Source organism: Hemitrygon akajei, chromosome 12, assembly GCF_048418815.1.
Source record: "Hemitrygon akajei chromosome 12, sHemAka1.3, whole genome shotgun sequence".
Lineage (NCBI taxonomy): Eukaryota > Metazoa > Chordata > Chondrichthyes > Myliobatiformes > Dasyatidae > Hemitrygon > Hemitrygon akajei.
The window spans coordinates 11,865,414-12,153,771 of record NC_133135.1 but is presented as its reverse complement, the minus strand read 5'-3'; the positions used below and the strand labels follow the sequence as shown (position 1 = coordinate 12,153,771).

The following is a 288,358-nucleotide window of genomic DNA, read 5'->3' as shown; positions in this document are numbered from 1 at the left end:
TAAATGATGCACCTCACAGCACGTATGCCATGTGCTAATGCTTGGCCAATGAAAAATGAAAAGTTCATGTAGCTGCTATATCATTTTTATGCCAGTAGGCGGAGACAAACACCACTTATTGTGAAAACTACAACTTCAAAATACAAATTCTGTGTTAGTAAAAACTAGACTTTCAATCTCGTATTAATTCAACTAATACCTTATTAAAAGCATTTAAAAAAAAGCGATTCCAACAGTATGAAGGGACCAGGAAAGGTAGCTGGTGATTTAGATGCTGTTAAGTGACCCTATGTTGATGAAGACAGCGTTGTATTTACTAATACCTCCCCACCAATCGCCCACCAATGTTCCCTTTCAATTTTTTTACAGCTGCGTGGACCAACAATGACTCTGAGCTGGAAACTTCTGCAAGGCCTGAAAACTACATGGCACCTTAACTGTTTCATTTTTGTAATATGCATACTATGAATAATTGGAATGAAAATTAAAAAGTCAACACTTTTGATTTTATTTATTTTGAAGGGTATAAGGAAATGCAGTATAACAAAGAGTCACAATGAGAAATCAATGCCCCCAACCCCATCTTCCTTAGGCCAACAACCACCTCTTTTGTTGATGACAGTATTAGAATAAAGGGTCAGTCATCGTTGTATAAAAATGTGGAAGAGACTTGAATGGCAGAATGATGTTTTATTTTCCTGGTTCTTGAGAGCTCTCAGGTACAAATGAGGGGCACCTTGATTTAGTCATTGAAATTGTGTTGATTAAGGAGAACAGAGAGAGAGGCAGCACCAGGAAGCAAGATTGTTCCATCAGCTAACACAATGAAGATGTTTTCTTATTAATATTACAGCACAGTACAAACCCTTTGATCCACTCTAACCCTTCCCTCCCACATAACCCTTCATTTTCCTTTCATTCATATGTCTTGAATGAACCTAATGTATCTGCCTCCATCACCACCCCTGGTAGGGTGTTCCAAACATCCACCACTCTCTGTGTAAAGTACTTACCTCTGGCTTTCTCTGTATACTTTCCACCAATCACCTTAGAATTTTGCCCCTGATATTAACCATCTTCACCCTGTGACCAAGTCTCTGGCTGCCCACATGATCTATGCCTCTAATCATCTCGTACAGCTCTATCAAGTCATTTCTCATTCTCCTTCACTCCTAAGAGGAAAGCCCTAGCTTTCACATTGCTTCTCATAAGACATGCTCTTTCATTCACGTAGCAGTCTGGTAAATCTCCTCTGCACCCTCTCTAATTGCCTCCACATCCTTCCTATAATGAGATGACCAGAACTGAACATAGTACTCCAAGTGTGGTCCAGATCTTTATAGATCTGCAACATTACCTTGCGCCTCTTGAACTCCATCTCCTGAATAATGAAGGCCAACTCATAACAATCCTATCATTATTGCTCTGCCCATTGCCAGCGTCCATTTGCTTGCACGCAAATCTTTCGGTCTACCAAAAACGTTTCAGAACCCAAACAGAAGCCTGCTGCTTTGAAGGTTGAACCTCAGCTGTTACACAAGAGGCAGTAGATGGCGACAGTGCAATTGACATGAGAAAAAGGAATGCATGCTAAAGAATAAAGAAATGTTCCCAGAGACGTTAATGACACGTTTCACAAACCCAGCTTTGTTTGAGAACAGGCTAATAGGACATTAACAATGTAAGTGACAATTTGAAATATTTCATAAATAGGAGGAATAACAAAACGTGTAATTTGCCTGCACAAACATTGGCAGCTTCAGAGTAATCTTAACTTGGAGAGATGCACAGGCTAATATAGTGCGAGCTATTCAGCACACACTCTTACCTGGAACTGAACTGTGACTATCTAGTTAACATTAGACAACTTCGGAAATCAGGAGACTCTCCAGGAAGGCCAATAGCATCGTCAAGGGTGCCTGCCACCCTGGCCATTTCCCTTTTTGCTTCTTCTGAGATGGCACAAGAGCCTGAATGCCAAGATGGCTAGATTCCGAAACAATTTCTTCCCGTGTGATGCTTGTTCACTTTCAGGACCTCAGAGGCTTAGTGCTCAGCTTTCTAGCACAGCATGACTTTTCCAAAGGGTCACAGTTGCTTGTGGTGAAGTTAAACTTCTAACCAATATTCCTTGTTCAGCTTGCAGTAAACAAGAACCAGTCTTCAGTTCATAAAGTAAATTGCAAGCAATCACTTTGAAGTTAGAAGCACAGCTTTGCAAGCAGCACACACAAAATGCAGAAGTAACTCAGCAGGTCAGGCAGCGTCAATGGAAAAGAGTATAGATGACGCTTCAGGCCAAGACCCTTCATCAGACCCTCCACTGAGTCCTGATGAAGGGCCTTGGTCCGAAACGTCAACTATTTCCCACAGATGCTGCCTGTCCTGCTGAGTTCCTCCAGCACTTTGTGTGCTTTGATTTCCAGCATCTGCAGATTTTCTCTTGCTTGGATTTGCAAACAGCATTAATACAGAGCACAGGGTGCTGGCCCACGTCGGGAGGCTGGCTGCTAACAGATGTGGTTTTGCAAAGTGAAGTGACCATGAGTCACCTTGTTTATATTAGCCAAGCACAAGACGATGGGGTTAGTATCGGGGACATCTTCAAGGAACAATGCCTCAAAAATGTGGCATCCATCATCAAGGACACCAAAACCTTTTTCTCATTGTTACCATCAGGAAGAAGGCGCAGAAACCTAAAAGCACACACTTAATGTTTCTTCCCCTCTGCCATCCGATTTCTGAATGGACATTGAACCCATGAACGCAACCTCACTACTCTTTTTATTTTTAGTTTTGCACTACTTATTTAATTCAACACGTATACTGACTGTAATTCGGACTTTTTTCTCTATTGTTATGTATTGCATTGTACTGCTACCACAAAGACAACAGATTTCACAACACATGCCGGTGATATTAAACCTGATTCTGATTCTGATACTCATGTACTCCGTGAGTCAACCCTCACGGCGTTAATTGTGGGTGTGCAGCATCCTCATCCTCCGAAGCTTTCAGACCATCTGTGTGTAACGCCCTGGGAAAGGTTTCACTGCTAGCGTAATGGTCTTTCTGTAGAAGCCGTGCTTGGGTTCATGGTTAGAGATAACCGGTGCTTTGGAATGTGAGTCAAGTCTGTTGTTCAGCGGGAGATGAAGAGGGAAGATGCTGGAGAGAACCATTCGGAGAATTCAACCCGGTGGGGACCGTGATTCGATGGAGGAGGTGCTGCAGTCGACTGAGGATCGGCGAATATGACTTTTGAAAGAGCTGAGCTCCAACTTCTGCACATTTGATTGTTTAATTATACTGGGCCCTTTTTGTTTTTTTCATTTTTTTTACTAGCCCTTTAGTTAAGTTATGATTCATAAATATAATTCGTTTAATCGTGTGAGGTGTGCTGCCTATTATTTCTTGGCGCTGAGTTGCAACGGGGTAGCAAATTACACAGCATCCACACAAACGGGGGTTTGGGACGGTAGGGCCATCTCAGTCTCAGGAGTTTGGAGGGAACAGAGTGTGTATTCCCTAGACTTGAGCAGACAAGGAAACCAGTGGTGTTTCATGTGCAAATTACTTTGTCCCAACGTGGGTATCTACGAAACATCATATTCAGTTAATATCAACCGGTAGCAAAAGTATAAGTGTCAGAAAGCATTGAAGATTGTTAGGATTGACATGGAGAGTGACAGGAGGAAGGACTAGAGTTCATTCCTCAACCTTTAGTTCAGCAACGGGCAATGCGTTGGTACTTTCTTTTCATTCGTAAGAATTGTATCTGTGTTTGGAAATCCTTTGTAGTTTATGAATCATTTGTAATTCGGAAATCTTTTGTAAATCAGAAATCCTCTGTGAGTGTTAAATGTGTGTTAAGAGCTATTTGCCAAAATTTAAATGTGTATCATTAAAAATAAATAAACAGTGATTAAACTACTTTGTTAGCTGGAAGTGTCTCCTCCTTGGTAGGGAGGGGGGAATGCACCACTCAAGCAGGGGGTATTGGCAGCCAAACCTTGCCACAGCGTCGAGACAGTGAAGTAAGCTGATCACTGGAGTAGGTGATGCAGTATAACCTCCCTGTAGCAAGATATCTGCAGATATCTAGGTGTATCAGATAGGGCTTAAAATTTTCCTTCCATTTGAGGGCTTTTCAAACAGGGAACTCAATGCCATCACATCCCACTCATATCAGACTTCTGGACCAGTCATCCCCCTTCTCAATTGTATTGCCACATTCTTGAACCCTGGATTCTATCTCTCGGACCACTTTGTCGAGCACCATCCGCCACAAGTGGGACTTCCCGGTGGCCAAGCATTTTAATTCTCTTCCCATTCCTGTTCTGACATGTCAGTTCCTAGTCTCCTCTTGTGCCATGTTAAGGGCCAACAACCTGGCCCTTAACACCCAGAAGACCAAGGAGATCATTGTGGACTTCAGGCATGGTAGGAGCCACACTCACGTCCCCATCTACATCAACAGAGCTGTAGTGGAGCATGTATCAAGCTTCAAATTCCTTGGTGTCCACATTTCTGAGGATCTCACCTGGTCCCTGAACTCCTCCATCCTGATCAAAAAGGCGCAACAATGCCTTTATTTCCTGCAGAGCATCAAGAAAGCTCACCTCTGTCCCAGGATACTGACGGACTTTTACCACTGTACCATTGAGAACATACTCACCAACTGCATCTCAGTGTGGTATGGCAATCGTCACGTATCAGACCACAAAATACTCCAGCGTGCGGTGAAAACAGCCAAGTGGATTATCGGCACCCAATTGCCTACATTGAGAACATCCTGCCTGTTTATTATTTACTGTAATGCCTGCACTGTTTTTGTGCAGTCCAGTGTAGGTCTGTAGTCTAGTGTAGCTTTCTCTGTGTTTTTTTTAAATTACGTAGTTCAGTCTAGTTTTTTGTACTGTGTCATGTAACACCATGGTCCTGAAAAACGTTGTCTCATTTTTACTATGCACTGTACCAGCAGTTATGGTTGAAATGACAATAAAAGTTGACTTGACTTGACTTGATCTACCATAAATGCTGCCTGGGCAGGGTGAAAAGCATTATCAAGGATGCATCTCACCCTAACCGTGGACTTTTTACTCTTCTCCCATCCGGTAGGCGCTACAGAAGCATCTACTCCTGTACCAGCAGGCACAGGAAGAGCTTCCTCCCTGAGGCTGTGACCCTGCTGAACCTCACATCACAGCGCTAAGCAGTATTGCACCCATATTGTACTGTCTCAGTACTTTTATATTTGTATGCTGTAGCACTTACTTTTTATTCACAGTTATTTTGTAAGTAACACTATTCTTTGTATTTCTGGTTAGATGCTAACTGCATTTCATTGGCTTTGTATCTGTACTCGGCACAACGACAACAAAGTTGAATCTAATCTAATGTTGAGGCCACCCTCAGACTGGAGGAGCAACATCTTGTATTCGTCTGGGTAGCCTCCAACTTGATGGAATGAATATCGATTTCTACTTTCTGGTAACAAATTTTCCACTCCCCCCTCCTCTATTCCCCATTTGAACCTTTTACCTCTTCTCATCCACCCGTCACTTTCCCCTGGGTCCCCTCTTCCTTCCCTCTCTTCTAATGTTCACTCTCCTTTCCTATCAGATTCCTTCTCCAGACCTTGATCTTTCCCACCCACCTGGCTTCACCTACCACCTTCCAGCTAGACTCTTACCCCTCCCCACATTTTTTAATTCTGACATCTTCCTCCTTCCTTCTCAGTCCTGAAGAAGAGTACTGGCTGTGTATTCCTCTTCATAGACGCTGCCTGACCTGCTGAGTTCCTCCAGCATTTTTGTGTGTGTTGCTCTGGATTTCCAGCATCTGCAGACTGACTGAAGAAGTTTAAATCTTCTCTTCGACAGGAGTTCAGTGAAACCCTCTCTCGCTGCTCCCCATCAAATCTCTTACTATCTTTGTTTTTGGTTAGTCCTGACAAAGGGTCTCGGCCTGAAACGTCAACAGCGCTTCTTCCTATAGATGCTGCCTGGCCTGCTGTGTTCTACCAGCATTTTGTGTGTGTTGTTGTTTGAATTTCCAGCACTGCAGATTTCCTCATGTTTGCTCTTTAAATTCACTACTGCGAAGCCTCTGCCAGTGATGCCTACACTGAAGAAGTTTAAATCTTCTCTTCGACGGGAGTTCAGTGAAACCCTCTCTCACTGCTCCCCATCAAATCTCTTACCATCTTTCCTTTCGGTTAGTCCTGACGAAGGGTCTCGGCCCGAAACGTCGACAGCGCTTCTCCCTATAGATGCTGCCTGGCCTGCTGTGTTCCACCAGCATTTTGTGTGTGTTGTTGTTTGTATTTATATTCTGTTATTATATCTTCAGCGCTTTTTTCATTACTTCTGTTTGCACTTCAGTCTTCACCATTCTGCTGCCTTGCAATCATCACCAACAAAGGTCGGTGGAGTTGTGGTTAGTGTAGGTTGGTTGTCAGAATCCAGAATATCACTAGCATATGTCACAAAATATGTTGTTTTGCAGCAACAGTGCGGTGCAATATATAATAAACTATATATTACAATAAGAAATATAAATTTATAAAAGAATTAAATTAAATAGTGCAAAAAGGGAGCAAAAAAAGTGAGGTAGTGTACGTGGTTTCATTGTCCATTCAGAAATCTGATGGCGGTGGGGAAGAAGCTGTTCTTAAAAGCATTGAGTGTCTCTCTTCAGGGTTCTGTACCTCATCCTTGATGGCAGCAATGAGAAGAGGGCATGCCCTGGATGATGAGATCCTTAATGACAGTTGGAGGCATGGCCTTTTGAAGATGTCCTCAGTGCTGAGGAGGCTAGTGTCCATGATGGAGCGGGTAGACTTTGGAACTTTCTGCAGCTTTTTCTGATCCTATGCAGTGGTCTCTCCAGACTAGATGGTGATCCAACCAGTTAGAAAGCTCTGCACTTTACATCTATAGAAATCTCTGAGTCTTTGGTGACATACAAACTCCTAATGAAATATAGCCGCTGTCATACCTTCTTTGTAACTGCGTCAATATGTTGAGCTCAAGATAGATCTTCAGATATGTTGACACCCAGAAACTTGATATTGCTCACACTTTCCACTGCTGATCCCTCGTTGAGGACTGGTGTGTGTTCGTTTGACTACCCCTTCCTGAAGTCCACAATCAATTCCTTGGTCTTACTGTCATTGATTGTTAGGCTGTTGTTGTGACATCAGTCCAGCAGCTGATCGATCTCGCTTCTGTACGCCTTCTCGCCACCATCTGAACTTCTGCCAACAATAAATCAGAAAATTTATAGATGACATTTGAGCTGCATCTAGTCACATAGTTGTGAGTGTAGCGAGTTGAGCAGTGGGACGAAGCATGTCCTCTTGCCATGAGTCAGTGATGCACCTTGTGATGTGAGGAGGAGGTGTTTCCTATCCGCACTGACTGCAGACTCCCAATGAGGAAGTCAAGGTCCACCTTGCTGAGGGATGTACAGAGGCCCAGATTTTAGAGCTTGTTGATTGGTACTGAGGGGATGGTGGTGTTGAACGCTGAGCTGTAATCAATAAACACCAGCCTGACGTAAGTATTGCTCTTGTCCAAGTGATCTGAGGCCAAGTGCACAGCCAGTGAGATTGCATCCACTGTAGGCCTGTTGTGGTGAAAGGCAAAATGTAGCAGGTCTAGGTCCTTGCTAGGCAAGAGTTAATTCTGGCTGTGACTAGTCTCTCTAAGAACTTCATCTGAGTAGATGTGAGTGCAGTTGGGTGATAGTTATTGAGGCAGCTCACCCTGCTCTTCTGGGGCACCGGTGATTGTTACCCTTCTGAGGCAGGTGGGAGCGTCTAACTGCAGCAGTGAGAGATTGAAGATGTCCTTGAACACTCCGACCAGTTGTTGGGACAGGTTTTCAGAGCCAAGCCTTGTGAGGGTTCACCCTCATGAAGGATGTTCTGATGTCAGCCCCCAGGACAGAGATCACAGGGTCACCAGATGCTGCAGGGATTTGCACAGGTGTAGTTTTAATCCCCCTTTCAAAGCGGGCATAAAAGGCATTGAGCACATGAGAGTGAATCAATCCAGCCATTCATGACGTTAGGCTTTGCCTTGTGGGAAGTAATGGCCTGCAAACCCTGCTAGAGCAGCCGTACATTCAACTCTATCTCTAACTTCAATTGGTAATGTGCTAAACTTCTTGTCTAGTTCTGGATCTGCAGTCTTGAATGCCATAGGTATAGCCCTCAGCTTCAAATCTCCTGGTTCATCAACGGCTTTTGGTTTGGGTGTGTTCAGTATGTTCCCAAAGGTCTTGATGAAGTCGGAGACGACTGTAGCGTATTCATTCAGATTTGAAGATGAGTCCCTGAATATTGTCCAGTCCACCGACTGAAAGCAGTCCTATAAACATACCTCTGCCTCCCATGACCATACCTTCTTGGTCCTCACCACTGGTGGTGTGGACTTTAGTCTCTGCCTATAGCTCGGGAGTAGAAGTACAGCCAGGTGACTGGATTTTCCAAAGTGTGGACGTGGATGGCAAGTTAAGCTTTTTTGATGGTGGCATACCAGTGGTCGAGTGTGTTGGCTCCTCTGGTTCCACAGGTGATATGTTGGTGGTAGTTGCTCAGAGACTTCTTCAAGCTGGCCTGGTTGAAATCCCCTGCATTGATAGGGAAGACATGAGGATGTGTTGTATCATGACTGCAGGTCACAGAGCTCAGTTCTTCCAGTGCTTGCCTGATGTTGACCTGAGGTGGAACGTACACCACCACCAGGATGACCAGATGGTCTGCTGTGCTGTGAAGTGGCAGATGGAGCTTAACCTGGAAATGTGTGAAATGATTCACATTGGAAAGCCGGATTTGAAGGAAAAATATTGGTCACACTTTGGTTCAGTTCTGGTCATTAGAGGAAGGATGTGAAAGCTACAGAGAGGATGCAGAGGAGATTTACCAGGATGTTGTCTGGATTGGAGAGCACTTTTCATAAGAATAGATTGAGTGAGTTATGTCTTTTTTTTTGGAGTGAAGGCAGATGAGAGATAACTTTGTAGAGGTGTACAAGATGTTAAGAGGCTTAGTTTGCGTGGACAGCCAGAGACATTTTCCCATGGCGGAAATAGCTAATCTGAGGCGACGTTATTTTAATGTGATTGCAGGAAAACACAAGGGTGAGGTCAGAGATAAAATTTATTAACAGAGGGTGGTGAGCATGTGGAACGCACAACTTGGGTTGGTGATAGAGGGTGATACCATTAGAGACATTTGAGAGGCTATTAGATATGGATGATAGAACAGTAGAGGGCTATGTAGCAAGGAAGGGTTAGAATGATCTTGGAGCAGATTCAAAGGTCAGTACAATGTTGTGAGCTGAATGGCTTGTACTGTGCTCTAACATTATATGTTCTATTTATTTTATTATTTATTATGACCATGTATACGGTTCATTCGGAGCTTCAAGTAATAAATGAACTTCATTGCACCTTGGTGTATGTAGCCATAAGATTTGGAAGGAGAGCTAGGCCATTCAGTCCATTGAGTCTGCTCTGCCATCCCATCATGGCTGATTTACTATCCTTCTCAACCACATTCTCCTGCCTTCTCCCTGTAACCTTCGATGCCCTGACCGATCAAGAACCTATCTACCTCCTTTTAAATTATACCCAATGTCTTGGCCTCCACAGCCAACTGCAGCAATGCATTCCACAGATTCACCACCCTCTGGCTAAAGAAATTCTTCCCATCTCTAAGAAGAGAAAATCTGCAGATGCTGGAAATCCGAACAACCGACAGCATGCCGGAGGAACTCAGCAGGCCGGGCAGCATCTATGGAAAAGAGTTCAGTAAGCATTTTGGGTCCTGCCAAAGTGTTTCGACCAGAAAAGTCAACGATACTCTTTTCCATAGAAGCTACCTGGCATGCTGAGTTCCTTCAGCATTTTGTGCAACTTCTTCATCTTTGTTCTAATGGGATGTTCTTCTCTTCTGAGGCTGTGTCCTCTGGTCCTGGACTCTCCCACTATAGGAGACATCCTCTTCATGTCCACTTGCTCTAGACCTTTCAATATTTGTTAGGTTTCAGTGAGATCCCCCCACCCCCCTCATTTGACCCTGACTAAAGTCATACAACAAGGAAACAGTTCCTTTGGCCCAATTGATCCATACTGGACAAGATTCTCATCTATGCCAGTCACCTTTCCTTTCCTGGTATCTATTCAAGTTCCTTTAGAAGTGTCATTGTTGTATTGGCCTCAACTACTTCCTCTGGCGGCTCATTCCATAAATGGGCCACCTGTTGGGTGGAAGAAGTTGACAATGAACTAAACCTGAGACCTTGTAGATGTTCTCTAAGGGGTTCCGAGGGTACCATGGTAGCATAGCATTTAACCCAATTTTATGTCTCAGGGTGTTGGTTCAATTCCAGGATCCTCTGTAAGAAAGTTAGTACATTCTTCTCATGTATACATAGGTTTCCTTTGGCTTCTGTCTGTAATGAGTTTGGACGTTCTCCCACATGGGTTTCCTCCAGGTGCTCCAGTTTCCTCCCAGAGTCTAAAGATGAATCAGTTAGTAGGTTAATTGGTCTTTGTAAATTGACCTGTTATTAGGCTAGGGTTAAATAGGTGGATGATTGGGCAATGCGGCTCAATGGCTGGAGGGGCTTTTCCATGCTGTATCTCAAAGTTTTAAAAAATGAACAAAATAATGATCTGAGGAACATAGGCACTGGCGGAAAAGATGAAGACATTCAACTCCTTTAGCTTGTTCCACCAGTCAACTAGACAATGCTTGGTCTGCATTTCATCTGGCCAACTTGGTTCCATTAATCTTAATTCAATTGCCCAATTCTACCCGAGACTTTTTCACTCTGTGTCATTTTCAATCCATGACAGGTTTATCTCTTGCCCCCTCCCTTCCCTACCTGGTTCTGATTTTGACTGCTATTCCCCTCTTACCTAATAGTCGCTGTTTTCGCCTCCTTTACTCATCAAAGTCATGCACTGGGAGTCTTTAGGATTCCTGTTTATCTCCCTCCAGCAGTTGCCTTCTACCTTCACCCTCTTTTCTCCTCACTTCGCTCCATCTGTCTCTCATGTTTTTTTTGTTGTCTGCCTCCAGCTATGATCTACCTGCCACTCCCTCTCAACCTCACCTTTGCACCCTTCCACTTCCTGCCCATCATCTTGCACCCCCCTCCTCAGTCCTCCAAACACCTTGGACTCCTGTATCACAGCTCCCCCTCACCTCTTTATACTGGCTATCTCTGCAACCCTGCTCCACTCCACTCGGGCCTTAGCCATGTTAGAGTCACAGAGTCACAGAACTCTGTAGCACAGAAACAAGCCTTTTGGAACATCTATTCCATGCCGAACTCCTAATTTGCCTCGACCCATTGAGCTGCACCTGGACTGTAGCCCTCCAGACCGCTTTCATCCATGTACCTACCCCAAATTTCTCTTAAATGTTGAAATTGAACATACACCCACCACTTGCGCTGGCAGCTCGTTCCACACTCTTGCCACCCTCTGAGTGAAGAAGATTCCCTCTTGTTTCCCTTAAGCATTTCACCTTTCACCCGTCTCCTGTGACCTAGCTCACTCAATGCCAGGGGAAAATGCTTGCTTGCATTTCCTCAATCAATACCCCTCAGAATAGATGCAGGGTTTCAATCTGAAAATTTGGCAATTCTTCCTCGCCCCACCAACGGATCCTCCTCAACCTTCTTTGCACCTTTGGCATATTGTTTGTTGCTTCTTGGGGTCTATTCCTGTCCCTGTTCCTTCTGAGCTCGAGATCAGGGAGTTGCTTTACTTCTGTGCAGAAACTTGCTGTAGCTGCCTTATTGCTTCAGTGGTCTGTTCCGTTTTGCTAGTCTGTGTTCTCTTTAGATGAAAAGTGGGGTCAAGGAAGTGAAGGGGAACCCAGGGTGGTGTCAGCCAAGGGACACTTGCTTGTACTCTTGCCCCTGTTCACCACATTGATTCCAAAGTCAAAGTCAAAGTCGGTTTATTATCAATCTACATATATGTCATCATATATATTCATTTTCTTGCAGGCATTTACAGTAAATATAAAGATTTATGAATGCATAACAAATACTAACAACATGGCAAGCACCCAATGTACAAAAGAAGATAAATTCTGCAAATAAATAAATAGATTAATGGACAGATAAGTAAATAAATAATACCCAGAACATGAGTTGTAGAATCCTTGAAAGTGAGCTGTTTGTTTTGGGATTTTAGAGTTGAGGTGAGTGCAGTTATCCACGCTGGTTCAGGAGCCTGATGGATGTAGGGTACCTGGTGGTGTGAGATCTAAGGCTTTTGTTCCTCCTGCGCGATGGTAGTAGCGAAAAGAGAGCAGGGCCTGGATAGTGGGACTCCCTGATGACTAATGCTGCTTTGTTGTCGCATTGCTTCTTGTGCATGTGCTCAATGGTGGGGAGTGCTGAGAATGTGATGGACTGGGCTGGATCCACCATTGTCTACAGAGTTTTTCATTCCTGCGCATTGCTGACGTAACCAGTCAGGACCTGATGTCCTGGCGACGGGTCTCGGCCCGAAACGTCGACAGTGCTTCTCCCTATAGATGCTGTCTGGCCTGCTGCGTTCCACCAGCATTTTGTGTGTGTTGCGTAAATTGTCCTGTAATTAGGCTAAAGTTAAATTGCTGGGTTGCTGGGTGGTGTGGATCGTTGGGCCAGATGGGTTTGTTCCACACCCTATCTCTAGATAGAAATAATTAAAACTGATGCATGCCAAACAAATTTTCATCTACTGTTTGTGAGTCACCTTTCCTTTCCACGTACCTGAGCGAGTAACCTTTCAAATGTTGTTGGTTTACCTGCCTGTCAGTCACCTCCTTTCTTCCTCTGACAGCTCATTCCATAAATGGACCACCCTCTGGGAGGAAGAAGTTGACAATGAGCTAGTCCTGAGTTCCTGGTACATGTTCCCAAGGGGTTGGAGATATAATGATATGATGCTGTCTGGACAGTAAATGACATTAAATAAAGAAATTCAAACAATTTGCAGAACCATACACAGAAATAACTGTCCTGAACTCATGTTCTCAGTAATATTTATTCTTTTATTTGCTCAGTCTGTATCTTACAAAATGGTTGTTTGTCAGTCTTTGTTTATGCATGTATTGTTCATAAATTCCATTGTATTTCTTTATTTTCCTGTAAATTCCTACAGGAAAATGAATCTTGAGATAGCATATGGTGATAGGTACACTCAGTGACCACTTTATTAGGTACCTCCTGTATCGAATCAAGTGGCTACTGAGTGTATGTTCATGGACTTCTGCTGCTGTAGCCCATCCACCTCAAGGTTTGACACACTGTGAGTTCAGAGATGTTCATCTGACCTGCACTGGTATAACACATGGTTGTTTGAATTACTGTTGCTTTCCTGACAGCTCGCACCAATCTGGCCATTATCTGCTGACCTCTCTCATGAACAAGGCAATTTCACCCACAGAACTGCCACTCACTGGATTTCTTTTTTTTTGCACCATTTTCTGTAAACTCTAGAGACTATTGTGTGCAAAAATCATCCTAGGAAATCAACAGTTCCTGAGGTACTCAAACCACCCTGTCTGGCACCAACAATCATTTCCATGATCAAAGAAACTTAGATCACATTTCTCTCTGGCTATCCATTCAATAGGATGATGATGGTTCCTTTCAGTCAGTTAGTGGGGTTTGATATGTGCGTCACATTTACACTTGGTCTGAACAACAACTGAACCTCTTGACCATGTCTGTATGCTTTTATGCATTGAGTTGCTGCCACATGATTGGCTGATTAGATATTTGCATTAATAAGCAAGTGCACCTAATAAAGTGGCTACTGATTTAGTTTGACTTTGACATACTAATGTAATACAGAATTGCTACTGAAGAGTCTGAATGCCATCATTCACTTGAGTCAGAGTTCATAGTTTTGCCTGTTCCTCAGCCTCATATTTGTGTTTTGGGGAAGAGACTGGAATTCTGGGCAATGGGAGGGAAAGCATTTCTCCTCAAAGAATGGGATAGAAAGAAAAGTGACAGGGCTTTGCAAGGGGAACTGAATGCATCCTTGAGTTAGACCAAAGCTTTGGGAAAGAGTGGTTTATGGTTCTGGGAGATGGCATGGTCTGAATGGGTGAGGGATACTCTCCTGACCTGTAACAACACCACGATTCCCGAGCTAAGATTGCCTGCATAAATGGTGAATGGCAGGGGTCACGGCATTGATTGTTGAGGAAAATTGTTTTCCACTTTCTACAGACTGGGACCAGTTAAGCAGAAATACTTTCACACAGCTTTGGACAGCATGATTTGACCTTGTGCGGGCAAGAGGGAGCATTTTGAAGTGATGTTTTACAAAATGGGAATGCTTAGAATATTGATAGGAATAGCAGAATGGTATTTTTATGCAGCTTCATATGCAGACTTTCTTATTTCTGGGATGGAAATGGCTAATACAAGGGGGCATTATTTTATAGGGGAGATGCTAGAGGTAAGATTTTTAGACAGAGTATTTGGTGAGTGGAATGCCCTGCCAGCGGTGGTGGTAGAGACAGAGACATTTGAGACATTTAAGAGACTCAGATAGGTACATGAAAGATAGAAAAAATGGAGGGCTATGTGGGAGGGAAGAGTCTGGTCAGCTGGCAAGCATGAACTTATGCTAATCCCTCATCAATCCCGCTTTCTATCTGCACTCCCCCCCCCCCCCCCAACCCAGATCACCCTCAGCCCTGTCCAGATTTTACTACTCACCCACCCACTAGAGACAATTAATCACGGGAGCGAAGTGGTTAGAATAATCGCTTTACAGCGTCAATGATCACTGATCAGGGTTTGATTCCCACCGCTGTCTGTAACGAGTTTATCCCTGACCGCGTGGGATTTTTCCCACATTCTCAAGACGTTGCTACTGTTAGGGTTAGGCTTATTGAGCTGTCGGCGCTGGAAGTGTGGTGAAGCTTGTAGGCTGCCCCTAGCACATTCCCACTGAATTCATTTGACTCAGAAAGATGCATTTCATTGTATGTTTCAATATACATGTGACAAATAAAACCAATCTCTTTAATTCTCTCTTCTACTGACCTGCATGTCTTCAGGATTTCGGAGGAAACTGGAGCACACTGAGGAAATGCGCATGGTCACGGAGGAAACGTGCAAACTCCACACGGTCAGCGCCGGAAGTCAGGATTGAACCTGGGCTGATGGAGCTGTGAGGCAGTGAATCTAGTAGCTGCAGTATTGTGCGGAACAATCTTCTTACATGAATGTTCTATTTATTTATAGAGAACAGTGAACTGTGAAGCCCTGAGCTCTAAAGGAGGCATCCATCATGAAGGATCACATCACCCTGGACATGGCCCCTTCTCATTACCGCCATCAGAGAGGAGGTACGGGAGCCTGAAGACACACACTCAACATTTCAAGAACAGCTTCTTCCCCTCCACCATCAGATGTCTGAATGGACAAAGAATCCATGAACACTACCTCAGTGTTTCTCCCTTTCTTGTTGCGCTACGGATTTAATTTAATTTTTTATATAGATAGTCCTTATTGTAATTCACAGTTTTTATTATGTTTTACAATGTTCTGCTGCTGCAAAACAACAAATGTCACGATATGTGCCAATGATATGAAAACTGATTTGGATTCTGATCAATAAGTCTCGGTGACAGAATTAGAAACTATCAACTGTTTCACAGATTGACGCCTTGAATTTCAGAGCAGCTGAAACTATGGATCTGAATCTGGAGGCTCACATTCCCCTTAGGCAACAAAATTATGCAACAACAGAGGACAGGAAGTGCTATCGGAGTCTGGAGGTTACATTACTGGCTGGCAATTCAGGATTAGAGACCAGAGGTTTGGAGACGAACGTGAAATCCACCATGGGAGATGAGCAATTTAATTCAGTTAATTAAATAAATCTGGAATAAAAATCTTTTATAGCTAATAATGGCCATTAAAACCCATCATAAAATCCCATCTGGTTTATCAATGTCCTTGAGGGAAAGAAACCTGCTTTTTTTTTAACCAGTCTGGTCTACTTGTAACTCCAAGCTGACCGCTGTGGCTGACTTGTGATCCATTGAACTTGGTAGAGTACAGTGCAGGAACAGGCCCTCTGGCCCACAGTGCTGTGTCAAATGAATTATCCCAATGATATTGAATTAAACTTATCGTTTCTATGTGCACGCGGTCCATCTGAAATGGATGACAAAGCAGTCCTGTTCAAGGGTTTTCGGTCTAAACTTGCTTCAAAAACCCACACTATGAGTGAATTGTAAAACAAAAGTGATGTCTGGGTTTCAAAAGGTGTGTTGGATTAGGATGATAGAATGATAGAACTCTACAGCACAAAAACAGGTCTTTTGGCGCATCTAGTCCATGCTCAACTATTATGCTTCATTTGACCATAGCTCTCCATACCCCTCCCATCCATGTACCTATCCAAACATCTCTAAAATGCTGAAATCAAACCCACATCGACCACTTCAACTATCAGCTCGTTCCACTTTTGCATTACCCTCTAAGTGAAGAGATTCCCTCTCCCGTTCCTTTTAAACAGTTCACCCTTCACCATGACCTCTAGTTCTAGACTCACCCAACATTAGTGGGAAAAAACCTGCTTACATTTAACCTATTTATTCCCCTCATAATTTTGTGTACTGCACCTCTAACAAATCTCCCTCATTCTCTTGCGCTCCAGGGAATAAAGTCCTAACCTATTAAACCTATTCCCCGTGACTTGGGTCTTAAAGACCCAGCACCATCCTTGTACATTTTCTCTGTACTCTTTCCATCTTATTGACCCCTTTCCTATAGGTAGGTGTCTGGAACTGTACAAAATACTCCAAATTAGGCTTCTCCAATGTCTTAAACAACTTCAACATAACATCCTAACTCCTGTGCTCAGTACTTTGATTTATGAAGGCCAACGTGTCAACAGCTCTCTTTATGACCCTATTTACCTGTGAAATCACGTTAAAGGAAAGTGTTTCAGAGGTGCTTTCAAGGGTATATTTTTCTTGAGGTTTAAATTTCTGATGCTTGTTTCTATTTTTACATAATCACCTATAAAAATATAATTATTCAGTGAATTTTCCAGCAATTATGTTGCAGATACTTTTGTGTTTTTCTATACGACACTTTGTCTTCTGTAGCAGATGTCATGCCAATTCAATCTGACTATTTGTTAGGCTAACTGTTATAAGTTATAGCTGTAATTTTGTTATTTCTAGTCTGAGTATGAGACGAATACAACTGCTTTTTCCTTTGTGATTTTTTTGTTCTCTTAGTTCTTTCTGTATTCTTATCACACTTACATAATAAAACAATCATAAGGACCATGTTTTATGCCTCATTCTTAAGTCTCAAAGAGCCTTTGGATTGTGAAAGCATCAGGGTCCAACAGTGCAACACTGTGGGAGGGTGGGAAGGCCAGTGTCCCAGGGTTTTGTAAGGAGAACAGTAAGGGGGATTTGGGTTCTGATTTTTCACATGTGCTAAGGAATCTTCTGTGTAAAAATATTTATTTAGTGATACAGTGTACAGAGTACGTCCTTCCTGCCCTTTGACATGCCACACCAACAAACTCCGACAAGTCCACTTAACCCTAACCTAATCACGGGACTATTTACAATGACCATTTAACCTACCCAGTGTGCCTTTGGACTGTGGGAGGAAACTGGTGGATTTGGAGAAATCCAATGCATTCCATGAGAAGGAAGTACAGAGACTTCTTACGGAATGGCACCGGAATTGAACTTCGAGTTCCAGAGTGCCCCAAGCTGTAATAGCATCACACTAACTGCTGTGCTACCAGGGCTGCCAAATAAAATAAAACAGTTAACAGTAATACTCCAATGATCTGACATCCATAATATGGAGTCTCCAACACCCAGGATCACAAAAGACTCAAGAGGGTTGTAGACCCAGCCAGCTCCATTGAGGCACACATTACCCACATTTGAGGACATCTTCAAGAGGAGGAACATCGAGTAGGTGGCACCACCACCAAGAACTGTCTATGTTCTATGAAACCCAAATCTTTTTGATTTGTTTTCAACCCTTCAAATTAAAAGATACGATTCTCCTGATAGGAAGTAGTGACCTGCATGGTATTTCATTTGCCACTTCAGAAAATAATCTACCAAAGTGAGCAACCATACACTTCCTTACACTGTATTCCATCTGCCACTTCTTTACCCATTTTACTAATTGGTCCAAGTCCTTCTGCAGACTTCCTTCTTCCTCAACACTACTGTCAAATATCATTGTATCATCTACAAACTTGGCCAGAAAGCCATCAATTCTGTCATCCAAGTAATTGACATATAGCATGTAAAGAAGCAGATTGAATAAATGACCATAGGACAATAAGATATCGGAGCAGAATTAGGCCATTTGGCACGTTGAGTCCACTCTGCCATTTCATCATGGCTGATCTTTTTTCCCTCAGCCCCAATCTTCTGCCTTCTCACCATATCCTTTTATGTCCTGACCAATCAAGAATCCATTAACCTCTGCCTTTAAGTATACATAAAGACTTGGCATCCACAACTGCCTGTGGCAATGAATTCCACAGATTCCCCCCTTCTCCATTCTAAAAGGATGCCCTCCTATTATGAGGGTGTGCCCTCTAGTCTTAGACACTCCCACCTTTGGAAACAGCCTTTCCACGTCCACACTATTGTCTTTCACCATTAGATTGGTCTCAATAAGGTCACCCCTCATTCTTCTGAATTTCAGTGAATACAGGCACAGAGCCATCAAATGGGCTTCATATGACAAGGCTTTTAATCATGGAATTATTTTATTGAACCTCCTTTGAACCACCTCCAGTTTCAGCACATCCTTTCTTAGATAAGGGGCCCAAAACTGCTCACATTACTCCAAGTGAGGCTTCACCCGTGCTTTATAAATTCTCAACATTATATCCACTCTTTTATTTTCTAGTCCTGTTGAAATGACTGCTAACATTTTATTTGCCTTCTCACCACAGACTCAACCTCCAAATTAACCTTTAGGGAATCCTGCACAAAGACTGCAAAATTCCTCTGCGCCTCGGATTTTTGCATTTTCTCTTCATTTAGAAAATAGAAAACACTTCCATTTCTTCTACCAAAGTGTGTGGCTACACACTTCCCAACATTGTATTCCATCTGCCACTTCGCATATTCTCCTGGTCTGCCTAAGTCCTTCTGTAGCCACTCTATTTCCTCAAAACTACCTGTCCCTCCACCTATTCTTGTATCGCCTGCAAACTTTGCAACAAAGCCATCAGTTCCATCATCCAAATCATTGACATATAATGTAAAAAGAATCTGTCCCAACACAGACCCCTGTGGAACACCACTAGTCATCAGAAGCCAACCAGAAAAGGCTCCCTTTATCCCCACTCTTTGCCTCCCGTCAAACAGCCACCGCTTTATCTATGCTCGATTATTTTCTCTAATACTTTGGGCTTATAGCTTGTTAAATAGCCACATGTGTGTCACCTTGTCAAAAATCTTCTGAAAATCCAAGTACACAACATCAACCGATTCTCCTTTCTCTATTCTGCTTGTTATTTCTTCAACAGATTTGTCAGGCAAGATTTTTCTTTGCAGAAACCATGCTATTTTATCATGTGCCTCCATGTAGCCTGAAATCACATCCTTATCAATTGACTCCAGCATCTTCCCAACCACTGAGGTCAGACTAACTGGCCTATAGATTCCTTTCTTCTGCCTCTCTCCCTTCTTGATGAGTGGAGTGACATTTGCAATTTTCCAGTCTTCCAGAACTATCCAGCAGCTTGTAAGATTATTACTAATACCTCCATAATCTTTTCAGCCATTTCTTTCAGAACACTGGGTATACACCAACTGGTCCAGACGATTTATCTACCTCAGACCTTTCATTTTCCCAAGACCTTTCTCTCTAGTAATGGTAACTTCACACACTTTGTGACCCCTGACAGCAGGAACTTCCACCATGCTGCTAGTGTCTCCCACAGTGAAGACTGATGCAAAATACTTATTCAGTTCATCTGCCACTTCCTTGTCCCCCGTTACTACACCTCCAGCATTGTTTTCCAGCAGTCCGACATCCACTCTCACTTCTCTTTTACACTTCATGTATCTGAAGAAACTATTGGTATCCTCTTTAATATTATTGGTTAACTTATTTGCATATTCCATCTTTAATTTAATGACATTTTAATTTAACCTGTTGGTTTTTAAAAGCTTCCCAATCTTCTAACTTCTAACTAATTTTTGCTCTATTATATGTCCTCTTTTTGGCTTTTATGTTGGTTTTGATTTCTCTTGTAAGCAATGGTTGTGTCATCTTGCCTCTAGAATACTTCCTTTTTAGGATGTATATATTGTGTGCCTTCCAAATTGCTTCCAGAAATTCCAGTCATTGCTGCTGTGCCTTCATCCCTGCCAGTGTACTTTTCCAATCAATTCTGGCCAACTCTTCTCTCATGCCTCTGGTACTCCCTTTAGTCCACTTTAATACTGGTACGTCTGACTTTATATTCTCCTTCTCAAATTCCAGGGTGAATGTGATCTTATTTTGATCACTTCCCCCAAGGGTTCTTTAACCTTAAGCTCTCTAATTTATTCCAGTTCAATGCAAAACTCCCAATCCAGAATAGCTGATCCACTGGTGGACTCTACCATGAGCTGCTCTAAAAAAGCCATCTTGTAGGCATTCTAGAAATACCCACTCTTGGAATCTCACAGCAACTGGATTTTCCCAATCTACTTGCATATTGAAGTCCCCATAACTATTGTATCATTGTCCCTTTGGCATGCATTTTCTATCTCCCATTGTAATTTGTTATTCACATCCCTACTACTGTTTAGGGGTCTGAATGTAACTCCCATAAGGGTCTTTTCACCCTTGCAGTTCCTTAGCTGTGTTCACAACAATTCAACACCTTCCAACCATATGCCACCTCTTTCTAATGATTTAAGTTCATTTTTTACTTACAGGGCCACGCCACCCCCTTTGCTTTCCTGCTTATCCTTTCGATACAATGTGATTCCTTGGACATTAAGCTCCCAGTTATAATCTTTTTTCAGACATGATTCAGTGATGTCTAAAACATTGCTGTGAAATGGGGACACCTCTTTTTTTCCTAATAAGGGAGAGAGAAAGAGAGAGAGAGCCTGTGGTATGTTGAATTACCGGGTGAATGGGTAGTCTTTGGGGTTCTGTGTCTTTATTGATGCTTTGTTGCACACTTGAGTGCTCGGTGGAGAGTGCAGATGCTTTTTTGCTGCTGGTGGTGGGGGGGGTGAGGGTCGTTGCTTTGCTGCTGCTTACATGTGGAAGGAGAGAGCTGGGGGGGTTTGGGGATCTAACATGTAATTGTCATCATTCTTTGGGACACTCCTCTGTTTTTGTGGACGTTAGTGAAGAAAAAGAATTTCAGGATGTATATTGTATATATTTCTCTGATGTTAAATATACCTATTGAAACCTATCAAAACATCATGCTTGCCAATCTTGTAATTGTGCTACAAAGTCATTTCCTTATTCTGAATACTATGTGCATTCAAATATAACACTTCCAGTCCTGTATTAATCCTTTTTAATTTTGTATGCCTGTTCTTTTGCAACTCATCCCATTGATGAAAATTTTGCCCTATCAGCAACCTCTCCTTGCTAGGAGTCTCACTTCATATTACCTCTGTTTGGAATGCAATTACCTAATCCTCAGGGCTCTCAGTCTGGTTCATATCCCCCTGCCAAATTAGTTTGAACTCAGCTCTAGCCTACCTGCCTGGAGGGGTATTGGACCTCCTTGGGTCCATGTGTAATGTGTCCCTTTTGTACAGGTCATACATTCCCCAGAAGAGATCCTAATGATCCATAAATCTGAACTCCTGTCCCCTGCATCAGTTCCTCAGAAAAGAATTCACCTGCCCAATCATCCTATTCTTACCCTCACTGACACATGGCACAGACAGCAATCCAGAGATTACAACCTTGGAGTTTCTGTTTCTCAGCTTTAAACCTAGCTCCCTAAAATCTCTCTGCAGGACCTCCTCACCTTGTCTACCTATGTCATTGGTGCCAATATGTAGCAAGACTTCTGGCTGCTCACCCTCGCCCTTGAGAATGCCATGGACCTGATCTGAGACCTCCCTGATCCTGGCACCAGGGAGGCAACATACTATCAGGGTGACTCTATCGCGTCTACAGAACCTCATCTCTGTTCCTCTGGCTAAGGAATCTCCTATCAACACTGCAGTCCTCTTCACCCCTCCGCTCTTCTGAGCCACAGCACCAGACTCAAAACCAGAGACCTGGTCACTGTGCCCCCCCCCATCCCTGGTGTATATATAAAGTTATATACTTATTATTGAGGGGAATGTCCACAGGTGTACTTCGCACTGGCTGTGCATTTACCCTTGTTCTCCTGACAATCACCATTTGCCTGTCCCCTGCAGCCTAGGGATTACCTCCCTGTAGCTCTTCTCTGTCACCTCCTCATTCTCCCGTGTGAGCTGAAGGTCATCAAGCTGCAGCTCCATTTCCTTAATCCATTCTCTCGGGGTTTGTAGCTTGGTACACCTGGTGCAGAAATGCTTATCTGGGAGACTGGAGGTCTCCCAGACTTCCCACATCCCACACACAGTACAAAACACTGCCCCTGGAGCCATGCTCTCTAAACTATGCACTAATAGATGAGGAATGAACAAATAAGAACACAGAGAGTAACTTACAAAACAATCTACCCCACTCAAGCCTGATCTCGCCTAAGCCTGAGGAACTAAAGCCACTCTGACGACCGGGGCACTCACAAGAATGATCACACCTCTTGCACCTGCGTTACTTGTATTCCCCCTTTCTAACAAATCCCTCTTGCTGACTGTTTGCTCTTCGAATCAGAAAAGCTGCTGTGAAACTCTGCCTTTGAAATCTCTATCACCACCCTGATTTAAAAAGTAGCTCTTTTCATGCACCCCTGATGCGGATTGTCCAACTCAGAGAAAACTGGCCGAAAGCTCTGCTTTTTAAATTTTGAACGCAGACCTGACTGAAAGGAAGCTCTTTTTAAGCAAACACGAGGAAATCTGCAGATGCTGGAAATTCAAGCAATGCCCACAAAATGCTGGTAGAACACAGAAGGCCAGGCAGCATCTATAAGGAGAAGCACTGTCGACGTTTCGGGCCAAGAACCTTCGTCAGGACTTTTTAATAATGCTGCTTACTGACTGGATGCTCCAAATGGAGGGATATGGATCATAAGCAAGCAGAAGGGATTAACTTAACTTGGAATCATGCTTCGCATAGTCAGCGATTACAGAAGGTCCTATTCCTGAGCAAAACACACAAAAATGTTGCAAGAACACAGGCAGCATCTGTAAGGGGAATAAACAGCTGATGTTTTGGGCTGAAGCACTTTGTCAGAACTGGAACAGCAGGGGACAGAAGCCAGAGCAAGAAAGAAATGGGAAAGGAAAATCTGGCAGTTGATAGGTGAGACCAGGTCAGGGGAAAGGTGGATGGGTGGGGGGAGAGCGATGAAGTAAGAAGCTGGGAGATGATAGGTGGAAAAGGTAAAGGGCTGAAGGAGAAGGAATCTGATAGAAGAAGACAGGAGAAAGGGAAGGAGGAGGGGATCAGAGTGAGGTGATGCACAAATGAGAAGGGAAGGAATGAAAGGGTAACCGGAATAGGGAATGGAAATAGAGAAAAGGTGGGAAGGGGAAGTAATTGCCAGGAGTTGGACAAATTGATGTTCAGGTTGGAGGCTACCCAGATGGAACTTGAGGTGTTGCCCCTCCACCTTGTGCTGTACTGTCCTATGGATGAACTAAAGACCCTTGTAGAATTTGTGTGGGGGCGTGTGTTTGCTCATTGCCCATTCCCAGCAGGGAGCTGTGCATGCATTGCATCCTAACAGCTAGGCTTCATTGCTACAGCCCACATCCTCAAGCTGCAGTAAATGCAGAGTCGGTGCATTGTTCCTTTATTGAATGACAGAGAATCAAGAAAATGTGCTGTAAATGATGCGCATCAATCTGTATCAAGCAGCAATACATATTACAATCCAAAATCATGTCTTGTAACATTATCAGTTGGAACTAATGGGTAACTGCTAGGTTAGACATGAATAAAATATTTTTAGTGTGAATGTAGCAAGGTTAAGAAAGGCATTAAAAATTATTAAAGAGTAGAGATAAAGTGAACCTAGAATATTACCTCGAGCCATAAATTCAAAATGATGAAAAGTAAATCCAAAATGGGATCTTAGAAAAATATTCTCTGCTTAAAGTATAATAACCATTCAGAATAATCTACCAGGTATAAAAGGGGAGTCAAGCAATGGAGAATGATCATTTTCACAGTTCTGAATAGCTGTCATGCCATTAGAGGGTATGGTACTTAAGTAACAGGACTAACATATAGAGAGCCAGGCTATTGATTCTCACCACAGCTGCCGAGGCACTTCAATTCAAATAATTAAATTAATCCAGCATAAAATACCATTATCAGTAATAGTAAACCTGTCGAATTCTTGTTATAAAACCCCATCTGGTTCACTGATAGCTTTCAGAGGAGGAAATCTACCAGTCCGACTTCAATGTGACTCTCTACCCACTAATCAAATTGATGCATAACAGGCATTTATAAGCCAACCACTCCATTTAGGAGCCATTGAAACACTGACAATAGTTGCTGACCTTGTCGGTGACAGCCACATTTCCATATATGAAGTAATATGTAGTCTGGTGATGAATCGTACACTGTTTGATCAACAGAGGTTTGAATCATAGAACATAGAACACTACAGGACAGTACAGGCCCTTCAGCCCATAATGTTGTGCCAACTTTTTAGCCTATTCTAAATCCAATCTTCCACACTCTTTCTCTAATGAGGTGACCAGAACTGAACCCAAGATTTCAGTCACCTTAAAATTATACCCTCTCATATAAGCCACTTCTGTCCTGGGAAGAAGTTTCTGGCTCTCCAGTCATTCGATACTCTCTTATCGTCTTGCACACCTCTATCAAATCACCAGTCATCCTTCTTTGCTCCAAAGAGAAAAGCTCTAGTTCATTTGACATATCCTTAGAAGACATGCTCTCTAATCCAGGCAGCATCCTGGTAAATCTCCTCTTGACCCTCTCTAAAGATTTGTGAGAAATTTTAGGGAGAAGTTGGCAGAATATGACCTGTAGGAGGCTGAGGGGTGACCTTATACAAGCATAAAAAGTCATGAGCTGTGTAGATAGTTAGAATGTACTGGATCTTTTACCTCAGGGAAAGGGAATCAAAACTAGAAGGCATTGGTTTAAGGTGAGAGGGGAAAGATTTAAAAGTATCTTGGCTAGAAACTTTGACTGTTTTCTCTTCCCCATAAAGGCTCCTGAGTTCCTCCAGCATCCTGTACACTTTGGTTTTGCTTATTTTTTAAAACTCTGCATAATTTGATCAAGGAGCTTCAGCACTGAAATAACTCTGCAGCTCTGGCCTGCAACATCAGTCTCCTGGAGCAGCTACACTCACCTCAGAGCTGAACTGGCTCTGTGGCTGTGCACTCATTTTCAGGGACTCTGCAGTTAATGTTCGAAATATTAAAAGTACATTTATTAATGGAGTATTTATGCAGTATACAACCCTGAGATTTGTCTTCCCACAGACAGCCACAAGACAAACAGAAGCATGGAATGTGTTCAAAGGGAAACATCTGTGTGTTTCTTGCTTATTTTTTTAACTAAAAAATGGTTTGTAAGATTTGTTCTTTTTCATACATTGGGTGTTTGATTGTTTGTTGTGTGTGTGTGTTTTTTTTTAAATTTTATTTAATTGAATTTTTAAATGATTACAAGTGTGGAAAAAAAAAGTATGTGACCCTTCCCCCCTCCCCTTAATCCCTCCCCCCTAACTTCCCTATATAAAAAAAATTAAGAAAGAAAGAAAGGAAAGAAAGAAAGAGTGCCTGGTTGTTGGAAGGTCTCCACATGCTCCATGGAGTTCTTAATAACTTTAGTATATGTATTTATTTCTTTCCCCAAGTAACCATTAATTTTCTCTTCAGAGCACCTATATATTTAATCCTGTCTTTTGTAAATAAGGGCCCCAGATTTTCAAAAATGTTTCATATTTATCTCTTAAGTTATAAGTAATTTTTTCTAATGGAATACAGCCATAGATTTCTTTTTTCCAACAATCTATACTTAAATATGTATCTGATTTCCAAGTAATTGCAATAGCCTTTTTGGCTACAGCCAGCGCAATTTTTATAAATTCTTTATAAAAGTTTATAAATTTTTAAAGTGTGTTTTTTAATGAGTTATATTGGGTTTCTTTGTTTTTTGGCTGCCTGTAAGGAGACAAATCTCAAGGTTGCATGTGGTATAGATACTTCAATAATAAATATACTTTGAACTTTGTGTTGTTCTGGACTTATGGCATCTACAGAATTGATTGCGGTTAAGATTTAAAAGGAACCTCAGTGTAGACTTCATGCAGAAGGTGATACATATACGGAACTGTTGTGTCTGTGCACAACTACATATCGATTAAATAAAAGCACACATGCGGGAGATGGCTTTAACTGGTGTATTCAGCTGTATTTAACTGGTGAATAATGGTGTATTCACAATGCAGCAAGCAAAAGAACAATGCACGTGTGCAGACAACAGATCATCATGCAGTACTTGGGGGGCCTCATTGCTCTAAAAGAAGTACAAGGGAGAAGCACTTTCTCCTTTTTTAGATTAATGCAACATAAAACTGTATACAGAATGTACAAAGCATTCAATGTCCCTTTCATAAATCCATATTCCAATTAAACATGATTTCACAATAATGGTCCATAATAACTTCACAGTTCTAAAGGTTCAGTATTTTGGGTGGCGCTCTGTTCCTTTCAGGAAAGTGCCTCTGGACCTGTGGAGAGGCATCAGCTTTGGTAGGCATCTTGTCGAAGACAACATTCTCAGTTTCTGATGTCACTTTGCTATCAGTGACATGATCATCACTGAGAGGTAAGTCCGGTGATTGTAATGTGCCCGTCTTGTTGGATGCAACTGACTCAGATGTGTTCTTCGGTTGAGCATCCAGTATCTGGTCCACATGACATCTCCATGTCTGATCTCCAACATTCACTATGTACATCAATGGTCCAGTTCTTGTAGCTGTAGCTATCCTACCTGGTGTCCACTTGTCTTCTTGGTAATCATGCGCTAGGACTTCCTGTCCAATTTCAAAGCTCCTTGCTGCTTCACTTGGCAACTGGCTGAACTGTTTATTCTGCACTTCCCTCCATGATTTGGTTTCAGGAGGTCTATGAGATCTCTCATAGACCTCCTGAAACCTATGAACAGCATTGCTGGTTTTTGATTTGTCGTCGCATGAACAGAGTTCCAATACACAAAGAAAATGTCCACCTTGTGCTGTGGAAAAATGTCCTCCTTGTTCATCACTTTAATGGACTTATTGAAGGTTTGGATAAATCTTTCAGCTAACACATTTGTTACTGGGTGGTGAGGAGATGACTTGAAATGTCTGATGCCATTTTTCTTCATGAACAGTTGGAACTCTTCTGATGCGTATTGTGGTCCATTGTCACTCACAATTTATTCTGGTAAACCTAAGGTAGTTCTCAGAGCAGAGCCAGTCCTTGCTGAGATGATTGACTTCATTGGTATAACCTCTGGCCACTTTGAATGAGCATCCACTGTAATCAGAAACATGGAGTCCTAGAATGGCCCAGCAAAGTCAATATGTACTCGTTGTCACGATGAAGATGGCCACTTACATGGGTGTAATGGGGCCTCTGGGGTGCATTTTGAACTTTTTGGGATCCCAAACAGCTTTTGGCCAAGTCTCTGATCAGTTTAACTATTCCCTTCTCAAACGTCTTCTGATTAGCATTAAGCAGCTGTGACAGTCTCGGGTAAGAGCTAACATTTGGGTTGTGGTTGCTTGTTGGTGTCACACTGAGAGCTTTGATTGAGTGCCAGTCTAGTTGGATTTTTCTCAACCATTCACATTTGAAAAGAGCGGGCCCTCCACTTTTTAATACATAAAGCTCTAACTACTGTGTTTGGCCTCTATATGTCACATTTATTTTCAGTTTGCTTTTGAGAGACACTTTTTTGCCTGTGTAAGTCCTTAGCATCACTGAGTTCTTCTCTAATAGCATTTTAGAAAACAGTCTGTTGTAGTCAGTCTCGGGAATTATGGACAAAGCTGACCCTCTATCCAGTTCCATTTTTAGTTTTACACCAGAACACATCCGTTGTGGTCCAGATGATTTTGCGATCTGCTTCAGTTATACTATGCAGATCTAGGCATGACAGTTCACCTTTGCCACACTCTATGTTGTCCGATTCTGTTTTACATTCGGTAACTTTATGCTTTCGTTTAGTTTTGTGTTTGAGACTTTGTGCTTTTTGTCTGCCTTGTACACTCTCTCTATGTGACCTTGTCTGTGACACTTTCTCCAACTTTCTCTTTAAACCAACAGTCAGTTACATCATGAGAGGATTTGCTACATTAATACCATTTTTGTCTTTTTGCACAATTCATGGACGTTTTGTGCATTCCCCATTCTAACCTCCTTTTCTGTAGTTCTGATGCATTCTTTGCTGCAGTCTCTAATAATATTGCGATGATCAATGCCTGTTCTAAGGTTAGATCTCCTTCTGCCAGTAGCCTCATGTGAGTGCTTTGACAATGCATGTCACACACAAGCCTGTCCCTTAAAGCATCAGAGAATCCATCTCTAAAGTTACAGTACTGGGTAAGTTTGCACCGTTCTGCAAAGTATTCAGAAAGGCTTTCACCTTTTGACTGGCTCATTTTGTAAAATCTAAATCTCTCAGCTATTACCAGTGGTTTAGGGCTCAAGTGATTCTGTAAAATTGCAACCATTCATTGATCATCTTGCTTGCTGGCTTTGCAGCATTATTAAATTGCATACGAGACTACTTTCTTACACCCATTGAGCTAACAAGTGTAGGGGCTTTCTTTTACTCCTGCATGTTTTGTTTACATTACAAGACAGTTCCACCCTCTCAATATATGACTCCCATCCTTCATTAACGATATTAGATTCATCATCTTTCCCAACTGAGGCCATCGGCATGTTAGTTTCACTTTAAATTCAGCACTTCTTTCACTGTTACTCACGCGTTCCTTTGTTAGTGTCTGTGATGGCTTTCTCGAACTGTTCAACTTTCACTGTTTTGTCCTGTAACCGTTGGGGCAGTTCATGATATTCTCTGACATTCAGGTTCATACTCGTCGCCAATTTAATGTGCCTGTGCACAACTATATATCAATTAAATAAAAGCATGCATGCGGGAGATGGCTTTAACTCCTGAAATAACATTGCAGTGAGAGAGAGAGAAAACAATGTAATCTGTAGTGCTCGGGGGGGGGGGGAGGGGGCACGGTCATTGCTCTAAAATAAATAGATCCATACATTACAGGAACAAGCTTCCAGAAGAAGTAGTTGAGGCAGGTACAGTAGCACTTAAAAGACACTTGGGTTGTTACGTGGATTGGAGGGATATGGGCCAAACACAGGCAAATGGTGCTTGTCTAAATTGGCATCTTGGTTCAGTATGGATAAGTTGGGCTGAAGGGCCTGTTTCTGTGCTACCTCTATGATCATCCCCCTGCTGTCAGCTATCCAAGTGTTTGACATGCTTGGTCCCCTAATTAAGGAATGTTCCCTCTCCCTCCCCCACTTTCATATGGCTAGGACACTCATTGTAGAATGGTCTTGACTCGGACTGCACTTCACCCTGGACTTTCTGCCTGCTCTGGGTGCGGAGGTCAGGCACAAGAGTTTGTTGCTGCGGCAGGACCTGGGTCCTTGTGCAGGGCACAATCTGGGGTTTGGACAATTTAAACGCCAGCCCAGGCAGACCGGAAAGGGAGGGTGTCAGGACCGGAGGCGAGGGTCGAGCTGATTCTGCTCACTCCTCTGCAATGTTCACTCCTCTCTCCATGGTGCTGAGGCCGCGAGACTGCCTTGCTATGCGTTTTGTGGTGATTTGCCCCGCTATATGATGAACGGAGACTTTGGGCCTACTCTGGCTGCTCCAGGGATCTGGGTCCAAGGACTCAATTTGGTTCAGAATGCTGTTGCTTGCTTCTATTGTCTGCATGATTTGTGCTCTTTTCCCTCTTTCTCTGTGCATTGGGTTTTGGTTCCTTTTTAAAAAATTGGGTTTCTTACTTTGTGACTGCCTGTGTGAAGACAAATCTCAAGGCTGTATAACTTCTACATAGTATGATCATAAACGTACTTTGATAACAAATCCTTTGAATCTAGTAAATGTAATGCTTTACATTATCGGTGATCGGAAGATCAGGGTTTGATTCCCGCCACCGTCTCTAAGGCGTTTATATGTTCTCCCCTTGACCAAGTTTGTTTCCTTCCACATTCCAAAGACATGCAGATCAGGGTTAGTACGTTATTAGTAGTTTAGTGATACAGAACGGAGTATGCCCTTCTGACCCTTCAAGCCATGCTACCCTGATAAACCCAATTAAACCTAACCTAATCATGGGACAATTTAAAATGACTAATTCACATACCCAGAACACCTTTGGATAGTAAGTTATGGGCATACTATGTTGACGCCAGAAACACGGCGATACTTGTGGTCTGCCTCCAACGCGAATTCAGACTGTCTTGGTCATTGACACAAAAGATGTTTTGATCTTACACTGTACAGGAGACTAATTTTTAATCTTTAATATTAACCCCCCTGACATCTCTTTCAGTAGCCAGACCATTGTCTCTGTAACCCCACTCCTCTGTCCACGATACTGCCTGTCCTGTCCAGCATTTTCTGATTCCAGTTGGTATTTTCCAACCTTCATGTTGTACAAATACTTCTATAAGTGGAGTCACTGTTGCATTGTGTGATGAGGGTCCTAGGTGAGGACGGTAAAGACCCAAGTGCTGGAGTATCTGAGATTAGGATCGAGACACAATACGAGACTGAGGTGAGACCTCAGTTCAGGTGCCCTATATATATATTAAAATCCTGGCACCAAAACATGGCCGCCAATTGGCGGGACGAGACTGAGTCTTTGAAGGGGCCGCATCGGTTATCCATAGTCTGGCGATTCAGAGCGTCTAAGTCCCAGACGCTGCCGCGGTTGGCTGAGTATCATCATAGCATTGATGCAAGCATTCTTTGTTCACAGTCAGCTAGCACAGAAAACAATAAAATAACTCACCACATCATCTGCTGGGTGAAAAGGGTACACTCTTCAAGAATACTTGGATATTATTTGTTGCTTCTGTAATCTCTTTGCTCTTCACATAATTGCATTGGCATTAATTTTTGTCTGAAGAAATGAATTGTGTAAAAATGTATATAAACTTGCCAACTGATCCATTAAAAAGCTTTTAGAACTATTTACAATATAAAATATTAGACTGCATGCACTCTCTTCCTGTGGTAATGATGGATGAGAACTGTAGGCATAATTATCTGAATCTGTTAGAAGTGCAGATCAGATAAATGAATCATTATAGTTGGAACTAATAACTCCCTAATCTCAAGTGACTGTTAAAATTGTCTATTCAAACACTTTTAGATGGAATATAACATGCCCTGTGTTGTAAGATGTGTCCCATTTTAATAATTTCTGACTTTATTAAAGATTTTATAAATTTTGGCACATTATTTGATTAATATCATAAAATACCACATTGTCAGGCTGGTGATGGTTTACCTGGAGCGTCAGTGACCCACTCAGCATCAGGTCAGATATCTTCCATCAGCCTGAATCAATTCAACATCACATCTAAACGCTTTCACAGAAGGAATAAAGGTATCTCTACTTTTCTAAATGGGGAGGAAAATTCAAAAATCAGAGATGCAAAGCGACTTCATGCAGGATTCCCTAAAGGTCAGCTTGCAGGTTGAGTTGGTGGTATTGATGGCAAATTCAAAGTTAGCATTCATTTAGAGAGCTCTATAATAATCAGCAAGGATGTAATGCTGAGGCTTTATAAGGCATTGGTCAGACCACACTTAGAGTATTGCAAGCAGATTTGGACCTCTTATTTAAGAAATGATGTACTGGCATTGGAGAGGGTCCAGAGGAGGTTCACAAGGATTATACCAGGAATGAAAGGGTTGACATACAAGGAGCATTTGATGGCTCTGGGCCTGTACTCACTGGAGCTTAGAAGGATGAGGATGGAAATAATTGAAATCTACTGAATATTGAAAAATCTAAATAGAGTGGATGTGGAGAGAATGTTTCCTTTAATGGGGGAGTCTAGGACAAGAGGGCACAGAGTTGAGGGACGTAGTTTAGAACAGAGATCAGGAAAAAAATTCTTTCACAGATGAGAAGATCTGCAGATGTTGGAAATACAAGCAACACACAAAATGCTGGAGAAACTCAGCAGGCCAGGCAGCATCTATGGAAAAAAGTACAGGCGACATCTCTGGCCGAGTCCCTTCAGCAAGACTGGAAAAAAAAAGATGAGGAGTAGAGTTTGAAGGTAGGGGAAGGGGTGGAGTAACACAAGGTGATAGGTGAAACTGGGAGGGGGAGGGATGAAGTAAAGAGCTGGGAAATTGATTGGTGAAAGAGACACAGGGCTGGAGATGGGGGAATCTGATAGAGGTCAGAAGGCCATGGAAGAAAGAAAAGAGGGTGGAGCACCAAAGGGAGGTGATGGGCAGGCAAAGAAATAAGGTGAGAAAGGGAAAAGTTCTTGGTCAGTCAGGGCATCAAAGGTTATGGGGAGAAGGCAAGAGAATGGGGTTTAGAAGGATAATATATCAGTCATGGTGGAATGTTTGAGTAGACTTGATGGACCGAATAGCTGAATGCTGCACCTATGGCTTACAGTCTTATGGTCTAAATGTCAACTGTTCATAGATGCTGCCTGACCAGCTGAGCTCCTCCAGCATATTGTATGTGATGCTGAAATATAGAACATACATTGCAACACCCTATCGGCCTTTCCACCCACGAATGTTGTGCCCATCTTTCAGCCCACTCTAAGACCAATATAAACCTTCTCTCCTACATACCGTCTGTATTTCTCTCATCCATGTGCACATTTAAGCATCTTTTAAATGCCCCTCATGTATCTGCCTCTACCACCACCCCTGGCAGGTTGTTCCATACACACCACTCTCTGTGATGATGATGACATTATCCTATTTCATACAGTCCTTACCTATTATATATCCATATATATTCTGAAAAAGATCAGCATTATGTCTAAAAACTAGGACAATATTGTACTCCACAGTTACAGCTGGAGGAAATCTGTTCAAGAGGGAGTTGTGCTACATGAGAACGACCTCTCCTGTGCCACGGAGAACAAGCAACAGCCACGAAAGGAGAGACTAAACAACCAAAGGACCCACCCACTAAGCACAGTCACCACTTACTCTTCCTCACACTGATCCTCTCCAGCCACCTGCAGACCCACCAGTGGACAACCCCTTTGGAGATCACAAAGCTGGTACTATTCTGGGACAGAGTTACAACTCATGGAAACACAGATATGTTGGCTGGTTTCTGACAATGACAGGAAACCCGCGCGGGAGGGCTTTTAAAGTGGAAAACCTGTTGCACTGGGACAGTTCCACTCTCTGGATCTTGGAAGTCTGGGCCCAGTGGTACAACTATATGAGTAGCTGTCACAAACTTGAGTCTTCCTTGGTTGTCGTGGTTGACCATGATGTCTTCTGTGCCTTGTCCTGCCCTTTGCTCAATGGAGGGTTGCAGAGCCACGTTCCTGGCCATCGTAGATCTCATCCGCCAGAGCTGACGTCACATGTTAGGGCAGGCATGTCCTTATCTCACTGGAGCACGAGGCCCGCTGGCTACCCTCATCTGGTTTAGCCTGCCTATTGAAGTGGTGTAATGCAGGGTGGCCACCGCCACATGCAAACAGGTACTTGGAGCCACGGATACGAGTTAAGTGTCTGGTGAGGCCCAAAGGTGAGAGAGCTGCCCCAGACTGGACATGAAAAGCCCCTACACCAGAGGAACTACCCCTCCCTGGACACCCCATTCAGTCCTGGTGTACAGAAGAGGTACCACAGAGGTACAATGTAGAAGTCGACCCTTTCGACTCATTAAGTCCACACTGACCTTTTTGTCCATCTATACTATCCTATTTGCCCATATTTGTACCGTATCTGTCTAATCCTTACCTATTTTCATTGTCTGTCCGAAAGCTACTCAATCACAGTGATTGTTTCACCCCTCTACATCATGTTGCATCTATTAGGAGCGATAAACAAAAATCTGACAGATCTCAGTCGGTCAGACAGCGTCTAGGGAGAGAAATGAACAGTTGATGCTTCAGGCCAAAACCCTTCATCAGGACTGGGAGGAAAGAGGGGAGATCGCCAGAATAAAAAGGGTGGGATGAAGAGGTGGAGTTGGCAGGTGATGGTGATGCAGGTGAGTAGGGAACTGCAGAGATCATAGACAGATAGATACATTCTTTAACATATGAGGAGTGTTTGATGGCTTTGGGCCTGTACTTGATGGAGTTTAGGAGAATGATGGAAGATCACAGTGGAACCTACTGAATATTGAAAGGCCTAGATGGAATGGACATGGAGGGGATGCCACCAATTGTTGGGGAGTCAGGACTAAAGGACAGAGACTCAGACTAGAAGGACTTTTCTTTGGAACAGAGATTAGGAGGAATTTCTTTAGCCAATGGGTGGTGAGTCGGTGGAATTAATTGCCACAGACGGCTGTGGAGGCCAAACCATTGGATGTATTTAAAGCAGAGCTTGATAGGTTCATCATTAGTAAGGATGTCAAAGTTTACAAGGAGCAGGGAGGAGGATGGTGTTGAGAGGGAAAATAAATCAAACATGATTGTATACAGGACCTATTTATATTCTCCTTCTGGGGCATGCCCTCTTCTCATTTCTACCACTGGGGAGAAGGTACAGGAGCCAAAGGACTCACAATCAATGCTTCTTCTTCTCTGATATCAGATTTCTGACACTACCTCACTTTTCCTCCTACATTCTATCTATCTGTCTGTACTAAGTATTTGTTTATTTGTCTGTCTGTTCACTTATTTGTCTATTATCTATCAATCCTGTTTTTTTGTTTATTTATTGCAGTGAACATTAGATTTTGTGTCTGGCACTGTACTGCTGCCACAGAACAAAAAACCTCATGACATATGTCAGAGATAATAAACCTGATTCTGACTCTGTCTATATCATATCACTCTAGTTACACTTGCCATGGTTTTATTTAATTGAATGTTCACCCTAACTCTACCTTAATTAAACTAATAGAGTATACACTATCCAGTCCTTAATGAAGGTTGTTATAGCTGAATGTGGTAATGGGGACAAGCTCACACTGCCTATTAAATGCTCCCAATGGTGTGCACCTCAAGCAGCCTCTGACGGTTCCTGGCCTTCACATGTGGCTTAGCTACTAAGCCCGGCAGAACTGTTTCTACTGACAGTAAAGGGGCAAAGGTGGGTTACTGGCACCTTAAAACCAGTCGCTTCTGGCAGATGGGGTTCATCAGCCACAGTTGGCAGCTCACCTAGAAAAGGAAAACTCTGATCTCAAACTTCTCCTTCCAACTCCTGCAACACTGCTGGTGCCACTAACTGTATCAGTCTCTGCTGTTCCGTGGGTTAATGAGATGTGTGGAGAGGTGGAGCTTGCTCTCTATATCAGACTGTCCTGGCTTGCATATCTAGACAGCATGATATGGTTGATCCTGAACAAAAGAGGCCTCTCAATGAATACCACAAAATATTTCATTTTTATCACTATCTTGAAAAGTACTTGATGCAACTTCTTCCGTACATGTAGAAAGTCAGATTTCTTTAAGAACTTGATATGGTGCTCTGGTGATGACTTGCCATCCCAACTCTTCATGTTCATTTATGCACATCCCATGAGGTAAAGTCGTGCTGTCGTGAGGGAAGACGCGACAGCCCATTTTGACAGAGCAAGATTCTACAAAAGTGATGTGACCTGAGGAGTCTATCTATTTTATTGGTGGGGTTGATTGACTATCATTCCTGGGACATGGAAAATGGGATTGAAATTGGTTTATTATTGGTACATGTGCTGAGATACAGTGAAAAGCTTGTCTTGTATACTGTTCACCCAGATCAGATCCTTACACAGTGCATTGAGATAGAATAAGGTAAAACAATAACAGAACACAGAATAAATTATAACAGCTACAGGGACAGTGCAGCACAAGATCCTAATGAGGTAGATTGTGAGGCCAAGAGTACATGTTCTCGTACAAGAGCTCCTCTCCACACCCACTCTATCAAGGGCTTTTGCCTTTGCAATCTGGATTCAATTCCCACCGCTGTCTGTGTGTTCCCCCTATGACTCTCCATCGGCTTCCTCTCAGTGCTCGTTTCTCCCCAGATTCCGATGATGCACGGTTCATGGTTAATGAGATGTGGTCATGCTATGTTGGCGCAGGAAGCATGCAGGCTGTCTCCAGCACAGTCCCCAGATGGCCGTTGATGCAAAATGATGCATGCCACTGTGCCATAAATAAATGCATCTGAATCTGATATTGCATCTTTACTGGTATTGGTAATAGTTTAATATCGTCACATGTACTGAGATACAGTGAAAAGTTTGTCTTGCATGTTGTTCATACAGATCAGATCATTATAGAGTGCATTAAGGTAGAACAGGGTAAAACAATACCAATGCAAAATAAAGTGTTAACAGCTACAGAGACAGTGCAGTGCAGGTAAACAATATGGTGCAAGATCATAACAAGGGAGATTATGTGATCAAAGGTCCATCTTATTGTACTAGGGAACTATTTAATTGTCTTATTACTTCAGGGTGGAGACTGTGTCTTCTGCCCAGTGGAAGAGGGAAGAAGAGAGAATGTCTGCATTGGGTTTGGTCTTCGATTGCTCGATGGCTTCCTGCCATTTGCTAATATACTGAGATATACTGTTCACCTGGTGGAGAATCTCACCTGGTCCCTCAACACCAGCTCCATTGCAAAGAAAGCCCAGCAGCATCTCTGCTTTCTGCAAAGGCTGAGGAAAGTCTATCTCCCACCCCCCATCCTCATCACATTCTACAGAGGTTGTATTGAGAGCATCCTGAGCAGCTGCATCACTGCCTAGTTCGGAAATTGCACCATCTCGGATCGCAAGACCCTGCAGCGGATAGTGAGGTCAGCTGAGAAGATCATTGGGGTCTCTTTTCCCACTATTACAGACATTTACACTACACGCTGCATCTGCAAAGCAAACAGCATTATGAAGGACCCCACGCACCCCTCATACAAACTCTTCTCCCTCCTGCCGTCTGGGAAAAGGCTCTGAAGCATTCAGGCTCTCACGACCAGACTATGTAACAGTTCTATGTGGTTCTAGACTCTCCACAATTAGAAACATCCTCTCCATGTCCACCCTATATAGGTTTTTCAATATTTGATATGTTAGTGACTATCTTCTAAACTGTAGCAACTACAGGCCCAGAAGCAACAAATGCTCGTCATATGTTAACCCTTTCATTCCTCTCTGCTTTGAGGTATTCCAACAGAATCTAATGCCTCCGTGTGAGAGAGAGAGAGAGAGAGAGGAGAGAGATATTCCACATCATGAAATCTCAGTTCCTACAAAAGCTCATCTTTGGTACCACTGTGTTAAAATTCAGTGTTTACCTGTGTGTGTAAAGTAAGCCTGAACTGAGAAAAACAATTGCACTGTTGCTGTCAAAGAAAATTGACGTGCCTTGTTATTAACAAAAACACACATCTGACTTAAGCAAATATTCAGATCTTAGCCACAGGCAATATGACAGCGTGTGCAAAAGAAAAGACACCTCTGCATAAATTGGCCAGGTAATATTTATAAAAATAATCAGTGGTCACTTGTTAGGAACCCCCTGTACCCGATAAAGTGGCCACTGAATGTATGTTCATGTTCTTCTGCTGCTGTAGCCCATCTACTTCAAGGTTCGACGTGTTGTGTGTTCAGATGTGCTCTTCTGCCCACCAGAATCAGTTTTAATATTACCAGCATATGTTGTGTTAACTTTGTGACAGCAGTACAATGCAATATCTGATAATAGAGAGAAAAAATGAATTAAATTAAATTAGTGCTAAAAATAGGAAATAGAAAAGTAGTGAGATAGTGTTCATGGGTTCATTGTCCATTCAGAAAATGGATGGCAGAGGGGAAGAAGCTGTTACTGAATTGTAGAGTGTGTGCCTTCATGTTTCTGTACCTCTTTATTGATGGTAGCAATGAGAAGAGGGCATGTCCTGGGTGGTGGAGGTCCTTAATGATGGACGCCAACTTTCTGAAGCACTGTTCCTTGAAGATGTCCTGGATACTGAGACCTTTCTGTCAGCTTGAACCAGTCTGGCCATTCTCCTCTGACCTCTCTCATTATCAAGGCATTTTCACCCACAGAACTACTGCACTCTACTGCTCACTGGATGTTTTTTTTTTCTGTTTCTCACACCATTCTCTGTAAACTCGAGAGACTGTCGTGTGTGAAAATCTCAGGAGATCAGCAGTTTCTGAGATCCTCAAACCACCCCGTCTGGCACCAACAATCATTCCACAGCCAAAGTCAGTTAGATCACATTTCTTCCCCGTTTTGATGATAGGGCTGAACAAAAACTGTTCCTTTTAACCGTGTCTCCATACCTTTCTGCATAGAGTTTCTGCCACATGATTGCCTGAGCAAATTAGGTACATTAACAAGCAAATGTACCTAATAATGTGGTCACTGAGTGTAAGAAGCAAACTCGATTGCAGACTCCGTCTTTCGCTGTGCTGGTAGACCTCCATTTACTTTATTTTGTTTTTTCTGGCTTTTGAGACCTTGGAGGATTTAACATCCACCCGTATTTTTCTGTTTTACTCGACTGACATTAGCTAACTCAGTGGGAGTGACAGCAACAGCGACTGAAGAATTTCTTGTTCCCTTCTCTCCGCTGACAGGTCTGAGTCTTTTTGCATCCCTTGCTGATCTGCCAAAGAATTTGCCTTGGCTGCAAACCTCGAAAGAACCCTTTTATTTTGTGGCAAGTTAAACATTTTTATTGCCGTGTGCTTGATTCCTTTGAATGTGGTTCGCCCAGTTAATGCTGGATTTTAAAGTTCAAAGTTCAAAGTTCAAATTTATTCTCAAAGGACCAGCTGGTTCTAAACTGCACACTACAGTTAACCAAAATAACTCAGGTATTGGGGATATGGTTGCAAGTCCAGGGGATTAAAGAGGCTGTTGTTGGCATGGATGGTGCTGAAAACAGAGATGGACACCAAATGCAGTTTTCTATAAGACCATAAGATATAGGAGCAGAATTAGGCCATTTGGTCCATCGAGTCTGCTCCACCATTTCATCATGCCTGATCCAATTATCCTCAGCCCCAATCTCCTGCCTCTCCCCATACCCCTTCATGCCCTGACCCATCAAACTCTGCCTTAGATATACATAAAGACCTGGCCTCCACAGCTGCCTGTGGCAAAGACTTCCAAATTCCAAAAGACCCTATCATTTCCATCTCCACCACTGCTGCCGGCAGCCCATTCCACGTACTCACCACTCTCTGCTTAAAAAACTTACCCCTGACATCTCCTCTGTACCTACTTCCAAGCACCTTAAAACTATGCCCTCTCGAGCTAGCCATTTCAGCCCAGGGAAAAAGCCTCTGACTATCCACATGATCAATGCATCTCATCATCTGATACACCTCTATCAGATCACTTCTCATCCTCCATGGCTCCAAGGAGAAAGGGCCGAGTTCACTCATCCTATTCTCATAAGGCATGCTCTCCAATCCAGGCAACAGCCTTGTAAATCTCCTCTGCACCCTTTCTATGGTTTCCACATCCTTCCTGTAGTGAGGTGACCAGAACTGAGCACAGTACTCCAAGTAGGGTCCAACCAGGGTCCTATATAGCTGTAACATTACCTCTCAGCTCTTAAACTCAACCCACGATTGATGAAGGCCAATACACCATGTGCCTTCTTAACCACAGAGTCAACCTGCACAGCAGCTTTGAGTGCCCCTATGCGACCCCAAGATCACTCTGATTCTCCACACTGCCAAGGTTCTTACCATTAATACTATATTCTGTCATCATATTTGACCTACCAAAATGAACCACTTCACATTTATCTGGTTTGAACTCCATCTGCCACTTCTCAGCCCAGTTTTGCATCCTATCAATGTCCCACTGTAACCTCTGACAGCCCTCCACACTATCCACAACACCCCCAACCTTTGTGTCATCAGCAAATTTACTAACCCATCCCTCCACTTCCTCATCCAGGTCATTTATAAAAATCACGAAGAGTATGCGTCCCAGAACAGATCCCTGAGGCACACCACTGGTCACCAACCTCCATGAAGAATATGATCCATCTACAACCACTCTTTGCCTTCTGTGGGCAAGCCAGTTCTGGATCCAAAAAGCAATGTTCTCTTGGATCCCCTGCCTCCTTACTTTCTCAATAAACTTTACATGGGGTACCTTATCAAATGCCTTGCTGAAATCCCTATACACTACATCCACTGCTCTACCTTCATCAATGCGTTTAGTCACATCCTCAAAAAATTCATTCAGTCTCATAAGGCACGTCCTGCCTTTGACAACGCCATACTGACTATTCCTAATCATATTATGCCTCTCCAAGTGTTCATAAACCCTGCCTCTCATGATCTTCTCCATCAACTTACCAATGAATGACTGAAGTAAGACTCATTAATTTCCTGGGCTCTCTTTACTCCCTTCCTTGAATAAGGGATCAACATCCACAACACTCCAATTCTCTGGAACCTCTCCAGTCCCCATTGATGATGTAAAGATCATCGCCAGAGGCTCAGCAATATCCTCCCTCACCTCCCAACAGTAGCCTGGGATACATCTCATCCAGTTCTGGTGACTTATCCAACTTGATGCTTTCTAAAAGTTCTTCTTCCTTAATATCTACATGCTCAAGCTTTTCAGTCTGTTCTAAGTCCTCCCCACAATCGCCAAGATCCTTTTCTGTAGTGATTACTGAAGCAAAGAATTCATTAAGTACCTCTGCTATCTCTTCCAATTCCATACACACTTATCCACTGTCACACTTGATTGGTCCTATTCTCTCACATCTTATCCTCTTGCTCTTCACATACTTGTAGAATACCTTGGGGTTTTCCTCAATCCTGTCCGCCAAGGCCTTCTCATGGCCCCTTCTGGCTCTCCTAACGTCATTCTTAAGCTCCTTCCTGCTAGCCTTATAATCTTCTAGATCTCTATCATTACCTAAGTTTTTGAACCTTTCATAAGCTCTTCTTTTCTCCTTGACTAGATTTACACCAGCCTTTGTACACCACGGTTCCTGTACCCTACCAGACTTTCCCTGTCTCATTGGAACATACCTATGCAGAACTCCACGCAAGTATCCCTGAACGTTTGCCACATTTCACCAGGAAAAGCAAAGGAGAGACAAAGGAGAGTCAGTGGTAATTGTTTACTTGGAATTGCAGAAGACCTTTCACAGGATGCTGCACATGAGGTTGTTTAACAAGATAAGAGCCCATGGTATTACATTAAAGATACTAGGATGGATAGAGCTTTGGCTTTCTGGTGGGAGGCAGAGTGGGAATAAAGGGGACCTATTCTGTTTGGCTGCCAGTGACTAATAGTGTTCCACTACTAGGGGTCGGTATTGAGATCATTTCTTTTTATGTTAAGTGTCAGCAATTTGGATGATGGAATTTACAGCTTTGTGACCAAGTTTTCAGACAGGAGGAGAGACAGGAAGTGATGAGGAAGCAGGGAGCTTACAGAAAGACTTGCAGATAGGGAGAATGGGCAAAGAAGGCTTATTCAGAAAGTCAGAAGGCATGGGATCCAGGAAAGTTTGGCCAGGTGGATTCAGAATTGGCTTGCCTGCAGAAGGCAGAGGGTCGTGGTGGAGGGAGTACATTCAGATTGGAGGGTTGTGACTAGTGGTGTCCCACAAGGATCTGTTCTGGGACCTCTACTTTTTGTGATTTTTATTAACGACCTGGATGTGGGGGTAGAAGGGTGGGTTGGCAAGTTTGCAGACGACACAAAGCTTGGTGGTGTTGTAGATAGTGTAGAGGATTGTCGAAGATTGCAGAGAGACATTGATAGGATGCAGAAGTGGGCTGAGAAGTGGCAGATGGAGTTCAACCCAGAGAAGTGTGAGGTGGTACACTTTGGAAGGACAAACTCCAAGGCAGAGTACAAAGTAAATGGCAGGATACTTGGTAATGTGGAGGAGCAGAGGGATCTGGGGGTACATGTCCACAGATCCCTGAAAGTTGCCTCACAGGTAGATAGGGTAGTTAAGAAAGCTTATGGGGTGTTAGCTTTCATAAGTCGAGGGATAGAGTTTAAGAAACGCGATGTAATGATGCAGCTTTATAAAACTCTAGTTAGGCCACACTTGGAGTACTGTGTCCAGTTCTGGTCACCTCACTATAGGATGGATGTGGAAGCATTGGAAAGGGTACAGAGGAGATTTACCAGGATGCTGCCTGGTTTAGAGAGTATGGATTATGATCAGAGATTAAGGGAGCTAGGGTTTTACTCTTTGGAGAGAAGGAGGATGAGAGGAGACATGATAGACCATGTGACTTTGGACAAGACACTACCTGCTTTCTCCCAGTACGTGGATTGTTACACCAGGGGTAACAGGACTATTGACCTGCTGTATGCAAACGTACAGGATGCATATAGTGCATCCCCGCTGCCTGCACTGGGGAAAGCTGATCACAACCTGGTTTTGTTACAGCCCAGATATAAATCAATTGTGATGAGGCATCCCACTACCACACGCTCTTTTAGGAAGTGGACTCCTGAAGCTGAACAGGCCCTGAGAGATTGCTTCGGTACTACTAACTGGGATGTACTGCAAGGGGGGCTCTGTGGGGGCGTTGAGGAGGTCACTGAATGCACAACGGACTATATTAATTTTTGTGTGGATGCGGTTGTTCCTGTTAGAACTGTTCGCTGCTATCCCAATAATAAGCCCTGGATCACTAGTCACATCAAAGGCCTCCTAAACCAGAAGAAGAGGGCCTTTAAAGATGGTGATCGGTTGGAGCTTAAAAGAGTTCAGAAGGAACTCAGAGTACAGATAAGGGGGGCAAAGGAGCAGTATAGGAGAAAGTTAGAACAAAAGCTGCAGGAAAAAAGCATGAAGGAGGTGTGGGATGGGATGAAGATCATCACCGGATGTGGTGCAAAGCGGGGGGCAAACATAAGTGGAGATGTGGAGAAAGCGAACCAGCTGAACAACTTCTTCAATAGGTTCGACAGCACAATCTCACCCTCACTGCAGAACTCCACACCAGGCTTACTTCCCTCACAGGAAAATATCCACTCACAGGAGACCTGGCCCACGCCCAGGTTTACGGCTGCACAGGTGGAAGGTCAACTGAGGAAGATCTGTACCAGCAAGGCGGCTGGACCGGATGGAGTTTCCCCACGATTACTGAGGGCCTGTGCGACTGAACTGGGAGAACCACTACAGCGCATCTTCAACATGAGTCTAGATCAGAGAAGAGTACCCAGACAGTGGAAAACATCTTGTATTGTCCCGGTACCGAAGAAACCACAACCAAAGGAGTTGAATGACTTCAGACCTGTTGCCTTGACGTCGCACGTGATGAAGACCATGGAGCGGCTGATAATACAGAATCTGAGGCCACAAACCAGGCACGCCCGGGATCCGCTTCAGTTTGCGTATAAGGAGAAGGTGGGAGTGGAGGATGCTATCACGTATTTGCTGCACAAATCACTCTCTCACCTAGATGGGGTCAGTTGTGCTGTGAGGATTACATTCCTTGACTTCTCTAGTGCCTTTAACACCATCCAGCCCAAGATCTTAAAGCACAAACTAACGGAGATGGGAGTAGACTCTCACATGGTGGATTGGATAGTGGACTACTTGACAGATAGACCTCAGTATGTGCGGTTGGGAGACTGTAGGTCTGACACAGTGGTCAGCAGCACAGGAGCGCCACAGGGAACCGTACTCTCTCCGGTCCTGTTCACCCTGTACACATCTGACTTCCAATATAACTCGGAGTCCTGCCATGTGCAGAAGTTCGCTGATGACACGGCCATAGTGGGGTGTGTCAGGAATGGACAGGAGGAGGAGTATAGGAAACTGATACAGGACTTTGTGATATGGTGCAACTCAAACTACCTGCGTCTCAATGTCACCAAGACCAAGGAGATGGTGGTGGACTTTAGGAGATCTAGGCCTCATATGGAGCCAGTGATCATTAATGGAGAATGTGTGGAGCAGGTTAAGACCTACAAGTATCTGGGAGTACAGTTAGACGAGAAGCTTGACTGGACTGCCAACACAGATGCCTTGTGCAGGAAGGCACAGAGTCGACTGTACTTCCTTAGAAGGTTGGCATCATTCAATGTCTGCAGTGAGATGCTGAAGATGTTCTATAGTTCAGTTGTTGAGAGCGCCCTCTTCTTTGTGGTGGCGTGTTGGGGAGGAAGCATTAAGAAGAAGGACGCCTCACGTCTTAATAAGCTGATAAGGAAGGCGGGCTCTGTCGTGGGCAAAGTACTGGAGAGTTTAACATCGGTAGCTGAGCGAAGGGCGCTGAGTAGGCTACGGTCAATTATGGAAAACCCTGAACATCCTCTACATAGCACCATCCAGAGACAGAGAAGCAGTTTCAGCGACAGGTTACTGTCGATGCAATGCTCCTCAGACAGGATGAAGAGGTCAATACTCCCCAATGCCATTAGGCTTTACAATTCAACTGCCAGGACTTAAGAACTTTTTTTAAAGCTATTATTAATGCTTTTTGAGTTAGTGATTTAGATGCATATCATATTATTACTGAGTTAAGTATTGTATGTAATGAGTTTTTGCTACAACAAGTGTATGGGACATTGGAAAAAATGTTGAATTTCCCCATGGGGATGAATAAAGTATCTATCTATCTATCTATCTATCTATCTACAAGATATTAAGAGGAATAGACAGAGTGGACAGCCAGCACCTCTTCCCCAGGGCACCACTGCTCCGTACAAGAGGACATGGCTTTAAGGTAAGGGGAGGGAAGTTCAAGGGGGATATTAGAGGAAGGTTTTTCACTCAGAGAGTGGTTGGTGCGTGGAATGCACTACCTGAGTCAGTGGTGGAGGCAGATACACTAGTGAAGTTTAAGAGACTACTAGACAGGTATACGGAGGAATTTAAGGTGGGGGGGGGGGGTTATATGGGAGGCAGGGTTGGCACAACATTGTGGGCTGAAGGGCCTGTAATGTGCTGTACTATTCTATGTTCTATAAGTGACAGATTGAATATGGTGCAGGGAAGGGTATGGTTACACACATTGGTACAACAAATAAATCTGTAAACTATTTTCTAAATGGGGAGAAAATTCAAAAATCCAAGGTGCAAAGAGACTTGTAAGCCCTTGTGCAGGATTCCCTAAAGGTTAACTTGCAGACTGAGTCAGTGGGTAAGGAAGACAAATGCAAAGTTAGTATTAATTTCAAAAGGACTAGAATGAAAAATCAAGGATGCAATGCTGAGGCTTTATAGGGCATTGGCCAGACCACACTTGGAGTATTGTGAGCAGTTTTGGACTCCTTATCTAAAAAAAGGCATGCTGGGATTGGAGAGGGTCCAGAGGAGGTTCATGGGAATGATTGCATGAATGGAGGGGTTAACATACGAAGAGTGTTTGATGGCTTTGGGTCTGTACCCGCTGGAGTTTAGAAGAATGGGGGGAGATGAGATCTCATTGTAACCTATCGAATATTGAAAGGCCTAGATAGAGTAAATGTGGAAAGGATGTTTCCTATAGCGGCGAGTCTAGAATCAGAGGGACAGAGCAGAGCCAACTCAGAATAGAGAGGCATCCATTTAGAATGGAGATGATGAGGATGGTGTATCTGTGGAATTCATTGCTACAGACAGCTGTAGAGGCAACATCATTGCATATATTTAAAGCTGAAGTTGATATTTTCTTGGTTGGTTAGGGTATCAATGTTTATGAGAGAATGGGATTGAGAGGGATAATAAATCAGCCATAATGGAATGGCAGAGCAAACTAGATCGTCCAAGTTGCCTAATTCTGCTCCTATGTTTTATGGTCTTATATAGTGCTACAGAGAAAGTGCAGTATTAGCAGACTTAGGGCCAAAATGAGGAAGGCTGTGGGATCGGGAGCCCATCTTATTTTACAAAAGGTCCATTGAATAGTTTTATAACAACTGACTGGAGCCTGGTGTTACGTGCTTTCAGGCTTTTGTATCTTCTGCCCAACAGGAGCAGGAAAGAAGAGAGAATGGAGGAGCATGGGACAGCTGCAGTGTATTGAGGCAAAGTGTTCAGTGATACAGTTTGGCAGGATGAGAAACATAAAGGGGTGATACAAATTCAATTATACAGCTTTAAAGAAAGTGCAAAAGCACATCAATACATTTAAATCTTTGAAGTTGACAGGACAGGTTGAAAAGATTTCTGAAAAATTATTTGTGCCCCTTGGGTTTATCAATAAAAAATAGTTGATGAAAGGAAGAAACTTTTGTTAAAGTTTTTAAAAGAAGTGTGTTGATTGGGATTTGGCTGTGATGTAACATTAAGCTTTGTAGTTTGGGGAAGGTGTATGAAATTATGAAAGGCATAGTTGGGATGAATGGCAGCATAGCAGTTAGCAAATCGCTTTATTTATTTATTTGTTTGTTTGTTTGTTTGTTTGTTTGTTGTATACAGTGTGGAATAGGCCTGTCCAGCCTTTTGTACCATGCTGCCCAGCAGTCCCAATTTAACTCTAGCCTAATCACAGGACAATTTACAATGACCAGTAAACCTACCAACTGGTATGTCTTTGGCTTGGGGAGGAAACCACAGCACCCGGAGGAAATCCTGCAGTCATGGGGAAATCATACAAACTCCTAACAGGCGGCAGTGGGAATCGAACCCAGGTTGCTGGTACTGTAAAGTGCTGTGCTAACCATTACACTATCATGCCACCCCTGTAAGATCAGGGTTCTGCTCTGTCCCTCTGGTCCGAGACTCCCCCACTATAGGAAACATCCTTTACTCATCCACTCCGTCTAGGCCTTTCAATATTTGATAGGTTTCAATGAGATTCTGCCCCCAACCCCTGTTCTTCTAAACTCCAGCGAGTACAGACCCAGAACCATCTAGCACTCTTCATATGTTAATGGTTTCATTCATGGAATTATTCTCATGAGCCTTCTGTTGTCCATCTCCAACGCCAGCATGTCTTTTCTTTGATAAGAGGCCCAAAACTGCTCGCTGTACTCCAGGTGTGGTCTGGCCAATGCCTGGAAGAAGGTTGTACATTCCCTATAGCTTCTCCAGTTCCCTCCCACATTCCAAAGATGTACAGGTTTGGGTTAGTGAGTTGTGGCCATGCTATGTTGGTGCCAGAAGTGTGGCAAAACTGAGGGCTGCCCCCAGCACAGGACTCACAAATTTCATTTGATGCCAACAATGCATATTTCGCCGTTCAGATGAACATGTGACAAATAAGGTTAACTTGTTGGGCCAAGATGAGGCCACCCTCAGGATGGAGGAGCAACACCTTATATTCTGTCTGGGTAGCCTCCAACGTGATCATATGGATATTGATTTCTCCTTCCAGTGAAAATATTATTCACTGCCCCACCCCTCTTCATCAATTTTCCACTCTGGCCTCCTACCTCTTCTCACCTGCCTATCACCTTCCCTCGGGTCCGCTGCTCCCTCACTTTCTCCTATGGTTCCCTCTCTTCTGCTATCAGATTCCTTCCTCTTCAGCACTTCACCTTTCCTACCCATCTGGTTTCACCTATCACCTCCCAGCTATCCTTCTTCCCCTCCCCCCACCTTTTCATTATGGCATTTTCCTCTTCCTTTCCAGTCCCGTAGAAGGGTCTCAGCTTAAAATGTCGACTGTTTATTCATTTCCATAGATGCTACCTGACCTGCTGTGTTCCTCCAGCGTTGTGTGAGTTGCTTCAGATTTCCAGCATCTGCGGAACTTCTCGTGTTGATAATCTTTTTACTTTTCACACACAGAGTCTTTTTCCCAGGTTTGGGGATTCAAGAATAAGTGGGCATAGGTTTAGGGTGAGAGGGGAAAGATTTAATAGGAACGTGAGGGGCAACATTTTCATCCAGAGAGTGGTTCTTGGCTGGAACAAGCTGCCAGAAGAAGGGTTGAGCAAGTACATTAATAATATTTAACAAGCATTTTGACAGGTTCAGTGGTGAGAAAGGTTTAGGTGGACATGAGCCAAACATGGGTAAATGTGAATAGATTAGATTTGATGCTCAGCATGGAACCATTTGAGCAAGGGCCTGTTTCTATGCTGTAGAATGTTTGGTATTTAATGTTTCCATAATACTTGAGTAATCTTTATATATATATATAAAATTTGATTTGATTAAGCATTCTTGTTTGTTTAAATAACACTGGGCAACAACTTTTTTAGTAAGTCTTGCTTCCTCAGTAATTTTTTTGTATTTATGATAGACAGCTTGGAGCTGAACACAAATACAATTTCAGACTACTTTCGTCACAGAGAAATTTGTAGAAGCAGGAATTTAATTTTTGTTGAATATAATGTGTTTAATTGCATAATGGTGCTGACACTTTGTAGTAGTTCAACTAAACTTAAAATGTTTTGTTGATGATGTTCATTTGTAGCCAGTGTCTGAGGCTTCTCGCTTAATTGTCCAACAATCGTCAGCCAGCATTGATGGATTCCAATTGTTCTGATGCTGTTTCTCCATGACCACGATGTCCTGGTGAAAACTTTCACCATCTTTGTCACTGACAGCACCGGAATTTGTAGGGAAGAAATCTAAATGGGAATGCAGTAAATGAACCTTCAGTGACATGTTGCACTTCATGGTTTTGTATGCTTAATGCATATTGTCAACCAGCTGTATGTGGTTTGGAGCTCAACAACATTCTTGAATGCCTTCCATGTCCTTTTCTCTGGTTCTGTTGGAAGTGCTCTGAATTGCCTGCCATTGATGACCTGTTTGATTTGTGGACCCAAAAAAATATTCCTTCCTTAATCTTGGTATCAGCTGTTTTGGTGAAAGCAAATTCCAACCTTACAGTCTTGAATCCAATAATTCTGTGTTGCCTTTGACAAACCCAGTTCTCTGGCCAGGTCATTTAACTCAGACTGAGTTATCAGATGATGCTCACTGGACATAAAGGGTTCAAAATCTGTATCAGTACCAGTGTCATTTTCCATTCCTGGCTCATGCATCATTGCATCTTCATCTGCCTCGTCCAGACTCCATGTCCTGTTTTTCTAAAACCTATTCAGCCACGTAGCATCTGCCCTATCTAAGCATGACTGGACAAGATAGAAAACTTTTCAGCTTATGTTGTGGGCAACATTTTAGTTGACTTGAATTATGAATGGAAATAACTGATAAAGGCGATTAAAAATGCATGATAGGGAAATTTCAAGTTGACTTTCATGATCATCAGCCCAAAATCCATAAGATACACACAAAAGTGTCCAGGAAGCAAAATCTTTATTGTCTGCTGTAATTCATTATGGGTTCTATGCTAAAAAAATGTGAATTGCATACGTTATCACACTACCACTTGATACAGATACATGCCTTGCTTAATGTAAACACAAAGCTAGACTCACATTGCAGACTCCTGTGTCTTCCTTGCAATTAGTTAATGTTTTGAAGTTACAAAATGTAACAGAACATGATCTTGGAGAGGCTAACAGGAGTGAGAGGCTTCGCTGAGATTTTGGAGAAAAGGGGCTGGTGGCCTCTAAACTTACCAGAGTTTGGAATCAGAATCAGAATGAGGTTTATTAGCACTGACATATGTCAAGAAATTTGTTGTTTTGTCACATCAGTGCAGTGTAATATGTAAAAAGTGACTATAAGTTACAATAAAAATACTGTATATAAAAAGAAATTGGTAGTGCAAAAAGCGAGCAGAATAGTGAGGTACTGTTCATGAACCATTCAGAAACCTGATGGCAGTGGGGAAGAAGTCATTCCTAAAAATGTTGAGTGTGTGTCTTCCGACTCGTGTTGTTCCTCCCTGATGGTAGTAATGAGAAGAGGCATGTCCTGGATTACATCTCTTTGAAGATGTTCTTGATGGTTGGGAGCTAGTGCCCAAGATACTTACAACCCTCTGCGCTTTTTCCAGTCCTGCACGTTGGCATCCCCAAGCTGGATGGTGATGAAGCCAGTCAGAATGCTCTCCACAGTACCTCTGTACAGATTTGTCTAGTCATGATTGTCAACATAGAACATTCCCCTTGAACTTCCCTCCCCTTACCTTAAAGCCATGTCCTCTTGTACTGAGCAGTGGTGCCCTGGGGAAGAGGTGCTGGCTGTCCACTCTGTCTATTCCTCTTAATATCTTTTACACCTCTATCATGTCTTCTCTCATCCTCCTTCTCTCCAAAGAGTAAAGCCCTAGCTCCCTTAATCTCTGATCGTAATCCATACTCTCTAAACCAGGCAGCATCCTGGTAAATCTCCTCTGTACCCTTTCCAATGCTTCCCCATCCTTCCTATAGTGAGGCAACCAGAACTGGACACAGTACTCCAAGTGTGGCCTAACCAGAGTTTTATAGAGCTGCATAATTACCTCGCGAATCTTAAACTCTATCCCTCGAATTATGAAAGCTAACAGTCTGTAAGCTTTCTCAACTACCCTATCTACCTTTGAGGAAACTTTCAGGGATCCATGGACATGTACCCCCAGATCCCTCTGCTCCTCCACACTACCAAGTATCCTGCCATTTACTTTGTACTCTGCCTTGGAGTTTGTCCTTCCAAAGTGTACCACCTCACACTTCTCCGGGTTGAACTCCATCTGCCACTTCTCAGCCCACTTCTGCATCCTATCAATATCTCTCTGCAATCTTCAACAATCCTCAACACTATCCACAACACCACCGACCTTTGTGTCGTCCGCAAACTTGTCAACCTAAAAAAATCAATGATTTTTTCATAATGAAAAATTATGATTTTTTCTGGTTTATGGTACAGCATGGCCCAATGCACCTGTCCCTCCTGATTACACCTGTGTGACCAATTAACCTACTAATCTGTATGTCTTTAGACTGTGGGAGGAAACTGCAGCACCTGGAGAAAACTCATGTGGTCACGGGGAGAACGTGCAAACTCCTTACAGATAGCAGCGGGAATTGAACCTGTGTTGCTGATGCTCTATTAACGTTATGCTAACTGCTACACTACTGTCCACCCCCAAGAGCTGTCACCAGTTTATCATATATAATTCGCAAGCTAAACATATGAAAATCATTTTATGGCTCTGTGCCTGAACTCACTGGAATTTAAAAGAATATTGGGGCATCTCATTGACACCTATCAAACTTTGAAAGATAGAGTGGATGTGGAGAGGATGTTTCCTATGGTGGGGGTGCCTAGGACCAGAGGACACAGCCTCAGTCCATTCGAAACGTCCCTTTAGAACAGATTTGTGATTAATCAGGGAATGAAAGGTTACAGGGAGAAGGCAGACAATCATGAGTGAAAGGGAAATGGATCAGCTGTGATGAAAGTGTGGAGCAGGCTCAATGGACCAAACGGCCCAATTCTGCTCCTATATCCGATGGGGAGAAGGAATAGGCAAAGTGCATATTGGGGATTTAGCCAATTAAGAAAACAAATTGAGAGGCTGCAAAAATACTGCTGGTATTTGTAGTTAAAAGAGTCGGGAAATTCTGTGCAGCAAGAAAGCTCCAGTCTTCTGCAGCATTTTATTCTTGGTGATACATCGCTGGGCTGAACCCTTGTCCAAACTCTGTAATGAGGCAGCAAGAATGCAGCATCTTCTGGGCTGAGACATTTTTATTAAATCTCTTTCTTCATTTCCTCTAATGGGATTTTCAGCTTGACAGATACCAGGAGTGACAAGACAAATGCGCCACTGAAAAACTGGGGGAGTGCTTCTTAAAAGCACAATTCCTGCTGCTTAACCAGGAATGGATCTAACTCCTGCTTAAACAAACAAAGAGAGCTGTAATTTTCCCTTGCATTAGGTTGCTTATCACAAGATGGTTTGATTAATAGCTGCTTTAAAACAGTTCTGCACTACAGCAACGAAACAGGCCATTTGACCCATTTAGTCCATGCCGAACGGCTGCCTCTGTGCTGTAATGCTCTAAGTCTTTATGTCTCTATGTCAAATTTCAAGGTTATTTTGCTAGTAAACATAGATGACAATTTGGAGGGATGTCTTCTTTTTTTTTTAGCACTGATTTAGTAGACGTCTAGCTATTACAGGAATCAGAAGGAAGTGATGTTGGAATGTAAGTCTAAATTTGATCTTGTGGAGACAGAACATGATGGAAACACTCAGTATCCCAATCAGCATCTGTGGTGATAGTGCTGGAATACAAGATTAATGCTGACCTTACTGAGACTGCAAATGCTGGAAACAATCAGCAGATCATTTGGCATCTGAGGAAGTGATGCACGAGTACATATTATATACTGTATACCGTGCTTATTAAAAGTATTTACCTACTCCTCTCTTGGAAGTTTTCATGTTTTGTTGTTTTATAACATGAATCACAGTGGATTTAATTTGGCTTTTTTGACACTGATCAACAGAAAAAGGCTCTTTCATGTCAAAGTGAGAACAGATCTCTACAAAGTGATCTAAATTAATTATAAATACTAAACACAAAAAAATTGATTGCATAATTACTCACCTCCTTCAATTCAGTATTTAGTAGATCCACCTTTGATAGCAATAACAGCCTTGAGACTGTGAGGTCAGTTTTGCACGTCTGGACACTGCAATTTTTCCCTTTTCTTCTTTACAAAACTGCTCAAGCTCCATCGGATTGTGTGAGGATTGTGAGTGAACAGCTCTTTTCAAGCCCAGCCACAAATTCTCAATTGGATTGAGGTCTAGACCTCGACTTGGCCTCTCCAGGACATTACATTTGTTGTTTTTAAGTCATTCCTGTGTAGCTTCAGCTTTAGGCTAGAGGTCTTTGGCTTGCTGGAAAACAATCTTTTCTCAAGTCACAGTTCTCTTACAGACTGCATCAGGTTTTCCTCCAGGATTTCCCTGTATTTTGCTCCATTCATTTTACCCTCTACCTTCACAAGCCTTCCAGGGCCTGCTGCAGTGAAGCATCGTCACAGTATGAAGCAGCCACCACCATGCTTCACAGTAGGGATGGTGTGTTTTTGATGATGTGTGGTGTTTTGCTTATGCCAAACATAACGTTTAGTCTGATGGCCAAAAAGCTCAATTTTGGTTTCATCAGATCATTGAACCTTCTTCCAGCTGACTTCAGAGACTCCCACAAGCCTTCTGGCAAACTCTAGCCAAGATTTCATGTGAGGTTTCTCAACAGTGGCTTTCTCTTAGCCACTCTCCCATAAAGCTGCGACTGGTGAAGCACCCGGGAAAAAGGTTGTTGTATGTGCAGTCTCTCCCATCTCAGCCGGTGAAGCTTGTTTCAGCTTTGTATTGGCTCAGTTGTAAGTGTTCATTAGTAACTGGTAAGACATAAACTAACTTTAAATTACTGGGTGCTACAATTTCAGAGGACCTGTCCTGTACTCAGTAAGTGCAATTGTAATGAAAGCATGGCAACACCACTACTTCCTCAGAGGTCTTCAGAGATTTGACATGATTCCCAAAACTTTGACAAACTTCTATAGATGTGTGGCGGAGAGTGTTTGACTGGCTGCATCTCAGCCTGGTATGGAAGCACAAATGAGAATCCTACAAAAGATAGTGGACTCAGACCAGTCCATCACAGGTAAAGCTCTCCCGACCACTGAGCACATCTACATGAAGCACTATCATTGGAAAGGGGCATCCATCATCAGAGAACCTCAGCACCCAGGGCAAACTCTTTTCTCGCTGGGGCAATCAGGGAGAAGGTACAAGAGCCTCAGAACCCGCACCACCAGGTTCAAGGACAGTTACTACAAGTTGATCTTTCATTGATCCTATTATAGTTATTGTTCTATAGATTTGCTGAGTATACCTGCAGGAAAATGAATCTCAGTGAAATATGGTGATATATATGTACTTTGATAATAAAATTTACTTTATACTTTGAGCTTTAATATGCAGTCCTGTGGAAAAGTCTTTGGAACCCTAGCTATATATATGTGCCTAAGACTTTTGCATAGTACTGTAAATATTCATTCATTTGTTCGTTATGTGCCGTGTTGTATGATGTAGGGCATTATAGTCTTGACCATTATAGGTCTTGCCAAATTTTTCTACAGAAGTGGTTTGCCATTGTCTTCGTTTGGGCAGTGTCTTTACAAGATGGGTAACCCCAGCCCTTATCAATACTCGTTAGAAATTGTCTGCTTGGTGTCAGTGGTCCTATAACTAGGACTTCTGATATGCACCCTCTGCTCATACGACCATCCATCACCTGCTCCCATGGCTTCACATGACCCTGATCAAGGAGACTAAACAGCTGCTACACCTTGTCCAAGGGTGACCTGCAAGCTAGCAGAGGACAGGAGCGCCTTACACCTCCCTTAGCAGAGATGTATCTTCACCCTGGCACCATACTGTAGATATAATATATCTATATAAATGTATCTTATTTTATATATTATATATGAGATACAACATTGGTGTACTGGCATCAGCACTGGACGTCGAGTTCGAATCCGGCCGGCTCCCTTGCATGCTCTCCATCCATGGCTGGGTTGAGTGTCGAGCTAGCAGCTCGACCTTGTAAAAAAAAACCTGGAGAGGGATGGGCTCTGTCAGGTTTCAGATGCCCAAGACAATGAGCAATCATCAAAAAAAAGATCGGTGCAAAAAGTTTGTCATGACAGCACCCCGACAACTCCACCAGGAGTTAAGGGCGCGTGCGCGCGCGCGCACACACACACACACACACACACACACACACACACACACACACGATATACAGTATAATTTGTAGCACATCTTAAGGATTGTAGAATCAGAAAATCAGAATCAGGTTTAATATTACCAACACGTGTTGTGAAATTTGTTAATTTGGCAGCAGCAGTACAATGCAATACATGATAATATAGAAACAAAAAATGTGTAAATCAATTACAGTAAGTATATATATATATATGCATATTAAATAGTTAGATTAAAAATTGTGCACAACAGAAATAATATATATAAAAAATATGAGGTGGTGTTCATGGGTTCAATGTCCATTTAGGAATTGTATGACAGAGGGGGAAGAAGCTGTTCCTGAACTACTGAGTGTGTGTCTTCAGGCTTCTGTACCTCCATCCCGATGAGGAGAGGGCATGCCCTAGATGATGGGAGTCCTTAATAATGGACACTGCCTTTCACATTCCTTGAAGATGTCTTGGGTGCCACTGTACTGTTGTGGCAAAACAAGAAATTTCATGACAAATGTCAGTGATAATAAACCAGAGTCTGACTCTGGTTCTTCTGAGGAATTCTCCTGGTGCCCTGGCTTGCATTTCTCCCTCAACCAACAGGACCAAATACAGAGAGAGGAGGAAAGAGCAATGGTGATTTATTGCTTGTAGATCTTGCTGTGCAGAAATTGGCTGTCACAATTCTTACAAGTGTTAGCACAAAGGGTGATCACTGTGGATGGTTGCTTTGAATTTTATTTTCTTAGGACAATAAAGAACATTTAAATAGTAATGTTTTACATTATTATTAATTTGTGCAAATGCAACACTGAAAAATGTTATTAATCTTTTTAACTGAATAGATTTTGCCAGCTTTTCTACAGGAATGTATTTGCAACTTTGAACATTACTGGGAAGTTGACTCTCAAAACACGTTGCCTCCCACTTCATATTAATGCATAATGAGAATGTCCCTGAACACTCAAACCCCCGTGACACATGAACGTAAATGAAGGCAAAGCAGCCTTGTTCTGATTCAGGCCTTTTAATGGAAATGAGCTTGGCATAATTTGCCCCTGATTTTGACAGGTTTGGTTTTGAAAGGCATGTTCGTGCCGTGCCTCTCAACATCCTGGGTTCTGAATAAAGCAAACTACTTGTGGTCTAAGCCTACAACTCAAATCCTGGTTGGCTGAAATCTTTGCATTGCAACAAAAGAAAATAACTGAATAATGAGACCGGGTTTGGGATGTCCCAAAGGGCTTTGCAGTTAATTTAAGATTTAGTTGCATTTGTAGAAACGGCAGTGAATGTTTGCAAAGCAAGCTCCCACAAGCGGATAATCTGTGTTCTTTGTTGAGTTAGAGGTTCTCTGAAATCATGGTGAACACCCCTGCTGATCAAGTGATGCATATCCTCCTGAGGGGGTAAATGGGGTCTCGATTTAAGGCACACCAGTGGCAATATTTCATTAGGTGTTTGAGGAAATTTGGCATATCACTGGACTCTAGCAAACTTCTGCAGATATATTGTACATAGAACTTAGAGCATAGAAATCTACAGCCCATTCCAGGCCCTTCAGCCCACAATGTTGTGCTGACCATGTAATCTACTCTAGAAACTACTTAGAATTTTCCTAGGGCATAGCCCCTCTCTTTTTCTAAGCTCCATGTACCTATTCAAGCGGCTCTTAAAAGACCCTATTATATCCACTTCCACCATTGTTGCCAGCAGTGCATTCCATGCACTCACCACTCTCTGTGTGAAACATTTATCCCGTCATCCCCTGGGTACCTATTTCCAGGCACCTTAAAACTATGCCTCCTTGTGTTAGCCACTTCAGCCCTGGGAAAAAGCCTCTGACTATCCGCATAATCAATGTCCATCATTTTATACACCTCTATCAGGTCACCTCTCATCTTCTGTCGCTCCAGGGGGAAAAGGCCAAGTACACTCAACCTATTCTCATAAGGTATGCCCTCCAATCCAGGCAACATCCTTGTAAATCTCCTCTGCACTCTCTCTATAGTATTCCCATCCTTCCTGTAGTGAGGTGACCAGAACTGAACACAGTACTGCAAGTGGGGTCTGACCAAGTTCTTATATAGCTGTAACATTACATTAGGAACATTCTAACTGATTGCATCACTCAGGGCATGCTTTCTTCCTATTGCTACCATCAGAGAGGAGGTACAGGAGCCTGAAAACACAATCTCAACACTTTCGGAACAGCATCTTCTCCTCTGCTGTCGTATTTCTGAATGGACGATGAAACTATGAACACTACCTTACTATTTTTGCTCTCTTTTATTAATTTCCTTACAGACAGCCACAAAATGAAGAAAAGCAATAGAAAAAAAATCTTATCATGCAAACAATAAAAGTTAGCAACTGAAGTCTAGGAAAGTGAGTTCACAACCGCAAAACCAGTCATCACCGCAGCCAATTCAGGAGCCCATTAGCTGCCACAGCTTTAGCACAGCAGAGAGGTGAGTAAACCTCTTGGACCCTCCTGCCCAGACACCCTGACGTTTTCAATAAGAGTTTAAATCGGCCAAACCTCAGGTTGTTCTTCACATCTGCACGCTGGCCCTGCCCCCTCAATTCAGCCCGTACACACCACGCCATAACAGTCCCGCACCTTTCAGATTTCAGTAGACATGGAATACAAGGGCATCCCTTTAGAATGGAGATGAGGAGAATTTCTTTAGCAAGTGTGTCTGTGGAATTCATTGCCACAGATGTTCGTGGAGACCAAGTCTTCGAGTATACTTAAAACAGAGGTTGATAAGTACTTGATTCGTATAGGTGTCAAAAGATACACGAGAAGGCAGAAGAATGGGGTTGAGACTGATAATAAATCCATGCTGGAGTGGCAGAGCAGACTCAATAGGCTGGCTGTCATGATTATGCTCCTATGTTTGATGGACTTATGGTTCATCTGCAGTTGCTATTGCCCTCTCTCAGCCTCGTGTGAGAGGGTTACAGTCAGTCACAGCTTTGAATCAGAGTTGACCCTGTGGTTAAGGTGCTCCCATGTTGCTCTTACGGAGGGGAAGCCATAACATTGAGCAAGCAACAAAGGAGGAACAAAATTCAAATGAGGCCTTACAGTTTCAATAGAAATTCTTCCCAGCCGTCAGTTTTGCTGAACACCATTGATTTAGACCTTGCTTCAACCTTACTCTTCAGCGATGGCAGAGAAAGGAATAAATTATGTTAAGCAGCTTCTTTGCTTCATCTCATTACAAGGAACTCTTTCTCACACACACGCACACACACACACACACACACACACACACACACACACACACACACACACACACACACACACACACACACACACACACACACACACACACACACACACACACACACACAAAAAAAACTATTTCACACCTTTATTTAAAAAGCATAAACGTAAATGAGTTTATTTTGCAGAGAATTCTTTTGTATCCATAGAAATCTATATACAGGATAAAACTCTTCACCAAATTACCAATCAGTTGAATTACTTTATAAGAAATTCCAGCATCCCATGTCCCTCATCCTGATTGACATTCTTATGCATTGAACACAGGAGTTCAAATTTTCATGAAACGAGTCCCTGATTGGAAGACTTACTTTGGGGATCCATAAGATTTCCCACTTGAAGAAGGCACAGCAGCATCTATGTTTGCTGAGGAGATTGAGGAGATCATGGAGTGCAGGGCTCCCTGCCTCCATTCTAACAACTTTCTACAGCAGCGCCATCAGGTGTGTCCTGTCTGGCTGCATCACTGCGTGGCACAGAAGCTACAAGGCATCAGAACACATGGCTCTACAGAGGATGGGAAAAAATGCCGGGTGGATCACCAGGGTCTCCCTCCCCTTATTTGTGACACTTACTGGAAGTGTTGCTTCTGAAGGGCCCATAGCATCGTTGAGGATCCTAAACCGCCCATCCCACACTCTTTGACCCACTACTGTTGGGAAGGAGGTACAGGAGCATCAGGACTAGAACTGCCAGACTGAGTAACAGCTTCTTCCCTCAGGTTGTGAGACTAATGAATACCGTGCCAACTCCGAGGTCTTGTCACGAGGACTGTTCACATATACCGGACACTACATGCATTTTGAAAATATATTTTATTAATTTATTTGTGGTAATATTTTGTTTTATGTGCTGTGTGTGATATATGTTGTGTGGGTGCCCTGTTTAAAGGAACTTTGTTTAGTTTGCATATATGTACAGTCAGATGACAATAAACTTGAACTTAAATGTATCAAATTAAGAATCTGCAGAATAAAACAGTCCACAAGGTAGAGGTGTTCCCATCACAGTCCTGTCTATAGAATTGGTTAATTCTAAAGAGATGACCCATACTTTTGCTAACTGTTTTTATCGGGCAGGACAGGCCCCTCCAGCCCAAATGTGCCACACTGCCCAGCAACTCACCAATTTAACCCTAGCCTAATCACAGGACAATTTACAATAAACAATTAACCTACTAAATGGTGCATCTTTGGGCCGTGGGAGGAAACTGATGCGTTCATGGGGGGAAGGTACAAAACTCTTACAAACGGCACAGGAATTGAACTCCGAACTCTGGAAAGCCCTGAGCTGTAATAGTGTTGTACTAATTGCTACACTGCCATGGAGCAGGGTCTCCCACTAGCTCTCCTTGTTGCATGCTGGAGGACCCCAAAGCCACAATTTAATCCGCAATGTAACAAACTTTCTTTCTCTGCTGTGCCCTTCTGTGGGACATTTCCGTGGGACTTTTGATTTGGGAAGGTAAAGTGGAGGCATGTCACTAGCTCACAGGAGGTAAGCCAATTAAATTAAATCAGCAAATTTCTTTGCCAGCAGAAATTGAAGAAAATTAATTCTCCAGAGCATGAGATTGGAATATTCAGTCACTGACTAGTTAACCTACAGAAAATGCTGAACTTTGTCCATGAATCACTGCATTCTACATTGTGAAAGCACTCTCATGGTATTGTCAAGACTAACCCAGCAGGTAAGGTTAACCTAATGACTAAGCTCACTCTGTAGAAAGTCTTCAAACACCATGCCTTGCATTTTATTACTCTTCGAAACAAGGTCCAGCAGGGATCAATTTGGGCTGAATGGCTTCTTTCTGTGCTATCTTTATGATAAAGCAAGCAAATAAAAAAAAACATATTTCAGTGTTTCACATTGAAGAGTGCAAAATGCAAACTGAGAAATTACAATTGAGTTTTTACTGGATGCAAGGCTGCACTTTCATTATACATTTACAAACTAGACAGGAATCCAAATGGAATCAGAAACCTGTTATAAGGATTTTAAGCGATTTGTGTACTCCATTTCACCCACTCTTTCCCAACACAGCCCACCCCATACAGCAAAACTTTAAATAAGTTATGTTCATGGCCCATCAATGTCACTTGTAGCTCAACTGAGAGGCATTTTTCTTCTTCTCCCATCTCAGTGCTGGTTGTCCATCATCTTCAGCCAGATCATCTCAGGTATTCAAAGCAACAGGGCACATTTTTAAATAACCGGTAGTACTCTTTCTGAATCTGTCAAATACAATAAATACAAGCAAGTTAATTTCACTATTTATTCAGATTTCAAAGTTTAACTTAGACATCGGTGGCTGGGTGGCATCACAGCTTTTCTCAGATTGCTGAGAGTATTTACCATTTACATACTAGGACTTCATGGAGGGGTGTAGAGGAGGTTTTTGAGAATTCTCTCTGGAATTAAACAATTAACAAATGAGGAGTGTTTAACTGCTCTGGACCTGTACTTGCGGGAGTTTAGAAGAATGATCGGGGGGGAGGGGGTGGAATCTCATTGAAACCCATCGAATATTGAAAGGCCTAGACAAAGTGGGTGTGGAGAGGATGTTTCCAATCATGGGAAAGGGCCAGAGGGCACAGACTTAGAATAGGAGGACATCACTTTAAAACAAAGATGAAGAGGAATTTCTTTAGCCCGTGGGTGGTGTATCTGTGAATAGATGTGGAGGTCAAGTCATTGAGTTTATTTAAAGCAGATGCTGAAAGGTTCTTGATTAGTCAAGGTGCCAAAGGTTACGGGGGAGTAGACAGGAGAATGAAATTACGAAGGAAAATGATCAAATATGATTGAATTGAGGAACATACCTCCTGGGCTGAATGGACTAATTCTGCTTCTTTGCTTTACGGTCCTATTCCTAGGGGACTGAGAGGTGACTTTACAACGGTGTATAAAATTGTGAACAGCAAAGTTAGGTTGAATGTACTTTACTCTTTGGTAACTGTGTGGAGCCATTCCTAATCAATATCCTTGTGCTGGCTCAATGTAAGAACTATTAGTGTAACACTCTTAGACAACAAATACACACTAAGTATTCCATTGTTTGTGAAATGCTCTGAGACGTTATGAGGTTGTGAAAGGTTTTGTGCAAATAGGGATCTTCTATCACTCCTTTAGACAGTCCATCGTAGATCAATGGAACTCCGTCTACCACAAGAGATGGGATTTCCGGGTGGCCTCTCGTTTTAATTCTAATTCCCATTCCTACGCCTTCCTTTACTGCCACACAATAAGGTCATCCTCAGGATGATTGAGCCACACCTCATATTCCACAAGAGAAGCAGAATTAGACCATTTGGCCCATCGAAACCTCGGCTATTTCATCACGGCTGATCCAATTTTCCTCTCAGCCGCAATCTCCTGCCTTCTCCCCATATCCTTTCATGCCCTGATCAATTAACTACTGCCTTAAATATACATAAAGACAGCCTCCACAGCTGCTTAGGGCAAAGAATTCCACAGATTTACCACTCTCTGGCTAAAGAAATTCCTCCTCATCTCTGTTCTCAAAGATGCCCCTCTATTAGGAGGCTTTGTTCTCTGGTGTTAGACTCTTCCAGCATAGGAAACTCTCCTATCTCCTCTCTCCTCTCTTATCAGATTCCTTCTTCTTTAGCCCTTTAACTCTTCCACCTATCACCTCCCAGCTTCTCACTTCATCTCTCCTGCCCCTCCCACCTTCCCTCTCACCTGGTCTCACCTATCCCTTGCCAGCTTATACTCCTTCCTCTCTCCCCACCTTCTTATTCTGGCTTCCTCCTCCTCCAGGAGGCAGAGTGTGGCAAAATTTAAAATGAGATTATTTGAAGAGCAAAGTGTGTGAGAGAGATTAGAGAGAACTTTATTCGTCACATGTACGTTGAAACATCGAAGGGCACCGTGGTTGTGTAGGACATGAGGTACCAAAGCGGTTAATACGACCCTATTGCAGCTCGGGGCCTTCCGGAGTTCAGAGCTCAATTCCGATGCCGTCCTTTAAGTTGCCTGTATATCCTCCCTGTGGAATGTGTGGGTTTTTCTCAAATGCTCTGGTTTCCTCCCACTCTCCAAAGACGTAGTGTGTAAGTTAGTTGGTTATTGCAAGTGTCCCGTGATCAAGTTAGGGTTAATTGGATTTGTCGTGTGTTGCTGGGGCAGTGAGGCTCGAAGGGCTGTGAGGGCCCATTTCGCACTGTATCGGTGAAATAAAAAAATAAAATTAACATGATAATACGTCGTTTGTGTCCAATCAAATCAGAGAGGAATACACTGGGGGCAGGCCACAAGTGTTGCCACACTTCCTCCACCAGCATAGCATGCCCACAACCCGCTATCCTTAACGTCTGTGGAATATGGGAGGAAACTGGAGCACCAGGAGCGAACCCACATGATCACAGGAAGAACAGACAAACTCTGTACAGACCGTGGTGGGAAATGCGTTACGCTAACTGTTACACTACCATGCCATTCAAAGATGGAATTACCTGGTGATGTCATGACAAATGGAACATACTATGGATAAAATATAAAATATCCATTTTTGAGAAATAAAGGAATTTTGTGAATGACAAGAGACTGTAATATCTTGGGATTTGGATGTCCTTGTACACGGATCACTGAATATTAACATAAAGGCACTGCATACAATTAGAAACTCAATTGGTCTGTTGACCTCTATGGTAATATGGGTTAATTGCACAGGCAAAGACATCATGGTTCAATGGTTTGTGGTGTGTGCAGGTCTGGTCTCCCCAGCTAATGGAAGATTTACTTGTGGTAGAGACAGAGTCAGAGAGTTATAGAAAAGTACAGTGCAGAAACATGCCTTTTGGCCTATCTAGTCTGTGCTGTACTATTTGAAATGCCTACTCCCATCGATCTGCACCAGGACCATAGCACTCAATATCCTTACTATCTATATACCTATCTAAACTTCTCTTAAGCATTGATATCAAGCTCAGATGCACCACTTTTGCTGGCAGCTCATTCCACACTCTCACAACCCTCTGAGTGAAGAAGTTTCCCCACATGTTCCCCTTAAACTTTTCACCTTTCACCCTTAACAAACATTCACTTGGCTTACTCTGAATGAGACAGGTTTGTTGTAAGATACGAAAATAAGTAATCCAGGCCTGTACTCCCTTGAGTTGAGGAAAATTCGAGGTGATTTCATTGGAATTTACTGAATCGGTGTGAAGTTAACAGAGACACAGGTGATTCTGCAGATGCTGGAAATCTTCAGCAACTCAGAATGCTGGAGGGACTCAACAAATAGTCGACGTTTCATGAAGAGGACAGATGAGGTGTCTCAGCTCAAAAAAATTGACTCCTCATTTCCCTCCATTGACGCTGCTTGTCCTGCTGAGAACTCCTGTCATGTTGTGTGAGCTGTAGAGTTAATGTTACTTCAAATGGGGTGTCCAGGACCAAGAGGTCACAGACTCAAAATAAAGAATTAGATATTCAGGATGAAGATGAAAAGAAATTCCTTTACTGAGAAGGTGGTGAACCTTTGGAATTCTCTAACTAAAAGAACGGGGAATCTTGCTCACTGAGTAGAATAAAGGTTCACTTTTGTTCTGGGCCCTCCAAGAAGACCACAATCTTGTCGAAAGAGTTTTGAGGCTTGCGTTCCTTAGTGACCCAGAGAGCCATGTTGGCTGGAGTCAGGGCTTTGTGCTTTGTCTTTTTGTAGGGTCACCTTTGCCATACAGGTCAAAGGGTAGAGACCAGACTAAGAGAGGTCCACTGGTCCTCCAATTTTGGGGGTTCAACTCAAGGCTACCAAACCCGACTGGTTAAAAAAATGTTATGGAAACAGCAATGAAAAATCCTATATCTGTGTGTGATGGTACAAACATAGACAGGACTGTGCGCTTAGACCATAACTATACTTTATACATCTCTGTAAGGTCAACGCTCAGTCTCCTAGGGATAAAGTCCTAGCCTGCCATTCTCTGGGACCCTCACCATCTAGCCATGCTCTCTTCCTGCTTCTACCATCGGGAAGGAGGTAGAGGAGCCTTAGCTCCCACATGACCAGGTTCAGACTCAGTTATTACCCTTCAACCATCAGGCTCCTGAACCAATGTGGATAACTTCATTCATTGCGACACTGAATTGATTGCTCAAACTACAGACCACTTTCAAGGACTTGTTCTCAATATTTATTTATTTATTATTAATTTTGGGGAGAAATTGCACATTGTGTCTTCTTATGCATATTGGTTGTTCGTTCTTCTACATAGCACTATATATTCCGTGAGGGTAGCTTCCAAGCTGATGGCATGAGTATCGACTTCTTCTTCCAGTAAAAAAAATGTTTCCCTTCCCACTTCCCTCTTCTTCTATTTCCCCACTCTGGCTTCATACTTCTTCTAGTCAGCCTATTTCTTCCCCCTGGGTTCCCTCCTCCTTCCCTTTTCATTCTCCTTTCTTATTAGGTCCCTTCTTCTCCAGCCATTTATCTTTCCCACCCACCTGGCTTCACCTATCACCTTCTAGGTAGCCTCCTTCCCATTCCCCCACCTTTTTATTCTAGCGTCTTCCCGCTTCCTTTTCAATCCTGAAGAGGGTCTTGGCCTGAAATGTTTACTATTTATTCATTTCCATAGATGCTGCCTGCCCTGCTAAGATCCTTCAACAGTTTGTGTGCATTGCTTTGGATTTCCAGCACCTGTGGACTCATCGGTGAGACCCGACGTAGATTGGGAGACTGCTCCGTCTACCAGTACAAGTAGGATCTCACGGTGACCTCCGATTTGAATTCTACTTCCCATTCCCATTCTGACATGTCAGTCCATGGCCTCCTCTACTACCCCCATGAGTGGAGGAACAACACCTTATACTCTGTCTTATACTCTGGACGTCCCATTTGAAGTAACATTAACTCTACAGCTCACACAACATGATGGGAGTTCTCAGCAGGACAAGCAGCGTCAATGGAGGGAAATGAGGAGTCAATTTTTTTGAGCTGAGATACCTCATCTGTCCTCTTCATGAAACGTCGACTATTTGTTGAGTCCCTCCAGCATTCTGAGTTGCTGAAGATTTCCAGCATCTGCAGAATCACCTGTGTCTCTGTTAATGCCTTCAATCTGATGGCATGAACATCGATTTCTTGAACTTCCAATAATTGCCCCCTTTCTCCTTCACCATTCCCTATTCCAATTTCCCTTTCTCACCTTATTTGCTTACCTACCCAGCACCTCCCTCTGGCCTTTTATCCTCTCCTATTAGATTCCCCCTACTCCAGCCCTTTATGTCTTTAATCAATTGACTTCTCAGCTCTTTATTTCACCCCTTCCCATCTCACAGCTTCAACTGTCACTTACTACCTTGTACCTCTTCCTCTCCTCACACCACCTTCTTACTCTGACTTCTAATCTCTTTTCTCCAGTCCTGAGGAAGGGTCTCAGCCCAAAACATTGACTATTTACTCTTTTCCATAGATGCTGCCTGGCCTGCTGAGCTCCTCCAGCACTTTCTATGTATTACTATTAATCTGCAGACTTTCTCGTGTTTATTGGTTATTTGTCTTTGTTTCTGTGTAGCTTTTCATTGATTCTACTGTATTACTTTTTATCTGCTGTGAATGCCTGCAAGAAAATGAATCTCAGGGCAGTATTTGATGACATATACATATTTTGATAATAAATTTACTTTAAACTTTGAACTTCTCCCTATAACTCAGGTCCTCAACCCCTGGTAACATTCCCTAAAATCTTCACACTCCTTCTAACTTGATGATGTCTGTCTCATAGAGCAGCGGAAACTGTCCATGATGCTCCAAGTGCAGTCTCACCAATAACAGCATAGTGTCTCAACTTCTATTTTACATGAAGGCCAGCACAGCAATGAACCTTCGTCACCACCCCATGGCTTCACTTTCAGGGATCTGTGTACTCTGAGACCTCTCTGCTCTACAACATTCCCTGGAAAAGTTAATGTAATTCTATGTCAAGATATGCAGCTAAAAAGCAAGGTCAGAGAAATGCAGTATATATGTATTTTTTTCTGTTCTGTGATCTCTGGAAATCCATGATCAGCACATCTACAGATGGCTTACAATGTTTAAAATTCCTTAGCAGGACTTTCAACTGGTATTGGGGTGACTTCTGCTAATGTGGAATAAACAGGACATAATCCAAAGGGAATATTGATAGCATTGATTAAAGGGATAACATCAAAAATGATCGACTGCAGAATTAGTGTGTCATGTACCAATGCATGCTGACCTTGTCTCACAGTGGCAGTGAACCCTAATTAGTTATCTCCACACTGCAGCATTGAACGATATGTTGACAAGCTTGGTTAACAGTGACACATTTGTCCCAATCAATGAAACCATAAACAGCAGCAGAATGTATATTAAGCGCCTAAGTCTATCAGGAAATCCTTGCTAAATAAGAACCATAATGAGGTTAGAGGGCTGCCAGAAAGATGATTTTTAATCTATTTACTGTTTAGTGGCATTCTGACCTTTTCTCCCTTAATAATCTTGCCATACACAATTAGCTCAGATTAACTGTCAGCAATTAAACTTCAGGGAGAATTAAATGAGGGCACTGCAGTACCGCAGTAAGTAGAGCATTTTGCTCTCAAATCCAGCAGCCCCAGGGTCAATCATGACCTTGTAAGGAGTTTGCACCTTCTGCCTGTGACTGTACATTTCCTCAGGTTTCCTCACACATCCCAGAGATGTGCAAGTTGGTGGGTTAATTGGTCACTGTGCACTCAAAGGCCTCTTAAAGGTTCAAAGATGCTCTTCTGCACATCGTTGTTGTAACGTGTGGTTATTTGAGTAACTGAAGCCTTCCTGTCAGTTTAAACCAGGTCATTCTCCTCTGATCTCTCTAATTATCAAGGCATTTTTCACCCACAGAACTGCTGCTCTTTGGATGTTTTTTGTTTCTTGCACCATTCTCTGTAAATTCTAGAGGCTGATATGCGTGAAAACCACAGGAGATCAACAGTTTCCGTGATACATGAACAACCCTGTCCGGCACCAGCAATCATTCCTTGGTTAAGTCACTTAGATCACATTTCTTCCCCATTCTGATGTTTGGTCTGAACAACAACTGAACCTCCTGACCATGCCTGCATACTTTATGCATTGAGTTTCTGCCACATGATTGGCTGATTAGATATTTACATTAACGAGCAGATGCATAGGTATATCTAACAAAGTGGCCACTGAGTGTATGTTACCACTAACGTGTCAATGAGTAGAGGAATCTTGGGTGGGGTGGGGTGGTGGGAGCTGATGTATAAACTGAAAGAATATAACAGGGATAGTGTAAATGAGTGCCTATTGCTCAGCAGAGTCTTGATTAACATTAAGATTAGATTAGCCTTATTGGTCATGTATACATCAAAACATACAGTGAAATGTGTTGTTTGGGTCAATGAACAACACAGTCCGAGCATGTGCTGAGAGCAGCCCACAAGTGCCGCCATGCTTCTAGTACCAACACAGAATACCCACAATTTTACTACCCATACGTCTTGGAAATTGGGAGGAATCCAGAGCATCTGGAGGATATCATGGGGACAACATACAAACTCCTTGCAGACAGCAGCAGGACTTTAATCGGCTCAAAGGCTCAGTTTCTGTGATGTGTGATCCACCAAGGGCCCAACCTCCCCGTCATCAAGAACATCTTCAAGAAGGCTGCATCAGTCGTGAAAGACCCTGATCATCCAGGGCATGCTCTCATCTCTACTACCTAAGTCTTTAAACTATTTAACGACAACTTCCACCATCATTTGAGAAAGAGACAAAGATTTGTGGCCCTCAAATAAGAAAACAAAATTCACCCCGCATTAACCCTGAATGGCTGACCACATATTTCTATCATTAAGGATCCCCACCAGTACTGCCTGGCTGATGGGGACCTCAGGTGGTGGGAGGTTGCAGGTGACAGTGATCTCCCACCATCCAGGGCAGGTTCCCTTCGCATTAATACTGTCAGGGAGGAGGTACAGGAGCTTAAAGACCCACACTCAGCATTTTAGGAACAGTTTCTTCCCCTTTGCCATCAGGTTTCTGAATGGACAATGAACCCATGAACACTATCTCACTGTTCATCTCCTGCACTTTAATTTTATTTTTATGCTGACATTCAGCGCAAGGTTATTGCTGCGACACCATTCAGCTAGCTGAAACCAATGGTAGTCATTTTGTAACTGTAATCATTATTGTGAATTAAATTTCTTGTTCTCTGTGAATTTAGTAAAGTTATTTTGTATTCATTGATGATTAGAACCAGAATCAGGTTCATTATCACTGACTAATGTGAAAATTGTTGCTAATTGTCAACAGTGCAGAACAGCACATACAATATTGTAAGTTACAATTAAGAATTATATATAAAAAATAAAGAGGTCACGTAAAAAGAGAGAAAAATTGAGAAAAAATTGAGGTTGTGTTCATGGGTTCATAAACTGTTCAGAAATCTGATGGCCGAGGATAAAAAGCTATTCCTTAAAAGTTGAGTCTGTGTCTTCAGGCTCCTGTATCTCCCCCCCCCCCCCCCCCAGGAGTAGCAATGAGAAGAGGGCATGCTCTGGATGGTGAGGACGCTTAATGATGGATGCCATCTTCTTGAGGCACTGCCTATTGAAGACATCCTCGATGGTGGCAAGGCTGGTGCCCACGTTTGCAATCCTCTGCAAGTTCTTCTGAATTTGCACACTGCTACCTCCATTCCAGATGGTGATGAAGCCAGTCAGTGTGCTGTCCACAGTAGAAACTTCTACAGAGGATTCTACTCTGAACTCCATTACTGCAGTAGATGATAGTAAAAAGAACATAAGAGCATAAGAAATAGGATCAGGAGTAGGCCGTCTGGCCCATCGAGCCTTTTCCACCATTCAATAAGATCATGGCTGATCTGGCCATGGACTCATCTCCACCTACCTACCTTTTCCCCATAACCTTTAATTCCCCTGCTAAGAGGGCTACGCGGTGGGGAAATTCTAAGCGGTTTCTAGAGCAGGTTACATGGCTGGCACAACATTGTGGTTCAAAGAATCTGTAATGTGCTGTAGATTTCTATATTTCTATGCAAAAATCTATCCAAATTTATCTTAAGTGTATTTACCGAAGTAGCCTCCACTGCTTCATTGGGCAGAGAATTCCACAGATTCACCACCCTCTGGAAAAAGTAGTTCCTCCTCATCTCCGTCCTAAATCTATTCCCTTGAATCTTGAGGCTATGTCCCCTAGTTCTTGTCTCACTTACCAGTGGAAACAATTTTCCTGCCTCTATCTTATCTATCCCTTTCATAATTTTATATGTTTCTATAGGATCTCCTCTCCTTCTTCTGAATTCCAGCGAATACAGTCCCAAGTGACTCAATCTGTCCACATAGTCTAACTCCCTCATCTCTGGAATCAAGCTGGTGAACCTCCTCTGACCCACCTCCAAAGCCAGTATGTCCTTCCTCAAGTAAGGAGACCAGAACTGCACGCAGTACTCCAGGAGTGGCCTCACCAGTACCCTGTATAGTTGCAGCATACCTCACTGCGCTTAAATTTAATCTCTCTAGCAATAAGGGTCAACATTCCGTTTGCCTACTTGATAGCCTGCTGTATCTGCAAACCAACCTTTTGTGATTCATGCACAAGCACTCCCAAGTCCCTCTGCACAGCAGCATGCTGCAATGTTTTACCATTTAAATAATAATCTGCTGTTTCATTTTTCCTTTTCCTTCCAAAGATCTTGCATTTACCAACATTGTACTCCATCTGCCAGACCCTTGCCCACTCACTTAACCTATCTATATCTCTCTGCAGACTCTCCATACCTTCTGCACAATTTGCTTTTCCACTCAATTTAGTATCATCAGCAAACTTAGATACACTACACTTGGTCTCCTCTTCCAGATTGTTAATGTATATCGTGAACAGCTGCGGGCCCAGCACCGACCCCTGTGGCACACAGTTCACCACTGATTGCCAACCAGAGTAACATCCATGTATCCCAACTCTCTGCTTTCTATTTGTTAACTAATCCTCTATCCATGCTAATACATCACCCCTAACGCTATGCATCCTTATCTTATGGTTAGGTCTTTTATGCGGCATCTTATCAAATGCCAAATAAGTGACATCTATCTGTTCCCGTCTATCCGCTGTGCTCATTATATCCTTAAAGATCTGCAGTAAGTTTGTCAAACAGGACCTGCCTTTGCTGAATCCATGCAGCATCTGCCTGATGGATCCATTTCTTTCCAGAAAACACCTCTCTATCCTATCTTGAAAGTCTGGAACAGCCTCAGCTACTCATTAAAATGGAGGAAGACTAGCTGGGAGGAAGTCAGAATGTCAGGAGTCCACGTAGTTGTTAATCGTGGACAGCAGGAGAAGTCCATAACACCACAAACCACTCACTCACCCTTCTCATCCAGTTGCAGACTCCATGGTTTCTACACAAGTCATCAGAACTGAAGTGGAAGTGACTGCCTCAAAGCCTGTGTTGGCAAAGTAGGGTGGTGCAGTAGCGTAACAGTTACTGTCATGGTTTACAGTGCCATCAGTCACCAAACGGGGTTCAATTCCCATCTGTAAGGACATTATATGTTCTCACCTGACCCTGTGGGTTTCTTCCGAGTGTTCTGGTTTTCTCCCACAATCCAATGACATGGTTGGTACATGTCACATGCTCACATGGGTGTAATTGGGTGGCACTGGCTCCAGTAAAGATTCTTTTACTTTTATTAACAGGGTGGCAGGGTGGAAATATGTCTTTAGCAAAGGAGATGTAAAGCGCTCCTTCCCTCCACTAGCCTGCAGGTTACCCTTAGCACCTGCTTAGCCTCCCCGATCAGGGTCACGCGAAGCCAAGGGAACAGGTGGTGGATGGTCGTATGAGGAGCTGGTGCATATCACAAGTCCTGCTTTGTGACCACTAATGCCAAGCAGAAGGCAAATGCAAACCACTCTGTAGAAAACTTTGTCAAGCACAATCATCGTCATGGAAATACCATGATTAATATGACATGGCCCATAATGAATGAATGAACTCTTATTAATAACTCCGCTGAACCTGTTTCTATACTAGAACTTTTGTCACCCTTATTCCTATTATCAAAAGTAAAGTCCTACACAATCAAAGACTTTCTCACCTCCCTGTTTCCTTGGTTGCAAGGCAGTTAGCGTAACACTTTACATCAGCAGTGATCGGAAGATCAGGAGTTCAATTCCCACAGCTGTCTGTATGGAGTTTGTACGTTCTCTCCGTAACTTTGTGGCTTTCCTCTGGGTGTTCCAGTTTCCTCCCAATTAACAATGCATGCGTTAAGGTTCGTGAGTTGCGGGTATGCTAAGTTGGTGCCACAAGCATGGTTACTCCTAGCACATCCTAGGTCTGTGTTGGTTGTTCACACATTTCAGTGTATGTTGCGATACATTGACATAGATGTAATCATTAAAGCTAATCTTAAAGATCTTTATTTTGAATGCATGGATTAATTAAGAGACACCTCTCTCCCTTTGTTCACATTTTGCTATTGTAGCAATTTAATCAATATTGTTATTGCATGGAGACATTAATGAGTTTGATGTCAGCGCTGCAAATTCACATTAGAGGAATGAGGAAGAGAACACAGCTTGCTTTTCCCCATGTGATATCAATGAATATCACAAATAAACAAGCAACTAAAACTTTGCTTGTTAGTTTGCGCTGTTGATATGAGAGCCCAAGCAATCCCACAGTCCCATGATTCCACGGGTAATAATGCTAATGCACTTATCTACTGTGAATAGCAGTATAATTAGGAAGCAATTTATTTCCAGTTATAAGTTGGTCATTGGAATATAAAGCAATATGGTAGCATATAATCAAGAAGGTGCTCTGATGCTCTTCACACTACTAATTATACATTATCATTATTGTTAACGATATTCCAGCTATTTAACAGAGGCAAGATCTGTAGTATATGGGGAAGATATATAAACTGGGAAAAGTCATATGACTGATTTTGTTCAGCACTGAAGTTATGAGCTCACTTTCAAGGACTCTACAGCTCATGTTCTCAATCTTACTTTCGGGGTGCAATAGTAGTGTAGCTGTTAGCGGAACGCTGTAACAGCCTGAGGTGTTCTGGAATTTGGAGTTCAGTTCCGGTCTGTAAGGAGCTTGTGTGTTCTCCTCATGAAGCACATAGATTTCCTCCGGGTGCTCCAGTTTCCTACCACAGTTCAAAGAAGTACCGGTTAGTAGGCTAATTGGTCATTGTAAATTGACCAGTGATTATGCAGGGGTTCAATAGGGGAGTTGCTGGGTGTTGTGGCTCATTGGGCCGGAGGGCCTGTCCTGTACTGTATCTCTAAAGAAGTAGATACGTAAGTAATTTATTTATTTGTTTTTTTTTGTAATTGCACAAGTTGTCTTCTTATGCATATTGGTTGTGGTCTGTCTTTGTGCACAATTTTGTATTGATTCGATTGTGTTTCTTTGCATCTACTGTGATTGCCTGAAAAATGGATCTCAGGATGACATTTACATATCTAGAGAATACAATTACTTTGAACTCTCTGAACTTTTGAAACATTGAAAATGGAGCAAGCCACTCAGTCCCTGGTTCTGTTGTTCTAGATGAATGTGCCTGATCACCAGGCCAATGTCATATTGAAAATTATGAGGGTTATAGACAGGGTAAGTGCAAGCAGGCTTTTTTCACAGAGCTTTGTGTGAATTTAGATCCAGAGGTCATAGGTTAAGAGTGAAAGGTGAGGTGTTGAAGGGGAACTTGAGGGGGAGCTTCTTCACGAAGAGAGTAGTGTGAGCGTGGAATGGGTTGCCTGCAGAAATGTTGGATATGGCTTCGATTGCAACATTGAAGAGAAGTTTGAATGTATATGGATGGGAGAGGTATGGAGGGTTCTGGTCCAGGTGAGGACCTCCTCCTCACATTAAACCATTGTCTGCTAGTTTTAGAATATTGTACGCAGTTGTCGTCACCTACCTGCAGGAAAGGTATCAACAAGCTTCAAAGAATACTGAGAAAATTGACAAGGATTATTGCCAGGACTTGAGGTCCTGAGTTATAGGGAAAGCTGAAATAGACTAGGACTTTATTCCCTGGATACAGAGGAATAGTGGACTTCAGAAAGGGGGAGCCAAGGGAACACACGCCAGACCTCATTGAGGGTTCAGTAGCGGAAGGGGTGAGCAGTTTAGTATTGCTGGCTGTTAGCATCTCTGAATATCCAACATATTGATGCAATTTTGAGGAAGGTATGTCAGTGGCTATATGTCTTTGGGAGTTTGAGATTTGGTATGACACTAAATCTCTACAGATGTGCACGGAGAGCATTCTAACTGGTTCTAAAACCATCTGGTACAGAGGGGCCACTGCACAGGATCAGAAGAAGATGCAGAGGGTTGCAAACAGAACTGGCTCCATCATGGGCACTAGCCACCACACCATCGAAGACAGCTTCAGAAGGTGGTTCATCAAGAGGGCTGCACCCATCATTAACAACCCCCATCACCTAAGACATGGCCTCTCTCATTTTAGGAACAGCTTCTTTCCCTCCACCATCAGATTTCTGAATGGACAATGAACCCGCCCATGAACAGTTCTTCACTGAGTTTGCATTACTTATTTAAGTTAATTTTTAATATATATTTTACTGTAATTTACAGCCACAAAATAACAAATTTCATAACATCCATCAGTAATATCAAACCTGATTCTGATTCTGAGAATGAATGGAGACTTTACAGAGGTGTACAAAATTATGAGAGTTGTAAATAGAGTGGATTCTTGCAGGCTTTTTTCCCTCAGCTTGGGTGAGACTAGAGCTAGAGCTCATAGAGTGGGTTTAAGTTGGAAGTTGAACTATTCAAGGGGAACCTGGGAAGTCACCATTGCATTCAGAGGGCAGTGTAAGAGTGAAATGAGTGGAAGTGGTGGATGCAGGTTCAATTGTAACATTTAAGGGAAATTTGGATAGGAGCATGGATGAGACCAGTTTGGAGGGATATGGTCCCTGGATGGGAAGAGGCAGAAGACTAGGTCGGAATGGACTAGATAGGCTGAAGGGCCTCTTTCTGTGCTGTTCTACTGTATGACTTTATAACTGCCCCCAGATTCTACTACACACTCACACACTGAAGACAGTTTACAGGGACCGATGATCCTATCAGGATATGGTAAAAGTATCAGAATCAGGTTTAATATTACCCGTAAATGTCGTGAAATTTTTTAAACTTTGCAGCAGCAGTACAATGCGATACATGATAATATAGAGGAAAAAAAAACTGAATTATAGTAAGTAGTGCAAAAATAGAAACATGAAAGTAGTGAGGTAGTGTTCATGGGATTATTATTCATTCAGAAGTTGGGTGGCAAGGGGGAAGAAGCTGAATCATTGAATGTGTGCCTTCAGGCTTCTGTTCTTCCTTCCTGATTGTAGCAATGAGATGAGGGCATGTCCTAGGTAGTGGAGGCCCTTAATAACGGACACTGCCTTTTCGAGGCACCACTCCTTGAAGATGTCCGTAAGATTATAAGAACATAAGATATAGGAGCAGAATTAGGCCATTTGGCCAAATCGAGTCTGTTCTGCTATTTCATCATGCGTCATCGAATTTTCCTCTTAGCCCCAACCTCCTGCCTTCTCCTCGTATCCCTTCATGCCCTGATTAATCAAGAATCTATCAATGTCTGCCTTAAATATACAGCTGCTTGTGGCAAAGAATTCCACAGATTTTCCACTCTAGCTATACAAATTCCTCCTCATCTACATTACAAAAGAAGAAGAAGAAGAAGAAAAAGAAGAAGAATGGCCCTTAACTCGGCAGTGAAGTTATCAGGGCACCGTCATGACAGTGTTTCCATAGCAAGCTATTCTTGTTTTTACACGACCGAGTTGCTAGCTCGACGCTCAACCCGACTTGGATTCGAACTCGGGAAACTTTGCTCTGGAGTCCGGCACTGATATTATTGCTCCACCAAGCGGGACACATTACAAAAGGATGCCCCTATATTCTGACGCTGTGTCTTCTGGTCTTAGACACCCCATCATAGGAAACATCCTCTCCACATTGACTCCATCAATGCCTTTCACCATTCAATAGGTTTCATGAGGTCACCCCTCATTCTTCTGAATTTCACTGAGTACAGGCCCACAGAAATCAAATGCTCTTCTTATAATAAGCCATCCAATCCTGGAGTCATTTTCGTGAACCTCCTTTAAAATCCTCTCCTGTTTCAACACATTCTTTCTAAGATAAGGGGCCCAAAACTGGTTATAATACTACAATTCTACCTTCACCTGTGCTTTATAAAGTTTCAAAATTACTTCCTTGCTTTTATATTCTAGTCCTTTAGAAAGTAATGCTAACATTGCATTTGCCTTTCTCAGCACAAAATCCACCTGCAAATTAACCTTTAGGAAATCCTGTACAATTCCCAAGTCCCTAGGCACTTCAGTTTTTTGTGTTTCCTTTCCACTTAGAAAATAGACAAACCTTCCATTTCTTCCACCAAAGTACATGACCATACATTTCCCGACACTGTATTCCATCTGCCATTTCTTTCCCCAATCTCCTAATTTGTCCAGCTCCTTTTGTACCCTGTCTACCTCCTCAAAACTACCTGCCCATCCACTAATCATCATATCATCTGCAAACTTTGCAACAAAGCCATCAATTTTATTCATACCAGAATCTTTCCTGTAATATCATGGGCTTGAGCTTGTTAAGAAGCCTCATGTGTGGCAATTTGTCAAAAGCCTTCCGAAAATCCAAGTACACAACATCACTGATTCTTCTTTGTCTATCCTGCTTGTTAGTTCTTCAAAGAATTCTAACAGATAGTTCAGGATAGATTTTCCCTTGTGGAAATCATGCTGATTATGGCCTGTTTTAACATGCGCCTCCATTTACCCTAAGACTTTATACTTAATAATCGACTCCAACATCTTTCCAACCACTGAGATCACGGTAACTGGCCTATAGTTTCCTTTCTGCTGCCTCTCTCCCTTCTTGAAAAGTGGAGTGACATTTGCAATTTTTCAGTCTTCTGGAACATTCCCAGAATCAAGTAATTCTTGAAAGATCATTACTAATGCCTCCATGATTTCTTCAGCCATCGCTTTCAGCCAGGTGACTTAGCTACCTTCAGACATTTCAGTTTCCCAAGAACCTTCTCTCTAGTAATGGTTCCTTCACACAATTCATGCTTCCAATGGTCTGATATCCACTCTCTCCTCTCTTTTACATTTTATATACCTGAAGAAACTTTTGGCATGCTCTTTAATATTACTGGCTAGTTTTCTTTCCTATTCCATCTCTACCTTGTTAATTCCTTTTTAGTTGCCTTCTGTTGGCTTTTAAAAGCTGCCCAATTCTCAAACTTCCCATTAATTTTTGTTCTATTATATGCCCTCTCTTTGGCTTTTACATTGTCTTTGCCTTATCTTATTAGCCACGGTTGTGTCAACTTGTCTTTAGAATACTTTATCTTCTTTGGGATGTACAGTATATATCCTATGCCTTCCGAATTGCTTCTAGAAACACCAGCCATTGCTGCTCTGCCATCATCCTTGCCAGTGTTCTTTTCAATCAATTCTGGCCAACTCCTCTCACGTGCCTCTGTAATTTTCTTTACTCCACTGTAATACTGACACATCTGACTTTAGCTTCTCCTTGTCAAATCTCAGGGGAATTCGATTATATTATGATCACTTTCCCCAAAGGGTTCTTTTACCTTAAGCTCTCTAATCAATTCAGTTTCATTGCACAACACCCAATCCAGAATAGCTGATCCCATCATGGCTCAACTATGAACTGCTCTAAAAATCTATCTCGTAGGCATTCTGAAAATTCCCCCTCTTGGAATCCAGCACCCCCCAATCTACCTGCATATTGAAATCCTCCATGACTACTATAGTATTGCCCTTTTGGCATGTACTTTCTATTTCCTGATGTAATATGTAGGCCACATCCTTACTACTATTTGGGGGTCTGTATATAACTCTCATCAGGGTCTTTTTACCCTTGTAGTTCCTTAGTTCTGTCCACAATAATTTCCTTCCTTCTGACTCTATGTCACCTGTTTTGTATGATTTGATTTAATTTTTTTACCAACAGATCAATGCTTTCCCCCACCCCCTGTTTCCTACCTGTTCTTTCAATCCAACGGGTATCCTTGGACGTTAAATTCCCAGCAATGTTCTTCTTTTAGCCATGATTCAGTGATGCCCACAACAGCATACACGCCAATCTGTAGCTGTGTTACAAGTTCCTCTACTTTACTCCCTATACTGTGCACATTCAAATATAACACCTTCAATCCTGTATCCGCTCTTTTTGATTTTGTATTCCCTTTACGTTGCAACTCATCCTGTTGACTGCCCTATCAACAGCCACTCCTCACTGCACATTGCCTGTTAGTAAACAAGCTACCTCATCTTCAGCACTATTATCGGTCTTTCCTACAATACTTCCTGCATTGAAATATACGCAGCTGATGACTCTGGTCGCAGCATGCTCAACCTTTTGATTCCTAACTTTGTCCGAGGATTTACTAACATCTACCTCCACAACCTCTCCATTAACTGTTCTGGCACTTTGGTTCCCACCCCCTTGCAAGTCTAGATTGAACCCCACTATGCAGTATCTTTTTGCTAAGGCATCAGTCATCTATTTCAGATGAAAACCGTCCCTTCAGTCCAAGTTGTACCTTCCCTGGAGGAGTGCCTAATGATACAGAAATCTTACACCAGCCCTCCTACACCAACTCCTTAGCCACATATTAAACTGTATAATCTTCTTAGATATAGCCTCACTAGCACGTGGCACAGGTAGCAATCCTGAGATCACAATTTAGCACCTTACTCCGTCTACTTCGTATGCAGAACCTCATCACTCATGTCATTGGTACCTACGTGGCCATGACTTTTGGCTGTTCACCCTCCCACTTAGGAATACTGAGGGCTCGATCCAAGATATCCCAGACACTGGTATCCGGGAGGCAATATACCATCTGGGAATTTTGTTCTTGTCCACAGAACCCCCTGTCCATTCTTCTAACTAATGAATCTGCTATCACCACAGTGTGCCTATTCTCCCCACTTCCCTTCGGAGTCACAATGCCAAACTCAGTGCCTGAGCCCCGACCACTGTGACTTTTCTCTGTTATGTCAATTCCCCTGACAGTATCCAAAGTGATATATCTGTTGTAGAGGGAGATGGTCACAGGGGTACTCTGCACTAGCTCCTTAACCCCTTTCTGCTTTCTGACTGTCACCCATTTTCCTTTGTCCTGCACCTTGGGTGTAATTACCTCTCTATATAACCTATCTATCACCCCTTCAGCCTCCCAAATGATCTGGAATTGATCCAGTTCAGCTCCTTAACGTGGATTGTTAGAATCTGCAGCTGGATGCATGTCTTGCAGTTGTAGTCATCAGGGACACTGGAGGTCTCCCTGTCTTCCCACATCCCACAAGAGGAGCATTCCACTATCCTGCCTGATATCTCTGCTGTCCTAACTGAGCAACATAAAGAAGAGAAGGAGAAAAAGAAATTCAATCTTAAGCTCTTCTTTTTTTGCTATGTCTGACTGAAGCCTTTCTTTGCAGAAGCCTAGAAGATCTAAAGCCTCAAGATCACCAATCTGACTTTGTCCACTCATGTGAGAGCCACTATGATGATGGCCTGGATATTAAGGCAGCTAGAGCCTGTGATGGAGCTGACTAAGTTTACAACCCTCTGATCCTGTTCAATAGCCTCCCCATTCCCCATGCCAGACAGTGATGCAGCCAGTTAGAAAGCTCTCTGTGGCATATCTGTGGAAATTTTCAAGTGCTTTTAGGTGACATTTGGCATCTTCTCAAACTCCTAAAGGAAAATAGCCACCGTCTTGTCTTCTTAAAGCTGTGTTGATGTGTTGGGTACAGGTTAGGTCCTCAGAGGTATTGACACCCAGGAACCTGAAATTGCTCACTCTCTATTTCTGATCTCTCTATGAGGACTGGTGTGTGTTCCCTCATCTTTCCTTTTCTGAGGTCCACAATCTGTTCTTTGAAGACTAAAACCCCTGGAAGAAACTCATGCACTATCTATATGGACAGCACTGAAATCAGGAAAGAACTTGAGCAGCTTGAGCTGTACCACTCCGGTGGTTCATGCTCTTGTTCTTAGGTGTCACTTACTTTCTTTGACAGGATGCAGAGAAATATGAAGATGAACATCCCTTGGAATGCATTGGAAATGGTGAATAGATACGCTGTCACCATGGTTCCCTTGACAATGTGCAACACCCCGAAGGTCCAGGTAGCACCAAGGAGGAAGAGAAGGGCCAGGGCACCACGAGCACAAGACCTGGAAAACAGGGTGAGAGTACATTAATTCACCATCCATGCAGAGCTTGGTCACCCAAACAGACCTACAACTGAGGACCAGACTCATCTCAAGAGAGCCGGGCCCAGCTGAAGAGGACCATACCAATCTGAGGAGGTCCAGTCCCATCTCAGGAGGTCCAGTCGCATCTTAGGAGGACCAATCCCGTCTCAGGTCCATCTGTCTCAGGAGGTCCATCTGGTCCTCCTGAGAAGGAGAATGCCTGAGTATAACTGTTTAACATGGGGAGGCTGATGTACAGGAGGCCATCACATAGTCCTTGACAGATTGGGGTCAGAGTCCAGTGGCATGGAATACAAGATAACTGGGAACTCTTCACCGCTGCAGCCTTCCTCCGCCTTCACTGGCATTGTGATATGTCATCATCTTCTGCCAGCTCTCTCATTGATCTCAGGAGGTCAGGCAGCATCCATGGAAATGAATAGATAGTCTATGTTTTGGGCCGACACTTTTCTTCAGGACTGAGAAGAAAGGGGTAAGATGCCAGAATAAAAAGGTGAGTTTCGTGGAATTTGTTATTTCGTGCAGCAGTACAGTGCAATACATAATAATAAAAAATATTCTGTAAGTTACAATAAGAAATATAAATAAACACACGAGTTGGGTAAGTGGAGAGCAGATTAGTGAGGTAGTGTTCGGAAATCTGACAGCAGAAGGGAAGAAACTGTCACTGAAGGCTTGAGTGTGAGTCTTCAGGTTCCTGTACCTCCTCCCTGATGGTAATAATCAGAAGAAGGCATGTCCTGGGTATAGGGAGAGCACTCTCACCTGTGACCTCCCACCACTTTAGATCCCCATAAAGCAGGCAGTACTGGTGGGGTCCTTAACGATGGAAATATGTGGTTAACCATTGAAGATAAACATGAGGTGAATTTTGCTTACTTATCTGAGCATAGTGAATCTCTGAGTCTTTCTCAAACCGTGATAGAAATAGTACTTTAAGTAGCTTTAAAACCATGGTAGTAATGAGAAGGGGGCATGTCCTGGGTGGTGAGGGTCCTTCATGATGGTCAATTCTTGATAAGGTTGAAGGTTACCACAAATGAAGACCATAATGAAATTAGGTTGGATCTCTTTGAATGGCAGAAGAGGCAAGAGGGACTGACTGTTGTATTCATACTGCTGATTTATACATACGTCTGTATGTGTTTTGCTCATCACTGCCTGTGGGAGCTAGCTTGAGGATCCATACGGCCTATTCCTGCTCCATTTTCTCCTGTCCTAGTTGCACATATCTTGCTGCTGCATTCCCTCCATTACAACTGAATATTTCATCAGCTGTAAAGTGCTCTGGGACACCCTTGCGCTCCTGAAGATGTTTGAGTGTGTGTGCTTTCTCTTCGCCACTGCTCCGAGTTAGCTTGCTGTCACATTTTCTTCACCGTCCCACTGGAGAACCTTCTGCTCATCTTGCCCCTTCCGGGTTTTCAGAGTCATAGCAAGAGTCACCGCACTGATGCAGTCCCTTCAGCCCATCGAGTCTAAGCTAACTGTCAGCCAGGGAGCCTTCCAGGTTTTACCCCTCACCTAAACACTAAAGACACTAAATTCGAGTTTGTTGCCATTTGTAAGAGTTGAAGTGTGTACGGGTGCAATGAAAATCCTACTTGCAGCAGCATCACATGAGCAGCATTCACAAGAAAAACACAAGTGAAAGAAACTTTACAAGAAAGAACACAGCGAGAACAGTAAAAGCATATCCGCTGTAGTGTAAAGTGATCGTATTGCTGTTGTACTGAGGTAATTGGGCTGTACAGGTTGCTTCGATGAACAAATGGTGGAAGGGAAGTAGCTGCTCCTGAACCTGGTGGCGTGGGACTTCAGGCTTCTGCAGTTTAAGTTTTAAAGTACATTTATTATCAAAGTATGTATGCAGTATACAACCCTGAGATTTGTCTTCCCACAGACAGCCACAGGACAAAGCAGCCAGTTATTTGACTGAACCGTACATTTCTGGAATTAAAAAACAATTCTTTCGAGATACAGCATGGATCAGATACTTTCAGGTGCACCACCCAGCAACCCACTTATTTAACCCTGGTCTAATCACAGGACAATTACAATGACCAATTAACCTACTACCCTGTATGCCTTTGGATTGTGGGAGGAAACCAGATCACCAGAGGAAACCCAAATGTTCCCGGAAAAGACATACAAACTCCTTACAAAGGACAGTGGAATTGAACTCTGAACTCTGAAGGCGCGAGCTGTAATAGCATCACACTAACTGCTTCACCACCATGGCGCCTCCATTTGTGAGAGATTGAATATGTGGGGAGGATGTTTCCTATTGTGGGGAGATTAGGACCAGAGGGTACAGCCTCAGAATATAAAGACGTCACTTTAGTACAGAGATGAGGAGGAATTTCTGGAGCTAGAGGGTGGTGGATCTATGGAATTTGTTGCCACAGATGGCTTTGGAGGCCAAGTCATTGGGTATATTTAAAGTGGAGTCTAATATGTTCTTTATTAGTAAGGATGTTAAAGTTTACAGGGAGAAGGCAGGAGAATGTGTTTGAGAACGAACAAGTGCAGTGGACTTGATAGGCCAAATGACTTAGTTCTGTTCCTATGCCTTAGTGTCTTATGAATCAAGAGTAGCAGGGGAAAAGCCTGCAGTCATAGGGGAGGTTGTAGTAAATCTGATAGTGTCATTGGTGAGAATTGAATCTGGGTCTCTGATGTTATGAGGCTGTCACTGAGCCATCAATTACTGAAAGTTCAAGAAATCAATATTCACGCCATCAGCATGGAGCCTACCCAGATGGAATATAAGGTGATGTACCTCCACTCTGAGTGTGGTCTCATTGCGGCAGTACAGGAGGCCATGGATTGGCATATCGGAATGGGAATGGGAAGTGGAATTAAAATGGGGCACGAATATCAATTTCTCAAACCTAGTAGTTACCCCTCCCCCTTCACCATTCCCCATTCCCATTGCCCTCTCTCACCTTATCTCCTTACCTGCCCATCACCTCCCTCTGGTGCTCCTCCCTCTTCCCTTTATTCCATGGTCTTTTATCAGATTCCCCCTTCTCCAGCCCTCTATCTCATTCACTTATCAGCTTTATACATCTCCCCTTCCTCTCTCCCAGTTTCACCCATCACCTGCCACCTTGTACTTATTCCTCCCCTCCCCCGCCTTCTTACTCCAACTTCTCCACTTCCTTTCCAGCTCTGATGAAGGGTCTCTGGCTGGAACATCGACTATTTGCTCTTTTCCATAGATGCTGCCGAGCCTGATAAATTCCTCCAGCATTTTGTGTGCGTTTCATATCTGCATTTGCATTTGCCTTTTGCACACTGATTGAACACGCAAGTTGGTGCAGTCTTTCATTGATTCTGTCATGATTATTATTCTACGGATTTATTGGGTATGCCTGCAAGAAAATGAATCTCAGGGTTGTATCTGGTGACATATACGTACTTTGATAATAAATTTACTTTGCACTTTGAAAAGTATGCAGACGTGGTCGAGTGGTTCAGTCGTTCAGACCAAACATCAGAACGTGGAAGAAATGTGATCTAAGTCACTTTAACTGTGGAGTAATTTCTGGTGTCAGACAGGGTGGTTTGAGAAGCTGCTATATTTCCTGGGATTTTCACACTCAACAGTCTCTTGAGTTTACAGAGAATAGCGCAAAAAGCAAAAAAAATCATCCAGTCAGCTGCAGTTTTGTTGCTGAAAATGCCTTGTCAATGAGAGAGGTCAGAGGAGAATGGCCAGACTGGTTCAAGCTGACAGGAAGATGACAGTAACTCAAATAACTAATCGTTACAACAGTGGTGTGCAGAAGAGCATCTCTGAATACACAACAGATCAAACCTCGAAGTGGATGAGCTACAGCAGCAGAAATCCCCAAACATACACTCAGTGGCCACTTTATTAGTTACTGAAGGTACCTAATACAGCGGCACTGATTGTACGTTCAATCCTTTTTTCAGCTGCCTGCATTCTTGTAAGGTAGGTTTAGTTGAATTACACAGTGTCACTTGGAGTGTAGAGGCAATTCATCACTGGGGAATAATTAGCTTTCAGTGTTAGCAGAGCTGTGTCATTGTTCCCTTTGGAAGCCAATGCTTATTACTAGGAGTGAGGGGAAAAGGCTGATTGTTGACTTTGCGTTTTCAGGGACAATCCCTTCCTGATCCTGACGTCGGAGGATATGCCTTTAGTGAGATTTAGAAACAGCTTGTGCAGCACGACAGGGTTGGGCAAACTGGAAAATTTCCATCTGTGGATGGTAACTAGGAGCCACAGTGGCGTAGCAGTTAGCATGACCCTATTACAGGGCATTCCAGAGTTTGGAGTTCATTTCCAGTGCCATCTACAAGGAGTTTGTATTTTCTCCCTGTGACTGCATGGGTTGTCTCCAGATGCACCAGTTTCCTCCCACGGTCCAAAGATATACTGGTTAGAAGGTTAATTGGCCACTCAAATTGTCCTATGCTCTTGGGCTGTATTCCTTGGAGTTCAGGAGAATGAGAGGGATCTCATAGAAACATTCCACATGTTAAGAGGCCTGAACAGATTAGATAGGGCAAAGTTATTTCCCATGGTAGAGGATTCTAGGACAAGAGGGCACGATTTCAGGATTGAAGGACATCCTCTTATAATTGAGATGTGGAGAAGTTACTTCAGTCAGAGGGTGGTAAATCTGTGAGATTTGTTGCCATGCACAGCTATGGAGTCACTGGGTGTACTTAAGGCAGAGGTAGATAGGTTCTTGATTAGCCAGCACATCAAAGGGCATGGAGAAAAGGGAGGGGAGTGGGGATGACTGGATGAAATGGATCAACCCATGATTGAATGGTGGAGCAGCAGAATGGCCTACTTCTGCTCTTAAATCTTATGGTCTTATGACTTCTGTTCTCCAAGATTCTGTATAGCATGCCCGAGTTCATTTTAGTTTTGCTGGTTAATTTCTGTAATAAATCTGTGGTTTTGTTTGAACTGCTGAAGTATCTGTGATACATGCACTCAAGTTCGCTAGTGACTCTGACAGATACATTAGGGACTTTTAAGAGATATTTAGATAGGCACACAAATGTGAGGAACGTGGAAGGATATGGACACTGTGTAGGCAGAAGGGATTAGTTTAGTTGTCCATTTGATTATTAATTTAATTGGTTTGGTACAACATTGTGGGTTGAAGGGTTGTACTGGTCTATGATCTATGATCTATGTACAAAACAGGAAAAAGAAGAAGCCAGATGCTTTTTCTAATGTTAAGACAAACTCTGAAGTTGGGTGCTTGTTATTCTGCTGAACATTATGGGCTTGCTATGTTGGTCCTGAAATGTGAACTGACACTTGTGGGCTGCCCCCAGCCCACTCTCAGCCGCTAATGCCAACGGTGCATTTCACTGTATGTTTCGATGCACATATGATAAATAATAAATAGGTCTAAATCAAAACTAATTTTCACCCACCAAATCTTAAGAGCTGTAGATAGAGTGGTCGTGGAGAGGATGTTTTCAGTAGTGGGTGAGTCAAGAACTAGAGAGCACAGCCTCAGAATACAAGGACATCCCTTTAACCATATAACCGTATAACAATTACAGCACGGAAACAGGCCATCTCAGCCCTTCTAGTCTGTGCCGAACGCTTACTCTCACCTAATCCCACCTACCTGCACTCAGCCTATAACCTTCCATTCCTTTCCTGTCCATATACCTATCCATTTTTTTTAAAATAACAAAATCGAACCTGCCTCTACCACTTCTACTGGAAGCTCATTCCACACAGCTACCACTCTCTGAGTAAAGAAGTTCCCCCTCGTGTTACCCCTAAACTTTTGCCCCTTAACTCTCAACTCATGTCCTCTTGTTTGAATCTCCCCTACTGTCAATGGAAAAAGCCTATCCACGTCAACTCTATCTATCCCCCTCATAATTTTAAATACCTCTAGCAAGTCCCCCCTCAACCTTCTACGCTCCAAACAATAAAGACCTAACTTGTTCAACCTTTCTCTGTAACTTAGGTGCTGAAACCCAGGTAACATTCTAGTAAATCTTCTCTGTACTCTCTCTATTTTGTTGACATCTTACACATAAATAGAACAGAGTTGTGGAGGAATTTCTTTAGCCAGAGGGTAGTGAATCTGTGGAATTCATTGCCATAGATGGCTGTGGAGGCCAAGTCATTGGGTATATTTAAAGTGGAGGCTGATAGGTTCATAATTAGTCAGGGCGTCAAAAGTTATGGGGAGATTGGGGTTGAGTGGGAAAATATATCAGCCATTGTGGAATGGCGGAGAAGACTCAATGGGCCAAATGGTCTAGTTCTGCACCTATTTCTTATGTTCAAAGTAAGCTTATTATCAAAGTATGTATACCATCTACAATCTTAAGGTTCATTTTCTTGCAGGCACCCACAGGAAAACAAAGAAATAAAATAGAATCCACAAAACCCCCCACATAAAATAGAATAATTGAAAACTGAATGTAAATGGAGATTTTTTGACTTTAAACTTACCTAATATTTTCATAGCAGCTCACTTCTGGTTTTAACATGGAAGTGTGCCGGAACACCTTGTAAATAATGACTCCGAACGCCAGGAGATTGACCTGGAAAATAAGCAAGGGTGGACATGGTAAGACAAACGACCGAGAGTGGGCTAAAGGTGTGAGAGACAAAGGCTTTGACAAGGAAAGGGGGGCTGGTGTTTGGAGCAGCACAGGTACATAGGAAGCAAGGTTGTGAAAGGCAGAGGAAAAACTTTACATCTATGATTGTGTGGCTAAGCACAGCTCCAATACCATTTTCAAGTTGCTGATAACAGTACTGTTGTGGGCCGTATCAATGGTGGTGATGAATCAGCATACAGGAGAGAGATTGAGAATTAGGCTGAGTGGTGTCATAACACCAACTTCTCACTCAGTGTCAGCAAGACAATGGAACTGATTGTAGACTTCAGGAGAGGGAAACCAGAGGTCCATGATTCAAGAAGATTCAAGATTCAAAAACTTTATTGTCATTCTAACCGTACATCAGCTCTGCAGGGCAGAATGAGACAACGTTTCCCAGGAGCAGTGCAATCATAACATAACAAATGCAACACTAAATAATAAACATAACAATAAATAGTAAAACACGACAGTCACTTGTCAGTTAAAAACAAGTTATAGTTGTCCAGTGCAAGTTAAAAGTGTCCAGAGCAGAGTCAGGTAGAGCAGCTATTTAGCAGTCTGACTGCCTGTGGGAGGAAGCTGTTTAGTAGCCTTGTAGTTTTAGTTTTGATGCTCCTGTAACATTTACCTGATGGCAGAAGAACAGTTCATGGAGAGGGTGTGAGGGGTCTTTAATGATGTACCGTGTCTTCTGGAGGCATCGACTCTGAAAGAGGTCTTGGACAGAAGGTAGGGAGACCCCAATAACCTTCTCTGCTCCCCTAACCACCCTCTGCAAGGCTTTTTTGTCAGCAGCACTGCAGCTGGAGTACCAGGTTGTGATGCAAAAGGTCAGCACACTCTCAACCACGCCTCTGTAGAATGTAGTTAAGATGTTAGTGGGGAGTGATGCTTGTTTAAGCTTCCTCAAAAAGTGCAATCTCTGCTGGGCTCGTTTCGCAATCCCAGTGGTGTTCCTGGACCAGGTGAGATTGTCTGAGATCTGCACCCCAAGGAACTTGATGTTTTCCACTCTCTCCACCGTGGAGCCGCTGATGCTGAGGGGTGTGTGCTCAGGCTGAGACCGTCTGAAATCGACGATCATCTCCTTGGTTTTGGTGACATTAAGCATCAAGTTGTTGTCACTGCACCAGCTCTCTAGGTGTTTAACCTCCTCCTTGTACATTGTTTTATCATTTTTGCTGATGCAGTCCTCATCGGAGAATCAGAGGTGGAGAAAGTTAGCAGCTTTACATTCCTGGGCTGTTCTAGTTCAGAGCCCCTTGTGAAGAAGGCACAGCAGCTCATCTACTTCTTGAGGAGCCTGCAGAGATTCAGCATGACATCTACAACTTTGGCAGACTTCTATAGATGTGTAATAAAGAGTGTATTGGCTGGCTGCATCATGGGCTGGTCTGGAAACACCAATGCCTTTGAATGGCAAATGCTACAAAAGGTATTGGATTCAGCCTGTACATCACAGGTAAAGAGTGTATCTACATGTCATAGGAAAGGAAGGTGGCATCCATCACCAGGAGCATCAGGACTCACACCACCAGGTTCAAGAACAGTTACTGCTCAACAACCATCAGGCTCTTGAACAAAGGGGATAACTATACTCACTTGTCCATACATTGAGATGTTCCCACAATGATCTCACCTTAAGGACTCTTTATCTTGTTATGTCATGTTCTTGTTATTCATTGCTATTTATTAATATTTGCATTTGCACAGTTTGTCATCTTCTGCTCTCTGGTTGATATTTCATTGATCCTGCTATAGTCACTTCTCCAAAGATTGCCCACAAGAAAATGAATCTCAGGGTTATATATATGTACTTTGATAATAAAGTTTACTTTGAACTTCAAAGACATGAAGAAGAGGAGAAGAAAACAGGAGGGTAGCACAGGGTGGGAAGTGAGGGCTAGGTGGTATTGAACCAGAGATATTGTGATGGATATCAGTTCTGGAAACAATGCAGAGCAGCATACTCGAAAAGAGAAAGAGACACAGAAAAGGAACGGAATAAGAAAATCTGAGAAATGTCTACAGAGGAAGCAAAGTAGTGGGGTCGAAGAGGAAAAGAGATAGAGGAAATTTCACAAGTGCTGGAAGAAGATAGGGTCCAAGGTCTTGACTCAGAATGAAGCAAGATGTTTAAAATTCAGACAAAGAGTGGAAGAGTTTTAGGCCTGCCTCGGAATTTCTCTTGATTTTTCTTCAAGATGCTGGAAAATTGATGCCATTTCAAAATATCAAAAATTATATTTTATTAATGAAATAATATAATAGTAGGATGGTGGGGTAGAGTTATGTCTCTACCAAAGGAGGTGTAAGGGGCTCCTTCTTTATGACAGCCTGTGGGTCACAGGTGTAGCACCTGCTTAGCCCCCTGATCAGGGTCATGTGAAGCCATGAAACCAGGTGGTGGATGGTTGTTTGAGCAGCTGGTGCATATCACAAGTCCTAGTTATGCCACCAGTGACACAAGGCAGACAGTATTGATAAAGTAAGAGTATTGATAAAGGCTGGGGCCACCCATCTTGTAAAGACACTGCCCAGAAGAAGGAAATGGCAAACCACTTCTGCAGAAAAGTTTGCTAAGAACTGGTATGGTCAGGACCATGACTGCCCATGTCGTACAACATGGCGCATGATGATTGTCAGACCACATCTCTAAGGGTTCCACACAAATTACTTCAGAAACTCTCTGCACACATTTGCAGCCTAGAGAATGGTTGGTGATAAGGTATAAACATCAATAGGTCAACAATGTTAAATCCCAGTGTTATACAGAAAGGTGCCAGAAAAAGGCCAGCAACATCATAAAGGATCACACTCACCCTGCTCGCTGCTCACGGTCTGTTTGTCCCATTCCTATCAGGGAGGAGGCTACGCAGCATTTACGCCAGGACCACCAGACTCAAAAGCAATTACTTTTCCCAAGCCGTAAGGCTGATCAACACCTCCACTCACCAATCAATCCCTGCACATCCCCTACCACCACTACCTTATCATTTCCTGTCAGTCACTTTATGTACAGACATAGCGTCACTTTATGGACATACAATCAATCTATGAATATAAACTATCTTATGTTTTTATATTTATTGTGTTTTTTTATTTTTGTGCTCTTTATCTTACTGTGTTTTTATTTTGTGTTCCATCGGATCCGGAGTAACAATTAGTTTGTTCTCTTTTACACTTGTGCTCTGGAAATAATATTAAACAATCTTATTCAAAAATCAGAATTACAGATTGTACATACTACAAAAGTTCAGTCAATATTTAGGAACAGCTGTAATAAATAGATTTTATACAGATGGAGCTCATCAGCCTGGGAAGGCAGTCCATCTAAGAGAGGGAAAACTCTGATTTCAAACCTCAGCTGCCTTGCGGCCATACCCACTCATGGGAAAGGCTTCGAGAGTAAACCCCGAGGACAAATCTGGAGCTGGAGTCCCTAAGGCAGTCCGACCTTGTCTTCAATCTCGTTCTAGCAACTCCTGCGACGTCACCAGTGCCAAGCTGTATCGGCCCTTGCCCTCCCCTTCGACAACATCGATGGCGTGGAGAGGGGAGACTTGCTGCTTGGGCAACTGCTGGTCTCCCATACAACCCTGCCCAGGCCTGCACCCTGAAGAGGACACTCCAGACTGAAGCAAGACTTTCCAGGCACAGATCCATGGTCTTGCGAGACTAACGGATGCCAACATCATCATCATCATCATCATTGTACAGAGTCTGAAGCATTGTTGAGAATCCCTACCACCCATCCCACAATCTCTTTGACTCACTACCTGCAGGAAGGAGGTACAAGAGCATCAAAACTAGGACTACCAGGCTGGGTAACAGCTGCGAGACGAATGAATACCCTGCCACCACTGAGGTCTCGTCGCTAGGACAGCGAGTTGTTAACTGTTTACTGTCTGTTAACTGTTTATCTATGCTACACACTACATGCATTTTGAATTATATTTTATTAACTTATTTGTGGTAATATTTTGTTTTGTGTGCAAACACGAGGCAATCTGCAGATGCTGGAAATTCAAACAACACTCACAAAATGCTGGTGGAACACAGCAGGTCAGGCAGCATCTCACTTCTTCAGTGTAGGCATCACTGGCAGAGGCTTCGCAGTAGTGAATTTAAAGAGCAAACACGAGGAAATCTGCAGATGCTGGAAATTCAAACATTTGTTTTGTGTGTTGTGTGTGATATACGTTTTGCAGGAGCACTGTGGTCAGAAGAACACTGTTTCATTTGGTTGTATATATGTACAATCAGATGACAATAAACTTGAACTTGAACTGTCATCAACCTGAAATATTAGATTGAGCAAACACGAGGAAATCTGCAGATGCTGGAAATTCAAGCAACGCACACAAAATGCTGATGGAACACAGCAGGCCAGGCAGCATCTATAGGGAGAAGCACTGTCGACGTTTCGGGCCAGACCCTTTGAAAGGACTAACTGAAAGGAAAGATAACAAGAGATTTGAAAGTAGGAGGGGGAGGGGAAAACATCCCCCTCTTACTTTCAAATCTCTTACTATCTTTCCTCTCAGTTAGTCCTGACGAAGGGTCTCGGCCCGAAACGTCAACAGTGCTTCTCCCTATAGATGCTGCCTGGCCTGCTGTGTTCCACCAGCATTTTGTGAATATTAGATTGAGATTTGTTTTCAGATTCAGATTTATTTATCACACATACAGTGATACATATGGTGAAATGCATCATTTACGTTAACAACCAACACATTCAAGAATGTGCTTGGGCCAGTCTGTAAGCGTCATGATGCATTCTGACAGAGAATGCCCACGGTGTTCAGCAGAATAACACAGGACACAACAAAACAGAGGAAACTAATCAACAAAGCAACAACAGTAAATCATTAATTGTGTTTATCTCTCTACAGATGCTGCCTGAGTTGCTGGAAGTTCCCTACATTTTCTGTTTTTATTTCCATTTATTTATTTATTGAGATGCTGCATGGAATAGGGTTAGCCCAGCTAACCCCCCGATTTGAACCTAGCCTGATCACAGAACAATCTACAAGAACCTACTAACCAGTACGTCTTTGGACTGTGGGAGGAAACCAGAGCACTCAGAGGAAACTTCTGTGGTCATGGGGAGCATGTACAATCTCCTTACAGGCAGCAGCAGGAAATGAACCCCAGTCGCCTGTACTGTAAAGCATTGTGCTAAGCACTATGCCACCATGCCACGCCAATCTGATATAAAGGTTGAGACATTAGAGTGGATGGTAGGGCAGCGTTTAGTGCTGTGCTTCACAGGGCAAATAATTAGGGTTCAATTCCCCCCCCCCCCCCCCATTGTCTGCAAGGAGTTTGTTCATTATCTCCACTGGCACATAGGTTTCCATCGAGTGCTCTGGTTTCCATGGTGACACTTGCTGGGCTGCCATACTGCATCCTCAGACAGTGTTGGTCATTGATGCAAATGACTCATTTCACTGTATGTTTCAATGTACATGTGACAAATAGAGATAATCTGAAATCTTAAATTATATTGCATCTGAGCAAAACATTTCTTAGACCACACTTGAGTATTGTGTACTGTTGCATTCACTGCACGATAACCATTATTGATCAACAATCATTGTCGTGCTGGAGAAACTTCAGAGGAGATTCATAAGATCATAAGGGCATAACATATAGGAGCAGAAATAGGCCATTTGATCCATTGAATCTGTTCTGCCATTTCATCATGGCTGTTACAATTTTCCTCTCAGCCCCAGTCTCCTGTCTTCTCCCCATATCTCTTCATGCCCTGACCAATCAAGAATCTTTCAACCTCTGCCTTAAATATACATAATGACTTGGCTTCACAGCTGCCTGTGGCAAAGAATTCCACAGATTCACCACTCTGTGGCTAAAGAAATTCCTCCTCATCTCCATTCTCAAAGGATGCCCCTCTATTCTGAGGCTGTGTCCTCTGGTCTTAGATTCTCCCACCATAGGAAACATCTTCTCCACATCACTCTATCAATGCCTTTCACTATTTGATAGGTTACAATGAGGTCACCCTCATTCTTCTGAATTCTAATGAATACAGGCCCAGAGCCATCAAACGCTTTTCATATAACAAGCCGTTCAATCCTGGAGACATTTTTGTGAACTTCCTTTAAAATCCTCTCCTGTTTCAGCACATCTTTTCTAAGATAAAGGGCCCAAAACTGCTCACAATACTCCGTGAGACCCCACCAGTGCTTTATAAAGTTTCGGCATTACAACCTTGCATATGTTCTAGTCCTCTTGAAATGAATGCTAACTTCGCATTTACCTTCTCACCACAAACTCAATTTACAAATTAACCTTCAGGAATCCTGTACAAGGACTCCAAAGTCTCTTTCCATTACAGTTTTTTGTATTTTCTCTCCATTTATAAACTTTTCATCTCTTTCATTTCTTCTACCAAAGTGCATGACAGTACATTTCCAGACACTGTATTCCATCTGCCATTTCTTTGCCCATTCTCTGATCTGTCTAAGTCCTTCTGTAGCCTCTGTACTTCTTCAAAACTACCTGCCCCTCCACCTTTCTTCATATCATCTGCAAACTTTGCAACAAAGCCATCAATTCTGTTATCCAAACCATTGACATACAACATAATAGAATCTGTCCCGACACGGACCCCTATGGAAAATCACTAGTGACTGGCAACTAGCCAGAAAAGACTCCATTTATTCCCACTCTTTTCCTCCTGCCAATCAGCTACTGATTTATCCATGCCATGGGCTTATCTTGTTAAGCAGCCTCCTGTGTGGCACCTTGTCAAAGGCCTTCTGAAGATCCAAGTACACAACATCCACCTATTCTCCTTTGTCTATCTTACTTGTTATTTCTTTAAACAAATTCCAACAGATTTGTCAGGCATGATTTTCCCTTAAGGGATCCATGGAATTTTATCAAATGCCTCCAAGTACCCTGAAAGGATATCCTTAACAATTGAATCTAACATCTTCCCAACCACTGTGGTCAGATGAACTGGCCTATATTTCCTTTCTACTGCCTCTCTCCCTTCTTGAAGAGTGGAGTGACATTTGCAATTTTCCAGTCTTCTGGAACCATTCCAGAATCTAGTGATTCTTGAAAGATCATTACTAATGACTCTACAATTTCTTTCAGAACTCTACAGTGTATATCATCTGGTCTAGGTCCTTTACTTACCTTCCGACCTTTCAGTTCCCAAATAACCTTCTGTCCAGTTATGGTAATTTCAAACACTTCATGTCCCCTGACACCGGGAACTTCCACCATACTGCTAGTTTTCATCCGCTGTTTTGTTGTCCCTCATTACTAACCCTCCAGCATAATTTTCCCGTGGTCTGATAGGCACTCTCGCCTCTCTATTACACTTTAAGTATTTGAAGAAATTTTTGGTATCCTCTTTAATATTATTGGCTAGCTTACATTTTTATTCCATCTTTATCTCCTTAATAAATTTTTTAGTTGCCTTCTATTGGTTTTTAAACGCTTCCCAAGCTTCAAATTTCCCACTAATTTTTTGGTGTAGAACATAGAACATAGAATAGTACAGCACATTACAGGCCCTTCGGTCCACAATGTTGTGCCAACCCTCAAACCCTGCCTCACATATAACCCTCTACCTTAAATTCCTCCATATACCTGTCTAGTAGTCTCTTAAACTTCACTAGTGTATCTACCTCCACCACTGACTCAGGCAGTGCATTCCATGCACCAACCGCTCTCTGAGTGAAAAACCTTCCTCTAATATACCCCTTGAACTTCCCTCCCCTTACCTTAAAGCCATGTCCTCTTGTACTGAGCAGTGGTGCCCTGGGGAAGAGGCGCTGGCTGTCCACGCTGTCTATTCCTCTTAATATCTTGTACACCTCTATCATGTCTCCTCTCATCCTCCTTCTCTCCAAAGAGTAAAGCCCTAGCTCCCTTAATCTATGATCATAATCCATACTCTCTAAACCAGGCAGCATCCTGGTAAATCTCCTCTGTACCCTTTCCAATGCTTCCACATCTTTCCTATAGTGAGGCGACCAGAACTGGACACAGTACTCCAAGTGTTCCCTAACCAGAGTTTTATAGAGCTGCATCATTACATCGCGTCTCTTAAACTCTATCCCTCGACTTATGAAAGCTAACACCCCATAAGCTTTCTTAACTACCCTATTTATCTGTGAGGCAACTTTCAGGGATCTATGGATGTGTACCCCTACTCTATTATATGCCCTCTCTTTGGCTTTTATGTTGGCTTTGACTCCCTTGTTAACCATGGTTGTGTCAAGTTGCCTTTAGAATACTTCTTCTTCTTCTTCTTCTTCTTCTTCTTCTTCTTCTTCTTCTTCTTCTTCTTCTTCTTCTTCTCCTTCTTCTTCTTCTTCTTCTTCTTCTTCTTCTTCTTCTTCTTCTTCTTCTTCTTCTTCTTCTTCTTCTTCTTCTTCTTCTTCTGTGGGATATGTATATCCTGTGCTTCCAAATTGCTTCTAGAAATTCCAGCCATTATTGCTCTGCCATCATCCCTGCCAGAGTTCTTTTCCAATCAATTCTGCCCAACTCTTGTCTTATGGCTCTGGAATTCCCTTTACTCTACTGTAATACTTGATACATCTGATTTTCGCTTCTCCTTCTCAAATTTCATGGTGAATTTGATTATATTATGATCACTTTCCCCTCAGGGTTCTTTTACCTTAAGGTCTTGCCTAATGTTCAATCAAGGAAAGATTAGATAGGCTGGTTTTCTCCCTGGACTAATGATGTCTGAGGGATGACCAGATAATGATATATAAAATAAATAAGAGGCTTAGATAGAATAGATCAAACCTCTTGGGTAGAGATAGCAAAAGAGTGCATTCAATATGTTTAAGGTGAAAAAGGAGTTTTAAAGGTGATTGAAGAGGTAAGTACACTATTTTTTTAACACAGATAGTGGCTGATATTGGGAACTCTCTGCCAGAAGAGATGGTAGAATCCGATGCATTCACCACATTTAAGAGACATTTAGACTGGCATGTAAATAGGAAAGGCTATGAAATTGGCACCGGCAAATGGGATTAGTGTAACTGGGCACAAAGTTCGGCATGGATGTGGTGGGCTGAAGAGGCTTTTTCTGTGCCGTACAAATCTATGACTCATACTTTCGGTCATTCCAAGTCATAGAGCCACAGAGGCAAATGGCGTGGAATCAAGCGCTTCGAACCAGCTCGTCCTGAGGTTTTGCTCTTGTCCAGTTTTATACACTTTTGTGCAAGCCAACATCTATGGCTTTTTGCTGACAACGTTATGAGTACATTTCAAGGGGCTGTTTTATTTATTGAGATACAGTGCAGAATGGGCTCTTCTGGCCCTTAGCGCTGTACCGCCCAGCAACTCCCAATGTTGCCTGATCTGGTGAAAGCTCCCAGCGTTTTCTGCCTTTATTTCTATTTCTATATTTTTTTAATCTACTGAGATACAATGCAGAATAGGCTCTTCCGACCCTTTGAGCTGCATTGGCCAGCAATCTCTGATTTAACCCGAGCTTAATCACAGGACAATTTACCATGACCAAACTAACCCAGCAACCAGAACATCTTCGGACTGTGGCAGGAAACTGGGGCACCCAGAGGAAACTCACGTGATCACCAGGAGAACGTACAAGCACTTTACAGACAGAGGCAGGAATTGAACCTGAGTCACTGGCACTGCAAAGTGTTGTGTCATCTAAACAAATACTGTTTTAGAGGCAGAAATAAGTCTGAAAGAGTAAAGAGAAAATTTACAGGGTGCTGCCAGAACTTAAGGAACTGAGTTACAGGGAAAGGTTGAATAGGTCAGGACTTTATTCCCTGGAGCATAGAAGAAAGAGGGGAGATGTATACAAAATTATGAGGGGTATAGACAGGATAAATGCAAGCAGGCTTTTTCACTCTGGTTGGGTGAGCTTAGAACAATAGATTATAGGTTAAGAGTGAAAGGTGAAATATTTAAGGGGAACATGAGCGGGAACTTCTCTCAGAATGTGAAATGAGCTGCCAGTGGAATTGGTGGATGTGGGGTCAATTTCAAAATTTAAGAGAAGTTTGGATAAGTACATGGGTGGGTGGGGTATGGAGGGCTATGGTCCAGGTGTGAAGCGATGGATCTAGGCAGAATAATAGTTCAGCATAGACTAAATGGGCCAAAGGGCTTGTTTCTGTGCATGACTCTATGACTCTAAAAATAATTTAAAGAAAATAATAAATGTCACAAAACATAGGAACAACAAGGCAGGCTTCATCTGAGGAGACAGGCCAAAACTAATGGGCTAATTGTCCAACTGAGCAGTGGCTACAAGGCTCAAATCAAATAAACTGTTCAACAATCCTTCTTATAAAGCCATTATTCAGAGTAATATGTCTCCTATCACGCAGAGATTCCACCTTGAATTCAGAATCTATTAAAGAATACGGGGAATAATATCAGATATTCATTAGTTGTTTGAACAAACTGCAGCAGAATCAGATGATGGACAATTGTTTGTGGCCACCTGGGTCCTCTGCCAGCACAGTGCAAATGTTCAACACATTCATGGGCAATTATTTTAACAGAGACATACAGGATACAGCTTCAGCTTAGCGTAATGAAAAAATTGAGAGTGTTACAGTGATTATAGCTCTTCATAGAATGCAAAGTACTTTTGATAGTGATTAAAGATCTTTCAGGGTTAAAACAGCCAATTCTTGCTTTTAATCATTGAAGGATCTTTAAAACAAAATTCTAATGATTTGTCACAAAATGAGTGACAGAGGAATAATCAACATCCTTCTGAGGAGCTGACGTATCTTTAGTGCCTTTTGACTCTAAATACAACCATCTGAAACATTAATCAGAATCAGATTTATTATCACCAGCATGTGTCATGAAGTTTGTTAACCTACCAACACCAGTACGATGCAATGTATTATAATATAGAAAGGATTATAATATAGAAAGATTTAAAATAGTGCAAACACAGAAATTATATATATTTTAAAAAAAGTGAGTTAGTGTTTATGGGTTCAATGTCCATTTAGGAATCATATGACAGAGGGGAAGAAGCTGTTCCTGAATCACTGAGTGTGTGCCTTCAGGCTTCTGTACTTCCTTCCCGATGGTAACAATAAGCAGAGAGCATGTTCTGGGTAATGGGGGTCCTTAATAATGGATGTTGCCTCTTTGAGTCACCGCTCCTTGAAGATGTCTTGGGTACTATGAAGGCTAGTACCCAAGATGGAGTTGACTACTTTTACAACTTTCGGTAGTTTTTTTTTGGTCCTGTGCAGTAGCAACACCACCCCCCCCACCCCTCCCCATACCAGATAGTGATGCAGCCTGTCAGAATGCTGCTCACAGTACATCTTCAGAAGTTTTCAAGTGTTTTAGTTGACAAACCAAATCTCTTCAAACTGATAATGAAATAGTTTGTTGCTGCGACACCAATCAACTAGCTGGTATATCTCGCTCCTGCATGCTCTCTCATCTCCACCTGAGATTCTACCAACAATGGATGTATCATCAGCAAATTTATAGATGGTGCTTGAGCAATACTTAGCCACACAGACATGGGTATAGAAAGAGTAGAGCAGTGGGCTAAGCACACATTCCTGAGGTGCACCAGTGTTGATCATCAGCAAGGAGGAGATATTATCACCAATCCACTCAGATTGTGGTCTTCTGGTTAGAAAGTTGAGGATCCATTTGCAGAGGGAGGTAGGTAGCTTATCAATCAGGACTGTGAGAATGATGGCGTTAAATGCTGAGATATAGTGAACAAACAGCATACTGACATAGGTGTTTGTATTGTCCAGGTGAAGAGCCATTGAGATTGCATCTGCTGTTGACTTACTGTGGCGATAGACAAATTGCTGTGGGTCCAGGCCCTTGATGAGTCAAGAGTTCAGTCTAGTCATGACCAACTTCTCAAAGTACTTCATCACCGTAGATTTAAATCTTTATGTGGCAGATAATTCTGGCTTTAATGTTCCACTATTTTAAATTTTATTTAGAGATACAGCACAGACCAGGCCCTTCTGGCCCAATGAGTCACGCTACCCAGCAACCCACTTATTAGCCTAGATGACCAAGAGGTCTCCAGTGAACCAAGGCATCATTCTGCAGGCTATGGAACTTACTTCGAACTTTGAACTTTGAATCACAGGAAAATTTACAACAACCAATTAACCTACCAACATGTATGTCTTTGACATCTTTGAATTGTGGGAGAAAACCCACACAGTAATGGGGAGAAAGTACAAACTCCTCACAGATGGTGCTGGAATTGAACTCTGACCTCCGGCGCTCCAAGTTGTAACCACGCCACGCTAACTGCTGCATTACTATGGCGCCGCATGGTGCACCACTTTAAACACGAACACAGAAGAGCCCAGGAACATGACCTTTGACCCCTTGACATCACAATGTTTTCACCGAACTCGGTACCTAATTAAACTAATTCCCTTCTACTTGCATATGGTCTATATCCCTCCAGTCCCTGCACATTCAAAAGGTGGAAAAACTAGCTTTATTTGTCAAATGGACATCAAAGCATTGAAACATGCTTGTATCAAGGACCAACACTGTCCGAGGACATACTGGGGACAGCTTGCAAGAGTTGCCATGGTAGCAGCATCATCAAAGCGTGCCTACAACTTCACGTTTATGGAACATGGGAAGAAACCAGAGCACCCAAAGGAAATACATGTAGTCATGGGGAGAATGTACAAACCTCTGACAGACAGGGTGGGGAGTGAACCCTGATCGCTGGCACTGTTGAACAGTATGCTAAGTGCTAGGCTACCATGCCACCGTATGTCTAGCTAAATGCCTCGTCAGTGCCGCTATTGTACCTGCTCCTTCTCCGACACCAGCATGCTCACCACTCCTTTTATGTATATAAAACTTGTCCCACACTGAAAGGTGAAAAGGTTAAGTGGAGCAGAAGCGGAAACGTCTTCACTCAGAGGGTTGTGAGAGTGTGGAGTGTGGAATGCATGTGAGCTCAATTTCAGCATTTAAGAGAAGTTTGGGTAGGTACATGGGTGGAAGGGGTATGGACGGCTATGGTTCTGGTGCAGATCAATGGGTGTAGGGAATTTAAATGGTTCAGCACAGACTAGATGGGCCAAAGGGCCTGTTTCTGTACTGTACTTTTCTAATACTCTATGACATCCCCCTCTCATCTTAAATGCACATCCTTTAGTACTTGACATTTGCACCCTGGATTAAGTGGGAAAAGGCCTCTTGCCCCCATCAGCTTGCTCTGACTTCTCGCCTTTTTTTCCAGTCCTGATGAAGGGTCTTAGCACAAAATGTTGACTGTTCATTCACTTGCATAGATGCTGCCTGACCTGCTGATTTCCTCCAGCATTTTGTATGTTCTGCAAAGGATTCTGACCATCTTTACTTCCATTTAATAAGACAAGGGTTAACATATGAGGAGTGTTTGATGGCTTTGGGCCTGTACTCACTGTAGTTTGGAAGAATGAGGGAGGAATCTCATTGAAACCTATTGAAAATTGAAAGGACTAGATAGAATGGATGTGGAGAGGATGTTTCCTATGATGGGTGACCAGAGGGCACAGCCTCAGAATGGAGAGTTGAAAATTTGATAGAAGTGTTGCAAATGAAAAGAGGGATTCTCCTGATGAAGGGGCTCAGTCAGAAGCAGCAACTGTTTAGATAAGACAAAACTCCTCTGTAGATTTCCACAGATGACACAGGGTCTTCAACCTTCAGAACTCTACCTCCCTCCAAAAGTGAACACAGGATTTTTGACCCTTAGGGTTCTACCTCCCTTCTTTCTTCACACGTCCTGACCTAGAACCCCCTTTGACTTTCCAGTTCTTGCCCCACTCCTACCTCTTTCTTTCATCTGTGTACATTGGCTTTCTGCCCTTGTCACTTTCATTCCAAATGAAGGGTCTCAGCTCAAAATGTTGACTGTCTATTTCCTTCCACAGATGCTGTCTGACCCACTGAGTTCATTTTGTTTTGCTTCAGATCGCAGCATCTTTTACAGAATGTGTCCCCAGTAAGTTTTATGCTTCTTGGTAGAACATTTGAACCAGTCTTGGCATGAAGACTTTACAGTTCATAGCTCTCTTTGGAGAAAACCCAATCTTGAGCAACACATACAAAATGCTGGAAGAATTCAGTGGCTTAGATTGCATCTACGGAGGGAAATGAACAGTTGACGTTTTGGGTCGAGACCCTTCATCAGGACTGGAAAGAAAGAAGGCAGGTCAGAATAAAATGGTGGAAGGAGGGGCATTAAAGATTAGCTTTATTTGTCAGATATGCATTGTGTCATTTTGCATCAATGATCGATGCAGTCCTAATATGTGCTGGGGCAGTTCGCATGTATCACCAAACTTTGGGTGGCAACCTAGCATGCCCGCAACACATTACCCTTAAGCTCTATGTTTTGGTAATGTGGGAGAAAACCCACATAGCCATGGAGCGGATGTAAAAACTCCTTACAGACTGGGGCTGTGAAGCATTACGCTAACCGTAACACTACTGTGCCGAGGAGCACACGTTGGTAATAGGCAAATCATTTGATCTTTAGTCTTGCTTGATTCTTGCATTGGGATGAAGTTATTTCTGATGCTTGGTCAAGTCATTTAAAGTTGATATTGAAAAGTTTGTGATTAATAAGGGTGTCAAAGGTTACAGGATCAATATAGAGGGGAAGGAAATAATAAATGCAAGAGATTCTGCAGGTGCTGGAAATTGAGAGGAACACACACAATTCTGGAAGAACGCAGCAGGTCAGGTAACATCTATGAAAAGGAATAAACAGTTGACATTCTGGGCCAAGATCCTTCATCAGGACTGGAAATGATGGGGAAAGAAGCTGGAATTAGAAGGTGGGGCAGGTAAAGCAGTACAAGCTAGAAGGTGATAGGTGAGACCAGGTGAAGGGGAAGTTAGGTGTGGGGGGGGGGGGGATGAAGTGAGAAGCTGGGAGGTCATGGATAGAAAAGGTAAAGGGTTGAAGAAGAGGGTATCTGATAGGAGAGAAGAATGGACCATGGGGAGAAAGGGAAAGAGGATGGGGCACCAGGGGTGGTGACAAGGTGTAGCACCTGCTTACCCCCTCCCCACCTGATTAGGGTCGCATGAAGCCACAGCAGCAGGTCGTGGATGGTCATAGGAGTAGCTGATGCAGATTGCAAGTCCTGGCTATTCAATCACTTATGGCAGGCAGACAATCTCTGGAGAGCGTTGATAATGGCTGGGGTCACCCGTCTTGTAAAGACACTGCCCAGAGGAAGGCAAGGGCAAAACACTTCTGTAGAAAACTTTGCCAAGAACATCATGGTCATGGAAAGACCATGACTACGCATGTCATACGACACAGCACATAATGAACGAGCAAACAAGTTTAAGGGCAGGGTGGAAGTTGGAGGCAAAGTTGCTGAAATTGATGCACTCAGCATGGGTGTATGAAGCAGCACCGATGCAGTATTCAATGCAGCGCTGAAAGAGTTGGGAGTGTTACCAGTGAAGGCTTGGAACATTGAACATGACTAATAAATAAACGGGAAAATCAGTTAGCCATGAAGGAATGGCAGAGAAGACTTGCTGGGCTGAGTGGCCTAATTCTGCTCCTATGCTTTGTGCTCTTATGGTCTGATATACAATGCTTCCTTGTGTATTATGGGCCATCCATTTGTATATTATGTACTAAATACTGATCTCCTGCATTGCTAAAAAGCGAACGAACTAACTTTGAGAATGCCATTCTCCCATCTGTTGAGGGATTAATTTAGCTGCGGCTATAATATTTATGAGCTGGAAAAGCAGCACTGTCTGCAACATCAACCCAGAAAAACGAGAGGCATACGTTCTCCAACATTAATATGGATGGCTGCAGCTGAAACATGTCAGGAGCTCACACTAATTGTGGCTCCACATGACAGAGACACAAGTGCCAAGGCTTTTTTTTTTCGCTGGGTGTACCATGGGAAGATGTCACTTATCTTTGTTGGAGAGAGCTAATTATCACAGCGAGATTATGCTAAAAATACTCCAGTTTCTTTTTAAGTGCTGTTAAAATGTGGTATCAAACCATTAAAACTTGCCCCACTCTCCCACTTCCTTGCTGTTAAGCTATACCACAGGTTGCTCCTGGTTGGAGTATCCCCACATGCATCATTTACCTGGATCCATCATTGTTCTCATTTCTCTGAGCGAAACTTCTCTCTCTTTAAGGTAAAGTGTTTTATAATCTTGCTGTGGCCTCATTCTCTCATTGGCTGCTCAGACATCTTTAGATTGATGAACTTCCAATATCTCTGCCCAGCTCCAATATATTCCTAGCCCAACAATATTGAACATATCTTCATATGTTCAGAGCAGGAGTAGACATCCTGTGTCTTCTCCACGTAGGAGTCTACATCCATAGATCCCTCAAAATTCCCATGCAAGTTAGAGTGGTTAAGAAGGTGAATAGTGTGTTGGTTGTATGGGGTGTTCAGCGAGGGGTAGCACTTCTGGTGAAGGGGCTTGTTGTGTCCATTCTGGGGCAGCTCACTCACCTCTGTTCCCCACCAGACGCTCAGCTCCTACCTATGGCTCCAAGTAGCTGTTTGCATGTGACAGTGGCCACACCCTGGTACTCCACTTCAGCAGGCAGCCTAAACCAGGTCAGGGCAGCCGGTGAGCCTCATACCCCGGTGAGACAGGGGCACGCCTGTCCAAGCATGCAAAGTTAGCTCTGGCAGACTGGGCGGGTGACATCAACAGTGAGATCCAACGGCAAGGAAGGTGGTTCTGAAACGCTCCGTGGAGAACGAAAGGCATGACAAGGCACAGAGGACTTCATGGTCGTGGTCCACTGCAGCCAAATTTCTGATGACTGCTCGTACCACTGGGTCAGGACTTGAGAGGATGGAGAGTGGAACTGCCCCAATGCAATGATTTTTCCATTTAAAAAACTCTCATGCACAGGTTTCCTATCATCGTTGGACATTCACCAGTGTGTTGGCCTTCATTAGTAGAAGGATTGAGTTCAAGAGCCGTGAGGTAATGTTGGAGCTCTATAAAACTTTGATTAGATCACATTTGGACTATTAAACACAAGAGACTCTGCAGTTGTTGGAAATCCAGAGTAACACACACAAAATGTTGGATAAACATAGCAGCTGAGGCAGCATCTTTGGAGAGGAATAAACAGTCAATGTTTTGGGCCGAGACCCTTCATCTGGTCTGGAAAGGAAGGGGGAAGCCAAAATAAAAAGCTGGAGGAAAAGGAGTTCAAACTGGAAGGTGATTTATGAAGCCAGGTGAAGGGGAAAGTGGAGGAGTATTGTGTTCAGTTCTCGTTGCTCCTATTGCAGGAAGGATGTGAAAGCTTTAGAGAGGGTGCAGAGGAGATTTACTAGGATGTTGCCGAGATTAGAGAGCATGTCTTATCAGGATAGGTTGAGAGAACTAAGACTGTTCTCTTTGGAGCAAAGGAGGATAATAAGTGACCTGATAGAGTTGGACAAGAAGCATATATAGACTGGACAGTCAGAGATCTTCTCCCAGTGTGGATATGGCTAATTGATGAGGCCTAATTTTAATGGGTTTGGAGGAAAGTATAGGGTGGATGTCAGAGGTAAGCTCTTTTACACAGGGAGTGATGAGTGTGTGGGACATGCTGCTAGAGGTAAATAGATTAGGAGCATTTAAGAGACTCTTAGATGGATGAAAGAAGAGTGGGTGACTATGTGGGCGGGAAGGTTAGATTGATCTTGGAAAAGGTAAAAAAAGGTCAACATAACATCATGGGCTGATGGTCCTGTTCTATGTTCTAGACCATCCATCCCCTCGATCTGATCTGACATTAAATAACACCATAGCTGAACCCTGCATTCTTGCTCAACTCCAGTAATATTTCATTCCCTTCCTATCAATTATTTATCTAGCTCATCAATTATTTATTTTTTAAGCATTTTTTTGACATATAACAAGGAACAGGCCCTTCCGGGCCTTCGAGCCTCGCCACCCAGCAATCTCTCAATTTAATCGTGCTCTAATCTCGGGACAATTTAAATGACCAATTAACCTACCAGTAGAATGTGGGAGGAATCTGGACATCCAGGGAGAACCCATGGGGTCATGGGGAGAACATACAGCTCCTTATAGACAGTGGCAAGAAATGAACCTGGGTCTCTGGTACTGTAAAGTATTGTGTTTGGTTACCGAGCAGTATTTTTATGCTCTGTCATAAATATCAAAGACTCTCCTTCCAGATTTCTTTAAGGGAAAGAGTTCCTAAGATTCACAACACTCAAAGAGAAAGAAATTTGTCTCAGGTTGTATCTAGCATAGGTAACTTTTTATGTTTTTTTAGAGTGATCCACAATGGAAACAGCTTCTTCACATTAACCCTCCCAAGGCCTCTCAGGCTCTGCTTGAGCCACAAGATTTGGAATTCTCTTCAGTACCCTAACATAGCATAAGGCATGCTTGCCTTAATTTTTCGAGGAATTAAGTTCAAGAATTGGGAAGTTAAAAACTCCAGTTCTGGAGTATTGTGTTCATTTCTGGTTGCCCCATTATGGGAAGGATGTCGAGGCTTCGGAGAGGGTGCAGAAGAGGTTTACCAGTAATCAGCCTGCATGAGGAGAGTTTGGACACACTTGGGTTGTTTTCTCTAGAGCAGCAGAGGCTGAGAGGAGACCCGATAGAAGTTCATAAGGTTATGAGAGGCACTGACAGAGTAGACCCCTGGTATCTTTCTCTGAGGGTTGAAATATCAAATGCTGTACGAGAGGACATGCATTTAAGGTGAGAGGGGGTAAGTTGAAAAGAGATGTGAGGGGCAGATTTGAGCAGATTGGTGGGTGCCTGGAGTGCACTGCCAGGGGTGATAGAGGAGGTAGATATACAGCATTTCAGAGGACCTTAGGGATGTGAGAATGCAGAAAATGGAGGGATATGGACATTATATAGGTTAATTTAGTTGGGTTTTAATTACTATTTTAATTTGACCAGCACAACATTGTGGGGTGAAGTCTGTGCTCTAATCTATTTCCTAAGTATTTGTATCACCAAATTAGACTCATAGAGTCAAAGAACAGTACAGAACAGAGACAGGCCCTTGGCCCATCTAGTCCATGGCTAACCATTTAAACTGCCTATTCCCATCAACGTGCACCAGGACCATAGCTCTCCATACCCCTGGCAACACACACAGAATGCTGGAGGAACTTAGCAGCTCCATAAGACCATAAGATCATAAGATATAGGAACAGAATTAGGCTATTTGGCCCATCAAGTCTGCTCCACCATTTCATCATGGCTGATTCAATTTTCCTGTCAGTTCTAATCTCCTGCCTCCTCCCCATATCCCTTCATGCCCTGAACAATAAAGAATCTATCAACCTCTACCTTAAAGACTAGGCTTCCACGGGTGCCTGTAGTGAAGAATTCCACAGATTCACCATTCTCTCACTAAAGAAATTTTTCCTCATCTCTGTCCTTAAAGTACACCCCTCTATCCTGAGGCTGTGTCCTCTGGTCTTAGGCTTTCCCACCATAGGAAACATCCTCTCCACATCCTTTCTATCAAGACTTTTCACCATTGAATGGGTTACAATGAGGTCACCCCTCACTCTTCTGGATTCTAATGAATGCAGGCCGAGAGCCATCAAATGCTCTTCATATGACAAGCCATTCGATTCTGGAATCATTTTTGTGAATCTTCTCCACTTTAAGCACAGCCTTACTAAGATAAGGGGCCCAAACCTACTCACAATACTCCAGGTGAGGCCTCACCAATGCTTTATGAAGTTTCAACATTACATCTTTGCTTTTATATTCCAGTCCTCTTGAAATGAATACTAACATTGTATTGGCTGTCCTCACCACAGATTCAACTTGCAAATTAACCTTTAAGAAATCCTGTTCAAGAACTCCCAAGTCCCTTTGCACCTCAGTTATTCTGAATTTTCTTTCTTTTAAAAAATAGTTAACCCTTCCATTTCTTCTACCAAAGTACATGACTGTATGCTTCCCAACACTGTATTCCATTTGCCATTTCTTTGCCCCTTCTCCTGATCTGTCTAAGTCCATCTGTAGTCCCTCTACTTCCTCAAAACTACTAGCTCCTCCACGTATCTTCATACCTTCTGCAAAACTTTCAACAAAGCCATCAATTCCATCATCCAAATCATTGACATATAACATAAAACAATTGGTCTCAGCACAAACCCCTGTGGACCAGTACTAGTCACCGGCAGCCGGCCAAAAAATGCTCTCTTTATTCCTACTCTTTGCCTCTTGCCAATCACCCACTGCTTTATACATGCTAGAATCTTCCCTGTCAAAGCATAGACTCTTAACATAAGCATCCTCATGTATATCACCTTGTCAAAGGCCTTCTGAAAATTTAGTTACACAACATCAACTAATTCTGCTTTGGCTATCCTGCTTGTTATTTCTTCAAAGCATTCCAACAGATTTATCAGGCAAGATTTTCCCTTGAGGAAACCATGCTGACTGTGGCCTATTTTATCATGTTCCTTCAAGTGTCCTGAGACCTCATCCTTCACAATCAACTCCATCATCTTCCCAGCCACTGAGTATCTTCACTACACATTGCCTCTGTTTGTAAACCGGTTATATGATCTTCAGCACACTCATCCACCTTTACTACAATATTTTTGCAATGAAATATACACAACTCTGGTCACTAGTCACACCATGCTCACCCTTTTGATTCTTAACTTTGTCTGAGGTTTTACCAACATCAGCCTCTACAACCTCTCCACTAACTGTTCTGGCACTCTGGTTCCCATCCACCTGAAACTCTAGATTAAACCCTACGGTGCCTTGTTAACAAACCTTCCCACTTGGATATTAGTACTCCTCAATTTCAGGTGCAAAACATTCCTTCCGTACAGGTCCCATATTCCCTGGATCCAAAAATCTTCCCAATGATTTAAAAACCTTATGCTCTCCCTTCTACACCAACTCCTTAGCCATGTCTTAAACTGTTTAATCTTCCTGGTTCTAGCCTCACTAGCATGTGGCACAGGTAGTAATCCTGAGGTCACATACCAGGAGATCCTGCCCTTTAACTTTGCACCTCCTAACTCCCTGAACTTCCTTTGCAGAAGCTCGACACTCATCCCGCTCATGTCATTGGTACCTACATGGACCGTGACTTCTGGCTTTCACCCTCCCACTTAGGAATGTTGAGGACTCAATTCAAGATATCAAGGACCCTGGCACCTGGGAGGCAACATACCATCTGGGATTCTTGCTCTTGCCCACAGAAACTTCCATCCATTCCCCTAACTAATGAATCCCTGGGCAGCATCTGTGGAAAAGAGTAAACTGCTGATGCTTCAGGCTGAGACCCTTCATCAGGACTGGAAAGGTAGGGGGAAAAGGTCAGAATAAGAACGTGGCCAGAGGAGAGGAAGAAGTAAAGGTGGCACATGACAGATGAAATCTGGAGAGGAGGAGAGGGTGAAGTAAAGAGCTGGGAAGTTGATTGGTGAAAGAGATAAAGTGTTGTAGAAGGGAGAATGATAGAACATAGAACATAGGACACAGGAGAGTATAACATAGTACAGGCTCTTCAGCATATGATATTGTCCCAAACCTTTAACCTACTTTAGGATTAATCAACCACTTCCCTCCCACACAGTTTGCAACTTTTACTTCACCCATATGTCTGCCTACTAGTCTCTTCAATGCTCCAATTATATCTCACCTCGACACCGTACCCAGCAGGGTGTTCCATACAGCTACCACTCTCTGTGTAAGGAATCTATCGCTGACATCCCCTTTTCCATTCCTTCAAACGCCTTAAAGTTATGCCCCTGGTATTAACCATTTCCTCCCTGGGAAAAAGTCTCTGGCTGTCCACTCTATCTATGCATCTTGTACACCGTTATCAAGTCACCTCTCATCCTCCTTTGCTCCAAAGAGAAATGCCCTATCTCACTCAAACTATCCTCATGACATGCTCTCTAATTTAGGCAGCCTCATGGTAAGTGTCCTCTGCACTCTCAACATCTTCAACTCTCAAGCTTCAACATCTTTCCTGGAATGATGGGACCAGAACACTGCGACGGTTGCTGAACTGGTAAACCATGGAGATGGAGCCTCCTCAATAACTTTACATGAAATCAGGAAGGGTTCACACTTATCACACTTATCCAGATGAGAGGTGCATGTTTATTGAAGACAAATTGAGCAAGCTAGGGCTTTTCTCTTTGGAGGGAAGGAGGATGAGATGTGACTTGATAGAGCTGCACCAGATAATAAAGAGGTATAGATAGATTATAGTGTCAAAGACACTTTCCCAGGGCGGAAGTGACGAGTACGAGGGAGCATAACTTTAAGGTGATTGGCAAAAAGTATTGGGAGGACGTCAAAGGTAAGTTCTTTACACAGAAAGTGGTGGGTGCAAGGAATGTGTTTCCAGGGGTGGTGGCAGAGGCAGATACATTAGGGGTAATTACAGACATGTGGATGAGAGAAAACGAGGGGGCTATGTGGGAAGGAAGGGTTAGATTGATCTTGGAGTAGGTTAAACATTGTGCGCAGAAGGGCCTATCCTGTGCTGTCATATTCTATGTTGTAAATTCTATTACCACATTTAAATGGGAAAAGTTTTATTGACTTGTAAGTGAAGCCGATATTTTAAGCAGTAAATTAATATCAGTTGGTAGGTCTGTAGTATTTTTGGTGGAATGCAACATATTGGTTTATTGCTTGACATAAACACATTCTGCATGAGTTATTTCTCACTGTTTCACATATTATTTAGACAGGCATTGAGATGATCATTCAATAGCAGATGTTTTGTCCAGAATGATGGTTCATCTAGACCAGCTCTGATTTAATTATAGTTTTGCTCAGGGGATTAGATTTTCCATAAATTTTCAGTAAACAAGAACAGGGCCGTTGAAACCAGCACTAGCAAAGTTTTCATAAGCAGTAACACACTGATTGGCCACTTTATTAGACACCTTGTGTACCTAATAAAGAGTATGTTCGTGGTTTTCTGCTGCTGTAGCCCACTCACTTCAAGGTTCGACATGTTGTGTGTTCAGAGATGCTCTTCTGCACACAAGTGTTGTAACATGTGATTTGAATTACTGTCAGCTTGAACCAGTCTGGCCATTCTCCTCTGACCTCCCTCATTAAAAAGGCATTTTGACCCACAGAACTGTTGCTCACTGGATTTTTAAAAAAAATTTTGCACCATTCTCTGTAAACTCTGGAGAATGAAGTGCATGGAAATCCCAGGAGATCATCAGTTTCTGAGATACTCAAACCACCATGTCTGGCACCAACAATCCTTCCATAGTCAAAGTCACATAAATCACATTTCTTCCCAATTCTGATGTTTGGTCTGAACACCAACTGAACCTCTTGACCATGTCTGCCTGCTTTTATTCATTGAGCTGTTGCTGCATGATTGGCTGATTGGATATTTGCATTAATGAGAAGGAGTACAGATGTATCTAATAAAATGGCCACTGAGTGTGTATATACTCTTTCTCCTTAAGATGAACACTTGAAGATGAATCAGAAAGGTACACAGAGAAGGGTGAGCGTGGGAACGAGGAGGTGTCGGAATCCTCTGGAAAGGTTGTTAGTTCAACATAAACAGGCCATGTTTTGTGATTGCAGCCTTGCAGAGAGCCAGCTGGTGAAGGTTCTCAACCCGAAACGTCAACCGTTTATTCTCCTCCATAGATGCTGCCTGATCCGCTGAGTTTCGCCAGCATTTTATGTGTGTTACTCTGGATTTCCAGCAACTGCAGAATCACTTGTGTTTTTTGACAGCCACCAAGGAGCTTGTTGTGACTTTATGAACAGGGACTGGCAAATAACAAGGGCCAAATAGATCCTAAAGAAATTTGGCCAAAAGCAATTAAAGAGCTAATCTTTAGATCTTTAGTCTTTATATTTAAATCAGTCCTAAAGGAATTGGGCCAATCAGATCATAAGAAATTCTGCTGCCTCGACAGTGAACTGACTTCCTTTGGGGTCCAAGCCTAGGGGCTGAATTTCTCCTCCAAGGAAATGAGTGCAAAATCCATCCTGAATCTGCTTCAGTCTTTAAAGAAACTATATTGCAAAGGCTCAGCTGGCATTGTGGTAATAAGATAATCGCAGAATCAATACAGTGCTGAGAAAACTGCATCTTCAGACCAGTTTCTGTCTGGGTAGCCTCCAACCTGACAACGTGAACATCGATTTCTCTAACTTCCAGTAATTCCCCCTCCCCCTTTTCTCTTTTTCCATTCCCATTCTGGCTCCCCTCTTACCCTTTGTCCTCTCTTCACTAACCTATCACCTCCTTCTAGTGCCCCTCTTCGTTCCCTTTCTCACATGGTCTACTGTCCTCCCTATCAGAATTCTTCTTCTTCAGCCCTTTACCTATCACCTCCCTGCTTCTTACTTCATCCTGCCCTTCCCCTATTCACCAACCTTCCTCGTTATCTTATCCCACCTATCACCTGACAAATTGTACTCATTCCCCTTCCTCCCATCTTCTTATTCTTCCTTCTTCCTTTCCAATCCTGATGAAGGGTCTTGGCCTGAAACATTGACTGTTCCCTCCTCGCCATAGATGCTGCCTGACCTGCTGAGCTCCTCCAACGTTTTGTGTGTTTTCATCAGAGAGGTTCAACGTTTAGGATGAAACTGCGACTCTTTCAACCTCACAGCTTGGAAATAAAAGGCATCATAATGCTATTTTTTATCATATTGAATCCAAGAGACCTACTCCAGCATCCCCTTATTCATTTGTTTGTATTTCAAGGAAGAAATATAGGTGGCAATGGTTAGCGTAGCATTTTTGCAGTACCAGCAATCCCGGTTCAATTCCCACCACTGTCTGTAAGGAGTTTGCATGTTCTCCCTGTTACTATGTGGGTTTCCTCCAGGTGCTCCTTTCCTCCCACATTCCAAAGATGTACATTTATGGTTAGGGAGTTGTGGGAACACTATGTTGGCACTGAAAGCACGGCAACACTTGTGGACTGCTCCCAGCACAATCCTTGCTGACCTGATCTGACACAAGTGATGCATTTCACTGTATGTTTCAATATTTCGATGTACAAAAAGCTAATCTTTTTCTAATCTTTAAGAAAGGGAAGTTCTCTCTCGTGTCTTGGCTGATACTTATCTAGCAACCAATCTAGATGATATGAATAACACACACTAAACTCTGGAGGAATTCAGTAGGTCAGACAGCATCTGTGCAGGGGAGAAACAGTCAACGTTTTGGGCTGAGACTTTTCATCAGGACACTGAATGTTCTGAATTATCTAACGAGGGCCAGGTCAGAGACAGTCAGATCTGGCAACCAGAAAAGTTACAAGAGGTCCAGGTACGATGTCCAGGAAGCTAACTCGAGAGCAAAGTGGCAATCCCAGACTAAACTTGAATCAATGAAGGATGCTGAAGAGTTGTGGCAGGGCTTGGATACCATCATCTTTGATAAATTTAAATCAAGTGACATTGGTGACAACAGAGCTTCACTTCCAGAGGAAATCAATCTGTTCTCTGTTCGCTTTGATCATCAAACATGGAGGGACCATTACTAACTCCCCCAGTCCCCGATGATCCTGTTACTGAGGCTTATGGCAGCCTTCGGGAGTGTGAACTGATGAAAGCATCCAGCCTAGACAGAGTACCTGGACAATACTAAAGGCCTATGCTGATCAGCTGACTGGAGTAACCTCTCGCTTCAGCAGTCTGAGGTACTCACCTGCTTCAAGCAGGCTACAAATATACAGGTGCCTAAGAAGAATGCGTAACCTGCCTCAGTGACTGTCGTCCAGTAGCGCTTACATCCATTTAAGTGTTTTGAGAGGTTGGTGATGACACCAGAGGTTCATGAGCCAGTTCTCATTGGAGGATCAGAGGTGGAGAGGGTCGGTAACTTTAAATTCCTTGGTGTTATTATTTCAGAGGACCTGTCCTGGGCCAAGCACATTAGTGCGATTATGAAGAAAGCATGGCAGTGCCTCTACTTCCTTAAGAGTTTGCAAAGATTCAGCTTGACATCTAAAACTTTGACAGCCTTCTATAGATGTGTAGTGGAGAGCATATTGACTCGTTGCATCACAGCTTGGTATGGAAACACCAGTGCCCTTGAACGGAAAAGCCTACAAAAGGTGGTGGATATGAGCCAGTCCATCACAGATAAACCCCTCCCCTCTATTGACCACATGGACATGAAATGGTGTTGCAGGAAAGCAGCATCCATCATGAAGGATCCCCATCACCCAGGACAAGCTCTCTTCTCACTGCTGCCATCAGGAAGAAGGTACAGGAGACTCAGAATTCATACCACCAGGTTCAGGAACAGTTACTACTCCCCAGCCATCAGGCTCTTGAACTAAAGGAGATAACTTTACTCAACTTCACTTGCCCCATCATTGAATGGTTCCTACAACTTATGGACTCACTTTCAAAGACTTTTCGTCTCATGCTCTTGATGTTTATTACTTCGTAGTTGCACATTTCATTGTTTTTTGCACACTGGTTGAACGTCCAGCTGGTGCGGTCTTTCATTGATTCTATTATGGTTATTACTCTATTATGGATTAATTGAGTATACCCCCAAGCAAATGGATCTCAGGGTTGTATATAGTGACAGATGCAGTATGTATTTGAATAATAAATTTACTTTGATAATTGCTTGTTAGTTGAGTGCATACAGGCTGCCTATAACAGACTCTATAAAACAACTCGAGGTCAGGAATTGTAGACTTATGTTATCAGTAGTGGGGTCAGTGAGTAATATAGCGTGGAAACAGCCCCTTTGGCCCAACTCATCCATACCTAGCAACACTAGTCAATTGGTTTATTGTTGTCACATGTACCAAAGTAATACTCATTTCTCACCTGCCTATTACTTCCCCCTAGGTCCTCTCCTCCTTCCCTTTCTCCCATGGTCCACTTTCTTCTCCCTTTAGATTCTGTCCTTGCCAGCCCTTGACTTTCCCACCCACGTGACTTCACCTATCACCTTCCTTCTCCTCCCCACCCCCACCTTTTTATTCTGACATCATCCTCCTTTCTTCTCAATCCTGAAGAAAGGTCTCGGCCCAAAATGTCGACTGTTTATTCTTTCCCAAAGATGCTGCCTGACCTGTTGAGTTCCTCCAGCATTTGTGTGTGTTATTCTGGATTACCAGCAAATGCAGACTTTCTCGTGTTTATGAATTGCTGAATGCATTTATTAGGTCATTTAAATTTACATGCAAAAGAGTCATTGCCATGTCATATGACATGGGCGATCATTGTCTCATGACAGTGCTTGTTCTTGGCAACTTTTTCTACAGAAGTGATCTTCTGAGCAGTGCCTTTACAGACGGGTGACCCCAGCCATTATCAATACTCTCAGAGATTGTCTGCCTGGCGTCAGTGGTCACATAAGCAGGACATTGTGATATGCACCAGCTGCTCATACGACTATCCACCATCTGCTCACGTGACCCTGATCGAGGGGCTAAGCTGGTGCTATCCCTTTCCTAGGCTAGTGAAGGGAAGGAGCACCTTGCACCTCCTTTGGTAGAGACGTATCTCCACCCCGACACCGAAATGTAAGACGGTAGAATGGTAATATGAGTAGGAGTAAAAATTAAGCCCATTGAGTCTGCTTCACCACTCAATCATGGCTGATTTATTATCTCTCTTAACCCCATTCTCCTGTGTTCTCCCCATATCCTTTAACACCTTTACTAATTAGGAACCTATCATCTTCCACTTTAGATATACCGATGATTTGGCTTCCACAGTTGTCTGTAGCAATGAATTCCACAGATGCACCACTCACATCTTAGCAGTTTGCATCAAGACACCACATTCTGACACGTTCTTATGCATTCTGGGATGGTCTCTCTTTATACCTACGCCCCTCTAAATCTTTTGTCTCCTGCAACTGTCCTAAGAGATTAGATTCCGATTCCGATTTTATAAAACTTCAGAATATGTTTTGAAAAGTTCAGACTTACTAAAATGATTAAACAGGCCGGACCAATGAAGCTCCATATAAAGTTGCTTTCTGTACTGAGCCAGCAGCTGTAGGGGAGAAAGATTGAGACAAGGTGGCTTGTGAGAAAATAACTCAAAGTATTTCCATCTTCATGTATAGCTTTCTCCTGAACCCCTCATCACCCACCGGCCCCCTCCCACCACCCACACTCACTGGCTCTGAAAGCAATGGAGATCATACCGCCAGTTTTCACATCACGTACTGCTTTAACCTCATCATGTTGACAGAATTATAGAATGTGACCATTCAGCCATCTGACACTGTGCCAACTCTTTATTGATTAATCCATTTTGATGCTTGCTACTGCTCTTTTGCCAGTGTCTTGTGAGTTATTTTCCCTCACGTGATTGTCCCTCCCTTTCAACAGTTCTGAGTATCTCCAGTACCCTAGCAGACCACCATTACAATGAGTTTGAATATTAACTTCTCAGCATCTTCCCCTAACTCTTTAGCCCATAACTTTGACATAATTCTCCTGATCTGTGATCCAAGTGGTAATGGGAATATTTTCTCTTGATGGCAGAAAAACGGAGGGCTATGTGGAAGGAAAGGTTTAAATTGATCTTCGAGTAGGTTAAAAGATTGGCAGAACAACGTAGGCCAGATGGCCTGTACTGTGCTGTACTGTTCTCTACTCTATGTTCTAATTTCTCCCTCTGCATTTCTTAAGATCTGATTCACCTATATCATATCTCTAAGGAGAACTACCTCCAGCTTTTACTAGCGTTGTGAGATTCCCGGGCCTGGACTGATCAGACACCCATCTATAATGGTAAAGACGGGAGCAATCCTCTATTTTCTTCACGTCTGCACATGATTTCAGAAGGCAAATGCTTAAGGTGATTATCTAAATCAAGCTCAGTGCTATAATCCACATATGCACATGTCCAGTCACACATGGGAGACTATTTGATGCATCTTAGTTCTAACCTTGTAGATCATAAAGCAATGAGCGCTATAGCTCAGAAACAGGCCCTTCAGACCATCTAGTCCATGCCAAACTGTTATTCTGCCTAGCCCCATTCCACCTGGACTGTATTCTTCCATGCTCCTCTTGTCTATGTACTTAAATGTTGCAATCAAGCCCGCATCTGTCATTTCTGCCAGCAGCTCGTTCCACCCTCATACCACCCTCTGACCGAAGGAGTTCCCAGAGGGGTTCCCACTTTTTAACTAACTCTTTGCAAATGATCCCAAGAGATTTAGCCCTTCTATCTCTGACTCTCCTTGGTTCTGCTCAGTCTTTCCATAAAACAAGCTTTCAAAAATGGGTTCATCAGCATTGATCTGCTACTCCTCATCCACATTGCCTTTTGGAGTTGAAATTCAGCTGGGCAAACATCACTGAAAAGTGGTAGAAAACCTGCCGCTTTGTTCTTGCCTCCTACCATTTTCCCTATGCTTAAAAACAGGAGCTGTCTCCTTCATGAGATTATCCTGGAGTCCTTTCCAATCCATGCAGATAAGTAAGATAAGTAGCAAATATTAAATGACCTACAATAGCACCCTAGCAGATTTTAAATGACTTACAATGTACATTGGGATCCTACCTCACCATACTATTGATTTTAAAATTCATATTCATTTACTTCATCCCTTACTATAGTTGCATTATCCCTGCTATCTCCTCTAGATCTAGAACTCCAAGAGTTCATCCTTAACTTCCTATTTTCCACCAATAATTGCCTGGGTTCCAAACTCTGTTTTACCCTCCCGAGACCTCTCCAATCGTTCTTTTCTCTATGAAGACCCTTCTGAAAGTCTATCTCACCTGAGTCACCTCCTCTGATAGTTACACAGAACAGAAACAGGCCCTTCCACCCGATGTGTTCATGCTTACCAAGTTGCCCCATCCAAGCTGGTCTCATTTGCCAGCTGCTGAACATTTCCATTCCAAGTACCTGTCCAACTGGTTTTTAAAAGTTGTTATTGTACGTGTCTCAGCCTCTTGCCCTGCAGCTCATTCCACATACTTACCACTCTTTGTGTTCAAAAGACGATCCTCAAGTGGTAGAATAACATCATTTGATTAAGAGAATTTAGATGGGTAGGTGGATGGACAGGTTTAGAAGGATATGGGTTGAAGGCATAAAATTAGGATTATGCTGTATTGCTCCATAACTGAAGTTCTTATTAATAAGCTTCCCTCTCACATTAAATCTATGATCTATGCCCTCTGGTTATGAATTCTCCCACCCTGGGAAAAAATACTTTGTGCATTCACCCTTTCTATGTCCCTCAAGATCTTGAGAAGATCACCTCTCAGTCTCCTCTGCTATAAGGATTAAGATCCTAGTTTCACCCCATAACTCAGTCCTGGCAACATTCTTGTAAATCTTTTCTGCATCTAGTCAATAAAAACCTGTATTTTAGCAAAAATATGAACAGAAACAGTGCTGCCACGCAGTATTTTTTTTTACCAAGGTCACAGTGCTAGAGGCAGCTCACACTTACATCTTATCAGTGCCGTAGTACTTGTAGCCCAACAGTGCCGAAATCCCCACGACAACCGAAGGGCTGCCGTAGCCGAAGATGTAGAAATTTCTGTGCAGGAAACCTTTGTTGTAGATGACCCCAACCACAATGAGGTAGAGATGAATACCCTCGACACACATCCAGGCGAAGGCAGCCAGGAAAAAGTAGTGGAGCAGTCCGGCTACGATGGAACAGAGTAGCTGAGGGGGTGGGGAGGGTGGTGTGACGGTGCAGAGATTAAACATTGCATCTCGATAAGGAACACCAAACTTCTTAAAAACAAACAAAAAATTCCAGGAGATACTGGAAATCTAAGGCACCTTGCAGAGCAGAGACTGGATATTGCATCTTGATAGTAATTATAGAGTCATGGATCACTAGAGCACAGAAGCAAGCCTTTTGGTACAGCAAGTCCAAACCGAACTATTATTCTGCCGAGTGTGTGGACCATTGCCCTCTAAACACCCCTCATTCATGCACATATCCAAACTTCTCTTATATTTTGAAATTGAACCCCCATTCACCCCTTCCATTAACAGTTTGTTCCACACTCTGACTACCCTCTGAGTGAAGAAGATACCCCTCAAGTTCCTCTGAAACATTTCAGCTTTCACCCTTAACCCATAACCTTTAGTTCTTATCTCACCCAACCTAGTAGATAAAGCCTGCTTGCCTTTAGACTATCTATTCCCCTCGAAATTTTGCACTTCAATCTCCCCTCATTCTCCTCAGCTCCAGAGAATAAAGTCCTAACCTTTTCCCCAAAACTGAGGTACTCAAATCCTGGCAACATCCTTGTAAATTTTCTCCACATTCTTTCAATCTTATTGATAACTCTCCTGTAGGTAGGTGACCGGAATGACACACAATACTCCAAATTAGGCTTCACCATCATCTTATGCAACTTCAAAATAACATCTCAACTTCTGTACTCAATACTTTGCCAATGTGCCAAAAACTTTATTTCAAGAAATTATGTATTTGTATTCCCTGATCCCTCTGAATACACCTATCAAATCTCCCCTCGCTCTTCTACACTCTTGGGAATGAAGTCCTAACCTATTCTACCTCTCATAGTTTGCTTAATGGTTTGGGCTCACCCCATGGGAGAAGGTTTAGGGGGGCTGTGGAGTTAATGTTAATGTTGATTGCTTACCTTATTGCTGTTCATGTTAATCCCAGTGAGGAACAAAAGCTCTGCAATAAAGAGACTGAAGCAGAGATTCTTGTGAATGGTTGTTCTGGTGCTCTGAATCTCACTGAAGAAACAGAAGGTAAAGATGCACATTGACAGGCAGATCAAGGACACGATAATTCCCAGCTGGGTGATCCGAGTCAGGATATTGTTATGTAGAACATCCTGCAAGGGAGTAAGTGTCAAGAGCCTTAAGGTTTGGCTTCTGTGCGTAAAATGCAGATGAGACAAACAGCAACAGCTCACGCTTGTACGAGGCCTCCAGTGAAGCAGGATTTGGCAAGGGGTGCCTTCACAGAAGCAATCACTACTAGAATGTGACACCAATTCAAAAATAATACGAATTGGCCAAAGGATTGGCAATGGGTTAGGGTTTAAGAAGTCCCTTCACAAAGAATAAAGTGAAAACAGAGTGGTTTGGGCAGGGAGTTTCAGTGGGATGGAGGAGGCCTGTGTCAGTGTCACAACCTTACAAATACTTCCCTGGTAGGGTGTTTGTGGGTGTCGTGTTAGTGATATGTTGACATTTTGTAAGTGAATACAATGATATGTTTGGTATGGTATTTTATCATGTATTGTTTAAGGGTAAGTTTATGAAACAAAACGTGCTTTTGAGTACAAAAGAAACCATGAGATGGAAGTGTGTAGATGTATTTTGTGTTATTAACAATAACTGCAGTGGAGAGGAGAACTCTACAATGGGTGGTTAAAACTGCCCAACGCATCACCAGCAGCGGCTTACCTGCTATCAAAGATACGTATATACAGAAAGTTGCTTGATAAAGCGCAACTTTACTGTTATTATTTTTCCCATATACTGTCTCAGTGCACTAATGTGATGGCGGCATGCAAAACAAAGTTTTTCACTTAACCTAGGTACGTGTATTGGGAGTATGGTATTGATGTGGATAGAGAATTGGTTGGCAGACAGGAAGCAAAGAGTGGGAGTAAACGGGACCTTTTCGGAATGGCAGGCAGTGACCAGTGGGGTACCGCAAGGCTCAGTGCTGGGACCCCAGTTGTTTACAATATATATTAATGAATTAGACGAGGAAATTAAATGCAGCATCTCCAAGTTTGCGGATGACACGAAGCTGGGCGGCAGTGTTAGGTGTGAGGTGGATGCTAAGAGGATGCAGGGTGACTTGGATAGGTTAGGTGAGTGGGCAAATTCATGGCAGATGCAATTTAATGTGGATAACTGTGAGGTTATTCACTTTGGTTGCAAGAACAGGAAAACAGATTATTATCTGAACGGTGGCCGATTAGGAAAAGGGGAGATGCAATGACACCTTGGTATCATTGTACACCAGTCATTGAAGGTGGGCATGCAGGTACAGCAGGCGGTGAAAAAGGCAAATGGTATGTTGGCATTCATAGCAAAAGGGTTTGAGTACAGGAGCAGGGAGGTTCTACTGCAGTTGTACAAGGCCTTGGTGAGACCACACCTAGAATATTGTGTGCAGTTTTGGTCCCCTAATCTGAGGAAAGGCATTCTTGCCATAGAGGGAGTACAGAGAAGGTTCACCAGATTGATTCCTGGGATGGCAGGACTTTCATATGAAGAAAGACTGGATTGACTAGGTTTATACTCACTGGAATTTAGAAGATTGAGGGGGGATCTTATTGAAACGTATAAAATTCTAAAGGGATTGGACAGGCTAGATACAGGAAGATTGTTTCCAATGTTGGGGAAGTCCAGAATGAGGGGTCACAGTTTAAGGATAAAGGGGAAGCCTTTTAGGACCGAGTTGAGGAAAAACTTCTTCACACAGAGAGTGGTGAATCTATGGAATTCTCTGCCACAGGAAACAGTTGAGTCCCGTTCATTGGCTATATTTAAGAGGAAGTTAGATATGGCCCTTGTGGTTAAAGGGATCGGGGGGTATGGAGAGAAAGCAGGTACAGGGTTCTGAGTTGGATGATCAGCCATGATCATACTGAATGGTGGTGCAGGCTCGAAGGGCCGAATGGCAGACTCCTGCACCTATTTTCTATGTTTCTATGTTTCTATGTAACAATAATGAAACAATTCAGCAATTTATTCCATAATCATCATATTTCTGAATGGTCTCTGAACACTCCATTTTTTGCACAATTTAGTTTTGAAAATGATCAATTTTTATGTCTTTCTGCTGTACTGCTACCGCAACATAACAAATTTCATGGCATATTTCAGTGATTCTGATTCTACGCGGGTTCGTGATTGTTGGTCATAAATACATAAGGTCTAGAGATGAATTAAAGAATTTATTAAAGATTAAAGATTAGCTTTATTTGTCACATGTACATTGAAACACATTGTTTACATCTAATCAAATCAGCAAGGATTTGCTGGTGGAGGCAGGCCACAAGTGTCACGATGTTTCTGGCATCAGCATAGCACGCCCACTGCTCGCCAACCCGAGCTGTGCGTCTTTGGACTGTGGGAGGAAACAGTGGCAAGAATTGAACTCTGATCAGTGATCGCTGGCACTGTAATGTGATTGCGCTGACCACTACTCTCCTGAAGAGGCTGAGTCCTAGTAAGCTAGTGTTTGCATGTGTGCATGAGAAGGTCTAATTTACAGCAATGTGGGGAAAGAACTGGGGAATAGGTAAGAAACTCAGAGATTCCTTCCCCTAGAACAGCAACACGTGTGCTTTAAACATTAATACTTGTAGAGCTTCTAAGACCAATGTAAGCCTCTACTTACCACAATGGGTGAAGATGACATCAGGACTGCAAAGCTGGTCAGGTGATTACATTGGCAGGTGGTATGCGTGGCATTGAAATGGAGGCTGTTGCACCCTCCGGTGTCCCACTCCCCCTCCATACTGGAAGTGGAGTAATTCCAAAACACACAGACAGATCTGTGCCCCTTCACAGGCTAAGGTTGAGACAGAATGAAAAGGCACTAAGTTACTTAGCTCTTTGTAAGAATGCTGGTAAGTGTCCCATCTTCTGTGAACAAGACACTATATTGCTTTAACCTGAACCCTATGTAATAAAGTCATAGACTAATGCAGCACACAAACAGGCTCTTCTACCCAATATGGTACTACTAAGCTCATCCCATTTTGCCCATTTGCCCCAAGGGATCCCATCTGTGGTCCACAGACACCTTGTTTAATGGTAGGGATCAACACCATAAAAAAGGTTGGGAACCCATGCTCCAAACCCTTCCTATCTATTTACTTAACCAAATATCTTTTAAATATTATTATTGTACCTGCCTCAACCACTTGCCACAGACGGCTTAGTCCTCACATGCACTATCCTCTGAGCAAAGAAGTTTCCTCTCCAGTCCCTTATAAATCTTTTTCCTCTCACCTTAAACTTCTGCTTTCTCGGTTTTAGTTTCTTTTTCCTGCGAGAAAGACTGTGCACATTCATCCTATCTGTGCCACTCACATACCTCTATAAAGTCACCCCTCAATCGCCTGTGTTCCAGGTAATGAAGTCCTAACCTGCATAACCTCTCCCTATAACTCAGGACCACGTATCCAGGCAGAATCTTGTAAATGGTCTCTGCAGAGAAGTCAATCTTCATGCCATCAGCTTCCTCCAACCTGATAGTATGAATATGACGCGTTGCTCCTCCAAACTGAGTGTGGCCTCATCGTGGCAGCAGAGAAGGCCATGGGCCGATATGTCAGAATGGGAATGGGAAGTCAAATTGAAATGGCTAGCCATTGGAAGATCCTGCATTTTGCGGCAGACAGAGCAAAGGTGCTCAACAAAGCAATTCCCAAACCTGTTGAAATCACTTTATAATAAAGAGAAAGGGCTGGACTTAGACTCAGTGTGAATTCTTTCCATCTACATTGCCCACTCATCCTAAGGTGTTGGCCACCTCCGAGGGAGTCAGTGAGCACAAGTATTTTACTTTTAATGCTTTTAATTATTAGCTCTAATTTAATTTATTAAGTTCAATTTTATTTTAATTATTAGATATATTTGAGGAGTTGATACACGTTTCTATAAGAGACGTTGGAGAAAATTGTCTTGACAGATGGCAAGGTGTGAATGGCCAACAGGGTGTTGCAGAGGCTCAAGATACATCTGCTCAGAAGCCAGTCCACCTTGCAGGACATCTCTCAGCTGGGGAGGGTCAATTCATCTGGGTCTCTGCAACCTGGAAGGCAATTCCAGGGCGGGCATCACTGATGGCAAGTCTACGAAGCAGGCCTGGTCCCCCTCCCCAGCCACAGCTCCAGCAGTACAAGATGGTCAAATCTATTAATCACTGACATGAATATTACCACCTGATTAAAAGCCTTGATTCCTGTCTGTCACTTAACAAATAAATTACTTTCAGTGATTAAAAATTCCATAATCAAACCAAAGCAAGCACATTTATCAAGTCGGTTTCCTCGTCTATCAAATATTTATTAGTTAAATTATTCATTTACTTTGTGTTCAATAACTCATGTAAAGTAATGATTAAGGAGGGTGGTGAAACTGGGTGCTGGGATAAAGAGTTGGGATGTAAATATGTTCTTGTGGTGATCAGAACGGGCTGGCTCATCTCCTTTCTATCTCAGAATGACTAAACTTATCTGGTCCACCCTGGAGCAAAGGTTGGCTTTATTTGCATGTACACTCAGTGACCACTTTATTAGATACTCCTCTACACTTGCTCGTTAATGCAAATCAGCCAATCATGTGGCAGCAACTCAATGCATAAAAGCACACAGACACGGGCAAAGCGACGTTCAGACCAAACATCAGAATGGGGAAGAAATGTGATCGACATGACTGACCGTGGAATGATTGTTGGTGCCCAACAGGGTGGTTTGAGTATCTCAGAAACTGCTGATCAGAGACTTTCACACACAACAGTCTCTAGAGTCTACAGAGAATGGTGTGAAAAACAAATAAAAATCCTGTGAACAGCAGTCCTGTGCACAAAAACACCTTGCTAATGAGTGAGATCAGAGGAGACTGGGCAGATTGGCTCAAGCTGATGTGAAAGTGTCAGGAGCTCAAATAAACCCACGTTACAACAGTGGCGTGCAGAAGAGTATCCCTGAATGTTGAACCTTGAAGTGGATGGGCTACAGTAGCAGCAGATCTTGAACGTACACTCCGTTGCCAGTCCATTAGATACAGGAGTTACCTAATAAAGTGGCTACTGAGTGTAAATCAGCCATGATTGAATGGTGGAGCAGACTCCATGGGTCAAATAATCTAATTCTACTCCAAAGTTTCATGGTTTTATGGTCTTGCTAGATCACTCTTAGTAAAGCCTCATTTCCAACCTTTGAACTCTGGGGAGTATGAGGAGAGTTTGATGGCTCTGGGCCTGTACTTATTGGAAAGATGAGAGGGGATCTCATTGAAATCTATTGAACATTGAAAGGCTTAGACACAATGGACATGCAGCAGATATTTCCTATCATGGGAGAGTCTTGGACCAGAGGGCCCAGACTCATACTGGATGGACGCCTATTTAAAACAGAGATGAGGAGGAATTTATTTAACTCAAGGGTGGTGAATCTGTGGAATTCATTGTCACAGATGGCTGTGGAGGCCAAGTCATTGGGTATATATAAAATGGAGGTTGACAGATTATTGATTAGTAATGGCATCAAAAGGTTCCAGGGAGAAGGAAGGAGAATGGGGTCGAGAGGGATAATAAATGAACGATGATGGAATGGCAGAGTAGACTCAATGGGCTGAATGGCCTAATTCTGCTCCTATGTTTGATGGTCTTATGTCTTGTTGTATTATGGTGTAATGCTCTGTAAGGTTTCACTGCTAGTGTAATGGTTTCTCTGTAGCAGCAGTGTCTGGGTTATGACTAGAGATAACGGAGGCTTTGGAATATGCGCCGTCCAATGAGAGGTGTGTTGTTTCTTTCTTGTGTGTTGGAGAGAAGGGATTCACGGGCTTTCGGTTCAGGAGATGATGGAGAGGGAAGATGCCAGAAAGGGGAAGTCATGGACTGCAGAACTGAGCGGTCTTGGAATGGGGTTGGGAGTTGATGGCTGAGGGAAATCGATGGAGAACAAACGGAAGAGAAAAATGTGAGCTCCAACATGCGCAATAGGCTATTTCATTAAAATGGGCCCTTTTTCTTTTTGTTTTCGTTACTGACCCTATAGTCAGATTAAGAATTATAAAGCTCAGTCGTTTGCATATTGTGTACTGTTTGTTATTTTGGGGTACTGATTTGTAACGGGGGAACACCGTGCAGCATCCACCCAAATGAGATTTCTCAAGTTTGACTGGGTTGGAGGCTGTCTCCCCCTAAATTACTGAAGCTGGATGAACCTGAGGGTTATAATGGTCTTATGTTTTATGGTCCTATAGTCTTTCCAGATCTGTCTTAGTAAATCCCCGCTTGCAACCTTTCAACTCTGGATAGAGCAGTTCTCTTTGTCCCCATTAGAGATACAGATACTGACCTTCAAATGCTTCAGTGTAAATGTTATATGGTTCATAAGGTACAGTGTCGGAGGATTGGCTTTGACAGCTGCTGCAATGATGGGTGAGTTCATGGTATATTCCTTCTGTGGCACCGTCCCATTGACTTCCGACTCCTGGGAGCTATTAGCGGCTTCCAGCAGCAAGCCAATACTATTAAACTGCAGGAAAATGACTGCCACAGTCCCTAAAGGCACACAGAAACATCTTCCGTGAGTATTACTGACAAACAAGACATGGAATCATACTTGATCCATCGCCTGGAGTTTGCTTACCGTTAGAGCTGGCCCCATCATCCTTTCGTCCAGAAATACTTATATGATTATCTTCCAAATTTGCTTGAGTTGGAGGTTGCTCATCTTGATTTAGATCAAAAGTGTACATTTTGAGAGCTGTGGAAGCAGGGAAACATGTTATTAATAAGTCATGAATCAGTAACTCTGCCTGCTCAGACTCTTCTAAATATAAACATATATCGTACACCCATCAGCAAAAATATAACAGCACCGGTAAATATTCACAGGCTGCATGAAGGAAACAATGCTGAATTTAAAGAAAAATATATTTTTTAGCCAACTCTAGCAGAAGCTGATGGAAGTTGTGCATGTTTCTGCATTTCCTGACAGTTCAGCATTTAACATCTCAAGGTGGTCTGTGGAATAATGTCTCTCCCTCATCATTGAGTCATAGAATAATACAACACAGAAACAGGTCCATCCTAAACTATTATTCCGCCTATTCCCATTGACCTGCACCCAGACCATCACCCTCCATACCCCCCTCCCAAACATGTACTTATCCATATTTCTCTTAATGGTGAAATCAAGCTTGTATCTACCCCTTCCACTGGCAGCTCATTCCACAATCTCATGACCCTCTGAAGAAGTTCCCACTCATCTTTCACCTTTAACCCAAGGTCTCTCATCCTAAAATTCCTACTGCTGGAGCCTCCATTTATGCTCTAATGATATCAAAGCTGAGTCAAGTATGATGTTCTCCTAAAAGACTGGCTGTTGGTGGGTCCTCGGCCGATGTGGGATCCATATATTCGGCTGCAGTGTGGGCAATAGTAAGTGGTGGTTGTTGTTAGCGGTTGGGTCTTTTGGTTGTTCTGTCTCTCCATTCACAGGTGTCGCTTGTTCTCTGTGGCACAGTGGAGGTCACTATCATGTAGCCTAGTTCCCTCTTGAACAGATTTCCTGCAGGTGATTCTATTGAGCGCCATGTCTGCCCGGTTTTTAGATGTAACGTTCAATTTCTTCAGGCTGATTTTGATGTTATCTTTGAAGCATTTCTTTTGCCCACCAGGGGCTCACTGACCTTCCTTCACCTGGGAGTAAAGGATTTGTTTGGAGAAACATCCAGATGACATGATCTATCCATCGGAGTTGCTGTTGCTTTATCATGCTGTTCTCCTCCAGTACACTGGTGTTAGTGCATCTGAGCTTCCAGCTGTTTCTCAAAATCTTTTGTAAGGAACTTCGGTGGCATTGTTCCAGGGCTTTCAGGTGCCTATTGTAGGTGGTTCATGATTTAACTCCATTCATAAGACCATAAGACCATAAAGCATAGGAGCAGAATAAGGCCACTCAGCCCATCGATCCTGTTCCACCATTCCTTCATAACTGACTTATTGTCCCACTCAACCTCACTATCCTGCCTTCCCCCCATAACATTTGACACCCTGACTAACCAAGAACCTAGTGACATCGGCTTTAAGTACACCCAATGACTTGGCCTCCATAGTCATCTGTGGCAACGAATTCCACAATTCCCAGCCCTCTGGCTAAATAAATTCCTTCTCATCTCTGTTCTAAATGGACATGTCTTTATTCTGAGGCTGTGCCCTCTGGTCCTAGACTCACCTACTAAAGAAAACATCCTCTCCACATCCACTTTGTCTAGGCTTTTCGATATTCAATATGTTTCAATGAGATACCCCTCATTCTTCTAACCTCCAGTGAGTACAGGCCCAGAGCCATCAAACGCTACTCAAATGGTAACCCTTTCATTCCAAGAATCATTCCATGAACCTCCTCTGGACTGTCTCCAATGCCAGAATATCTTTTCATTGATAAGGGGCCCAAAACTGCTCAAAATACTCCAAGTGCGGTCTGACCAATGCCTTATAAAGCCTCCGCATCATCATATCTTTGCTCTTATATTCAAGTCCTTTCAAAATGAATGCAAACATTGTATTTGTCTTCTATACCACCAAGTCAACCTGCAATTCAATCTTTAGAGAATCATGTATGAATACTCCCAAGTCCCTTTGCACTTCTGATATTTGAATTATCTCCCTGTTTAGAAACTAATCTATGTCTTTATTCCTTCTACCAAAGTGCTTGACCATACACATCATTATACTCCATCTGTGCCACTTCTTTGCCCATTCTCCCAATCTATCCAGGTCCTTCTTCAGACTCCCTGCCCCTCCACCCATCTTTGTATCCTCTGCAAACATGGCCACAAAGCCATCAATTCTCCAATTCGTTGACATATAATGTGAAAAGAACCCGTCCTAGTACTGGCACTATTGTTACTGGCAGCCAACCAGAATGGATCCACTGATTCTGACTCTGTCTCCTGCTAATCAGAAAATCATCTTTCCATGTTTGTATCTTTCGTGTAATACCATGAGCTCTTATTTTGGCACCTTTCAGAGGCCTTCTGAAAATTCAAGTAAATAACGTCCACTGACTCTCCTTTGTCTATCCTGCCCACTATTTCCTCAAAGGATTCCAAGAGATTTGTTAGGCAAGATTTCCTCTTAAGGAAACCATGCTGACTTTGGCCTACTTTATCATGTGCTTCCAAGAACTCCGAAATCTCATCCTTAATAAAGGACTCCAACATCTCCCCAACCACAGAAGTCAGGTTAAGTGGTCTCTGATTTCCTTTCTTCTGCCTCCCTCTCTTCTTAAAGAGTTGAGGGCCTTTTTCAATTTTCTAGTTCTCCGGAGCTATTACAGAATCTATTGATTCTTGAACGATCATTACTAATGCCTCCACAATCTCTTCAGCTATCCCTTTCAAAATCCCGGGGTCTAGTTCTTCTAGTCCAGGTAACTTATCTACCTCCAGACCTTTCAGCTTCCCAAGCATCTTCTCCTTAGTAATAGCAATTACATTCACTTCTGCCCTTTCTGGATTTCAGATATTCTGCTGGTGTCTTCCACAGTGGAGACTGACATAAAATACTTATTAAGTTTGTCTGGCATTTTATGATCCTCATTCCTACCACTCCGGAATCATTTTCTAGAAGTCCAACATCCACTGTTGCTTGTCTTTTGATCTTTATTTCTCTGAAAAGACTTCTGTTATTTGCTTTGATATTTTTGGCTAGCTTCATATTTAATCTTTTCTCTCCTTAGGCTTTCTTTTTCAGATGCCTCCGGGTGGGTTTAAAGAGCTTCCCAGTCCTCTAATTTTCCACTAATTTTTGCTGAATTATATGTCCTCTGTTTTGCTTTAATGCTTTCTTTTACTTCCCTTGCCCTTGTCACCAACAGTTGCCTCATCTTCCCTTTAGAATAGTTATTCAACTTTGGGATGTATCTATCCTGCGCCTTTGGAATTGCCTTCAGAAACTCCAGCCAATGTTAGTCTGCTGACATCCCTGTTAGTGACCCCTTCCAATCATCTCCAGCTCCTCTCTCATGCCTCTGTAATTCACTTTACTCCACTGTAAAATTAATACATCTGACTTTATCTTCTCCCTCACAAACTTCAGGGTAAATTCAGTAATGTAGGAATGCCATCTGCATTATAAACCGAAAGTTGTTTTTGGACCTGTGGGTCACAGTCACAGTGGTGAGCCTGTGGAATTCATAGCTGCGGACAGCTGCGGAGGCCGAGTGATTGGGTATATTTAAAGAGGAGGTTGATCGATTCTTGATTAGTGAGGGTGCCAAAAATCATGGTGAAAAGCAAAAGAATGGGGTTGAGAAAGAAAAGATTAAATATGAAGTTAAGCTAGTAGAATGGCAGAGCAAACTCAGTGGGTCAAATGGCCTAATTCTGCACCATATGGTCTTCTGGCCTTCAAAAACTCTTTTCCTTAACCTTGAATAGGCTCCGCTAGCACGACTCAGGCAGTGGTTCATCTCTGAGTAGGTGTCTGCTGTTGAGGAGAAAATGTTGCCAAGGTAGGGAAAGTGAGAATTTAATTTCAACCAATCCAACACAGAAAATGCTGAGGACTGCAGTGGGCCAAAATGCATCAGCATCAGGGAGCATGTCAGCTTTGAGTGGCATGGTAATGTAGCAGTTAGCACAAACCTTTAACATCAATCACCAATTGGGGTTTGATTTCCACTGCTGTCTATAAGGACTTTGTACATTATCCCCATGACCACGTGGTTTCCTCCAAATTCTCTGGTTTCCTCCCACATTCCAAAGACATACAAGTTAGGGTTAGTAAGTTGTGGGCATGCCATGTTAGCATGTGGACTGCCCCCAGCACAATTCTCACAAATGATGCTTTTCACTGAGTGTTTTCGATGTTTCAATACATATGTGACAATAAACTAATCTCTATCTATAGAAGCATCTGTGGAAGGAAACGGACAATTGGCTTTTTGGGTCAAAGACCCTTCATGTGGATAACATCATTAAGAAAGGAATGCTGGCATTGGAGAGGGTTCAGAGGCCGAGTCCCTTCATCGGGACTGGAGAGGAAAGGGGAAAAGTCAGAAGAAGGGGAAGTAGTGAGAGATTGGTAGAAGATGACAAATGAGACCAGGTATGGGTGAAAGTGGGTGGGTGGGAAGGGGAGGGGGAAATGAAATAAAAAGCTAGAAGAGGATAGGTGGAAGAGGTAAAAGGCTGAAGAAAAAAGGAATTTGCTTCTTTTCCCTTCCTTTCCAGCTCTGAAGAAGGGGCTCATTGCAAAATGTTAACTGTTTAACTCCATAGATGCTGCCTGACCTGCTGAGTTGCTCCAGCATTTTGTGTGTGCTGATCTGGATTTCCATCATCTCTCGTATTTCTAGGTCCAGGTTGCTTGACTTATTCTCTGTTTCCTCTGACTGTTTGCTTGGCGTCTGACTTCAGTTATTAGCTCTTTGCTTAGAGCTAGTTTGCAGTGCTTGGTGATTACATGATCCATTTCATTAATTGATTCAAACCATGAGCCAAGTATTTGCTTCTTAATGTATCTAAGCCTCCAACTACACAAAAGCATTTCCATTTGACTGTGTATAAATAACACTTTATTCCCCTTGGAATCTCTCTTGAAAATACTCCTATTAAAATCATTTTATAAACTAAAATGTCCTGAGGTGCTTTGCAGTAAAAATTATCAGTCAAAATTTGGTGGGAACTACACAAGTGCAGAGTTTGGTGAAAGCGAGGGGTTTGGGAAAATCGGGTCTATTGACACAGGACATAGATGTCCAGGAATGGAAAACTCAATAGAGTGGTGGGTACAGATTAGCCCCTTACAAGCTAAGCCCTCCACAGAACTGAGCACATCTCCAAGAAGCACTGCCACAAGAAAGCAGCATCCATCATCAAGGACCACCACTCAGGCCCTTCTCAATTCTTGCTAATACCATCAGGCAGGAGGTACAGAAGCCTCAGATCCCACAACACCAGATTCAGGAATAACCCTTTAACCATCAGATCCATGAACCAGCGTGGATAATTTCACTCACCTCAACACTGAACCAACCACACAACCTATGGGTTCAATTTCAAGAACTCTTTTACTGTATTTATTTATTTATATTTTTATTATTTTATTATTTGTTTACTGTATTTATTTATTTATATTTTTATTATTTTATTATTTGTTTACGGTATTTATTTATTTATATTTTTATTATTTGCACTATTCGTCTTCTTTTGCATAATGGTTGTCTGTTAGTCTTTATTATTTACAGTTTTAATAAATTCTCTTCTATATCTTTTATTTTCCTGAAGATGCTGGCAAAAAAAAACAAATCTCGAGGTAGTATATGATGACATATACGTACTTCATTGAGAAATTTACTTTGAACTTCATGATTTAGTCCAAGTTTCAGAGCTTGGGTTCAGACAGCTGAAGGGGGGGAATGGAGACCTGGTAATTAGACTGGAACATGGAATGAATATGGTATTTATGAGGAAAGACTGGACTGGCTAGACTTGCTTTAGAGCATCAGGGATCACTGATCAGGATTCAACCCCTACTGCTGCATTTGAGGAGTTTCCATGTTCTCCACGTGTGTTTCCTGTGGGTGTTCTGGGTTCCTTCTACAAGTCCACGAGGGAAGTCAAAGGCCCAATATCTGCGAGTCCACAGGCTCATGAGAGGCTAGTGGCCCAGAGACAGCCTGTCCTGGGGTTGGAGGATTCTGTGTGTATATGGGTGGGAGGGAGGAATGGGGCTTGTTTTGCTGTTGGGTTTTTATTGCTGTTGTTCTGTGAACACGGAGGGCTTGCTATGTTGGTGCCAGAATGTGTGGCAACGCTTAGGGATTAACAGAGTGGACAGACAATGCATTTTTCCTAGGGCAGCAATGACTAATACCCTCTGTTTAAAGTAAAGGTTCTGCTCCAGTCAAGATGGCACTGAACTGCGGTCTTGTTGAGGTTGTAGCTCAGATGTAATTGTTTGCTGGGAGGTGTCCCAGCGCACCCTTAGGTTATGTTGGTTGTCAATGCAAACGATGCATTTCACTGTGTGTTTCAAGATTCAAGATTCAAGTATGTTTATTATCAAGGAATGTATAAATTATACACCTTGAATTTGTTTGCTCACAGGTAGCCATAAAGCAAGATGTTTGGATGTCCGTGTGGTAAATAAATGAATCTGTACCATCTATTCCTCAACCGATGTCAGAGTAAAAATCAGACTTAGTCTAAATTGAAAAGATTAAAGATTAGCATTATCAGTCGAACATACATCGAGACATAGAGTGAAATACGTTGTTTTGTGTCCGAGAACTGCGGTCGTGGCAGCCCAATGCTTCCAGTGCCAACGTAGCATGCCCACAACTCACTAACCCTAACTCGTATGTCTTTAGAATGTGGGAGGAAACCAGAGCACTCAGAGGAAACTCGCACGGTCTTGGGGAGAACGCACAAACCTCTTCCAGACAGCAGTGTGAATCGTACCCTGATCTGTGATCGTTGGTGTTGTGAAGTGATAGCACTAGCTGCTACACCACTGTACCACTCCAGGTTATTAGGTCAATACAGCTCATCAACGGGCTGTCATTTCTCTCACCTCCTTCCCTGCAACAGTACCTCACTGTCAATAAATGGATCAGGAACATCTTAAAATGCTAAAACATGCTGAATAAATGAATTCTTTTCGTGCTTGTTACAAAAAGAAATTGCTGTGTCGGATCAAAGCCCACCATCGCTTCAAGATGCTGAGTCTGTCAGCATGAAAAATATTGTCCGCAAAACACAGTATTCAGCAGCCAACTTGAAGCATCTTTGAAGGTTAACTACTGCAAAGGCAGCAGTACTACTCTACTCGAACTTGAACAGAGCTGCAGTGACAGGTTTATAATACAATCTCACAGACTAAACATCAACAGTATGGGACACATTACTTACTGATGTCACTTTCCTTAATCTCCATCTCTGCTGTGCCCCTCAGGTGCTGTGAGACACTGACTGCCGACGTTTCCACGGTATGCATCAACTTGGTGGCACTTTTTCTCCTGTCCTCTACAAGGATCTTGTTCCACGCCATCATCTCACTTGGTTTTACAAGATTGTTCACTGTTTTCACAATGGCCTAGAGCGCATGTGCGGGCAAAAGTTAGTTAGGATTTTAACATAAGGCATCATTTCACTGAATACTTGAGCAAACCTCCGCTGACAATCTGTTGAAAGTACACTGACTGTCAGTACTCATGTCCTTCTATAGATGTGCACTAGAGGCACCCTAACATTTTGCATCACCGCATGGTACGGAAACTGCACGGCAGGGGACAGGAAGGTCCTATAACAGGCAGTCAAAACTTTCCAAAGCATCACTGGCACCAGCCTACCTGCCATCAAGGACATATATACAGAAAGGTGTTGGAAAGGACCAGTAACACCATGAAGAATCCCACCCACTCTGCTGTCTGTCCCACTCCCTTCAAGGAGGAGGCTACATAGCATCCACACCAGGTCCACCAGACTCAAAAACAGTTACTCTCTCGACTTTCTGCACTGAGTGTCAGCACTGGTAAGGAGGGGGGAAGAATCCAGAATAAGAAGGTGGGGTGGGGGGAGGAGTATAAGCTGGCATGTGATAGGTGAAGTTGGGTGAGGGAGAAGGTGCATAGGTGAAGGAGGATGGATGAAGTGAGATGGGCTTGATAAGGGTCTCAGCCCAAAATGTCAACTGTCTATTCCTCTCCTTAGCTGCTGCCTGACCTGCTGAGTTCCTCCAGCATTTTGTGCATGCTCTTTCTTTTTGTTTTTTTTTCCTGAGAGTATTGTGCACCTGTACTGTGGAGAGCATTCTAACTGGCTGCATCACTGTCTGGTATGGGGGCAGTGTTGCAGTGGCTACCGTACAGGATCAAAGTAGGCTGCAGAGAATTGTCAAATTAGATCGCTCCATCATGGTACTAGCCTCAGAAGTATCCAAGATATCTTTAAGGAGGATGCCTCAAAAAAGCTATGCCCATCATTAAGGACCCCCATCACCCAGGAAATGCTTCTTATTGTTATCATCAGGAAGGAGGTACAGAAGTCTGAAGACACACAGTCAGTAATTTAGGAACAACTTCTTTCCCTTTGCTGTCTGATTTCTGAAAGGACAATGAACCCATGGACACTAGCTGACTACATTTTTGCTTCTTTTTTCTGCACTACTTATTCACGTATTTAAATTACTTACTGTAATTTGCAGTTTTTCCTCTCTTTTACTATGTATTGCATTGACCTACTGTTGCAAAGCTAACAATTTCATGATATATGCCGATGATATTAAACCTGATTCTGATTCTGTGGCTGTGATACTTTGGCAAGTAAGTTTTTCATTGCGCCTGTGCATGTATGCACTTGACTTTGATTAAGAACTCTGTAGTAACAACAATGGGCAACAAAGGGACAATGAAACACTTTTTAGGTTTGGTGTCAATCTGCATTGAAATTCAGGCCCCTCAATGTGGTAGGGTACTGGAGGTTGGGAGCTGGACCTATGGCGACTGTGGCCACAGGTAGAAGGAGATCAATCTGGCAGTTTGTCGGTACTTTTCAGAGACATTTTGTATTCTTTTGGAGACGTGAGGTGGCACACGCTGCAATTTAGATGTGGGGTCTCAAGCTGAAACGTTAACTGTCCACTTTCCTCCACAGATGCTGACTGACCTGCTGAGACCGTTACACTGCTTTCTTTAGGCTGTGGGAGACGGAGGAGGGGATGGATTGGGATGAGTGGGTTGGAGGCTCTGGAAGAGAAAATTATGAGGTCAAAAGGAGAGCAAATCAAGGAGCTATAAGACCTACTGGAAATTGGTGGGGGTGTTAATTTAATGTTCGGGAGGTGCAGGATGAGGATTTAGGTTACTTTACATCCCTTATGGAACTCTATGTCTTATGTCCACATCGTCCCAGTGATGAATGAGCTCAGATCAGCGTCACTCTAATTCCATAAGACCGTAAGCCATCGGAGTGGAAATAGACCATTTGGCCCATCAAGTCTCCTGTATTCTTCTACATATCAACCTCTACTTTAAATATTCCCAATGACTTGGCCTCCATAGACATCCATGGCAATGAATTCCACAGATTCACCACCCCCTAGCTAAAGAGATCCCTCCTCATCTCTGTTCTAAAGGGATGTCCTTCTATTCTAACATGGTGCCCTCTGACCCTAGACTCCCCCACTATAAGAAATATCCTCTCCATGTCAATGTACTCCCTGTAATGTACTAAAAGGAGATTGACAGAGAGAAAGTAACACCATTTCAAGAGTCCCAGATGTGGAACACACCTGTTTGAATTTTCTCATTGGCATGGTTGTAATTTAACTTCAGGCATGGAAAAAATTGATTATCGTCAGCATAATGATAAATTTAATTGAATTTGAATCCAAATATTAGAAAGTCATGCTAGGTCACTTGTACCACAGACGAGAAATGGATCAGGTGTGTTCTCTATAAATACCCAGTTAAGCACAAGCTTGGTTTGTGCTTTGGTCAGGGGCCACCTGGGGATATCTCATGCAGTAGGCTTATTCCTGGGGAAGGAAATGGGACACCCAACAGTATGAATTCAAGTCCCTGCAAGTATCTAAGGCACATTACATAATACACAGAACAGTACAGCACTGTACAGGGCCACGAAGATGTGCCAACTTTTAATCTATTCCAAGATCAATCTAAACCTTCTCTCCTACATAACCATCCATCCATGTGCCTACCTAAGAGATTTTTAAATGTCCCTGAGGAATTTGCCCTTACCACCACCCCTGTTTGTACTACACACTCACCACTCTGTGTGTGTGCAAAAAAACCTCTGACATCACCCTCCGCCAATCTATTCTCTATTCGCCTTAAAATTATGCTCTCTCCTATTAGTCATTTCCACCCTGAAAAAAAAAGATGCTGGCTATCCAGTCTATCTGTGCCTCATTATTTTATACACCTCTGTCAAGTCGCTTCTCGTCCTCCTTCACTCCAACGCATCTGCGAATATGAACTTTCCTCTATTCGGGACATTTACAGCAGCAGGTGCGCGAAAAAGGACCCAGAGGAACATCAGGGTCTCCAGCCACCTCTATCACAAAATATCAGCACCTGTCAGCTGCTACCTTCTGGCAAACAGTACTGCAGCATTAAGGCCAGGACCAACTGGTTCCGGGGCAGCTTCTTTCACCAGGCCATCAGATTTATCAATACACATTGATCTGATTGTGTATCAGACTGTACATTGATCTGATTGTGTAACAGACTGTACATTGATCTGATTGTGTATCAGACTGTACATTGATCTGATTGCATATCTGACTGTACATTGATCTGATTGTGTATCAGACTGTACATTGATCTGATTGCATATCAGACTGTACATTGATCTGATTGTGTATCTGACTGTACATTGATCTGATTGAATATCAGACTGTACATTGATCTGATTGTGTATCGGACTGTACATTGATCTGATTGCATATCAGACTGTACATTGATCTGATTGTGTATCTGACTGTACATTGTATCTGATGTACATAGATGTATACAAAACAATGATGTATACATTCTCAGTGTTTGGACAATATCCTCCCACATTTCCCCTCTTTATTGCTTGTACATTGTGATGGAGACACAACGTAAAGATTTTTACTCCCTTTGGATGTAAGAAATAAAATAAATTCAAATACAGGATCAAAGCCCTGGCTTACTCAACCTTTCCCCATAAGAAATGCTCTCAAATCCAAGCAGCATCCTGGTAAATCTCCTCAGTATCCTCTCTAAAGCTTTCACATCCTTTCTATAATGAGGTGATCAGAACTGAACACAATACTCTAGGTGTGGTCTAACCTGGGTTTTATAGAGTTGCAACATTACACACAGTTAAAAAAAAAGAGTCTTGCATGAACAATATCTGTACAGTGCTTCTCTCTTATTTTTGATTTTGTTGTATGAAAATTAACTGCCTTTACAGCACCAGTCCTCAAATAGGAATTTCTACCCCACCCACAAGTGTTTGTCCATTGGAATGACCTACGTTGATGGTTATGTTGGCAATGGCTGCTGTATTGGGTAGAGTCTCGTTGATCACACTCAGAGATGGCGTTGATCGTAAGAGGACTTCTGTGTATAAAAGAACGTCGGTTGTGGTCAGGCCTCTCGTGGTGTTCTTGGCTATTTCTTCCAGCGCGGTCTGTGATTCTCTGAATCTGCTCAGCTGTTAAAACACATCAAAGCTGGCAGATTACAAAATAACATAAAATGAAACAGAACCGAGATAGAGATCCCCTGGTCCTCACCTTCCATCTGCATCCATCCTTTTATCTTTCATCATTCCATCAGTTGCAATGGGATCTCACCAGTGTTCATATCTTCCCCTCCCTAGCCCTTTCCACCTTCTACAGGGGTCCCACTCTCCATCAGTCTATGGTCTGCTTGTCCTTCCCCACCCCTTTCAATCTTCTATAGGGACCACTCCCTGTATGAGTCCCTGGTCCAACTTGTTCTTCCTCACTCCTTTCTACCTTCTACAGGGACCACATGCTCCATCACTCCCTGGTCTGCTTGTCCTTTCTCACCCCTTTCCACCTTCCACAGGGACCACTCCCTCTATGAGTCCCTGGTCCAACTTCTCCTTCCTCACCCCACCACTCCCTTTTCTTTTCCTCGCCTGCCTTCACCTCTCTCTGTTGCAACACACACAAAATGCTGGAGAAACTCAGCAGGTCAGGCAGCATCTATGGAAATGAATAGACAGTCGGCATTTTGGACTGAGACCCTTCATTAAAACTGGAAAGGAAGTGGGAAGATGCCAGAATATAAAGATGGGGGAGGGGAAGGAGGACAAGCTAGAAGGTGGTAGGAAGAGATGTAAAGGGCTGAAGAAGAAATCTGATAGAAGAGGAGAGTGGATCATGGAGAAAAGGAAGAATGAGAGGCACAATGGGGAGCTGATAGGCAGATGAGAAGAAGAGGCCAGAATGGGAAATAGAAGAAAAAGGAAGGAAGAGGAGAAAAGGAAAATATACTGGAAGGGGAAATCGATGCTCCCTCTGGTGTCTCTCCTCCTTCACTCTATCCCATAGTTAACCCTCCTCTCAGTACTATACCTGTTCCTCCTATCATCTCCCAGCTTCTCACTCTTCTCTTTCCCACCTCACACACTTTTCCCCTCATCTGGCTTCACCTATCACCTGCCAGCATGTACTTCTTCTCTTACTTCAACCCCCTTTCTGTCTTCTTCCTCCTTCCTTTCCTGTCCTGATGAAGGGTCTTAGCCTGAAACACTCTCCATAGATGCTGCCTGACCTACTGAGTCCCTCCACCGTTTTGTGTGTGTTACACATCCCTCGCTAAACTGTCATCCTTGGATTTGTCCACTGCTAGGGTATGGCCCAATGCAAACTAAAAGAATAACATCTCAAATTCTGCCTAGGTCATCTACATCCCGTGATATAACATAGAAATTTGCAATTTCAAGTAACCTTTATGTCCTATGTTCCCCTCTCTCTTGTGCTGACCTGCCTCCCTTCCTCCCATCACCTATCTTCAGCCTCTTCCCTCTCCACATCCACTCTATCTAGGCCTTTCATAGTTTTCAATGAGATGCCCACTCTTTCTTCTAAATTCCAGTGACTATAGGCTCAGAGCCATCAAATGCTCCTCTAAAATTAATCCTTTCACTCCTGGGATCATTCTCATGAACCTCCTCTAGACTCTCTCCAGTGCCAGCACATCCTTTCATAGATACGATGCCCACAAGGGAGGAGGGGATTTCAATCAGGTCCACTGCCCAAGTAGAAAAGGCAGCAACAGGTTGCTACAGCAAGAACGAGCTTTGACCTGAGACCAATCAGCTTTTTGGGATTGTCTAGCAAGAGCAGATTAAAGGAAGGCAGGGGCAGGAGCAGTGGCCATCATCACAGTGACTGTTGTCTGAGTGGACAGAGCCTGAGTGGTGATTGTGAGGCTTTAGCTCTTTGAGGCTTCTGTCAGAGAAAGCAAAGGAAGGAAAAGCTCAAGGTTAAGGTTCTTTTCTTTTTCCCTTCTTTATATCTGCTCAGTTAGGATAGTATGGATGCCAGGCAGGATAGTTGAATGCTCCTCTTGTGGGCTGTGGGAAGAACCTGATGACTACAACTGCAAGAAGTGCAACCAGCTGCAGCTTCTAACAGTCTGTATTAAGGAGTTAGAGCTGGAACTGGATGAACTCCGGATCATCCGGGAGATTGACAGGGTGATAGAGAGATGGTTGCACCCAAGGTTCAGAGCACAGGAAACAGGGTGACAGTCAGGAAGAGCAAAGGGGTTAAGGAGCCAATACAGTGTACCCCTCTGGCCATCCCCCTCTACAACAGGTATATCACTTTGGATGTGGGGGAGTGGGATGATCCAACAGAGAAAAGTCAGTGATTGGGTCTCTGGCACTGAGTCTGCCTCTGTGTCTCAGAAGGGAAGTGGGGAAGAAGAGGCATGCTGTGGTGATAGGAGATTTGTTAGTTAGGGGAATGGACAGGAGGTTCTGTGGGTGAGAACGAGTTTCCTGGATGGTATGTTGCCTCCCAGCTTCCAGGGTCTAGGGCATCTCAGACCAAGTCCTCAAGTGGAAGGGTGTACACCCAGATACATTGTCCATGTAGGTACCAATGACATGGGTAGGACGAGTGACGAGGTCCTGCATAGGGAGTTCAGGGATTTGGGTGCTATGTTCAAGTGCAGGACCTCCAGGATTGAGAGCTCAGAATTGCTATCCATGCCACGTACTAGTGAGGCCAGAACTAGGAAGATTAAATAGCTTAATACGTGGCTAAGGAGCTGGTGTAGGAGGGAGGGCATAAGATTTTTGGATCATTGGGCTCTCTTTCAGTGAAGGTGGTTTGTACCTGAACTGCAGGGGGACTAATATCCTAGTGGGAAGGTTTGTTGATGCTGCACGGTTCCGTTTAAATGAATCACCTGGACCTGATGATGTACACCTCAGGGTTCTAAAAGAGGTGGTCGAAGAGATTGTGGAGGCGTTAGTAATGATCTTTCAAGAATCAATAGATCATGAAATGGTTGCAGAAGACCGAAAAATTGCAAATGTCACTCCACTCTTCAAGAAGGGAGAGAGGCATGAGAAAGGAGACTATAGTCTAGTTAGTCTGACCTCAGTGGCTGGGAAGATTTTGGAGTCAATTACTGAGGATGAGAGCTCAGGGTACTTGGAGGCACATTATAAAATAGGCGGTAGTCAGCAGGCTTTCTTCAAAGGAAACCTTACCTGAAAAATCTGCTGGAATTCTTTGAAGAAATAACAAGCCGGATAGGCAAAGGAGATATTCAGAAAGACTTTGACAAGATACCATACATGAGGCTGCTTAACAAGCTAGAGCCTATGGTATTACAGAAAAGATTCTAGCTTGGCTTAAGCAGTGGTTGATCGGCAAGAGGCAAAGAGTGGGAGCAAAAGGAGTCTTTTCTGGTTGGCTGCCAGTGACTAGTGGTGTTCCACAGGGGTCTATGTTGGGTCCAATTCTTTTTACGTTATATGCCAATGATATGGATGATGGAATTGATGGCTTTGTTGCAAAGTTTGCATATGATATGAAGTCAAGAGGAGGCACAGGAAGTTTCAAAGAAGTAGAGAGGCTACAGAAGGAGTTAGACAGATCAGGAAAATGGGCAAAGAATTGGCAGATGGAATACAGTGACGGGAAGTGTATGGTCATGCACTTTAGTAGAAGAAATGAAAGGGTTGACTACTTTCTAAATAGAGAGGAAATACAAAAAAACTGATGCACAAAGTGGCTTGGGAGTCCTTGTGCAGGATTCCCTAAAGGTTAATTTGTAGGTTGAGTCTGTGGTAAGGAAGGCAAATGCAATGTTAGCATTCATATCAAATAGACTAGAATATAAAAGCAAGGATATAATGTAGAGACTTTATAAACTCACTGGTGAGGCCTCACGTGGATTACCGTGAGCAGGTTTGGGCTGCTTATTGTAGAAAGGATGTGCTGATACTGGAGAGGGTTCAAAGGAGGTTCACGAAAATGATTCCAGGATTGAATCGTTTGTCATATGAAGGATATTTGATGGCTCTGGGTTTGCTTTCACTAGAATTCAGAAGAATAAGAGGTGACCTAATTGAAACCTATTGAATGGGAAAGGCTTGAAAGCATGTGCATTGGATTCAAGGACAATTTCTGTACTGTTGTTATAAAACTATTGAATATGATGGACTCCTAACCTCAGAGTTCACTTCTGACTTTGTACATTATTGTTGTCCTGCACTGTACTTTCTCAGCAACTGGAGCACTTTATTTTGTGTTCTGTTATTGTTCACCCTTGCCCTTCCTCACGGCGTTTGGGCCAACAATGTTTAACCTCTTTTGTTTCTTTGTCTCAGCTTCTTGTCCAGTTGCATATCGAGTCATAGAGTCACGGAGCACTAGAAGCCCTTTCAAAGTTCAAAGTACATATATTTGTCAAAATATATATGCAGTGTACAACCCTCCCTGAAATTCGTCTTCCCACCGACAGTCACGAAACAATAACATTGGAAGTAACCTGCCCTTAGAAAACATCAAACATCAAACCCCTCTCCCACCCAAACAAAAAAACATGTAAGTAGCAACAAAAAAAACAAGCAAAAATACAGAATATAAAAACACAATATCAAAAAGCATATTTCAATACAGTTCAGTCCTCATTGGCCCATCTAGTCTACGCTGAATTATTATTCTGCCTGGTCCCACTGACCTGCATCTGGACCATAGGCTTCCATTGTCTTCCATTCATATATCATCCAAATTTCTCTTAAATGTTGCAGTCAAACCTGCATCTACCACTTCCTGATGCAGGTCATTCTACACTCTCACCACTGTCTGAGTGAAGACGTTTCCCATCAATAGATCACCTTTCACCCTTAACCCAACACCTCTTGTTCTGGTCTCACCTAACCTCAGTGGAAAAAGCCTGTTTGCCTGTACCTTATCTATACCTCAGAATTTTGTTTACATGTATCGAATCTCTCCTTATTCTGCTGTGCTCCAGGGAATAAAGTCCTAAACTATTCAACCTTCCCCAAGTCTTAGCGACATCCTTGTAAATTTTCTCTGCACTCTTTCAATCTTATTGGCATCTTTCTTGTCAGTAGCTGAGAAGAACGGCAGACAGTGCTCCAAACTAGACCTCACCCGCATCTTATACAACTTCAACATAGCATCCCAATACACATTATTACCTGCTGTAAGGCATTATCAATGCTTCTGGAGAGACATTTCTTATTTAAGTAGCAGGGAATCTCTGGAATCTCTAGAAAGGGAGCACAAGATAAAATTATTAACTTCGCTCAGTGTCACTGTAGAGTTTAATTTTATAATTTATCAACTCTTATCTTCTACATCAGCGGCATTATGCTGGCTTACTGTCTTTTTTTAGTAAGAAAATTATTACCATTACAAATCAGTTACTTGCCATATGATTCTCCTGAATTTTTTTTATTGCTAATTTGTCGTTTTTACGGTGGTTAATTAATGTATTGGAGCAATACTTGCTTATCAATTTAGCCCTACAAGTGCAACCATTTATATGGAAACCCCACCTATTAGAGTGACAGAACGAGAGGTGTCAGGAGCTGGTCAGTATTTAGGTTAAAGAGTACGGAGAAGATCTACAAGGCTGTCACTGGGACTTGAAGGACTGAGTTGAGGAGAGAGGTAGGGTTAGAATCTGAATCAGGTTTAATATCACTGGCAGATGTCATGAAATTTGTTGTTTTGTGGCAGTAGTACATTGTTATACATAATAATAAAAAACACTATAAATTACAATAAGAAATATACAATACTGTGCAAAAGTCCTATCCATATATATATATATATATATATATATATATAGATATAGATATATATAGCCAGGGTGCCTAAGACTTTTGTACAGTACTGTATGTATCATCATGGAGTGGAGAGTGAGTTTGTAAATCTGGTGGGAGCAAAGGAGGTTGTGAATAGTGAGGGTGGAGCACTGTGGGAGGGGTGTGGGACAGCTGGCAGAGAAGCAGTATTGGGATGGGTGGTGGCACAGAAAATCTCTAAAAAGGGAACAGAAAATAAAATTAATTTCACTCAATGTCATTGCAGAGCACTGTAGAGTTTAATTTTATAATTAAGCTGTGGCGATGTCATTTGATTTCAAACAATTGGTTTATTAATCATTACAGAATGTCTCTCTGGTGCTTCCCACTCCCTCCCCTCTCCCTTCCCCCTTTCCCAACCTTGATTCTGCTCTCCCTGTCCCTTTCCCACTGTCAATCCACAATGGAGACCCATATCAGAATCAGGTTTACCATCAGTCACATATGTCATGAAATTTGTTTTTTTATTTGCAGCAGCACTACAATGTAATAGATAAAGTTAGTACAGTACTGTGCAAAAGGCGTAGGCAACTCTGCTATATATACAGTACGTGCCTAAGACTTTTGTGCACTATTACATATAAGAAAATAAATTTATGCAAGAAGGGGGTAAAACAAGTGTTCATTGGTTCATTGTCCATTCAGAAATCCGATGGCAGAAGGGAAGAAGCTGATCCTGAAACATCGAGTCTATGTCTTCAGGCTCCTGTACCTCCTCCTTGATGGTAGAAATAAGAAGAGGGCATGTCCTGGGTGATTGGGGGCCTTTAATGATGGATGAAATTCGGGTGATGGGGGTCCTTGTTGATGGATGCTACCTTTTTGAGGCACTGCCTTTTGAAGGTGCCTTCCATGCTAGTGCCCATGATGGGGCAGGTTGGGACATTGGTAGGAGAATGATGGGTGGTCTTATAGAGGTGGATAACATTTTGGGGGTCAAAGATAGGATGAATGTGCACTGTGTTTTTCCCAGGGTTAAGGATTCAAGAGCTAGAGGCATGGGTTTAAAATGAGTGGAAAGAGATTTGGAAATAACCTGAAGGGCACTTTTTCACCCAGAGGGTGTCAGTATATGGAATGACTGTCAGAGGAAGTGTTTGAAGCAGGTAATTACAACATTTAAAAACTACCTGAAAAGGTACATGGATAGGAAAGGTTTGGAGTATAAGATCATAAAACACATCCAGCGACTGAAGAAATAGATCCCCACCTTTATTCTAAAGGGGCATCCTTTTATTCTGAGGCTGTGCCATCAGATCATAGACTCCTCTACTAAGGTTAATGCAAATGACACATTTTATTGTATCTTTCAATGTACATGTGATAAATAAATAAGTAAATCTGAATCTGAATCCTCAGGTTGCCATGGAAATATGGAAAGGATTAACATTCAGTTATCTACCCACCTCCCTTCTCACAGTATTCCTGAATTACAACCTGGGAGCCATGGTAGTCTAGCGGATAACACAACATCATTACAGTCGACTCCAGTCTCCTCTGTAAGAAAGTTTGTATGTTTGTCCTGTGAGCATGTGGGTTCCATCCAGATGCTCCGGTTTCCCCCCACAGTCCAAAGACGTACTGGTTAGTAGGTTAATTGGTCATTGTAAATTGTCCCGTGTTTAGGCTAGGGTTAGATAGGTGGGTTGCTGGGTGGTGTGGCTCATTGGACTGGGAGGGCTTGTTCCACACTGTATTGCTAAATAAATAAATAATATAAATAATAGAAACATCCTCTCCATATCTAGTCTCCTTTAATATCTGATAACTCAGCTTCATTGAGATTCTCCTCATCCTTCTGAATTCCATCAAGTACAGGCCTAGAGATAAAAAATATCCATTACACATCCAAAACAAAACACACAAAATGGAGGAGGAACTCAGCAGGTCAGGCAGCATCTATAGAAATGATTAACCTGTCGGTGTTTCGGGCTGAGAACCTTCCTCAGGACTGGAAAGGAAGGGGGAAGATGCTGGAAAAAAAAAGGATGGGAGGGGAAAGAGGCTAGCTGGAAGGTGATAGATGAAGCTAGGTGGGTGGGAAAGTCAAGGGCCAGAGAAGAATGAATCTGATAGGAGAGGAGAGTGGACCATAGGAGAAAGGGAAGGAAGAGGGGACCCAGAGGGAAGTAATAGGTGGGTGAGAAGAAGTAAAAGGTTGGAATGGGGAATAAAGGAAGGGGGAGGGTGTTAGGATCTGGTTACCGGAAGGAGAAATCTATATTCATGCCATTAGGTTGGAGGGTATTCCAAGATGGAATTTAAAGTGTTGCTCCTTCGCCCTGAGGGTGGCCTCATCATTGCACGAGAGGAGGCCACGGAATTCAAATTAAAGTTTGGCCATGAGGAATTCCCACTTGTGGTGATAGTGCAGAGCAGCGATCCCCCAGTTTACAACTGGTCTCTCCAATGCAGAGCAGGCCGCATTGGGAGCATCGGACACACACCTGAGCAGATTTACAGATGAAGTGTTGCCTCACCTGGAAGGACTATTTGAAGGCTCTGAATGGAGGAGAGGGAACGTGTATACAATCATCCATCTTTCCATCCCAGGGTCACCCTTGTGAACCAACTATGGGCCCTCTCCTGGGCCAGCGTATCCCTCCTGAGACGCAGGGTCAAAAATTACTCACAGTATCTCGAATGCAGTCTCGACCCAAAATATTGACTGCCCATTCCCCTTCACAGATGCTAACTAATCCATTGAATTCTTCTACTAGTTTGTATTATAATCAAGTAACTGCAACAGATGTTTCCCCTCAGGTTTCTCTTAAATATTTCACCTTTCACCTTTGATCTTCTAGTCTCATCCAACCTGAGTGGATAAAGGACACCATGTGTATTGACGAAATGAACATCGATTTCTCTAACTTACAGTAATTTCTCCCCATTCCACCTTCTCACTTTTTCCATTCCCCATTTTGTTTGCTCTCTCATCCCTTCTCTTCTCCTCACCTGCCCATCAGCTCCCTGTGGTGTCCTTCCTCCTTCTCTTTCTCCTACAGTCCCCACTCCTCTCCTTTCAGACTCCTTCTTCAGTCCTTTTCCAACTATCACCTCTCATCTTCTCACTTCATATTCCCTCCTCCATCTCCCTACTTTACCTGGCTTCACCTATCACCTTCTAGCTTGTACGCTTTCTCCTCCCCACAACTTTTTATTTGACTTCTTCCCTGCCCTGCTGAAGAATCTTGGCCCAAAACACCAACTGTTTATTCCTCTCCATGGATGATGCCTGAACTGAAGAGTTCCTCCAGAATTTATGTGCATTACTCTGAACTTCCAGCATCTGCAGCGCCTCTTGCATTTATGATACGTGTTCACACACGTGAGCGTTAATAGGTTTGGCTGTCAGTTTTGAAACATTAAAGAACAGATGGAACAGTGAGAATGAAGGAGTCAGATACAGGATGGGCAAAGTAGACCAAGTGGGCAATGGAGAAAGGAGGAGAGGAAAGACAGGGGAATGAGAGAACACACAAGAAGGGAGGAAGAGGTGGAGAGTGAAGGAGAAGATAAGGAATAATCCTTGCAATGTTTGAGAATGAGGGGAGATTTGATAGAGGTATACAAAACCATGAAGGGTATAATTAGAGTAAATGCAGCAGGCTTTTTACAGTGAGATTAGACATTAAAATACGGGAGCAGAATTAGGCCATTTGGCCCATCGAGTCTGCGCCATCATTTCATCATGGCTGATCCATTTCCCTCTCAGCCCCAATCTCCTGCCTGCTCCCTGTGTCCTTTCATGCCCTGATTAATCAAGAATCTGTCAACCTCTGCCTTAAGTATACCCAACGGTGGACTCCACGGCTGCCGGCGGCAACAAATTCCACAGATTTTTCTCCTCATCGATGTTCTGAAAGGACATCACTCTATTCTGAGGCTGCGTCCTCTGGTCTTAGACTCCCCACTGTAGGAAACAACCTCTCCACATCCACTCTATCAAGGCTTTTCAACATTCGATAGCTCTCAATGAGGTACTCTTCATTCTTCTAAACTCTAATGAGTACAGGTTCAGAGCCATCAAATGCTCCTTTTATGAGAAGCCTTTCAATCCTGGAATCATTCTCGTTAACCTCCTTTGAACCCTCTCCAATGTCAACACATCCTTTCTTCGATAAGGGGCCCAAAACTGCTCACAATTTTCCAAGTCAGGTGTCTTATAATGCCTGAACATTACATTTTTGCTTTTATATTCTAGTCCTCTTGAAATGAATGTTAAAACTAGAACTGGCGGTCATGGATTAAGTGTGAAAGGTGAAACATTTAAGGGAACATGAGGGGAACTTCTTCACTCAGAGTGTGGAATGAGCTGCCAGCACAAATAGTGGATATGGGTTCAATCTCAACATTTAAGAGAAATTTAATTAAGTACATGGATGAAAGGGGGACGGAAGGCTATGGTCCAGGTGCAGGTCAATGGGATGAGGCATAATAATAGTTTGGCATGGACTGGGTGGGCCAAAGGGCCTGTTTTTGAGCTGGAGTGCTCTATGACTCTAAGTAAATAATACTGAGAGCACAAATTGTAGAGCCCTTGAAAGATTTGATTGTCTGCTTTGAAATATTAAAGAAAAGATGGAACAGTGAGAAAGAGAGAGCAAGTATAGGAGGGAAGGAGGGGACCAAGTGGGTGAGGGCGAAATAAGAAAAGGGAAGGGATGCGATTGAGAGAACACGGGAGAAAACTGAAGAGCTGGTGAGGGAAGGAGAAGCTGCTGAGAGGTGGAAAAGCTAATGCAAGAGACGGAGAGTCCCCCCATTTTGCTGGATAGTAGGGATTTGAGATTTCACAGCATTGAATTCTGTAACATCAATTACCCTAATAAATCCTGGCATTTCCAATCTTTGTAACAACGTTGAATCATATGAAGTGTGCAGCGAATAAATGATTTGCACTATTTCAAAGGGGCTAAAAGGCAAGCTGGATAATATGAAAACTTAAAACATGCTTTAAAGAAAAGAAAGGTGTTTGTGTGTGAATTAAAAAGACAATGATAAATGTAGTGGGGTTCTGCTCAAGGTGACGGTGTCCATGCTCATTGCTAAGGCTTTTATTACTTCTGCATCTAGTGGATTTCGAACATCATCGGGGATTTCGACTTTCCAAATGGAATGCAATTCCAACCACATCATCTTTAAGGTCTGTTATTACATCTGATGAAAAAAGAAATAATAATTTTTGGACTTCAAAGAAATCTGTCACCTGCACCCTCTTTGATCAAACTGTTCAAAGGAGGAAATTTTACCGTTTGATTCATCCTCAAGGTTGTGGGGGAAAGGGGTGGGGAGACCGGAGGAGAAAGGAAAAGCGGCGGCGTGGGAGGAGGCCCAGGGAGCACGGCCGAATTCCCTTCGTGCCAAAGCAATTCTCCTCCAATCACGATAACAGAGCAAATGGCATTTTAACATTGCTAGATATGAGACAATCCAGGCTCCAACTAGAGCTGCCTTAGTCTGCTTTGAAATGAAGGCACTGGACCTTATCTTAGCGTCTCAACTAGGCAGCAGTGCGGCGATCCCTCACTGGAACCTCAGCCTCGATTAGGTACTTGAATCTCAGACACTGGCACAGAATCCACAAACCTATGGTAGAACTTGGAACATACCACTGTTCAGCACCTGAATGAACACTTCAGACCACAATCTCTGTGCCAAGCACAATGCCAAATGAAGCAATATTTCTTCTGCCTGTACCCATGTACCCACTGTCCCTGCATAAGGAACCCATGGACACTACACCACTACTTTTTATTTTACTTTTGCTCCCTTTTTGCACTACTTATTTAATTTAATATATATTAAGTATTAAATATATTAAATTATATATATATATTATATTATAATTAGATTACAGTATATTATAAGAAAAAAGGAGCGTTATTAGGCTATTTGGGCCGTTGAGTTTGCTCCACCATTTCATCATGGCCGATCCATTTTTCCTCTCAGCCCCAGTCTCCTGCCTTCTCCCCGTATCTTTTCATGACCTGGCCAATCAAGAATCCCCCCCATCCATGCAACAATCTCTTTGACCACTACCATCAGGCGGGAGGTACCACAGCACTAAGACATGAACTGTTCCGGTGGGAAACAGCTTCTTCCTTCAGACAGTACAACTACTGAACTTTCTGCCACTATTCCGGAATCACCACGTACAAAGTGCCAGTAGCGTTATACTGTTCACTTTTTAACTTGTATCATGTATACACCTTATTATTGGTTAATTTGTTTTGTGGTAATATTACTTTATGAGTTGTGTGTGAGTTATATTTACTATGTTGTGCACCTTGGTCAGGAGGCATGTTGTTTTGTTTGGTGGTATACACGCATACTGTTGAACGACAATAAACTTGAACTTGAATGGTAATGTTTCAATTTGGATGAAGTTCATTGACCTGAGATGTCAACCCTCATTCTCTTCCCACAAAATGCTGCCTGACCTGTTGTGTGTTTCCATCATATTTGCTGTTTTTGTTTCAGCTTTCTTGCATCTGCAGTTATTTTTCCTTGATTTTTCAAGGAACGGAATGGTCCACAGATGGTGTGAAATGTGACGGAGACCTCAGGAGGAGAATAAACAGCAGGGTTTCCCCTTTTGTGCATTTGCACTCATCTTGTTTAAGATGAGGAATCTTAAATCCAGCATTTAAAATTTCCAGAAATGATCACTTCTTTATTTTTTTAAGGTAGTCGCAGTGGTGCGATCACTCGAGACATGTAAAATATTCTCCTGAGGTGTTGTCTATTGGCAGGTACTCAGATGGCTGTAGTGGCTGATGTGGGATCCACAAACTCTGATAGATTTCCTCAATGGAGAATGCTTGCGTGTGACTTTGTTTAACATGAGGAGGCTGATGCACAGGCAGCCGCCACACGATCCTTGACAGATCGGGGTCAGGGTCCAATGGTACGGAATGCAAGATGACTGGGGACCCTTCACTTCTGCAGCCTTCCTCCGTGACAATCCTACCTGAGGTGCTTAAGGAGGGCTAACCTGCTCCAAAAATCGCTGACCATCTTTTATTGATGTGTGACGGAGAGCATACTGACATAGGGAATGAGTGTGTGGTACTCTAGCTGCAGCAAGACATATCACAAAGCACTCCATCTGCTGATTAGAATGGCTCACGACATCACTGGGATTCAACTACCGGACCCGGAGACAATCTACGTCTCTCAATGCCTACAGTACTCTCGTAATATCATTAAAGACCATCCCAGACACTGTTCAATCTCCTGCTATCTGATAGGAGATACAGAAACATCTTGGCCAGGAGAGTGAGATTGAAAAACAGCTTCTACCTGAGGCCTGTTGTGCAGCTGAATCGTGCTACATCCTGGCTGGCCAATGGTCTTCGAGTTTTATGGACCATCAAAATCATTTGTTGCATGTAAATACGGGAACTTTTGTTTAAATTAAGCTGTATTGCATGCACTGTAAGTATCTGCTTTGCATGAACTGGAGTAGCACCACAATTTTGTTGTCTTGAGCAATGACAATAAAGTTCTATTCTATCCTATCTGTCTTCATCTTCCGCCAGCTCCACTGTTGGGGTCTTGTTTGGATTGCTCATTGTCTGAAAACTCTGCATTGACCTTACCTCCATGGGTGACACTACCAGAAGCTTAGTTCCAGACGGCATCACTCTCAGGATCTCCGGAACTCCCCAGCTTCTACACCACTATGAGGTAATGATCCTCAGAAAAGAATATTTTGAGATACAGCACAGTAACAGGCCCTTCCAGCCCAATGAACCCATGCCACCCAGTTACACCCATGTGACCTATTAACCTACTAACCCGTATGTCTTTAGAACATGTGAGGAAACTGGAGCACCTGGACGAAACCCATATGGTCACAGGGAGAATATAGCAACTTCTTACGCACTGTGGCGAAATCGAACCTGGGGGTCTCTGTTGATGTAAAATGTTATGCTAATCGCTACACCACCATGTTTGCCCAAAGATGTAAAGACATAAATGCTTAAGACAACACATCTGAACATGAGCAGATGCTGTGTGCTCGTGTCTGCAGCTGTGCCTACCCTGGCACGTAGTACCATCATTTGGGATGAATTCCTTCTTCTGATTGGAGGACTGGTAACCCTTGACGCAGGTACAGTAGAAACTCCCGTAGGTGTTGTTGCAGGTCGCATTTTGTCCGCAGGTTAACGTCGAATTCAGGCACTCGTCATCATCTGAAGTAAAACAAAAACAAATACCTCACAGCAAAGCCAAGAATGAGAAGAAAGAACTTGCAGTTCTGTATAAACATCCATCACACAGACCAGACCGCCTACACTTCAAAACACCTCAGGAAAGCAGCCAAATCAATCGGACCCCAGCCACCCTGCCCATTCTCTCTTCTCCCCTCTCTTGTCAAGGGGAAGATAAAGAAGTCTGAGAGCACAGAATCAGGTTTATTATCACTGACAAACGTCTTAGAATCAAATTCTTGAGGACAAGCGTACTTTTAACGTGAGGTGAGAAAGTTGAAAGGAAATCTGTCGGGCAAGATCTCTTTTACACAGAGTAGTGGGTGTTTGAAACAGGTTACCAGGGGTGTTGGTGAAAACAGGTATAATGGTGGTATTCTGTAGTGAGATGCTGAAGATGTTCTATAGGTCAGTTGTGGAGAGCGCCCTCTTCTTTGTGGTGGCGTGTTGGGGAGGAAGCATTAAGAAGAGGGACGCCTCACGTCTTAATAAGCTGGTAAGGAAGGCGGGCTCTGTCGTGGGCAAAGTACTGGAGAGTTTAACATCGGTAGCTGAGCGAAGGGTGCTGAGTAGGCTACGGTCAATTATGGATAACTCTGAACATCCTCTACATAGCACCATCCAGAGACAGAGAAGCAGTTTCAGCGACAGGTTACTATCGATGCAATGCTCCTCAGACAGGATGAAGAGGTCAATACTCCCCAATGCCATTAGGCTTTACAATTCAACCGCCAGGACTTAAGAACTTTTTAAAAGCTATTATTAATGCTTTTTGAGATAGTGATTTAGATGCATATCATATTTTTTTTACTGAGTTAAGTATTGTATGTAATTAGTTTTGCTACAACAAGTGTATGGGACATTGGAAAAAAAAGTTGAATTTCCCCATGGGGATGAATAAAGTATCTATCTATCTATCTATCTATCTATCTATCTATCTATCTATCTATCTATCTATCTATCTATCTATTTAACAGGCTGCCAGGGTTTTTGGTTAAAGCAGGTATGATAGTGGTGTTTAACAGGCTTTTGCCAGAAACATGAATATGCATGAAATGGAGAGATATGGATCATTTGCAAGCAGAAGAGAGTTAATGTAATTGTTTGGCAGAAGGCCTGTTCCTGTACTGTTCTGCACTATGCTCTTTGTTCTGTTCATAGTCATGCAGGCACACTGTACAATATGGAAAAACGTCCCAACTCGCTGATGCCAGCCAGCTCGTTTTGCCCATATTCCTGTACATCAGGGGTTCCCAACCTTTCTTATGCCATGGACTCCTACCATTAACCTAGGGGTCTGTGGACTGCAGGTTGGGAACTCCTTCTCTACACCTTTCCTGAACAATTACATATCCAAGTGTATTTTGAATGTTGTAATTGTGCCTACCTCTACCATTTCCTTGGCAGCTTGTTACATATACCCATCAAAGTCAAAGCCAAAACAAATTTATTACCAATGTACATATATGTCACCATGCACTCCCACGAGATTCACAGGATTATACAGGAAAGTAGTGAAATACTATAGAAATTGTGAAAAACTACACATAAACAAAGACTGACAAAAAACAATGTACAATATAAGACAAATTGTGCAATAAAAAATAAACAAATGAATAAATAAATAGATCGATAAATAAATGATTGTTGGTAAAATCTTAAATGAAGACAAGGAGGCTTACAGGATTGAGATATGCCAGCTAGTTGAGTGATGTAGCAGCAACAACATTAGAAGTAAGATGAAAGAGCTGATTGTGGTCTTCAGGAAGGATAAGATGAGGAAACACATACCAATCCTCGTACAGGGATCAGAAGTGGAGAGAGTGAGCAATTTCAAGTTCTTGGTTGTCAAGATTGCTGAGGATTTAACCTGGTCCCAACATATCAATGCAGCTATAAAGAAGGCAGGACAGTGGCTATTCTGTATTTCATTGGACGTTTGGAGAGTTTTGGTTTGTCACCTAAAACCTGCGAAAACCTCTATAGATGTACCGTGGAGAGCATTTTGACAGGCTTCATCGCTGTCTGGTATGGTGGGGGTGGGGGCGACTGCACAGGACTGAAAGAAGCTACAGAAAGTTGTAAAATTAGTCAGCTCCATCTTGGGTACCAGCCTCTGTAGTACCCAAGACATCTTCAAGGAGCGGTGCCTCAGAAAGGCGGCATCCATTATTAAGGAACCCTGTCACCCAGGACATGCCCTCTTCTCACTGTTACCATCAGGTAGGAGGTACAGAAGCCTGAAGCTGCACACTCAGCGATTCGGGAACAGCTTCTTCCCCTCTGCCATCCGATTCCTAAATGGACATTGAACCCATGAATATTACCTCACTTTCATTATTTCTGTTTTTGCACTATTTTTAATCTATTTAATCTACATATATATACTTAATGTAATTGATTTACTTATTTTATTTTTCTATATTATCATGTATCGCATTGTACTGCTGCTGCTAAGTTAACAAATTTCACGACATTCTGAAAAAGAAAGATAAGTAAATAATACAGTAGAGTCCTTGAAAATGAGTCTGTGGGTTGTGGAGTTAGTTCAGTGTTGATGTGAGTGAAGTTATCCATGCTGGTTCAGGAGCCTGATGGTTGAGGGGAGTACCTGTTTCTGAACCTGGTGGTGTGGGACCTTGGTAGTAGTGAAAAGAGAATAGCGTCTGAATTGTGGGGGTCCTTGATGATGTACGCTGCTCTCTCATGGCAACCCTCTTTGTAGATGTACTCAATAGTGGGGAGGGCTTTGTCTGTGATCCCCTCTGTGTGATACTAACCATACGAACTACATTGTCATTCATATCATTAACAGAGATAAGAGGCAACAGCGGTTTGACAACAATCCTGTTGGCCAACCACTGGCCACAGGCCTCTATTCTGAAAGACAACCCACCACTACCATAACACTAGAGATAATGCAGATGCTGGAATCCAGAGTAACACACACACAAAATGCTGGAGGAACTCAGCAGGCAAGGCAGCATCAATGGAGAGGATTAAGCAGTTGACATTTCAGGCTGAGCCCCTTTGTCTGGACTGATCTACTACCCTCTGAGTCCTACTACCAAGCTGATTTTGTATCGAGTTTTTTTTTTGTGTTTTTATTTCAACTTTTTTAAGCTTAACATTCTTGCAGAAGTCACTGAAAGTGCTAAGCATTGATTAGTGAAGTGTAACTGAATTGTTGAAGATATCAAAAATTATATTTCCTGCCAAAAAAGCTGACTTATTTTGGATGAGCAAGAAGTAATTTTTGATATGTGTATTATCATTCTGTGATAAAATTTCATCGCTTTACAAGATAAAACATGGTATTTCAATTTTTACTTTAATGCAATGTGATGTTCCAATCTTTATTTCTTTCTCTGTAAATAAGTTATTCTTTACCTCTGTTTTTTTATCTCACTGACTGAGAATTAGAAACAGAGAGTCATAGGCTCATACAGCAAAGGAACAGGCCCTTTGGTACCCATCCTGACCCTTAAGCACCGATCTTTAATCATCATCATTACATGCCGTATCATGTGATGTGGCTGATCATGGTCTTCCATCTTCTTTATCCATGACCCATGATTGTTCTCGGCAAATTTTCTACAGAAGTGGTTTGCCATTGCCTTCTTCTGGATAGTGTCTTTACAAGACAGGTGACCCCAGCCATTATCAATACTCTTCAGAGATTGTCTGCCTGGCATCAGTGGTTGCATAGCCAGGACTTGTGATCTGCACCAGGTGATCATATGACCATCCACCATCTGTTCCCATGGCTTCACGTGACCCTGATTCTGGGGGCTAAGAGGTGCTACACTATTCAGTGTTTTAGGCAATGATATTCTTCCTGGTTACATGTCCACGATTGCTAGAATCTGTTGTCAACATGTGTCAGAAGGCAAATTGGACTGGATCCATGTCCTGGAAGTCCCATTACAAAAATTACAAAGGAGGCACAACAGCACTTCTACTTTCTTAGATTTAGCATGTAATCTAAAGCTCTGACAAACTTCTATAATTGCCCAGTGGAGAGTACCCTACCTGCTGGTATCACGGCTTAGCGTGGAAACACCAATGCCTGGATACAGAAAAGCTTAAAAAACGTGGTGGATATAGCCCAGTCCATCTCATTCAAAACACTTCCCAACATTAAGCACATTTACAGGAAGCACTGCTACAAGAAAGCAGCATCAATTATCAAGGACCCCCACCATCCAGGCGATGCTGTATTTGGGAAGGAGATACAGGAGCTTTAAGTCTCACACCACCAGGTTGAAGAACAGTTATTATCCTCTCACTATCAGGCTCCTGAACCGCTGTGGATAACCTCCCTCACCAAAGCTCTGAACAGAATCCACAACCTGTGGACTCGACTTCAAGGACTCTACAACTCTTGCTTCAGTATTATTTATTTACTGATTTAGTTATTTTTTTAAAATTTGCATAGTTTGTCTTATTTTGCACATTGGTTGTTTGCTAGTCTTTGTTTGTATGTAGTTATTCATTGATTCTGGTGTAATTTTATTTGTTTCCTTGTGAATGCCTGTAAGAAATTTAATCTCAAGGTAGTATATGGTGATGTATGCGTATTTTGAGAATAAATTGACTTTGAACTTTGAACTGTGAGCCTGACTGAAAGGTGCATCAGCATATGTTGCAACTAAACGAAATGGTGGTGAGGCTGCATTTGGAACATTGTGTGTAGTTTTGGTCACTCTGTTATAGGAAAAATCTTATTAAACTATGATGGTATTGGGTTTGCTGAACTATTGGCTATAAATAGTCATAAGTATTTTCACTATTATACTCTAACTACCCAATCTTCAAAGACTACTTTACTTCGCTGTTTACCCTCCACGGTAAGTTTCAGCTGCCAGTACCCACCTATCTGAATGGTGGGTCCCGCTCCCTACCAAGGAGAAGGTGCTTTCATCTAACAAAGCAGTTTAAACACAGTTCATTTATTTTCAGTAATAAACATTTAAATCCAAACAACTTTCTTGAAACACATTTAAAACTCACAGAGGATTTCTAACGTATAAGATGATTCCAAATTACAAACTATTTCTAGAACACAAAGGATTTCCAAAACAGGTACAATTCTTATAAACTAATGAAATAACAATCATGCAGATGAATGAATTGTCCATCATAGAAATCGAAACAAAAGGAATGGACCTTAGTCACCATTTGATGTTCTTCAACCTCTCTTTATAAGCCTGACCTGCCCTCTACATTTATACCTTATTTTTACTACTCCAGTGACTTCACATGTCTAATATTTTCTTAGATACCCTTTTTAAACAAATGGTCTAAAAACATGTTGGAGAAATAGATTTCAGCTCAATATTCACAGTTCACAACTAATGCTGTAAAGCTAACTTCCTTAAGCACATAAAAGCTTCCAACTATAAACACATCAGTTATTTAATATGCTAAATGTTACTATCTATTTGGTCTGCAAGCTTCCTTGAACTAAGCAACTCAGAGTCAGCTTGTCTGTTTGAAACAAGCCAAATTAAGCAACCCATTGTCTTGTACTGCACACTCATTCAGCAATCAATTGGGCGCAGTGAGCTAAATCTTAGTTTTTACAGGCAGAGCATCTGCTATGTGCAGAACTTGTTTGCAAAGTTGCTGTTTTGACAGCAATGCACACAAAGTGCTGGAGGAACTCAACAGGTCAGGCAGCAGCTATGAATCAGTATCAGGTTTATTATCACCAGCATGTGTCGTGAAATTTGTTAACTTAGCAGCAGCAGTTCAATGCAATACATAATGTAGAAGAAAAAAAGTAAAAACGAATAAGTAAGTAAATCAATTACAGTATATGTATATTGAATAGATTAAATATCATGAAAAACAGAAATAATATATTTAGTAATTGGATGGCAGAGGGGAAGAAGCTGTTCCTGGATCGCTGAGTGTGTGCCTTCAAGCTTCTGTACCTCCTACCTGATGGTAACAGTGAGAAAAGGGCATGCCCTGGGTACTGGAGATCCTTAATAATGGATGCTGCCTTTCTGAGACACCACTCCCTGAAGATGTCCTGGGTACTTTGTAGGCTAGTACGCAAGATGGAGCTGGCTAAATTTACGACTCTCTGCAGCTTTTTTCAGAATAAACAGTTGGCATTTCAAGCCGTGACCCTTTATCAAGTCCTGATGGAGGGTTCTGGTCCGAAATATTGACTATTTATTCCCATTCATAGATGCTGAGCTCCTACAGCACATTGTGTTAGTGAGAAGTTTTCTTACAATTGTTTGTGAAACGCTGCTGTGTTTAGAATGCATGCTATACAAAACATGAAAAGAGGTCTAGGAAGCAAATATGCATCACAAAACTAGCAGGCTTTACCAGAACATGCCTGGACATGGGGTCCTGAGTTACAAAGAGAGGCTGTGTAGACTAGTACTTTATTCCCTGGAACATAGGGCATTATGGGGTGACCTGATAGAGGTAAAAAATCATGAGAGGCATCATCATCACCATCATCTTTATGTTCCTTGTCATATGATGCGGGCCATTATGGTCTTTGACCATGATTATTCTTTGCAAATTTGTCTACGGAAGTGGTTTGCCATTGCCTTCTTCTGGGAGTGTTTTTACAAGATGGGTGACCCCATTATCTGTACTCCTCAGAAATTGTCTGCCTGGCATCACAAAATGAGAGGATCTAACAGAATGTTGCCTGGACTTGGGATACTGAGATACAAGGAGAGGCTGCATTGACGAGGACTTTATTCCCTGGAACATAGGACATTAAGGGACCACCTGATAGAGGTATATACAGGATGAAAGGCATAGACAGGATGAAAACACATTGTTCCCAGGGAGGGAGTTTTCTACAAACCAGAAGGCATTGATTTAATATGAGAGGTGAGAGATTTACAAGGGACGTCAGAGGAAACTTCTTTATGCAAAGGGTGGCATGTATTTGGTCTGAGCTGCCGGAAATTGGAGAGGGTCCAGAGGAAGTTTACTATAATGATCCCGGGAATGAAAAGGTTCACATATGTGGAGCGTTTTGTGTTCTGGGCCAGTACTTGCTGGAGCTTAGAAGAACAGGGGAAGATGTTTTTGAAATCTACTATATTGGAAATGGACATCGAGAGAATGTTTTCAATAATTAGAGAGTCTAGGAGCAGAGGGTACAGCCTCAGAGAAGAAGGATGCCCCTTCAGAACAGAGATGAGAGGAATTTATTTAGCCAAAGAATGGTGAATCTATGGAATTCATTGCCACAGACAGCTGTGGAGACCAAATCATTGAGTATATTTAAAGTGGAGGTTGATAATAATAGTAATCAGTAATAATAATAACTATTTATTTAGCCCCTTTCATATATTAAAATGCAATCTCAAGGTGTTTTACATAGATTGTAAGTGTAAATTGATATAGTCATAAATAAAAGGTTTTTGATTAATGATTGCATGAAAGATTATGGGAGAAGGCAGGAGCTTGAGAGGGAAAATAAATCAGCCATGATCAAATAGCAGAGCAGCCCTAAGGGGCTGAATGACTTCATTCTGCTCCTATGTTTTATGGTCTTATTGCCTTTAATTCTATGTGCTGGTGATTTTTGTACAAGTAAGTTTTTCTTCACAGCTGTGCACATATACACTTGTGCAAATGACAATAAACTCGACATGAATTAGCTTACACCTCCTCCATGGTTAAAGTGTTCTTAAGCTGTTTTACCTTCAACCACCTTATACTCTATTGAAAAGGGATCATTGTGTTCAGTGTGTGAATTCAGCCATAGAGAGCTATTGTAGGTATGATGAATTTGTCCATGAAAGTTCCTTGAGAATACATTACCTTATTGAGCTACATCTTATACTGGTTGGTTGAAAGACAGATTCCAAAGTACTAAGTTGGAAATGAAATCTTGAACTTTTATTCATTTGCAACATTTCAGATACTACTTAATATTTCCAGCTAGTATATTCCTTTCCTCATCTATCTCAAATAGAATTACCACAGAATCGGAATATGAAACAGTACAGGGAATGACTATTTGGCTCATCAATCCTGTGCTGGCCCTTTGGAAGATCTACCTGATTAGTTCCACTCCACTGCTCTTTCCCCATAGCCCTGTGATTCCTTTTTCCTTCTGACTGCATTGAAAAATACACTTATGTACTTCCTGTACCTAATAAAGTGGCCATTGAGTGTATGTTCATGGACTTCTGCTGCTGTAGTCCATCCACTTCAAGGTTCAATGTGTGCTGCATACAGAGATGCTCTTCTACATGTTACTGTTGTAATGTGTGGTTATTTGAGTCCCTATTGGCTTCCTGTCAGTTTGAATCAATCTGGTCGTTCTCCTCTGACCTCTCTTATTAACAAGACATTTTTGCCTAAGGAATGGCTGCTAACTGAATGGTTTTTTGCTGTTTGCACCATTAACCAAAGTGTCCATGGACCCCAGGTTGGGGACCCCTGAGACTGTTGTGCACCACGTCTGGCACCAACAATTCTTCCACGGTCAAAGTCACTTCGATCACATTTCTTCCCCATTCTGATTTTGGTTTGAATGTCAACTGAACCTCTTGACCATGCCTACATGCTCTTAGGCATTGAGTTGCTGCCACATGATTGGCCAATTAGATACTTGTATTAAGAAGCAAATATAGAGGCATACCTAATAAAGTGGCCACTGAGTGTATATCTACATGTTAATAGGTTAATTCCAAATATCTTGATGTTGGTTCAGTTTTCCCAATATTAACTCTCAGGAGCAAAGCTAAATAACTTCAAGGCAGATTGCCATGTGATTTCAATTTTACGGAGAACTTATTGTAAGTGAAAAAAATTCAAAGAATAATATATCAGAAAATTGTAATTGTGGTTATTATATTTATTGAATGCACAGGGTAAATGTAGTCATAAAGGAAACTTTCCCTAACAACTCATATTGCAAACGGATAGTACTTTTGCTAAGAAGCACTTAAAATGCTGGATGAATGCAGCAGGTAAGGCAGAATCCATGGAGGGGAATAAATAGCAACATTTCAGGCTGATACCCTTCATCAGGGTTGCAAAAGAAGTAGGGAGAAAGTAGGGGGAGGTAAAGGTGTACAAGCTAGAAGGTGATAGGTGAGACCAGATGAGGAGGAAGATAGGTGGGTGGGGGAAGGACAGATGATGTAAGAAGCTGGGAAGTGATTGGTGGAAGAGGTTAAGGTTTGAAGAAGAAGGAATCTCATAGGTGAGGAGAGTGGACCATGGGAGAAAAGGAAAAAGAAGGGAACTCCAAAGGGAGGCAATTGTCATGTGAGGAGAAGAGAAGAGGTAAAAGGGGATTCTGAATGTGGAATTGAAAAAGAGAGTAGGGGGAGGGCATAGAAATTATTTCAAATCAGAGAAATTGATGTTCATGCCATTGGGTTGGAGTCTGGCCAGATGGAACATGAGGTGATGCACTTACACCCTGAGAGAGGCCTCATTGTGGCAATAGAGGGGGCCATGGACTGCCATGTCAGAAGGGTAATGGGAAGATGAATTAAAATGGGTGGCCACCGAGAAATCCTGCTTGCTGTGTGCGGATGAAGTGAAGGTACTTGAGCATCTGGTCTCGGGGAGAGTGTATAAACCCCATACAGATAGAGCTAAAATTAAACTCTGAACTCTGATAGCTTGAACTATAATAGTGTCATGCGAACCGTTACGTTACCCAGTATGCAAGACAGGCTTTACACTGTACCTTGGTACTGATGAAAATAACAAACCAATTCCTGTTCCAAAAGTGTGAGGAAGAGACAGGCCAAGGTGATGCTGCCTCAAAGGAACATCTCCACCCAGTGTCAGGGAAGGAGCTGGTGTTGGACGTCAGGTGGGCTCTCAGCCAGAGGAGGAGATGAGAATGAATGGCTGTCTGCCAGGTATGGGACTCTGGGGGATGCTGGGAGCGGTTAGGTTGCTCCTGCACCACCTCTACCTTCCTGGTGCATCGGCATGCAGGACCCACAGGAACTGGCAAAAGTCAGCAGACAAGGTGGGCCCTGGCCTAACACTCCACCCCATTACAATCTGTGTGACAGTGAAACAATAGTTCAACCCCACAGCACTCTTCATCTGTAATAACAGACTGGCCACGTTCGTAATAGGACACAATTACCGTGATATTTTCGCAGCTTGGGGTGTCAGAGTTCCAAGTTCAATTCTGACACCCTCTGAAAGAAAGATTGTATGTCCTTCCCATGTGCGTGTGGGTTTCCTCTGGGTACTCTGCTTTCCTCCCACAGTTGAAAGATGAACCAGTTAGTAGGACAAGTGGTCATTGTAAATTGTCCTGTGATTAGGCTAGGGTTAAATAGGTGGGTTGTTGGGCGATGTGGCTCATTGGGCTGGAAGGGCCTGTCCTGTACTGTACCTCTAAAATAAATAAAGTCATCAGTGTAATTAAACACGTGGAACAGATGGTGTTTTGTAGAAAGGCTTGAGGAAACGAACTGAAATATAAAAGGCAGAGCGATGTTCAAAAAGTAGTCAGCGCCAAAGTACACATCAGACAAATGTAATCAGGAGATGTCAGGTATTAAAAGTGCATATCACAGGCATGTCCTGTGTCCTCTCCCTGCAAGCAGCTGACTGTTTTTCTCTGGCAGTTTTCCCTACTTTGGCAGCTCCCCATCTCCAAGGTTTTGCCTCTGTTGTCCGGGACAGATGTCTGCCAAGTAAGTCAAGGTTCAAAGTAAATTTATTATCAAGGTATGTACTTGTCACCATATACTATCTTGAGATTCATTTTCTTGTAGGCATTCATGGTAGAACAGATAAATATAACAAAATGAAAAGCTACACACAAAGACTGACACACAACCAAAGTGCAAAAGAAGATAAACTGTGCAAATAAATGAATAAATAATACCGAGAAGATAACCCGCAGAGTCCTTGAAAGTGAATCTGTAGGTCGTCGAATCAGTTCAGTGCTGAGGTGGATGAAGTTATCCACACCAGTTCAGGATCTTGATGGTTGAAGGGTAATAACTGTTCCTGAACCTGGTGGTTAGGGACTTCTGTACATCCTTCCCGAAGGCAGTAGCAAGAAGAGAGCATGATTGTGGGGTCTTTGATAATGGATGCTGCTTTGTTGTGGCAGCAATACTTGTAGATGTGCTCAGTGGTGGGGATGGCTTCACCTGTGACGGACTGGGTGATATCTAGCACATTTCGTAGGCTTTTCTGTTCTTGGGCACTGGTGTCTTCATTCATACCAGACCGTGATGCAACCAGTCAGAACATTCTCCATGCTGAACCTATAGAAGTCCGTCAAAGTTTTAGGTGACATGCCGATTCGGTGCAAACTTTTAACAAAGTAAAGGTGTTGTTATGCCTTGTCTGTGATGGCAGTAACATGCAGGTAATTCTTGCCAGATGATCCAATAAGGTGATCATCATAACTAAACACTTGGTGTTCCACAGTCGTACTAAATCTATTTGCTGAGAGGGTACAAGTCCCCACTGAGGGCTCATTCACGGTGAGCAGCTTCAAGTTCCTTCATGTCAGCATCTCAGAGGATCTATCCTCTTCCCAACACTCTGGTGTAATCACCAGTGGTAATACTTCATTAGCAGCTTAAGGAGATTTGGTATGCCATCTAATACTCTTAAAACTTTTTCCAGATATGAGGCGGGGAACATTCTGAGTGGTTGCATGACTGTCTGGTATGGGGGCTCAAATGTGCAGGATTGTTAGAGACTGCAGAGAGTTGTAGCCTCAGTCAGCTCCGTCACAGGGTCAAACCTCCCCACAATCGAGGACATCTTCAAGAGGCAGTGCCCCAAGAAGGTGACATCCATCATTAAGGATCCTCACCATCCGTAAGATGCATTCTACTTGCTACTGGTATCTAGGAGGCAATACAGAAGGCTGATGATTATTGAATGGTCTGAGAACCCATGAACACCACCACACTATTCCTCTTCTGCACTATTATTTGATTGTTTATTCTTGTAACTCAAAGTAGTTTTTAATGTCTTGCACTGTACTGCTGCCACAAAATACGAAAAGTCACCACAATCCAACAGTGATTTTAAGGGAGCATGTCTCAAGAGCCAATGTACTAGTAAAGACAACTGATGAAAGCAGTGTGATGTTCAGGATCACCTGTGGAGATTGAACAAGATCTATCAGAATCAGGTTTATTATCGCCGGCATGTGATGTAAAATTTGTTAACTTAGCAGCAGCAGTTCAATGCAATACTTAATCTAGCAGAGAGAGAGAAAAATAAATTAAATAAAACATAATAATAAATAAACAAGTAAATCAATTACGTATATTGAATAGATTTTTTAAAATGTACAAAAACAGAAATACTGTATATTTAAAAAAGTGAGGTTGTGTCCAAAGATTCAATGTCTCTTTAGGAATCAGATGGCAGAAGGGAAGAAGCTGTTCCTGAATCACTGAGTGTGTGTCTTCAGGCTTCTGTATCTCCTACCTGATGGTAACAGTGAGAAAAAGGCATGCCCTGGGTGCTGGAGGTCCTTAATAATGGACTCTTCCTTTCTGAGACACCGCACCCTAAAGATGTCCAGGGTACTTTGTAGGCCAGTGCCCAAAATGAAGCTGACTAGATTTACAACCTTCTGCAGCTTCTTTCTGTCCTGTGCAGTGTCTCCTCCATACCAGACAGTGATGCAGCCTGTCAGAATGCTCTCCACAGTACAATTATGGAAGTTTTTGAATGTATTTGTTGATGTGTCAAATCTCTTCAAACTCCTAATAAAGTATAGCTGCTGTCTTGCCTTCTTTATGACTACATTGATATGCTGGGACCAGGTTAGATCCTCAGAGATCTTGACACCCAGGAACTTGAAACTGCTCACTCTCTCCACTTCTGACCCCTCTATGAGGATTGGTATATGTTCCTTCGTCTTACCCTTCCTGAAGTCCACAATCAGCTCTTTTGTCTTACTGACGTTGAGTACCAGGTTGTTGCTGTGGCACCACTCCACTAGTTGTCTTATCTCACTCTTGTGCGCCCTCTCGTCACCATCTGAGATTCTACCAACAATGTTTGTATCGCCAGCAAATTTATAGATGGTATTTGAGCTATGCCTAGCCACACATCGGGCAGTTAGGAAGAAAATGCTCAGCTCGTTTACGGGAACACACAGAGACATGAACCATTTCATCTGGTCTGGTTGGAGCAGTCCAACTGCCAAGCAAACAATATGCCTTTAAACCTAATGCACTGGAACTCCCTTCTCATTGACTATTTCAGTTGCTTCAAAATGCAGTTCAGTTCACTCAGAATACAATATCAACTTTTCTTCTGTGCAGTCAAACACATCTAGCTTTCTGATGTAGCCAGCCATTTCTTTTTTTAAATTTATGAATATTAACATACAGTACTCACAGTTTATGAACCCATGAATTTGTCTGTTTGCTGTGTTTTTTAAAACACGAGTGTTTTTCTCTCTCTCCTTTCCATAAAGACAAGTGCTGCTCTGCTATTTTTAAAAAATTGAATGCCTCTTTGCACTTCAACAGGTAGGCAGGCATCTCAGATTTATTTTAAAACTACCTTGTCACCACTGTTATGTTTTGCAGCTCCAAATGTTCAAACTCATTGAAAGAAAAAGATGAGAGTCTGGAATGTGTGTATGGTAGTTTTGTTTTTAAACGAGGTGTGCGCATCTGAAATGCTGATATGATAACGTATGCCATCCATGTAGTTTTGCGCAATGTGTAAGCCACAATGAATTACTTAAATGAACAGGACTGCATAATTATACAATATATTTACAATATTGTTTAAATACTATTGCAATAGTTACTCTCACCTTGGGGGAGAAACCTTATCTATGCCACTCATGATTTTATATGCACTCAGTAAGGTCCATGTGGGAAGAGTGAGCAATGTCAGGTTCCCAACTGTCAATATCTCTGAGGGTCCAACTGGGACCCAACATATTGATACAGCTACAAGGAGCGTATGACTGTGGCTGTATGCCACTCAGAGCTTGAAGAGATTTGGATGTCACCAAAAACATTCGCAAGTTTCCACAGATGTACCGGGGCAGAGCATTCTAACTGGCTGCATCGCTGTCTGGTATGGGAGTGGGGCTAATGCACAGGATCAGAATAAGCTGCTAGGAGTTGTAAACTTTGTTATCTCCATCATGGGAACCAGCTTCTGTCGTATCCAGGACATCTTCTAGGAGTTATGCCTCACAAAGCTGGCATCCGTTATTAAGGACCCCCATCATCCCTCCACTCATTGCTACAATCAGGAAGAAGGTACAGAAGCCTGAAAGCATAGACTCAATGATTCAGGAACAGCTTCTTCCCCTCCACCATCACATTTCTGAATTGACAATGAACTCATGAACACTACCTCATTACTTTTTTTTATTTCTATTTTTTCACCTCTTACTTAATTTAACTGTACATGTACTTAGTATAATTCAGAGTTTTTTTCTAATATTATGCGTTGCATTGTAATGCTGCCACAAAGACAGCAAATTTCACAACGTATGCTGGTGATACACTGATTCTGAAAGTTGCTCTTCAGCCTCCTGTGTGGCAGGACAGATATCCATCCTCTCTTATTTCTGGCAAGATCCTCACAAATATGTGACAGTAATAAACCAACGTGGACCCTGGTGTACCACAAAAGTAAAATTCTCTAGAAATGAGAGTTAAGACAGAGAGGAGAATGATATCTTCTTCTGTTTCAATTGTTGAGAACAGCCAAGTGGCAAAGAAAGAGCATCACCTCATTTGGGAGCTGTAACACCGTGTGGTCCTGAGAGTCATGGTAACATAACCTGCTCCACAGAAACGTCTTGGGTAACAGGATGCAATGTATGCCTTTGAGTGATCCCCACATGATATATGTTCATTCCTTATGTGCTGTGTCATGTGACATGCAATCATGGCCATGACCATGATTGCTCTTGGCAAATTTTTCTACAGAAGTGATTTGCTGTTGCCTTCTTCTGGACAGTGTCTTTACAAGACGGGTCACCCCAGCCCATTATCAATACTCTTTAGAGATTGTCTGCCTGGCATCAGGGGTTGCATAACCAGGACTTGTGAAATGTATTGGCTGCTCATTTGACCATCCACTACCTGCTCCCATGGCTTCACGTAACCCTGATTGGGTGGGGAAGGGGGGGGGGGGCGTTGCTACGCAGTTGCTACACCTTGCCCAAGTGGGAACTGCAGAGCGTTACCCCTCCTTTGGTAGAGATGTATCTCCACTCTGCCACCCAATGATATAAGTAAATATAAAATTATGAGAGGCACAGGTAGGGTAGATGGATTCCCTCTTCCTCTGTGGTGAAATGTCAAATAGTAGAGGGCATAGTTTTAAGGTGAGAGAGGAAATATTTTAAAGAGATATGCAGGGCAAGCTTTTTTTATGCAGAATGTGATAGGTTGCAGGAAATCGCTGCTGGGAAGATCTTGAAAGCAGATGTGATTGTTTAACAAGATAAGAGTCCATGGTGTTACAGAAAAGAAGTTGGCATGGATACAGTATTGGCTGACTGGCAGGAAGTAGAGAGTGAGAATAAAGAGGCCTCTTCTGGTTGGCTACTGGTGACTGGTGGTGTTCCTCAGGGTTTGGAATTGGGACCACTTACTTTTACATTATGTGTCAACGATTTGGATGATGGAATTGATGACTTTGTGGCCAGGTTTGCAGATGATGTAATGAGAGATGGAAGGGCAGGTAGTGTTGAGTAAGCAGGGAGGCTGCAGGAAGAATGGGCAAAGAATTGGCAGATGGAATATAGTGTAGGGAAGTGTATCAACATGCACTTTGGTAGAAGGAATAAAAGGATAGACCTATTTTCCAAATGGGGAGAAAATTTTAAAAAAATCAGAGGTGCAAAGTGAACTGGAAATCCTTGTGTAGGATTTCCTAAATGTTAACTTGCACATTAAGTCAGTGGTATGGAAAGTAAATGCAATGTTTGCATTGATTTTGAGACGACTAGAATAAGATGTGCAGGTTGACTCTGTGGTTGAGAAAGCATACGGTGTAATGGCCTTCATCAATCGTGGAATTGAATTTAGGAGCCGAGAGGTAATTTTGCAGCTATATAGGACCCTGGTCAGACCCCACTTGGAGTACTGTGTTCAGTTCTAGTCGCCTCACTACAGGAATGATGCAGAAGCCATAGAAAGGATGCAGAGGATATTTACAAGGATGTTGCCTGGATTGGGGAACATGCCTTATGAGAATAGGTTGAGTGAACTCAACCTTTTCTCCTTGGAGTGAGGGAGGATGAGAGGTGACCTGATAGAGGTGTATAAGATGTTGAGAGGCGTTACTCATGTGGATAGTCAGAGGCTTTTTCCCAGGGCTGAAATGGTTGCCACAAGAGGACACAGGTTTAAGGTGCTGGGGAGCAGGTACAGAGGAGATGTCAGGGGTAAGTTTTTTACTCAGAGACTGGTGAGTGCATGGAATGGGCGCTGGCAATGATGGTGGAGGCGGATACGATAGGGTCTTTTAAGAGACTTTTGGATAGATATATGGAGCTTAGAAAAATAGAGGGCTGTGGCTAAGCCTAGTAATTTCTAAGGTAGGGACATGTTTGGCACAGCTTTGTGGGCCAAAGGGCCTGTATTGTGGTGTAGTTTTCTATGTTCTATGAATCCTGTGGTTTTCTGTATTTCCTGGCTACCTGAAAAAGACGAGTATCAGAGTTGCATTGTACATGCATACTTTTGACAATAAAATGAACCTTTGAATTCTGTAAGAGCAAAGATGTGATGCTGAGGCTTTATAAGGCGAAGTTCAGACTGCACTAAGAATATTGTAAGCAGCTTTGGGCTCCTTATCTGAGAAAATGTGTTCTGGCATTGGAGAGGGTCCAGAGAATGTTCATGAGAATTGTTCCAGGAATGAAAAGGTTAACCTGTGAGGATCGGTTGATGGCTCTGGGCCTGTACTTGCTGGATTTTAGAAGAATGAGGGGGTATCTCATTTTAACCTATCGAATAATGAAAAGCCTAGACAGAGTGGGTGTGGAGTAGAAGTTTCCTGGAAGGCACAGCCTCAGAATAGAGGGAGTCCATTTAAAACAGAGATTAGAAGGAAATTATTTAGTCAGATGGTGAAAAATCTATGGAATTCATTGCCACAGATGACTATGGAGGCCAAGTCATTGGGTGTATTTAATGCAGAGGTTGATAGGTTCTTGGTTAGTCAGGGTGTCAAAGGTTACTAGGAGAAGGCAGGAGAATGAGGTTGAGAGGGAAAATAAATCAGCCATGGTGGAATGGTGGAGCAGACTTGAGGAGGCAGGTGGGCCTAGTTCTGCTCCTCTGCTTTGTGTCCTTATGGTGAAAGCTTAACAAGCATTTTGAAAGGCACATTAACCTAAGAGGCATTGATAAAGTGTACAGCCAGAGATTTTATTCCCCAGAGTAGAAATGACTAATATGAGGGAGTATAATTTTAAGGTGATTGGAAGAAAGAATAGCGGCAATATCAGAGGTAGGTTTTTTTTACATAGAGAGTGGTAGGTTTGTGGAACAATCTACCAGGGGTGGTGGTAGAGATAGATACCTGAGGGGCATTTAAGAGACTCCTAGGTAGGCATATGGATGAAAGAAAAATGGAAGATTATGTGGAAGGGAAAGGTTAGATTGACATAAGAGCAGGCTGAGTGTTTGGCATAATGTAGTGGGCCAAAGAGCCTGTGCTGTTTTGGATTGTTCTATGATTTATGAACAGGCAGGAATGGAGTATGTTTAGGCAATACAATTAGTTAAAATCAGTATGGGGCCCCCAGAAATTTTGGACAAACTGACTTGTCCTTGTGATGTTCTATAAACTGTATAATAGCAGTGTTGTCTTGACCATTTCCTCCGGATTGAAAACAGTTTGGTTGAAATTTCCTGTTTACAATTTACAGTCATGTGGCAATAGTGAGCACATGTTCAGACCATATCACTGGCTGTGAGGCACAGAGGCTGTGAAATCTTGCCTGAAGACCCATGCTTTTCTTCCATTTGTTCGCAAACTGACGTCAGCATAGAGCTGAAGACCTCCAGCACATTTTGTTTTTGTTGCTCTGACTGTGAGAAACTTCACGGGCACAAGTGTTATCATCAGCCAACCATCATGTAAACAAGACTTTAAAGACTTTGATCTAAGTCAAATATCCCTGGAATAAACTCCTCTGTTACGTGCTTGTGGACACAACTTTGGACTGATGAACCTCAGGATAAAAGGCTATTTCTGATGTCCCTCTCTGTTGGATATCCTCCATTCTATTCCTTACAAAAACTATTTACCAAAGCTACAAATTTGGACTTACATCAAACACCAATCTACAAAAGAACGTTGAGGCCCTGGAGTCAATAGAATAGTTCACAATTAAGGCTTCTAGTATTTTAAAGCTTTGAATCCAAAGTTGGTGTTAAGGAGTTTGCATAACCCATGGAGGACAACATCTGAATCCATATATATTTGCAGTGAGGTAGCTAAACCACAGAAGGCCATCAAGTTATACTGCACAGTCAATGTTTTGGGCTGAGACCTTTCACCAGCACTGGAAAGCAAGGGAACAGAAACCAGAATGATGAAGGATCTCAGCCTGAACCATCGACTCCATAGATGTTACCTGAATGCTGAATTCCTACAGCATTTGTGTGTGTTGCTCTGGATTTCCAGTATCTGCAGAATATCTTGTGTTGATAGAGGAATGGAGTCACAGAAATATGCAGCACAGAACCCGGCCCTTGCCGAAACAATTTAAACTGCCTACTCCCATCGACCTGCACCAAAACCACAGCCCTCCATACCTCTACCATCTATATACCTATCAAAACTTCCCTGAAACGTCAACATCAAGCTTGGATGCACCACTTGTGCTGGCAGCTCGTTCCACACTTGCACAACGCTCTGAGTGAAGAATTTTCTCCTCTTAAACTTCTCCTCTCTCACCTTAACCCTTGACCTCTGGTTGTAGTCCCACACAATCTCAGTGGAAAAAGCCTGCTTACATTTACCACATCTATAACACCATGAGGCCACACTTAGGTTGGAGGAGCAACATTTGGGTCGCCTCCAACCTGATGGCATGAACATCATTTTCTTGAACTTCTGTTAATGCCACCCCCCTCCCCTTCACCATTCCCCATTCCCATTTCTCTCTCTCACCTTGTCTCCTTCCTCTGGTGCTCCTCCCCCTTCTCTTTCTTCCCCGACCTTCTGTCCGCTTCTGTCCAATTCTCTCTTTCACCAGCCCTGTATCTCTTCCACCAACCAACTTCCTAGTTCTTTACTTCACTCCTTCTCCACTCCCCCCTCCCCCCCAGTTTCATCTATCATCTTGTGTTTCTTTATCCCCTCCCCGCACCTTCTTACTTTGACTCCTCATCTTTTTTTCTCCAGTTCTAATGAAGGGTTCGGCTCGAATTGTCGACTGCACTCTTTTCCATAGATGCTACCTGGCCTGCTGAATTCCTCTAGCATTTTGTGTGTCTTGCACAAATAATATTGAAAACCTCTATCAACTTTCCTCTCAATCTTCTACATTCCAAGGAATAAAGTCCTAACCTAGTCAATCTTTCCTTAATATTCAGGTCCTCCACACCCAGCAACATTGTTGTAAATTTTCTATGTACTCTTTCAAACATATTTACATTTTTCCCTTTAGGTAGGTGACCAAAACTACACACAATACTCCTAACCAGGCCTCACTAATGTCTTATACAATTCAACATAACATCCCAACTCCTTATCTCAATACTTTGATTTATGAAGACCAACGTATTGAAAGCTTTCTTTACGACCCTATATACGCGTGACTCACCTTTCAACAAATATTTCAGGTTTGTTAAGTAAGTTTGTATCTTTATTGACATTGATCTTTCTTGTGACCTATTGCAGACACATTGGTAAATATTATGGTTTCCCATTCCATTGCAATCTCACCACTTACTGGGTGGATAATCTACTCCTGAATCCCCCTGTTGGATTTATTCCTGATTATTTTATAGAGATGCCTCATAGCTGTTCTCATCTCTACAACTAGAGAGTAGCTCAGTTATTAGACGGCACCGTATAATAAATACTTAGACATATATGAAAATATGTGAATTTACTGTTGGCAAAGCTCTTCTGTGTGCTAAACCTCCGTGAAGACCTCCTTGAAGAGATGAAGCCAATAGGAAAATTGTTCTTCCCATTCATCTCACAATAGTACCCTGTATATTTTCAATATACACCTTGATGAGTGATCACCTTACTAGGTGATCTGGACTGAATAAAGGTACCTCCTGTATCTGATAAAGGAGCCACTGACTGTAGGTTTGTGGTCCTCTGCTACGGTACCCTATCCACTTCAAGGTTCAGAGATGCATTCAGAGATTCCATTCTGCACACCACTGTTGTAACGCGTGGTTATTTGAGTTACTATTGCCTTCCTATCAGTTTGAACCAGCCTAGACATTCTCTTCTGACCTCCCTCATTAACAAGGCTTTTCCATCCAAGAACTGCCACTCACTGGGTTTTTTTTGTTCTTCACACCATTTTCTGTAAACTCTTGAGACTGTTGTACATGAAAATTCCAGGGGATCAACAGTTTTAGAGATACTCTCTACACTGATCACTGTGTGGCTTGGCACAGCTCAAATACCATCTATAAATTTGCTGAAGCTGCAGAAAAAAAGCATGAAGGAGGTGTGGGATGGGATGGAGATCATCACCGGATGCGGTGCAAAGCGGAGGGCGAACATAAGTGGAGATGTGGAGAAAGCGAACCAGCTGAACAACTTCTTCAACAGGTTCGACAGCTCAATCTCATCCTCACCGCAGAAACCCACACCAGGCTTACTTCCCTCACAGGAAAATAGCCACTCACAGGAGACCTTGCCCATGCCCAGGATTACGGCTGCACAGGTGGAAGGTCAACTGAGGAAGATCTGTACCAGCAAGGCGGCTGGACCGGATGGAGTTTCCCCACGATTACTGAGGGCCTGTGCGACTGAGCTGGGAGAACCACTACAGCGCATCTTCAACATGAGCCTGGAGCAGAGAAGAGTACCCAGACAGTGGAAAACATCCTGTATTGTCCCGGTACTGAAGAAACCACAACCAAAGGAGTTGAATGACTTCAGACCTGTTGCCTTGACTTCGCACGTGATGAAGACCATGGAGCGGCTGATAATACAGAATCTGAGGCCACAAACCAGGCACGCCCAGGATCCTCTTCAGTTTGCGTATAAGGAGAAGGTGGGAGTGGAGGATGCTATCATGTATTTGCTGCACAAATCACTCTCTCACCTAGATGGGGCCAGTTGTGCTGTGAGGATTACATTCCTTGACTTCTCTAGTGCCTTTAACACCATCCAGCCCAAGATCTTAAGGCACAAACTAACGGAGATGGGAGTAGACTCTCACATGGTGGATTGGATAGTGGACTACTTGGCAGATAGACCTCAGTATGTGCGGTTGGGAGACTGTAGGTCTGACACGGTGGTCAGCAGCACAGGAGCGCCGCAGGGAACCGTACTCTCTCCGGTCCTGTTCACCCTGTACACATCAGACTTCCAATATAACTCGGAGTCCTGCCATGTGCAGAAGTTCGCTGATGATACGGCCATAGTGGGGTGTGTCAGGAATGGACAGGAGGAGGAGTATAGGAAACTGATTCAGGACTTTGTGATATGGTGCAACTCAAACTACCTGCGTCTCAATATCACCAAGACCAAGGAGATGGTGGTGGACTTTAGGAGATCTAGGCCTCATATGGAGCCAGTGATCATTAATGGAGAATGTGTGGAGCAGGTTAAGACCTACAAGTATCTGGGAGTACAGTTAGACGAGAAGCTAGACTGGACTGCCAACACAGATGCCTTGTGCAGGAAGGCACAGAGTCGACTGTACTTCCTTAGAAGGTTGGCGTCATTCAATGTCTGTAGTGAGATGCTGAAGATGTTCTATAGGTCAGTTGTGGAGAGCGCCCTCTTCTTTGTGGTGGCGTGTTGGGGAGGAAGCATTAAGAAGAGGGACGCCTCACGTCTTAATAAGCTGGTAAGGAAGGCGGGCTCTGTCGTGGGCAAAGTACTGGAGAGTTTAACATCGGTAGCTGAGCGAAGGGCGCTGAGTAGGCTACGGTCAATTATGGAAAACTCTGAACATCCTCTACATAGCACCATCCAGAGACAGAGAAGCAGTTTCAGCGACAGGTTACTATCGATGCAATGCTCCTCAGACAGGATGAAGAGGTCAATACTCCCCAATGCCATTAGGCTTTACAATTCAACCGCCAGGACTTAAGAACTTTTTAAAAGCTATTATTAATGCTTTTTGAGATAGTGATTTAGATGCATATCATATTTTTTACTGAGTTAAGTATTGTATGTTATTAGTTTTGCTACAACAAGTGTATGGGACATTGGAAAAAAAGTTGAATTTCCCCATGGGGATGAATAAAGTATCTATCTATCTATCTATCTATCTATCTATCTATCTATCTATCTAGAATCTCAGATGGCAACGAGGAGGTGTACAGGAGTGAGATAGATCAGCTGGCTGAGTGGTGGTGCACCGATAACCTTGTACTCAGTGTCAGCAAGACCAAGGAATTGATGGCGAGCTTCAGGAAGGGGATGTCAGGAGAACGTGGACCAGTCCCCATCAAGGGGCCAGTGGTGGAAAGGCTGAGCAGCTTCAAGTTCCTGGGGCATTGAGGTCTCAGATGATCTGTCCAGCATGTTGAGGCCATCATGAAGAATGTTTAATGATGCAGATTGTATTAACCAAACACCCTCTATCTTCCTTCCTTTCTCCTTCTGATTCCACCAAATTCTCTCACATCATCTTCTTTCCCCTTCCACATCTGATTGAATTAGCCACTCATCTACAAAATTAACACACTGGGTCTCCTGTCCTCCCTCAAAATACTTCCATCAGCCCTTCATCTCTCTCTTTTCTGGTTCCACTTATCACTTCCCTTTGTCATCAGATTCCGGGATCTGTAGCCCTTTGTAGTCTAGAGAGAGATGCTCCTGTCATTTGGAAGTGAATGGTTCATTGATAAATAGTCCACATCATGTTCTGAAATAGAACATCTTCATAAGTATTTTATGATTCTGATTAAAATAGAACAATACAGCACAGAAACAGTCCCTACAGTCCATGATGTCTGTGCCAAATTAAACTAACATTTCTCCTGTACATGATCTGCATCCCTCCACCCTGCATGTCCACGAATCTAACAGTCTCTTAAATACCATGGTCATATCTGCTTCCACCATGATCTTTGGCAGCCCGCTCCAGGCACCTATCACTCTCTGTGTAAAAAAAAATACCTGTCCTTCACAGCTCGCTTAAACAAAAGCAAAGATTGATAGGTTCTTGATTAATAAGTGAGTTAAGGGGTACTGGGAGAATGTGGGAGAATGTGATCGGGGGGGGAAAATATCCGCCATGATTGAATGGCGGAGGAGACTCTGAGCTGCACGCTTCCTCCACTACACCTGACAGCCTGTTGCAGGCACTGCATTCTCTGTATAAGAAAAAAACCTTGTCCCGTACAGAGTCATGGAGTTATCCAGCAGGCATCATGCTTTCTGGAGCTTAGCTCCTGATAGGGTCTCCCATGGCATTTAGGTTCAGGGGAAGGTTCCAGACAAACAGCTATTTAACCAAGACCTTGCTGGTAGATTGCTGAAGCTGATGACACATCACAAATTAGATAGACAGATAGATAGAATGATAGATAGATTGATAGCTGATCATCTAGTTAGACCGATAGATAGATAGATACCTCCATTGCTTGTTCACCAACTAGTTAGATAAACAGATGAATAGATGGATAGAAAAGCAGGCGCATAGATGGATAGATTGATAGATATATAGATTGCTGGCTGGCCAGCTATCTAGCTAGCTAGCTAGATAGATAAATAGATAGTAGATGGATAGATAGATAGGTAGGTAGATAAATAGATAGATGGCCAGCCAATTAGACATGTAGTTATATAGACAGATAGGTAGTTAGATAGATAGATGCCATTACAGCTCAGGGCATGAGAGTTAGGAGTTCAATCCTGGTGGTCTCTGTATGCTCTCCCTGTGGAATACATGGGTTTTCTCCGGATACTCTAGTTTGCTCCCACAGTCCAAAGCCATATCAGATAGGTTAGTCGGTGAATGTGAATTGCCCCATGATTAGGTTGGGATTAAATCAGGGTTGTTGGGGGTTGCTGGGTGGTGCATCTCAAAGGGCTAGAAGGGCTACTCTGTGCTGTATCTTAAAATAAATAAAATAAATAGATAGATAATTCAAGGGAGGCTGGAAAATCACCGTCTACTCTCCTACACTCCAAGGCAAAAGCTCCTAGCCTATCCCAAACTCTCCCTACAAGTATTTTTAAAACTTTCCCCCCTCATTTTAAAAGCATGTCCTTTAATGTTCCCTGGGGAAAGTTTTATGACCGTCCACCCACCTACGCCTCTCACTATTTAACAAATTTCTATCGGCTCTATTGAGTTCCGTACTTTTGATAAAGTGCTTGTTTTTAAAACTGCACTGAAAAGAACTTCCTTCCAAGAAGATTAAGTGTTTTAAAGTAAATCCTTTATTTATTTATTTTATTTAGAGATACAGAGCAGAACGGTATCTTCCGGTCCAACTAGCTGCACTGGCAAGCAACCCAGCTATTTAACCCTAACCTAATCACAGGACAAGTTAACCTACTAACTGGTACATCTTTTGTGGGAAGAAACCAAATCATCTGAAGGAAACCCATGCAGTTCACGAGGAGAATGTACAAACTCTTTACAGATAGCACCAGAATCGTTCAAACTCTGGAACACCCTGCGCTGAAATGGTGTTGCACTAAACACAATGCCACTGTGATGTCCCTAAAGTTAACTTCGTCACTGGATGTGGACATCACTGCCTGCAAATCATTGTCCATATCCAATTACCTCTGAACCTGAGGAGGGACAACAGCTTGATGGGGATGGAATGACACACAGGCCAGACCCCAGTAAGAACTACAAGATCCCACCGTTCAACAACCTCTTTGACCACCGGCCCCACCCCCCCCCCCCCCCACCCCAAGCCAACCATCAGGCAGGAGGCATTAGGACAAGGACTGTTAGGATGGAAGACAACTTCTTCCCCCAGGCCACGAGACAACTGAACTCTCTGCCACCACCCACATCTCGTCACATATGAAGTCCCAGTACCATTATACTGTTTACCTTTTAACTTATTAATGCACCCTTTTATTTGTTAATTTTACGCTTTTTGCATCATATGTCAATGATTTGGATGATGGAATTGATGGTTTTGGTGCAAAGTTTGCTAACGATATAAAGATAGGTAGAGGGACAGGTAGTTTTGAGGAAGCAGAAAGGCTACTGAAGGACTTAGATTAGAAGAATGGGCAGAGGAATGGCAGATGGAACAGTGTTGGGAAGTGCACTGTGGTAGAAGAAATGAAAGGGTTGATTATTTTCTAAATGGAGAGAAAATACGAAACACTGTGATGCAAAGGGACTTGGGAGTCCTTGTGCAGGATTCCCTAAAAGTTAATTTGCAGGTTGAGTCTGTGGTGAGGAAGGCAAATGTAATATTAGCATTCATATCAAGAGGACTTTATAAATGTTGAAACTTTATTAAGCACTGGTGAGGCCTCACTATTGGGAGCAGGTTTGGGTCCCTTATTTTAGAAAGGATGTGCTGAAACTGGAAAGGGTTCAAAGGAGGTTCACAAAAATGACTCCAGGATTTAATGGCTTGTCACATAAAGACCATATGACGGCTCTGGGCCCGTATTCACAAGAATTCGGAAGAAAGAGGCATGATTGAATCAAAACCTATCAAATACTGAAAGGCTTTTATAGAGTGGATGTGGAGATGATGTTTCCTATGGTGGGAGAGTCTAAGACCAGAGGACATAGCCACAGAATAGAGGGGCGTCCTTTTAGAATCAAGATAAGGAGGAATTTCTTTAGCCAGAGGGTGGTGAATCTTTGGAATTCTTTGGCCAAGACTTCATGTATATTGAAGGCAGAGATTGATAGATTCTTGATTAGCAATTCAGACCCTTAACAATTCAGACCCTTAGCTACTCATCAAGATATACTTTGGTAGCACATATACTAAATTTGGAATAATACAGAGAATATTAGTGTAGACCTTGCACAAGGATAACACATTTGTGAAATGGATAGGGGAGAACCAGTGGATGTGGTATATTTAGATTTTCAAAAGGCTTTTGACAAGGTCCCACACAGGAGATTAGTGCGCAAATTTAAAGCACACGGTATTGGGGGTATGGTATTGATGTGGACAGAGAATTAGTTGGCAGATAGGAAGCAAAGAGTGGGAATAAACAGGACCTTTTCAGAATGGCAGGCAGTGACTAGTGGGGTTCCGCAAGGCTCAGTGCTGGGACCCCAGTTGTTTACAATATATATTAATGATTTAGACGAGGGAATTAAATGCAGCATCTCCAAGTTTGCGGATGACACGAAGCTGGGGGGCAGTGTTAGCTGTGAGGAGGATGCTAAGAGGATGCAGGGTGACTTGGATAGGTTAGGTGAGTGGGCAAACTCATGGCAGATGCAATTTAATGTGGATAAATGTGAGGTTATCCATTTTGGTTGCAAGAACAGGAAAGTAGATTATTATCTGAACGGTGGCCGATTAGGAAAAGGGGAGGTGCAACGAGACCTGGGTGTCATTGTACACCAGTCATTGAAAGTGGGCATGCAGGTACAGCAGGCGGTGAAAAAGGCAAATGGTATGTTGGCATTCATAGCAAGAGGATTTGAATACAGGAGCAGGGAGGTTCTACTGCAGTTGTACAAGGCCTTGGTGAGACCACACCTGGAGTATTGTGTGCAGTTTTGGTCCCCTAATCTGAGGAAAGACATTCTTGCCATAGAGGGAGTAAAAAGAAAGTTCACCAGATTGATTCCTGGGATGGCAGGACTTTCATATGAAGAAAGACTGGATCAACTAGGCTTATACTCACTGGAATTTAGAAGATTGAGGGGGGATCTTATTGAAACATATAAAATTCTAAAGGGATTGGACAGGCTAGATGCAGGAAGATTGTTCCTGATGTTGGGGAAGTCCAGAACGAGGGGTCACAGTTTAAGGATAAAGGGGAAGCCTTTTAGGACCGAGATGAGGAAAAACTTCTTCACACAGTGGTGAATCTGTGGAATTCTCTGCCACAGGAAACAGTTGAGGCCAGTTCATTGGCTATAATTAAGAGGGAGTTACATATGGCCCTTGTGGCTAAAGGGATCAGGGGGTATGGAGAGAATGCAGGTACAAAGTTCTGAGTTGGATGATCAGCCATGATCATACTGAATGGTGGTGCAGGCTCGAAGGGCTGAATGGCCTACTCCTGCATCTATTTTCTATGTTTCTAAACGTTCCATATTTTTAGGCCTACTCAGTAGAGCAGAGCAGTTAGTGCAATGTTTTCCAGCACCAGCTTTAAAATCGGCCAGTGTTTGATTCTCACCATGAACGTATCCTAATTGCTCTTAAGTCTTGAAATTGAACCCACATGCGCTACTTCTGATGGCAGCTCATTCCACACCCTCACCACCCTCTGAGTGAAGATGTTTCCCCTTAAATATTTCACCTTTCATCTTTAACCTGTAACCTCTGGTTCTAGACTCACCCAACCTGAGTGGGAAAAAAAAAACTTGCTTGCATTTACCCTATCTATAGTCCACATAATTTTGAGATGGACATAAGGAAAACATGACGTAGGTCGGAGGGATTGCTGTCTGGATGGTTTTGATTTGACTTTTAACTGGTTTGGCACAACACTGTGGGCCAGATGCCCTGTTCCTGTGCTGTACTCTTCGATGTTCTATCAAATCTCTCCTCATTCTCCTAGACTCCAGGAAATACTGTCCTAACCTATTCAACCTTTCCCTGTAACTCAGGTCCTCAAGTTCCAGCAACATCCTTGTAAATTTTTTTTTGTACTCTTTCTGTCTTATTTCTGCCTCAGTATTTGGCTGGGCAGTAGAGTAGCATAGTGGTTAGTACAATACTTTGCAGTACCAGCAACCAGGGTTCAATTCCCACCTCTGCCTGTACGGAGTTTGTACGTTCTCCCAAGTGTGACCAAGTGGGTTTCCTCCGGGTGCTCTGGTTTTCTCCCACATTTCAAAGACGTACAGATTGGATTTAGTGTGTTGTGGGCACGCTATGTTGGCTCTGGAAGCATGGTGACAATGGTGGGCTGCCCCAGGTGCATCCTTTGGACTGTGTTGGATTTTGGCACAAGTAATGATGCACCACTGTGCCATCTTGTGACTGGTTTGTGCCAGCCTCTCAGTCATCTTCCTCAGAGCAAGATCCAACAGCAACATGATTATGGCTAGATCTGTTTCAGTATTGAGTGATCACGTTTGATTACTATAAAGCAGGCTTTGCCCACAGGAGGGGCAGTAAATTTCATTTACAGTACTGTGCCAAAATCCCAGGCACGTATATAAAAACATATATATATATATATATATTCTAAGACACTTGCACAGTACTGTAGTCATTTTATGTATTGCATTGTACTGCTGCCACAAAGACAACAAATTTCACCACATATACCGGTGATATTTGAACTGATTCTGGTAAGAAGCCAGGAGCTACACCCTAAACCTATGCCCTCCAGCTCTTGATTACCCACCACTGGGGAAAAAGACTTGGCAAAATGGAATACGGATTCATTGGACAGAAGATGTTGATTATTTCAAATGCCTGGTGATGGAGGAGAATGGTGTTTGATATAAGTAACACTTAATATGAATCAAGAAGAACAGTAATCATCCCAGTAAGAGGGAGGTCATGAAACAATAGTCTCTGGGACGACCCAAACATATGCTCATGGTTCCCTTCAACTCCAGGGCAACACTGTGTTCCTGAGAGCATTAAGAAATGCCTGAAAGTGTAGGGGCAGTCAGCATATGCGGGCTGTTTCCGCACTTCTACTGGGATGCCAATGAAAATAATAATCTTCTGCAACGTGCCTGATTAGCCAAGGGATTTGAGAACAATTTCCATAGGATTTCCTGGAATCCACAACAGGATGATTTTGTTTCCAATTTTGAGATTTGGCTTGTTGCCACCAGTGAGAATGTCCACAGCCCCAGGGGTGGGGAGGGGGGTTGAAGGCAGAGTGCGAAATTGTGCTGGTGAATGAATGGAGCGTAGGCGCTCTCCAAACTTCAGCTGTCGTCCTTGGTGGGATTCATTGTGTTGCAGTACGGAAGGAGTGCTGTGTTGTTGGGGAGGCAGTTGGAATTAGCCCTTAAAGAGGTGCACAAGATGATAAGAGGCATAGATCAAGTGGACAGCCAGAGAATTGTTCCCTGGGCAAAAATGGCTAATTCATGGGGACATAATTTTAAGGTGACTGGGGGAAGTATGGTGGGGGGGGGGGAATATTAGTTCTTCACACAGTTAAGGGTATTGTTTATTTTGTATATATTTGTTATTGTAACCTATGGTAATTTTTAATGTATTGCTGTATTGAGCCTATGAGCTTCTGTACTTGGCATAGAGCGTTGGGCTTCTGGGTTTCACAAGACCTTCATTTACTAATTGTCGTCTGAGCGAGAGTCGTTAAGCCCTTGAGATTTTGGTTTAATCTTATCAGGCTCATTGTGACTGGCACAGGTTTCCCGCATTCCATGATTATCTAAAGAGGACTCTTGTTTCGTCCCTTAGCGTATACATGTATATAGTTATAGTCATTGTGTTGGACAGAATGATTTGTCTCATTCATTCCTTCGAGACTCTTGTATTCCATGTCTAATCTCTTGCTTCCATCTCTTCGTGGGAAATCCGCTGTCCTTTTCCTGGGTCGCGTTGTTGTCAGCGCTCTCCGTGACTGAGGCTGCCTTCCGCCACACCCAGGTTGAGTCAGCGCCAGCAACTGTTGTGACAGAGAGAGCCTACCGTTCCTCTACACTTGGGTCCAGCCCGGTGAACGTGCACAGTGACAATTGCACGGTAGCGTAAAGCAGTTAGCGCAGATGCTTTACAGCGCTAGCAAGCACTGAGCAGAGCCAAGCCACATGCTTATGGGTTCATGGACCAATTAGAAATCTGATGGTGGAGGGGGAAGGATAATGTTCCTAAAACATTAAGTGTTTCATTAAAACATTAAAATTAAAACATTTAACATTAAAACATCTTCAGTCTCCTGTAACTCCTCCTTGATGGTAGTAATGTGAACAACGATAATGAGTCAGAATACAGAGGAGAAGTGGAGCAGCTGGTGGACAGGTGTGACAACAGCAACCTAAAGTCTGAACGTGGAGAAGACCAAGGAAATTAACGTGATCCTTAGAAAGGTGCAGGTGAACCATCCCCCTCTGCAAATACATGGCTTCTCTGTAGAGAGAGTTAAGTGAACCAAGTTCCTGGGAGTTCACATCACCCGGTGCCTCAATATCACCTCCCTGAATAAGAATGCACAGCAGCACCTCCACTTCCAAAGAAGATTGAGGCAAGCAAGGCTTCCCCCACCTCCCAACCATCTGAACCGAATTTTACGTGAACACCGTTGTGTCCTGAGAAGCTGTATATCCATCCAGCATGGGAGCAGTCGAGCGTCAGACCACAACTTCCTACGAAGGACTGTGAGACCAGCTGAGAGGATCACGGGGATCTCCCTACCATCCATCGGGGACATTTATCAGCACCGCTGCATACGCAGGACCCCACCCATCCATCCAGCAACCTCCTTGACTTTCTACCATCAAGCAGGAGACGCCGATGCATAAAGACAATAATGGTCAAGATGAGAAACGGTCTCTTCCCTCAGGCCATTAGGCTTCTGAACACCCTATCACATGGCAAGCGAAGTGTCACTGGTTAATTTGTTCTGTACTGTAAATATTTAATTTATGCATTTTACTTTGTATATTTATGTATGATTCATTTAATTCTTATTTTCCTAAGTTATTGTGTTATGCTTATTACTGTGTTTTACACCCTGGTCTGGAAAAACATAGCTTTGTTTGACGGTATACATATATACATGTACATGTAAATAGTTAAATGCCCTGGATGGTGAGGGTCTTTGATAATTGATGTCGACTTCTTAAGGCACCACCTGTTTACGATGTCCTCTGTGATGAGGAGACTAGACCCCCTCCCCATTCTAAGAGTGTGAACTACACTATTTACAGCTTGAGTGATTCAGCCTTTATTTACTCCCTAACATGCCTCCCTTTTGGGACACGGCCTTGGAGGTCTGTACTCTGTGAGGTTAATGGTATTTCTGCATGTTCTGAGACTTTCTCCTTGAACCCCTCACCCTATCTCCCTCAGCTAATCAAGGTCCTGAGTCACCTGGGAGGAAGGAAGCAGCCGATTTGCCTTGGAATGTGGAATTGGAATTATCTTTTGGCATTGTCTGCCGATGAAGGCTTTTGTGTAGCTGCAGTGAGTTGTTTATTAAACTGCTGGGGAGTATATTGGGGTTGTGTGGAGAAGACTTCCGCTCTGCGTTGCCACTACTGCCTTCCTTGGCGGCAGGGTAGTGTAGCAGTCTGCGCAGTCGCTTTCAGCTTCAGCACTCACTTATCGGGGGTTTGATTCCTGCCGCTGTCTGTAAGGAGTTTTCTCCGGGTGCTCCAGTCTCTTCCTACGTTCCAAAGACGTGTGGGTTAGGCTTAGTGAGTTGTGGGCTTGCAATGTCGGTGCCAGAACCAGGGTGACATTTACTGGCTGCCCACTTACCCCAGCACATTGCAAATGATGGTGTAAGCATAGAACACCGTGCAGGCCTTTTGGCCCATGATGCTGTGCTGACCCTTTAATCTACTTCATTAGCAATCTAACCCTTCCCTCCCACCTAGCTCTCCATTTTACTTTCACCTGGTAGGCTGGACTCTGGTTCAGAAGATTTAAAAAGATAAACGTGCCATCTTATTTATCATTTGGAAGTGCTTGGATGCAACCTGCAAGTGTCACCAAGCTTCCAACACCAACAAAGCATGCCCACAACTTCCTAATGCTAATTGAGATGTTTTTTTGAACGTGGGAAGGTACCAGAACACCCAGATGAAAACCATGCAGTCTAGCTCCTGACAGACAGTGGCAGGAATCAAACCCTGAACAGTAATTGTTGGACGGTAGCATAGTGGTTAGTACCAGCGTCCTGGGTTCAATTCTTGCCATTGCCTGTAAGGAATTTGTCACATTCTCCCTGTGACTGTGCAGGTTTCCTCCAGGTGCTCTGATTTCCTCCCACAGTTCAAAGACGTAGTGGTTGGTAGGTTAATTAATTATTGTAAATTGTCCTGTGATTAGGCTAGGGTTAAATCGGGGATTGCTGGATGGTGTGGCATGGAAAGGCTGCTCTGTGCTGTATCTCAATCAGTAAATAAAACAAAAGTGATTGTACTAATACTATGGTTACGTGCCACCAAGGAAGACAGGAGTGGCTACTCATGCTCACACCTCGTTTCTAGGCCGCGTCCATGTCTGTTTATATATCTGTAAGAATATCTTTGCTATATCTGAAAAGGTCATTGGATTAGACAGTACTCCCCGTACTTGGCTTTCTCGCATGTAGACACTTTTGTTTTTGACACAACGGGACATTGTGTTGGGAACTGGCAGTTTCCCAGGGAAAACAATGTGGCTTCAACTTGCCAAGGCCTGCTGTGACTCCTGATTTAGCCAACGTGGGCTTCACAGTAACTGGTTCAGAACACAAATCATGGAACTTACAACAGAACAGGCCTTTTGGCCCACAATGTTGTGCTAAACTTTTAACCTACTCTAAGATAAATCTAACCCTTTTGACCTTGCACCTTATTGTCCATCAGCTCTGCACTTTCACTGTAACACTTTATTCTGCACTCTGTTATTGTTTTGCCTTGTACTATTTCAATGTACTGTTGTAATGAATTGAGCCATATGAATCAAAGTTCAAAGTAAATTTATTATCAAAGTACATATATGTACGACCCTGAGATTCATTTTCTTGTGTACATTCGCAGTAGATACAAAGAAACACCATAGAATTAACTCCAACTACAACACAGAGTCTTGCCATCTTCAGAAGTTTTCTGATGACTCTGCCATAGTTGGATGCATCAGCAAGGGAGATGAGGCCGAGTACAGGGCTACGGTGGGAAACTTTGTCACATGGTGCGAGCAGAATCATCTGCAGCTTAATGTGAAAAAGACTAAGGAGCTGGTGGTGGACCTGAGGAGGGCTAAGGCACTGGTGACCCCTGTTTCCATCCAAGGGGTCAGTGTGGACGTGGTAGAGGATTACAAATACCTGGGGATACGAATTGACAATAAACTGGACTGGTCAAAGAACACTGAGGTGGTCTACAAGAAGGGGTCAGAGCCGTATCTATTTCCTGAGGAGACTGAGGTCCTTTAACATCTACCGGACGATGCTGAGGATGTTCTACAAGTCTGTGGTGGCCAGTGCTATCATGTTTGCTGTTGTGTGCTGGGGCAGTAGGCTGAAGGTAGCAGACACCAACAGAATCATCAAACTCATTCGTAAGGCCAGTGATGTTGTGGGGGTGGAACTGGACTCTCTGACGGTGGTGTCTGAAAAGAGGACGCTGTCCAAGTTGCATGCCATCTTGGACAATGACTCCCATCCACTCCATAATGTACTGGTTAGGCACAGGAATACATTCAGCCAGAGACTCATTCCACCGAGATGTAACTCTGGGTGTCATAGGAAGTCATTCCTACCTGTGGCCATCAAACTTTACAACTCCTCCCTCGGAGTGTCAGACACCCTGAGCCAATAGGCTGGTCCTGGACTTATGTCCACTTGGCATAATTTACTTATTATTATTTAACTATTCATGGTTTTGTATTGCTATATTTCTTCACTAATCTTGGTTGGTGCAGCTGTATAACGAAACCCAATTTATCTCGGGATCAATAAAGTATGGCTGTCTGTCTGTCTGTCTGAATTAATTAAAGACCACACCCAACAATACAGACAAACAACCAATGTGCAAAAGGCAACAAATTGCCCAAATACAAAAAGGAAAAAAACCAATAATAATAAATGAATTAGCAATAAATATCAAGGACATGAGATGAAGAGTCCTTGAAAGTGAGTCCATAGGTTGTGCATTGGGGTGAGTGAAGTTATTCCCTTTTTGGTTCAAGAGCCTGATGGTATACGAGTCAAGCTTTTCACTGTTCCTTGGTACATGTTACAGTAATAAAACAATTGACCAATTTATCCAGCTTCCACAACTCTCAGAGGTGAAGAACTGCAGAGGTTCCCCACCCTCTAAATCTTACATTACGGGGGATCTTGATCAGCTGAAATCCAATTAGTTCCATTGCCCTTCACCTTGTTTCCTGGCAATTTATCTACACACCTATCAAATGGGCTTAGAATGGTCTTCTTACTCATTAAAGGTGAACTCTTGACCTCATAATCTACTTCATTACACTAACTTACTGCTTGTTACACTGCTGGTGTTTAGGGCAGCAGTAAAGGTTCTCTATCTCTGTCTGTATAGAAGGATTTTTCATTGTTTTTTCTTTAACAATTATTTTTTGACTAATCAGGGTTGTTACCCCTGAGCTGAACCCCTGGACCTGGAGGACCAGTGGATTACTCTTGGGCTGGCCTCTACCTTTTGATCTGTTTGGCATGGGAGACCCTACCAAGAGCCAAAGCATAAAACCCTGACTCCAGTCAGCATGGATCTCCTGGTCATTGAGGCACACAAGCCTCCAAACCCTACAACAAGATTGTGGTCCTCTTGGAAGTACCTCATTATGACCTTGCACCATATTGTCAGCTTGCACTGCACTTTCTCTGTAACTGTAACACTTTATTCTTCATTCTGTTATAGTTTTACCTTGTCCTAGCTCAGTGCACCATGTAATGAATTGATCTGTATGAATAGTATGCAAGACAAATTTTTCACCGTGTCTTGGTACATCAGCCAATAATTCATCAATTACCAACTGATGTGTGATTTGCAGTTGCCAATCTACTTTGGTAGATGAAAAGGAACCATCATGCAGACTCTTTTTTAGACAGCGTACATAAGAAATAGGAGCAGGAGTAGGCCATCTGGCCCATCAAACCTAAGATCATAGCTGACCTGGATGTGGACTCAGTACCAGTGACCTTTACTCCATAACTTTAAGTCCCCTGATATGGAAAATTCTATCTAAATGCACCTTAAGTCTTTTGAATGAGGTAGTCTCTACTGCTGCTTTGGGCTCCTATGTCTTAAGGTCTTTTGTAAAGAAGAATTGGGAAAATTTACAGTTTCCAGATGTAGAAAGCTGATAGAGACCTATCCACACAAACTCAAGGCTGTTATTGCCTCCAAAAGTGCGTCTACTAAATACTGACTTGAAGGGGATGAGTTATTATACAATTAATTATTTTATGTTCAATAATTGTAAAAAATTTAGACCAATTTGTAGAAATCTGTTTTCACTTTGACTTAAAGGAGTCTTTCTGCTGATCAGAGTCAAAAAAGCCAAATTAAATCCGCTGTGAGTCAATGCTGTAAAACAATAAAACATGAAAACTTCCAAGGGGTTGAATACTTTTCTAGGCACTGTAATTTTATGTGTTTCTGGAAGATCTCATCTCATTCTTTTGAATTCCAGCTATTACAGACCCAGATGACTCAATCTCTCCTCACAGGCTCACTTGCTCTTCTCCAGAATCAATCTGGTGAACCTCTTCTACACTGAAAGGCAGTGTATCTTTCCTCGAGTGAGGAGACCAAAACTGAATTCAGTACTCTAGGTGCAGCCTCATTGGGACCCTGCACAGTTGCACCATTACCACCCTGCTTTTAAGTACAAACCCTCCAGCAATGGAGGCCAACATTCCTTCTTGACAACCTGTTGCATCTGCAAAAGCACGTAATGTCAAGATTGAATGCAGGTCTCAGCAACCAATGACTGCACACCTGTGAAGTATGAGGAGCATTTGAGGACTCTGGGCCTGTACTCACCGGAGTTTAGAAGAATGAGAGGGGATCTTATAGAAACCTATCAATTATTGAAAGGCCTAGCTAGAGTAGACATGGGGAGGATGTTTACAATAATAGGAACTGCCGCAGAATAGAAGGATGTCCCTTTAGAAGAGGGATTCCCAACATGGTGTCCATGGATCCCTTGGTAAATGGTTGTGATCTATGGCATATAAAAAATGTTGGGAACACCTGCATTAAAACAAAGATGAGGAGGAAATTCTTTAACCAGAGGGTGGTGAATCTGTGGTATTCATTACCATGGAAGGCTGTGGAAGACAAGTCATTGGGTATATTTAAAGTGATGGTTGATAGGTTCTTGATTAGTAAGGGCATCAAAGATTACAGTGAGAAGGAAGAAGATGTGGTTGAGAGGGATAATAAATCAGCCATGATAGAATGGTGGAGCAGACTCAATGGGCCAAATGCCCGCATTCTGATCTTACAGCTTATTGCCTATGGTCTGTTCATACCCAGCAAATGGGCTTAGGTTCATTTTGTCACTTAGAACGGACAGCTTGCACGATAAAGGTGATCTCACATCAACCTTGCACCATATTGTCTGCTGCACTGCACTTCTCTGTAATGCTTCGTTCTGCATTGTGTTATTGTGTTAGCTTTTACTATCTCAATACACTGTAGAAATGAATAGAGCTCTATGGATCGTATGCAAGACAAATTTTTCACTGTGTCTTGGTACATGTGACAATCAATTACAATTTCCAATTGACAATCATTTATATAGTACCAATTACCAACGCTGTAGCACTAATATACTGAATGGCTTCCTTTTGTACTGCGAATGTCAGTGCCTTGTTCATTAAAGAACAGATGAGCTTATCGACATTGATGAGCAGAATCTCCTACCTTCGCAGAACCGTATTCCGTCGCCCGTGAAGCCTGTGTTGCAGTAGCACCCGGGCTTCCCAGCCATCACGGTGCAGTTCGCATTCTTGTTGCATGTGTTGCCGCCACAGTCTGTGTTGGTGTGAGCGCCAGATCTTGGTGACAGGGAGCATAGGTCCAGTAGACTGGACAGCCACACTACAATTCAAAAAGGCAGGAAGGCAATTTGGTTAAAAAACACAGCACAGAGCATTGAATAAACAGAACTATGCCATCAAGATCCTTTGTAATTTTGAAAACCTCTGTCCTGTCTCTCAATCCCTATAAGACATAAGAGTAGAAATAGACCATTTGGCCCATTGATATGGCTCTGAATTCGAAAGGGACATCCTTGTATTCTGAAGCTGTGCCTCTGGTCTGAGACTGTTTGAAAAATCGTCTTCACCTCTACTCTACCTAGAACTTTCATTATATCATAGGTTTCAATGAGATTCCCCCTCATTCTTCCAGATTCAGCGAATACAGGCCCAGAGCCATCAACAATCCTCACACATTAACCCTTTCATTCCCAGGACCATTTGTCATAAACCTCCTTCAGATTCTTTCCAATGCCAGCACATCCTTTCTTAGGCATGGTGCCCAAAACTGCTCACAGTACTCAAAATATGGTCTGAGCAATGCCATGAAAGTCTTAGCATTATGTCCATGCTTTTATGTTGTTACCCTCTCTAAAGAAATGCCAATATTGCATTTGCCTTTCTTATTACAGACTCAACCTGGAAGGTGACTTAAGGAATTCTACACAAGGACTCCCAAGTCCCTTTGCACTTCCAATGTTTAACTTTTCAGCCATTTAGAAAATAGTCTACACCTTTATTCCATCTGCCAAACTGCATGACCACACACTTCCTTACATTGTACGCCATCTGCCATTCTTAATGCTCCAAGAATGACAGGGTGACTTGGCGCATTCCTTAGACATGACCAATGTAGAAGCTGCATTAATAGCCATTTTCCAAGCATGATCCTCAGCTTGGGGTTCTGAATGCAGGTCAGAATGGGAGCTAAAGACCAGTCAGCCCATCTTGTCTGTGCTGCCCCTTTGAAAGAGTGACCAAATTGTCGAAAGGTCAAGGAATGCTATTTGACCAATCAAGTCCAGGGTGTCTCTGTGGAAGCTTGAACCCTTTCGCTCAAGCTCTGACATTTCTCAAACAGGAGAAAATCTGTAGATGCTGGCACTCCAAGCAATACACATAAGGAGGCCTGCTGAATTCCTGTAGCATTGTGTGTGTGTTGTTCTGGCATTTCTCTTCCTTTTAGGTACTGATCCAATTCCCTTTCAGAAGTCCAGACAGAAAATACATTTCTCTCTCTTGCACATTCCAGGTGTTACAAGTGATACAAAGTGTTAGAGGTGTTCCAGGTGATACAAAGATAGGTGGAGGGGCAGGTAGTGTTGAAGAGGCAGTGAGTCTGCATGGATTAGGAGAATGGGCAAAGAAGTGGCAGATGGAATATAGTCCAGGAAAATGAATGGTCATGCACCTTGTCGCTAAGTTTGTGGATGATCAAAAATAGGCAGGGAGTGCTGAGGAACCAGGGAGTGTGCAGAAGGTCTTGGGCAAAGAAGTGGTGGATGGAATACGGTGTTGGGATGTGCATGGTCATACACTTTGGGAGAAGGAATCAAGACAAAAGCTAATTTCTAAACAGGGACTACAATGGAAATCAGAGGTGCAAGTGATCTTCGGAGTCCTCGTGCAGGATTTCCTGAAGTAAGGGTTCCCAACCTGGTGTCCACAGAACCTTAGATTAATGGTACGGGTCTATTGCATAAAAAGGTTGGGAACCTCTGTCCTAAAGGTTAACTTGTAGGTTAAGTCAGTGGTAAATGTCCCTCTCACCCAGGACATTTAAGAAGGGTGGGAGGCAGCAGAAAGAAAACTATAGACCTGTTAGCCTGACATCAGTGGTTGGAAAATTGTTGGAATCAATTGTTGGGGATGAGATTATGGAATACCTGGAAGCACATGACAAGATAGGCCAAAGCCAGCATGGTTTCCTGAAAGGAAAATCCTGCATGACTAACCTACTGCAATTCTTTGAGGAAATTACAAGCAGGGTAGACAAAGGAGATGCAGTAGACGTGGTGTACTTGGATTTTCAGAAGGCCTTTGACAAGGTGCCTCACGTGAGGCTGCTTAGCAAGATAAGAGCCTGTGGAATTTCAGGGAAGTTACTATCATGGGTGGAGCACTGGCTGGTTAGCAGGAAACAGAGAGTGGGAATAAAGGGATCCTATTCTGGCTGGCTGCCTGTTACCAGTGGAGTTCCACAGGGGTCAGTTTTGGGACCGCTGCTTTTTATGATATATGTCAATGATTTGGACTATGGGATTAATGAATTTGTAGCTAAATTTGCCGATGATACAAAGATAGGTGGAGGAGCAGGTAGTGTTGCGGGAACAGACAGCCTGCAGAGAGACTTAGATAGTTTAGGAGAATAGGCAAAGAAGTGGCAAATGAAATACAATGCTAGGAAGTGTCATGCACTTTGGTGGAAGATCTGAACGGGCAGACTATTATTTAAGTGGGGAGAGAATTCAAAATGCAGAAATGCAAAGGGACTTGTGCAAGATATCCTAACGGTTAACCTCCATGTTGAGAAGTTGTGAAGAAGGCAAATGAACTGTTGGCATTCATTTCTAGAGGTATAGAATATAAGAGCAGGGATGTGATGTTGAGGCTCTAAAAGGCACTCATGAGACCACACTTGGAGTATTGTGTGCTGTTTTGGGCTCCTTATTTTAGAAAGGATATACTGACATTGGAGAGGGTTCAGAGAAGACTCATGAGAATGATTCCAGGAATGAAAGGGTTACCATACGAGGAATGTCAGGCAGCTCTTGGGCTGTATTTCCCGGAGTTCAGGAGAATGAGGGGGGATCTCATAGACATATTCTGAATGTTAAAAGGCCTGAACTGATTAGATATGGCAAAGTTATTTCCCATGGTAGGGGATTCTAGGACAAGAGGGCACGACTTCAGGATTGAAGGACGTCCATTTAGAACTGGGATGCGGAGAAATTACTTTAGTCAGAGGGTGGTAAATCTGTGGAATTTGTTGCCATGAGTGGCTGTGGAGGCCAAGGCTTTGGGTGTATTTAAAGCAGAAATAAATAAGTTCTTGATTAGTCAGGGCATCAAAGGGTATGGGGTGAAGTCAGAGGAGTGGGGATGACTGGAAGAATTGGATCAGCCCATACACGAGGAAATCTGCAGATGCAGAGGTGTGTGTTGGATCAGCCCATGATTGATTGGCGGAGCAGACTCAATAGGCTGAATGGCCTACTTCTGCTCCTATATCTTATGGTCTTATGGACATGCTCTCTTCTCATTGTTACTATCAGGAAGGAGGACAGAAGTCTGAAGGCATACACTCAGTGATTCAGGAACAGCTTCTTCCTCTCTGCCATATGGTTTCTGAATGGACATTGAACCCATGAACACTACTTCACCACTTTTTAAATTATTTCTATTACTGCATTACTATTTCAAATTTAACTGCTTAATATACACACAGATTATATACATACATACTCTAATTCATTCATTTTTTCATATATTTATCATGTATTGCATTGTACTGCTTCTAGGTTAACAAATTTAACAACATATGTTGTTGATATTAAGTCTGATTCTGAAATGCAATATTAGCATTCATTTTGTGAGTTCTAGAATGAAAAAAGCAAGGTTGTAATGTTAAAGCATTGGTCAGATCACATACGTTACATAAAACGTTAAAAAGAGATGTTCCTATTAAAGCTCTCCTTTGTCACTTTAAAACTATGCCCTTTAATTCTTGATTCCCCAGTTCTGGGAAAAGGACTGAGTGTGTTCATCCAGCGTGATAAGCTGCCCTGACAAATCCTTAGGTTGTGTTGGATCATTCCTTGGTATGTAATGCAAATGACACATTTCACTGTACGTCTTGATGTACATCTGATAAATAAATGAATCTGAATAGCGCTCTCAAATTTCTACAAGATCACATTTCATTATCGCACTTGATAACAATAACCAAATACCAACTGATAGCAATAAATTCCTGATTCACTAATCTCCCTCCTGGCACTTATCTCTGCAAGTGGCTGAAGTGCTACAGCTGCCTCCTCACCTCCATTCAGGACCTCAACTAGACCTTCCAGGTGAGGCAGCACTTCACTCGCGAATTTGCTGTGTTCGGCTTTTGAGTCTGGTGCTCCCAAAGCGGTCTCCTCAACACTGGTGAGAGCCGTCATAAACTGGGGGACTGCTTCATCAACCACCTCCACTCCATCCATCAAAAATGGAACTTCTTGGTGGGCAAACATTTTCATTCTGACCCCCAGTCATGCTTTGACATTTTCCATTCTCCTCTTCCCATTCCCATTCTCCACTTGTTCTATGAGGCGACCCTCAGGGTGGAGGAACAACACCTTATATTCCATTTAGGTAGCCTCCAATCTGATGGCATGAATATTGATTTCTCCTTCCGGTAAAAAAAAAATCCCCCTCTCCACTTCTTCTATTCCCCACTCTTACCTCTTATCACCTGCCTATTACTCCTTCCTCCCTTTCTCCTATGGTCCACTCTCTTCTCCAGCCCTTTGTCATTCCTATCCATCTGGGTTCACCTGAGACCTTTTAGCTATCCTCTTTCCCCTCTGCCCACTTTTAATTCTGGTGTCTTCCCCCATCATTTCCAATCCTGATGAATGGTCTTGGCCTGAGGCATTGATTGCTTATTCATTTCCATAGATGCTGCCTGGCCTGCTGTGTTTCTTCAGCATCTCCTGTGTGTTGCTTTGGATTTCCAGCATCTGCAGAACTTTTCATGTTAATAAGCTCCTGAGTTTCCAAGGCATTGTCAAAGTATTTAATTTGTTCCAACAACCTTGATTATGAAATTTATGGAATCTTTTATGTTTGCCATGAACTGAAGCTGTCCGCTAGCCCTCTGTTGGTCTACGTTTATACAAGGGAGTGGATCAAAACTACCGAGGGGAATTGAAATCCATCATGTAGGAAGACAGATGTGTTTTCATACTATGAGGAAAACCCTGTGAGCAGGAACAGGCACATTACAGGAAACAGGAAGAAGGTTTGGTCTAGCCAATTCCTCCTCCGTGCATCAGCAATGTTTCATCGTGACATCCTTTAATGTCTACTCTTTCCAGAAATAATTTCAATTGTTTGCTCAGACTATTCCTACTGTCTTTGATGTCCTTCCCAGCTAACACATTCCATCATTCTATTAACCTTTCAGGAACTTTGTTCTGCTTGTCTTTCTTCCTTACTCATAGTTCTTTCACTTTTAGCTTGTCCCCATCAGGGATTCAGAATCAGAATCAGAATCTGGTTTATTGTCACTGACATATGTTGTGAAATTTGTTGTTTGACAGCAGTGTAATACATAAAAAATAATATAAACTCCAATAAGAAATATGTACTGTCTGTGTATATTTATACAGGAACACAAACTGGCAGTACGTAGACATGATCCTCAGTTGCTGATCTTGGTACATGAAGAGAGAAAAAGCCACCACTTTAAATGGGAGTTATACTCATGTAAAAGTATACATGAGATTTCCAGATGTTTCAGATGCATGCTTCTCTTCTGATGACTTCATAAAGAAACATATCGAAATAGATACCACCTATGAACCCCTAAGAGCCAAGACTAATAGAACGTGAGCCAATAGGATTCAAAGGTCAACTGAAGGGGTAGCCAATCAGGACCAAGGCAAGCAAACGAGGAGTTATACGAGGAGCAAACGAGGAGCACTCCCAGAGAGAAACACCAACAACTGCGCATTGAGGATGTCACCTCGACTGGTGATGAAATGCCTGCCAAGCTCGGTGAACACAGCCACATCATATATAAAGTGCCTATAAAAAGTATTCACCCGCCTTTCATGTTTTATCATTTTACAACATTGAATCACTGTGGCTTTAATTTGGCTGTTTTTTGACACTGATCAACAGAAAAAGACTCTTTCGTGTCAAAGTGAAAACAGATCTCTACAAAGTGATCTAAATTAATTACAAATATAAAACACAAAATAATTGATGGTATAAGAATTCACCCCCTTTAATATGACATCAAATAATCACTGCCACCTCCAATTGGTTTAGACATTACATGACTAGTTAAATGGAGGTCACTGTGTCCAGTCAAGGTATTTCAATTGATTGTAGTAAAAAATGCATCCATATCTGGAAGGTCCAATTGCTGGTGAGTCAGTATCCTGGCAAAAACAAGACAAACGAACACTCCAAGCAACTCCATGAAAAGGTTATTGAAAAGCATGTCAGGAGATGGATAAAAGAAAATTTCCAAGTCACTGAATATCCCTTGGAGTCCAGTTAAGACAATCATCAAGAAATGGAAAGAATATGGCACAGAATGATCGTGCAAGAAGAGAACCATTAAGGGAGGCCAGCAAGTCGATGACAACTCTGGAGGAGTTACAAGCTTCAGTGGCTGAAATGGAAGAGACTGCGCATACAACAACTGTTGCCTGGGTTCTTCACCAGTCTCAGCTTTATGGGAGAGTGGCAAAGAGAAAGACACTGTTGAAAAAAACTCACATGAAATCTCATCTCGAGTTTTCCAGAAGGCATGTGGGAGACTCTGAAATCAGCTGGAAGAAGGTTCTATGGTCAGATGAAACCAAATTTGAGCTTTTTGGCCATTAGACTAACTTCTATGTTTGGCATAAGCCAAACACTGCACATCATCGAAAGCACACCATCCCTATTGTGAAGCATCATGCTGTGGGGAAGCTTCACTGCAGCAGGCCCTAGAAGGCTTGTGAAAGTAGAGGAAAAAAATGACTGCAGCAAAATATAGGGAAATCATTGAGGAAAACCTGATGCAGACTACAAAACTATGACTTGGGAGAAGATTTGTTTTCCAGCAGGACAATGACCCCAGACTTAAAGCTAAATTTACATAGGAATGGCTTAAAAACAAGAAAGTTTATTTCCTGGAATGGCCAAGTCAAATTCCAGACCTCAATCCAATTTGTGCCTGGACTTGAAAAGGGCTGTTCACTCACTATCCCTATGCAATTTGATAGAGCTTGAGCAATTTTGTAAAGAAGAATGGGGAAAAATTGCAGTGTTCAGATGTGTAAAGCTGATAGAGACTTATCCACACAAACTCAAGTCTGTAATTGCTGCCAAAGGTGCATCTACTAAATACTGACTTAAAGGGGGTGAGTAATTATGCAATTAATTACTTTGTGTTTACTAAATAGTACATTTAGGCCAAATTGTCGAAGTTAGTTTTCACTTTGACACTAAAGAGTCTTTTCTGTTTATCAATGTCAAAAAAGGCAAATTAAATCCACTGTGATTCAATGTTGTAAAACAATAAAACATGAAAACTTTTAAACTTCCAAGGGGGGTAGGATGAATACTTTTTATAGATACTATATATATATAGAATCTTTAGTGTGTGTGTATATATACACACACACTAAAGATTCTTGCAAACTTCTACAGGTGTACCATATCCAGAGGACACTGCACAGGACTGGAAATGAACCACACAGTTGTAAACTCAGCCAGCTCCATCATGTGCAGTAGCCTCTCCACCATCAAGGACATCCTCAAAACGCAATGCCTCAAAAAAGTGGCATCCATCATTAAGGACTCCATCATCCAGGACATGCCCTCCTATCATTGCTAACATCAAGGAGGTGGTGTAGGAGCTGGAAGACAGACACTCAATGTTTTGGAAACAGCTCCTTTCCCACTGCCATCAGATTTCTGAATGGACAATAAACCCATGCATACTAACTCACTTTTCAAAAATTTGTTGATCTCTTTATGCACTACTTATTTAATTATTATATATGTAAATTTCTTATTGTAATTTATAGTTTTTATTATTATATTTTGCCATGTATTGAGGCTGCAAAACAACAAATTTTACAACATGGCAGTGATATTAAAGCTGATTCTGATATAAAAAATAAATTAAGTATGGAGCAAAAATGGAACAAAATTAGTGAGGTAGTGTTCATGAGTTGGCTCAATGTCTGTTCAGAAATCTGATGGTGGAGGGGAAGAAGCTGTTCCTAAAACACTGAGTGTGGATCTTTGGGCTCTGAAGTTAGTAATAAGAAGAGGGTGTGTCGTGAGTGATTGGGATCCTTACTGATGGATGTTACCTTTTTGACACACAGCAACATATATGGAGTAGTTTTAATGTATTTCTTCTCTTAAGCTTATAAACATAGTATAAATGAGCCAGGAGTCTGATTTTAGTTGGAAGGAAACTCACTGCCAATGCAAGTAACAAAGTTTGTTAGAAAGGGAAAGCTTGCTTTTAGATAGCAGCTTTCAGTACCTTGTGATGGTCTTTGATGTCTAAGGCCAAATTAACATCTTTATCATCATTAGAGTGGCATTCTAGCGTAGTGGTTGGCACAATGCTTTACAGTTTAAATGACCCACGTTCAATTCCCACCACTGCCTGTAAGGAGTTTGTGTGTTCACCCCTTTGACCGCCAGGGTTTCTTCCCACAGTCCAAGGATGTACTGGTTGGTAGGTTGATTGATCATTGTAAATTAGTATCATAGAGAAGTGCATAACAGAAACTGGCCCTTTGCCCTATCTAGTCCATTCCAACCGCCTACTCCCTACAATCTGTACCTGGACCATACTATTCCCATGTATCTATTCAAACTTCTCTTAAACTTTGAAATTGAGCTCACATGGAACACTTGTGCTGGCAGCTTGTTTCACACTCTCACAGCCCTCTGAGTGAAGAAGTCTTCCTTCATGTTCCCCTTAAACTTTTCACTTTTCGCCCTTAAGCCATGACCTCTAATTGTAGTCCCATCCAATCTCAGCGGAAAAAACCCTGCTAACATTTGCCCTGTCTATGCCCCTCTGCATACCTTATCTGTACCCCCCATAAAATTGTCCTGTGATTAGGCTAGGGTTAAATTGGGCATTGCAGGGTGGTCTGGCTCAAAGGGCCAGAAGGGCCTACTTCATGCTGTCTCTCAATAAATAAATAAATAAATAAATTGTTGCAAGTGTGAAACATGATTTCCCATGGCTGGAGAGTTTAGCACAAGAGGGAATAGGTTTAATTTGAGATCTTGGAGGTTTAGAAGAGTTCCAACGGGGTAGTTTTTCACATAAGATGGCTGGAATGTGGTGATGGGAGAGGTGGTGGAGGCAGATACACTCAACTCTTAAGCATCATCTAGACAGGTATCTGAAGTGCTAAGCTTGAGGGCGCAATGGAACAATGTACATAGGTACGATGGTCAGCAAGGAGATGGTGGGTCGATGTTTTTGTACAGTATGAGTCCATGACTCTTTGACTAATTTGTACACAGCAAGGTCCCATAAACCTGCAGTCTGATACTGACAACATGAGCTTGTAATTGCCCGACCTGACTTGGGGCAGCATTGTAGTGTAGTGGTTAGCACAATCACTGCTTGGAGTTCGGTTCTCACATCTCTTTTTCTCTCCGTGACCATGTGGGTTTCCTCTGGGGATCAGCTTCCTCCCACATTCCTAAGATGTACAGTATGGGTTGGGGTTCGTGAGTTGTGGCCATGCTTTATTGACACTGGAAGCTTAGCGACACTTGCAGTCTGTCCTCAGTGATTTGATTTGACATAAACAATGCACGTCACTGTACATGTGACAAATAAAGCTAATCTTCCTTTACTCTAAGGCTGACTGGGAGATAAATATTACTGAGGCTTCTAAGCCTTTTTTGGAAATCATGGCAAAGTCACTTTCATGTCCATGTGAATGGGAAAATGGAAACTTATCTTCAACAACCCTGTGGTGCAGAGCCCACTGCGTATGCCATTGGGGTTGAACACAGAATCTATAAACTTAAAGCTAAGATGTTCCTTGTGAAAAGGTGCATTAACAGAGTCAGATACAGAATGTTTACCATAGGATAGTATAGCACAGTACAAGCCCCTTCAGTCCACAACATTTATTTATTTAGCGATACCGCGTGGAGTAGACACTTCAGAACCTGCAGACCAGGTTGCGCGAAGTCCCACAACCTAATCGTGGGACAATTTGTAATAACCCATTAGCCTGCCCGGTACATTTGTAGGATGGAACTGGAGCGCCTGGGGAAAACCTACGCAGTCCATAGGGAGACCGTTCAGAGACCCCTTACAGAACAGCGCTGGAATTGAACTCCAAACTCCGGAACACCCAAAACCGTAATACCTTCTTGCTAATCCTTACACTAACATGGCGCCCATATTATGCTGATATTTTAACCTACTCTAAGATCAATCTAACCCTTCCCTCCCGCATAGCCCTCCAGTTTTCTTTCGTCCATGTCTCTATGTAAGAGTTTCTTAAATGTCCCTAATATACTTGCCTATTCCACCATCCCTGCCAGGATATTCCACATACCCATCACTCTGTGTGAAAAAACCTACCTCTGACAGCCCCTTATACTTTTTCCAATCATCTTAAAATTATGCCCCCTTGTATTAGCCAATTCCATCCTGAGAAAATGTCTCTCGCTATGCACTTGATCTATGTCTTTTATCATCTTGTACACATCTATCAAGTCATCTCTTGTCCTTCACTCAACCTGTTCTCATAAAACATAATCCTAGTAAATCTCATTTGCACCTTCTCTAAAGCTTCCACATCCTTTCTATAACAGGGTGACCTGAAGTGACCACAGTACTCCAGGTAGCTAAAGTACATCTCATTTCTGAACATAAACTGTCTGCTCTGGATAACTTCCAAGTAAATACACTCATTGGTCACTTTATTAAGTGCCTCCTGAATCTAATAAAGTGGCTGCAGAGTGCACACTCGTGGAGTTTTGTGGTGTAGCCCATCCAGTTCAAGGTTGGATGTGTTGTGCATTTAGAGATGCTCTTCTGCGCACCACTGTTTAATTGTTATTTGAGTTTCTGTCACCTTGAGCCAGTCCGACTATTCTCTTCTGACCTCTCTCATCAACAAGGCATTTTCACCCGCAAAACTGCCGCTCACTGGATGCTTTTTGTTGTTTTTTTGCACCATTCTCTCTGTAAACTTGAGAGACTGTTGTTCATGAAAATTGTAGGAGATCAGCAGTTTCTGAGATACTCAAAACACCATGCCTGGCACCAACAATCATTCCATGGTCAAAGTAACGAAGATCACATTTCTTGCCCATACTGATGTTTGGTCCGAACAGCAAATGAACCTTTTGACCACGTCTGTATGCTTTTTTTGCATCGAGTTGCTGCCACATGATTTAATATTTGCATTAATGAGCAGCTGCATCTAATAAAGTGGCCACAGAGTGTAGTTCTTTAAGCAGTTCTTGTCACCCTGTTACAAGAATGAGGTGGGAAATTTGAAGAGGTTCAGCAGGATGCTGCTTGTTTTAGACAATACTAGTTATAAGGAGAGGTTGGGAAAACTCTGGAGTGTCAGAGGCTGAGGGGAGACCTCATTGAAGTAAGGAAAATTACAAGAGTGGCTCTTGTAACTGGAGCCCAGTGGCTCCAATGACTACAGACCGGTGGTGCTGACCTCCCACATCATGAAGACCTTGGAGAGACTTGTTCTATAGAAGCTCCGGCCTATGGTTAGGCCACACTTAGACCCCCTCCAGTTCGTCTGCCAGCCCCAACTAGGAGTTGAGGATGCCATCGTCTACCTGCTGAACCGTGTCTACGCCCACCTGGACAAGCCGGAGAGCACTGTGAGGGTCATGTTTTTTGACTTCTACAGTGCGTTCAACACCATCCGCCCTGCTCTGCTGGGTGAAAAGCTGATAGTGATGCAGGTGGATGCTTCCCTGGTGTCATGGATTATTGATTATCTGACTGGCAGACCACAGTATGTGCGCTTGCAACACTGTGTGTCAGACAGAGTGGTCAGCAGCACTGGGGCTCCACAGGGGACTGTCCTGTCTCCCTTTCTCTTCACCATCTACACCTCGGACTTCAACTACTGCACAGAGTCTTGCCATCTTCAGAAGTTTTCTGATGACTCTGCCATAGTTGGATGCATCAGCAAGGGAGATGAGGCTGAGTACAGGGCTAAGGTGGGAAACTTTGACACATGGTGCGAGCAGAATCATCTGCAGCTTAATGTGAAAAAGACTAAGGAGCTGGTGGTGGACCCGAGGAGGGCTAAGGCACCGGTGACCCCTGTTTCCATCCAAGGGGTCAGTGTGGACGTGGTGGAGGATTACAAATACCTGGGGATACGAAATGACAATAAACTGGACTGGTCAAAGAACACTGAGGCTACAAGAAGGGTCAGAGCCATCTCTATTTTCAGAGGAGACTGAGGTCCTTTAACATCTGCCGGATGATGCTGAGGATGTTCTATGAGTGTGTGGTGGCCAGTGCTATCATGTTTACTGTTGTGTGCTGGGGCAGCAGGCTGAGGGTAGCAGACACCAACAGAATCAACAAACTCATTCGTAAGGCCAGTGATGTTGTGGGGGTGGAACTAGACTCTCTGATGGTGGGGTCTGAAAAGAGGATGCTGTCCAAGTTGCATGCCATCTTGGACAATGTCTCCCATCCACTCCATAATGTACTGGTTAGGCACAGGAGTTCATTTAGCCAGAGACTCATTCTACCGAGATGCAACACTGAACGTCATAGGAAGTCATTCCTACCTGTGGCCATCAAACTTTACAACTCCTCCCTCGGAGTGTCAGACACTCTGAGCCAATAGGCTGGTCCTGGACTTATTTCCATTTGGCATAATATACTTATTATTATTTAATTATTTATGGTTTTATATTGCTATATTTCTACACTATTCTTGGTTGGTGCAACTGTCATGATACTCAGTTTCCCTTGGGATCAATAAAGTATGTCTGTCTGTTTGTCTAAGAGACAGTAGATTCTTTCCCCAGGTTAGGAATGTCAAATGCTAAAGGTCATAGCTTTAAGGTGAGAGGGGAAAAGTGTCAGGACACTGAAGCAAGGACCCAATTGCAGGCTGAGTACTGTGCACACTGTGATATTTACTGAGTAGCAAATCCAGGCGGGTAATAAAAGTTGGCATCAAAGTTCAGGCAGAGATCAAAACATCCAGAGAAATCCAAAATCAGGAAACGGGCAGAGTCAATATTCAGACGGACAGAGTACAGATACAAATGCTGGAAAGGCTCAGGAAAACTCACTAGCACAATCTGGTAACAAATGGGTGAAAACACAGGATTGAAATACACTGAGCAATAAACAGAGAGGCAAATGATAGGTGGAGCACACTGAGACACAGGTGGCAGCAATACAGGTAATAATGAGAAACAGACAAGAGACGGAGTACTCAGTAATGCAGGGGCAGGGGCAGGGGCAGGGGCAGGGGCAGGGGCAGGGGCAGGGGCAGGAGCAGGAGCAGGAGCAGGAGCAGGAGCAGGAGCAGGAGCCAGTACAAAACCACAGACTGACAGCTAGGGGGAAACACACAAAAAAGACAGAGCTCAACTGGAGGTACTGACAAAAAGTTTTAAAGTTGCGAGTGGTTGGTTTTAACACAGAGAGTAGTCAGTGCACGGAGTGTGTGCCACCAGGGGAGGTGGTGATGGAAGCAGGCCCAATTCTGGAGTTTGAGGGTCACTTAGAACCTTCTTCCTGTTTTCTGCAATGTGCTCATTCCTGTGTTTTCATTGTGATTTCAAAACACAGCTCTGTTTCCAGATGATGGATTTGAATTCCTTTCGGTAGAGTCATAGCATCATAGAATACTACAGCAAGGAAACAGGCTCATCAGTCGATCTGGCATAGACCAGACCATGCTGAACTATTACACTGCCAAATCCCATCGACTGAAACCCGGACCATAGTCCTCCATATTCCTCCAATATATGCACTTATCCAAACTTCTCTTAAATAATGAAATCAAACGCACATCTACCACTTCCACTGGCAGCTTTTTCCACACTCTTACCACCCTCCGAGTGAAGATTTCCCCCCTCATCTTCCCCTTAAAAATGCCACTTTTCACTCTTAACCATGACCTCTAGTTCTAGTTTCTCGCAACCTCAGTGGAAAAAGTCTGCTTGCATTTACCCTATCTGTACCCCTGATATGACCTTATTACACCATTCTATGCCTGACACATAATGATAATAAACAAGTTCCAATTCCAATCCGTCTCTAGACCCCTCCTATTCATATGTTATTTTCAAAGTTCAAAATAAATTTATTATCAAATTATCACCATATACAACCCCTGAGATTCAATTTCTTGTGGGCATACTCAATAAATCTATAATAGAATAATAAACATAATAGAATCAACGAAAGTCTGCACCAACTTGGGTATTCAACCAGTGTGCAAAAGGCAGCAAACTGCGCAAATGCTAAAAGAAAAAATAATCATAATAAATAACTAAGCAATGAAAATTGAGAACATGCGATGAAGAGTCGTTGAAAGTGAGCCCATAGGTTGTGGGAACAGTTCAATGATGGGTTGAGTGAAGGTATCCCCTTTGGTTCTAGAGCCTGATGGTTGAGGGGTAGTAACTGTTCTTGAACCTGGTGGTGTGAGTCCTGCAGCTCCTGCACCTTCTTCCTGATGGCAGCAGGTAGAGGAGAGCATGGCCTGGGTGGTGGGGGTCTCTGATGATGGACGCTGTTTTCCTGTTTTCGTGTAGATCTACACGATCTACACATCGTGTAGATCTACACGATCTACACATCGTGTAGATATGCTCAGTGGTGGGGAGAGTTTTACCTGTGAGCCGTATCCATTAATTTTTGTTCAAGGGAAAGGGCATTGGTGTTTCAATACCAGGCTGTCATGCAGCCAGTCACTATATTCTCCACCACACACCTATAGAAGTTTGTCAAAGTTTTCAATGTCATGCTGAATCTTCACAAACTCCTAACAAAGCAGAGGTGCTGTTGTTCTTTCCTTGTCATTGCATTTACATGCTGAGCCCAGGACAGATCCTTTGAAGTGATAACACCGAGGAATTTAAAGTTGCTGACACTCTCCACCTTTGATCCTTCACTGAGGACCAGCTCATAGATTTCTGCTTTCCTCCTCCTGAAGTCAATAATCAATTCTTTGGTCTTTGGTCTTGCTGACATTGATTAAGAGGTTGTTCTTGCAAGAGATCTTGTAATCATTACTATTGACACTGCCTCAACCACTTCCTCTGGCAGATCATTCCATGGAGAAGTTGCCCCTTGAGACCACTCAATCCTACACAAATTCTACACTATTCCCCTTTCTTTTACCACTCCCACATTCTCATCGCACACCCCCCACCCCCCGATTCCACCACTCGCCTACACACAAGGACCTACTACCAGTAACCTACTGGAGCACCCAGTGGAAATACACATGGCCACACTGAGAATGTGCAAACTCCACACAGACAACACCAGAGATTGGGACTGGCCCGTGTCTCTGGCACAGAAGGAAACTCATACTTATAGAAACAGAGAAGACCCAGACCATGAGGAATATGCGTCATCTGTCACTGGCTACATCAGTAAGTGTGTAGATGATGTTGGTACCTCAAGAATGGTCATTTCATAGCCCAACCAGAAACCGAGGATAAACACAGAGGTGTGCTTCCTACTCAAAGCTCGGACGTTGCCTTCAAGCTGGCTGACAGAACAACTCTCAAAGTGGCCAGGAGAAACATCATCTTAGGCCTCAAGAGGGCGAAGACTGCCTTTGCTTAAAAAATTCTGGAATACCTGTCCAATTCACTCAACTAAAATCACCCCATTGCCACAACACATGGACTCACTTTTAAGGACTCTTTGTCGCATGTTCTTGATATTTAATGCTCATTTGTTTATTATTATTATTTAATCTTTTTGCATCTGCACAGTTTGTTGTTTTGTTTTACACATTGTTTGTTGTCAGTCTTGTTGTGTGTGGCCTTTTAGTGATGCTATTGTGTTTCTTGTATTTACTGTGAATGCCTGCAAGAAAATGAGCCACATGGTTGTATATGGTACTTTGATAATACATTTACTTTTAACTTTTCAATAACAATACCCGGCGTACGTGGCTGGGCATCCAGGGCATCTCTGACTACTCAAGGAAAAGCGTTAATTGGACCAGTGACGCCTCCCTCCCTGATGCTCTAAACAACTGTTCTGTGGCTTGCAAAACAATTCTGGTCACGAAAACTTCTCCTCTCTCAGGTTAGCAGAGAACTCTACACCTTCAGAACGAAACAACTACTGCATGATGCACTGACACCAATCATCATGAGGTGCCTTGAATGGCTGGTAATGGCACATATAAGAAACTCCATTCCTGCCACATTGAGCACTCACCAATATGCTTACCGACAGAACCTCTACGATAGATGCTGATGCACCATCAATAACTCTCAGAGACATGAGGTGAGATACAGGCTTTTATTGGCTGGAAGAAAGAACAAGCAGCAAATGACCACCACACTACATCCTGGAGACTGAGGCCGGGGCTGTGTCTCCAATCGCCTTTATACCGGGGTCCGTGGGAGGAGCCACAGGAGCAGTCAGCGGGGGGTTGTGTCCAGACAGGTATATGTAGTTCACCACAGATGCCGTGGCATCTGTCAAACACCTGGCCCTGACATTATGTCAGAATGCTGTTTCTGTATTTCAGCTTGGCATTCAACGCTATTGTCCCACAGACTTTGGTGAACAAACTCCTACTCCTCGGTCTAAATACGCCACTGTGTAACAGGGTGTTGGACTTCCTAACCCCCAGATTTCCGATAATCAGGATGCAGAACTGCTCCTTCCTCCCCGTAATCCTCAACACGGTGTTGCCCAGGGCTGTCTGCTGAGCCCACTGCTGCACACTCTGCTCACATATGACTGCACGGCCAAACACCCGAGAAATCACATGGTCAAGTTCACCAATGACACAACAGTGGTGGGGCTCATCTCTAACAAGGATGTGATAGCCTGCAGAGAGGAGTTGGAAAAGCTCAAGGCCTGGAGCCAGGCAAATAGCCTTTTCCCCAATGTCAACAAGGCAAAGGAGATGGTTATTGACTTCAGGAGAACTCACATCCCTCTTTACATCAGCGGCACAGCAGTTCAAACTCCTGGGAGTGTACACCTCACACAGACCCAGAACACATTCCACACAATCACCCACACCTCTGCTTTCTGAAGAGGGCAGGACTATGCACTTCTATTCTCACATTGTTCTGCAGATGCACAATAGAGGCTGTAGAACAGAAACTGCACTGCGGCAGAGAGGAAGGCTGGAAATCAGGTAGTCAAAAGTGCCCAATGCATCACTGGCATCAGCCTACCTGTCATCAGGGACATCCCACCCACCCTGCTCACGGACTGTCTGTCCCTCTCCCGTCAGGGAGGAAGCTACGTAGCATCCACACCAGGATCACCAGACTCTAAAGCAGTTCCTTTCCCCAATCAGTAAGACTGATCAATACCCCCACACCCCCAAACACCACTACTGGTACTAGTTACTTCCTGTCAATCACCTTATGTACAGACACTCTTGTGCCTAGCATCACCTCTATGGATATCAGTTTTTGCACAGTATGTAAACTATTCTATGTACTTATATTTATTGTGTTTTTTAACATTATATTGTGTTCTTTATCTTACTGTGTTGTCATGCTCTTCATATCAGCTCATCATCCAGAGTGACGCAACCTTCCACACGGGCCCGTTGGACAGATGCATGGATTGGAATCATTCTGAAGGTTATGGACCTTCAAATACTATGAACTGGGATCAGCTTGGATGGGGCTTCATGGTCAGATAGACCGGTTGAGTAGAAGAGCCTACTTCTGTAGTCTTTGACCCTGTTAGAACTCCCAGAGAGTTTGGAAGCTTGCATACCTCAATGGCCTGGGAAGCCATGCTGACTGAGTCAAGCCCATTTGCTCTGGCTCTCATTGGGTCACCCATGCCAAACAGGTCAAAGGGTAGAGGCCAGACTAAGAGTATCCCCCGGTCCTCCAGGTTCGGAGGTTCAGCTCAGGGCTAATAACCCTAACGGGTCAAACAAAATTGTCATGGAAGGAGCAATGAAGAATCTGTCTACGTCTGAGCGTGCCGGTATTCCTGAGTCTCCACCAGAAATCTGCATGACTGACAGTAGTGAAAGCAGCGAAGCAGCTACCGACATGGTGGAGGAAGCCCTTAATGCGGCCAGAGACGGAGGATCTTCATTGCTGCCCTGAACAGCAGTAGCATAGTGGACAGTAAGTGAGTACGCTGTCTGAGCATATGAAGGAGTCTTTGTATCAGATAGTTCCACCAGAATTACAAGAAAACAGGCAGATTGTCCATTTCTCATTTCTGTTTTTCGCCAGTTAGAGCTTTGCAATAACATTGATTGAAGATGAAAAGATTAGCTTTATTTGTCAGCTATACATTGACATATTAAACCATCGCTTGTGTCAATAAACTGCGCAATCCGAGGAGGTTGCTGGGAACAGCCTACAAGTGTTGCTATGCTTCTGGCGCCAACATGGCATGTCCACAGCTCACTAACTCTAACCTGTATGTCTTTGGAATGTGGGAGGAAACCGGAGCACCCGGAGGAGACCCACGTGGTGACTGGGAGAATGTACTATCTCCTCATAGACAGCAGCTCAGATTGTGAAGTATTATACTAGCAGTAACGCTACTGTGACACGCATAGCCGTGATTATAGCATAGATGTTGATCGGGGGGGGGGGGGGGGCATCCGATCTGATAAACAGTCACTCTGACAGTGCTGCCTGCAGCACCCCCCCCACCCCACCTTAGCAATGCCCTGACCACGGAACATAACCAGAATCAGGTTTAATGACATGACATACAGTACGTCATAAGATTTGCTGTTTTGCAGCAGTAGGACAATGCAATACATAAACGCACGATAAACCATAATAAGAAATAGTTCTAGAAAAATCTAATTGAATATGTGGTGCAAAGAGAGAACAAAAATAGTGAGATAGTATTCATAGTTTAATTCATGGACCATTCAGAACTCTGTTGGCTGAGGAGAAGACGCTATTCCTGAAATGTTGAGTATGGGTCTTCAGGCTCCTGTACCTCCTCCCTGATGGTGGTAGTGAAAGAACATGTACTGGGTGATGGGGTCCTTAATGGTAGATGTTGCCTTTTGGTTAATAAAATTTAAAAAAAAATCAAACATGCCAAAAAATTGACAATTACACATATATGTAATTTATCTATTTAGAGATATAGCACGGAACAAGTCCTTCTGGCCCAACGAGTTGTGGCGCCCAGCAACTCACCTATTTAACCCTAGCCTAACCACAGGACAATTTACAGTGACCTATTAACCTATTAGCTGGTACATCTTTGGACTGTGGGAGGAAACTAGAGCACCCAGAGGAAACCCATGCGTTCACAGGGAGTACATACAAACTCCTTGCAGAGGGCACTGGGATTGAACGCCGAGCTGCTGTAACATCATGCTAACCGCTACACTACCGTGACATCGACTCCCTAACGGCTCCCACGACACAATGAAGTGTTTTTGCAGAGATATAGCCAAAGTAATTTAACCACACAGATGATAAGACTACTGGTAAATTACTTTATCATTTGATATTTAGTTCCAGCTGCTCCCCATGGGCCTCTCTGACACCAGGAAGTGATGGTTGTTCTAATCACTATAACATTGTAAACATGACAGCAGGATTTCCTGCCACCCTGTTTTCCTCCAAAACTGGTAAGCCCCATTCCAAATTGTCCTGGTGACCAGAATAAAATCATAAAATCAAATAGTGTGGATAAGGGGCGGAATTTAAGTCACTATAGCTATGTTTCAAGCGGTGAACCAATTAATCAGACCCTTTCTACACAGCATTGCGATTATCGTTTTCAACTGTATTTTCAGATCCATTCTGAAGGTGACTGTTGTGTCTGATCCCACAGACGCTACCTTCAAGATCACATTTCACTGTGAGAAACAGAATAATTTTCTCCTCATCTTCCCTCTGAACATTGACCCAATTATCTTAAATCTGCTCTGCCTAATTGCTGACTCTCCAGCAGCCTTCTTTCTTGAATTATTAAAAATCCTGCTAACTTACAACATCATTAAAAACTATGTTTTAATTTTGTTTCCTGCAGAGAATGACCTCAGCTTATTAAAGCAGCGATTGAAGAATATCATTTGGGTGCTGGGGGGTCCGTCATTAAGAGCTACATCACTGCGGAAATGCCCTCTTCCAGAAGTTTTTTTCAACTCCGCCATCAGAGAATTCAGAAGAATGGACAATGAATTCGTGACACTACCTCACTCCTTTTGTCTTCTCTTTGGACACTTATTATTTTAGGTTTTTATTAGGTACACCTGTGCACTTGCTTGTAAATGCAAATATCTAATCAGCCAATCATGTGACAGCAATTCTGTGCATAAGAACATGCACATGTGGTCAAGAGGTTCAGTTGTTGTTGAGACCAATCATCAGAATGCTGAGGATATGTGATCTAAGTGACTTTGACTGTGGAATGATTGTTGTTGCCAGACAAGGTGGTTTGAATAGCTTAGAAACTGCTGATCTCCTGGGATTTTCACGCTCAACGGTTTGTAGAGTTTACAGAGGATTGTGTGTAAAACAAAAAGCATCTAGGGGGTGTCAGTTCTGTGCGTGAAAATGCCTTATTAATGAGAGAGGTCGGAGGAAGTAGCCGGACTGGTCCAAGCTGACGGGAAGGCGACCGTAACTCAAATAACCACACGTTACAAAAGTGGCGTGCAGAAGAGCATCACTGAGCGCACGACACATTGAATCACAAAGGAGATAAAATCTGAAGATGCTGGAAATGAAAGTAATACACACAAGATGCTGGAGGAACTCAGCATGCCAGGTAGCATCTATGGAAAAGAGCGAAGAGTCACTGTTTCAGGCTGAGAAACCTCGAAGTGAATGGGCTACAGCAGCAGAAGACCCAAACGTACTCTCAATGGCCACTTTATTGGGTACAAGAGGTACCTAATAAAGTGGCTACTGAGTGTATATTATATATTATTATAATTTATAGAATATTTTATGTATTGTACTGTAATGTTGACATAAAACAACAAATTTCACAACATACTGTATGTCAGTGATACTAAAGCTGATCGTGATTCTGGCTCTGATTTCCTTTGGAACTCTCTTCTGCATCGTTTCTCTTCGGGGGAGCGTGGAATTTTACGCTGCAGCAGGGGTTACACGACAAAGTTTGTTCAATGGAAGTAAGTTGCTCAGAGGTTTTCAAGAAAGAACTTAAAAGGGGATAAATATATCTGAAATAAAGGTAGCAGGTGCTGGAAGTACTCAGCAGGTCAAACTGCATCGACACCTAAATGAATCTCTGCCTTCCTTTCCTTTTGAACTAACAACAAGCAGCTAAGAGCCATATTAAGTCCACAGCTGCACACATTGCTAAAAAGTAGCTACTGCCCAGCAGAGTCTTTTGTGGACATTTTCTGGACTCTGATAAGTAAAGCAAAAGGAAATATCCCTCACTAATAGAAGCAGGCAATGGTTTTAAGCATTAACGCCACAATAGCATACATTGCAAATAAAACGTAGCTACTGCCCAGCAGTCTTTTGTGGACACTTTCTGGACTCTGATAAGTAAAGGAAAAGGAAATATCCCTTGTTAATAGAAGCAGGCAATGGTTTTAAGAAGCTTAAGAACAGAACTTGAACTTGCATAGACCTTGCCACAGAATAAAGAGTCAAAGGCACTTCTTCATAAAGTGCACTGCCAAGTAAAACTTGACTCCGTGATACGTCAGAGGATAGAGTGGGCAAATGCTTGGATAAAAATGCTGGTTATAAGATGCACGTTAAAGGAGACAGGTGAGGAGCTTCAGAGAATAAACTTTTGAAATTAAGGCATTATGGATGTGGACAATAAAGAGTCAATGAAGAGATGCAAAATATATAGAACTTCCGTACAACAGCATGCCATAAGTGAAGAATACTTCTCTTCCAAATGATTCTTGCCTGAACTCTGCCCATTTATTAAAGGTAGCAAGCACAACTACTGCATGGGGTTCAGGTTTCTGTTGCCCCACTTACCGCACAGTAGGACGAATTTCATGGAGCCCGCAGCCAGTGACCAGCCCTGCGATCCGAGTTGGGATGTGCAGCCACAGTTCTCTTGCTTTGAGGCGGCACCAGTTTCCTGACAAACTTCTTTCCTGCCTCTGAACTAAGGATCTGAGATCATCACATCCTGCACGGAGTCAGGAATCCCAACAATCAAAGGCCTTCATTTCTCTTCCCAGAAATTTTCAATAATAGTTATAATGTATGAACAAAAACAAAACGACCCATTAAAGGAAGAAAGAAATCAAACAAATATTTAAAGATAAGGTTAAAAATGAAATAAATTAAATTTTCCACAGGTGGTACTGCACCCCGTGTGGCCCCTTCTATGTTGGTGAGACCTGACATAGATTGGGGGACCGGTTCATCGAGCACATTTGCTCTGTCCGCCACAACAGGCAGATTTTCCCAGTGGCCACCCATTTTAATTTTACTTCCCATTCTCATCCTGACATGTTGATCCATGGCCTCCTCTATTGCCACATTGGAGGAGCAACACCTCATATTCTGCTTGGGTAGCCTCCAACTTGGTGATGTGAACATTGATTTCTCTAACTTCGGGTCATTTCTATTCCCCCCCCGCCCCCCACAGCTCTTTTTCTATTCCCCATTCAGGCTCCCGTCTGACCCCTTCTCTCCTCTTCACCTGCCCATCACCTCCGTTTGCTGCCCCTCCTTCCTCCCTTTCTCCCATGGTCTCCTTTCCTATCAGATTCCTTCTTCTTCAGCCTCTACCTTTTCCACTTATCACTTAAGCTTCTCACTTAATCACCCCCTCCTCCACCTCCCATTTTCTACCTCAGCTAATCCACCTATCATCTGCCAGCCTGTTCTCCTTCCCCTCCCCCTCCCCCACTTTCTAATTCTGGTTCCTTCTCCCTTCCTTTCCAGTTCTGATGAAGGATCTCGGCTCAAAACATCGACAGTCTATTCTCCTTCATAGATTCTAGCAGATTGGCTGAGTACCTCCAGCACTTAGTGTGTGTTTTACTGAAGTTTGTATCCATAACCATAGACTAACTGAAGCAAATTAGTGTCAAAGATATATTGTTACCAATGGCAAATCCTACATCAATATACACCATATATCTTGATAAAGAAGGCAAGTGTATTTAAAGGATTGACAAGAGATTCTGCAGATGTTGGAAATCCAGAGCAACACATACAAAATACCAAAGGAACTCAGCTGGTCAGGCAGCATATATGGAGGGAAATAAGCAGTCAATGTTTCAAGCTGAGAATCTTCATCAGGACTGGTGATCCTTCCCTTTGCATTCACTGTGGTACAGCATTTGTTCTAACCACTGTTGGGCTTGTCTCCCTGCATGCAGATAGTCACAAAGCTGGTCCCTCAACACCAGCTCCAAAGCAAAGAAAGCCGAGGAAAGTCCATCTCCCCCACCCCACCCCCCATCCTCATCACATTCTACAGGCGTTGCATTGAGAGCATCCTGAGCAGCTGCATCACTGCCTGGTTCGGAAATTGCATCATCTCGGATCGCAAGACCCTGCAGCGGATAGTGAGGTCAGCTGAGAAGATCATCGGGGTCTCTCTTCCTGCCATTTCAGACATTTACACTACACGCCGCATCTGCAAAGGAAACAGCATTATGAAGGACCCCACGCACCCCTCATACAATCTCTTCTCCCTCCTGCCGTCTGGGAAAAGGCTCCAAAGCATTTGGGCTCTCACGACCAGACTATGTAACAGTTTCTTCCCCCAAGCTATTAGACTCCTCAATACCCGAAGCCTGGACTGACACCTTGCCCTACTGTCCTGTTTATTATTTATTGTAATGCCTGCACTGTTTTTGTGCACTTTATGTAGTCCTGTGTAGGTCTGTAGTCTAGTATAGCTTTCTCTGTGTTGTTTTTTTTTACGTAGTTCAATCTAGTTTTTGTACTGTGTCATGTAACACCATGGTCCTGAAAAACATTGTCTCATTTTTACTATGCACTGTACCAGCAGTTATGGTCAAAATGACAATAAAAGTGACTTGACTTGACGATTGTGGCAAAGTAGTAGTGGTGGTGGAGGAGTGTAGAGGGATGAGTTAGTGAGAGGAGATAGTGATCAACCCAGACCCTTCGGTAACAGTAAGCACAAGAGATTCTGCAGATGCTGGAAATCCAGGTTAACTCACACAAAATGCTGGAATAACTCAGCAGATTAGGCAACATCTATGGAAGTGAATGAACAGTCAATGTTTTAGGTCAAGACTCATTATCAGGACTGAATTTGAAGGTGCTGTTATGTGGTGAACTACATATACCTGTCTGGACACGCCCCCTGATGACTGCTCCTGTGGCTCCTTCCACAGACCCCTGTATAAAGGTGATGGAGGTCTGAGCCCGGCCTCTCAGTCTCCAGGATGTAGTATGGTGGTCACTCATTGCTCGTTCCTTCTTCCAGTCAATAAAAGCTGATACCTCGCTTTTACGTCTCGGAGTGAGTTATTGATGGTGCATCATGTTAAAGAGTCTTTGCTCAAAACTTTGACTGTTTATTTCTCTCCAAAGATTTGGGTGACCTTAAGAGGTGTAGTTCAAATGGATAGCCAGAGATAAATAATCACTGACTTAGTTGAAGTGACATTCAAATTCACCTTCAAGTTTATTATCATTTGAATGAACATGTGTATAACCAAACGAAACAATATTCCTCCGGACCACAGTGCACGCTCAAAAATTATTTACAGCACGGAAAACAAATCATCAACATTAATAAGTTAACAAAATATAATTTAAAGTGCATGTTTTGCATTTGCTTTTTGCAGCAGCTGTACAGTGCAAAGACATAAAATCACTAGAAAAATACAACAATAAATAAATTGTGGGGAAAAAAGGAATAGTGGGGTAGCGTTCATGGTTCACGGACCTTTCAGAGATCTGCTCGTGAAAGGGAAAAGGCTCCTGTATCTTTTCCCGATGGTGGAAATGAGAAGAGGGCATGTCTCAGATAGTGATAGTCTAGCAATGATGGATTCTGCCTTCTTGAAGATGTCCTTGATGTTGCGGAAGATTCAGCCCATGATGGAGCAGGCGAGAAGATATCCTCAGTGTTGTGGAGTGTTCTGCCCATGTTGGAGCTGGTTCTGCGGCCGTTTGCAATCCTCTGCATTGCAGTCTGTGAAGTACTCTGGTCACAATGGTCTCCGCTGTAGTTCTGTAGAAATTAGTGAGTCTGTGGTAATCTACCAAATCTCCTCAAGTCCTAACTCAGGTAGACGTGTGGAGTAAGGAATAGTTTGTTTGTGAAGTTGATGAAGTGGGTGAAAGATCACCAGCATGTAATGTCAGCTGTGGCTCTTTCCACTGAAGCTGACCTGTTGACAGTCTCCCGTGCTTCCTGTTCTTAATTTCTAATTTCCGTAACCAGCAGTCCCTTTGCTTTTCCTGAAACACTCAGTTTCCATTTCTAAATATTTTAATGATTGCACATGCAGCATACAGCTCTCTAGAAACATGAATAAGCAGTATATTTTCTTTAAGTGGATGAAAGGATGTGCTGGCATTGGAGAAGGTCCAGAGGACATTCACAAGAATGATACCAGGAATGAAAGAGTTAACATATTAGGAGCATTTGATGACACTGGGCCCATGCTCATTAAGTTTTAGAAGACTGAGTGTGGATCTTATTGAAACCTATTGAATATTGAAAGACCTAGATAGAGTGGACATGGAGAGGATGTTTCTTATAGTGAGGGAGTCCAGGACCAGAGGGCACAGCCTCAGAAATCAAGAGCATCCCTTCAGAACAAAGATAAGGAGGAATTTCTTCAGCTGGAAGGTGGTGAACCTTTGGAATTCATTGCCACAGACAGCTGTGGAGGCCAAGTCATTGTGTATGTTTAAAATAGAGTTTGCTAAGTTCTTGATTAGTCAGGGTATCAATGGTTACTGGGAGAAGGCAGGAAATAGGGTTGGGACAGATAATGATCAGCCATGATGAAATGGCAGAGCAGACTTGATGGGCTGAATGGACGAATTCTTCTCCTGTGTCTTATGGTCTATGGTGTTAGGTTTTTGTTTAATTTTTAAGCCGAAGCTGGGGTTACTGTCACATGATCAAGTGCAAGTCATCGGGGACACTACTCACCCCAATCATAAACTGTTTCAGCTGCTTCCATCTGGCAGACGTACCGCAGCATTAAGGCCGGGACCAATAGACTACAGACAGCTGCTTTTTACAAGCCATTAGACTTTTAAATTCACATGTCTGTACTTTGCAATGGAGTCATAACGCAAAGATTTTTACTCCCTCACATTGTGGGATGGATGTAAGATTAAAGTGAATTCAATTTAATTGAATTCAATGTGTGCATAGGTACAACAAAACATTATTTTTGCAGCAACTTGACACACGACATGCATAAGAAACATCATTTAAGCATAAACTACACACAATTATTACAAGTGAAAAACACGATTACAGCAAAGAGAAACAAATACAGGGAAATGGGATGAGATCAGATAGGTTGGCATGGACGAGTTGAAACAAAGACTTTGTTTCAGTGGTGCATGTGTCTACGTGCAGGCAGATGGGGCTGGTTTGGAGTAGCACAGAGGTTATCATGAAAATAGTGGGCTGAAGGGTCTGTTCTTACGCAGTGTGTTCTTCATCGTACGGTCTATATTATATGTCTGGCTGAGTGAGATTAGCAGATGTTCTTCCTGATGGAATCTTATAGCAACCTGGTAGTTTTATGACTACTTTTACAGTATAACATGTTGTAACATGTGCCTGTGACGCTGCTGCTTACACATTGTGCCGCTGAAGGGTCTCGGCCCAAAACATCAACTACTTATTACACTCCATAGATGCTGCCTGGCCTGCTGAGTTTTTCCAGCATTTTGTGTGTGTTACCCTGCATTTCCGTAATCTGTAGAATCCCTTCAGTTTATAAATCTCTAGACCACTGGGCCAGCTCATTAGAGACCAGCCTAATAACTGTGACCTGTGTAACTTTACTTGCCTGCAATGGGTTATTATCATTTAATTTGCCAGGGTTTTCATCACTTCTCAAACCACACACCTTTCCAGCTCTCGTTGTCCTCCCCCACCTCCTTCACCCCCGTCCTTTCCAGCTCACTGACTTCTCCATGAGTATTGGTTTCCTGTCCCAGAGCAGTCTGGCATCATAGTTCTACCAGATAAATCAATGGAGCTGGGTTGAATGGGCAAGACCCTCATTTCCTGTAGTAATGAATCATCCAGGGGGTTTGGGGGCATGTGAGTGGCAACAGTCCCAGTAGTTTTAAGGAATGCAATAGAACATTGACTATGAATACAAGAATAAAAAGGCATTGCGTGGTTTATTCTTGTAAACACATTTTTATTATGAATAAAGTTTATTTTCATATAAAAATATCAGTGCAGCTTGTTGAGTCAGAAGGGTCTGTACCGCACTCTATCGCTAGATAAATATATCAATAAAAGTAATCTACGTGATAAATTAAGGAATTGAGCCTTTGTGTAACGTTAATGCAGCCACGTAATTGTTACTGGGACTGGCTTCAGAAGAGAAACAGTGGCGGGACCTATTGAAATGTGAAAACAATGACAGGTGGAGTTCAATGCAGGGAATTCTGAATTTATACTCATGGTCTCAAATTGCAGGAGCAACACCTCATATTCCGTCTGGGTAGCCTCCAGCCTGATGGCATGAAGGTTGATACCTCAAACTTCCAGTAATCTTTCCCCAAACCTCCTCCCCGACTCTTCATCCATTCCCCATTTTAGCTCCTCGCTTACTTCTTCTCTTCCCATCGCCTCTGGTGCCCCTCATCATTCCCTTTCTTCTATGGCCCTCTCTCCTCACCAATCAGATTCCCTCTTCTTTAGCCCTTTACCTCTTGACCCTATCACCTTCCAGCTTCTCACTTCATTCTCCCTTCCCCACTCACCCACCTTCCCCCTCAACTGGCTTCACCTATCACCTGCCAGCTTGTACTCTTTCCCCTTCCCCTTCCCACCTTCTTAATCTGGTTTATTAGCCATTTCCCCCCCTTCTCCTTTTCTCCCTCTCACTTCTTCCCTTCACCACTCTGCCCCCCCCCCACCTCTTCTCTTCTCCTGACATGCCTTTCACCTCCCTCTGCCTTCCCTTTCTCCTGAGGACCACTCACCTCTCCTATCAGATTCCTTCTATCCACACACCCCCATGGCTTCACCTATCACTTTCTAATTTATGCTCCCTCCCCCGCACCTGGCTTCTGCCCCCTTTCTCTCCAGTCCTGCTGAAGGGTGTCAGCCCAAAGCACCGACTGTACTCTTTTCCAGAGATGCTGCCTGGCCAGCTGAGTTCCTCCAGCACTGTGTGTGTTGCAGGGTTCCTTCACCATGCTGTGTGTGCTGCTCTGCACAAACTGTGTTATCTTTCTATTGTGACAGACGTGCCCACATCACGTTCTTGTAACACATTTCAGCTTTGCAGCGAGCATCCATTAAGTCCCTGACTCTCTTTTTCATTCGATATGCTTGCAGCAACACAGCAAAAGTATAACTGTGATATTTTTAGCTTCTATTGAAGTGAATGATAAGAAAATCACAGTGAACTTCCTCTGCTGCTTGTAATCAGTATTTTACCAGAAATGTTTTGTTGGCTTCAGTAAGTAACACCCGAAAGATGTGATGTACAAATTCCCACTCACTCTGGCTAGAACTGCATTGTTCAAAGTTCAAAGTAAATTTATAATCAAAGTACCTATATGTCTGGGTGGAGGATGGAGACGTCTCTACCAAAGGAGGTGTATAGTGGTTCTTTCCTCCCGCTAGCCTGCAGATCACCCTTGGGCAAGGTGTAGCACCTGCTTAGCTTCCCTGATCAGGGTCATGTGAAGCCATGGGAGAGGTGGTGGATGGTCATATGAGCAACTGGTGCATATCACGAGTCCTGGTTATGTGACCACTGGCACCAAGCAGACAGTCTCTGAAGGGTATTAATAATGGCTGGGGTCACCCGTTTCGTAAAGACATTTCCCAGAAGAAGGCAATGGCAAGCCACTTTAGTAGAAAAAATTGCCAAGAACAATCATGGCCATGGAATGAGCATGATCACTTACATCATATGACGCCTAATGATGATGATGATCTCCCCTCATCTACAATCTCAATCCTGATGAAGGATCGTGACCCCAAACATGACTGTCCAATTCCTCGCACAGGTGCTGCCTGATCCTCCGGCTCTTTATATGTTGCTGACAGAGACTGATGTGTCAGTTGTCCTAAAGGAAACAAAGTGGACAAAATAAATCCAAAGACATGTCAGAGAAATGAGAAGATAATAGAATGTATCTAATCAAAAGTGGAAAAAAAATAAAGCTGCAGCAACAACAACTGAAAGGCTGGAAGAGCTCAAGCAGTCAAGCAGCCTCTGAGGAAAGAACTCATTATACAGATTGCTTCTTTCCAGAATTTCTGTGTTTGTTACTACGAGAAGTAGTTCACATAAGTTTTGAAGTATTAGATTATGGATAATCAATCGGTGGACTTCTTTGAGGAACTAATTTAACCTTTTGATATTGGTTGCCTGGGGATAATGTGAAGACATTGAACAGTGTGTGGGTGTCAATTATTCATCAACTCAAGCTTTAAATCTTGTTATGACGGATAACGATACCAGCTGAAGGGACTGAGATTCAGAGCGGAATTCAGTAGTAAACCTAATGGCTGTGGGTTACCATTTGTTAATCTGGAAATAAATCATTAGTCTAGGAATTTTCCAGCCTTGTGTTTGCATCTCAATGTATTGCATGAATGGGATATATTTTTATGAAGTGTTTTTGTCGAATACACAGTGGATCCTATCCATACCCTACACATCCATATGGTGGAGTTGATCCAAGGGATCGGATACAAGGAGAAGGCAGCAGAATGGGATTGAGAGAAGGAAGGGGACATTAGGGTGGTGAATCTTTTGAGCTCTTTGCCACAGACAGTTGTGGTGGTCAAGTCATTGGGTATTTTTAAAGTGGAGATTGGTTAGTCAGGGTGTCAAAGGTTATGGGGAGAAGGCAGGAGAATGGGGTTGAGAGGGATAAAAAATCAGCCAGAATGGAGTAGACTAGATTGGCCAAATAGCCTAATTTTGTTTTGTTTTATGGTCTTATTGTCTTATGATGGATGGGAGTATGTGCCTGATATGAAATTCATATCACAGAAACCAAGTTTGATTCAATCAATAATAAAGACTATGAAGGGAAAAAAATCAATGCCAGACTGACTCAACAGCAGCACAGGTCACTTGCTTAAATATAATTTAATTCCGTTGTCTCACCCAGAACTTGCAATATCTGGATTCTCCATCATTTTATTTTCTCCCTTCCAGTTATACATGTATTACAGCTAGGGGCGTCGGAGTTCGCAGTCAGTTCTCATGCGGGCTGTGCGAAGCTTGTGTGGTCTCCCTGTGAACACGTCGGTTTCCTCCTAGTGCTCTGGTTTCCTCCCACATCGCAAAGCCATACAGGTTGGTAGGTTAATAGGTCATTGTAAATTGTCCCGTGATTAGGCTGGGGTTAAATAGGTGGATTGCAGGGCAGTGTGGCTTGGTGAACTGGAAGGGCCTGTTCTTCACCGTATCTCTAAATAAATAAATACTCTTTGGCAGGGGGTTCAGGTGGGTAATTTTGCGCGTTTCAGTGTGCCCCGTTTAATGAAAAATTATCATTCTGGTGAGTTTGGTTAAGGAAGATTTGAGGAGATTTGAATATAAAACTGAGATTGGTTTTGCGGTTTTGGATCGCCAGTTGTGAGATGGTACACAGTATGCCTGTATCTGTGGACACTAGAATAGAAAAGAGCAAAGCACTCCCCAGGGACATTCAGAGGGCGAAAAGAGAAAGTCACATATTAACAGGCTGCTAGCTACCACCTAAACAATGCTGACTAATTCTATCATTTGCTTTTGAACCTCTTCACTTCTGTAACTTCACATATCCTTCTAAGCCCACTCTTTGAACCAGCACAAGGCAGCAACTTTTAATGGCCTGTAAATTTCTCTGAGGTGTATTTTTCCTTGTGGCACCAGAGGTACTTCAAGCCACTTTTCTAAGGTGAGGAGCGATACACTCAGTGGATGGACCACGGCAGCAGAAGACAGTGAACATATACTCAGAGGCCACTTTACTGAGTACAGGAGGTACCTAATAAAGTGGCCACTGAGTGTATAAATGCAATTTATTTTTACCATGGCTGGAGGTTATATGCCAGATGTGTCACAGCTTCCATGATCTATCTCCAGTTCAGTTTTTGAAAAGATTAAGAGGAAAATTTAGAACAGAGAACTTTAGCCAGAGACTAGTGAATCTGTGGAATTTATTGCCATAGGCAGCTGTGGAGGCCAAATCTTTATGTATATTTAAGGCAGAGGTTGATAGATTTCTTAATTGGACAGGGCATGTAGGGATATCAAGGGAAGACAGGAGAATAGGGCTGAGAGGGAAAACTGGATCAGCCATGACGAAAAGACAGAGCAGACTCGATGGGCCAAATGGCCTAATTCTGCTGCCATGTCTTATGGTCTTATGGTCTAAATTATTTGGATATAGTATATTAGTGTGATCACTTGAGCTGAGTGTGAAGTTCTCTTAAGGGGTTGTCTTTTGGAGGCCAGTCCAGGACCCACATATTCTGGTACAGTGTGGGCAAGAGTAAGTTGAGGCTATTGTTAGTGGTTGGGGGTAATTTGGTTGTTCAGTTTCTCCTTTTGCAGCTGCTGCTTGTTCTCTGAAGCACAGTGGAGGTCACTCTTATGTAGCACAGCTCCCTCTTGAACAGATTTCCTCCAGATGTATCTGTTGACTGCCGTACCTTCCCAGTTTTTAGATATAATGCTAAATTTCTTCAGAATATATGCAGTACTTGCAAAAGTCCTAGGCGCACGTATATAGCCAGGGCATGTAAGACCTTTGCACAGTTCTGTATTGTCGACATGGAGCAGAGAGCGAGTTTGTAAATCTGTACGGAGCAAAGGATGTTGGGAATGGTGAGGGGGCAGTGCCATGGTAGGGATGTGGGACAAGTGGCAGAGAAGGAGTGCCAGGAATGGGAGGTTGGCATGGGTACAGACACACCCATCCAACCCTGAGACACCAGGCAAAGTCATTTGATTGCAGACAATTGCTGAATTGCAGAGTGTCGCTTTGGTGCTTCCTGCTCCCTCCCCAACCATGATTCACTTCTCCCTGCCCCTCCCACTCTCAATCCACAATAGAGACATGTGGTAACTTCTACTTTACAAAAAGACCACTCGACAATTTGATGATCAAAAGAGCATCTTTATCTGGGACGGCAAATGATATTTACAATACAGAGGCTTCCCGGTACCTCGTGCGGCATGGGTGGAGGAACTATATACAATGCATACTGGGAGTAAAAAGAGCGGAAGTAAAGACCCTGCCAACCCCGGATCCCGCCTCTTGCTACCAACAGCTTCCCGATTAGTATTAACTTACTTTTAATAATACTTACATTACAACAAGACATATATCAGAATCAGGTTTATTATCACTTATCACTTCCACCACCTCCTACGGGATCCCACCACCAGCCACATCTTCCCCTCCCCCCCACTCTCGGCTTTCCGCAGGGATCGCTCCCTACGCGACTCCCTTGTCCATTCATCTCCCCCATCCCTCCCCACCGACCTCCCTCCGGGCACTCATCCCTGCAAATGGAAGAAGTGCTACACCTGCCCCCACACTTCTTTCCTCACCACCATCCTAGGCCCCAGACAGTCCTTTCAGGTGAGGCACCACTTCAACTGCGAGTCAACTGGGGTGATATACTGTATCCGGTACTCCCGATGTGGCCATTTATACATTGGGGAGACCCGCCGCAGACTGGGAGACCGTTTCGCCGAACACCGGCGCTCAGTCCTCCAACAGTGGCAGGATCTCCCTGTGGCCACACACTTCAATTCCACAGACCACTCCCACTCCGACATGTCTATCCATGGCCTCCTCTACCGTCAAGATGAGGCCACACGCAGGATGATGGAGCAATACCTTATCTCCTGCCTAGGTAGCTTCCTACCTGCCGGCATGAACATTCAACTCACAAACCTCCGTTGATACCCCTGCCCCCCCTTACCCCATCCCTATCTATAATTTTAGTCTGGTTCTCTTTCTCTCTTTTCCCCCCCCTCACTATAATCTCCCCCCAGCCCTACCTTTCTTTCTCTTTCATTTCCCATAATTCTCCACCTTCCCCCAGCCCATTTTCCTTCAGCCTATCACTTCCTAGCTCTCTACTTCTTATCCTCCCTCGACCATCCCATGTTACTTCACTCCTGATGAAGGGTGTCGGCCCGAAACGTCATCACTACCTCCTCCCATAGATGCTGTCTGGCCTGCTGAGTTCTGCCAGCATTTTGTGTTTTTATCATCACTCATATATGTCATGAAATTTGTTTTTTTTTTGGAGCAGCAACAGTAGAGTGCAATACATAAAATCACTGCAGTACTGTGCAAAAGTGTTAGGCACCCTAGCTGTATATATGTGCCTAAGTCTTTTGCACAGTACTGTATATGGATATATAATGGATAAATGACTATATGAAATAGAAGAACATCATCAATAATGTCAATAATCACCATGAAGACTGGTGATACGTGTGGAATTCTTCATTCTATTTCATCCAGTAATTTATCTAACCATCTATTCCTTACTCCTTTCTGTGTTTTCCAGCTAATTCCTAAGTCCATCTCTGTTACTTTCCTCAACATGTGTGACTTCAGTGTTACAGTCTCCTGCTCTGTCACATCACTCTGCAGCATAATGCATAGCACTGAATTATCAAAGCACCTTTCTCAGCAGATCCCAAACCACCAAATGGAATGGAGACAGCTAACTGATTGGAACATCACTGTCTGCATGTCCTCTTCCAAGACAAACACCTTCCTAACTCTGAAATAGGTATATCTTTCATAGTCATAGAGTCATAGAAAAGTACAACATAAAAACAGGCTCTTTGGCCTATTAGTCTGTGCCAAACCATTTAAACTGCCTACTCCCATCATTGAGATATCCCCACAACCAATGGACTCACTTTCAAGCACTCTTCATCTCATGTTCTCCATATTTTTTGCTTATTTAGTTATTATTATTGTTTCTTCTATTTATTTTTGCACAGTTTGCTGCTTTCTGCACTCCGGTTGAACACCCTAGTTGGGCAGTCTTTCATTGATCCTGTTGTGGTTATTTTTCTACACATTTGTTGAATATGCACACAGGAAGATGAATGTCAGGGTGTGTATGGTGACATATATGTATTTTAAAATACAACTTCTTTTGAACTTTGAGCTGCACCTGAAGCATAGCCCTCCATATCCCTACTATCCATGGACCTATCCAAACTTCTCTTAAACATTTCATTGAGACAGAAGAAAGACAAAAGCAAAAAAAAAAATAGAATGCAGAATAAAGTGTAACAATTACTGAGAAAATGCAGTGCAGGAAAACAATAAAGTGCTAGATTGGAACAAGGTAGGACTGTCTCCCCGATAATAGTCTGAGAACTCCTTGAGCTACCATACTGAAGGCTGCTCATTCCTGCCTTGACAAGGGCAATTAGGTATGAGCTTGTATCCAGCAAATGAATGAAAATAAAACTCATTCCCTTACATAACAGATTCCCATTCTCACTACCCCAGAGTTGAAGAATTCCCTCTGCAATCAAAATCAGAATCTGCTTTATTCTCCCTGAGATACGATATGAAATTTGTGGTTTTGTGGCATAAAATATTACTATACACTCAGTGTACATTTGTGGCCTTCTGCTGCTGAGGCCCATCCGCTTCACAGTTTGATGTTTTAAGTATTCAGAGACGCTCTTTTGCACACCACTGTTGTAACTCGTGGTTATTTGAGTTGCTGTTGCCTTCCTGTCAGCTCGAACCAGCCCAGCCATTCTCCTCTGACCTCTCTCATTAACAAGGCATTTTCACCCACAGAATTGCCACTCACTGGATGCTTTTTGTTTTTTTTGTACCATTCTCTGTAAAGTCTGGAGGCTGTTGTGTATGAAAATCCCAGGAGATCAGGAGTTTCTGATTGATATATATACACACACATATATCAGAAATTTATCATCAGAGTACATGCGTCACCACATTTATCTACAATACTGTGCAAAAGTCTTAGGCACATAAACGTATATAGCTAGGGTGTCTAGGGTTCCTAAGAGTTTTGCACAGTATTGCTGTAATTTTATGTATCGCACTGTACTGTTGCCACTCCAAAATAAAACAAATTTTAAGACATATGTGAGTGCTGATTCTGATATGGGTCTCTATTGTGGACTGAGAGTGGGAAGGGGGCAGGGAGAGTTGAATCATGTTTGGATCAAAGTAGGATTGCCTTAGGGACTCCAGGTCCAGAGTTTATTTCCAAAGCCTTCCCCGTGAGTGGGTTTAGCAGCTAGGCAGCAGAGGCTTGAGATCAGAGATTTCCTTCTCCTTGATGGGCTGTCAACCACAGCTGACGAGCGCATCTGCACAAAGTGACTGGTTTTAAAGCACTATGACAACTTTAAGGAGCCTATATATCAAAGTTCAAATTTCAAAGTAATATTTATAATCAGAGTACAAACCTGTCACCACATACAACCCTGAGATTCTTTTTCTTTCTGCAGGCATACTTAGCAAATCTATCGAACAGGAACTTTAAACAGGATCTATAAACTGTAAATATCAGGAACTGTAAACTGTAAGCAAACTGTGCTAATGCAGATAATAAATAAATAGCAATAAATAATGAGCATGACATAACAAGATAAAAGAATCCTTAAGTGAGTGTGACTATCCTGTTTTGTTCAAGAGTCTGATGGTTGAAGGGTAGAAACCGTTCTTGGACCTGATGGTGTGAGTCCAGAGACACCTGTACCTTCTAACTGATAGCAGCAGGGACAAAAGAGCCTGGCCTGAGTGGTGAGGATCTTTGACGATGGGATGCTACCTTTCTACGGCAACGTTTCAAGCAGATGTGCTCAATGGTTGGGAGGGTTTTACCCATTATACACTAGATTGAATCCACTTACCTTTTGTATATACATTGTAATTTATGTTTTTTTAAAATGTATTACACTGTACTGCAGCCTCAAATGAACAAATTTAATGCTATATGACAGTGATTATTAAACCTGATTCTGAGAAGAGGAATAGCGAAGTCATATTCTTTGTTTCATGGACAGTTTAGAAATCTGACGGTGCAGTGGAAGAAGCTGTTCATGAATTGTTGAGGGTCTTTAGGTGTCTGTACCTCTTCCCTGATGGTAATAATGAGAATGGCTTTCAAAGGCTTATCAATGGCTTTTTTTTTGTATTTTTGGAATAGTGTTAAACCTTTTCAGTTGCAGTGATCTCTCTGTCACTCTAAAAGCCTTCCCTAATGTTAAAGAGCTTGCTCCAAATGCATTTCAGTCTTCTATTGTCCAGAATAAAAGGCAGACTCCAGTTAGTCAGTTCTTTTAGGTTTAAACTTTTTGTTGGTCTCGTCATTGTGAATCCTGAGCTTTACCATCTTCATTGCCTCTAACCCCTGATTTTTTAATACAGGGACCATATTTGCGATATTCTCTCCTGCTTATTTGTCAAATGTATTTTGACATGTTTACAAAAGTAATAGAAAATGTGAGTCCGCGATGCTCAAAACTGGGTCCCGAATCATTAATCATTCCTCTTTATATTTAATCATTGGACCAAAAAAGAAAGCAATAATGGGAGGATGATTCTAGGAAGAGCTCGAAATGACTCAGTTTTGTGTTGTACAAATCCTGTGTGTGCCCACCTCCATTTCAATGAGCTTTGCCAATATCCAGCAGATGTATATTAGAGTTTCGGACGCATAAACATTCAGCCAAAAGCCTTATTCCCACTCTCCTGCAATTAAAATTCTTTACTCTTCTGACCTCAACTTCATATATCGCCTTTCTGGCACCGAAAAGATTCAGACTCTGGGGACTGTGGCGATGTTATGTCTCCCAGTCATCGACAGTTGATCTAATATTGTGAATAATCTCAAAGAATTCTTCTCGGACTATGCAAATAACTCAAAACTACGCGGGGAGCTGATGAATGACTCGCAAGATGAGTCTAGACATTAAGTTATGCAATTGAGAGATAAACTTTGCAGTTTTTCCAGTCAAGTGTGTCGACACAGCCATAAGCTAAAATGAAGTATTGAGAATAAGTTTTAAAGTCCATGGCGAATACTTTGAACATTAACTATGCTTTTGTAACCTGCAGACATGACTTTCCATGTCCCATTCTTTGTAAGTACAGAATTCTGATGTTAGCAACCTATCCCTCTCAAGACTCCTAGGCGACCTTATAAAAGTCATAGAACCATGGAGTCATAGAACACTACGGCACAGAAAAAGGCCCATCGGCCCATCATTTGCTGGCTGTAAGGAGTTTGTTCGCTGTCCTCGTGACTCCATGGGTTTCCTTCGAGTGTTCTGGTTTCCTCCCACAGTCCAAAGACAAGCCAGTTGGCAGGTTAACTGGTCATTGTAAATTGTCCTGTGATTAGGTCAGGGTTAAATCAGGGTGACGCAGCTCGAAGGGCTGGAAGGCTCTGTTTTGCATTGTATCTCAACAAATAAACAAACAAATAATCCATGCCGAACTGTTATTCTATCTAGTCCCCTTGATCTGGACCAGGACCACAGACCACCATTCACATCCCATCCACATACTTAACCGAACCTCTAAAAACGTTGCAATCCTCCACTTTTGTTGGCAGCTCATTTCTCCCTCTGATTGAAGAAGATCCCCCTCAGGTCAAACTTTCACACTGAATGGCCTCTGGTTCTAATCTCGCCCAATCTCAGTGGAAAAAGCCTACGTGCATTAACCATATCTAAACCCCTCATAATTTTGTATACCTCTGTCAAATCTCCTCTCATTCGCCAGTGCTCCAGAGCATAAAGTCCTAGCCGATGCAATCTTTCCCACTAACTTAAGTCCTCAAGTCCTGGCAATTTTGTTGTAAATCTTCTCTGTACTCTTTCAATCTTATTGATATCTTTCCTGTAGGTAGGTGACCAGAACCACACATAATACTTCAAATTAGATCTCAGTGTCTTATACAACTTCAACATAACATTCCATCTGCTATACTCAATAGGTTGACTTTTGAAGGCCAATGTGTCAAAAGTTCTCTTTACGAACTATTCACCTGAGATTCCACTTTCAAGGAATGACGGACCTATATTCCCAAATCTCTCATTCTGCTGCACTCCTCAATGCCCTATAAGACCTTGGTTTCCATCTACTGAAATGCAAATCCTCACACTTGTCTGCATTAAATTCCATTTGTCATTTTTCCAGCTGGTCTGGATCTCACTGCAAGTTCTGATAGTCTTCCTCACTGTCTACTACACCCCCAATCTTGGTGTCATCTGCAAATTTGGTGATCCACATCCAGATCATTGATCCAGATGACAAACAACAATAGTTGCAGCATTGATCGCTGGTTTGTCTTCCCAAAATGCAACACTTCACATTTATTTGCACTGAGTATTTCTAATAGTGAGAGATATAGATATAGGGGTACGGTGGATATACATCTTTACCAAAGGAGGTGTAAGACGCTCCTTCTCTCCGCTAGCCTGTAGGTCACCCTCGGGCAAGGTGTAGGACCTGTTTAGTCACCTCCCTCCTCAATCAGAATCATATGAAGTCATGGGTGCAGGTGGTGGACAGTCGTATGAGCAGCTGGTACATATCACAAGTCCTGGTTATGTGACCACTGACGTCAGGCAAACAATCTCTGAAGAGTATCGATAATGGCTGGGGCCGCCCGTCTTGTAAAGACACTGCCCAGAAGAAGGCAATGGCAAACCAATTCTGTAGAAAAATTTGCCAAGAACAATCATGGTGATGGAAAGACCTTGGTCGCCCATGTCACACGACGAATGAGATATGGATGGATGGTAACAGGCTTTTCCACAGGGTGGGGAAGTCCAAAACTAGGGGGCAGAGATTTAGGATTAGAAGGGAAAGATGTAAAAGGGATCTAAAGGGTCATTTTTCACAAGGAGCCTGGTGAGTGTATGGATCGAGCTGCCAGACAGGTGGCTAGAAGCAAGTAGAACTGTATCATTTAAGAAACAGACATCAGGCCTCTAACTACCAGTCATGAAGACCAGGGGCTTCTAACTTTTGAACCCAAGTGGCTGGAACTGTAAGACAGCACTTCAACAGCAGCACCACTATATTGACCGCAGTTGCTGGTAATGTGGGTCTATGTGTTGAAAACATTGTAGTGGATGAGGTGGTCCATAGAGTTTCTTGTTGAGGGAAGGTTAGGATTGAGCAGGTTGGTGTACTAACCAGATGGCTGTAGGAAAATGACTGTTCCTGAGCCTTGTGTGGAAATATTAATGCACTTGAATGGAAAATCCCACAAAAAAGTAGTGGTTATGGCCCAGTCCCTCACGGGAAAAGCCCTCCACACCTTTGAGCATATCTACATGAAATGCTGTTGCAGGAAAGCAGCATTCATCATCAGGGATCCTGACCATGCAGGACATGTTCACTTCTCATTGCTGAAGGTACAAGAGCCTCAGGACTCACATCACCAGGTTCAGGAACAGCTATTACCCCTCAACCATCAGTCTCTTGAACAAAACGAGATAGCCACACTTAAATTTCACTTGCCACATCATTGAAATGTTCACACAACTAATGGACTTTCAAGGACTCTTCATCTCATGTTCTCAGTACTTATTGCTTATTTATTTATTATTATTGTTTCTTCTTTTTTGCTTTGGCCCAGTTTGGTGTCTTCAGTACTCTGGTTGAATGATCTCATTGCACAGTTTTTCATTGATTCTGTTACAGTTATTATTCTTTAGATTTTTTAGGTATGCCGCAAGAAAATGAATCACAGGGTTGTCTATGGTGACGTATATGTTGTACTTAGATCACAAATTTACTTTGAACTTTGGTGTTGTGAGAGGCCAGGCTTCTGCAGGTTCTGCCTAATGGCAGCAGCATAAAAAAAAAACAAAAGGGTTTTGTTTTAAATTTAATTCATATTTAATTCATTCAGCCACGTAGGACAAATCGTTGGGCATATTTAACCAGAGATTGTTAGGTGAAAGTAAATTTTTTTATCAAATTTTCTTCCTTGAGGCATTTAATCTGATCAACCATTCTATTTAGCACCCTCATCCCCTCTGTCTGTTACCTCAGTAACTACCTTGTGCTGTAAACACTTTAAACCACTTTTTACAATGTTTGTTTGCATTGTAAATACATGCTGGTATTTATGTGTTTATGCAAATTTTTCCATATCCATGCTTTAACTTCTAACTTTATTTTTATACAATTATTTATTCTTTACAATTGTTGAATGTTGCTGTATTTTGTTGCATGTCGTGCCAACACAACACAGTGCAAATAAGATGATGTCAAATGGCTGCTTCTTCAAGCCCATCTGTGGATACAGCTTAAATTCATCTCTTTAATGTCACTTATTTTTTCTTTTCAAGGTGGCAGGAGCTCTGTCGAAGTCTGTGATCTGCACCAGCACTCAGACTGCGGTTCTTCACAGTGGATGATTTCCCACTCCTGGAGATCATTGTCGCTGTTTTTGCGACATTCTCCAGGAACAGCCTGGAAGACACAGACCTCCAGCGGACAACCGATTCCAGGCTAGTGACGCCGACAGAACACGGCAGGAGAAGGAACATCAGAGTTTTGCAGCGGCGGATACTATGGACGGAGGTGTCTGTAGTGGAACAATCATTCTCTCTCTCTCTCTCTCTCTCTCTCTCTCTCTGTCTTGATGGCAGGGAGACTTTGATACTGATTCTCGAACTGGAGAATCTCAGAATAAAAAGTGACGCAACAGATTGTAACATCCTACCAGCAACTGTTTGTTGGTCTCCCCTTTCGCTGTGAAATGGGTGACATCCCTCTGTCCCTAGTTAGTGAGAGAGAGAGAGCCCGTGCATGTCGAACCGTCGGGTAAACAATAGTTCTTGTTGACTGCAGATCATGGTCTCTCCCTGGGTGTTTTGCGGTTGCGTGGCGGGTGGTGGGCACTGATGCTTTTTGCTAAAATGGTTTGGGAGTGGAGGTTGATGATCTACTGCTGCTTGTGTGGAGGAGGGGGAGACAGGGCTTTGAGGTTGTCATGTTTTTCTGTTGTTCATTCTTCTGGGATTCTCTTCTGTTTTTCATGGATGTTTGTGAAGAATAAGAAATTCAGGTTGTATACTGTCTTATTTGAATTCCTGATACATGCAAATACATTAGCACATGCAGACATCTGTGGAGGCCATGCCACTGGGTATAAAGTGGAGGTTGATTAGTAAGGGCTTCAATAGTTACGGGGAGAAGGCAGGAGAATGTGGATGAGAGGGATAATAAATCACGACGGAATGGTGGAGCAGACTCGATGGGTCAAATGGCCTAATTGTGCTCCTTTATCTTATGGACATGATCAAATGTACATGGCAAATAAAATTGATCTTCGATCCTTAATGACTGGCACCTCATCTCAACTTCCCTTTTCTAAAGTCATTCCTGCCTATAACTCATTTCCCTTGGCCTAACTCTTTGATCAGATTATCAGTTTACTGACAGAATACATCTGAGTTAAGATAGTTGTCCATTTGACCAGATTCAGTGCTTTACTACGAGAGCAGGAGAACTCCCTGTCCCCTTTAATATGAAGTGATGGTTTCATGTATTAACAAGCAGAAATGCAGGAGAGTGGAAAGATTGAAATTTGTAGCCAGAGAAAGGTTCTGATATCAGTGTCAGCAGTCAGAAGTGAATGCAAATTTCAATGGGCTGGATGAAAATGAATTTCAATTCTTTTCCAAGTTTGTGCTTAGTGATAAGAGTCTTGGAAACATGTGCCTTTGAAGATAAGGCATGAAATAACACAGGCTTTTGTAAATATAGTATCGGGTTTGATTGGCTCTATGTTTTTGAGGAGAAACTGGGCCCTTTCTTTGTGTGGGATTGCCTGTCAGGTGATCTATTGTCTGCCAATTTAGCTGGCACCAAGTCGAGTACAGATAAGTATAATGGACAAAGAATGCAAAACTAACTCCCTTCCTTGTGTAAGCAGAGAACCCTGCTTTCTTTACATGACCATTATGATTGGCATGATTAATAATGTGAAGTATAGTGGGGATATTACAAAGAAATGATTTGCCTTCAAGATATACACTCAGAGGCCACTTCATTAGTACCTGAGTGTAGGTTCATGGTCTTCTGCTGTTGTAGCCCATCCATTTCAAGGTTTGATGTGTTGTACATTTAGGGATGCTCTTCCGCACACCTCTGTTGTAATATTAGTTACTTGAGTTAGTGTCATCTTGACCCAGGCTAGCCATTCTCCTCTGACCTCTCTCATTAGCAAATCACAAACAGGACATTCTGCAGGTGCTGGAAATGCATAGCAACATACACAAATTGGTACCCCATGTACCTATTGAAGTGGACAGTGAGCGTATGTCTGTGGTCTTTTGCTGTTGTAGCCCGTTCACTTCAAAGGCGACATGTTGTGCATTCAGAGATGCTCCTCTGCACACCACTGTTGTAATGTGTGGTTATTTGAGTTACTGTCACCTTCCTGTCAGCTTAAACCAGTCTGGCCATTCTCCTCTGGCCCCTTACATTAACAAGGCATTTTCGCCCACAGAACTGTCACTCACTGGATATCATTTGCACATTCTCTGTAAAATCTGTAGAGACTGTTGTGCGAGAAAATCTCAGGAGATCAGCACTTTCTGGGATATGCAAACCACTCCATTGAGCACCAAGAGTCATTCCACAGTCAAAGTCACTTAGATCACATTTCTTCCCCATTCTGATGCTTGGTCTGAACATCATCTGAACTGAATGTCTGCATGCTTTCATGCATTGGGTTGCTACCTCATGTTTGGCTGATTAGATATTTGCATTAACGAGCAGTTCTACGGATGCACCTAATAAAGTGGCCACTGAGTGTATGCACAGCGCCTTTCACAATCCCACAATGGCAAAAAGAGAGCCATAGAAACAGTGTAAGAAGCTGTTTATTGATTATTGTAAATTGTCCTGTGATTAGGCCAGGGTTAAATCAGGGAATTGCTGGGGAGCACAGCTCGAAGGGCTGGACGGGCCTATTTCATACTGCATCTCAATAAACAAAGAAGTAAACAATAAGCAGAAAGAACACGATGAATATAAATATGTAAGATTAGCTTTTGTACAGTAACTAGACTGATTATACGCACATAAAGTGATGCTGGGCACAGAGTGTCTGTACATAAAGTGACTGACAGGAAATGCTGTAGTCATGGTGCTGGAGCAAATCTTATCTTAATCTTGTGTTTGGCAATCAGAAACATCATTGTTATTTAGGTCTTCTGTTTAAGTGAATTATTCATTTACTTGTTCATTTTTCAGCCTGTGGGCAGCATTGACAGCATTGGCATTTATTCCAGGTTTGAAAGGCTTGTCGTATGAAGAGTGTTTGATGGCTCTGGGCCTGTTCTCACTGGAATTCAGAAGAATGACGGGTGACCTCACTGAAACTTGTGGAATGTTGAAAGGCCTCAAAAGAGTGGATGTGGAGAGGATGTGGGGAGTATAAGACCAGAGGACACAGCCTTAGAATATAGGGCATTCTTTTAGAATGGAGATGAGGAGGTATTTCTTTAGAGAGAGAGTGGTGAATCTGTGCAATTCATTGCCATAGGCAGCTATGGAGGCCAAATCAGTGGGTATATAATAATAATAATAATAATAGTAGTAGGGAATTATTTCATTACAGCAGCAACATTTAAAATCACACTTAGCAATGATAATAAATAAAAATAATATTAACTAATAATAAAGTACAGAATAATAATATACACAATAATAATTTTCCAATGTGTGATAATGTAGGAAATAATAAAACAGAGACTGTTGTACTATGATGTGTGTTCTCCTGTTGTATGTACTTATTGCATTTGGTAGGAAAGATTTTCTGCAATGATCCTTGTGACAGCGGAGCTGAATGTGTCTGTTCGACAGAGTGCTCAGCTGCTTATTCAATAGGTCATGGAGAGGATGTGACAGATTGTCCACAATGGATAACAATTTGTTCAGTGACCTCCTCTCCATCTCTAACTCAGAAGAGTCCAGGTTGTAATCAAAGACGAATCCAGTCTTCTTGATGAGTTTATTTAGTCTTTTTACATCACCAGCACCGATGCTGCTCCCCCAAAATAGAGCTTCAAAGAAGACCGCACTCGCTACAACAGACTGGCTAAAGATCTCCGACATCCTGCTGCACACATTGAAGGATTTCAGCGTCCTTAGAAACTAGAGTCTGCTCATCCCCTTCTTGTAAACCGCCTTGGTGTTGGTTTTCCAGTCAAGTCTATTGTCAAGGTGAACACCCAAGTATTTGTACTCCTCCACCATCACAACATCTTCTCCCAGAATGTAATTAGGACTCATCACCGTCCTCTTCTTCCTAAAATCAGTCACCATCTCCACGGGTTTGGCCTCATTCCAGAGCTGGTGATTCCTCCTACACCACTCCACAAACTCGTCCATCAGTCCTCTCTACTCCAACTCCTCTGACACAACCAACCACCGCAGGCCCATCAGAGAATTTCTGCAAGTGATGAGACTCAGATTTTGTACTGAAATCCTGAGATGTACAGTGTGAGCAGAAACAGACAAACTCCTATATTTTAGGCAGAATTTGATAGATTCTTGATTGCTCAGAGTATGAAGGGATACCAGAAGAAGGTGGGCGACTAGGACTGAGAGGGAAAATGGATCAGCCATGATGAAATGGCATTTTAGATTCGATCGGCCAAATGGCCTACTTCTGCTCCTATATCTTATTGTCTTATCGTCTTTTTGTCCCTTGTTATCTGCTCTTCATATGTCATGGTGGGCTTTCTTCATGCACTGTTGAAATTCTTCTAGTGAAAGATGTTGTTCTTTTTGAGTATATTTGATAGGATGAAACTGAAGGAATTGTTGTCCCACATGGAGAGCATTCAAGATGCTGGCTAAGGTGTATCAGATTAGATCAGTTCATCATTTGCTTATTGTTGATGCACCGTTGAGAGCTTTCTGTCTGGATGCATAACAGCTTAATATTTCAACAGGTCTATGTGTGACCATTAGAAACTGAAGAATCATGGGCACAGGTCAACACATCACAGGAATCAGCCTCTCCTTTGTGGGCTCTGTCTACACTACTCATGGGCTTGGTAAAGGAGCCAACACAATCAAAGACTCCACACACCCTGGCATTCTCTTTTCTCCCCCATTCCACTGGGCAGAACATACAAAAGCCTGAAAGTATGTACCACCAGTCTCAAGGACAGTTTCTATCCTGTAGTTATGAGATCTTGAACAGATGGAGTCTTGTATGATAAGACAGACTCTTGACCTCACAATCTACCTTGTTATGACCTTTCACTTTAGCACTTAACGGTACTGCATTTTTTGGTAGCTTTTACACTTAGCTTAATGCCCTGTGTAATGATTTGATCTGTATGAAAAATATGTAAGACAAGTTTCACTTAATCTTAGTGCCTGTGACAATAATGCACCAATACCAAGGGCAATAACCAGCTGAAGGAAAGGCTTCATTAAGCTGAAAAAATGCAGAGAAAGTTTATAAGATGTTGCCAGGGCTTGCCAGAAGACTGAGGTGCACAGATACAGTAAATGCACACAATCTTGTTTCCAAGGTAAAGGTAACCAAAAACTAGAGATCAGAGGTTAAAGGTGAAAAGGAAAATAGTAAGATGGATCTATGGGGGCAACACAGAAAATGGGGTATTTTTTGAATGAGTACCAGAGGAAGTAATTCAGGCAGGTACAAAAATAACAACATTTAAAAGACACTCTGTTAAATGCATAGATAAGTAAGGTGTAGATGGATTTGGGCCAAATGTGGGCCATATGGCAATGTTTTGTGGACAGCATATAAAACTACTAGAAATACATTGTCTGAACTGTTATCACTGCAATCTGCAGCCTGTAATTTCCCTTTAAGAAGCGTACTTCTGAACTCTGTATTATTTATTTATATTTTATTTGCACAATTTGTCTTCTTTTGCACGTAGGTTGTGTTTCAGTTTTTGTTTGTGTATAGTTTTTCATAAATTCTGTTGTATTTCATTAATTTCTTGTAAATGACCACAAGAAAATGAATCTCTGGGTAGTAATGATGACACATACGTACTAAATAAATTTACTCTGACTTATTTTGACATTAGGTCAGCATGGATGATTTGGGCTAAAGGGCCTGTTTCTGTGTTGTATTACTCTATGACTCTATTAATTAATGAACAAAATTTTAATTCTACAGCTGGTGGTATGTGAATTCACACCTCTGAATAGCTCACAAAAAGTGCCATGGAATCTTTCATATGCACCTGAGTTAAGGCCTTAATTAGTATCTTGTTTACCATAACTCTTGTAGCAATGAACTGGCTAATTTTTTGAGCTGGCTTCTCCGGAGAGGAAAGAGAACCGACAATTCTCAAGACGCTCAGCAGGTCATAGAGTTACAGAATAACAGCACAGGAACAGGATTGTCAGCCCATCTGGTCCATCCTGACCCAGTCTTCTGCCTAGTCCCATCTACCTGTACCTGGACCATATCCCTCCAAACCCCTTCCATCCATTTACTTACCCAAACTTCTCTTAAACGTTACAATTGAACCCACAATATTTCATCAGGTGTTTGAGGAGATTTTGTACGTCGCCAAAGCCACTCGCAAATTTCTACAGATGTACTGTGAAGAGCATTCTAACTGGCTGCATCATCATCTGGTATGGAGAAGGGGGGCTACTACACAGGATCGGAATAAGCTGTAGAAAGTTGTGAACTCAGTCAGCTCCAACATGGGCACTAGCCTCCACAGCATCTCAGACATCTTCAAGGAGCGATGCCTCAGGAAGGTGGAATCCATCATTAAGGACACAACCATTGCACAGGTCATGCCTTGTTCCCATTGCTACCATCAAGAGGAAATACAGGAGCTTGAAGGCATAAACTCAACAATTCAGATACAGGTTCTTCCCCTCTGCCATCAGATTTCTGAATGGACATTGAACCCATGAACACCAACCACCTCACTGCTGTTTTATTTCCTTTTTGACCATTTATTCAATTTACCTTTATATATAATTCTTATTGTAATTTACAGTTTTTAATATTATGTACTACATTGTACTGCTGCTGCATAACAAATAAATGTTACGACCTATACTAATTCTAATTCTGGCATCTATCACAGCTGCTGGCAGCAGGTTCTGCACTCACACACCCCTCTGAGTGAAGAAATTTCCCCTCAGGTTCCCCTTGAATATTTTACCTTTTATCCTAAACCTATGACCACTGTGTCTAATTAAGGTAGCTGACTTCAGAACGTATCTTGTTCAACTTGAAACATTATCTCTGTTGCACCTTCCACAGGTGGTTTAACTTGCTGATCGTTTCCCGCATTTTCTGCTTCGCATTCAGATTTCAAGTCAGCAATTTCATTTTAATTTTCACTGCCCGGATGCAGCCTTGAGTTCCACCCTAAACTTCACCAGTCTGTTTTTCTATTAAAACCAGTGAACTGTGAGGACATTGAATGTCTAATGTGAGGGGGCCATCATTTTAAGGTGATGAGAGGAAAGTATGGGGTGGGATGTCAAAGGTAACATGTTTACACAGAGAGTGATGAGTGCAGGGAATGCATTGCCGGGGGTGGTGGGACAGGTAGATACATCAGGGACATTTAACAGATTCTTAGACAGGCACATGGACGATAAAAAAAATGGATGGCTATTATTCCAGAAGACCATTAAAACACCGTTAGCCACAAGTGAGGTGACAGAGAATCAGGTTTTTTATTATCACTGGCATCCATCATGAAATTTGTTAACTTAGCAGCAGCAATACAATGAAATACATGACAGTATAGAAAGAAGAAAAAAAGTAATTCAATTACAGTATATATGTATAGTAAAGATTAAAAATAGTGTAAGAAACAGAAATAATATATATTAAAGAAAAGTGAAGTCGTATTCATGGGTTCGATGACCATTTAGGAATGGGATGGCAGAGGGGGAAGAAGCTGTTCCTGAATGCTGAGTGCGTGCCTTCAGGCTTCTGTACCTCCTTCCTGACAGTAACAATGAGAAAAAGGTATGCCTTGGATGGTGGGGGTCCTTAACGACGGATGTCACCTTTCTGAGGCACCGCTCCTTGAAGATGTCCACAAGACTATAAGACCACAAGATATAGGAGCTGACTAATTTTACAACTTTCTGTAATTTCTTTCAGTCCAGTGCAGTAGTTCCCACACACCCCCCACCCCTGTACCAGACAGTGATGCGGCCTGTCAGAATGTTCTCCATGGTACGTCGATAGAAGTTTTTGAGTATTTTAGTTGACAAGCCATATCTCTTCAAATTCCTAATGAAATATAGCAGCTGTCTTCCCTTCTTTGTAACTGCATCGATATGCTGGAACCAAGATGGATGCTCTTGATACCCAGGAACTTGATATTGCTCACCCTCCCCACTTCTGATCCCTCCATGAGGATTGGTTCATGTTCCCTTGTCTTACCCTCCCTGAAGTTCACAATCAGCTCTTTCATCTTACTGACTCTGAGTGCCAGGTTGTTGCTACGACACCACTCAGCTGGCTGGCATATCTTGCTCCTGTACACCCTCTCAACTCCATCTAAGATTCTACCAACAATGGTTGTATCATCAGCAAATTTATAGATGGTACTTGAGCAGTACCTAGCCACACAGTCATGGGATAGAGGGAGTAAAGGGCTGAGGACACACCCCTGAGGTGCCCCAGTGTTGATCATCAGCAAGGAGGAGAGATTATCACCAATCTACACAGATTGTGGTCTTCTGGTTAGGAAGTCGAGGATCCAATTGCAGAGTGAGGTACGGTGCCCCAGATTCTGTAGTTTATTGAGCAAGATTGTGCAAATGATGATGTTAAACACTGAGCTATAGTCAACAAATAACATCATGGCATAGGTGACAGAGGAATAGAAGATAGCTAATGCTGTTACAATGTTTAAGAAAGACTCTAAGAATAAACCATGGAAATGTCAGCCAGTGAGCCTGACATCAGTAGTGGGAAAGTTAATGGAAGTTATTCTAAGGGACTGGATGTATAAGTATTTGGATAGACATGGACTGATTAGGGATCGTCAACATGGTTTATGCATGATAACATGTCTAACCAAACTTGTAGGGTTTTTCAAGGACGTTATCAAGAATGATGATGAAAGCAAGGCAGTGGATGTTGTCTACATGGTGTTTAGCATGGCCTTTGACAAGGTCCCGCTTGGAAGGTTGGTGAAGAAGGTTCAGTTACATTGCACTCAATATGAGGTAGTACATTGGATTATACATTGGTGTCACGGAAGAAGCCAGAGACTGGCTGTTGATGGTTGCTTCTCTGACCGGAGGCCTGTGACTGTCGCAGGGACTGGTGCTGGGTTTGTTGTTGTTTGTCATCTATGTCAACAACCTTAATGATAATGTGGTAAACTGGATCAGCAAATTTGTGGGTGACACCAAGATGGGAGTATAATGGACAGCGAGAAAGACTATCAAAACTTTCAGCAGGATCTGGACCAGCTGGAAAACTGGGCTTAAAATGGCAGATGGAATTTAATACAGGCAAGAGGTATTGCACTTTGGAGAATCAACCAGGGTAGATCTTATGTGGTAGAAGAGACGGATCTGGGAGTACAGATCAATCATTTCTTGAAAGTGGTGTCACAGGTAGATAGGATCATAAGGAAAGCTTCTGGCACATTGGCCTTCATAAATCAATGCATTGAGTACAGGAGTTGGGATGGTATGTTGAAGTTGTATAAGACATTGTTAAGGCCTAACTTGAAGTATTGTGTGCAGTTTTGGTCACCTGTCTACAAAAAATATGTAAATAGGATTGAAAGAGTGCAGAGAAAAATTACAAGGATGTTGCCTGGACTTGAGGACCTGAGTTATAGGGAAAGATTGAATGGGTTAGGACTTTATTCCCTAGAACGTAGAAGATTGAGATGAGATTTGATTGAAGCATACAAAATTATGAGGGGTATAGATAATGTATATGCAAGCAGGCTGCTAACACTGAGGTTGGGAGGGACTAGAGCCAGAGTTCATGAGTTAAGGGTGAAAGGTGAACTGCTTAAGGCGTACATGAGGGGGATCTTCTTCACTCATACGGTGGTGTGAGTCTGGAGTGAGTTATCAGTGGAAGTAGTGGAGGTGGGTTCAATTTCAACATTTAAAAGTTGGATAAGTACCTGGATGGGAGGGGTATGGAGGGCTATGGTCTAAGTGCAGATCGATGGGACTGGGCAAATTAATGGTTCAGCACAGACTAGATGGGCCGAAGCATCTGTTTCTCTGTTGTATTGTTCTTTGACTCTATGACTCTGTGACCATAAGACATAGGAGCAGAATTAAGCCATTTGGTCCATTGAGTCTGCTTCCCCATTCCATCCTGGCTGATTTATTATCCCCCTCAAGTCACATACCCCTATGTAGGAGGGAAGGGTGAGAGTGATCATAGAGTGGGTTAAAAGTTTTGCGTAACATCATGGGCCAAAGGGTCTGTACTGTGCTGTAATGTTCTATGTTCTAAGTCCATATGAATGATAGAAAAATGGAAGGTTACATAGGAGAGTGGGGTTAGATTGATTGTACGGATGGTTAAAACGACAGCACAACTTTGTGGACTGAAGAGCCTGTACTGTACTGTGCTGTCTATGTTTTATGTTGTTTAGAAAACTGACTTAAACAGATGCAAAAAGAATGAAACACACTTTATTGTCTTCACTTGCACCTTGATCAGTCAATCTGGGAATAAATTATGCAGAGATGATTTATTTCAAGTTGCATCCTTTCTTTCACAAAGGTAATACAGTAATTTAACAAGGTATTTACATGCGCCCAGAGCAATGCTTGGTCATTCCACATATGAATTGCCTTCCGTTGCCATGATGTAATAGATGTGGTATTCCCTTTGGTGTGAAATCTCCCGGCGCCTTTTTTAAAGGAATTATGAGGCAATGCAGGAATGTTACGGCTTTCTAGACTGATGCAGAGGGAAGTTTTCTTTTTCAGTTGGGTAAATGCCCTTCAATCTTTTGGGATAGATTTTATGCAGATTCAGATTAGTTTATTGTCATATGCACTGGTGTACAATGGAATTCCTTGTAAGCATGAAGCTCACAGAGTAACCGGTGCACGTGGTCATATACACTCGGTGGCCACATCATTAGCTACCTCCTGCACCTAATAAAGTGGACACTGAGTGTACGTTCGTGGCCTTCTGCTGCTTTAGCCCATCCACTTCAAGGTTCAGTGTGTTGTACATTCAGAGATGCTCTTCCGCACACCACTGGGGTAACGTGTGGTTATTTGAGTTTCTGTCGCCTTCCTGTCAGCTTGAACCAGTCTGGCCATTCTCCTCCGACCTCTCTTATTAATAAAGTTTCTTTGCCCGCAGAACTGCTATCCTAGATTTTTCTTTTTCCTTTTTGTACCATTCCACTGTGAACTCTGCTGTGCAAGAAATCCCCAGGAGATCAGCAGTTTCCGAAATACTCAAACCACCCTGTCTGGCAACAGCAATCATTCCACTGTCAAAGTCACTTACATCAAATTAATTCCCCATTCTAATGTTTGGTCTGATCAACAACTGAACCTCTTGACCTTCTGATGCCATGATATGAGAGAAGATTCTTGGGAAACTGAAAGGTTTAAAGTTAGAGAGGTCACCCGGACCGGATGGTGTACACCCCAGGGTTCTGAAAGAGATGGTTGAAGAGATTGTAGAGGCATTAGTAATGATCTTTCAGGAATCACTTGATAGGGAGAGATACTATAGAGAGAGTGCAGAGGAGATCTACAAGGATGTTGCAAAAAGGCTATCCCCTTCTCACAATTCCTCCGTCTCCGCCGCATCTGCTCTCAGGATGAGGCTTTTCTTTCCAGGACAAAGGAGATGTCTTCCTTTTTTAAACAAAGGGGCTTCCCTTCGTCCACCATCAACTCTGCTCTCAAACGCATCTCTCCCATTTCCCGCACATCTGCCCTCACCCCATCCACCCGCCACCCCACTCGGGATAGGGTTCCCCTTGTCCTTACCTACCACCCCACCAGCCTCCAGGTCCAACAAATAATTCTCCGTAACTTCCGCCACCTCCAACGGGATCCCACTACCAAGCACATTTTTCCCTCCCCCCTTTCTGCTTTTCGTAGGGATCGCTCCCTACGCGACTCCCTTGTCCACTCGTCCCCCCCATCCCTTCCCACCGATCTCCCTCCTGGCACTTATCCTTGTAAACGGAACAAGTGCTACACCTGCCCTTACACTTCCTCCCTCACCACCACCACCAGACAATCCTTCCAGGTGAGGCGAAACTTCACCTGTGAGTTGGCTGGTGTGGTATACTGCGTCCAGTGCTCCCGGTGTGGCCTGTTATATATTGGTGAGACCCGACGCAGACTGGGAGACCGTTTCGTGGAACACCTACGCTCGGTCCGCCAGAAAAAGCAGGATCTCCCAGTGGCCACACATTTTAATTCCATGTCCCATTCCCATTCTGATATGTCTATCCATGGCCTCCTCTATTGTCAAAATGAATCCAAACTCAGGTTGGAGGAACAACACCTTATATACCGGCTGGGTAGCCTCCAACCTGATGGCATGAACATTGACTTCTCTAACTTCCGTTAATGCCCCTCCTCCCCATCTTACCCCATCACTGACATATTTAGTTGTTTGCCTGTTCTCCATCTCCCTCTGGTGCTCCCCCCCTTCCTTTCTTTCTCCTGAGGCCTCCCATCCCATGATCCTTTCCCTTCTCCAGCTCTGTATCACTTTCGCCAATTACCTTTCCAGCTCTTAGCTTCATCCCACCCCCTCCGGTCTTCTCCTATCATTTCGCATTTCCCCCTCCCCCCACTACTTTCAAATCTCTTACTATCTTTCCTTTCGGTTAGTCCTGACGAAGGGTCTCGGCCTGAAACGTCAACAGCGCTTCTCCCTATAGATGCTGCCTGGCCTGCTGTGTTCCACCAGCATGTTGTGTGTGTTGTTGTTTGAATTTCCAGCATCTGCAGATTTCCTCGTGTTTGCTCTACAAGGATGTTGCCCGGTTTGGAGAGCATGCCTTATGAGAGTAGATTGAGTGAATTTGGCCTTTCTGGAGCGACAGATTACGAGAGGTGACCTAATAGAGGTGTATAAGATGATGAGGGGCATTGATCATGTGGATAGCCAGAGGCTTTTTGCCGGGGTTAAAATGATGAACATGAGGGGGCATAGTTTTAAGGTGCTTGGAAGTAGGTACAAGGGGGATGTCAGGGGTAAGTTTTTCACACAGAGAGTGGCAGGTGTGTAGAATGCACTGTCAGCGAAGGTGGTAGAGGCGGATGCAAAAGGGTGTTTTAAAAGACTCTTAGAAGGGTACATGACGCTTAGAAAAATAGAGGGCTATGCGGTTGGGAAATTCTAGGCAGCTTCTAGAGTAGGTTACATGGTCAGCAGAACCTCCTCTTCCTACTTTCAAATCTCTTACTATCTTTTCTTTCAGTTAGTCCTGACGAAGGGTCTCGGCCCGAAACGTCGACTGAACTTCTTCCTATAGATGCTGCCTGGCCTGCTGCGTTCCACCAATAAATACAATGACGTGTAATGTTTAGTTTTTTCATTTTTCTATTGTAAATCTTTGTTCTACTGTGAATGCCTGCGAAAAAAATGAACCTGAGTGTAGTATACAGAGACATATAGGCACTTCAGTAATACATTTACTTTGAACTTTGAAAACAGCAGAATTGTGCAAAAGGACAGCACAGTAGCACTGTAGTTAGTGCAATTGCTTTATAGCGCCATCTTTAAAACAGTGCTGCTGTCTGTGAGGAGTTTACAACAGTCTCTCTACAACCTTCAGATACTCCGGTTTCCTCCCACATTACAAAGACATATGGGTTAGCGTTGGTAGGTTGTGGGCGTGCTATATTAATATTTATATTTATTATGTTACTTTTTATTGTTGTGTTCCAGAGTAACAATTATTTCATTCACCTTTACATTGGTTCGGCACAGACAAAGCCTGTTTCTGTGCTGTAATGTTCTATGGTTCTATTTATGTGCTGGAAATTATATTAAACCACCTTGAATCTTGAAGCATAGCAATACTCGTGGGGTGCCCCCAGCACATGCTTGGACTGTGTTGGTCATTGACGCAAACAACATATTTCACTGTATGCTTCAATATAATGTGACAAATAAAACTCATCTTTATCTTTGAGAATTTCCATTAATGCATCTCCATTTGGTGATGAACAATCATGAACCCATGCAGAATCAGAATCAGATTTATTATCACTGATATATGATGTTAATTTTGTTGTTTTAATGTAGAAGAACAGTGCAAAGACATAAAAATCTACAATTTAAAAAATAGTGTAAATAAAAAACTGTTCTGGGTCGATTCAGAAATATGATTATTATCGAAAAAGTTTGTAAATTGGTTTATATTGTTATACGGACTAAGGTACAAGGAGAACAACACACATTCTCAGACTGTGTTGGTCAATGATGCAAATAACAAATTTCACTGTGCGTTTTGATGTTCCAGCATTCATGTATAAACAAAGCTAATCTTTCTTTCCCTCGTCGTCACTGAATAGAAATACTTGAACTACTGATCTAGCAGAATTCTGGGTTTGCCTTTTCCAAACACGCTGATTCAAGGAAGACCGTTCACCACCATCTACTCAAGGACAATTCTTTAAATGTCATCCTCTGTATGAATAGCAAAATAAAAATGAAGTGTGAGTTTAGGCTGGCTGATCTACCATTTTACAAACAAGAGAATGTCTGCAGATGCTGGAAATCTGAGCAACAGTATAGGACCCCATCAGACTCACAGGTGAAGGCCCCAAACAGTGCTTCCAGGTGAGGCAACACTTCATCTGTGAGTCTGTTGGGGCCATTTACTGTGTTCGGTGCTCCCAGTGTGGCTCCTTGTAAATCGGTGAGACCCAACGTTGATTGGGAGACTGCATCACTGAGCATCCACACACAGTCTGCCAGAACAAGTGGAATCTCCCAGTGATCACCCATTATAATTTCACTTCCCATTCCCATTCTGATATGTTCATCCATGGCCTCTTCCACTGTCGTGATCAGGCTACACTTAGATTGGAGGAACAACACCTTGTATTCCGTTTGGATAGCCTCCAACCTGATGGCAGGAACATCCAGTAATGCCTCCAAACTCCCTCCCCCTTCATCATTTCCCATTTTCCATCCCCTTGTCCCTCTCTCATGTTATCTCCTACCTGCCCACCACCTCCCTCTGGTGCTTCCCCCCCCCATCCCTTTCTTCTTTCTTCCATGGCTTTCTGTCTCTTTCACCAATCTTTCACCAGCTCTTTGCTTCATCCCTCCCTCCAGGTTTCACTTATCGCCTGGTGTCTCTCTCTCTCCTCCCCCCACCTTTCAAATCTACTCCTCAGCAATTTTTCTCCAGTCCCGCTGAAGGGTTTCGGCCTGAAACGTTGACTGTACTTTTTTCCATAGATGCTGCCTGGCCTACTGGGTTCCTGCAGTATTTTGAGTGTGTTGGTCTATCATTTCCTTTGTTTTGTCTTCCTCCCTTTTTAAAGAGTGGAGTGACATTTGCAATTTTCCAGTCCACTGGGACCATTCTTGAAAGATCATGACCAACGCATTTGTTATCTCTTCAGCGACCTCTCTCAGGACTCTGGGATGTAGTCCATCTGGTCCAGGTGACTTATCCGCCTTAAGACCTTTGAGTTTGCCTAGGGTTTTTTCATTTGTAATAGCAATGACACTCACTCCTGCTCCCTGACACTCACAGCCGTGTGGCTCACTGTGCCAGAACACTGGCATGCCATAGCTGCAGCACCTCGTACCCTCCTCATTCACCTGGGGAAGAGGGTGCATAGATCACAAAGCTGTTCCTGGAGTACAGTTCGGCATTCAACACCATAGTTCCCTCCAGACTTGACAGGAAACTCAGAAACCTGGGCCTGCACCCAGCGGAGCAGCTGATTCCTAGACTTCCTGTCGGAGTGCTGACAGGTGGTAAGGATGGGCTCCCTCACTGCTGCCCCTCCGACCCTCAATACAGGTGCCCACCAGGGTTGTATCCTGAGTCCTCCCCCGCCACAACTCCCTTTACACCAACAACTGTGCTGCCACGCGCAGCTTTAATCTGCTGATCAAATTCGCAGATGACACGAGGTTGATCGGCCTTATTTCTAGTGGCGATGAGACAGCCGGCAGAGCAGAGGTTAACACCCTGACACAGTGGTGCCAAGAGAAAAACCTTTCCTTCAGTGTCCAAAAAACAAAGGAGATGATTGTGAATTACAGAGAAATGGAGACAGGCTCGTCCTGATCAACATTAATGGGACTGCAGTTGGGAGGGTGAGTAGTTTCAAGTTCCTCGGTATACACATCACCGAAGATCTCACCTGGACTGTACACACTGGCTGCGTGGCAAAAGAAAAACACAGCAGCATCTCTTCCACCTCAGGCGACTGAAGAAGTTTGGCATGGGGCCCCAAATCCTCAAGACCCTCTACAGGGACACCATTGAGGGGCACCTGACTGGCTGTATCACTACAGAGAATGGTATGGACAGCCCAACACATCCGTGGATGTGAACTTCCCGCTACTGAGGATATTTACAGCAGCAGGTGCATAAAGAAGGCCTGGAAGATCATCGGGGACACCACTTACCCCAACCATAACCTGTTTCAGCTGCTTCTGTCTGACAAATGGTACTGCAGCATTAAAGCCAGGACCAACAGGCTACGGGACAGCTTCTTTCTACAAGCCATTAGACTAATAAATTCACATGTCTGTCCATTGCTATGCAGTCATAACGCAAAGATTTTTACTCCCTCATGTTGTGGGATGGATGTAAGATTTAAATAAATTCATTCATAACTTCACTGTTAGTGTCTTACAGTGAAAATTATTGCAAAATACTCATTACGTTCATCTGCCATCTCCTTGTCCCCCATTACTACCTCACCAGCATCATTTTCTAGTGGTCCAATATCAACTCTCACCTCCCTTTTACTCTCTATATAACTGAAAAAAACTTGTGGTATCCTGCTTTATATTATTGGCTAGTTTGCCCCCATATTTCATCTTTTCCCCTCTTATAGCTTTTTTAGTTGCCTTTTGTTGGATTTCAAAAGCTTCCCAATCATTCACCTTCCCACTCACTTTTGCAACCTTGTATGCCCTTTCCTTGGCTTTTTATGCTGTCCTTAACTTCCCTTGTCAGCCACGGTTGTCTAGATCTGCTGGTTGAGAACTTCTTCCTCCGTGGGACATACCCATCCTGCGCCTTGTGAACTATTCCCAGAAACTTCAGCCATCTCTGCTTTGCCATCACCTTCGCCATTTCTTCCTCCAATCCGCCTGGGCAAACTCTCACACCTCTGTAATTCCCTTTATTCCATTGCGGCACTGATGCTTCTCCCTTTCAAGTTGCGGTATAAATTCAATCATATTATGATCACTGTCTCCTAAGGGTTCCTTTACAGTAATCTTCCTAATAAGATCTGGGTTATTACACAACACCAAATCTAAGATGGCCTTTCCCCGAGTAAGCCCAAGCACAAGCTGCTCTAAAAAGCCATCTTGTAGGCATTGAACAAATTCCCTCTCTTGTGATTTCACAATTCCCTTGCATATTGAAGTTCCCCATTACAGTTGTGACATTACCTTTATTAATGCTTTTTCCAGCTCCCTTTGCAATCTCAACCCCACATCTTGGGTACTGTTTGAGTCCTATATATGATTCTCATAATGTTTATTTCACCTTCGGAGATTCTTAGATACATAGAAACATAGAAAACCTACAGCACAAAACAGGCCCTTCGGCCCACAATGCTGTGGCAAGCATGAACTTACTTGAGAAAATACCTAGGGTTACCCAAAACCCTTTATTTTTCTAAGCTTCATGTACCTATCCAGAAGTCTCTTAAAAGACCCTATTGCATCTGCCTCCACCACCATTGCTGACAGCCCATTCCATGCACTCACCACTCTCTGAGTAAAAAGCCTACCCCTGACATCTCCTCTGTACCTACTTCCAAGCACCTTAAAACTGTACTCTCTCATGTTAGCCATTTCAGCCCTGGGATAAAGCCTCTGACTATCCACACGATCAATGTCTCTCATCATCTTATACACCTCCATCAGGTCACTTTCATCCTCCGTCGCTTCAAAGAGAAAAGGCCAAGTTCACTCAACCTATTCTCATAAGGCATACTTCTACTCCAGGCAACATCCTTGTTAATCTCCTTTGCACCCTTTCTATGGTTTCCACAACCTTCCTGCAGTGAGATGACCAGAACTGAGCACAGTACTCTAAGTGGGGTCTGACCAGGGTCCTATATGGCTGCAACATTACCTCTTGGCTCCTAAACTCAATCCCACGATTGATGAAGGCCAAAACACCATGTGCCTTCTTAACCACAGAGTCAACCTGTGCAGCAGCTTTGAGTGTCCTATGGACTCAGACCCCAAGATCCCTCTGATTTTCTACACTGCCAAGAGTCTTACCATTAATACTATATTCTGCCATTATATTTAACCTACCAAAATGAACCACCTCACACTTATATGGGTTGAACTCCATCTGCCACTTCTCAGCCTAGTTTTGCATCCTATCAATGTCCCGCTGTAACATCTGACAGCCCTCCACACTATCCACAACACCCCCAACCTTTGTGTCATCAACCATTTTACTAACCCATCCCTCCATTTCCTCATCCAGGTCCTTTATAAAAATCACGAAAGTTAACGGTCCCAGAACAGATCCCTGAGGCAGACCACTGATCACCAACCTCCATGCAGAATATGACCCATCTACAACCACTCTTTGCCTTCTGTGGGCAAGGGGCCAAATCTGGACCCACAAAGCAATGTCCCCTTGGATCCCATGCCTCCTTACTTTCTCAATAAGCCTTGCATGGAATACCTTATCAAATACACCCATAAAGATTCAACATTCGCTGATCCTTAGTCATCTCTTTCTAAAGATGTAATTCCATCTTTTACCAACAGAGCCACATCACCGCCTATGCCTTCCTGCCTGTCCTTTCGATACAAAATATGCCCTTTGATATGCTCCCAACTATGGCCTTCTTTCAGCCATGACTCAGTGATGTTCATCCACCTTATTCTGAATGCTACGTGCATTTAAATACAGTAACTTCAGTCCTGCATTTTTCACCTTTTTGCATTTTGCCTCTGTGGTACAATGTATCTCTTTGCTCTGTCTGCATTTGTGCCCAATCATTGCCTTGAGCTTCCTTACATTCCCATTACACTGATCATCTACTCGTAAACCTGCTGGGTCATCCTCAGCTCTATCATGCTGGTTCCCATCCCCTGCCATATTAGTTTAACAACTTCCAACAGCTCCAGTAAACCTGCCTGCAAAAATATTAGTCCCCGTCGAAGCAAATGAGTCTTTTTCTGTTGATCAGTGTAAAAAAAAAGCCAAATTAAGTCCACTGTGATTCAATGTTGTAAAACAATAAAACATGAAAACTTCCAAAGAGCGATGGAGGATAAGAGGTGACATGTAGAGGTGTATAAGATAATGAAAGGCATTGATTGTGTGGATAGTCAGAGGCTATTTCCCAGGGCTGAAATGGCTAGCACGAGAGAGCATAGTTTTAAGGCACTTGGAAGTAGCTACAGAGGAGATGGCAGGGGTAAGTTTTTTATGCAGAGAGTGGTGAGTGCATGGAATGGGCTGCCGGTGACAGCGGTGGAGGCGGATATGATAGGGTCTTTTAAGAGGCTCCTGGACAGGTATATAGAGCTCAGAAAAATAGAGGGCTATGGGTAACCCTAGGTCATTTCTCAGGTAAGGACATGTTCAGCACAGCTTTGTGGGCCGAAAGGCCTGTATTGTGCTGTAGGTTTTCTTTGTTTCTATGTTTTTATGAGGGATGAATATCTTTTATAGGCACTGTATATATTCCTTATTTTAATTTATTGCACTGTACTGCTGCAGCATAGCAGCAAAACTTCATAAAATATCTCAGTGATAATAAACCTGATTCTGATTCTAAACAAATTCCAACTCTCTGGCTTGCTCTCCCTTTAATGAATGGTGACAGGCATCTTTTATTGTTCTGTTCTGGCCCTTTTATGACTAAGAGGAAATGTGTTGACAATGAATCTGTCCATTAGCAAGGGTGGGAAAAGGAAAAGGGCAGGGCCTGATCATCAATCACTGAATGAAAACAAAGTGTAGTAGTTTTCAACAAGTGGGAATCAGGTTTTCAAAATAAACATCAGCAAATTCAAGGGCAGGCTCATTTTATTTAGATTCAGGCTCGTTTATTTATTACAAATACGTTGAAACATGCAACCAACAAAAACCTAAAGATGTGCTGGGGTAAATTCACAATTGTTGCCACACTTCCCGGTGTCAATACAGCATGGACACAATGCTTGGCAGAACAACATAGAACTTCCGTTAACATGGCGGTGTGCTTGGACGCAGTGGGCACTCCGGGTCCAATCAAAGGTGTATTTGTTCATCTTGTATATTCCTCTTGTGTTTGACAATCACTGCTGGATACTGAGAACATCAAGTACTGCAGGACTACATCATCAGCGAGTCACTCAATAGTGATGGAGCTGGACTTATTGCGTACCATTGGTGTGTTGTCGCCTGGACTTGTTGCGGAGTGAGTGATTGCCTTGGACATTTTTATTGTGTTCACAAGACCCTGTCAGACATTGGTAATGTCGAATGCTGCAAGCCCGGTTCACTGGCTCACTTTTAGACCGATGGTGAGAGAGCTGTGTTGCCTCAGCTGTTGCATAGACAAGGCCCACATGCCTCTGAGTTGCCTGCTGATGGTTGCCAGTGAAGGAGTCATTGGAGCTGGCTCTGTGTGCGACTGGATTTTGTACTGTGTTGGGGGATAGCCCCTCCTGTAGGTGCTCCCCTCAGTGTTCATTCAGTGCTGCTCTCCAGTGTTTGCTCGGTGCTGCTCTCCAGTGTTTGCTTGGTGCTGCCCTCTAGTGTTCGCTTGGTGCTCCCCTCTGTGTTTGCTTGGTGCTGTACTCCAGTGTTCACTCGGTGCTGCCCTCTGGTGTTTGCTTAGGGCTGCCCTTTGGTGTTTGCTCAGTGCTGCCCCCAGCATTTGTTTGCTGGAACAGCAAGCTGGATCAGGACAACTCAGGGCTACATTATTTTTTTCTCTCTTTGTAACTGTATTTTTTTCCTGAAATCGTAACCATATGTGCTATATGTGCTACATCCTACTTACAATGTGATGTGTGCTGCTGGGAATGTTCTACAGTTGGTCCTGGAGGAAAACTGTTTGATTTGGCTATAGCCATGCATAGTGATAATTAAACTTGAAACTTGACATTTGAGACAGAACACACCAATAACATCAAAACAAGCAGAATTCCATCCTCCCATCCACCAGCCATGCACACAAATACACACGCAGTCCCTGTCCTTAAACCATTACCCATCACTTGATCTTTAATTCTCCACTCCAAAACCAATGTCTCCATGTCTCCAAAACCATCTCTACGAATTAAAATAAACAATTATGTCTGAGCTATGACCTTGACAGAGGCCATAGCATGATGACATCTTGACTGATTTGATTTAATTCAAATAACTTCAAATACTTTGATACCACAATGTCGTGCTGACCTACTCTAACCCTCCCACATAGCCCTACGTTTTTCTATCATCCATATGCCTAAGAGTCTCTTAAATTTCTCTAATACAGTTGCCTCTACCACCACCCCTGACAGGGCATTCTACACACCCACCACTCTGTGTGAAAAAACTCAACTACCTCAGTAACCTCACATTTAAATGGATGGAAATTCAAGACGGCGCTGACCCCTCATTTTGTGCGATGCACTCCACTTAAGTCCTACCACTCCCTTCCACCCGACAACCTCCCCACACCGAATTTTCTAGCTGCTCTTCATCCAGCCATTTATCAGCAGAGAGTAAGAACTCATCTCTCTGTGTTCTGAGAAACTCTCACAAAATGCTGGTGGAACTCAAAAGGTCAGGCTTCAATTATGGAGGGGAATAAGTTGAGCTTTTGAGCCAAAAGCTTCATCAGGACTGGAAAAGAAAGGTGGAAGCAGCTACAATAATAAGGTGGGTGGAGTGGAGGAGCACATGTGGCAGGTGACAGGTGATACCAGGTGGGGGGGGGGGAGGTGGTTGGGTGGTTGGGCGGAAGCGAGGCGGGGGGATGAAGAAATAAACTGGGAGGTGATAAGTGGAAGAAAAAGGTATCTGATTGAAGAGGACAGTGGACCATGGAAGAAAGGAAATGAAGTGGGAAGAGGAAGAGATGGGAGGAGTGTCTGGGTGATGGACATTTTGAGAGGGTGAGGGAAGAGGAAAGAAGAGGGGAACCAGAGGGAGGTGATGGGCATTTAAGAGTCTTTTAAATGCCCCTGAAGTATCTCCCTCTACCACAGCACATTGGAACGTGTTCGTGCTGAAAAAGGCAGGGAAGAAGTAGGAGAAACACAAAACTTTGCTTCTTTTAGGAGCTCACTGCCATCACTATTCACACTCCAGGAAAAATAAATCTGCAGACCTCCCTCGTGTTTAGGTAACCTTGACTGGACTCAGTACTCAAGGTGCACTGTGAACATGGCTCAATACAATTGGAACTTGACATCTTCTGCCTTCTGAGTAAATTTCACCTACCAATTGAGTTATCTGCTCAAAGAATTGCAGTCAATTCCCAAGTCACAACTGATTGTCTCCAAACTCGTCAAGCTCTCCTTATAGCTTTTCCTCTCTGAACACATCCTGAGTGAATCCTCCAGAGCTTTCTTATTCCACACTGTGGATGCCACTTACACTAACAGGTCTGTAATTACTTTTGAGACTTTATAATCTATATTCCATGCCACAGGCTCGGCCTCTGAATTTATGGAGCTTCTAAAATATTAAACCAGAAACTTGCTCCTTTCTTGTAGATTTCCTGTGAGGATTCACAGATGGATCTCACCTTGTTCAGATGTTCAATCTTAATGTGTAACTTCTAAACACTGCACTTTCACCGAAGGCAGCTAATATCATAAACCCTTCTACCAATGACATGGTCTAAATGAAGGCAGGAACTCTCTGCCGGCTGCCAGCCGTGAATTCATAAAGAATAACTGATCGACATCCAGCTGCCCTTATCTCTCAAAGCACTTCACTGAGAGAAGGCAAGGGAGATTAAATGATAAAGTCAGAAAAGTTACATGAGAAGCTCTAGCTGACAAATCAAAGAAAAGCTGCAGAGGCTCAGGGTGGCATACTAGCATTGTGGTTAGCAGAACCCTTTACAGTACCAGTGACCCAGGTTCAGTTCCCATCGCTGCCTGTAAGGATTTTGTACGTTCTCCCTGTAACAGTGTAGGCTTACTCCCACAGTCCAAAGACATAGTGGTTAGTAGGTTAATTGGTCATTGAAAATTGTCTCTTGATTAGGCTCGGGTTAAATCAAGGGATTGCTTGGCGACATGGCTCGAAGAGCCAGAAAGGCCTATTCCATGCTGTATCTTAATAAGATACACAAAGATGTCACAAAAACAGCAGGAAGTTCAGGATGGCCATAGTGTAGCAGTTAGCTTAACGTTATTACAATGCCAGTGGCCCTAGGGCTCAATTGCCACCACTGCCTTTAAGGAGTATGTACGTTCTCCCCATAACTATGTGGGTTTCCTCTGAGTGCTCTGGTTTACTCCCAGAGCACTCAGACAAATGGATGAGGAGGTTAATTGGTCACTTGGGTGTAAATGAACAGCATGGACTCGTTGGGCTGCAAAGGCCTGTATCTCTAAATAAGAAATCCGAAACTAAATTCTGGTTAAGTTAAACTTACAGTATCTAACTTTCTCTCTCTGCTGTTCTACTCACTATTTTTGATATAATCATTCTAAACTTTTAGATCAAAATTCTCTGACTCAAAGAATTCTGCATTCCATTACTGTGTTTCCCCTGTGCACTAATGTGCTGAAATCATCTGTATGGATGGCATGCTGTTTCACTGAACCTTGGTACGTCAGAATCAGGTTGAATATCACTGGCATATACCATGAAATTTGCTGTATTGTGGCAGCAGTGGTGTGTAATACATAATAATTTAAGAAGACTATAAATTACAATTGGAAATATGTGTGTGAATGGGTATGTGTGTGTACACACACACATCTTTTTTGCATATATAATTGTGTGTGCGTGTGTGTGTGCGTGTGTGTGTGTATGTTCCTGACATGTTGAGTGTGTGTCTTCAGGCTCCTGTACCTCCTCTTTGATGGTAACAATAAAAAGATGGCATGTTACTGGTGATGGGGTCCTCAATGACACACACTGGCTTTCTGGAGCATTGCCTTTTCAGGATGTCCTCGATGCTGGGGAGGCTACTGCCCATGCTGAAGCCGGCAGCTTGCAATTTTCTGCAGCTTTGTCTGATCTGTGTGAGAATAGTAAACCGATTTACCAATTTACTTCCAATTTTAAATCCAGAATTAACTTAGTTCTTTTTGCTGCTTAAGTAAAGCAATTATTAGAACAAGATTAAGGTCAAAGTTCAAAAGTTCAAAGTAAGTTTATGATCAAAGTACAGATATGTCATCATATAGTACCCTGAGATTTATATTCTTGTGGGCATTCACAGTAGAACAGAAAAATACAAAAGACTCATTTAAAAAGTACACACAAAGACTGACAAACAACTGTGCAAAAGAAGACCAACCAATCAATCGATAAGTAAATAATACTGAGAACATAAGTTGTAGAGTCCTTGAAAGTGAGTCCGTAGGTTGTGGAATTAGTTCAGAGATGAGGTGACCGAAATTATCCACACTGATTCAGGAGTCTGATGGTTGAAGGGAAAAAATTGTTCCTGAACCCGGTGCTGTGGATCCCAAGGCTCCTCTACTTCCTTCCTGATGGCAGCAGCAAGAGGAGAGCATGGGCTGGATGGTGGGGATCCTTGGAGACAGATGCTGCTTTCTTGTGGTAGTGCTCTTTGTAGAATGGGCTCAGTGGTGGGGAGGGCCTTTCCTGTGATGGACTGGGCTATTTCCACCACATTGTGAAGCTGTACTTTATCTCCTCTATCGAATATACAATGGTACAGCACAAGAATGGGCCCTTCAGCCCACATTACTTTGCCTATTCCTTTCATCTGTCCAAGTCCTTCTGCAGCCTTCTTCCTTCCTTCACACAACCTGCAACTCCACCTATCTTCATATTGGCTGCAAACTTCACCAGAGAGCCATCAATTCCATCACCCAAATCATCAACATACAATGTAAAAAGAAGCAGTCCCTGCACCGACCCCTGCGGAACACTACTAGTCATTGACTGCCAACCAGAAAAGGCTCTCTTTATACCAGTCTTTGCCTCCTGCCAATCAGCCAATGCTCTATCCATGCTAGTATCTTTCCTGTAATACCACGGACTCTTATCTTGTTCAGCAGCCTCCGGTACGGCACCTTGTTGAAGTTCTTCTGAAAATCCAAGTACACAACATCCACCGCCTCTCCTTTGTCTATCCTGCGTGTTATTGCCTCAAAGAATTCTAGCAGATTTGTCAGGTAAGATTTCCCTTGAAGGAAACCATGCTGAATTAGGCCTATTTTATCATGTGGCTCCAAGTACACCAAAACACACATCCTTAACAATCGAATCCAACATCTTCCCATCTGCTGAAGTCAGACTAACTGGCCTATCATTTCCTTTCTTTTGATGGAGCTACACCTGATGGTTGTAATCCTTCCCTGTGTTTAAGAGCCGATACACAACTCGTAAAACCCTGCATCACACTATGTGGGATGCAGTTATTTTTGCCGGGTTTTTGAGTGTATTTGCAGTCCAATGGACAGTCACACTGAAAAGGCTGCTGGGAATAGCCATTCAGAGCTAATCAAATGCTTATTCAGCTATTGCAAGTGACGCCATTTAAACTCTATTCAAAATCAGTTGGTGCTACTAGGCACTAATCACTGATTCATTGCTGCACCGAATTGCCAAATTTGTTCTGTTCTGCCAACCACTTCAGCACTTTAAAAGAGCTGACAGCCTCATCTCCTGCTAAAATGCCCCATGGCCACTGGTCTTTGATTGCCTGCCACACTGCACAGACACACAGCACAATCATTGCTTCACGGGCGATTGGGCTCCTGCATTAGACTTGATGCTGTGTTGCAAAAACTAAGTCAGTTTACCCAGAGGCAGAGGCTGGAGATGGGGAGAGAAAGAGCTGGCGTTAATTTCCTCTCTGTACAGTCTTGCGAAAAGGGAGGGGTAACCTCAAAATCAGAATCGGGTTTATTATCAGCGTCTTACACGATGTGAATTTTGTTGTCTTGTGGCAGCATAAGAACATAGCATGTTAGCATAGAGGTTAGCACAACGCTTCACGGTACCAGAAACCCGGGTTCAATTTCAGATCAGGTTGCCTTGTGCTGGGTCAGCCGAAGACGGAGGCAATCCAGTTTCTTTTCCAGGGAGTCAACACCGGAGACCAGCACCATTGGGAGAATCGGTCTTCAGGGGTCTGCCCCCAACTCCGCCCGGATTCCAGCACACCCATGGCATGACTGCTCTCTCCCACATCGCCTCCAGTGCCTCCTGTTACAGGTGACACTGTGGCATGAGGCCCTGGTCTGTACATCCTAGGGAAGGAGAATCAAAGTATCGGTATTTTCTCTTACCAATGTCCAGCAGGGTCTTGCGAGTACAATAAAAGTGCTTGCACCTTTCATGTTGCAGTGTTTCTCTCTGGGAGTGCTTGTGTTCATACAGGCCCTTGTTCACTGGTTATCCCTTCAGCTGACCTTTGAATTCTACTGGTTCGTGTTTCTTTGGCTCTTAGATGACATCTATTTCAATATGTTTGTTTACGGAGTTATCAGAAGAGAACCACGCTTCTAAAAATTCTTGTGCCTGCTTTGCGTTTGCCTGCACCAGAACCCGCGTGGTGTCCCAGTTAAAGTGGTGTCCTTCTCGGTGTTCATGTACTGAGATCAGATCATGTCCCCATATCACCAATTTGTGTTCCCGTAAAAGAGTTGAGAGCTTACATCCTGCCTGCGCAACATAGTTCTTGTGACAGTCTCCACAGGTGATCCTGTACACCACATTGCTTTTGGCCGTGTCTTTACTGGTACCAGTTGTTTTGAAACAACTTTCCTTAAAGCTCCACCATCATCACCATCCTTAACCTTTGCACCATTTGTTGGACGTGGAGAGGCTGCAGCAGCCAAACATGGCTCCACCTTACTGGAAGAATACAGTGCAGAGACACTGTATAACTATAAGTTACAAAATTAATTGTGTGAAAAAAGGACTGGTGAAGTAGTGTTTGTGGGTTCATAGATCATTCAGAAATCTGCTGGGGGAGGGGAAGAAGCTGTTTCTGAATCATTGAGTGGTGGTCTTCACATTGTTGTATCTCCTTCCTGATGGTAGTAACAGGACGAGTGGATATATGAATACTGAGGTTGCTTAGCGTTGAAGGCCTCCTTCCTGCGTCATGACCTCACGGGTGGGGAGGGATGTGCCCATGAACGGGTTGGATGAGTCGAGCGTTTCTTGCAATCCTGATGATTGGAGTGGTGTTATAGTATAATGGTGAGCGTGATGCCGCACCACAGCACCTCTGTCGGAGCACACGGACTCCGATCCCTTTCCCTTAGGCAGCTGTAAACACGTGACGCTGCGGCTGCGAATGGGGCCACACTGCTCCCCTGCCACCTGCTCCTGCTGCCCACCAATAAACTAATGATTCGGACTTGCAGCATTCCACACTATCAATGTCCAACAGGGTCAGGCAATCGCAAAGAAAGCAACTAAGACGATCACTCGCTGTTAGACTGCACTCCACTTTCATGCACCAACTCTACGCTGGTAGCAGCATGATCCACACTGTCCAGCTCCTTCACTTTCTCTGCCAACAAGCAACTTGCTGCTGGGCTCGACCTGTGGCACTTTAAGCTCTTAATGCCTAGCAGGATCTTACGATCATGAAAACTACATTTTAAAAGGACAATAACACCTTTGCTTGACCCCGTAGCAGCTGCTGTGTTTGAACATGCCACTATCTTACCAGAAGTTACACCAGATTCGATTTCCGCCGCTGTACATTCTCTCATTTCCATGTGGGTTTCCTCCAGTTTCCTCCCACATTCCAAAGACATTTAGTTGGATTGAGAGAATTGTGAGCATACTATGTTGATGCTGGAAGTGTGGTGGCACCTGTGGATTGTCCTACACAACCTCAGTGATTTGGTTATTGCAAACAATGCATTTCACTGTATTCTTCAATGTGCATGTGACAAATAAAGCTAATCTTTAATCTCTCTCCATACAAGGCTGTGGTACAATCAGTCTGCTCTCCACTGTACATCTAAAGAAACTTGCTGGAGCCTTTGTGACAGACCAAAGCTCTTCAAACTCCTAACAAAGCAGAGCTGCTGGTTTCTTCATGATTGCATCAATGTGCTGGGCCCAGGACAGATCCTCTGAGATGGTGACTACTAGGAAATTGAAACTGCTTACCCTTTCCACCACTGATCCCTCAATGAAAATGGATCTCCCTCGTCTTGCTAACTGGATGCTCCTTCTAATCTTCAGAATGAAGACTGACGGTAGTTTCCTCAAAACAAAGTGAACTGCCAATGCTTGTGCAAAAAGAGTAATGTCCTGCCATTATTATAACATCTCAGATGGCCTGCCCTGGGCAGAGCACGTAGATGTATTGATGAACAAGGCATGCAAACACCTCTACTTTCCTAATAGCTGAAGGTGATTTGGCATCTCACCGAATACTCAGTCATGATGAAATGATGGAGCAGACTCGATGGGCCATATCTTGTGGTCTTATGTTTAAAGTATCCCTAGAATCAGGTTCATAATTACAGAATATGTCATCAAATGTGTTGTTTTGTTGAAAAACAACATATAAAAATTTGCTATAAGTCACAATAAGAAATACATTAAAAATCAAATATGTAGTGCAAAAAAGGAGCAAAATAGTGAGGTAGTGTACATGGACGATTCAGAAATCTGATGGTGGAGGGGAAGAAGATGATCCTGAAACATTGAGTGTGTGTCTTTAGGCTCTTGTACCTCCTCCCTGATGGTAGTAATGCAAAGAGGGCATGTCCTGGGTGATGCCTTCCTGATGCTCTGTTTTTTGAAGATGTTCTCAATGGTGAGGAGGCAAGTGCTCATGATGGAGCTGACTGAGTCTACAAGCACCTGCAACGTCTTTCGATCTAGTGCATCTGTGCCAGGCCGTGATGCTCCCCATTGCCTGGTATGCTAATTTCAATGCACAGGAATGCAACAGGCTGTAGAGAGCAGTGGGTATCGCATTTCCCATCACAGACAAATCCCTCCATGCCATTGACAGTATCGACAGTGCCCTGTATTAAGAAGACAGAATCTATCATTGAAACTCCACCATGGATGGTCGCAAGCCAGCTGAGAAAGGAGGAGGGTTGGACAGGGGGCTAGTAACCCCATCTCCCCCAAAGAAAAACCCAGAGCTAGAGAAAGGCCATCAGTAGCTCCAAAGACTTCATCCCTGCAAGAGGAAGGATCTTCATGTCAATGACATATGAAGGTGTGTGGTGAAATTGGAAGTCACAAGGCCAATGAAACAGGATTGTGAACTTTGTCGAGCTGCTGTCAGAAACCTATGCCCCAGTAGGGGTGATGGGCTTAAGGAGAAGAGAAATCTATCATCAAGCATCCCCACCATTTGGGTCATGCCCTCTTCTCACTGCTACCATTGAGCAGGAGGTACAGAAACCAGAAGTCCTACATCACCAGGTTCAGGGACTGATACTTTTCTACAACCATCAAGTTCTCGAATTGACCTGCTCAATTCTAACTGTACTTCAGCAATGGTACACTACATTCCACCTCTTGTACTACCACGGACTTGACTCGGTGCTTTTGCAAAAAGTCTCATTGTGCACAATGTTTTTCTTCATTCTCTCGTATAACTGAATTATAATTTATGTTCTGTGTGTTGCGTGAATCTATGTGCCTGAAATGCTGCTGGAAGCAAGGTTTCCAATGTACCTGTACATCTCTGTACTTGTGTTTTAGATAATTAACTTGACTGGACGTCCTGATCTTCTCCAACTTCTCCATCATATTCCCCTCCCAGATCATCTCCGTGCCAACCAGAGTGCAAACTGTGCAAATACTAAACAAAATTAAATGATAATAATAAATAAATAAGCAATATATTTTGAGATGCAAGCACGAGGAATTCTGTGCTCCCCTCCCCCTTTCTTTCTCCCTAGGCCTCCCGTCCCATGATGCTTTCCCTTATCCAGCTCTGTATTCCTTTTGCCAATCACTTTCCAGCTCTCAGCTTCACCCCTCCCCCTCCGGTCTCCTCCTATCATTTTGGATTTCCCCCTCCCCCTCCTACTTTAAAATCTCTTGCTATCTTTTCTTTCAGTTAGTCCTGACGAAGGGTCTCCGCCTGAAACGTCAACTGTACTTCTTCCTACAGATGCTGCCTGGCTTGTTGTGTTCCACCAGCATTTTGTGTGTGTTGCTTGAATATATTTTGAAAACATGAGATGAAGAGTCCCTGAAAGAGAGTTCATAGGTTGTTGGAACATTTCAATGATGGGGCAAGTGAAGTTGAGTGAAGTTATCCCCTATCATTCAAGAGCCTGATGGTTGATAGTTCAGACTGTGGTGCAATTGAACCCCAGTCACTGGCACTGTAAAGCATTATGCTAACCACTACACTACCGTGACACTGTCTACCCTGGGGAAAACTATCTGATTGTCTCCCCTATCAATGGTTCTCTTCAATTAATGAATGTCTAACTTTATCCTTATTCTAACTCCTAACATAAACCTCAGGTCCCCCACAACCTCCAACAATCCCAGAAACAACTCAAGTTCTTCCAAACTCTCCTTATAGGTCATACCCCCAATCCAAGGTAATTTAATAGTCCTCTTCTGTATCTTTTCCAAAGCTTGCATATCCTTCCTGTAATGGGGCAACCAGAATATAGAACATAGGACATCACAGCACAGTGCAGGTCCTTCAGCCCCTGATGACCTTCTTACCGACTCCTAGATCAATCCATCCTTTCCCACATACATCACCCTCCATTCTTAATCATCCATATATCCATCTAAAAGTTTCTAAAATGCCCCTAATGAATCTGCCTCTACCACCAACCTGGCAGGGCTTCCAGAATCTGTGTAAAAAAAAACAGACACGCAATCCTCCAAGTGCAGACTAATCAAAAGTTTATAGAAGTCTGTTCGTGGTATCTTACCAAGAACTCACCAATGCAACACCGTTCATCACATTGTCACAAGTGATTCTGCAGATGCTGGAAATCTTCACAAAATACTGGAGGAATTCGGAATGTCAGGCAGCATCTGTGGAGGGGAATAAACAATTGGCGTGTTGGGCCAAGACCCTTTCAGGATCTGCTGAGAAGCTGCCTGACCCGCTGAGATTCTCTGCCATTTTCTGTGTGTTGCTTCACTTCACTGAAAAGTAATCTATTGTCTGCAAAGCACTTAAGTATGTGCTTAAGATTACTCATTATTTAAATATATCATCCTTTTTAAGTGGTCATTTTTATTATTGTCACAGATGTGCAAACACAGGAAATGAAAGCCATGAAAGCTAGCTTCATGCAACAGCAGCCAAGTACAAGGTTAAACATCAACTTATATTAACAAAAATTTAAAATAACTGATGTGTGCAGAATTAACAGCAAAATAATCATAACAACATTAATGCAAGATTGAAAGAGAAGGAAAGAATAGTCCAAGATATTGGAGCTTTTGGAATCCTAAGGTGTGGATCTTCAGGGTCCTGTACCTCCTGCCTGATGGCAGCATCAATCCCTGGATGGTATGGATGCTGCCTTCCTGAGACACTGCATGTTCAAGAGGTCCTTTAATAGGTGGAAGATCTGTAACCCTGCTGGAACTCTCTGAGTCCTCCACTCTCTATAGAACCTTGTGTTCTTGTGCATTGGAGTTTATTGTCCCTTTAGCTCTGCTGCACGTACAGTCAGTGGCCACCTTATTAAGTATCTCCTATTATAAGATCATTAGACCATAAGATATAGGATCAGCATTAAGCCATTTGGCCCATTGAGTCTGCTCCACCATTTCATTATGGCTGATCCAATTTTCCTCTCAGCCCCAGTCTCCTTCCTTCTCCCCATATCCCTTCATGCCCTGACCAATCAAGAGTCTATCAACCTCTGTCTTAAATATGTATAAAGACACCTTCCAAAGCTGTCTGTGGCAAAAAATTCTACAGATTTACCACTCTCTGGCTAAAGAAATTCCTCCTCATCTCTGTTCAAAAAAGATGGCCCTCTATTTTAAGGCTGTGTCCCCTGCTCTTAGACACTCACAGCATAGGAAATATCCTCTCCACATCCACTCTATCAAGGCCTTTCACCATTTGATAGGTTTCAATGAGGTCACCTCAAATTCTTCTGAATTCCAGTGAATACAGGCCCAGAGCCATCAAACGCACTTCATATGACCAACCATTCAACCCTGAAATCATTTTTCTGATCCTCCTTTGAACCCTGTCCAAGGGGTCCAAGCCTGCTCGCAATACTCTGTGATGCTTCGCCAGTGCTTTATACGTCATACTTGCCAATCTGCAACTGTGCTGCAAGTTCATCTACCTCATTCTGTATACTGCACACATTCAAATACACCACTTTCAGTACTGTGTTCACCCTTTTCGATTTTGTCCACCTTTTACATTACAAATCATCCTGATGACTGTAGTCTTGCCCTACCAACAGTCTCTCTTCACTACTCATTGCCTCTGTTTGTTAACCAGCTACCTCCTCTTCAGAACTATTATCTGCCTTTCCTACGATGCTTCTTGCATTAAAATATATGCAGCTTAGGACACTATGGCATCATGCTCAACCTTTTGATTTCGAACTTTGTCTGAGGTCTTAACAACATCTGCCTCCACAGCCTCTCCACTAACTGTTCTGGCACTCTGGTTCCCATCCCCCTGCACTCTAGTTTAAACCCCACCGTGCAGTATTATCAAACCATCCTGCCAGGAAATTAGTGCCCCTCCAGTTCAGGTGCAAACTGTCCCTAATAAAGTGGCCAGTGAGTGTTTCTTAGTGGTCATCTGTTGCTGTACCCCATCCACTTCAAGGTTCCACGTTTTCTGTTCAGAGATGCTCTTTTGCACAGCACTGTTGAAACACACGGTTACTTGAGTTACAGTCGCCTGCCTGTCAGTTTGAACTGGTCTGGCGATGCTCTTTTAATCTCTCTCATTAACAAGACATTTTTGCCTGCTGACCTGCCACTCACTGGACTTTTTTTTTACTTTTGCAGCATTCTTTGTATATTCTAGAGAGTGTTAGGTATGAAAATCCCACGAGATCAGCAGTTTCTGAGATCTCAGAGAATCCGTTTGGCAGCAATGTATATCCTGCAGTCAAAGTCACTTAGACCACATTTCTTCCCCGTCTGAACAACAATTGAACCTCTTGACCATTTCTGCATGCTGTTATCCATTTGCATTATTCAGCAGGTGTAAAGGTGTACCTAATAAAGTGGCCACTGAGTGTATATCCTGAGTAATTTCACTGCTCTCGAGATTTATTAGCTTTCCCAATAAAACTTTCTTTTTTAAAACTCCAGTGAACATTTATATCCTGTAAGGGATAGATGGTTTATCTGATTACTTAGTGCACTGAAAGAATGAACGGGAATGTATACTTTTATTTGAACTTTCTCATCATATGCAGATTGCAAAGTAATAAACATCAATAACATTCCACCATCAAATAATCTGCTTTAGACTCTAGAACCATTGAAATGTGTAGATAAATCCCCAAATGCCCAGGATGCTCAGTAGAAACATTTTTGTTGAAATGCAAGGCTCATTTGAGGGCACTGCTAAAAAAAATCACTTGCTTGCAGATTATGAATTCCAATTTTATTTGTTTTGAACAGATTTTAGACAGTGCCATAAACAATGCATTCATTATTATTGTAAAAAAAAATAATTGCAAACACTTCTGTGATACCCAAGGCATATTAGCTGACGGATAATTTAATAGATTATCTCTCACCCCATTTGTGTGGAACTTTTAATCATTAGTTTTGGCAACATAATCAAAATGGGCATAAATTATAATGTAAAAATAAATTGCAGGCAAACCAAACATCCTTTCTGCTGTCAGGTGTGAGTTTGTCTACGGTACATAATTCTGCTCTAGCCCACTTAGGTAATATTGCCATTGGGAAGATGGTACAGGAACGTCCGGTCCCACACCGCCAGGTTCAGGAACAGTTACTACCCTCAGCCATCAGGCTCCCATGAATTCCCTTTCAATTACTCTACAACACGTGTTCTCAATATTATTTAGTTATTATTATTCTTATTGTTGTATCCTTTTTATTCCTCAGCTCAAGCTGGTAAAACCTGAGTTTTGGGCATAGCCAAGTGCACTCATTCTCAATTGCTATGAACTTTCGGACTGTTCTAGTGGTGTTTATTGTTGTAGCTTTTTGGAGATTTAAATAAATATTGCTGTATAGGCCTAATTGTTTAATGCTATTGTGTAGTGCCTTTGGGATGATGCCAGTTGTAGATATTACTATCGGGACAATGTATACACTGTTCATGTCCAATAATCTTTCAAATTCTCCTTTTAATTCAGCATATTTCTGGTGTTTTTCACTTATTTCTGTGTTTTACGTGTGTTTGGAATTATTATTATCTTATTTGTATTTTTTTCACTTTCAGGGACTCTTCATCTCATGTTCTCAATATTGATTGCTTACTTATTTATTATTTTATTATTATTATTATAAATTATTTTTCCTTTCTTGTTTTATTTGCGGTTTGTAGTCTTTCACACATGGGTTGTCTGCCCTGTTGGTGTGGTCTTCATTGATTCTATTATGCTTATTGGAATTTTTTGAATATGCCTGCAAGAAAATTAATCTTCTCAGGGTTGTATATGGTGACATATATGTACTTTGTTCATAAATTTACTTTGAACTTCCAGCTTTTTGTAATTACACAGATTGTCTTACACACATTCAGAATCAGGTTTAACATCATAGTCATATCAGATTGAGATTCAGATTCAGTTTATTGTCATTTAGAAACCACAAATGCAATGCAGTTAAAAAATGAGACAACATTCCCCCAGAATTATATCACAAAAGCACATGACAAAACAGACTACACTAGAAAATCCACATAACGTTTGGCAATCCCCAATCCAGAGTCTGGAGAGGCTGCTGCATATTAATATCGCGCTACAGTCTTAGCGCGTTCCCCGGAAAGGAGCTCCAAAGCCACCAGACAAAACAAGACCAAAAACTAAAGCTACAAGACCTGCACAAAACCACATAATTACAACATATGGTTACAACAGTGCAAACAATAGCATAATTGATAAAAAAAAACAGACCATGGGCACAGTAAAAATAGTCCAAAGATATTAAAGGACTATAAATTCAAAAGAAATCACCACACAGTTTCCACAAGTCCCCAGGGTCCGGACAGACTCGCCATCCCATGCTGGCAGCAGAAGGGAATACCCCCGCTATGGACTTCCACGGAGTCGCCCGACTCAGCCTCGCAGACGCAGCAGACAATGAAAGCTCCGTCGAACCCAGCCTCGCAGACATAGCACACACCGAAAGCGATCTGACCTCAGTGGACTCCGAGTCCATTGAACCTCCAAACCGATGACCATCCCCTCCGGCACAGCTTCTCCGAGCACCATCCTCTGCCGAGTGTATTAAGGTGGCCCTGCCAACAGCCATCGGCAATGTGATCCCGAGGACTGGGGGCCTGTTCTTCCCAGCAGAGTCCCAGACCTCACAGTAGCAGCAGCAATGAAGAAGGGCTTCCTGGAATTTCCCGATGTTCCTCTGTGCTCCCACGTCTGTTTTCAATCGATTATGATTGCGCACAGCACCCCACTTCACAAATAACAGATAATCAGCTCTGGAGTGGCCGCTGCAAGCTGCGTCGCACCGCCATCTTGGATATGTTGTGAAATGAGCTGCTTTGTAGCAGTTGTACAGTGCAATACATTTTTTTAAACTATGAATTACAGTAAGAAATATATATTTATACCTACAGTATATCTATATCGATCTATCTTTATAAATAACAATGAGAAAGAAAGAAATAATGAGGTTGTGTTCATCATCCATTCAGAAATCTGATGGTAGAAGGGAAGAAACTGTTCCTAAAATGTTGAGTGTGTGTCTTTAGGCTCCTCTTTGATGATAGCAATGAGAAGTGGGCATGCCCTGGGTGATGAGAATACTTAATGATTGATGTCGCCTTCTTGAGGTATCATCTTTTGAAGATAACCTCGATTCTGTGGAGGTTAGTGCCTATGGGGAGCTGATTGATTTTGAAACTTTCTGCAGTTTGTTTCTGATCCTGCACAGTGGCCTCTCATTACCAGACAGTGATGTAACATGACAGAATCTTCTCCACAGTACTTCTGTAGAAATTTGCTAAAGTCTTTGATAACATAGTCAAATTCCTGATGAAATATAGTCTTCTTTGTAATTCCCTCAATTTATTGGTCCCAAAAGTTTGATACCCATGTCATCCTGCTCTGCCTTGCATATCATGAAGACATCTGGGATGCAACATCCATGTTTCACCCCAACCAACCGAGGGCCTCAAGGCCTCAAGATGTTGGGCCCAGGAAAGATCTTTAAAGATGTTAACACCCAGGAACATTGTTGTTTGTCCTTTATTTGTTTGTTGCTGCTTTTTGTTGATTCTATTGTGTATTTTTGTATCTACTCTGAATGCCCAAATGGATATAAATTTACTTTGAACTTGAGGAGTTAATATACACGATAGACCATTCATGCATCAGACTTAGTGCATTGACCAACTTTGGCATCTTTTTTGCCAATGTTTTTTTTAAAGTTTTCATTTTTGTTTCCGATTTCCTCCATGTTTTGCTTCTAGATATCTCTGCAACCTTACTTCAGCTTCATGACCACTTGAGAATTGCTGTATTTCTTGACTACTATTCTCTTGCACATCGCTAAGCAGACCATGCCATCTTCTCAATGCTGCAATTCGGTAGGAGGTACAGAAGCCTGAAGTCTCACACCACCAGGTTCAGGAACGTCTGTACTGCGACCATCAGGTTCTTGAGTTTAAGAGCCCTGAGGTAATGCTGCAGCTCTATCAAACTCTGGTCAGACCACACTTGAAATATTGTCTTCTGTTCTGGTTGCATCATTTTAGGAGGGATGTGATAGCTTTACAGATGATGCAGAGGGGATTTACCAGGATGTGAATTAGAGAACATGTCTCATGAGGATAAGCTGGGCGAGCTAGGACCTTTCTCTTTGCAATGAAGGAGGATGAAAGGAGACTTGATAGAGAAGTCTATAAGATGAAAAGAGGCATAGATTGAATAGACAGCCAGTGCCTTTTTCCTATGGTTTTTCCTTTCCACGTCTTGTGATGCATCGGGCAGCAACTTTGCCGTTTCATTAGTATTTTTGTCTGTTTTTATGAGGCCGAGTTGCCAGCACGGGTGGAAAGTGCGCAAAGGACTGGCGGGATTCGAACTTGGGACCACTCACGTTGAAACCTGGTGCAAATGCCACTGCACCACTGGCTGCCTTTTTTTTTGGCCATGGTGACAATGTTAACATCAGAAGGCATCATTTTAAGGTTAATTGAGTAAGGTTTAGGGGCGATATCAGAAGTAGGGTTTTTTTTTACACAAGGAGTGGTGGGTGTTTAGAATGCCCTGCCAGGGATGGTGCTAGTGGCTGATATATTCGGGACATTTAAGAAGCTCTTAAGGGACTCTTAGTTATGGGCTGTGAAGGAGAGCAGAGTTACAGTTGATTTATTACGGAGTAGGTTTATATAGGTTGGCACAAAATGATGGCCCGAAGGACCCATATTGGTCTGTATTGTGCCATACTGATGTATGTCCTATGTACTGTGTTCTATGTTCTATATTCTATGTTCTAAGTTCTATGATCTATGTTCTATTATCAATACTTTATGTTTGAACTGACCTGCAAAATCCTAATATATTCTCAGCAATAGGACATTACCCTGGACTTCGAGCAGGTGTCCCAACCTGAGATTCATGGACCCCTCAGCCAGTGGTAGGGGTCCATGGCATAAAAAAGGTTAGGAACCACTGACTTGGGGTCATAGAGTACTACAGCACAGAAACAAGCCCTTCATCCCAACTAGTCTATGTGCAACTATTACTCTACCTGGTCCTATCGATCCACAGCTGGACCATAGCCCTCCATACCCCTCCCATCCATGTCCCTATCGAAATTTCTCTTAAATATAGGGTTATCGGGTACTTGTTTCTAATTGCATTTATCTGTAGTTTTGCATGGTCTTTTTGTTTGCTATATTGTATAATTTATGTATAACAATTTTTGTTTGAATATGATGCTGTGATGCTGCTGCAAACATGTTTATAATTGAACCCATACCTCACCTTGCTTGTGTGTTGTTCAAGATTTCCAACATCTGCAGAATCTCATCTCTGTGCAGTTCTACAAGGGTCTGGGTGACTGCTGTGCTAGGAACTGGCATAAATTCAGTGGGCTGAATGGCCTCGTAGTGTCATAACAATTCTGTGACTCCATAAACTGCGTGCTTCTTTGCTGCTCGTCTGGAACCAATGAACCCACGACATGAATCAAGCTCCTTCAGTCCACACCCTCATGAAATTCTGCAGATGTTGGCAATCCACAGCAACACACACAAACTGCTGGAGGAATTCAGCAGGTCAGGCAGCATCTCTGGGGGGGAAAGAACAGTTGATATTCTGGACTGAGACCCTTCATCAGGTCTGGAAGAAACTTGAATAAGAAGATTGGGAGAAGGAAAGGAGTTCAAGCTGGATGGCGATAGAAGAGGGGGTGGAGTGAAGTGAGAAGCTGGGAGCTGATAGGTAGACAAGTTAAAGGGCTGAAGCAGAAGGGATCTGATAGGAGAGGAGAGTGCACCCTGTGAGAAAGGTAAGGAGGAGGCACACTAACGGTGGATGATAGGCAGATGAGGAGAAGAGAAGGGGTAAGATGGCAGCCAGAGTGGGGCATGGAAAAAAGAGAGAAGGGGAAGGGGTAGAAACTACTGCAAGTTTGATAAATAGATGTTCATGCTGTCAGGTTAGAGACTACCCAGATGGAATACAAGGTGTTGCTCCTCCAAACTGAGAGAGGCCTCATCGTAGCAGTAGAGGAAGCAACGGAATGACATGTCAAAATGGGAACAGGAGCTAGAATTAAAATGGTTGGCCCCTGGGAAATCCTGCCTTTGCAGTAGGCAGAGTGAAAGGGCTCGACAAAGCTCCCCCCAGTCTGCATTGGGTCTCACGGATATAGAGAATGTCACATTAGGAGCAGTGTCTTGCCTTGTCCGTACCACAACAACCACCGCCACTGGGCTATAAACGTGCAGGAGCTGTGTGTGGTTAAGTGCCTTGCTCAAGGACAAACACGCTGCCTCGGCTGAGACTCGAACTAACAACCTTCAGATTGCCAGCCCAAAGCCTTAATCACTTAGCCACACACCAACAATAGCTGACCCAATAGACTCACAGGTGAAGTGTCACCTCACCTGGAAGGATTGTTTGAGGCCCTGAAATGGTGAAGGAGGAGGTGTAGGGACAGGTGGAGCACTTGTTACACTTGCTGGGATGTGTCCAAGATAGAGATTCCCTGGGGAAGGACCCTCACCATTAGGCTGCTTGTAACATCTTGCTTTCCACAAAATGGCTGCTTCATTTCCATACTTAGCCTACCGCTACTAAATTCGGGAAGCGTCTCACTGTGAGCGAGCAACTTTGGGAGAACTTGGAGATGTCATTATATAAACATGAAGTGAATCCTTTCCGTACCAGGCCCTCCAGTTATACTGTTCTTCCATTAGGAAAGCCTTCGGGATTTAACACACGTTGCATTATGAGGAAGATGCGCCAGAGGTTCACCACTTGAACTTATTTTTATGAAGCTTCTTTAAAGACCCAAATCCCAGGGGTAATTAAGTTTTGAATTTCTTGCCGTATATCTATTAAAATGACATCCGTTACAAGTTACACTAATTTCTAGATTCCGTAAAGTTCCTAATATTTGAAATTCTGCAATCATCCTTAATTGTTACAAACAAACATTAACAACTGAGGGATTGATAGGCAATGGGTTTCGAAGCTTTCACACCATGAGATATGCAAATTCTGCTGTTTTAATAGTTCTGCTGCTGTAATAAGTTTGTTGGGCTGGAATTGAGTTATATTGCTTTATGCAAATATATGCTGATTAAATCAGATTTCTCCAGGAAAGAAAATGGGTGCAAAATGCTAAGAGCAGGACATCGTGCAGAGACGGTGTTCAGAGGATGACTGAGGGCTGATTTGCATTCAGTTCCCCGCCTGCCACTGTCCTACATTGGAGAGAATGATTACCGAAGTAGAAAGAGATCAAAATCTTCAGCAACTCAAGCAACAAATGAGCGCAGAGAAATACACCTAGTTGCCACTTTATTAGGAACGTCCTGTACCTAATAGAGTGGCCACTGGGTGTATGTTCATGGTTTACGCTGCTGTAGCCCATCCACTTCAAGGTTCAGAGATGTTCTTCTGCACACCACTGTTATAACTCGTAGTTATTTGAGTTACTGTCACCTTTCTGTCAACTTGAACCTGTCTAGCCATTCTCCTCCGACCCCTCTCATTAACAAGGTATTCCCGTCCACATTTCTGCTCATTGGATTTTTTTTGTCTATCACACCATTCTCTGTAAACTCTAGAGACTGTTGTGAATGAAAATCCTAGCAGATCAGCAGTTTCTGAGATACTCAAACCACCCTGTCTGGCACCAACAATCATTCCACGGTCAAAGTCACTTAGATCACATTTCTTCCCTACTCCTATGTTTACTCTGAACTTCCTAAGGGTCAGAGCCATCTCTATTTCCTGAGGAGACTGAGGTCCTTTAACATCTGCCGGATGATGCTGAGGATGTTCTACGAGTCTGTGGTGGCCAGTGCTATCATGTTTGCTGTTGTGTGCTGGGGCAGCAGGCTGAGGGTAGCAGACACCAACAGAATCAACAAACTCATTCATAAGGCCAGTGATGTTGTGTGGGTGGAACTGGACTCTCTGACGGTGGTGTCTGAAAAGAGGATGCTGCCCAAGTTGCATACCATCTTGGACAATGACTCCCATCCACTCCATAATGTATTGGTTAGGCACAGGAGTACATTCAGCCAGATACTCATTCCACCAAGATGTAACACTGAGCGTCATAGGAAGTCATTCCTACCTGTGGCCATCAAACTTTACAACTCTTTCCTCGGAGTGTCAGACACCCTGAGCCAATAGGCTGGTCCTGGACTTATTTTTCCACTTGGCATGATTAACTTATTATTATTTAATTATTTATGGTTTTATATTGCTATATTTCTTCACTACTCTTGGTTGGTGCGGCTGTAACAAAACCCAATTTCTCTCGGGATCAATAAAGTATGTCTGTCTGTCTGTCTGTTTGCCATGTCTGCATGCTTTTATACATTGAGTTGCTGCCACGTGGTTGTCAGATTAGATATTTACAATAGTGAATGGGTGTACAGGTGTACCTAATAAATTGGTCACTGAGTATATGTCATATGAGTCCCCATTAGTTATATGCAAACTTTCACAAAGTCCAGACAGAATGAACTAATATTTGCTAGCCTTTGTTGTTTGCTAATTAAATGTGAACTATTTTGTTGACATCTGGAAGACCTCACATCTCTCCCTCTCTCTCTCTCTCTCTCTCTCTCTCTATATATATATATATATATATATATATATATATATATATATATATATATATGTAAAAGGCGCACAGGTTCAAAGATCAAAGTATATATATCAGCATATACAGCCCTGAGGTTCATTTTCTTGCAGGAGTACGCGATAGATCCAGAATGGAATAATAACATGACAAATCAACGAATCAATTTGGGCATTCAACCAGTGAGCAAAAGACACAAACTGTGCAAAATTTAAAAAAAGAAAGAAATAATAAGAAGAATAAAGAAATAAGCAATAAATATCAAGAACATTAGATAAAGATTCCTTGAAATTGAGTCCATCGGGTGTGGGAACATTTTAATGATGGGGCTAGTGAGGTTGAGTGAAGCTATCCCCTTTGGTTCAAGAGCCTGATGGTTGAGCCAGCAGACTTTTGAACCAAAGATGATAACTTGTAGCTCTGTAATACTCTGTTTACACCACGCTTGAAGTACTGTGTTCAAGTACTGTGTACTGCAGTCCTGATGAAGGATTTCAGCCCAAAACATCAACTGTACTTTTTTCCACAGATGCTGCCTGTCCTGCCTGTTTAATTCTGGTCACCTTAATTTTGGAAGGATGTGGAAACTTTAGAGAGGGTGCAGGTGCAATTTACCAGGATCCTACCTTGACTGGAGAGCATGTCTTCTGAGAAAAGTTTGAGCAAGCTAAGGCTTCTCTCTTTGGAGTGAAGGGCAATGAGTGATGACTTGATAGAGAAGTACAAGTTGATAAGTGTCATAGATAGAGTGGCTAGCCAGAGCATTTTCCCAGAAATGGCTAATACAAGGTAGTATAGTGGTTAGTGCAATTGCTTTACAAAGCCAGTGATCACTGATCAGTGTTTGGTTGCCACCGCTGTTTGTAAGGAGTTTGTATGTGGGTTACTCTATTACTATGTGGGTTTCCTCTGGGTGCTCTGGTTTCCTCCCACATTCCAAAGATGTATGGTAAGCGCTAGTGTATACTATGTTAGCATGCGATACTATGTTGCCCCTGGAAGCCTGGTGATACTCGTGGGCTGCCCCCAGCGCAATCCTCGCTAGGATAAGGCCAACAGGGCCTTTAATTAAAACTCACAAAGTGAATGCTAATGCCAACACTGCATCTAAATAGTTTCTATATTTAATATTTATTATATATACTTTATATAAAGTATATAAAGAATATAAAGTATATATTCTATATACTTTAATATTTAAAGTGGACATAATAATAATAATAATAATAATAATAATAATAATAATAAACGTTAATCACTTTATTGATCCTGAGTGGGAAATTCTTTTGTTACAGCAGCAACTTTTAAAAACACACTTAGCAGTGTGCAGACTTAACTAATAATAATGCACAAATAATAAGAGAGAGTCTGTTGTATCTGACGTATGTTCTCCTGTCGCACAGAGATGAATTGTTGTATGTACTTATTGCATTTGGTAGAAAAGATTTTCTGCAATGATCCTTATGACAGCAGAACTGAATGAGTCTGTTTGAAAGAGTGCTCCACTGCCTATTTAGTAGCTCACGGAGAGGATGTGCCAGATTGTCCATAATGGATAACAGTTTGATTATCCTCTCCACCACTAACTCAAAAGAGTCTTGTTTATAGCCAAGAGCAGGTCCAGTCTTTTTGATGAGTTTATTTAGTCTTTTTGCATCAATGGCATCGATGCTACTCCCCCAAAACAGAGCAGGAAAGAAGACTGCACTCGCTACAACAGACTGGTAAAATATCTCCAGCAATCTACTGCACATATTGAAGGATCTCAGAAAATGGAATCAGCTCATTTCCTCCTTGTAAACATCCTTGGTGCTGGTTTGCCAATCAAGTCTATTGTCGAGGTGAACATCCAAGTACTCGTACTCCTCCATCACTCAACTTCTTCTCCCAGAATGTATACAGGACTCATCACCGTCCTCTTCTTCCTAAAATCAGTCACCATCTCCCTGGGTTCGGCTACATTCTGGAGCTGGTGATTCCTCCCACACCACTCCACAAACTCGTCCATAAGTCCTCTCTACTCCAACCCCTCTGATACAACCAACCACCGCAGGGCCATCAGAGAATTTCTGCAAGTGATGAGACTCAGACTTTGTACTGAAATCCTGAGATGTACAGTGTGAGCAGAAACAGACAAACTCCTATATTTAAGGCAGAGTTTGATAGATTCTTGATTGGTCGGGGTATGAAGGGATACGGGAAGAAGGCAGGAGACTAGGACTGAGAGGGAAAATGGATCAGGCATGATGGAATGGCATTTCAGATTCGATGAGCCAAGTGGTCTAATACCTTATTGTCTTATCGTCTTATTGCCCCTTGTTACCTGTTCTTCAGATGTCATGGTGGGCTTTCTTCACACACTGTTGAAGTTCTTCTCGTGAGGAAACTCAGAGTGGTACTGAAATTCTGAGGTGTACAGTGTGAACAGAAACTGGTATCCTCTGTAAGAAAGTTTGTATCTTCTACCTAAATGGGTTTCCTTTGGGTGCTCCAGTTTCCTCCCACAGTCCAAAGGTGTGTGTACTGGTTAGCAGGTTAATTGGTAATTGTTTATTTATTTATTTATCTTTAAATGTTTGTATTTGCACAACTTGTCTTTTGCATATTTGTCCTTCTTATTGTCTGTGATTTTTCATTAGTTCTATTGTTTTTACTCTGTATCTGGTGAAATATGCTTATTTCAATAATATATTTACTTTGAAATTTGAACTCTGAACTTTGTAAATCTTCCTGTTATTAGGCCAAGGCAAAATAGGTGTGTTGCTAGGCGGTGTGGCTCAGTGGGCCAGAATGGCCTGTTCCACTCTGTATCTCTAAATAATTAAACAAACAAATAAAGAAACAGGACAAACAGGAGAAAATCTGCAAGTGCTGGAAATGCAAAGCAACACACACAAAATGCTAAAGAAACTCAGCAGGCCAGGCAGCATCTGTGTGCACAATGTCCTGTGTATGTTACTCAAACTGGCTTCTTTGGTTTGTTACGAGTAGGAATGCTTCTTTGTCTGATAAGTGTTTCTCTCGCCGTTGTTTCGCTTTAGAATGGCTGATATGGTAATTGTATTCATTTGTTAATCAATGGGGAATGTTATTGTGTTTTGTGAGGCTGGGAACTTGGGGGAGGGGTTGCGTAGGCTTGTGGTGTGAAGGGAGTCGGGAGGAAGACGCTGAGGAAGGTGGATGTGCGCTCGGAAGACCACCGGGGAGTCCGAGGTGGAAGACGTGGAAGTCGGAGGCAAGCGACGAGGGGTCGAATGGTTCGATGGTTGAGCTCCAACGAGTGCACTAAACTGACTGAACTTTGATAAGTTGGCGCCTTTTGTTTTTTTCCTTGTATATATATATTGTATTGCCTAATACTCTTCTAATTTTAGTAAACTCTTTAAAGTGTATTTCATAATGGTATTTGTTGTGGGTTTGATACTGTTGGCGGGTGCGAGGCATAAACTCGATTCTCACAGCACCTGCGTGTACGGAAGGTGGGTTGGTGAGTGGCTGAATCTCCTTTTCCCCTAGACATATACCAGCCTTTTGGGTAAATGTTACATGTAGAAGAGACTAAACTGTTCATGGTTCAGGCCTGAAACATCGACTGTTTACTCTTTTCCATAGATGCTGCCTGGCCTGCAAGTTCATCCAGCATTTTGTGCGTGTTGCGGATAAATAAATATGTTTTTGAAGAATCTGAGGATTAGGGCTATGGGGAACTGACACTGAAGAGGAGATGCAGCCTAGGCCTGACATGAGGGGCCTGTTGGTCTACTCTGAGTTTCATGTCTTCTTGTGTGGAACAAAATTTCCTTGCACCATTAATCCTAGGACATTCCCAACAGGAATCACATGCCAGAGATTGAGAAAAACTACAAAGGCCATCACTGAGTGAAGAAGGCTTGATCCATGACACAGATTATGAATGAACAAAATTTATATTGGTGCAAAGGAGAACAATTGCCCAGGACAGAGTGATTTGCATCCTTTTAGTTGACTGGATACATTCCTGTCTCCCGTAGGTTTGCCAGTGAAGGGGAACAACGCATTAGGGACAACACGCATCACTGCATTCTTCACTGAACCCAATAAAAGTCCTTTGTTTGCCACGGCAGTGAGAAAACATTTTGCAAAACCCAGCAGGAAATGTAAACACACTGTAACTATGGTGATAAATACAACTTGGGCTTGGAGGCTGAAACTGTAAATTTATAGTGTGATTCAGGCAATTAGTGTTTGTGGTCTTCTGCTGCTGTAGCCCATCGACTTCAAGGTTCGACATATTGTGCATTCAGAGATGCTTTTCTGCACACCACTGTTGTAATGCATGATTATTTGAGTTACTGTCACCTCCTCCTCCTCAGTTTGGCCATCCTCCTCTGCCCTCTCTCATTAACAAGGCATTTTTGACAACAGACTTGCCGCACACTGGATTTTTTTTTTGGTTTTTGCATCATTCTCTGTAAACTGTAGAGATTATTGTGTGTGAAAATGCCAGATCAGCAGTTTCTGAAATACTCAAATCACCCCGTCTAGCACCAACGATCAATCCATGGTCAAAGTCACTTCGATCATATTCTGATGTTTGGTCTGAACAACTGAACCTCTTGACCATGTCTGTGTGCTTTTGTGCAGTGATTTGCTGCTACATGATTGGCTGGTTAGATATTTGCATTAACAAGCAGGTGTGCAGGTGTACCCAACAAAGTGGTCACCAAGTGTAGTTGATTAGTTAAGAGGACGTAGGAACCACTCTAGCTATTGAATAAACAGTTGAATAAACAGTGGCAGATTCCACATCTACCACTTCCACTTTTTCAATCTTACTAATATCTTTCCTGTAGGTAGTTGACCAGAACTGCATACAATACTCCAAATTAGAGCTCACCAACATCTTGCACTTCAACATAACGTCCCATCTCTGGGTACACAGAGTCGATGGTGCGGAGGCTAGTTTCCGTGATGTGCTGAGCTGCGCTCCATCTCTCTGCGTTTTCAGAGATTGCTGAGATTTCATACAAGCGACAATAATAAACCTATTTATTCATAAAGTTGAAAGAGTAATGGGACAATTTACAAGGATGTTGCTCGGAATTGAGTATCTGAGTTAAAGGGAATGGCTGACCAGGTTAGAATTTTATTTCATGGAGTGTAGGAGGATAAGGGGAGAAAACTACACTGAAGTTGAGTGAGGTGAGAAGCAGAAGTCATGGGTTAAAGGTGAAAGGTGAAATGTTTAAGGGGAACATGAGGGGAAATTTCTTCACTCAGAGGGTGGTGAGAGTGTGGAACGAGCTGACAACAAAAGTGACAGATGTAGGTTTGATTTCAACACTTAAGAGAAGTTTGGATGGGTCCATGAATGGGACAGTTATGGAGTGCTATGGTCAAGCTGCGGGTCGACGGGACAAGGCAGAGTAATAGCTCTGCATAGACTAGATGGGCCAAATGACCTGTTTCTGTTCTGTAGTGTTCCATGACTCTATGTCTCTATTACACTCTTCTCTAATATTGTTCCTCATTCTCCAAGGATTTAAGTCCCTGTAGTTGCAATAGTACTTGGGATTTGTACAATAGTCTCATTCCATTCTGTATGAAAGTCCGGTGCCTGGCTTTGTTTCTAACCCTGTATGCCAGTCGTAATTAAGTTTTCATTCATGGAGTTGATGTTAGAAATACACAGCAAATAATCACAACAACCTTGTTCTAACATGGTTGAACAAGGTTCCATTGAACTCATTGCTGTTTGATAAATTCAATGATTCCAGGTGATCTGACCTCTGCATCGTACAAGGTTTCAAAGTCAGAGTCCTTAATTATCCTTTAGTAATTAACACCATTGTGTGTGCTGAATAACAACGAGGAGTTGGAACTGGATGATGCTTTCCTTTTGCAATTGAGTGAAATAGAACATAGAACATAGTACATAGGACACGAACACAGGACACAGAACACAGGACACAGAACACTACCGTGTAGTACAAGCTCATAAACCCACAATGTTGTGCTGACCTTATTGCCTACTCTCAAAGCAATCTAATCCTTCCCTCTCATAAAGGCTTCCATTTTTCTATCATCCATGTACCGATCCAAGAGCTTCTTAAATGTCCTGAATGTATCTGCCTCTACCACCACCCCCTGGCAGGGCATTCCACTCTGTGTAAAAAAACTTACTTCTGATATCCCCCTCTGCTTTCTTTGGAATGTGGGAGGTGGCAGGGTGCCCAGAAAACCCCAGGTGGTCACAAGGAGAATGCATAAAATCCTTACAGACAGCAGCGGGAATTGAATGGAGATATAGATAGAGTTGTAGGAGCATTGTGCTAACTGCTAGGTTACTGTGCTGCCTAAGCTTTACTAAATTATTCAATTATTCTCCCAAATGTAAGTTCCGGAAAGATGGCAATGCACTTGTTTGCAGCAGCTCTCTGGGGCCCAAAAAAATGGTGCAACTGTTTGTCTTAAATGTTTTCCTTGTGATCGCAAGACCCTGTTGGACATTGATAATACAAAATATTGCACGTCTGGTTCACTGGATCACTGGTGAGATGGATGGCGGGGGAGCTGCGTGTCCTCTGTTGTTGCACGGAGCAGGCCCTGATGCCGCGGCCTTGCCTGTTACAGCCACCCAGCGGAGGAAGCACCAGAGGCAGTTTGGGAGAGAAATGAGGCATGGCTGATGTATTGGAATCCAGGCCAGCTCTCTCATCAATGCTGCTCTCCAGTATTTGCTCCATGGAAGATAAACTGAACTGCCTTCATCTGCAGCTCACCCAGTGAGAGACAAACTGTCTGCGGTTGACCTAGCATCAGACAATCTGGATCGTCTCCATCTGGGACTGACTCAATGCGAATTGAGGAACTGCTGTGTGCTTCCCTTGTACTGTTAATTTTCAGGCCATGCTGTGCAGGGACTTGTCCGAAGATTACTTTCTGTCTGTATTTGCCATTGTAACTATATGTGCTGTGTGATTCAAGATTCAAGTATATTTATTATCAAAGAATGTATACATTATACAGCCTTGAGACTTGCTCGCTCGCAGGTAGCCACAAAGCAGGAAACCCGAAAGAACCCAATTAAAGAAAAAACAGAATAAAAATAAAAATAGAAGACTGGCTAACACAAGGGGGTATAGTTTTATGGTGCTTGGAAGTAGGTTCAAGGAGAATGTGAGAGGTACATTTTCCACACAGAGAGTGGTAGGTGCATGGAATGCACTGCCAGTGGAGGTGGTAGAGGTGGATACAATAGGGTCTGTTAAGAGACTCTTAGATCAGTAAATGGAACTTCAAAAAATAGAGGGCTATGTGCTGGGGAAATTCTAGGCAGTTTCTAGAGTAGGTTACATGGTCGGCACAACATTGTGGGCCGAAGGGCCTGGAATGTGCTGTAGATTTCTATGTTTCTATGTATGTGTGGTTGGGAAAAGGGGAAGGGAGAGGGAAGGGAGCAAAAAGCACCAGAGAGACATTCTGTTATGAACAATGAACTAATTGTTTAGAATCAAATGACCTTGCCTAGTGTCTCAGGGCTCGGTGTGTCTGCATCCACCCCCCCCCCCCCCCAATGCCTGACTCTCCTTCTCTGCCACTTGTCCCACACCCCTCCTGTGGCATCCACCCTTGTCACTCCCAACATCCTTTGTCCCCACCTGACTTAGAAACTCGCTCTCTGCTCCATGATGACAAACACAGTACTGTGCAAACGTCCAGGGCACCCTAGCTATACTTATAAACCAAAGGCTTTTGTGAAGTACTGTAGTGGTAAGCACGTGAGAAACTTGCAGGACCATGGGGAAGAAAGGTATAGGTTCAGGGGTCTGGCAGCCATGGGGAAGAATTGTGTTTCTGTGCTGATTTCTGGGATTTTAAGCTCCTGTATCTGAGATTCTCTTGTTAGACTGTACTAGAAAATAACCATTTTCTTGCCCCATAACCTTATTATGCTTGTTTGTATTTTTAGATGACCTCCTATGTATGTTTAATTGTTTAGCAAGCTTTCTAATAATTATGGTACAGTTGCTTCTGGAAATTTCTTAGTTTTTAGTAGCAGCTGTGACACGACTTGAATCTGGCTATTTTATAGGTAAATTGTTATCATTGGAATTTGTACTATCTCCTGTCTGAATACTGATCACTACTGTTTTTCCTTTGACTTTTTCAGCCCCTTGTAACTTGTTCATTTTCCACTTTTGTGACACTTAATAAAAGTGTAAGAAATAAGTTTTATGTTTCATTCCTGACTTCTCAAGAACCTTTTGGGTCACAAAGATCCTGACACCTCCTCCCGAAAAAAGGGGGATGTCCAGGTTGACAAGATTTCTTGATACAGTTAAACTTTCTGAAATAATGCACCATTGAAGATAGACTGAAAGGAAGGAAGTGATGAGTCTGACAGACGGGGGAGTGTTTACCGCTGTCTTCAGGTTCCATCAGTCAAGAGCAGAGAAGATGTAGAACTACACTGAGATGCAACTAATCGAAATACCTTCATTGTGCATCTGTGGAAATCTGTGAGAATTCAAATGATATAAGAACATAATAAATAGGAGCAGGAGTAGGCCATCAGGCCCGTCAAATCTGCTCCACCATTCAATAAGATGGTGGCTGATCTGGCCATTGACTCATCTCCATCTATCTGCCTTTTCCCCATAACCCTTAGTTCCCCTGTTATGCAAAAACTAACGCAGTGATGTCATAGCAGGGCATTAGTGATATTTGGCATGACACTTAAAACTTTGACAAGCTTCTATAGATGAGTGGTGAAGAGTATATTGACTGGCTGTGTCACAGCCTGGTATGGAAACACCAAAGCAGTTGAACAGAAAATCCTACAACAAGTAGTGGATATGTCTCAGTCCAGCACGGGTAAAGTCCTCCCTACCACGGAGCACATTTACATGAAATGTTGTCTCAGGAAAGCAGTATCCATCATCAGGGACCCCAGCACCCAGGACATGCTGCTGCCATCAGGAAGAAGGTACAGGAGCCTCAGACCTCACATCTCCAGTCTCAGGAACAATTACTATGGCTCACCTATTAGGCTCTTGAACCAAAGGGAATGACTTCACTCAACTTCACTTGCCCCATCATTGAAATGTTCCCACAAACTATGGACTCCCTTTCAAGAATTCTTCAGCTCATGTTCTCAATATTTATTGCTTATTTATTTATTGTTATTATTTTGCATTTGCATAGTTTGTCATCTTTGGTACACTGTATGTCAAGGTTGGTGTGGTCTTTCATTAATTCTGTTATGGTTATTATTCTATGGATTTATTTAGTATGCCACAAGACAATGAATATCAGGGTTGCATATAGAGACATATACTGTATGTACTTTGATAAAAAGTTTACTTTGAACTTTGAACCACAGTGGGCCACAGCCTAAAGTTCTCAGCCTCAGAGAATAAGGACTGAAAAAGATTGACTTGGAGCTAGTTTTCAGAAGGAACACACCACAGTGCTATGTTACTAACAAACTTACCCGCTTGTGGCTCCGCTCTTGTCATTTGCCCGCCTCTGCTATGCTAATTTATTCTAATTAAGTAAGCAGAGGCAAGAGGCTGAAGGAGGAAGAGAGTGAGAACAAAGAGGAGGCTAATGAATATGCATTGGCTGCATTTCCAACGGGAGGTGACCCAGGTGTGGAAATGATGACTATCTACTACGGAAGCTGCTGTAACAGACTTCAGCTCATTATTTTTAATATGAGCAACATAACAATTTAATAGCCTGTCATAGTTCAAGAAATATAGGGTTAAGTTTCAAATTGTTCCAAAACAAATTATTACAAGGGAATTAACAGAGTATGTTGTAGCAGAGAAGTCTGTTCAGCCCCTTTAGTCAATTCTGGTTATCTACAGTACAGAGACAGACAGGCCCTTTGGTCTATCTAGTCAATTCTCAACTCTTGTTCTGCCTAGTCCATCGATATGCACCTGGACCATAGCCCTCCATACCCCTCACATTCATGAACTCATACAACCTTCTCTTTAAGTGTTGAAATCGAAACCATATTCACCACTTCTGCTGGCAGCTCTTTCCACAATTTCACAACACTCTGCATGAAGATGTCTCCCCCAATGTTCCCCTTTAGCAGTTCACCTTTCACCCTTAGTCTATGATCTCCAGTTCTATTCCCTCCTAACCTCTGTCGAAAATGCCTGCTTGCACTTAACCAAACTATTCATTTAATCGTTATGTGCTGTGTCGTATGACATAGACATTCATGATCTTTCCATAACCCTGGTTGTTCTTAATAACTATTTTTATAGAAATGGTTTGCTATTGCCTTCTACTGGGCAGTGTCTTTACAAGATGGGTGACCCCAGCCATTATCAATACTCTCCAGAGATTGTCTGCCTGGCGTCAGTAGACACATAACCATGGTGTATGATATGCACCAGCTGCTCATACGACCGTCCACCACCTGATCCAGTGGCTTCATATGACCCTGATGGGGGGGGGGTGGCATGGGTGTCTAAGTGGGTGCTACTTCTTGCCCGAGGATGATCTGCAGACTAGCGGAGAGAAGGAGCGTCTTACACCTCCTTTGGTGCAGACTTATCTCAGCCCATCACCCTACCCTATCTATACTCCTCTTAATTTTGTACAGCTCTACCAAATTTCCCCTCATTCTCCTATGTTCCAAGGAGTCAAGTGTGAACTTATTCATCCTTACCTATTGGGTAATAGTTTATCTGTAACATTTCCGTAGAATGACAGACTGCCACACTACTGGAAAGAACCAAGCAGTGCAGTTTACCCATTGATGATATTATGCAGTTATTCCTGGACTTGGTTGTCAGAGGCTATCTGAGGTGTTTGCCATTGGGAGAATTTAATAGGCAGTGGGAGCTTGTCCCCATTTCCTTCCTTGGCCATAATAACCTTCACGTTTGGCTTAGCCACTAAGCCTGGCGGACCCACAGAGAAGGGCAAAGGTGAGTTACTGGCACCTTAAATCCAGACACTTCGGGCGGATGGGTCTTGTCAGGAAATCTCCGAGCTCAAACCTCCGCTGCCTTGAGGATATACCCACTCATGGGGAAGGCTCTGTGTGTGAACCCTGATCTGGAGCTGGCGTTCCTAAGGCAGTCCTTCGTTGAGTTCAATGCTGACTGACAACTCCTGCGATGCTGCTGGTGCCGAGCTGTATCGGCCTCTGCCGTTCCTTTGGATTTGTTAGCTGCTGGAGGTGTGAGCCTGCAACAGCATGCTCTCCACATTGTACCACCCTGGCTTGCATATCAGGACAGCTAGGATGCAGTATCCACTGACTCATGGAAGCCTCGTTCACTCACAATTATTCCTAATACACCACTCTTAATGGGTTAAATATTGATAGAGAGGAGGTTCCACTCTGATTAGACAAATATTCTAGTGCAGATGTGGTGCATCTTAGCTTGTGAGGCATCTTACAGAGTTTCCACCCACAGCTTATGAATATTTAAATTGATAAGTTGCATTATTGTTGTCGCACGTACCAAGGTGGATTGATAAACTTGTCTTGCATACCGATCCGTACAAATCAATTTATTGCACAGTGTATTGAGGAAGGACAAGGGAAAACAATAACAGAATGCAGAATAAAATAGAACAGCTAAGTTGTGCTTTGTAAGCAGTCAAGAAGGTGCAAGGCCATAACAAGGTAGCTGGGAGGTCAGGTGCATCCTTTGTACCAGGGAACTGCTCAATAGTCTTATAACGGTGGGGTTGAAACTGTCCTTGAGCTGGGGGAGGGGTGGTACTTGCTCGCAGACTTCTAGTGGGAAAGGATGAATATAGAATTCCTGGGTGGGTGGGATCTATAATTATGCTGGCTTCTTTTCTTAGGCAGTGAGAAGTGTCGACAGAGACATGGAGAGGAGGTTGCTTCCTGTGATGTGCTGAGCTGCGTCCACAAATCTTCGCAGTTTCTTCCAGTCACCGGCAGGTACAAGTCTGAACATTGAAAAATTGCAAATGTAAAAACCTTTTACTGTCAAGGTAAACTTAGTGACTATAAACCAGTTACCTTAACATGGAGGGTCAAGTTCAAGAAACAATAACTGGGATGGAATTAGCAATCACAACCAAATTTGGCTTTGTTAGAAAAATCTTAGTTATTTACTGTTTGTGCCTTGTGGCGCGTCGGGAAGCAACCTTGCCACTTCTTTAGCATTTCACTTTTTTTTAATGAGGCCAAGTTGCTAGCTTGAAGCTCTACCCAGCACAGATGGAAAGTGTGTAAGGAGCTGCCAGATTCACCTCAAAGTCCAGTGTGGATGCCACTACACCGCAAGCTGGTTTTGAAAAATCTAGTCTGGAATTATTGATGTAACTTCTGTCGGCTGAGTAAGTCTAGGGAAGACAATCTCTGGCCCTGCCAGACGGGTGAGATTGTGATGTGAGCCCACCTCGAAAACCCCCTGTCTGAGTGAATGCTGCGTGATTTGTTACCCTGACAATACACTGCATACAATGAAATAATTTAGCTTTATAATTCTTAACTTGACTACAGGGTTCGTGAAGAAAAAGCAAAAAAAGGAAAGGGACCATTTTAATGAAATAGTCAGACAAGTTGCACAAGTTGGAGTTCACAGTTTCCTCTTCACCGATCCTCCTTCGATCTCCTCGGCCTTCGTCAGGCCGTGGCCCTGCTCCGCCATCTTCTCTCTTCATCTCCCGCCAAACAAAAGACCCAGGTCACCCTGGTGTCAGGCACACGGCACGAAAACACCCTCCCGTCATCGGATGGCTCACATTCCAAAGCACCTGTTCTCTCTAACTATCATCCAAACACTACTTCTACAGAAAGACCAATACATTTGCGGTGAAACCTTTCCCAGGGCGTTACATTGATATAAGCTAGGTTTTGAGTTCAAGATTCAAGATAGTTTATTTTCGTTCTTCAGTATGATTGGATTGAATTGAATTGACTTTATTACTCTCATCCTTCATAAAGAGTAAAAATCTTTATGTTACATCTCCATCTAAATCTGCAACGTGCATGTGGTGAACTACATATACCTGTCTGGACACGCCCCCTGCTGACTGCTCCTGTGGCTCCTCCCACAGACCCCTGTATAAAGGTGATTGAGGTCTGAGCCCGGCCTCTCAGTCTCCAGGATGTAGTATGGTGATCAACCACTGCTTGTTCCTTCTTCCAGTCAATAAAAGCCGATACCTCGCCTTTACGTCTCAGAGAGAGTTATTGATGGTGCATCAGTGCAATTTTTGGTAATTTATAATAAATAGTATGTAGAACAGGACAGTCAATATAACATAGAAATATAGATGTGTCAGCATGAGTTAATCAGTCTGATGGCCTGGTGGAAGAAGCTGTCCCAGAGCCTGTTGGTCTTGGCTTTTATGCTGTGGTACTGTTTTCCGGATGGTCACAGCTGGACCAGTTTGTGGTTGAGGTGACTCAGGTCCCCAGTGATCCTTTAGGCTCTTTTTACACACCTGTCTGCAGAGTCCTGCGATTGAGGGACATGCAGTTCCCATACCAGGCAGTAATGCAGCCAGTCAGGATGTTCTCAATTGTGCCCCTGTAGAAAGTTGTTAGGATTTGTGGGCCCACACCAAACTTCTTCAAACGTCTGAGGTGAAAGAGGTGTTGTTGTGCCTTTTTCACCGCACAGCTAGTACGTACGGACGACATGAGATCTTCGGTGATGTGTATGCCGAGGAATTTAAAGCTGTTTGCCCTTTCAACCTCAGATCCATTGATGTCGATAGGGGTTAACCTGTCTCCATTCCCCCTGTAGCCCAGAACCAGCTCCTTTGTTTTTGTGACATTGAGTCAGAGGTTGTTTCCTTGATACCACTGTGTCAGGGTTCTTCTCTGTAGGCTGCCTCATTATTATTTGAGAATAGTCCAATCAGTGTAGTGTCGTCAGCAAATTTAATTAGCAGATTGGAGCTGTGAATGGTGATACAGTCGTAGGTATACAGAGAGGATAGGACGGGACTTAGGACACAGCTCTGAGGGGCACCTGTGTTGAGGGTCAGAGGGGCAGAGGTGAGGGAGCCCACTCTTACCATTTTCCGGCCATCTGACAGGAAGTCCAGGATCCATGAGTGTAAAGGAGAACAAAATGATTGTTCTGATCTGATGTAAAATTAAAAAAAAACACAATAAGGAACACATTTAAAAAACACAATAAATAAAAATATAAAAGCAATCCTATAAAACATATTGTACAAGTAACTGTTATATACAGAGACTGACTGTATGTACATAAAGTGACACTGATGATGTGTACATAGTGGTGATGTATGTAATGATACCTTGCAGGAGATTTCAGATGAGGTAACAGAAAGGACCATTGAGGAAAATATTGCTTATATGGACCTTCAAATGGTGGTTATGTTATGTTCTATAACTTCAAAACATTAAACTAATTCAATGGAAGGCATAGGAGTCCAAAACATGAGTCTAACTTTGGAAGGGTCTCGGCCCGAAACGTCGACAGCGCTTCTCCCTATAGATGCTGCCTGGCCTGCTGTGTTCCACCACCATTTTGTGTGTGTTGTAGTCTAACTTTGTGTTTTCTTTTTGTGAAGTGTGTACGTGCATTATCACGAGGTAGCATAATGTCATATACAATTCACACATATATCAATTGTGATGAATTATTTAAATAAAGAATGCTTACTCAAAAACATATTTATGGGATTACTCAAATACTACTAAAATATAAAATACACAAAAGTTCGATGATGTGTTATGTAATATCCACGTGACGAAGGGTAATGACCTTTCAGAAAGGTCTGTAAAATCATGGACGGCAATTGGGCTTAGTCACTGAAAAACGGAAAGTAATAGTTGAAGCAACAAACAATCTACAGGAGGAACTCAATGGGTCAGGAGGCATCTTTTAGGGAAAGGAATTATAAATGCTTTGGCTCAAAATTCTGCATCAGCTGCTGCATTAGAGAATGAGTTAGGAGTCAGGTTAGGATTAATTTTGCAAGGTCTTGAGTCCAAAAGCAAGCATGTAATGCAGAGTCTTTATCAGATCGCATTTGGTGTATTGTGAGCACTTTTGGGCCCCATATCTAAGAATGGACGTGCTGACTTTGGAGAGGATCCAGAAGAGGTTCATGAGAATGATCCCAGGAATGAGAGGGTTAATGCATGAGGAGTGTTTGATGGCTCTGGGACTAAACACCTGGAGTTTAGAATAATGAGGGGGGATCTCATTGAAACCTATTGGATATTGAATGGCCTAGATAGAGTAGACATAGAGAGGATATGTCCTGTAGTTTGAAAAGTCTAGGAAGTTCCTACAGTGGCAGAGTCTCGGACCAGAGGGCAGAGCCTCAAAATAAAAGGACATCCCTCTAGAAACAAGATGAGGAGGAATTTCTAGAGCCAGAGGGTGGTGAATCTGTGGAATTCATTGCCACAGACAGTCAGAGAGGCCAAGCCACTGGGTATATTTAAAGCAGAGATTGATGGCTTCTTGATTAGTCAGGGTTACAGGGAGAAGGCAGAAGAATGGTGTTGAGAGGGATAATAAATCAGCCATGATGGAATCGCAGAGCAGACTTGATGGGAAAACACTTAATTCTGCTCATATATCTTTTGGTCTTATAATATAAGATTTAGAGGCCAACATGTGGGGGAGTTAGAGGTCAGGCTGAAGTCTAGGCCTTTAAGGATAGTAAGTAGAAAATCTCCCTCATTGTAGTCACTCATTCCAATTTCCTCCCCTCTTTCCCTACATTAGATTAGATGTTTATATACACCAGGGAGCAATGAAATTCCTTCTTGACATGAAGCTTATAAAATAAACAGTACATGTGGCAATGATAAATACAATAATAAATATTCAAAATATTCAAAGATTCAAAGTCAATATATTATCCAAACACAAATATGTCACCATATACCACCCTGAGATTCATCTTTTTGCAGGTGTTTACAGTAGAACAAAGAAATACAATAGAATCAGTGAAAAACTGTACATAAAAAAGATTGACAAACAACCAACGTGCAAAAAAAGAGAAGCTTCTTTTAGAAGCAATGGGAAAAAAATACCGCACTGAGTGCAAAAGAACAGAATAGCCCGAAGACTGTGGTGCAGTCTGAAGTAGTACACAAAGAAATATCACAGTATCAGTAACAGAATAAATGAGAGCAGTTATGTTAAGGGTTCAAGAATGTCACAGCACCACTGGGTAGGGTAGGTGAAAGAGGTAATTCGCTCATGAGTCTGATAGCCGTGAGGAAGAAGCTGTTCTTGAGTTGGGCTGTTTGGACTTTCAACTTACTGTCTCTTCTCCCAACAGATAGAAGAGCAAAAAAGGTGTCCTGATGAAGGGTCTTGGCTCGAAACGTCGACTGTTCATTCATTTCCATAGAATCTGCCTGGCCTGCTGAGTTCCCCCACCATTTTGTGTGTATTGCTCTTGATTTCCACCATCTGTACAATCTCTTGTGTATATAGTGAAGAGGGAGAGGCCAGGGTGGCAGTCATCTTTGATGATACTGTCAGCCTCGCCAGAGCAATGCACTGTGTCTTTTAATGACAATATGTACCCAGATTTAATCTTTGCCTTCATATCTTACAAAGAATAAAATAGTGAGTACACTACATGCAAAACGCTGCCTCTCAAAGTTCAACCCTGCATCCCTATTGTGAGAGGTTGAAATGGGTAAGGCTGGCCAACAGGGCTCTGGTGAAGCTGCATAGGCCAACCCCTTGTACAGTGGATGCAATGGATTTCAGAAGTGTTGATAAACTCCAAACATACCATCAACTTCAGAGTATGACAGAGACGGGAAGTCATCGATGGCCTACACTCCACTTAGGAGCTGAGGGCCCAAGTAAGTAAAATACACACAAAACACTGGAGGACTCAGCAAGTCTGCTGTGGAGAGGAACAAACAGTCGATGTTTCTGGCCGAGCCCCTTCATCAAGAGTGCTGATGAAGGCACTCGACCTGAAACTTCATGAGTCCTGAGGAAGCAATTTGGCCAGAAACATCAACTTTTTTGGTCCCCTCCATAGATGCTGCCTGACCTACTGAGTTGCTCCGGTATTTAGTATGTATTACTCTGGCAGCTACAGAATCTCTTGAGTGTAGATTTGAAAAAGCATCCTTCACGGAAATAAAATTAGAGATCTTGCCCCATGTGAAGTTGTAAACATGGGCATAAGGCAGCACAATTCCGAACCTGATGCAAATATAAATACTCAGGAAGTATTGAGGGACAAACTAAATTCCAACAAGCCACAATTAATAATTAACTTGAAATCCCTGCTGAACGGCATCCTCTGCAGAGAAGGAAGATGCTGTCCAGTAGGAAATGTATTCTCTCCCTTTAATCCACAGCTGTTGGTTATAGGAACAGACGTTTTGTATTTGTGCAGTCTGAATCATTACTACCAATCCCCTAAAGATTTACTCAGCTTTACAGATGGGCTGCCCAACTGGGACTGTGCCCTAAATTTACATGCAAATTTAAGAATGGTATAGTTGTGCAATTCCTCGGAATTGTCAGATTTGTTGATATTGATGCACGGGTTCTTCAGAAGTCAAGAATGAGGCATAACAGCTGGTGGTTACGGCATTGTTTTCCAAGTGTTACAAGAACAAAGAATGAACAAGGAAAGAAGAAGAACAAAGAGGTTGTGGTTGTTTAATACTAAAAACGAGCTCAGACTGGACGGTTAAAGGACAGTCCAGTGATAAGAGGAGAGCTATGAAACAGTCAGGTTCAGTGGTGTGATATAGGCTGCAAAGAAACATCTCATTCAACTTCGCTGAACTGTTCCCACAACCAATGGACTCACTTTCAACGACTCTTCATCTCATGTTCTTGATATTTATTGCATATTTATTTATAGTAATAATAATCATCATCTTCATCAAAATAAATATCAAAATAAACCGAGGAATTTTCCAAGGCGATTCTCTAAGTCCACAATGGTTCTGTCTAGCTTCAAATCCACTCTCTAATTTACTGAATTGGACTTAAATTGGGTATCAAATCAGAAAAAATGAAATGACCTATATCTTAACACACATAAAAATACCTGAAATTGTATTTGAAGTATTTGAAATTGTATGCCCTTTCATCATTTAAGCTAAAGCAATTAATTCAAATAGTAGAACTAGTTTTGAAAGATATAAGAATGAACTTTAGACTGGATAAATGCAGAACTTTAAACACAAAGAAAGGTGCAATAGGGCTAATCGAATACAAAGCAGAGCAGAAGGATACAACCGATGGATGAATGTGAAACATATACGTATCTGGGATATCAAAAATCAAACAAATTAGAACATAGTGCAATTATAAGAAAAACTTTTAACAGAATTTACTTCAAGGCTTAAGAAATTCTGCCAAACAGAGCTCAAGAATAAAAATTTAACAAAGAGAATAAACACTTTTGCTATACCTATATTAACATTTTTTGGCATAATATCTGGGCCTGAAACTGATCTGGAAAATCTACAAAGAAAACTAAGAATGGATAATGACAAATTTCAGAGAACTTTATGTATATTCAAATGCACTTACATTAACACTACCAAGAACAGAAGGGAAAAGAGGAATAACAGACATTAAAAATCTACACAGCAGTCAGATAAAACTTCTAAAGATATACTTTTATCAAACAGACATCAGCACTCCATGCAATCATATGCAATTCCAATAAGTAATTTACACCAGTAAACTTAAATGAGAGCACAGCTCAGGAAAATGAAGATATTGAATTGACTTTATTTCTTACATCCTTCACATACATGAGGAGTAAAAATCTTTACGTTATGTCCCTGTCTCAATGTGCAATGTGCAAATTATAGTAATTTGTAATAAATAGTATGTACAACAGGGCAGACAATATAGCTTAGAAATACAATTGTATCAGCATGAATTAATCAGACTGATGGCCTGGTGGAAGAAGCTGTCCCAGAGCCTGTTGGTCTTGGCTTTAATGCTGTGGTACCATTTCCCAGATGGTAGCAGCTGGAACAATTAGTTGTTGGGGGTAATTCAGATCCCCAATGATCTTCCAGGTCCTTTTTATGCACCTGTCTCTGTAAATGTCCTGAATACTGGGAAGTTCACATCTACAGGTGCGCTGGGCTGTCCGCAGCACTCTCTGCAGAGCCCTACAATTGAGGGAAATACTTTTCCCATGCCAGGCAGTAATACAGAGGTCAGGATGTTTCAATTGTGCCCCTGTAGAAAGTCCTTTGGGTTTTGGGGACTTATGCTGAACTTTTTCAACCGTTTGAGGTGAAAGAGGTGCTGTTGTGCTTTTTTCACCCAACAACCGGTATGTACAGATTAAGTGAGATCCTTGGTGATTTGTATACCGAGGAATTTGAAGCTGCTCACACATTGAATTCCAGATCTATTGATGTCAGTAGAGGTGAATCCATCTCCATTCTTCCTGTAATCCACAACCAGCTCCTTTGTTTTTGCGACATTGAGGAA

At 42.8% G+C, this 288,358-nt stretch overlaps 1 protein-coding gene and 1 non-coding gene across 2 annotated transcripts; one reads left to right on the top strand and one right to left on the bottom strand.

The window, feature by feature from the left end:
• Window positions 1-54,984: 54,984 nt before the first annotated feature.
• adgrl4 (adhesion G protein-coupled receptor L4) lies at window positions 54,985-209,033 on the bottom strand. The gene is made up of 15 exons (XM_073062561.1): window positions 208,915-209,033; window positions 186,878-187,054; window positions 149,863-150,015; window positions 141,143-141,213; window positions 135,956-136,135; window positions 131,843-132,026; window positions 124,567-124,683; window positions 124,273-124,478; window positions 120,576-120,749; window positions 117,841-118,044; window positions 116,664-116,884; window positions 114,169-114,235; window positions 86,049-86,140; window positions 79,363-79,531; window positions 54,985-60,427 (listed from the first exon to the last, which is right to left on the bottom strand). The coding sequence occupies exons 1-15, from the start codon at window positions 208,934-208,936 to the stop codon at window positions 60,365-60,367; spliced, it is 2,100 nt and encodes a 699-aa protein (XP_072918662.1). The 5' UTR covers window positions 208,937-209,033; the 3' UTR covers window positions 54,985-60,364.
• Window positions 176,106-176,213, top strand: LOC140737446 (U6 spliceosomal RNA). Its single transcript, XR_012101148.1, has one exon. It is a non-coding gene; the product is annotated as a U6 spliceosomal RNA (small nuclear RNA).
• Window positions 209,034-288,358: the final 79,325 nt, after the last annotated feature.

What these genes read in the sequence shown, in the direction of transcription:
- adgrl4 (XM_073062561.1), bottom strand. Translation starts at nt 208,936, where the DNA reads ATGAAATTCGTCCTACTGTGCG. An exon ending in TGTCATCTTCACCCATTGTG is followed by an intron (nt 118,045 to 120,575) that starts GTAAGTAGAGGC and finishes ACTCCCTTGCAG; the next exon opens with GATGTTCTACATAACAATAT. An exon ending in TTAACATGAACAGCAATAAG is followed by an intron (nt 116,885 to 117,840) that starts GTAAGCAATCAA and finishes CCACCCCCTCAG; the next exon opens with CTACTCTGTTCCATCGTAGC.